General features: G+C 34.6%; 1 long non-coding RNA gene and 1 pseudogene across 2 annotated transcripts; one reads left to right on the top strand and one right to left on the bottom strand.

The window, feature by feature from the left end:
- Nucleotides 1-21,854: 21,854 nt before the first annotated feature.
- Nucleotides 21,855-84,911, bottom strand: LOC118151438 (uncharacterized). Its single transcript, XR_004739750.3, has 5 exons — nucleotides 84,372-84,911; nucleotides 79,832-79,920; nucleotides 79,649-79,694; nucleotides 49,688-49,745; nucleotides 21,855-23,683 (listed from the first exon to the last, which is right to left on the bottom strand). It is a non-coding gene; the product is annotated as an uncharacterized LOC118151438 (long non-coding RNA).
- On the top strand, nucleotides 84,283-225,602 carry LOC100409086 (methyl-CpG-binding domain protein 1-like; annotated as a pseudogene). The gene is made up of 5 exons (XR_013532562.1): nucleotides 84,283-85,851; nucleotides 134,748-136,455; nucleotides 137,551-142,349; nucleotides 145,228-150,777; nucleotides 225,513-225,602. The product of XR_013532562.1 is annotated as a methyl-CpG-binding domain protein 1-like (transcript).
- Nucleotides 225,603-288,358: the final 62,756 nt, after the last annotated feature.

Here is a 288,358-nt window from a genome sequence, read left to right on the forward strand (position 1 = left end):
ATATAATCAGAGGTTATTTCCACAAGTAAATTAATATCAGCAGTGCTTATAAACCTTTGGGAAAAAATCTAATTATAAACAATTGGAACAGGTGTAAATTTGGTTTGGACTAATCATGAGATGAAATATTATGCAACCAGGGAAATCACACCGAGACTTAATATTTAATGACTTGGGTGCATGTTCATAATCTGACATTAAGAATTAATGAATACGAATACTATGAGCAATATAATATGAACGCTCTATTCAGTATATATCAATCTTCACTCATCACAGACCCACATTTCAGCCTACATAGGTTTTATATATTCATGAAACCATATCACAGGAAAATAGTATAAGAGTGCTCCAGGTGGTTTTGTATTTTTGTTTGTCCTGCTTCATATTTTTAAAATTTTACAGTGACATTTTATTGTTATATTCAAATAAAAAGATAAATTAGGGAGAAATTTGGCCTGGGTGTCAATCTCCTTTTTAGGTTTTACAGTAACGGGTTTAAGAAAAATGGTAGGGCATTTTCTCGTTCAGCCTAACATGTAATTATATGAGAAAGACAGAAGAAAATGGAAAATAAAAAATGTAGTTAGCTCCCTGTGGGTGTGTGAATTTCTTAACTACCAGAAAACACACACTAAACAGTCTTCTGTGGTTGGAAGATAGATTCATAATTTAGGAATGGGGATGTTGGAAGCTACTCAGAAGTCATTTGACTCCCAGCAGGGCTGAATGAGCACTAATATTGAATTGTCTTGTGGCTGAAAGACCAGCCTGAAGGAAGTTACCCTGAGTCATTTCCATGTGCTAGGTTTATGTCGGGGCCTACTGGAGAGCTTTTCTGTGAGTATTGTCATGAGTCTTGATTGCCAGCAGGCTCCCTGGGCTCATGCAAGTTCCTAGATGCCAGATTCACAGATTAGACACAAAGGCTACATATTGACTTTTGATGAGCATCTCACTAACTATGCTATCTCAACATTATGTGACTACCAAGGGGTTCCAGAGAAAAAGAAAAATAAGTGCTTCTGTTTCCCTAAACTCCTGAAAGAACTTAGGCTGCTATATTCTTAAATAATATCCAAGGTTTTATAGCGTAATTTTGAAATTCAAGAAAAGTAAATGGACAGAAAAAGACAGAAAACAAGGATGACTGTATTTTTCCACTTATTTCAAGTAACAGATTCAATCTGGCTATAACAGCATTGTATGTATGAGTAAGAAATGACCATGTATTTGAAATTGTTTTTGACTTAAATCCTTAAAAAAATTAGATAAAATCCAATTTTTAAAATTTCTTAGCTTTGTGACCTTTTCAAGTTATTTAACCCTTCAATTTCAGTTTCCTTTTCTGTAAAATAAGTCTAATAATATCTAATTTATAGGTTGGGGTGGGCTTTATGTAAGATTATCATTTTAGAAGTGCAATGCAAAGCATCAAACAAATATAATATGATTAGTTCACTGCTTTTTTTTTTTTTCTTTTTACTTAAGACCTGTGGTCAGTGCAGAGTATGGAACTTAGTGTCAACAGTACGTGTGTTCTGTCCCTAGATCAGCCACTTACTAGCTGGATATTTATAAACCTGGGCTTAAATTTTGTTTTCAATGAAATGGAATAATATTATATATATAAACAATAGAATGCTTAAAGATAATGAAAATAATATGAGGGATTTTGTTTTCTATGAAACAGAATAATATTATAGACATAAACAATAGAATGCTTAAAGATAATCAAAATAATATGAAGAATACATTGCATTTTATCATTTAATTTGTGTAAGATCATCACAGCTGTCTCTAAAATGTATGTGTTATCAAAGATGATACATAAATTTCACAAGGTCCCACAAGTGGTAAGAGGTAAAAGGCAATCTTCAACTCTATGTTTTCTGAATTAAAAATCTGAGGAAATCTGGATGCCTCCAAGGGCAAGGAGCACAGAGGAAAGACCATATGAGGACACAGCAGTAAGAAGGCAGCAAGCCAAGGAGGAAGGCCCTACGAGACACCAGCCCTGCTGGCACCTTGATCTTGGACTTCTAGCCTCCAAAACTATGAGAAAATTAATTTATGTTTCTTAAGGCACCCAGTCTATGGTATTTTATTATGGCAGTTCAAGCAACATGGGTTTGGACTTTGCAGGTCCACTCATGTGGGTTTTTAATAGATATATTGGAAAACATTTTGGAGATTTATGACAATTTGAAAAAACTTGTAGATGACCTTCACAGCCTAAAAATATCAAAAAAAAAAAGAAATGTAATGAATGCATAAAATATATGTAGACACTGCTCTATTTTGTCATTTATAACCATAAAATACACACACACACACACACACACACACACACACACACACACACATGTCTTCACATTCTTTCATACTAACTAGGTGGAAGTACCTAGAAGCTCCCCACAACCACTTAGATTGCGTTTTCTAGATAGCTTCATTGCTTTGGGTCAGTGTCTTTACTAGAAAAAGAATAAGCTGTTTTAAATCAATTCTTTGTAATCTGGATTTGTTTGGAGCTTATAAGTTCCTCGACTCTTCTCAGGAGAAACTTTGAAGGAAATGGAGGCAAACCAGAAGGCTCTACCTTTTTTGTTACTTCAAAAAGAGAAGCTTTTCTCTTATTTCCTTCATTTTCTTATTTATATGCATAAGATTTCATTTGTACAGAAGAACCCAGCATTAAAAAACAAGCTTGAGAACTACTAGACGAGATGTTCTCAAAAGACCTCTTCATTCTCCAGTAAACATATTAAAGAGTCATGAATTAGTCAGAAGGTCAGAAAAAACAACAGATCAGTAAGCAAATTAATTTTGAAACCAAGGAAATGTTTACCTGACATATGTGCTCAACAGGAGTGGATGGATGACTCAAATTTTGTGACAATTGTTTGTACTGCTATGTAAGTGCTTGGATTGAAAAAGCCAAAATGCAAAAGATTAATTAGATATGTGAGTAGGCCTAGGAGAGTGGTAGGCAGCTTATTAAGTAAGTGTATTAGTAAATATATTAACAGCAAGAAGGAGGGTTGGAATCAATAAATTAAAAAGGAGATGTCCCAGGAGCACCTACAAACCAAGAGAAGTAGGATAAAGCATTAAGAAGGGTAATCAAATACTCAACAAAATCATTGATAAAACCAGTCATTTTGCCTCATGTGCAGATGACTGATACAGCCAGAAGCAGCAGGAATGCATCTCTAGGGACGCTAGGGGTTAGACCTAGAATTTTGAAGGCTGCAAGCAAATATTTTTATCACATCTTTTGGTTTATTAACCCATTCACTTAGTAATTCACTCTCCATATATTTATTAAAGATGGCATAGGAAATAAATAACAGATGAAAGAGATAGTATTATGTAGTCTAATTGACTGGGACTATTTTTTATAATGTCAAAATTATAAGTTCTCAGTAAATGACAGAATTCATATAAAATAAATAAAAGATAATGTTTGGGAAAAGATCCATTGTGGTAAAAAAATTTTCAAAGGATATGAGTGTGTGTGTATGTCTGTGTGTGTGTAAGAGAGAGAGAGAGAGAGAAAGAATCAGAGTGAGAGACCTTGAAGGAGAGTGCCTAGTAAATCAATAAAACCAGATACCTTGAAGAAGAACCTGTGCTATTCACAAATCCTGTCCATCTTCATTACAGCCACTGTAGGCACATTCTCTACCCTGGATTGCTAGAATTGCCCTTCTAATGGGTCTCTATACTTCCACACAACCCCTGAATGTTCATTTTTTGCATAGCAAGCAGTATGTTCTTTAAAACACACACACACACACACACACACTTCACTGATTGTAATTAATGGCACTAAATTGTGCCCTTACAAGTACTTAAAATGCGCAGGGTATGGTGACTCACACCTGGAATCCCACTTCTTTGGGAGGCCGAGGCAGGCAGATCACTTGAGGTCAGGACTTCAAGACCAGCCTGGCCAACATGGCAAAACCCCATCTGTATTGAAAATACACAGATTAGCCAGACCTGGTGGCTCATGCCTGTAATCCCAGCTTCTCAGGAGACTGAGGCAGGATAACTGCTTGAACTCAGGAGTCAGAGGTTGCAGTGAGTGGAGATCACGCCACTGCACTCCAGTCTGGGCGACAGAGCGCGACCCCAATTCAAAATACAAATAAATAAATAAATAAATAAATAAATGTTTAAAATGGCCCAAATGCCCATCAACAAATGATAGATTTAAAAAAATGTATATAGAAACATTTAAATATTATTCAGGCTTAAAGGAAGAAATTCTGACACATGCTAACACACACAGATGTACCTTGAGGACATTATGTAAAATAAGTCAGTCACAAAAAGACAAAACTCTGTGATTCCACTTATATAAGGTTTCTGGAGTACTCAAATTCATATAGACAGAAAGTAAAATGGTGGTTATCAGGAGCTGGTGAAAGGAGAGGAGAATAGTTTATTGGGTAGAAATGAGTACAGAGTTTCAGTTTTGCAAGATGGAAAATGTTCTGGAGATGGATGGTGGTGATGATTGCACTACAATATGAATGTACTTAACACTATTCAACTATACATAAAAAATGGCTAAAATGGTACATTTCATATTATGTTATTTTGCAATAATTTAAATAAGTATTTTAGTGATTAAAAAAAGCAAAATGGAATATATTGTAAGTCTTTAATCATATAGTAGCCACTACTGTTCTACAAATCTCCTCCTTGTACAAGTCCTGCTCTCTTCAGCATCAGTTGGTGCCACTCTCCTCCCAATACATTAGGACTGGCCCACAGGATTTTGCCTATTACTCAGACAGCTCAAGTCAATCCAGCCTTAAGGAGCTATTCCAGATGAGACAATTATTCCTTCCCACCATCTTTCTATAGGTAGCCCATTCTTATCCTTTACTAAGTTTACATGCAATTCTTTACTGATCACACAACATGAACTAGCTCCTTAGACATTTCCTATTTAATTACTCTAAACTTTATGCTATAAATGTGAGTTTATAAAGTCTGTATCTCTTATTCATTCATGGCATTTTTCATGACTAGATGTTACCTGGTACATAGTAGGTGTTCTCTCTATATTTATTGCATGAAATGTTTAAGTATGAGTGTATATATATTAAAAAAGCCAATTGTCAAGATTATTTATAGTACAAATCAATATAGAAACAATACCTATGGATTACGATTGCTATTACAGGTGCTTGGAATATGTGAACCAAGTAATGCTTATATAAAATTATCATCTGAATGAATGTAATTTGTTCTCAAAATTGGCACCAAGCCTTGGTGAGATGGGGCTTTTGTCTTAGAACCACTAATGAGAGGATATTTCACACGAGGAAGGGAACTAATACAGAGGGAAGAGAGAGAAATTAAATGGAACACATACATTACATACTTTTTTATTTAATCACCAAGAAACTCTAGGATATTTTTAAATATTTTATACCTTTTTGTCAACGACTGGAATTGAGACCCCAAGAAAATAAGGGGCAAGACTAATGGCATAAGAGCTTATGATAGAGATGAGCATCTAATTCAAAATGCCTTTCAAACAAATCAGATAGGAAACATCTTTGAAAATTCATTTAAAAAGTAACAAGCCTCTTTTTAAAAACCAAGATCTTATATAAAAGCCCATATATGAAAATAGAAGAAAGTGAAGCTCTTTTTTTCCTGTGGCTTTCATGGTCAGCTGAATTTCACCTTCTGAACAACTATGTTTCCTTTGTATTTTTCTATATATTTATGCAGCTTTAGGCTAGTCTTAAAGGCTTAGAGATCAGTCTATCTCCTAAAAATCACTCTGCGTACATTGGCTCTGTATGTTTCTTTGTTGATTTTATTGTTTCTCCCAAATTTATCTGAAGGAAGAACATAGAAACAAGAATATTGTTAAGAAGAGGAGATTTGTTTTAAAGCTGTATTTGCTGTTTTACTTGGATTACATGTTCATTTAAAATACATTTAAATGGGCTGATGGAGGTGGTACTACATAATTATTGATTGATTTTTTTACAGTTAATGCAGTAGACATTATAATTTCAAAGTTATTATAAGCTTCAAATACTGATCAACTTCACATACATACATACATACATGTATGACTACATAAGTACACTGATTGTCCATACTCTTTTCCCCAATTTATGTTCCCTAGTCATTCCCATAGTAGTCATTGTTTTGGAAATTTCTGGTTACTGACTCAAATAGAATACTGAAAAATGACAAACATTCACCTCCTGTAATAAAAAAGAGAAATACTGGCAGCAAAATATCACCAATGTGATGCTCAAATGTGATGCATAGAATTAGAGTATAAGTGTCCCCTTTTTGCACTGACTAGGGAAAATAAGACATGGCATCCCAGAAGCTAGTTGCAAGGTTGCACTGGTGGTAGAATGACAGCTTATATTGGGGCCAGGGGCCAGGCTGAGTTGACTGCTTCCGTTACTATTACAGCCCTAAGTTGTGGCCTTTTCACCGCCATCATCCTCCCTGTTCACAGGCCTCCCAGGCCTCATGACTCCTGGCATTTGCTAGCCATGGAACATCATTTTAGCGCTGGCATGGGTATCCACCATGTCACAGGCAGAAATCTCAATGATGTTCATTTTCTTAGCCTTTACTCAGGCTTTATGATATTCCCACTTAAACCTTTCAAATCTCCCCAAATGATCTGATTACAACCTTTTCTCAAAGGACTGTCTATCCAAATTTCTAATCACAGCAGAAACATCCAGGCAACTCATATGTTTCTTTTTGAGTCTTGAAGCGAACTTACTTGAACTGTGATAAGGGAAATTTCTGAATTCTCTATTACTTGAATATTGGAAAAAACATATTTCCTAGAAAGAGGCCACACTACCCTCTTTCTCTTATAAATTTCATGTAGTATCTATAAATTAGTTCTGCTCTAAATTTCACCCCACCCCTAAATTCCTTCTGTAGGAGCTGGACAGGGACACTATCTTTCATGCAGAGCTTCACAGTTCTGTTCCAAGGATGGGTCACCTGTGTGTTCATCCTGCACCCAGAATAGCATTTCATTATGTCGGAACCATTTTCTCCCTGGTACCCCAGAAAGCATGAAAGTCAGATTCATACCTGGCAATTTCTTTCTGCTCCTCTGTTGATAGGACTATAAATTTGTGCAGTTAATTCTTGCACTTGGGCATTTTTACAGTCCTTATGATTATAAATTATAAGCAATGATCACCCTTTCACTCTTTTTTCTTTCATTATACTATATTATTTTACTTCCAATATGTTTAATATCTTATACCAGTAATATATATTATTATACTATACCATTTTACCTCTGCTTTTTTGCCTATTTTCTATCTTATGCATCATATTAGGTCATAGAGAATAAGAACTGTTTTTACATTGAACATTCTGCGTTGATGTATCTCCAACATGTTGAAGTGCTCTTAGCTCTTAGTATTTCCTCAGAGATTCAAAAAATTCAATGAATTTTCATGAATTAAAGCAATGTATATTGATGTTTGTGAACAGTAGCTGAGTAGATAGAAACTTGTTCTTAAGTTTGGCTGCATAGAAAGCCTATTCTAAGTATGTCACTCTCCTCACTCAGCACAGAGCAGTGATCACTTAGCCACTGAAATTCCAAACAAATATCAGTAACTCAAGACTGTTGCAATAGCTGGTAGTGATATAGGCATCCCAAAAGTAATATTTGCTTATAGCACTGAGTCTCTTTCCCAGAAAAGGTGATATACTTTTCAGTTTTCCAGTTGTTCTGTTTAGTAGGTTCTTTTGTATGTGTCTTTAATATTTGGCTAATGCACAGTCATCCAGAAGAAAACCATGCCTGGCTGAAGCTTGGAAGGACATATTAAGGTATTTTATAGAGAGGGGAGATATCAGCTGCTATTTATTAAAGGCTTTTCCCATGCAGTGTTAGTGAAATTCAGTTATGTGCTAAACACATTTACTACGACTGATACCGGGTGAGAGGAGTTAAGTGCCAGATCCAAACTAGTACAACTAAGACAAGGTGAGCTCTTAATAGATAAAACAATTAAAAACTATACTTCAAATTCATTTTTAAATGAATTTAAATATTATATCTATATATTAATTGTAGACACTTCATTTAATATATAATATGTAAATAAATTTTGTGAACTGCATAATACCAAATGTTGAATACTATGTATTACTCCACATGTAATTTGTTTTCCAACCAATAGTTCCTTGACTAATTCTTCACTAGTTTATTGTTTAAGTATTCTTTAACAGAGTGGATGAAATCCCATATAATCTACTCAAATTATGTGGTAACTTAGAACAGTGTCTAGAAAGGTATCAGCTAGCGTAAGTAGAGAGTGATAGTTGAAAAATTACACAAGCCTATCATACTTTTATCTAAAGAAGTAGTTAACCCCCCATTTGGAGAATATCATGCTGTTACTAGGTAATGATTATTATTATTTAACTATTATTAAATCATAGAGTATGCAAAGATGATAACAAACAATATAAAAAGCATTCAAAAAGGCAATTGGCCAGAAGGATTTCAATTTAATGTAAGGTATTGCCTCACAGTTTTTAGTAGAATCCCCTTTCAAAACTATTGCAGGATGCAAACTAAGTATCTATTTAAAAACTCACGTTTTATTTTTCTAGTTGAAATATAAGACTTTTGTAATTGGGCATAATAACTATTCCACAATTTTAACCAGAGAATACTAGAAGGAAGTACAACTACAAAGAGTAAAACTGCATAAAAGTAGGCTTATTTTCAGAATATACTAAATTGTTCTCAAGGAACCTTTCAGCCTGTGATGCACTATTTATTTCCAGTCAGGATTATTGAACCATTTAGTCAATGAATCTAGCATGTAGGCAAACAAATATAGATCAGTGTTTCCCAAACGTCTTTGACCATGAAACAGTTTTAATATTCTAGTAGTTTGAGAGTGTACAAGAAGTTTGTTAGATGCAACACATGCTAGAATTTTACAAATGGGACTTTATGGCTCTGTACCCCAAAAAAACTGTTGAAATTATAAAAATATGGCTTGTATGATGTAAGAAAAAGAGAATTATATCTCTTTTTTATTAAATACCATAGATTACAATTTTATTATAAAATATAACAAATTAATATTGAAATCACATAAGATACATGACATTGGTCAGTGATCATTAAGTAGATCAAAGGTCAAAATATTTTTCTGTAAAGAGCCAGATAGTAAATATAATAGGCTTTGTGAGCCATATTAAGTATTGTAACTACTGAACTCTGTCATTAGTGCAAAAATGGCCATAAACAATATGTAAACAAATTGGTGTAGCTATGTTCCAATTAAATTTTATTTATAAAAATAGGCAGCAGGCCATATTGTGCCAGGGACCAAAGTTTGCCAATGCATGAAACTTGATTATTAACAAGGTTGTAGGCAGTGCAATAGTTAGGTAGTATAAGATAACCACACATCAATGCACAGGAAATAACCAGAGCATTTGTTCTACAAGGAATTAATGATGCATTCTTTGCTATAGTGTGTATGTGTGTGTGTATATATGATTTCTAACAGTTACTAGAATTTTGTAGGTAAATTTTATAGGTATGGTATTTTACTCATGGTTTAAAAAATTATATTTTAGCTAAGAAATATAGTAATAATATAGTAATTACATAGAAGCTTTCTTCTTGCCTTCCCCCTTTCTTTGCATTTTTTTCTTTACTTTTTTGATATTTTTAAAATAGACCTTTTATTAAACTTTGCAGAATGTGATTTTTTTTTTCATTGTTTAGGAAATTCTTTCTAACATGATTCAGGGCAAAACTACTTTGTTTTTTTTATTTTTATTCTTTGAGACAAAGTCTTGCTCTGTCACTCAGGCTATTGTGCAGTGTGGTGCAAACTCAGCTCACTGCAACTTCCACCTCCCAGGTTTAAGCAATGCGTCTGTCTCAGCTTTCCAAGCAGCTGGGATTACAGACATGTGCCACCACACCTGGATAATTCTGTATTTTTAGTAGAGACGGGGTTTCATAATGTTGGCCAGACTGGTCTCAAACTCCTGACTTCAGGTGATCTGGCCACGTTTGTCTCCCAAAGTGCTGGGATTAAAGGCCTGAGCCACCACCCCAGCCACCTTGTTTTATCTAATCATATATATTTTTCTTTGTTAGAGATATTCTTTAGATAATTGTCTAAATTTTCTACTTTCCATTTATGTTATTGTAAGTTACTTCTTAACTCATTTTTTTTGTTGTTGTTGTTGAGATAGAGTCTCACTCTGTCGCCAGGCCAGAGTACAGTGGCATAATCTTAGCTCACTGAAATCTCCGCCTCCCAGGTTCAAGTGATTCTCTTGCCTCAGCCTCCCGAGTAGCTGGGACTACAGGTGTGCACTACCAAACCCAGCTAATTTTTGTATTTTTAGTAGAGATGAGGTTTCACCATGTTGGCCAGGATGGTCTCAATCTCTTGACCACATGATCCGCCACCCTTGGCCTCCCAAAGTGCTGGGATTATAGGCATGAGCCACTGCACCTGGCCCTTAAGTCATTTCTTAAGTCTTATTGGTCAATTTAGCATTCTATTTGACATAACTCAGTCAGTACAGAGAAGTCAAATTCTTCATTAAAAGTATGATATTTAAGAATTCAAAACATTCAGTTAATTAAAACAGCAATCTCTGACAATCATTATATAATTGCTTTCCTTCATCACTGTCCATCCTACACGTTCAAAGCAATCTGGAAAATTTGTTTTCACTCTGTTCTGCCACGTATTGGAATGTCGTCTTGAACTATCCCAAACTAAGATTTAATATGTTTGAGATTTGTTGTTATCTGAAGTCCTTTCATCACACAGGATTTGTCATTAATAGAACAGGGAGGAAACAACCTCTTTAGGTGAGTCCCTGCATTTGCTATTCAGCATTTAGTTTAAGGTGCTGGGAAATTGTCAGAATGCAGGAAATCTTCAAAGACTGGAAGACAGGGAAAAAGGAAATAAAACAAAACAAAACAAAACAATGCTGTAATAGTACTTTAGTCACCCAGGAAACCAGGTTTTGTTCATAATGAAATATCATAGCATTATATTAGCCTTTTTTCCCCCTAAATGTCATGTCTTACTAAGGTTATAAAATAGTTAATAAATTAAGAGTCACCCATTCAGATGTGATGCTTTGACAAAGCTGGGAGACAAATAGAGAACATAGAGGATAGTTACAGCAAACTGAGAAATATAACCCTTTCCAAGGTTTTAGTTCACAATAAGGCTTCAAAGTATCTAGAGTGAAATGATTCCTCGTTGGAAAGAGAACAAAACTCTAAGGGCTTCTGAATCAAGAGGGTTTATTAATTATTTCAGTAAACAAGTGAACACAATGAATGATTGAACTAGATGCCAGTTTAGGCCTAGATTTTATTTTAACATCTTATTTTCTTTTACATTTACCAATATTACTATATTGTATATTTACATACACATATATTTTAAAAATATATATGTACATCCATTTTTTAGAAAATAAAACTGATGGGCTTTTGGACTTACTTTCCAGGAACTAGGAGCTCATTATCATTATTATTATTATTTTCCAGAATGTGTTCTTCCCTTCTGAATCATGGATACTTTTAATTCAAATGGCCATTCAGGCTAGAAAGCTTCAAATCAGCTCCTCTTCAGTTTCTCTCCCTCCTTACCCAACCAGTGATTTAGGATGCTTTCTCAGTGCTAGCATTTATATGTATCATTCAAAACCTTTCTTTCTTATTCATCCTAACTGCAGCTGAGCCAATCAGGCTCTCATTATTTCTGTTTTGAACGACGGCAATAAGCTCTTAATTCTGTCTTACACATAACTCTGGTTTACCCTCACTCTGCTCCCAACCATACACATAGCCCAAAGTCATGTTGCTACAATATAGATCTAAAAAAGATAAGCCTTGTTTAATACTTTAATATCTACTTCACTCCTTTGGAAAAAGTTCAGGCTGTAGTAACTGTTACATACAAAATATATTTTTTTATATTACCATGGCTTTTGAAGGTTATTTTCTGGGACTATACTGCCAGCTCCAAATTGTCTCTCTTTTCTTCAATTTCTCAGTACCTCTTCCAGGGAAATAGCTCCTCATCATTAGTGAAGCTGGATTGAAATGACCTTTTGTGCTGACATAAAAAAAGGAATCATGGATGGAGTACCTACATGTATTTATGTGTACGTACATACATACATACAAATAAAACAGTATAGTACAATGTCTTTTCAAGGAGATTACTGAATTAGCTCATCAAGGAAAAGGATAATACTTTATTTAAATACGCCTCAGTACCCAGGACAGTTCACTGACTGTATTTAATGGGTGTGCTTAGAGAAAATGCACCATCTAGCAGAAACTACTGCAAATTTATCTTCTGTCCCGGGCCCACAGAAAAATCTCAGATCCTGAAGAGTGACAGTGGATGCCAACTTTGAGTCAGGCAGTCCCAAGTTTCTATGTTTGGCCCTATTAGTTTTGCTATCTTGATCAATCTATTAAAGTATCTATGTCTCATTTCCTCATCTGGAAAATGAGGATAATAGTATCTACATAGTATAGTTTCACATATTTGTGAGTGCTCAGTTAATAACAGCAAATATTATTATTAACTAAATTTTAAAAATGATTCATTTATAGTTGTTTAGGTATTCAATATGAACCCATTTACTGTAATATCTTCTGAAGTTTACCCTAGGAGAATTCACCAGTAACTTAAAAATAATTTTTGTCCATTCATTGTGTTAAGAGCTTCATTCTATATTCAGAAATTTGTAATGCCAACTTGATTTAGAACTTGGATCTAAATTTCTTTCCTCTTTGAATTGTTTGGAACTGAAAATAGAGATTTCTTACAGAGTGTATAAACTTTTAAAATTCTTTCTCATCTAGAAAAATTCTGTAAAACATTCCAACTTTATATTTAGGTCATATAAATTTTTTAACATTAATTTGAGCTATTTCTTAACTTTTTGTAGGCTGTGAATTTTTTTTAGTATCCCTAATTATTTTTGTTTAAACATTTCTGCTTGATGGCATGTCATTTCAAACATAGTTTCATGATTATTCTTAATTGTAATTGTGACCATGAATAATTATTTTTCAAATTTGCAAGCTATTTTGTTACATTCAATTATTATGGAGATTACTTAGTATAATAATTATGAAGTAGGGTAGTATGTCTTTTGATACAGTTGTTTGAAAAAAAGGTCATATAATGTTGCACAGAAAACAATTACAAATATTAAAAGGATATTTCACAAGAATTGTACACTTGATTCATGTTTCATACATTCAGTTTCTCAATCAGAAGGCATATTTAACTATAAATTTGAAGAACTCTTTTAAATAGAATCTGAATAGAATAAGTAAAATCCATAATTTAAAAACATTATTTGTAGATGATTTGTGCTGAATAGAAACAAAAACCATTCATTGATTTTATACAATAAAAAGTTCCTTCACAGAATATAAAATCTCAGTTAATTATTAAGTATCTTTTTCACAAAACAAAACAAGACAAAAAGATGCGCTTTCCTTTGTCTTTTGCTTCTTTCCTAACATTTTATTTTAGTTTATGTGTAAACAGCCCATGACTAGCAAAAGTATAATACTTTTGCATAAATAAAATTAAGTTTTCCCTTCAGTTTTTAAAAAAAATTACATGAAATAGAGAAGTGAAAATATTTCTAGTTAGCTAGGAAAATATTATCTTAATAAGAAGCTAAATTGCTATGCCAATTCTCTACCTGAAGCCAATTCTTCTAAAAGTAACATAAATACTTATTTAATAAAAAGTATACCTTTAGGGTGCATTGGTATTTAATTTATATTATTTGAAAGCTCTACATGGTTCTCAAGGTATACTCAACTAGTTAGTGGGTAAATCTAAATGTTTACTTAAACAGAATATGTTGAATGACTCAAGTATCATACTAGTTTAGTTTGTCAAAATTTTCTTTTAGGCTGTGATGGCATCTGAGGGTTTATCACTAGAAATCTAATTTTCCTTCAACATCTAAATCTGTATAAGTGTTAGAAAAAATTCACCTTCTACTCTGCTTTATTACAGACTAGTAATATTATTGGTGGGCTGGTTCAGGTTCTTGACTTTGCCACACAGAAGTACTTGAGATCAAGTCCAAAGTTAGAGCAGGCAATAAGTTTATTGTGAAGCAAAGTACTCTCAGTGGCAGAGTGGGCCGCTCAAAGGAAGAGACAGCCCCTACTCTCTTAAGTAGAATTCCCTTTATGGGAGCTATACATACATCTTTATAAAATATTAGTGAGGTCAAATATGCAAAGGTCGACTTGGGGTTGGCAGATGCTTTCATCATGTACATGCTCTAACAGACATCAAATGTATCATTAGCAAATAAATGTCCCCCTAGGTGTGTGCATTTTACTATTAAAATGAGGAAAAGGTTACTGTAAGCTAAACCTTGAGCCTAGCTGCACATACAGAACCCCAGAGAAATCCCTCAGTCCTCCAATGCAGGAATTTGTACTTAAGAGTTTCTTGGACCTTTGGTGCTAATTGTCTGGAGATTAGAAAATGTACAACAGGAATAAGTGGCTTTTATTGGGTAGAAGAAACTTGTAACCATTTGGCGATCAGTTGGTATCCTGTATGATAGCTTATCTCAGAAACGAGTTAGGTGCTGAAGCAGGAGGGTCCAATGGATAAGAAAGGAGCCAGCAGGGTTTTACACAAGGGGGCAGATCAGTATGGCCTTCTAACTTTACTTATCCTGCCTCAATAAAAGTAAGCGAGATGCTGAAAAGGAAGTTAATAGCTTTATGCACTGATTGAAGATAAAATTGTTGATGTGTTGCTTCAATCTTTTGCAGTATAATTGTCTAATAAAATTATATAATCTCATTTTAACCAAAGTCTCTGCATTAGTCTTATGAAATCTATAGTTATTTACATTGAATTGCATCCTTATACATTAATGTTCTATGGGTGAAATGCTTACCTAACTTAAAAAAATTATAACAGTAGGTCAGTGAATTGAAATTATTCTGTAGCATTCCCGATGGGTCATATTATTGACATATTTAAATTGATGATAACTTTAGCCTTAAATTTCACTTTTAAGAAATTATTTTTTTTTCATATTCACAACTTCTTTTAAGGAAAAACTGTTGAATATGCTAACAAACATTATATGTGTGTGTATATATATATATATATATATACACACACATATAATTGCACTTTAGGTTCTGGGGTACATGTGCACAACATGCAGGATTGTTGCATAGGTATATATACATGGCAATGTGGTTTGCTGCCTCCATTCCACATCACCTATATCTGGCATTTCTCCCCATGTTATCCCTCCCCAACCTCCCTATCCCCCACTGTCCTTCTCCTATTCCCTCACAAGAGACCCCAGTGTGTGATGCTCCCCTCCCTTTGTCCATGAGTTCTCACTGTTCAACACCTGCCTATGAGTGAGAACATGTGGTGTTTGATTTTCTGTTCTTGTGTCAGTTTGCTGAGATTGATGGTTTCCAGATTCATCCATGTCCTTACAAAGGACACGAATTCATTGTTTTTTATGGCTGCATAATATTCCATGGTGTATATGTGCCACATTTTCCTTGTCCAGTCTATCACTGACGGGCATTTAGATTGGTTCCAGCTCTTTGTTATTGTAAACAGTGCTGCAATGAACATACATGTGCATGTGTCTTTATAATAAAATGATTTATAATCCTTTGGATATATACCTGGTAATGGGATTTCAGTCAAATGGAATTTCTATTTCTAGGTCCTTGAGGAATCGCCACACTGTCTTCCACAATGGTTGAACTAATTTACACTCCCACCAACAGTGTAAAAGTGTTCCTATTTTTTCACATCCTCTCCAGCATCTGTTGTCTCCAGACTTTTTAATGATCACCATTCTAACTGGGGTGAGATGGTATCTCAATGCAATTTTAATTTGCATTTCTCTAATCAGCAGTGATGATGACCATTTTTTCATGTTTGTTGGCCTCATATATATCTTCTTTTGAAAAGTGTCTGTTCATATCCTTTGCCCACTTTTGAATGGGTTTGTTTGTTTGTTTTTTGTAAATCTGTTTTAATTCTTTGTAGATTCTGAATATTAGCCCTTTGTCAGATGGGTGGATTGTAAAATTTTTTCCCATTCTGTTGGTTGCAAGTTCACTTTAATGATTGTTTCTTTTTCTGTACAGAAGCTCTGGAGTTTAATTAGGGCACATTAGTCTAATTTGGCTTTTGTTGCCAATGCTTTTGGTGTTTTAGTCATCAAATCCTTGCCTATGCAAGGTTTTCTTCTAGGGTTTTTATGGTGTTAGGTCTTAGGTTTAACTCTTTAATCCATCTGGAGTTAATTTTAGTGTAAGGTGTCAGGAAGGGGTCCAATTTCTGCTTTCTGAGAATGGCTAGCCAGTTTTCCCAACACCATTATTTAAACAGGGAATCCTTTCTCTATTGCTTGTTTTTGTGAGGTTTGTCAAAGATCAGATGGTTGTGGACGTGTGGCATTGTCTCTGTGGCCTCTGTTCTGTTCCACTGGTCTAAATATCTGTTTTGGTACCAGCACCATGCTGTTTTGATTACTGTAGTCTTGTAGTATAGTTTGAAGTAAGGTAGCCTGATGCCTCCAGCTTTGTTCTTTTTGCTTAGGATTGTCTTGGCTATGCAGACTCTCTTTTGGTTCCATATGAAGTTTAAGGTGTTTTTTTCCAGTTCTGTGAAGAGGGTCATAGGTAGCTTGATCAGGATAGCATTGAATCTATAAATTTCTTTGGGCAATATGGCCATTTTCAAGATATTGATTCTTTCTAACCATGAACAGGTAATGTTTTTCCATCTGTTTGTGTCCTTTCTTATTTGCTTGAGCAGTGGTTTGTAGGTCTGCTTGAAGAGGTCCTTTACATCCTCTGTTAGTTGTATTGCTAGGTATTTTATTCTCTTTGTAGCAATTGTGAATGGCAGTTCATTCTTGATTTGGCTCTCTTTTAGTCTGTTATTGTATAGGAATGCTTGTGATTTCTGCATGTTGATTTTGTATCCTGAGACTTTGCTGAAGTTGCTTATCAGTTTTGGGAGATTTTGGGCTGAGATGATGGGGTCTTCTAAATATACAATCATGTTGTCTGGAAATAGACACAGTTTGACTTCCTTCTTTCCTAATTGAATACCCTTTATTTCTTTTTCTTGCCTGATTGCTCTGTTTAGAACTTCCAATACTATATTGAATGGGAGTGGTTAGAGAGGGCATCCTTGTCTAGTGCCAGATTTCAGAGGGAATGCTTCCAGTTTATGCCCATTCAGTATGATACTGTCTGTGGGTTTGTCATAAATAGCTTTTATTATTTTGAGATACATTCCATCAATCCCTAGTTTATTGACAGTTTTTAGTATAAAGCACTGTTGAATTTTGTTAAAGGCCTTCTCTGCATGTATTGAGATAATCATGTGGTTTTGTCTTTGGTTCTGTTTGTGTGGTGGATTATGTTTATAGACATGTGAATATTGAAGCAGCCTTGCATCCATGGGATGAAGCCTACTTGGTCATGATTGACAAGTTTTTTGATGTGCTGTTGCAAATGATTTGCCAGTATTTTATTGAAGATTTTTGCATCAATGTTCATCATGGATATTGGCTTGAAGTTTTCTCTCTTTTTTTTTTTTTTTTTTGAGTCTTTGCAGGGTTTTGGTATCAAGATGATGTTGGTCTCATAAAATGATTTGGGAAGGATTTCCACTTTTTGAATTGTTTGAAATAGTTTCAGAAGGAGTGATACCTGCTCCTCTTTGTATGTCTGGTAGAATTTGGATGTGAACCCATCTGGACATGTGCTTTTATGGTTGGTAGGCTATTAATTGCTGCCTCTACTTCAGCCCTTCTTATTGGTGTATTCAGGGTTTCAACTTCTTCCTGGTTTAGGCTTAGGAGGGTGCAAGTGTCCTCAAATTTATCCATTTCTTCCAGATTTACTGGTTTATGTGCATAGAGCTGTTTGTAGTAATCGCTGATGGTAGTTTGTATTTCTGTGGAATCAGTGGTGATATACCCTTTATTGTTTTTATTACATCTATTTGATTCTTCTCTCTTTTATTTTTTGTTAATCTGGCTAGTGGTCTGTCTATTTTATTTCTCTTTTCAAAAAACTGGCTCCTGGATTTATTGATTTTTTGAAGGGTTTTTTTTTTGTGTCTCTCTACCTCCTTCAGTTCTGCTCTGATCTTAGTTATTTCTTGTCTTTGCTAGCTTTTGAGTTTTTTTTTTTGTGTATCTCTACCTCCTTATATGTGAATTTGGTCCTGTCATTTTGATGCTAGCTAGTTGTTTTACCCATTAGTTGATGCAGTTTCTTCATTGTGTCAATGGTGTTTACCATTTGGTAAGTTTTTGGAGTGCTCCTTTCTATGTTTAGTGCTTATTTCAGGAGCTCTTGTATCACAGGCCTGGTGATGATGAAATCTCTCAGCAATTGCTTTTTCATAAAGGATTTTATTTCTCCTTTGTTTATGAAGCTTAGTTTGGCTGAATATGAAATTCAGGTTGAAAGTTTTTTTCTTTAAGAATGTTAAATATTGGCCCCCATTCTCTTCTGGCTTGTAGGGTTTCTGCCAAGAAAGCCGTTGTGAGTCCGATGGGCTTCCCTTTGTGGGTAACCTGACCTTTCTCTCTGGCTGCCCTTAGCATTTTTTCCTTCATTTCAACTCTGGTGAATCTGATGATTATGTGCCTTCAGGTTGCTCTTCTTGAGGAATATCTTTGTGGTGTTCTCTGTATTTCCTGAATTTGAATGTTGGCCTGTCTTACTAGGTTGGGGAAGTTCTCCTGGATAACATTCTAAAGTGTGTTTTACAGCTTGGATTCATTGCCTCCGTCACATTCATGTACACCTATCAAATATTGATTAGGTCTTTTCACATAGTCCCATATATCTTGGAGGCTTTAATCATTTCTTTTCACTATTTTTTCTCTAATCTTGCCTTCTCATTTTATTTCATTGAGTTGATATTTGACTTCTGATATCCTTTCTTCTGCTTGGTCCATTTGGCTATTGAATCTTGTGTGTGCTTCGTGAAATTCTTGTGTTTTGTTTTTCAACTCCATCAGGTCATTTATATTCTTCTCTAAGCTGTTTATTCTCATTAGCATTTTGTCAAACCTTTTTTCAAGTTCTTAGTTTCTTTGCATTGGGTTAGAACATGTTCTTTTAGATCAAAGAAGTTTGTTATTACCCACCTTCCGAAGCCTGTTTCTGTCAATTCATCAGACTTATTCTCCATCCAGCTTTGTTCCCTTGCTGGTGAGGAGTTGTGATCCCTTGGAGGAGGAGAGGTGTTCTGGTTTTGGGTGTTTTCATCCTTTTTGCACTGGTTTCTTCCCATCTTCACAGATTTATCTACCTGTGGGCTTTGTAGTTGGTGACTTTCAGATGGGGTCTCTGAGTGGATGTCCTTTTTGTTGATGTTGAAGTTACTTATTTCTGTTTCTTAGTTTCCCTTCTAATAGTCAGGCCCCTCTGCTGTAGGACTGCTGGAGGTCCATTCCAGACCCTGCTTGCCTGAAGATCACCTGTGGCAGCTGCAGAACAGTAAGGGTTGCTGCCAGTTTCTTCTTTTGTTATCTTCGTCCCAGAAGGATACACACCAGATGTCAGCCTGACCTCTCCTTTATGAGGTATCTCTTTGTATATATGGGTTCAGGGAGCTGCTTGAGGAGAGAGTCTGTCCCTTATAGGAGCTAATGTGCTGTGCTGGGAGCTCCATTGTTGCATTCAGAGCTGCTGGGCTGGTACTTTTAAGTCTGCTGCAGTAGAACTTATAAACTCCTTTTTTTCCAGGTGCTCTGTCCTGAGAAGGTGGGGCTTTATTTATAAGTTCTTGATGTGCTGCTGCCATTTTTCAGAGATACCCTGCACAGCAAGGAGGTAGCCTACCTACAGTCTGCCAGCAAAGGCATTGCTGAGCTACCCTGTGCTCTGCCCAGCTGCTGTGTGAACTTCCTTGTGGTTTTTTTTACAGAAGTATAGTTGGAACTGCCTCGATAATGGTGGTCTCTGTCAGTAATGGCAGACTGCATCAGTAATGGCAGATTGGCCCGGTAATGGCGAACTGCCTCGGTAGTGATGGACTGCCTCAGTAATGGGGGACGCTCTTTCCCTCACAGAGTTGGGTCCAGTTGCACTTGCTGTGAAACTCTCAATTCAGGGTGTTTCAGATTGCTGGTCTTTGTGGGGGTGGGACCTACCAAGCCAAATCACCTGGCTTCCTATTTCAGCCCCCTTTTCTTCAGTTGAATAGGCAGCTTTGTCTCCCAAGCATTCCAGGTGCCAGTGAAATGGTCACCCAGTTCTGTGTGCTTTTTTGTGTGGAGACCCACTGTGCTGGTTGATCAGTCACCCTCTGTGTTGTTCTTGCTGGGACCTGCACTCCAGAGTAGATCCAAGATTCAGCCATCTTGGATCCCTTCTCCTAAAATATATTTTTGAAAAAGGGGTTCTATGTTTGCAGGCTTAAAAAATTAAATGATCTTTACTTCAATATAGTTTAATTGTGTTACCCCTAAACCAAATAATATTTTCTTTCAAGGACAAGAGATTAGTTAGGGAGTCCAAGGTTCATTTTGTTAGCTAACTGAAAATAAATTGGTGGCAACATAAGAGTTGGAATCTAAAAACTCATAGTAAATTGCCCTATCTTAAAAAATGGATTTAAAATTCTGTGAAGAGGAATACCTCTCTAACAAATGAAAACCTGGCACCATTTCTGACAATCGTATCTGTAAATTTATTAGGCACATGTGTACATACACACATACACACACACACACACACACACACACACACCCCTGATGTTTAGCTAGCATGCTCCAGTGCAGTGTCTCTCTTCTGATCAGTCTTGCATTTATTCTGTTTGCTTTGTGCTTACACCTTTCTAGTCATTAAATTATTTTGACTATTATTCCTACTTATATATATATGTGTGCCTGAGAAATAGCAATCACATACCGTGAAGCACCTCTGTGGGAACTTAATTAATAATAAATGAGAATTGAGACTCAGACACCACCTTAAGAGATGCCTATTAGAATGTAATTCTATTTAAAAGAAAGTAATATAAATGCAATAAACTTGCTCATAATCATGCTGAGTTGACTAGAAATGCTTCATTTCTCCTGTTTTTACTATCCCAGTAAAATAGTGTAAACAAATAGAGGCTGAGTGGAACAAGGGCAAGATGACAGTAACAGTTGGAGATAGGAAGAGTTCGTAAAAAATAAAAATTAGCTGGAGAAGTGGTAACTAATATGGTAGAGTGAAGGAGTTGCTGTCTAATATGAGGAAACTGAAAGAGAGAACTGAGCTTGGTGCACAGACCGAAGTCAGGAAGAGGACTGGAATAGCAAATAAGATCGTCAGATGGAGGTCATCATACTGCATGAGTGAGGGTCCCAGTCTTCTCTGCATGGTTTGAAAAGTACCAGTAGCCAGAGGTACTAGAAAATGAGTCATATGGAAACTTTTCCTACTTAGCATAACCATCTGCAGTGATGCTGACTATTTGGCAAAACATATGCATATACACAAAGCCTCCAATCAATATTTTAGTGACTCATTCTTAAATATGAAAACCAATCATCATCCAATATTTAAGGGAAGCCTCCAAAACAAAAGACAGAAAACATAACAAACCAAAGAAAAGATGGAACTCTATTGGAACACAGAAAATGCGAGCAGATAGAATATTTAAAAATATATGTTTAATGCCCTAAAAGAGATAAGGAGACACATCACATCTAAGAAAGAACATTAAAATACTCAGAGAACATAAAGAATCAGAGAAGCACATTTAGAAATTTAAAACAAAATTTAAAAAATTAAAATTCAATGGAAGGTTTAGATACCTTATAATGTCTCCTTGCAGGTGGAATAAAGGAGATGGAACAGTAGAAAACTTTCCATGCTACAGTATTATATTTAAAAATTACAAAGAACACAAAAATATAAGAATGAATACCAGAAACAAAGGATATTCTTCTTCAGTTTGAAGATTCAATATAATCATTATCATCACGTAATAATAATAGCCCATCTTACCTTCAATATTTTTCTTTTTCCAGAGATCTTGAAAGAGCAACAAAGTCATAAAATAGAATCTAAGTTCATGAATCATCTCTTAAAGTAAAGCAGCCTCTTTCTCAGAAATACCTATAGATTGTTTCTCTATTGACATTCTTTTTTTATTACTCTTGCTCATATTTCACGTCGTTTTCTTTAATATATATTAATAATTATTATGAAGTCTGTGTCTGGCAGTTTCAATATTGTGTGACTATTGAAGGTTCACTTCTTATTCATTGTGGTTTTCTTTCTGCTTCTTTGCATATTTTATAATTTTTTATATTTAAAATGACTCTGGATAATAAAGTTGACAGTTTTTTTTTCTCCTCCAGAAAGAAAAGTTGTTTGTTTTGTTTTTCTGTGTGGCAGAGAGGGTGAAGATCTGATTGTTTTGATTCAATAATAAATTAAACTAATTTGATACTGGGTTGTAAATCAGGTTATGTTTAATTCCTCTCTCTTTTCAAATGTATTGACTGATTACAGGTTACTACACCCAGCAGGACCTTGGAATTTAAGCACCACAAGATTATGGAAACCTCACTCTACCTTCTAGTGCAGCCACTGGCCTCATGCACCAACCCATTACTAAAAAACACCACCTTAGAGGAGAAAAGTCATCCAAAAAATGTTCACCGTATATATGAGGCTCCTTCAGATTTTAATCCTTGACACTAGCCTGTATGAGAAATAAAGGCTTTGGTTGTGTCTCTTCCCTCTAGCAGAGTCTCTTTCCATATTACAAGCTTGATCCTTCACTAAAGCTTAGACTTGGCTTTATCCAGGAAGAAACGTGACTGCATAACTCCTCTTGGCAGGGCACGGTGGCTCATGCCTGTGATCCCAACACTTTGAGAGGCTGGGGTGGGTGGATCACTTAAGGTCAGGAGCCTGGCCAACATGGCGAAACTTCATCTCTACTAAAAAACAAAAATTAGCTTGGCTTGGTGGTGTATGCCTGTAATCCCAGTTACATGAGAGGCTGAGGAAAAAAATATCTTGAACCCAGGAGTCAGAAGTCACAGTGAGCCAAAATTACGCCACTGTACTCTAGAGCTTGGGTGATAGAGTGAGACTCTGTCTCCAAAAGTAAAATAAAATAAGATAAAATAACTCCTCTTACTTAAGAAGGACGTTTTCCTATTATTTATTCTTCAAATCATACAGAGTTCTCCATTGTCTTTTACAAAACATCATTTGGATACTTTATGCATTCTCCCTCCTAATTGTTATGGTGAGAGTAATGGGTCACTGTCATGACTAGAAATATTACCCATGTAATATTGTATTAATCCATTTTTCATAGCTATAAAAGAATGCTGAGGCTGGGTAATTTATAAGAAAAAGAGGTTTATTTGGCTCACAGTTTTGCTAGGTGTACAAGCATGACACTCACATCTGTTTACCTTCTGGCGAGGCCTCAGCAATCTGAAAATCATTGTGGAAGAAGAGTAGTCAGCACCATATGGTGAGAGAAGGAGCAGGAGAAGAAGGAGGAGGTGCCAGGATCCTTTAAATCACCAGCTCTCACATGAAATAAGAGAGAGAACTCAGTCATTACCATGGAGAAGGTGCCCACCCATTTGTGAGGATCCTCCCTCATGATCAAAACACCTCCCACTAGGTCCCATGTCAACATTGGAGATCACTTTTCAATATGGGATTTGGAGGGGACAACTAACCAAACTATATGCCCATATTATGTGATTTTAATATAATGTGGTGGTTTATTAAACAGACTACCATTAATCTAACTAACAGAATAAATTTTTGGTAAGAGCTACTAAAATAATAAAAACAGTAATGGTAGTGCCCGAAACATAACCCTCAAAATTTATAACATAGAAAAATGACAATGTCTAAAATGTTCAACATAAGAAAATATAGTATTATTAAATGATTTAAATATACAAATAGCTAAAAAAACTTAAACATTACTTCATCTGGGCAACAATATTAGTGGTTAGATGAGGACCATGTTAAGAACTGCTGTTTTATTACAAGATTTTCTTTCATCTTATTTGACTTTTTAAAACTCTGAGTGAGCATTATCTTCATAAAAATAAAAATATAGAGAGGCTAGATGAATAAAATTAATCAGATAGCTAGAAAGATAATGCTATTAAGACCATGGTAAATCAAAATAATGAATTCCAAAACTGGGGGAGTTCAGAGGAAGGAAAATTACCTTCATTTGATAGCATCAGGAAACAGTTCATGAAAATATTGACATTTAAGCTGGGAGGGGATGGTCTAAAGTCTCAACTTTAGTTAAACCTCAGGCTGAAAGAATATCTTGGGTAAAGACAGGATGTATGTGGAGGTGAGGAGAAGTCTGGAGAATATAGTATATATGGAAGACTAATGGAGTCAACACATGTGGTGAATGTAATGAGAAATATTTGAAAATAATATTAGAGATCACTGAATGCCAACTAAAGAGTTCATGGCCTGCCTGAGAGGCAATGAGAATCACTGAAGATGACTGAGCACGGAATAGGTCTGATCAGACTTGTGATTCAGAATCATTTATATTATGCACACTCATAAAGGGTTTAAGTGAAACTTAGAGGTAGGAGACAACATTGTTCTTGTTCAGCCTTAGTCCTCAGAAATAAAAAGTACCAATATATTAAACTCAAATTTGCTCTATAGTTCACAGATATGAATTGGAAAAATATGTTTAATTACTGAACTCAAATATTATTCTTTTTTCTGACAACATGAGCTCCCAAATTTCCTTTTAGACATATACACGAAGAAGTTGAAGGAATAGGGACACTATAAAGATCTGTTTACTTAAGAGAATTTAACTTACTCATCTATTAATTTTTATGTTACCCTCTGTTAGAAGAATTGGATAAAAAGAAAGTTATTTTATTCAAAACTAGACCATTGGAATCTAGTCTAGACTATTGGTGCTGTATTTACTGCTGTATCTCAAAGTTAAATAATTATAGGTATAGGTATAAAAAGAAAGTCTAAAGGATAGACCAGAGTTGGCAAACCAATGTTCTACAGTGGGTGAAAAGTTTTTGGAGTTAGGCTTAATAAATCATAAGTGGAAGAAAGAAAGAGAGGAAGGAGGGAGGGAAGAAAGGGAGGGAGGGAAAATGGGAGGAGAGAGGGAGGGAGGGATGGAAGGAAGGAAGGAAGGAAGGAAAAGAAGGAGGGAAGGAAGGAAGGAAAAGTTGTCATGTGCTTAAACAAAGTGAGTGGAAGAAAGGAGCCAGAATCAAGTAAAGAACAACTAAAATTTTTTCATTATCAGCATCCATATCAATGAAACCCAATGTATTTGATGTAACCTGAACAAAATAACTAGTGCTTTGAGCTCTCATTTTATGTAATTCCAGAGGTAAAAATAAAGTGCTATGCTCTTTGATATGAATGAAATATATCAAGAAAAAAATAAATGCTACCAAGTACGCTAAGAAATTGCAAATTGTTCTTAACAAATTAAACAAGTGATGTGAAAATAAGTTCTCTTGTGAAGAAAAAGCAAAGTCAAACAAAGGGAAATGTTGCTCATTATCTTTATCTGGGAATTTCATTGAAGTCTTGAGCATTGTGGGGTTTGTGGCTAACATGATTCATTGCTTCTGTCCATGTGTTGCTTAGATTTTTTTTTTCAGTTTCCTCTAATTAGCATGTGAGTAATGATGGTCAGATATTTTAATGGTTTTGAATTCCAGGAAGAGAAAAAACTTCTTTCTTAAAAGCTGTTATTTAATCATATATTTTGATCACATAAAAAACAACATGGCAAGAAGTTTTGAGCACAAAAGGTATCTAAGTCCAATATGGCCCCACTGATTTTTTTTCTCTGTGTGGTTCTACTTGTCTGTACCTAACTGGTATTGATGGTCATCTAGAAAAGCTAGATCCTCATGGCATATTATTCTTTGAATATTTGTTTATCTCCCATCATTCTAACAGTTCCTAAAATTTCATTTTCAGTCTGTCTTAACTTCTTTCAATCAGCCAAATAGAATGTATTATTGAGTATTCCACAGAACTCCTTATTTATATTGAATAATTACAATGCATTCTTAAAGTAATGCTCTTATGAGCTATGCTTCAGCTTTTTTTAAAAAAACACATTTGATGCATTTTTTCCATTTTTAGAAGATCTTACAATTAAAAAAGGTCATTATTAAGGTGATTTATAATTTTTTAAAGTTAACTCTGAGAATTGTTTGAAAGAGTAAGTAACTGTGGTAGATTTGAAGAAACTATGGAAATATCCAGTGACAAAGCTGACTCAGGACAAAGGATCAAACACAAGCTCAACTGAGATAAACAAACAGAACCTAATTATTTCATGCTTGAAACAGTATTTGAATGTGAAGAAGAAAATTTGTTACTTCTATACATTGCCTTCCATATAGAGTAAGCAATACAAGGAGTAATGTCATAATTTCATAATCCTGTGATTTCTAATTTAAGGAACCAATAAGCAAGCTCTATGTATGAATTGGGAGAGTATCTGAGGCATAGGAGAAAATAAATAGAAAAAATTTTCATTTGAAGAAAGCTCTATAAAAATTTAAAAAAAGATAATATGCCTCATATGCATGGCATTTTAAAATGGTATTGTAGAGGGAGGCAAAGCAGCTAAAGGCTCATGGAATTCCCTTCCTTTCTAGTTATAAATCAACTATATACCTATACGCATCATTCCATTAACGTAAGTGGTATTTATATCTGATTGCACATTAAAAACTTCTATATTTTTAAATCCTCAAGCCCACATCTCACCCCGGGAGAGTCTGATATAATTGTTTGGGGCTCAGAGATTGGTATATTTCTAATTGCACCCCAGGTGATTCTGATGTGCGGAAAGGGTTAGGAGTTTCTGCATTAGATCATGGTAACAGTGATACTATTAGTCTACTCCAAGCTGGGCATTGTGGTAAGGTCTTCACTTGCGTTGTCTCATTTAATCCTCTCAGCAACCCTAAACTTCAGAAATTACTTGCCTCATTTTGCTAATGGGACAAGCAGAAAAATTAAATCAATAATTTGCCCAAAGCGATGCACCTTAGAATTGTTGAAGCAAGGCCTCAAACTAAAGCTATGTGAATTTAAGGCCTGAACTCCTAAGCATCTTTGTTACCTAATTTCTGCATCTTGGTTGCAATAATAGAAGCATCCTTATTTCTCACTCTCCCTCCTGGCCCAAAGGAGCCATAAGCCATGACTCAGGGGAAGTGTCACCATCTCTTCAGAATTAGGCAAAATGTGAAATACATAAAGGAGAATATAAAAACTTTTTGCCTCTAGAATACAATGAATTGATCTGTTTTGAATAACAGAGACTGTTTCAATTTTTGTTAATTATCATGATTAATTATCACAAATATTGGAAATTTTGTATTAAAAGATACATTACAGGTTTCTCTTTAAAAGCTATAAAATACGTAAAATCCTGGACCAAAACAATCAAAGTCGTTAGCCATAAATGGGTTGTGCTTTCTCCTATTTACCATAGCCCCCATGTGTACAGATTGTTTTATATGCCAGTAATCCACAAAGATTAACATTTACATGATTAACCTGAAGGTATTTTGAAAATGAAGACTGTCAATTTAGTAGGATTGGAATGGGGCAGACATTCAGTATTTCCAGAAATTTACCAGTTATGATGATATTCCTGGTACAGATATTGATTATCAAGGTTATATTCCATCTACCATACTTAACGTACTTGACTTACATTTAATTACATTAATTAGTTTTGTGTCCCCTACCACAGATCCTTATGAAGTCTCACATAAACTACTTCACTCCCTTTTTCTGGGAGAAAAATAAAAGCATGTGTTTTATCATATTTTTGCTTCCTTTTTTCTTTAAAAAAAGTGATTTTCTTTCTGTTGAATGGCACAAAAGAACGAATAAAAGTCCATTACTGCAGCATCCAGTGTAGTGCCAAATGACGAATGCGATTGAAAACACCAGCAAATAAGACATTAGCAATAAATGACAAGAGTAAAGAAGAAGATAATTATATCTACGTGAAACATATTTGGATATGTATGCATTGAAGTAATCTACCATAAAAAGGCAATATGACACAATTTGGAGTTAAGATCACTACAGCAAATACACTTATCCTATATCTTACTAATCTCCCTTTCAACTTGATTTACTATACCTATTAAAATATTACAACAGTATTTTGTTTGTCACAGCTCTTCCAAAATGTTTAACACTTTTCTTAATCACACCAAGTCTATGTCAGACTGGTTGATCCCACTATCATAGTGTTTATATTGCTCAGTATTTCAGAGCTGAAATGAAAAATCTCTCTGCAGATGAAGGATGGAAAGAAATATATTGACTTTAAGCTGAGAGAGCTGAATGATCCATGATTTCATTCACAATACATTGCTACCATCACTCAGTGTTAACATTCCTGTTTGTTTATTGTATTTTCTTATATTGTGTCAATTCACTATTTCCATTTCCATGACACACTTGTCAATTACTCCAATGTGGTAGATATATGTCCTTAATAACACATTTATGCCTAGTGTTCCATTATTGGAACACTAAGCATATGGGAGTTATTTATATCCTACTGCTCAAGGCCATAGCCAATGTCTGATTACAAAAAGTAAAAAATATTGCAACCTCAGGCATAAAAGGTTAATATGTTATGTATAAAGTGTTTCCTATTTTTTAAATTTTTAAATAAATGGCAGTTTATTATTTTTTTTTTCAATTAGCACTCTTCCTGTCATTTATTCACATTGCTCCTGAGGCATTTAAATTGTTACTTCTTATTTGTGCTTTACATTCTTCCTTGTGCAACTGAATATTTCTCTTATATTCTCTGATTTACAAAACAAAACTAAACTATACTAAACAAAACCAAAAATCCCCAGGCTGCTTCCAACAATTGTTATTCCAAAAACATCATGGTTAATATTTTGGATTTTTTTTTACACACCAGTGCAAGAATACTCAAAAGTGGAATAAGTAAATCATAGGGACAGACATATTTAGTCCAATATGCCACAAAGCATTCTGGCATGGCTGCACACTGTTGAGTCTTTGGGATTTACTTTTGGTCCTAGTGTATTATCAATATTCTAAATTTTCCATTTGTTCTTGAAGTAAAGTATATTCTCTGCAAGTTGTAGAAAATATTGTAAACATTTTCTGTCACTAAAAGGTACTTAATTCTATTACCAAAATCATTTGTAACTTTGTTGTATTTTAGTTTGATACATTATTTTCAGTAAAAGTTGTGTTTAAACACTCATGTGTATGTTGATTAATCTATTTGTCCTGGTAATTTTTACACATCTTACTTTAAATAATTGGAGACCCGATTATTTGTTTATAATATTGAATATTATATTTTTTTCTAAATAATTATAACTCATTAATTGACTGTTATTTCCATTACTAACTACACTTTTAATATCTTAACCATTTTTGTGTATAACTTAGTGGTATTATTCATAATGTCATGCAACAAGCATCATAAACATACCTCTTTATAACTTTTCATCTTGTAAAAGTGAAACTCTATACCCATTAAACAATATATCCTTACTCACCCCTTCCCCTAGTCCTTTTTACTGTCATTCCACTTCATGTCTCTACGATTTTGACTACTCCAATTATCTCACATAAGTGAAATTCTATGGTATTTGTCTTTTTATGACTAGTTCATTTCACTTAGAATAATGTCCTCAAGTTTTAGTCATGTTGTGAAGATTTTGTTTTATGGGAATTTTATAGATCTATACTTTACATTTAAATCTCAGTTTATTTTGAATTAATGTTTGGTAACATCCAACTTCATTCTCTTGCATGTGGATATCCAGTTTTCCCAGCACTACTTCTTGAAAACAGTGTTCTTTTGCCATTGAATGATATTGGCAACTTGTCAAAAATAACATGATCATGTATGTGAGGCTTTAATTTTGGGCCCTCTATTGTATTGTATTGGTTTATGTGTCTGTCTTTTTACTAGCACCATGTTTTTTGGATTCTTGTAGCTTTGCAGTAAGTTTTAAAATTAGAAAGTGTGAGTCATCAAATTTTTTTTTTGAGATTGTCTAAATCATGGTCCCATGAAATTTCACATGAATTTTCAAATAAGTATTTGTATTTCTACAAAAAAAAGTAGTTGACATTTTGATAGAAATTGCATTGACTGTAGATTGTGTTGTGTAATATTAACATCTTAACATTGTGACGTCTCCAATCTATAAACATTAGAGATGTTCTCATTTATTTATATGCTCCTTAATTTATTTCAGCAATATTTGTATTTTTGTTGTATAAGACTTAGTTAATTTCTAAAAATTTTATTCTTTTAAATGGCTATGTAAATGTAATTGTTTTTGTAATTTCATTTTCAGATTGTTTATTGCTCATATATATAACTGCAATTTTTTTAAGTTTGATGACTACATGTGTCTATTTCTTATTTTACATTTTTATTTTTTATATAGAAAATTAGGTGAAATTTTGAGGCAGACTAACGTAAAACCACTTTTAGCTCACTTTTTGGTTTCATTAGTATTATTTTACAATTTATACTTTTTTTTAAAATTTTTTTTCTTATTGAGAAGGAGTTTTGCTCTTGTTGCCCAGGTGGAGTGCAATGGTGCGATCTCAGTTCACCATAACCTCTACCTCTAGGTTTCAAGTGATTCTCCTGCCTCAGCCTTCCAGCTACTTGGGAGGCTGAGGCAGGAGAATCATTTGAAATACAAAATTAGCGACAAAGGCAGGCTAATTTTGTATTTTTAGTAGAGATGGGGTTTCTCCATGTGGGTCAGGTTGGTCTCAAACTCCTGACCTCAGGTGATCTGCCTGCCTCAGCCTCTCAAAGTGCTGGGATTACAGGAGTGAGCCACTGCACCTGGCCTGTAGCTTTATTTTCCCCATTTGTATGCAATAATAGCTCTATCACAAGCTAAATTTCCATATGTCTATTCTTCACATTGGTTAAGTTTTTTTTATTTTTAATTTTTGTGAGTACACACTAGAGTATATATTTATGGGATATGTGATATATTTTGATATAAGTATGCAATATGTAATAATCACACCATGAAGTAGGGTATCAGTTCCCTCAAGCAATTATCCCTTGTGTTATAAAGAAAAGAGTATAATGCAATTATATTTAGTTGGTTGATCTCACTTCCAGAGTGTTTATATTCCCCAGCATTCCATATTAAAATAACTTTTAGTTAGTTTAAAATGTACAATTGGATTATTTTGACTATAGTCACTCTGTTGTCCTATCAAATACTGGATCTTATTCATTCTTTCTAATTTGTTTTGTATTCATTAATTATCCCCACCTCCCTACTACCCCCACCCCCCGCTACACTTCCCAGCCTCTGCTAGCCATGTTTTTCTGCTCTCTATTTCTATGAGTTCAATTATTTTGGTTTTTAGATCCCACAAATAAGTGGGAACATGAAATATTTGTCATTCTTATTTCTCTTTGTATAATAACCTCTAGTTCCATTCACGTAGTTGCAAATGGCAGAATCTCATTCTTTTTTATGGCCGAGTGGTACTCCGTGTGGGTACCACATCCTTAACATTTATTCATATGTTAATGAACACTTAGGCTGCTTCCAAATCTTGGCTATTGTGAACAGTGCTGCAACAAACATTGGAGTGCAGATATCTCTTCAACATACAATTTCCTTTCTTTTGGATATATATCTGGAAGTGGGATTATTGGATCATATGATAGATCTATTTTTAGATTCTTGAGAAATATCCAAACTGTTTTCCATAGTGGTTGTGCTAATTTACATTCTGACCAACACTGTGTGAGGTTGCCTTTTCTTCAGATCCTTGGCAGCATTTGTTATTGCCTGTCTTTTGAATAAAAGTCATTTTAACTGGGGTGAGATAATATCTCGTTGTAGTTTTGATTTGCAATTCTCTGATCATCAGTAATTTTGAGCCCCTCGTCATATACTTGTTTGTCATTTTTATGTCTTATTCTGTATGTTAAAATCTTTTGCCCATTTAAAAAATCAAATTATTCTTTCTACAGACTTGTTTGAGCACCTTATATATTCTGGTTATTAATCTCTTCTCAGATTGGTATTTTGTAAATATTTTCTCTCATCCTGTGTTTGTCTCTTCACTGTTGATTGTTTCCTTTACTGTGCAGAAGCTTTCTAACTTGGTATTATCCCATTTATTTATTTTCATTTTGTTTGCCAGTGATTAGGGGTATCACTCAAGAAATTTTTGCCCAGACCAATGTCCTGGAGAGTTCCCCCAGTATCCTCCTGTAGTGGTTTAAATATTAAAGTCTTACATTTAAGTCTTTAATTCATTTTGATTTTATTTTTGTATATGGTGAGATATACAGGTCTCATTTCATTCTTTCCCATATAGATATCCAGTTTTACCAGCATCATTTATTGAAGAGACTGTCTTTTGCTCAGTCTATATTTTTGGCATCTTTGTTGAAAATAAGTTGACTGTATGTGTGTAAATTTGCCCCTGGGTTTTATCTTCTGTTCCATTGGTGTGTGTGTCTGTTTTTATGCCATAGACTCATGCTGTTTTAGTTACTATAGCTCTGTAGTATAATTTGAAGTCAGGTTATGTGATTAATCCAGTTCTGTTCCTTTTGCTTAGGAAAATAAAGAATTGTAAAAATCAGAGTAGACATAAATGAGTTTGAAATGAAGAAAACAATACAAAATGGTAATGAATTTGGCTATTCTAGGTCTTTTGTGGTTCCATGTACATTTTTGAATTGCTTTTTCTATTTCTGTGAATATTGTCATTGGTATTTTGATAGGATTGTAATGAATCTGTAGATGGCTTTGGGTACTATGGACATTTTAACAATATTGACTTCTAATCCACACACATGGAATATCTTTCCATTTTTTTGGTGTCCTTCAAATTCTTTCATCACTGTTTTATAGTTTTCATTACAGAGATCTTTCACTTACTCTAAGTGAACTCTTGGGTATTTAATTTTATTTGTCACTATTGTAAATGGGATTACTTTTTGACTTATTTTTCAGATTGTTCATTGTTGGTATATAGAAATGCTATTGCTTTTTGTATGTTGCTTTTGCATTCTGAAATTTTTCTGAATTTCTCAGTTCTAATTTTTTGTGTGTGGAGTCTTTAGGTTTTTCAAAATGTAAGATCATATTATCAACAAACAAGAATAATTTATTTTCTTCCTTGCCAATTTTGATGTATTTGTATCTTCTGCTGTTTAACTGCTCTAGCTAGGACTTCCATTACTATGTTGAATAGCAGTGATGAAAGTGGGCAGCTTTGCCATATTTTAGAGCCAAGCAGACAAGTCTTTCCATTTTTCCCCATTCAGTAGATTACTAGCTGTTTGTCTGTTATATATGGCTTTTATTATGTTGAGTTATGTTCCTTCTCTTCACATGTTTCTTTTATCATGAAGGAATGTTGAACTTTATCAAATGCTTTTTTAACATCAATTGAAATGGTCATATGGTTTTTGTCCTTCATTCTGTTGACATGATGTATCATATTGGTTGATTTCTGTTGTTAAAATACCCTTGCATCCCTGTGATAACTCCCACTTGGTTAGGATGAATGGTCTTTAATTTATTGTTGAATTTGGTTTGCTGGTATTTTGTTGAGAATTTTTGTAACAATATCCATCAGTGATATTGGCCTGCAGTTTTCTTTTTTAAATGTCTCTTTTTGGTTTGGGTATCAGGGTGATACTGGCCTTGTAGAGTGGGTTTGGAAACACTATCTTCTCTATTTTTTGAACACAGTAAGTAGAATTTGTATTAGTTCCTTAAATATTTGGTAGAATTCACCAGTTAGGCCATCAATCAGGTCCTGGTATTTTCTTTATTGGGAAACTTTTCTTTTCTTCTCTTTTTAGAAGGAAAGAAAAAAAAGGAGTGAAGGAGAGGAAGAAAGAAGGAAAAAAAAGAGGGAGAGAGAATGGAAATGTTGCTTTATTCTAATAAATGGGTATTAATAATGGCCAATCAATATTTTATTTAAACCTATGAGTAGGTGAGATGTGGTATTGACAAGAATGTATATTTTGTGTATTTACAGTGGAGAGCTCTATAAATATTTATTAAATTTACTTGTTCCAGATCTGAGTTCAAGTCCAGGATATCCTTATTAATTTTCTGTCTCTTTGAGTCTAAGTCTCTTTATAGGTCTTACGTATCTGGTTGTTAGGATCTTTAGCTCTTATTGTTGCATTGATCCTTTTACCACTATATCTTTGTTGCTTTAAAATCTATTTTATCAGATGTGAGAATTGCAACTCCTGCTTTTTATTTATTTATTTATTTTTGCTCTCCATTTGGTTGGTAAATCTTTCACCATCCCTTTGTTTTGAGTCTTTGTGTATCCTTGCATGTGAAATGGGTCTGGATGTAGCATACTGTTGGGTTTTGGCTGTATCTTTTGATTGGGGGATTTAGTCAATTTAAATTTAGGATTACTGCCATTTGATGTTAACTGGCTGTTTTATCCATTCATTGATGTAAATTCTTCTTTATGTTGGTGCTCTTTACTTTTTGGTATATTTTTAGAAAGGCTAATACTGGTTGTTTCTTTCTGTGTGTAATGCTTCTTTCAGAAGCTCTTGTAAAGCAGGCCTGGTGGTAATAAAATCTCTGAGTACTTGCTTGTTCATGAAAGATTTTATTCTTCCTTCAGTTGTGAAGCTTAGTTTGGCTGGATATAAAATTCTGGGCTGAAGGTTCTGCTCTTTGAGGATGTTGAATATTGGCCCCCACTCTCTCCTGGCTTGTAGAGTTTCTGCTGAGAGATCTACTGTAAGTCTGATAGGCTTCCCTTTGTGGGTAACCTGACCTTTCTCTCTGGCTGCCCTTAGTATTTTCTCCTTTGTTTCAACCCTTGTGAATCTAATGATTATGTGCCTTGGGGTTGCTCTTCTTGAGGAATATCTTTGTGGTGTTCTCTGTATTACCTGGGGTTGAATATTGTCCTGCTTTGCTAGTTTAGGAAAATTTTCCTGAATAATATCCTGAAGATTATTTTCCAGCTTGGATTCATTCTCTCTGTCGCATTCAGGTACACCTATCAAACGTAAATTAGGTCTTTTCACATAGTCCCACATTTCTTGGAGACTTTGCTCATTCCTCTTTATCCTTTTTTCTCTGATCTTATCTTCTCATTTTATTTCATTAAGTTGGTCTTCGACATCTGATATCCTTTCTTCTGCTTGATCAATTCGAGTGTTTAAAACTGTGCATACTTCTTGGAGTTCCCATATTGTATTCTTCAGTTCCATTAATTCACTTATATTCCTCTCTAAATTGTCTATTCTCATTAGGATTTCGTCAAACCTTTTTTCAAAGTTCTTAGTTTCTTTACGTTGGGCTACAACATGTTCTTTTAACTCACAGAAGTTTCTTATTATCCACCTTCTGAAGCCTGATTCTGTTAATGGGATGCACTTGTTCTCCATCAAGCCTTGTTCCCTTGTTGATGAGGAACTGTGATCCTCTTTAGAGGGAGAGGCATTCTGATTTTGAGTATTCTCAGCCTTTTCACACTGCTTTCTTCCCATCATTGTAAATTTATCCACCTGTCATCTTTGTAATTACCAACTTTCAAATTAGGTCTCTGAGTGGACGTCCAAGTTGTTAACTCCCAGGGCCAAATTATGAACAACTCACTATGCCGGCCAAAACAGTGGCGTTAAGACTGATGGTACTTTTCTGCCCAAGAATCTCCAGTCTGGCTTTCTTCTTGAGTCCGTGATAGGCGACTGTGCCTTTCTGGAGCTCCAAACGTTGGTCAGAAGGGGAACCAGTCCTGTTTACTCTGCACCAAGAGCTGCCGCACTGAGGTGCTGGCAAAACCACTGCGCTGGCCACAAGAGTCGCGCTGGCGACCCATGGGGCTCCTCCACTGGGAATCTTCTGCTCTGTGAGCGACAAAAATTTGTCTGAAAGTGTGGTGTCCTCTCATTCTCTGCACTTTCACTGGGAGCTGCAATCCCGAGATGTTAGCGATCAAAGATGGCTGGGAGACTTTTTATTATGGCTTTTATCTCATTACTTATTGTTTTTTTCAGTTTTCTTCATGGTTCAATCTTGGTAGTGTATATGTGTCTAGGAATTTATCCATTTCTTCTAGGGTTTCCAGTTTATTGGCATATGGTTGCTCATAGCAGCCACTAATAATCCTCTATATTTCTGTGCTATCAATTGTAATATTAATTTTTTTAATCTATGATTTTATTTATTTGGATCTTTTTTTATTTTTTCTTTGGCTAAAGGTTTGTTAATTTTGTTTATTTTTCAAAAAATCAACTTATTGTTTCACTACTATTTTGTATTGTTTTCTTCATTTCAAACTCATTTATTTCTACTGTGATGTTTACAATTTATTTTCTTCTACTAATTTTGGAGTTGATTTACTCTAGTTTTTCTAGTTCTTTAAGTTGCATCATTAGGTTATTTATTTAAAGTTTTACTTCTTTTTAGATGTAGGCACTTATAGCTTAAATTTTGCCTTTTAATACTGCTTTTGCTATGTCTCAGAGGTTTTGGTATGTTGTGTTTCCATTTTCATTTATTTCCAAAACATTTTGAGTTTCCCTCTTAGCTTTGTCATTGACCCATTGATCATTCAAGAGCATATTGTTTAATTTCCATGTATTTGTATAGTTTTGTTTATTCTTCTTGTTATTGATTTGTAGTTTTATTCCATTGTGGTCAGTAAAGATGCTTGATATTATTTTAATTTTCTCATTGTTTGAAGACTTTTTTTGTAATCAAACATATGGTCTATCCTTAAGAATAATTAATGTGCTAAAGAGAAAAATGTGTATTCTGAAGGTATTAGATAAAATGCTCTATAAATATATATTAGATCCATCTGTTCTACAGTGCAGATTAAGTCCCATGTTTCTTTGTCAATTTTCTGCCTGGGAAATCTCTCCAATACTGAAACTGTGGTGTTGAAGTCTCCAGTTATTTTTGTATGGAGGGTCTATTTCTCTCTTTAGCTCTAATAATATTTGCTTTATACATCTGGGTTCTCCAGGGCTGGGTTTATATATATTTTAAATTGTTATATCCTCTTGATGAATTGATCCCATTATCATTGTATAATGACCTTCTTTGTCTTTTCTTACAGTTTTTGTCTTGAAATCTATTGTGTGTGATATAAGCATAGGGACTCCAGCTCTTTTGTCATTTCTATTGCTATGCAGTGTATCTTTTTCCATTCCTTTATTTTCAATCTATATGCATCTTTATAGGTAAGGTGCATTTCTTTTGTGCAACAGCTCATTGGGTCTTGTTTTTCTCATGCATTCAGCCATTCTATGGCTTTTTATTGGAGACCTGAATCCATTTACATTCAATGTTATTATTGGTAAGTGGGAATTCACTCCTCCCATTTTGTTATTTATTTTCTGACTGTTTTGTGGTCTTCTCTTCCATCTTTCCTTCCTTACTTTCTTTTAGTGAAGGTGATTTTCTTTGGTGGCATGCATTACTTTTTTGAATTTTTTTGGTGTACCTGTTGTGTTTTTCAATGAGGTTGCCAAGAGGCTTGCAAACACTATCTTACAACCATTGTTTTAACCTGATGACAATTTAACACTGATTGCATAAACAAACATGCAAAAAGAAAAATAATAAAATTTTTACACTTTGTCACCCCACTTTTAACTTTTTGTTCTTTATTGCAATGTCTATGTCTTGAAAAGTTGTCATAGTTGTTGTTGATAGGTTTATCATTCAGTCTTTCTACTTAAGTCAGAGAAGTTTACACACCACAATTACAGTGTTAATCTATTCCAAGTTTTCCTGTGAGTTTTGTACCTTCAGGTGATTTATTCTTGCACATAATTATCCTTTTCTTTTAACATTAAAGAACTTCCTTAGCATTTTTTTTGTGGAACAGGTCTGGTCTTGATGAAATCTTTCAGCTTTTATTTGTCTATGAGGCCTTCATTTCTCCTTCATGCTTAAAAGACATTTCTGCTGGACATACAATTCTAGGGTAAAGGATTTTTTCTTTCATCACTAAATATGTCATGCATCTCTCCTGACCTGTAAGATTTCCACTGAAAATTCTGCTTCCAGACACATTGGAGCTCCACTATATGTAATTTATTTCTTTTCTCTTGCTGCTTTTAGAATCCTTTCTTCATCCTTGACATTTGAAAATTTGATTACTAAATGCTCTGACATAGTCTTCTTTGAATTAAATCTGTGGGAATGCAAAACTGCAATTGCTATGGAAAACAATATGCACGTTTTATTTTTAATTTTATAAAATTAAAATTAAATACAAAACTATCATGATCCAGCAATCCCACTTATTGGTATTTATTCAAAATAATGGAAATCAGGATTAAAAATCTGGAGACAACAGATGCTGGAGAGGATGTGGAGAAATAGGAACACTTTAACACTGTTGGTGGGAGTATAAATTAGTTCAACCATTGTGGAAGACAGTGTGGCAATTCCTAAAGGACCTAAAAATAGAAATTCCATTTGATTCAGCAATCCCATTACTAGGTATATATCCATAGGATTATAAATCGTTCTATTATAAAGACACATGCACATGTATGTTCATCGCGGCACTGTTCACAATAGCAAGACCTGCAACCAACCCAAATGCCCATCTATGATAGACTGAACAAGGAAATGTGGCACATATACACCGTGGCATACTATACAGCCATAAAAAACGATAAGTTCATGTCCTTTGTAAGGATATGGATGAATCTGGAAACCATCATTCTCAGCAAACTAACACAAGAACAGAAAATAAAACACCACATGTTCTCACTCATAGGCAGATGTTGACCAATGAGAACACATGGACACAGGGAGAGGAGCATCACACACTGGGGTCTGTTTTGGGAAAATAGGGGAGGAACAATGGGGGATAGGAGGTTGGGAAGGGATAACATGGGGAGAAATGCCAGATATAGGTAACGGGGACAGAGGCAGCAAACCACATTGCCATGTATGTACCTATGCAACAATCCTGCATGTTCTGCACATGTATCCCAGAACCTAAAGTGCAATAAAATATATATATGCATATATGTGTGTATATATATACATATATATTTATATATAAGAGATATTAATATTCCTGTTTTCATTGCAGCACCATTCATAATAGCCAAGGTAAGGAAATAAACTAAATATTCATTGATAGATAATTGATAAAGAAAATGTGTAATATACACATAATGAAATACTATTTATTCTTTTAAAAAGGAAATTCAGCAATATGCAACAATAAGGGTGATCATTGAGGACATGTTGGAAAAAATATATATACTGAATAATATGCTTCAAAAATAAACCATAAATTAAAAAAATCTTAAAACAACAAAATGAAATATATCATTCCCTCTCCTGTATCTCTTTTTTTCTTTTATGTTTCATCTCTTTCTTACCAGTGCTTTATGCAAGAATATCTCAAATTTCTTTCCTAGTTTCCTAAGCTATACTTCCTTAACTATTACATTTTTCTTAAACAATATTTTATCTACTTTATATAATAGTTTTACTGTTTTATGTTATTGATATCTCCTTTCTTTGGAAATACATATTATGCTTTAAACATCCTTAATTTTTCTGTCCATTATCTATTATAAGTAGTTATCTTATAATAGATAATGTGTTATAGTAGATGATGTATAGTCAGTGTGTTACCTCGTTTATTAGAAGTGAGCTCTCATTCCATGTGTGGGGAATATATAATACATACATTTCATTACACAGATTTTATGTGTATATATGTACTGTTTGAGTATACCCATGTATGTGTGTGTATATATCTATATCTATATTTCTATTTCTTTGTTTTTGGTTAGCTGTCAGTTTATTTTTCCTTGGATCATCATGTATCCTTGTGGGTAATATATACTGGTAAGCAAAATAAAATCATTCTGACTCAACTGATGTGGATTTAAGGATTTGTAATTCAGATTGGAGAGTCTAAGTCCCCATAGCCTGTTCCTGATTCCCTTTCCTGCTCCCTCTTTTCTCTTTAATACATAAACCTGATCTGAAAGGAAATACTATATTTCTTTGCCCTTGGTATCCCTCTCTTCTGAGAAATTTTCTTGCTTTCCTCAAGTTACCCACTGCTTTTAATGTGTAAAGGACAGAAAGTCAAGATGCTCAAGGGCAATTTAACATCATGTTGAAACTGGCCCAATTTTCGAATATGACTGATGTTTATGGGTTTTGAATAAACATATAAATTGGCCCTCCCTTTCTTAAAGGTTGAAACTTAAATTTGTATTATCTGAGTTCTTTTTTGCAGGAAAGTAAGTCTGAGTTCTCCAAGATAGTATCAAGAGACTGAAACTCACCAGATCACTGCAGACAATGAGATGTCAGATCCCTCACCCATCATGATTGCTTTCTTGCCCCTCCCTAATTTCTGTTTTCCCCCATTTAAGACTTATTTCTCAGCTTCCAGCTGACACCACCTGAATACAGCCTTTCTTCCCTGGCAATACTCATTGTCTCAGAGATTGGCTTTATGTGCTACAAGCAATAGGACCTTTTGCTTGCAAAAGGTGGTCCTGATATTATCCACTTTCCCCTATAACTCTGGGTTTAGTTGAATTTTAATGTACAGCTTTAGAGGGTACAATTGAAGTTTTGTTATGTGGATATATTGTGTTAAAGTCTGGTATTTTAGTGTAATTATAATCTGAATAGTGTATGTTGTACTTATTTAATAATTTCTCTTCCCTTTCTGCCTACCCTTCTGAGTTTCCAGTGTTTATTAGTCTACTCCCAATGTCCATATGTTCCACTACTTAGCTTCTACTTATAAGAATAAGAACATGCAGTATTTGACTTTAGTTAGTAAGTTATTACACTTAAGATAATGGTTTATAGTTGCTTTCATGCTGTTGCAAAAAAAAAACCATGATTTTATTCTTTTTTATGACTCAGTAGTATTCCATGATACATATATGTACAAACACATACACACACACCATATTTTTATTATCCAAACATTTATTGATAGACAGTTGGATTGATTCTACATTTGCTATTATAAGTAATGTTATGATTAATATATGAGTTCAGATATCTTTTTGGTCATGATTTATTTTCTTTTGGGTAGATACCCAATAGTGGTAGTGCTAGGTCAAATGGTATCTCTACTTTTATTTGAGAAATTGGTCTGCTGTATCACACAGATGAGGGCAGGCAATGCATCAACAGCAGTGTGTCAAACAGAAAAGGTATTTGGCAGTGGCTTCTTATCCTCCTACACCTCAGGCTGTCCTCTCCCTCTTCAGGGAATAATCATGGTTTTTATGTTCATTCTTTGAATCCATCCAAAAGTGTTTTTCTTCTGTGGCATCTCTAACGTTGGAGCAGGGCAAGGAGCCAGCAGCCTAACCTAGTACAGTATAGATCTTGACAGCAACTGCATCTGTTTTGCTTTTATCTTTTTAGAGCTGTTTATTTTCCTGTTCATTTTGGCTCAGAACTGATAAAGTCATCTTCACTGAATGATATTAAATGTCACTCTTTTTACTTACTATGGAATTGGATTTAATGCTGATTATGTTAGGCATTAAATAATTAACTTTTTTCTCTTCTTGCTTTTTATTGATTTTGTGTATTGCCAATTTTTTCCTCACCCAAAACCTAATTATTATATTCTTTCTATCCATTTTACTCTGTAATAAAATACAAATCCTCCATTAAAGAAAACAGTAAAATAAAATCTGGATTGAATTTCATGATAAAATTTATTTTTAAAGCAAAGAGTTTTTTAATAGTCAAGAATTTTTCATCAATAATATAAGCTGCTTATATTAAATTGCAACACTGTTGCAGATGTGCATGATGAATTGCTTCTGAATGCATACTTTCCCACAGATTTGAAGCATATGACTAAGTTGAATATCATATTTGCTATGGAGTAGCGCAGCCCTTGCAGACAACTTTGGCAAAATATCGAATGTGTTCTATTTGCTAGGAAGTGCTATCTCACCATATAACAAAGCAATCATTTACAGAAAGAAGAGGAATAGCTAGTCTTCACATGACTAAATTGTGAATTCACCATCCTCTGACTGGCTCTACTAGGCTCTAACTTGCACCTCCAAATGTACTCCCCATAACTCATAACTGTTTCATCCTGACTTTGCCTGGCAGTTTTCCTTACTTGAACTATTTCTGATCTTATCTTTTTAATAAAAGTTCATTCATTCCAGGACCAAATTTTAGCTATTGTTCCACAATATTAATACCACCTTAATTATTTATCTTTATTTAGCTAATGTTCCACAGTATTAATACCACTTTAATTATTTCTCTTTATAGGAAATTATTTGAGAGAATGTTGTTTAAATCAATGTTTCTGAAATAGAATTTTCAGGTTAAGGTCCAGGGATAGATTTTTAAAGTCAAATTTCCTAGGTGATTGTGAAGTATACAAATATTTGAGAAGCATTGCCCTAAACTAAAGGATGAAATAACACTAAAGTTATAGGCATCAGTAAAAAAGGTACAGAGGAAATACATTTAAACAAGTAGGAAGAGTCTAGTTTCCTTTAAAACATACCACGATGTTGTTATTTAAATATTTACTATTCCCACTCTGCACTTACCATATAAGTGCTATATATAATTTTTATATCTTGAAAGCATATGCCACATGACACTTGTTCTTGGTATAAAACCACAAGTGTATCCTTCCCAGTGTTCTGTACAGTGCAAAAGTGAGGGACATAGGTTTTAGACCAACACTGGGTTCAAACATCAACTCTATCATTTGCTGCCTTTCAAGAACATGCCCTGTTCTATTATTTCCTAATAGTTCTTCCTTTCCTGTTTCCTATACCTTTTCTTCATCTCAATTGGATATCCTTCCTTCTAGTATACCCCTTCCATTATTAATCATCTTCATTGCAGGCTTACTCTTGAATAGTTTTCATGCCTGCTGACTTTAAGTGAAAACAGGCCTTTCTCAGAGAAAAAAAAGTTACTATTAACCTCTGAAGCCAATCATCATCCTGTCATGCCCCATAATACATGTTTGAGGGGACAACCCACTCCACTATTCTACTTCAGTCACTCTTTACTCTGATCATTATGAGGATCTTATCACCGTTACTGCTCTTTCTCTGAAATCATGCAATATGGGCTACAGAACTGGTCATTCAGTTTAGGCCCTTGTCAGCTACTTATTGTCATGCTGTATAGAACATTTACTTATTTTTTTACTAAAATATATAAAAAAGCAAGGTATTGGTTTTATTCAATTCTTTTGGTCAGAGAGAGGAGTGTATGAGCTGAATGAATGGGGCTCTCTTCTCTTTCCACCTGTCAATTATTTGCTTGTTAGATCTGGACAAGAAAGAATGCTGTAATGAGCTACATGCTTTGGAGGGTATACATATCATAAGCAAAGCAACAGTATTTAGTACATTACAAAAATGTATTTAAGAACACGAGTGCCTTTTCACTCATGTCCAGAGATCAAGGGTGGCATAGCACACCTCAGTGGCTTTAGTGACTGAAATCTGTAAGATCTCCAGGGAAACAACTCCACATGTCTTGATTCATGTCTCCAAAAAAAAAGGTATCTGTTATGCCACTATCTATGTTATTGAGATTAGGAATTGTTTTGGAGTGAGAGTAAATTTCATTGACAGATGCTTATGGAAGAGAAAATACATCAACTCATTAATTTCTTTTATGCAGCATAAGTGCCAAAATATTATTGCCTAAAAACTTTTATTTTCAGCCAGGCGCGGTGGCTCATGCCTATAATCCCAGCACTTTGGGAGGCCGAGGCGGGTGGATCACGAGGTCAAGAGATCGAGACCATCCTGGTCAACAAGGTGAAACCCCGTCTCTACTAAAAATACAAAAATTAGCTGGGCATGGTGGTGCGCGCCTGTAGTCCCAGCTACTCGGGAGGCTGAGGCAGGAGAATTGCTTGAACCCAGGAGGCGGAGGTTGCAGTGAGTCGAGATCGTGCCATTGTACTCCAGTCTGGGTAACAACAGCGAAACTCCGTCTCAAAAAAAAAAAAAAAAAACTTTTATTTTCAACATTCTCAGTAATGTCAGAGCATCTATTTTCTTTGTTTAAATTTGTTTTTCTTATGTAGTAATTTATTTTCCAGAGTTGGTCATCAATCGGCACATTTTTTAAAACAATTTTGCTTGGCTGAGGAAAATTTTGCCATATTTTATAATTCATACTGCTCTATATTTGTAGGTCCAGTTGTAAAGGCATGAAACATGGCAAAAATTGAGTACATTAGCAACTGCATGGATAGTGAATGCTGAAATGAAAATATTAAATATTTTTAAAGAAGCAAACAAAATATAATAAAATATTAAATAAAAAATATTCAAACTAAGAAAAAGGTCAGTTGTTTAAGAAATTTTGAGCTAAATATCAGCATGAATTAAATATAATTTGTATTTGCATTTTATTTGAATAGACAAATTTAAATTTTTAGAAGAATACAATTGTTTTGAAAACATATATCTTTTATATTTATATCAAAACTAACTTTTGTTTAAATAAGATTACTTTAAGTAAAATCAATTTAAATATTGATTGCATATATGATTGAATATAATTATAACTGTTGAATCCTTTTGGTTATCCCTGCCAATAGAATGCCAATTATAAAAATCTTGATTAAAACAGCATAGTAAACTTTTAATGGAATAACTATATATTAATTTATGGATTACATTTATTTATTTATTTTCCATTCAAACCTCACCAGCCTATAAACCTAATACTTAAATTTGTGAAACAACCAACTCAGTTGTCTTTGGTATTTTGATTTTTTTCTGATATAAAAGACTCAACTTTACACATATTTTTCTATTTTCTCATTAATAAATTGTATTTCTCAAAAAACATATTCTATTTAACATTAACCTTGACTTATAACTTATAAATATATGGATTTATAGTATAGGCTGAGAATCCATAATCTGATAATGTGAAATCCAAAAAGCTCTAAGATTCTGAAGTGTTTGAGCACCAACCTGATGCCACAAATGGAAATTTCTCACCTGAACTTAAGTGACAAATTTTATTCAAAATGGTGGTGCTCAATACAGAATTTACTCAGCATCGCCAAGGACAGAAAGACTCTCACAACTCCCTTCAGCTGTGATATATCTTCTCTGCACATACCAGACTCCCATATGCAAGCACACACACAAAAAAATGCACATGCACCTTTGGCTGGTGCACAAGCGCACGAGGCACACCATGACAGGTTCCACAGTACCTTACAGGGGGCCAACACATATATACACTGTGTGTTTTTGCTTAGTTTCTTCCCTGTGTTATAAGGATATTGTTGAAAATAACAAAAAGGCCTGTAGATATTCCTAGGAGTAACAGTGATTAAAAAAAGAGGAAGCATTTCTGTTTATCTATAGCATAAAAAGTCAAGGTATTGGAGAAACTGGATGGTGTTGTGAGAAACATCTTACAGAAGAGAACAGTCTTGGAATCACCACTATATATGATCTGAAGAAAGAGAAAGACATATTTTTGAAGGTCTATGCTGAAAGGAACGGAAGTTAATGAAAAATAGAAAACTATGATATAAAGGAACAAATGAAGATATCTATCATGTACTAAAAGAGTAGATCCATCAGCATCACACATAAGACACTTAATGGTATGCTGATCATGTAATAGGCAAAGATCTATCATGCTGAGCTGAAAATAGAAGGGAGCTGTAAATATTCAACAGGCTGGTTGCAGAGAAATTTAACAAAGGACATGTCATTACATTTTTAAAGATGAATGGTGATAAAGTATCTGCTGATCATGAAACAATAGATACATTCATTGAAGAGTGTACCAGGGTTATTGCTGATGAAAATCTGATGTCATAACAAGTTTATAATGCTGCTGGAACATCACTAATTTGTCATTATTGCCTCAAAAAGACACTGACTACAGCCAATGACACACCTTTTACAGGAATTAATGCCAAGGACAGATTAATTGTTCTGGGATGTGCTAACACAGCAGGTATGCATAGGGGTAAACTTGCTGTGGTGCACAATGGCATGCATCCTCACTGTTTGTGAGAAGTGACTTTCTTACCAGTTCATTATTATTTTAACAAAAAGGCAAGCATCACCAGAAATATATTTTCTAACTAGTCTCATAAACATTTTGTATCTGTGGCTCATGCTTACTGTAGGAAAGCAAAACTGAATGACAGCTATAAAATTTTATTATTACTTGACAACTATTCTGCCAATCTCTCAGCTAAAACTCTGTGAATAATTAAAAAAAAATTTATGTTATGTATATTCCCCCAAATGTGGCTTTATTAATTTATCCATGTGACCAAAGTATCTGAGATTAGTGAAGAGTAAATATATAAATAATTTATTGAACAGCATGCTAGGAGCAGTGAACAGAGGTGTGCGTATGGAAGGTTTTCAATGGAGTTTAGCATAAAGGATGGCCATATGTGTTGTTGCAGATGATACAGACACAATTGTGCATATCTGGCACAATCTCTGGCCTGTAACTATGTTCAGTTTTTACCATAATTAAAGTGGTGATTTTGAAAGATTCTGTATGTCACTGTATGTCAAGTGAGGGGGAAAATGATGCTTGACTTCCCTATATATGCCAAAAATATACCTTCAGAGTCCATCTGTAAGGTGGAAGAAATGGATATTCAAGATGTTTTTAACATTAATAATTAGGCTACAGTTGTTTATTCATTGACTTACAGTGAAATAGCAGAAATGGTTCTAAAACAAGGTGATCATGTTAATAGTGACAAGAAAGATGACTGTGTTAACAGTGTAGAAAGAGTGTCTATACATTGAGAAAATGTGTGATGGGCTTTTTGGAGGACTAGAGCAGCATGCATTTATAACAGAACAAGAAATCATGTCAGTCTATTAAAGCAAAGGGAAACTTCTAAGATAAAAATCATTCTTAATGAGGATGATAAGTATCAAGAAAACATTTAAAAATTTGCAGGTGGGACCTAATTAAACTAAAGAGCTTCTGAATGTCAAGTTACCAAGAGAGTAAACAGCCTACAGAATGGGAGAAAATATTCTCAAACTTTGCATCTGAAAAAAGTCTAATATCCAGAATTTCAAGGAACTTAAATCAACTAAAAACAAAAACTTCAATTAAAAAAATGGGCAAAGGACTTGAACAGACACTTCTCAAAACAAGATGTACAAGTGGCCCACAAACATATGAAAAAATGTTCCGCATCACTAATCATCAGAAAAATGCAAATCAAAACTATAATATAATACCATCTTATATGAGTCAGAATGTGATTATTAAAAAGTCAGAAAACAACACATGTTGGCAAGGCTGCAGAGAAAAAAAAATGCTTACACACTTCTGGTTGGAATGCAAACTAGCTTAACTGTGGAAAGCAGTCTGGAGATTTTTCAAAGGACTTAAAACTACTACTTAATCCAGAAATCCCACTAATAAGTATATATGCAAATGAAAATAATTAAGTCTACCAAAAAACGCTGCACCTGTATGTTCATTGCAACACTATTCCCAATAGCAAAGACATGGAATAAACCTAGGTGCCATCAACAGTGAACTGGAAAAGAAATGTGATAGATATATGTCATGGAATACCATGCAGCCATTAAAAAGAACAAGATAATATCCTTTGCAGCAACATGAATGGAGCTGGAGACCAATATTCTGAGACACTTAATGCAAGAACAGAAAACCAAATATCACACGTTCTCACTTGTAATTGAGAACTAAACACTAAATGTACATGAATCTAAAGATGGGAACAATAGATACTCGGGACCAGTAGATGGAAGAGAAAGGGAGCAGGGACATAGGCTGAAGAGCCACCAGTTGGGTACTATGCTCACTGCCTTGAAGATGATATTGTAGGAACCCCAAGCCAAAGCATCATGCAATTTACCCATGTACCAAATCTGCATGTGTATGCTTAAATCTGTTATAAAAGTTGAAGTTGGCTGGGCACAGTGGCTCATGCCTGTAATCCCAGAACTTTGGGAGGCTGAGGCAGGTGGATCACCAGAGGTCAGGAGTTCAAGACCAGCCTAGCCAACATGGTGAAACCCCATCTTTACAAAAATACCAAAAAAAAAAAATTAGCTAGGCATGTTGTCACATGCCTGTAATCCCAGCTACTTGGGAGGATGAGGCAGGAAAACTCCTTGAACTCAGAAAGTGGAGGTTGCAGTGAGCTGAGACCATGCCATTGCACTCCAGCCTGGGTAACAAGAGCAAAACTCTGTCCTCCCCACCCCCCAAAAATAAAAAAATAACATCGAAAATTCAAAACACTTCTTTTCCAAGCATTTTAGATAAGGTATAATCAACTTGTATATAGTACCTCTCTTATACCTTTGCCTTGGGTCTGTTTGGGGCAGGCCTATCATTCTTCCAAGCATATTAAGGTGAAAGCACAGAAGTGGGAGTGAAGTTTTTCATTAATCTTAACTCTACTGCATTGTGTGTGTGTGTGTGTATCAGTCATAGTGGGATCTGTCAGAGATGACAGTAATGGGAAGACATGACAGATTCTAAATGAATTAAATAGCATAGTTAGAAAAACAAAAACCATAAGAAACACATTTTAACAAATCATATTAACCAGGCTGTTTGATAAATTGGTTATATAACGCCAGAATTAACATTGTATTGATTGCTACTCATTTTTCGGATAGTTATATTTTCAGATATAACTTTGCGTCATTTCAAAAATGCCAAGAAATATAATTATAATCCCAGAGCAATTTGATCTTGAGAGAAAGAGGACTATTTAGACATAATGTTTAATGTTTTGTAAAGCTATATTTCATTTCTTCTCCCAAATATTAGACTTTTTAAATCACATAGAATAGAATCAATTACATCTATATGCCACCTCAGCAATTTCTGTGCATTTGAAACATTAGAAATATAGGAGACATGTTGAGTATAATTTATTCAGTCAGACAGAATATTTTATGCCACCCAGGAATGACAGTATCCATAAAACAAAACAACAACAACCAGAAATAAATAAATAAAAGGTAAATGCATAGTTACTTATCATTCTCTCTACCAATGGAGTCCCATCTGCTTCCAGTGATAGTGAAATGCTATAATCAATGTTTCTTTTCATTCACTTTCAACGTCACCAGTCTTTCCCAGAATGTTTATAAATCTGTCTTTCATTTCTCAATTCGACTTTGGTGTGATTTTCGATATGTGTGAGGCACATTTTGCCAACATTTACTAAGTAGTTTAGCAACTCACTAAAATTTAATTAGGAAGGTTAATATTCAACATGGGTTTAAACCAGTAGTCCCCAACCCCTTTGGCACCAGGGACAAGTTTTGTGAAAGACAAATTTTCCATGGGCCAGGGTAAAGGGGGTAGATGATTTGGGGATGATTCAAGCACATTACATTTATTGTACACTTTATTGCTATCATTATTACATTATAATATACAATGAAATGATTATACAACTCACCATAATGTGGAATCAGTGGGAGCCCTGAGCTTGTTTTTCTTCAACTAGATGGTCACATCTGGGGTTGATGAGAAACAGTGACAGATCATCAGGCATTAGACTATCCTAAAAAGTGCACAACCTAGATCCCTTGCATGCACAGCTCACAATAGGGTTCATGCTCCTAGGAGAATCTAATGCTGCTGCTGATCCACAGGAGGTGGAACTCAGTAACGCAAGCGATGGGGAGTGGCTGTAAATATGCATGGCCTGGTTTCTAATAAGCTGTTCAGTGGTCTGGGGATTGGGGACTCTTGGTTTAAACCACTTCAGAAATTACAAATAGGCCCTACTGCTTTTAACCAATTTAAGTTTTGACTGCTTTTAGACCATCTAACCCAAAATAATACAAGAGCCTTTCCCCAGATAAACACTGTTTCTCCACCAAATAATTTCAATATTCTTACTATAAGAAGCAGCAACATTTGATTATAATCACACATACACTATGGGAATGATATGCTCAATGCAAGGAGTGTTTAATATTACTTGGTTCTAATTCAAAAATTAAATACTACAACCAAGAAAGGGATACTGTTGCGTTGTGTGATACATTATCATGCTGAATGCATTTATGGAATATACTCTCATGATAACTTAGTTTTTGTGTTCTCATAATTGGCCATATTTTGAGAAGTTTTTACAAATAGAGGAGGTTAGAGAGCACTCATTTAGGTTTCCAAAGGAGAAGCAATGCTCTAATCTAATCAGCAATACTTTTACAGTTGTTCCCAATTGTCTGAAAAAATGTTACTAATAAAATTAACTTTGCTAATTGTACATTTTAATACATGGAGATCTATTTAGTCATGAATAAAAATCATTCTATGACCATCTCAACTCTGATTTCTCTGTTGTCACCAAACTAGAGAACCATGTGGAAAATGACAGTATTTCTTAATTTAATTTAATTATTTTGTGGTATCATCACTTTTAAAATTCACAATATCAACAGAATCTATTTTTTACTGTAAATTTAGGAGAAGAAATATTTATTCTCAAGAAATGCTCCAGGTTAAACATTTAAATATTAATGTGGGGAGGGGTATGAGGTAGTGGGAAGGGGTTGACTACATTTCATGAATACTTAACTTTAATTTTATCTGGCATCCTTGAGAAGTTCAAATGACTTATTCATTTAAAAATGACAATAAAGAAATATTTTTAAAGTTGTTCTAACCTGCATTGAGTTGCAAGTAGTACACTGTTTTATTTTAAATACACATATCTAGAAGAAATTTGCTTTTCCAAATCTAGTTTTTCATTGAATATTACATCATTTCCTTACCTTTTATCATCACACACAACTAATTTGATTAATTAATCAAAGGAAAATATTTTAGGATGGGAAACTTAAGAGTTAATTATTTTACAGAAGTTGAATAAGTAAAGTGATCTTTGTAAAGGGCAAATATAAGAGAATAAAAAAAGTTACTGTGTCTCAACCATCAATTAGAAAATTGTGTGAAATTGGTTCAATTATTATCATCTACTTAGTGTAGACAGAATGTTATAGCCATTCTTTTATCTATGCATTCAATAAACATTGAAGAAACATCAACTTTGTCCTTGGCACTCTCCTAAAAATACTAGGATTAAACAAAGCTCTTGTTTTCATGGAGCTTAGAGCTGTCTCAGAGAAACATCCAAACTATGTTAAATCATGTTTGGGACAAATACAACAAGGAGAAAATAGATGGCAAAGTGAATGCACGTAACATAGGTCCTTATCTAACTTAGGTGAATAGAAATTATGTTCTTAAGGGAGAAATCTGAAACACATATTTGAAGGTTAATTAGTAATTTTCAAAAGACTGTTAAAGCAAGAATGAATAATACATGTTGAAATCCTTAGGTGGAAGAAACAAGGCATTCAGATACTGAAAGATGAACACAGAAACTAGAGACCCGTGAGTAAAAAAGAAAGACATCTAACATCATGCTGAAAGGATAGATAAGTGACATTTCATTCAGAGCCAAGAAGACCACAGTAATGGGTTTTGATTTAAAAGCATTGGGAAGCTATTAAAGGGGATTAAATGTTCAGGTTGTAAAATGGTTGGGTTTATGTGATTAAAAACTTAGTGCTGAGAAACAGTTTCCTGTTCCACGTGTAGGAGGCTTGAAAGTTGCCGCTCTGTCCTAATAGCAAGTAAAAAGTGAAACAGACTAGAAAATTAACAACTTTTCTTGGATCTGTAAGAGAGGGGAGGACACAGGGCAAACTGCAACCCTAAAGATGGGAGAGACAGACAAGGAAGTACAGGTATTCAGGGCTTCACAGAGCAAAGACTCAGGAATAGAAACTTTCATGGGAAGGAGTACTTGAGTAAAATACCCTGAGCTCTAATTGATGAGTGCTGAAGGCCCTGTGTGGACATATTTGAGAGTTAAACATTTCAGGAGGACTCAGTCACACACCACCACCAACTACCCTTATAAGTTTTATCTCTAGAAGTTCTACCAGGTTCTCACAGTGAAGATCAGAAAAGAAAAAGAAAGAAAAGGAAAAGAAAATATGCCAGTGTTCTCTGTTTTTCCTAACAAGGCCTGCTCTCAGGGAAAACTAGAGCAGGTTAATCCTATTGAATATGGTTTGGCTCTTTGTCGCCACCCAAATCTCATCTTGAATTGCAAATCCCACGTGTCCAGAAAGGGAAGTGATTGGATCATGGGGTTTGTTTTCCCCATGCTGTTCTAATGATAGTGAGGGAGTTCTCAGGAGGGCTGATGGTTTTAAAGTGTGGTAATTCCTTGTTCTCACACACTCTCCCTCCTACTGCCTTCCGAAAAGGTGCCTGCTTCCCTTTTGTCTTCTGTCATGATTGTAAATTTCCTGAGGCCTCCTAGACATGCTTTCCATTAAGCTTGAGGAACTGTGAGTCAATTAAACCTCTTTCCTTTGTAATTACCCAGTCTTGGGTAGTATTCTTTATAGCAGCGTGAGAACACACTAATACACCAGCCTAACCTTCTGGCATATTATCAGGGCCTAATTGTCCCATGGGAAAGTAAATAAACAACTCTAGCTCACTCTAGCCTTCCACAGGAAAGAAGAAAAATACTCAGTTTCAGCCCACTCTAGCCATCCAGTCCCACCTAAGAGGGTAGGAAAACTGAGAAGTACTTGTGAAGTTTACAGTTCAGAGGTGTTAGCTCAGTAAAAGACTGACACCTAATTATAGGACTATAGAACACCTACCTTGACCTCAACACCTTACCACCATATTGCTAAAGACCTATGTCCAGCTACCAAGAAAAATTTACAAAGCATGTTGAAAGGCAATAAACATAATTTAAAGAGAAAGAACAAGCCTCAGAACAAAATATGGCAGGTATGTTGGAATTATCAGACCAGGAATTTAAAACAACCATAATTACCGTGCTAAGGTTCTAGTAGATAGCAGGCAATAACATATGGACAATGTAAGCAGAAAAATGGAAATCCTAAGGAAAAAGCACAAAGAAATGCTAGAGATCAAAAACACTGTAACATAAGTAATGAATGCCTTTGAGGAGCTTTTTAGTGTACTGTATATGGCTTAAAAAAAAAATCTATGAAGTTTAAGATAGGACAATAAGAGTCTCCAAAACTAAAGAAAAAAGAACAAAGACATAAAAACATTATAAAAGAATATCCAAGAATTACAGGATAACTATAAAAAGTAAAACTTACACATAATTGGAACATCAGAAGAAAGAAACAGAAAAAAAATTGAAATAACAAATGAGAAATTCCCTAAATTTTTGTCAGACACAAAACCATAGACATAGAAAGCTCAGATGATGCCAAATAGCATTTAAAAAAAAAACCACTACACTGAAGCGTATCATTTTCAAATGAAAGAAAATAAAAAATAAAATAAAACAATTTATTGTAAGCCAGAGAAAAAAATACCTTACCTGCAGAGGAACAAAGATAAAAATTACATTCGACATCTCCTGAGAAAGCATGCAAGCAAGAAGACAATGTTCTGAAATATTTAAAGTTTTAAAATCAAAACAAACAAAAACCCAGATTTATGTACCATGCAAAATTATCCTGCAAAGTGACAGAGAAATAAAGACTTTCCCAAGCAAACAAAAATTGGAAGAGTTCATTGCTGGTACACCTGCATTTCATGAAATGTTCAAAGTTTTTTGTGAGAAGAAAAATAATACCGGTCAGAAGCTTTGACCTACATTACAAAAGGAAGAGCACTGAAGAATAAATAAATAAAGTTAAAATAAAGACTTGTTTCTTATTTTAATTGATCTAACAGCTGTGATGTATTTAAAATAATAGCAAAACTGTATTTAATTATATATGCTTATGCATATATCTTACGTGTGTGTATGTAAGTTAAATGAATGACACCAATAATACAAGGTATGAAAGAGAGGATTTAGGATCATTTTGTTATTCTAAGGCACCACTAGAATAATAGAAAATGCTCAATTAAATAATACAAAATGCTCAATTAAATAATAATACATAATACAAATAATAATACAAAATGCTTAATTAAATAATACATAATACAAATAATAATACAAAATGCTCAATTAAAAACAAAAGCAATTAAAGAATAAAAGAAAAAATAGGAACAAAGATGAGGGCAACAAACAGAAAATCGTGATAAATATGATAGATATTAATATAAACACATCAGTAACCACTTTCAACATCAATGGTCTAAATGAATTAAAAACTCAAAAGCAATTAAAGAATAAAAGAAAAAAATAGGAACTAGGAACAAAGATGAGGGCAACAAACAGAAAATAGTGATAAATATTATAGATATTAATATAAACACATCAGTAACCACTTTCAACATCAATGGTCTAAATGCACCAATTAAATGGCAAAGATTGTCAGAGTGGATCAAAAAACAAGACAGCTATATGTTGTCTATAAGAAACCCACTTTAAAGGCACATATAGATTAAAAGTAAATGTATAAAGAAAAATATACTATGTAAATGCTAACCAAAAGAAAGTAGAAATAGCTATATTAATTTTACATATAGTAGACTTGAAAGCAAGGAACGTTATCAGGGATTAAGAAGGGCATTACATAATGATAAAGAACACCTAACTTCTTAATATGTGAGCATATTAACAATAAAATGTCAAACTAAACAAGCCATAACTGATACCTGCAAGAAGTAGATAACTCCACAGTCATATTTGGACACCGTAACATTCTCTCATCAGAAATAGACAGATCAACAGGCAACTAGTGGAACTCAATTACACCATTAATCAATTGGATGCAACTGACATTTATAGACCACTATATCTAACAAGAGAATACATATTCTTCTGAAGTTCACATGTAACATTCATCAGCATAGTCCACATTCTGGGCCAAAAATAAATAAATAAACACAACTTCACAAATTTAAAAAACAGAAATCAGACAATGTCTGCTCTCAGATAATAATGGATTAACTAAAAATTTACAGTAGAAAGATAACTAGAAAATTCCTGTGTACAGATTAAACAAAGGCCTGTAAATATGAGATTGCTCAAAGATGAAATATTCTGAAAAGTTTAAAATATTTAGATTTAGGTGGACATGAAAATATACTGTAGAAAATGTGTGAGATTCAGCAAAAGCAGTGCTTACAGGAAAATTTGTCGTACTAAATACATTTTTAGAAAATAAGAAAAATCACTAATCTAAAATCACTAATCTAAGTTTCTACCTTAGGAAACTAGATAAATAAGAAAAATTAATCCCAAGTAAGAAGAAGAAAAGTAATAATCAGTGCAGAAATCAATAAAATTAAAAACAGGTAATTAATAGAGAATATTGGTAAAACCAAAAGTTGATTATTGGAAAAGATCAATTAGACAATCTTTTTTTACCAAAAAGAAAAACTATAGACCAGCATCTCTCATAAACATAGATGTAAAAATTCTCAACAAAATATTTAAAGGAACAATCCAACTATGTACAAAAATAATTATACACTATACCAAGTGGAAATTATCCAAGGTATACAAGACTGATTCAACATTTAAAAATTAATTAATGTAATTTATTATATAAATAGTTCAAAAATCATATAATTATATAAATAGATGCAGAAAAGCATTTAACAACATTTAATACTCAATTATAATAAAATTACTAGTAAACTAGGAATAGAGATAAATTTTCTCAAATTAACAAAAAAAGGCTTTAAGAAATAACCTATGGTTAATATCATACTCAATGATAACAATTAGAATCTTTCCCAAGAAGATCAGGAACAAGGCAAGAATGTCCCCTCTCATCAATCCTTTCATTATTGTACTAGAAGTCCTAATGCAATAAAACAATACAAGGAAATAAAATATATACAGGCAGGGAAGAAAGAAATAAAACTGTCTTTGTTTGTAAATGATATGATTATCCATGTAGAATATTTGAAAGAATTTACAAAAATGCCTCTGAAACTAATAAGCAAGTATGCAGACTACAGGGTTAACACACAAAAATCAAACGTTCTTCTACATACCAGCAATGAACAAGTGGAATTTGGATTTAAAAACATAAAACCATTTATATTAAAACCCCCAAATTAAACACTTAGGTATCAATCTAACAAAATCTGTACATGATCTATGTAAGAAACACTACAAAATCTCATGAATGAGCTCAACTAAATACATGAAGAGATGTTTCACGTTCATAGATGGGAAGACTCAATATTGCTCTGTCAGTTCCTTACAAATTAATCGGCAGCTTCTATGCAATCTCAGTCAAAATCTGAGTGGGTTATTTAGTGAATATCAACAAACTGGTTCCAAAGTTTTTACAAACAAAAGACCTAGAATAGCCAACACAATATTTAAAGAGAAGAACAAAGTTAGAGGACTGAGACTACCCAAATTTAAGAATTACTATAAAGTTACAGTAATCAAGACAGTGTGATATTGGCAAAAGAGTAGACAAATTGACCAGTGGAACAGCATAGAGACCCCAGAAATAAGCCCACACATATGTGTATGTACTCAACTGATCTTTGACAAAGGAGTGAATGCAGTACAATGGAGCAAAGGTGGTGTTTTCAACAAATAATTCTGAAACACCTGGACAACCACATGCAAAAAAAAAAGTATCTAGACAGACCTTACACCTTTCAGAAAAATTAAAATGGTTCATAAACTTAAATATAAAATATGGAACTATAAAATTCTTGGAAAATAACATAGATAAAAACCTAGATGATTGTGGGTATGCCAATGACTTTTACAGTATAATACCAAATGTGTGTTTCCAAGAAAGAAATAATTGACAAGAATGACTTCATTAAAATTAATAACTTTTGTTCTATAAAAGACAATTAAGTGGGAAGCATGAAGACAAGCCACAGTCTGGCTTGTGCAAAATATATATCTGATAAAGTACTGTTATCTAAAATATCTATTTAAAAATTAATTACTCAACAATACAAAAACAACCCATTAAAAAAATGGCCAAAGGGGCCGGTGGCTCATGCCTGTAATTCCAGCACTTTGTGAGGCCAACACAGGTGGATGACCTGAGGTCAGGAGTTTGAGACCAGTTTGGCTAACATGGTGAAACCCTGTCTCTATGGAAAATACAAAAATTAACCAGGTGACTGAGACAGGAGAATCACTTGAACCCAGGAGTGGAGGTTGCAGTAAGCCGAGATCATGCCACTGCACCCCAGCCTGGGCAATAGAGTGAGACTCCACCTCAAAAAAAGAAAGAGAGAAAAAATGACCTAAGACTTACAAATACCACCCATTGAAGAACATATATAATTGACAAATAATCATATAAAAATATGGTACACATCAATTTATGTATACACAAGAACCAGAACACAGAGGCTTATAGCAGATTTATTCATAGTTGCTCAAACTTAAAAACAGCCAAGACATCTTTCAGTCCATGAATAGAAAAACGTTGGTACATTCAGTCAATAGAATATTATTCCACAGTAAAAAGGTGAGCTATCAGACTATTAAAAAATATGAAGAAACCTTAAGTTAATATTGTGAAGTGGAAGAAACCAAAGAAGCCAATATTTAGTCTTTTTCTGGAAAGACTAAATATTGTATGATTTCAACTATATGATGTTCTAGAAAAAGTAAAACTATGGCGATAGTAAAAGATCAGTGGTTGGCAGAGATTGGAGGCAAGTTAGGAGGGCTGAATAGATGGAGCACAGAAGATTTTCAGGGCAGTTAAAATATTTTGTATGATATTGTAATGATGGATATATGCCATTGTGCATTTGTCCAATCTGTGACACCAAGAGTGAGCCCTAATATATGTTATGGACTCTGAGTGATAATAATGTGTCAAGGTTGTTTCATCAGTTGTAACAAATACACCACACTGGTGGGGTATGTTGATAATGGGGGAGGTTATACATATGTAAGGTCAGTAAGTACTTGGGAAATCTTTGTACAATACTCTCACTTTTGTTGTGAACATTAAAATACTCTAAAAGACTCATAAAATCACACATGCTTTTGGGTTGTAGAGAATGAACTACAGGTGAACACATGCAGAGGTATGGAGACCAGTTACTATGGTACTGCTTGATCTGTGTAGAGAAGATGGTGGTTTGTAAAAGGATAGACACAATGTAAATAGGTGCAACTAGTGAGATTAAATGCATTTAGAAAATATGCATGTAAAAAGGTGACTATATATTAAGTTGATGTATATTAAGTTACAGAATATCTTTTATGTTGATGTCATGAGTAATTGCTTCACTGATGCTAGCTCTTTCTACTCTTATTTCTGAATTGTGTCTTTTTCATGAGTTTTTTTTTTTCTTCATTTTCAAAACTTAAATTTTCTGAATCTTGGACCAGGACTTAATTCTGTAAGTCTTCCCTCCGCTCCCCTCCCCTTTCCTTCCCTCCTCTTCGTTTCCCTCCACTCCGTTTCCCTTTTCATCTTTGTCTCACTTCTTCTTTGTCTTGTTTGATCTTCTTTTCATTTCTTATACTCTTCTTTGTTTCATTTTTTCTCTTTTTTCATTTCCTCAATCTAGCTTATTCCATAAAATTCCTCATCAAAGGCAATGTTGTCACAAATAAATCTATTGAAGAGTTATTTCCAGAGTTGCTCTCCAGAAACAAGCACAGAGATGGAATTTGGTATGCAAAATATTCATTAGGGATCAACACTTGTGGAAGGCAAGAAGTAGGATTGGGCAGAAAAAAAAAAAGTCAAACTGCAGTAAAAGTTGAACAAATCAACCCCATAGGAAACACCAGACAACAGTGGCCTAGAGTTGTCATACTGAGGTCAAGCTTTTATGTCTTCATGCGATCAGTTACTGACACTTGATGCTCTGGGAATGTGTGCTTTTGGGAGAAGGAATGTTCTTTAGCAGAGCAGACCCTGAAGGTGCTGATTATAGGAGGTTATCTGCTGCCAGCACTCCCATCCCTGATGTCAATAAATATTTCTATGAGGGAGAATCAGGCAGTATATCTCATTATATATGACTTTCTGTTAATTACACATTTATATCTCCAGCCATGGATGCTCTCGTAGGTGTACATACAAACTATCTGATATATCTACTTTGATGTTTCATATATCTCAACCTTACCATGTCATTTTCCTAAAAAATGCTCCTAATATTTTAGCCAGTTCCATAAAGAGCAACGTTATCAATTGCTCAAGCCAAAATTCTGGAGTACTTCATGATTTCTTCCTCTCTTTGACTAGTTAAAATCAAATCATCATCAGTACATGTCATGTTTTCCTCCAAAATATATACCAGTATCCATATCCACAGTGAACATTGTTCTAATTCACCATCTTTATTTCTTCCGTTATCTACTGCAGAAGCCTACTAATTTGTCTTCTAGCATTCACAATTACACAACTAGAGCATATATTCATAGAACAGACAATTATTGTCTCATATAATGAATCAGACTTTTACATAGTGTCTCACAAACTTACATTGTTTCCCACTATTCTTGTTTTAGATTTTTAAATAAATTTTTTGAGATATAATTTACATACCACGCAATTCACCCACTTAAAATGTACAAATAATTTTCTTACATGTTCACAAAGTTGTGCAATCACAGCCATAATCAATTTTAGAATATTTTTATCCTCTCAAAATAAAAATGCAAAAACCTATACCCCTTAGCTGTCATTCTCAAGGCCCTATCCCAACTCAGTCCACTACTCTTAAGAAAAGCATTCTAACTCCTTATTATGGCCTCTGTGCCTAGTACAGCCTGGCCTCTACTCATCTCTAACATGCCATTTCAAACTATATCCTTCTCTCACTATCTTTTAGACGCTTTGTCCATTTATCTCCAGTCAAAGTGCCAAACTCATATTTATCCTTATAGATGTGCTTTTAAAGGTCCTTCTGCACGTAATTCCCTTTCTCTGGCTCTCTGCATATATCATTCACATTTCAGTTCCCAATGCAACCTTTTTAAAGGTGGATTAACTGTACTACATATACCATCCTTCTAATTTCCTTCATTGCATTTATCACAATCTGTATTGATCTTGCCTACTTGTTTATTTATTTTATTTTTTCCTTGCTACCCACATTCCTTGACAGTAAGATTTTTAAAGGCAAGAAATAGTCTCCTTTTGAAATTGCTGTATCACTAGTACCTAAAACAAATTTGCCTATCTTGTAGTAGATATCCAAAACATATTTTTGCCTCCATGAATGAATTGATTGTAGTAATATTTGCTGGGACAGAAAGGCTGCAAAAGAGCAGCTCTATGAAGGAGGATGTTGAATCCAGTTTTAGACATGCTGAGTAAGAGAATATTTCTAGATAACCAAGTATAGATATACAGTGGACAGTAGATATGTTGGTATACAACTCAAAAGAAAGAAAGGGCCGGGCGCAGTGGCTCAAGCCTGTAATCCCAGCACTTTGGGAGGCCGAGGCGGGTGGATCACGAGGTCAACAGATCAAGACCATCCTGATCAACATGGTGAAACCCTGTCTCTGCTAAAAAAAAAAAAAAATACAAAAAATTAGCTGGGCATGGTGGCGCGTGCCTGTAATCCCAGCTACTCAGGAGGCTGAGGCAGGAGAATTGCCTGAACCCAGGAGGCGGAGGTTGCGGTGAGCTGAGATCGCACCATTGCACTCCAGCCTGGGTAACAAGAGCAAAACTTCGTCTCAAAAAAAAAAAAAAAAAAAAAAAAAGATGTGGGCTGAAATAATAAATAAAATCATTATAGAGTACCAGGAACTTTTATGAATAGTTGGTAGGTTTTACTTAATCTAAGAAGCTGATGTTGATTAATTACAACCACTGAACAAATATCTAAATCAAAAGATGGAAAATAAATTTCAGTGTGGTTAGTTATAAAATACAGTTTTTTCTTTCATATGTTTTATTGTATATTTTATAAAATATATTAGTTATATAATACAGTTTTTTTCTTTCATATATGTTTTATTGTATATTTTATTTAAAAATCTGAAGAGAAATATATTAATCAATGAGAAATCATATTGGACTGAATGATATTACTAACCATTATAATTCTTAAATGAGGAATAGTGATGCTTCCTTGTTTCTCTTTCTTAAAATCTAAATCCTGTCTCTTCTATTTTCTGCTGTCTTTTACTCCCCTCTCTCCGTTACTTAGTTCAGGCAGACCCATATTGTTGTTTGCCAACTGCTCTGGTATGTGCCCCCCGCCCACAAATTCCTATGTTGAAATCCTAAGCCCCAATACCTCAAAATATTGCCTAATTTGGAAGTAATTATAGATAATTAAAGTAATTTAAAGTATTTAGGGCATGCCTGAATCCAATATGACTGATGTTCTTATAAAAAGGAAGAAATGTAGATACAAAGAGAGGCATGCACCCAGGGATAATGGTATGTGATGATAAAGGCAGAGATGCAATTTCGGGCCAAGTAGCACCAAAGATTGTTAGCAAACCACCAGAAGCTAGAAGAGACCCATAAAGAGATTGTCCCCCACAGTTCTCAGAAGGAACTATACTGATAACACCTTGATCTAGGACTTCCAGCTGCCAGCACTATGAGATAATACATTTCCCTTTTTTAAGCCACCCAATTTGTGGTACCTTGATGCAGCAGCCGTAGAAAACTAAAACATTAGTCTACTAATTGCTCCCTTGCCTAACTCAGATTTTCATCTCTTTCATGTAGAACAGTCACTGGAATAATTATTTCAACACGAATAATTTTGATAATTATTCTAACATGATAATTATTCCAATTATTTATATCCCTCTCCTACTTAAAATATTTAGTGACTTTCCATTGCCTAAAGGATAAAATGTAAATTCAAGCTCTGTCATAATATAGGCCTTTGTTTTGTATTCAGCATACATATTACTTCTCAGAAAAATGAGTGTGGTTCAGTGAATATGTCACTCTCTCATGCCTACATACAAGTGCTAGTTCTCGTTCCACTGCAGACAACATTCTCACTTCCTTTTCTCATTGAATATTCTCCCATTTATTTTTTATATCTTAACTTCTTCATTATATTAGGTGAGAATTTTGCTAGCAACAGTTTTAGGTACTTTTATTTTCTATTGTACTTATAAATAACATAATTAAGAAGAATAGACAGTATGCTACAATTTTGTGTTTGTGTGTGTCCGTATTAATCCATTCTCACAATGGTACGAAGAAATAACCAAGACTGGGTAATTTATACAGATAAAGAGCTTTAATGGACTCACAGTTCTACATGGCTAGGGAGGCCTCACAATGATGGCAGAAAGCAAAGTAGGAGCAAAGGCACATTTTACATGGTGGCAGACAAGAGAGCATGTGCAGGGAAACTGCTTTTATGAAACGATCAGATCTCATTAGTCTTATTCACTATCAAGAGACCAGTATGGGAAAAATCTGCCCCCATGATTCAGTTACCTCCCACTGGGTTCCTTCCATGACACATGGTAATTATGGGAGCTACAATTCAAGATGAGATTTGAGACACAGCAAACCATATCAGTGAATGTATATTTATAAATACACTGAAATAACTATATATATATGTGTGTATATATATGTCTATGTGACTGATAGTTATATGTGTATTTGATATGTATACATTGATATGTAAATGTATGTATAACAGAACTAGAACATGTATGTGGGGATGAGAATGTGACGTATTCACTGAACCACACTCATTTTTTTCTGAGAACTAATACATATGTTGAATAGCAAAAATGCCCTAGATTATTCTAAGGCACTCAGCACTGGAAGTAGACAGAATGAAAAGAAATACGTTTTTAAAATTTAAATACAGACAATATTTGGAAATTATAAGTGGCTAGTCAAAATCAAATATCCTTCTTATGGAAATATTCTCAATAATTCATATTTCATGATAACAAATATTTTGAGGACTTTTTGATATTTCATACAATAAAATTTATCGAAAATCCATTGTTCATAGAGTATAAATCTGTATCAGTATTAGGAACAATGACTATATACACAACCACTTATATGTGAAAAAATCTGACAGTAGGTTTTAAAAATTCTATAACATTCCTAAATATCTACATATTATTACCAATTATTTTGTGTAAAGCTGAATATCATTTAGAGATTATTGATCCACAATAATAGGACAAAGACTAAGTTGTCTTCCAACTCTCAATATAGAAAATGATATTAGAAAATTGTGGTCACATGAAGAAGTAATCCAAATGTACATAGCTGAAAACAGGATAGTTTATTTTAGGTGTTTGTGAAGTAAATAATAAAAAATATGCTACATTTGGATTTTGAAATATTTGTGGTATTTCTCAACTTTTAAAATTTATAATTCATTATATCTTTCCTTTTTCATTTATAAATTTCCAATCTCTTTTTCAAAATAGATTTAAAATTGTATAGGTTTCAGACTCCTCAAAACCTGGATCTTCCTCTGTTTACAGCTGTAGTCTGTCATTGCTGCTGTTGACTTTGTTTCTTAGAGTACAGAAAGGGCCCTCATCTCCCCAACACCTTTGTTGCTCAACTATACCTTCTATGGTATGCATCAGTCTTGTTCTGCCCTTGCTCAAGCTTCCCTATCTGTCTCAACTAAACAAACTGTTCAGCCTTTAACAAAGATCAGTTCTCCAACATCTTGAGGAGGTAAAACTTTGATTAACAATACAAATAAAAAAGCAAAACCATATGAAAACGCTATGACAGAGGAGATTTGTAAAACTACTGAAATGAAATTTTAGATATGACAATTTAGAAAATATGTTAAACACGAAATTAGACATAACTAGAGAGAGAATTGGACAAATGGAACCTAAATTTGAGGAAATTATCCAGAATTGAACAAAGAGAGTTAAACCTATAAAAACTATTTTTCACTAGTAGTTGAGATATGCAAGACAACATAATTAGGCAAAATGTAAGTAAAATCTGAATACTAAAAATGAGAGAATAGAAAGAATTTGCAAAGAAAATCGCTAAATTTTTTAAGTCAGTAGAGTTGTTAATATTTCAAGGAAAACTTCACTCCAAGTTCTAGGCATTATACATCAAAATAAATCTATAATAAATAGCCTGTCTGCCAAAATTGTAGAACTCCAATAACAAACAGAAACAAATACTAAAAGCAACACAGCAAAAGGACAGATTATCTGTAAAAAATAATTAGAATGGAATCAGACATCAATACAGTGACAAGGAGTCCAGAAGACAATGTAATTACATTTTCAAAATCCTTAGAATTGAAAAAAGAAACTGTCAAAGTTTTCCACTGTAGCTTCTAAAGTATCACACTAAAATTAAAGTTAAATAATTTTATTCTGACAAGATTAAAAAGTCTGCCATTCATTTTCTTGCTGAGAGAACACTTGCAAACTATATTTTAAAAAGAAAGATGGTAAACATAGAAATGTGCATAAAGAATGTCATAGTGAAGAAATAAAAAATGGTTATCTGCAGGTAAACATAAATAATGATTATAAATAATATTGATTATGAAAAATCAGAAGGAGCATTACTCAAAGTGAAACTAAAATAAATATAATTTATATGGAAGATACAAGGAACATCAGGGTTAGCGCATCCTCAGTGGCTTGTGTTAATCAGCTACTGATCATTTTTATAGCTTTGTAACTCAAGCATACAGGTACAAATTTGAATATAACAACCAAAATAAATTAAAGGTTAGAAAAAAGAAACAAAATGTTATGAATCCTGTAGAAAACAAGAGATAAGACATTAAAAACAGGATAAATTTAAAACACAAAGAAAATGTTATGTATAAGTATATTTTTGTTGGTGTATGTGTATATGTGACAATGTAAATATAACAATATGCTCAAAGGAGACCATTTTACCAAAGTTTCAACTAAACTGACACTGTAATAAATATCAGATACCAGAGTGAACAAAGGCAGACCCCACAATTTTTCTTCTTTTCTTTTTGAGATGAAGTCTCACTCTGTTGCCCAGGCTGGAGTGAAGTGGCATGATCTCACCTCAATACAACCTCTGCCTCCTGGTTCAAGTGATTCTCCCACCTCAGCCTCTCTGGTATCTAGGATTACAGGCACCCACCACCACAGCCAGCTAAATTTTGTATTTTTAGTAGAGACTGGGTTTCCCATGTTGGCCAGGCTGGTCTTGAACTCCCGACCTCAAGTGATCCGCCCACCTTGACCTCTCAAAATGCTGGGATTATAGGCGTAAGCCACCATGCCCGGCCCAGAATATTTTTAAAAAGTTAAAAACCTGTTTTGGACTGTTTTGGACCTTTCAGCCAAATGAAGAGTTTGTTGGGCTTTAAGTCTCATCCACAGAATGAATGCACGGAAATGATGCTTCTTTGCCTGAAGCCCAGAGAGACCTACTGGGACAGTTTGACATTTGTTTCCTGTAGATTGGTTACACAGATATCTTAGAGTGGAAACATGTACGAGAAAATTGATGTGCCTTGTAGCTAGGAATAGTATAGGAATGGCTGACTTAGGAATAAGAGCAACCTGATCCCCCAGAATTTATTACATCAAAGGAAATAGGAAAGCCTCAAATAGATGGAGGTATGGGTCATAGAGGAGACAGAGCCTGCTTGGAGCCAAGGTGAGTTCCAACTGAAAGTCAGTCCAGACAGACATCAGTAGCCCAACAGTGAGAATCTATGTGACACAGAAAACTGGAAAAATTCCAGAGACTGAGGGAAAAAGTGAACCAAAGGACATACAGCTGAGAATTTTAAATAAAGGAATTTCAGAATCTACAAGATTTTCTACAGAGAAAATAATGTACTACTAAGGGATTACTATACCCAGAGAATGTTAAGGAACTTAACTGCACTTCTAGTCAGCAGCCAAAGAAGAAACTTTCTGATCTCTTCCCTATCTTATTAGAAATAAGGAAAAAAACCTCTCATAATTTGAAAAGTTAAAATGTTAATATGTAAGTTTGGATTTAAAAACACAACGGTAACATAGGAGAGAAATAACTTTTTCTCTCGCCTGTTAGTTCTTTGGTTGTGTCTGAGAACTGGGCTGACATAAGACAGATTAATGGGAGAAAAACAAATAAATTTTATTTAATATTTTTTATGTGGACATAGGAGCATATAGGAAAAATGAAGACCTAGTAAAGTTAAAACTGACTATGACCTACCTAGTTCAGTTAAAACTGACAGCTTATATATATTTTTAAACAAAGAATAAAAAATCTGTGGAGAAATGACAAGACAAATGGAAATGACAATCTGTGGAGAAATGACAAGACAAGAAATGGAGCTTATGCTTTGGGAGGTGCTAAATCATGGGAAAGTGCCTAGGAAATACATGGAGGACACTAATGCAAAATGAGGGTTATTTTAGTAAGTTTGTTTATATAGATCCATTTTGAGGTTGACTCCCAGTCTCCATTGAAAAGAATATTCTTCTCTTTCTGGTACAGGAAGAACATCTTTCTCATAGAAAACTTTATGACCTGCTTTTAGGTAGAAAGGAAGAAGTCAGAGAGCCCTTCCTGCCTCTGCTATTTCTCAAGTGCCTTCAACTGAAAATAATCAATATGCCAAATACAATACTCTGTGATGTCATATTTTGAACCCCTTTAATAGTTAGAAAATATAGAGACTAAAAATAATAAATATAAAATGTTTATCATTTATGTTTATGCTTCTAGTTATCAAGTAGCAGGAAAATATTTTATAGATGAATACATTTTAAAGAGGTAAGGGGAAAAAGTGGCAATAGAGAAATCATGGTAGAACATCAATATTAACAGTATCAATTAACCCTTTCTGTATTCAGACCTTTATAATGTATTTTGTAGTGCCTTTCCCACTCTAATGGTGTTGACCATATGGCCTGCTATGGCCAATGGCAAGATATCGGAAGTAAAACTAGTAGAGACTTCTTTAAAGCATTTTTCTATTTATTCTTGCACTCATGTCTTCTGCCATTACCATGAGGAGAACATGCACTATATTTTAGTCATTTCAGGGTTCTGTAAGAAAAATACTGTAGACTGGGCAGCTTAAATACCAGAAATTTATATCTCACAGGTCCTGAGTCTGGAAAGTCCAAGACTGAGGTGCTGATCCAGCATTGTAAAAGTTTGCTTTATGGCTCACAGATGACTCTTTTCATCGAACCCTCACTTAGTGGAGAGCAGGGAGAGAAAGCAAGCCCCTCTGTCTCTTATTATAAGGGCATTAATCCATTCACAAGGGCTTCATCCTCTTAATCTAATTACCTTCTAAAGGCCCCACTGCCTAATACTCTAATACTGTAACATTACTGGGTTAGGATTTCAACATAAATTTTAAGGGGACACAAACATTCCAGTCCTTGACACACAAGCTAACCCATCATTCCCCATAAGAAGAAGAGATGCTAGAGATGTGGATCACTTCTAGGAAGATGTGAGTCTTCCTACTGGTCCAGGTCAAGGTTATCTAAGATCAGCCAACAGCTGTTCAACCTCCAGTCATGTGAGCAAGCCTAGGCATGAACAGCAGAGCCATGTAAGTAACCCAGAAGCATAAGCAAGTACATCTTCAATTAGTAAAGCCTAGCTGAAGTTAGCTGAAGTTCACTGAATGTTGCAGATTAATGAAATAATTAGGTATATATGTCTATGTATCAGGTATGTTTGGAGGTTAGTAGTTATTATAACAATAGATAACCAGAGGTTTTTCACTTTAAGTAACTTTAATTGGAAAAGAAGAAAGATGAGAAAATGTGCTAAACATCCTACTGAGGATGTTAGAAAATTAACAAGATAGTAAAATCTTGTATAATAAAAGTAAAGGTACATGGAAAATGAAAATATGAATTAATTAAAGAAAAAAATATATAATGGAGACAACCATGAAAACAATGCTGGTTCTTCACTAAAGCTCATGCAACAGACCCATTTTTGCCAATATTATAAAGGTAGCAAATGTGGACACAAAAAATACAAATTAAAATAGAGATATAGGAACATATTAAATCATCAAGAACATTTTCAATTTTAAAATTGAATAGTATGAATAGCCTTTTTTATTTTGTGTATAAATTATTACACACAAATTACAGAATAGGAAAGAGTTATATAAATTCAATTTTCCATGAAACTAAGAAAGACATGTTTCTCCCAAAACACCATTATGTAGCAATCGGTTACACTTATTGTTTAAACATAAGGAAACCTGAAATGGGCCAGCACTGAACTGGGTAAATGAGTGTCAGCAACTTAGGAAAATATCCCAGAGGCACTAGTCTACCATTAAATGGAAGCCAATATTTGAGGAGATTGTAGAAAAACTCTTTAATCAGAGACAGTTAACAACATTTCCAAAGTGGAAGTCAAAAGCAGGCTAGGTGCACATAATTGTAGCTTCCCTTAATAAAGAACACTGTTAACTTGTGGGGGAAAAAAACAGAGAACTAGAATAGAGTTCACCCCAATAAGGTAGCCATTAGCCTCATGTAGCTCTTGAACATTTAAAATATTGCTAACCTAAATTGAGATGTGCTATAACTATAAAATATACACCAGATTTCAAAAACTTAGAACAGAGAGAAAGATACCAAATATATCATTAATAATTACATATGATTAGATGTTGAAATTATAATATTTGGGATACTAAATAAAGCATATTAAAATTTATTTCACTTGTTTTGTTTTCCCTTTTTTATTAGGCTACTAGAATATTTAAAAGTGACATACGTAGCTTTGACTTGTGGCTCATATTATATGTCTCTGTGGAAGGAAGAAATTGTAGCCTTAAGATAAATGCAACCATAAACCGACAAATTGATATATTTTTTCAACTTAAAGGGACAACAACAAAACTATAAGACAGAAACACCAAATGTAAATATACAAAAATGTTCTTTAAAGTACTAAATTTGTATATATAATAAATCTATATAAGGATATAAGATTAGAAACCACCAATTAGAAGATATTGGCAAGCATGCAACTCATAAAGGATTGGTATTCAAAATAAATAGAAACAGAACTCCAGACAAAATATTAAAAAAAAAACAATAAAATAGAACAATGAGCAAAGAAACATGAAATGGTTGATAAGCATATTAAAAAGTCACTTAAAATGAATAGTAATTAAAGAAATATCTAATTGACTACTCTTTGCTATTCAACAGCTTGCTCAGAGTTCCAAGTGAAATGAAACATCATAAAATTTTGATTATCCACAAAAACTAATGCATCAGACACCCTTTTGTCAATATTATAAAAGAAAATGTGAGCACAAAAAATAAAATTAAAATAGGGATATAGCAGCATATTCAGTCAGCATGGAAATTTTCTATTTTAAAATGGAATAAAACGAATAACATTTTAATTTAATGTATAAATTATTACAAAATAATTGGAAAATCGTAAGATTTTTTATTTCATTTTGAACTCTGGGCAAGCTGTTGGATAGCAAATAGTAGCCAATTGAAATTTTAGAATGTTATTTACCATTGTTTAAAAGATTTTGATATCTGTAAATAACATTATTACAATAGAGCTGTTATCAATAAATTATGAAAATAGAAGATAAATTATCACTGAAGAAATAAAAGTAAAAAAATTCAACTCTTTTTTATAGTTTTCTGGAATTCAACCTTACAGGGTAACATTTTATTTTGTTTTGATAAAAACCACAATGAGCTATCACTTCACACCTGTTAGCATTTTATGTAGGTCAACATTAGTAATAAAACTAATAACATATGTCTGGAGATTTCTAGACAAATGATGCCGAATGTATAGAGGAGGTACAGCATCCTACCAAATAATTGAGATTTTTTTTTTAATTTAGAGAATTCATTAGCCAAGAGCATGTGCTGATGTTGAAGAACTGAAGACAAGAGTAAAAGACGTAAGATGAATGGGAATTCTCTTTCTGAGCATTCTTTGATTCAATTATATTTCCAACACTTTCTCCATTCAAGCTTTTTGTTTTTTTTTTTTCTGTTTGCTTTGCTCCCAACAGGAGTGCAAATTAATGGATGTGTAAGAAATTACCTTTATGAGAAATAGGAGAAAAATATAGAGCTCTGACATTTTTATCAAGGGGCTTATCATACATAGATTTCCACATATGAAGCTATCAAAAATACTAGGTAGAACAAAATAGATTATAAACAAATTCATGCTTAGGCTAATACATTCCTCAAATCACAGGGCAAGATATACTATGGTAGTTCAAGGAAATAATAGGCTAGGTGCAATGGCACATACCTGTAATTTCAGCTACTGGCTAGAGCAGGGGAGGTGGATCACCTTGAGCCTGGGAGTTTGTGTCCAGCCTGGACAGTACAGTGAGACCCCCATCTCAAAAATAAATAAAAACACAAAGAAACAGTTTCTTCCAGACCTGGCTCTAAGAATTTCCTGTTTGTCCTTCTAGGCAGTGAACTATGTCTTGAGAATTGTCCAGTTAAATTGTCATAGATTAGAACATGTATGGAAATGGACACTGTTACCATGTAAAATGAAATAAACTTAGATTTGCTTTTACATTTAGTCCGAGGCATTTCATAGATGCTGAGATCCTTACTGGAAAGGGGTGTTCTCAACCCCATCAACTTAATAACTTGAATCATGTCTGAAAATTGCCTTCACAAATTTCAGTATATTTTTTCGCCACTCATGTTTCTTCTTCCACTTTCAGAAACACCTCTATTCTTAGATAGGTCCTTTCCTTTTCCTTCCCCCTGTTGATTTCTGTGTGTGTTTATGTTTATATGTACTTGACTACATATCAATTATACTAAAAAGTAAATGCATTATTTTAGTTAGTTAGAAATCAATAGAAAAGCCTCACATTTACTAATACCTGCTGAAAAAAAAGAAGAAATAATATGTGTATATTAATGTTAAAGCTGGTGAAATTATTATCTGGCCTAAATATGCATGCCATAATCTTTAACATGTTCAGAATCCTTTATTTTATTGTATTTATTTATTTTGAGATGAAGTTTCACCCTTGTTGCCCAGGCTGGAGTGCAATGGTGTGATCTTAGCTCACTGCAAAATCTGCCTCCAGAGTTCAACAGATTCTCCTGCCTTAGCATCCCAAGTAACTGGGATTACAGGTGCTTGCCCCATGCTGGGCTTTTTTTTTTCTTTTTTATTAATTTTTAGTAGAGACAGGGGTTCACCATTTTGGCCATGCTAGTCTTGAATTCCTAATCTCAGCTGATCTTTCTGCCTGGGCCTCAAAGTGCTGAGATTACAGACATGAGCCACTGTACCCAGCCCCAAATCCTTTACATAAAAACCCTAAAATTATACAGATTTTGAAATTTTGAATGATTCAAATTTTAAAAGATAGCAGATGCATAGACCATATTTGATAATATTTCCAGCTGGTTTTGTACCATATAGGTACAAAAATTACAGTTACTAAAATTAGTCACTCTACTTGGAAAAATAATCACAAATTATTTGTGTTCAGCTAGAGTCATATCATAGTATTACATTAATAAGTGATATAGCAGAAAAATTCTAATCCTTCTAATTAGAAATATTCTAATACTTCTTAATTCAAAGAAAATGTTGTCAATATCTATATACATCTATCATCTATTGATATTTATTAATCCATCCATCAATCCATTTACATGTAATAAATATTCATCATATCAAGGAGTTTGGAAGTCTTAGAGAACAAGACATGATTAAGTGTAAAAATGTTCAGTGGAATGCAAATCAAAACCACAATGAGCTATCACTTCACACCTGTCTGGATGGCTATTACTAAGAAGACAAGAAACAACAAGGATTGGAGAGAATGTGGAGAAAAGGGAATTCTTGCACACTGTTGGTGAGAATGTAAATCAATGCAGCCATTATGGAAAATGTATGATATCCCTCAAATATATTAAAAATTGTGGTTGCTGAGCACAAGGGCTCACTCCTGTAATCCCAGCATTTTGGGAGACTGAGGCGGGCGGATTACCTAAGGTTAGAAGTTTGAGACCAGCCTGACCAACATGGAGAAACCGCATCTCTACTAAAAAACAAAAATTAGCCAGGTGTGATGGTGCATGCCTATAATTCCAGCTACTTGGAGGCTGATGCAGGAGAATCCCTTGAACCCCAGAGTCAGAGGTTGTGGTGAGCCAAGATCACGCCATTGCACTCCAGCTGGGCAATAAGAGCAAAACCCTGTCTCAAAAAAAAAAAAAAAAAAAAATTAAAAACTGTGTTACCATGTAATCTAGCAAACCCTCTTCTGGGTATATCTTGACAGGAAATGAATTTAGCCACTCATAGAGATATCTGTGTTCTCATGTTGTTTATTGCAACATTATTCACATTAGCCAAGATATGGAAACAACCTCAGTGTTCAAATAAATGGATTAAAAAATTACAGTATGTATTATACAATGCAATTTTATATAAGCCATAAAAAGAAAAAATCTTGACATTTCTGATCATATGAATGAACCCGGAAGTCATGCTAAGTTAAATAAAGCAGACATAGAAAAACAAGTAATGTATAATGTTCCTTACACGTTAAATCTAAAATGTCAAACTCATAGGAAAAGATCCAGGTTGAGGAATATGAGGAGACACTGATCAGAGGATACCAACATTCAGTTTTAAGAAGAACATGATTTGGGGATATACAGCATATATATGGTGGTGGGTGTGTTAATTTGATTATGATTATTACTATACAATGTACACCTTAAATATATTCAACCTTTACTGGTGAAAGAGATAACTTAAAGTTTCTCTGAAAAGATACAGAAGTACAGAAGCAACCTAAGTGTCCGTTAACCAGTGACTGGATAAAGAAATTTTGGTATAGATACATACGCACAGTATTCAGCCTTATAAAAGAACATGGTGACTTTCGCAACAAACTAGCTGAATCTAAAGGACATGATGCTAAGTGAAATAATTCAGACACAGAAAGAAAAATATGGCATGATCTAGCTTATATTGGAATCTGAAAAATTTTAAAAAAGTAGAATACATAGAAACAGTACAATAGTGGTCACCAGGAATGTGGGAGGCAGGGACTGGGGGGAAGTAAGATGAAGGGAACAAACTAGCAGATATGTTGGACGAATAAGTTGGAAGTTCTAATGAACAGCATGAAGACTATAGCTAATAAGGTTTGCTATGGTTTGGATGTGTGTCCCCTCCAAATTTCATGTTGAAATGTGATCCCCAATGTTGAAGGTGGGGCTCTTTCTTGCTTAATTTTATCACGTGACACTCCACCATGATTGTATACTTCCTAAGGTCCTCACCAAGAACAGATGCCAGCACTATGCTCCCTGTAGAGTCTGCAGAACTTTGAGCTATAAAGTTCTTTATAAGTTTTTTATAAGTTACCCAGTCTTAGGCATTCCTTTACAGCCATGCAAATGGACTGACATGATGTATTATATACTGATAAGTTGCTAAAGAGTAGATTCTAAGCCCTCTTCCCACACATAGATACAAAAAAATATTATGTGAGATGGTGGATATGTTAACTTAATTGACCGAAACTTAAGTAACCAGTTTACTATGTGTATAAATATCAAAACATCATGTGGTACACATTAAATGTATACACTAAAAAGATAATTAAATATTAACCTACATGATAAATTCCTTAAATTACTTTGCCAGAAAAGAAAATACTTCCACAAAAATCTGTTTGCTTTCTTTTATCAGTCACTGATTTTATCAGGGCACACAATGTTTCCTCTTTTTAACCTGGCTACCTGGAAATGGAGAGATAAATTTTGTTCTTCATCAGAATAAATAATTAACTTCACCCATATACAATATATTCCTGCCCTTCTTCTAACTAGATTTTGAATAAATTTTTTATTTTAATTGGCCTACTTCATATAAGTTTTAATATCACATGTTACTTCAAACTAAATTGGAGACTAGTATCTTTACGAATCATAAATGAATAAATAAATAAATGAGAATAAATTTACAAATATCCATATTAAACAAAGTTCATTAACAAATTTGAATAGCAACATCACATACAAACTGCACTAATTAAAAAGGTTAATAATATCTAGCACTTGATTAAATTAAGCAATGAGCCAAATCTGACCTTTGAATTATAGATTTCTTACCTTTGCTTTCTCAGAGAATTAGCATTTTTATAGTCGAGCATGTTTTTCTTACTGAATTAACTAAGAAATGTTAGTAATATATAGAAATATACACAGTTTCCCTCAGAGCCATCACATTTAATGTAAGCAAGGTGGCACCAGATTATGTTAATTCATATAGAGACCAAGAAAAGTCCTGTAGACATGGTTTAAGAAGTTCCTCTTGAGAATGTTAATTTACATATTCATGTTCAATGGCTGAGTTAATGGAAAAACAACGCATATATTTATTTTAGCCTTAAAAGAGATATACAAAATATATTATACTCTGGTATGTTTCTGGAGAAACTTATAATTCTGTCCTCTCAGTTCATTACAAAGATTGAGCTCACTTGTTCCCTGTCAGCTCTGGAATGATAGCACAATCCCATGCCTATCCCATCTCCTCCTTTGCAACAAAGCAGGTCTTCAAATTGTTTATTACCATTCACTACTCCACTACACACTAGCTGTGTGAGCTTAGACAAGCTGGTTATCCTAAAGCTTCATTTTACATCTGCAATTAAGACATGATATAGTACTTTTCTCATAAAATCGATGGTAATAAATGTATCACTTTATATAGTTCTTGAAAAATAGTAAGTGCCAAATTAAAATTAGCACTATCACAATACAATTTTTCTTCTTCTGGGCCCAATAATAGTAATGCTCACAGAAAAAGCAATACATTTAGTGATTTTAGTAATGTCTTTTAGAGGGCTATAATTTCAGTCAAGTAAATAGCAAAGAATACCTGATTCATACAATCAAGTCAGAATTCAAGAATATTTAGGGTCCATCTAGCATGTACCAGACACAATAGTAAATGAGCAGAAGTTGTCTTTTCTTCATTTAACTTTTCATTAGGGAAGATAAAACAGACATTAAATATTTGCACGAACAGGAAGATAACATGGAGAGTGTTGGGACACACGTACCAATTACCAAAGGCTTGATAAAAAATATATTAGCTTTGGTACCAGAAGATAAACATAAATAAATTAAGAAAGAAAGAAAAAAAACAAACTCAAACAGGCAGAACACCAATGATGACATACAAATGGCCAAGAAACCTGTGAATAAATGTTCAATATCACTAATTATCAGAAAAATGTGTGGAAAAAGCACAATGAGACATCACTGCAGACCCATTACAAGAGCTACTATCAAAATAAAACCAAATGAAAAACAGAAGATAGCAAGTGCTGCTGAGGATGTGGTAAAACTGAGCCATTATGCACTGATATTGGGATCGTAAAGTGGTGCAACTGCTATGAAAAACAGTAGGGAGACTCCTTATTAGTTGAAAAATAGACTACCATGTGATCCAGAACTCCAACTTCTGGGTATATACACAACAGAATTGAAAGCAAGGTCTTGAGGAAAAATTTGCATACACCAGGTTTATCACAGCATTATTCACAAGTGCCAATAGGTAAAAGCAACCCAAATGTCCATCAATAGATGAATGAATAAATAAAATATGACATACGCATACAGTGGCATATTGTTAAGACTTAAATATGAAGTCATATGCTACAACATAGATGAACCTTGAGGATATTATGATAAGTGAAATAAAACAGTCAGAAAAAGACAAATACTGCACAATTCCACTTATATGAGGTATCTAATGGAATCAAATTCATAGAAATAGAAAATCAAATCATGGTTACCAGGAACTGGGAAAAGGAGCAAAATGGGAATTGTTTAATGGGTACAGAGTTTCATATTTAGAAAAGGAAAATTTCAGAATAACTGTTTCACAATAGTGTGACATTATTATACACTTTTAAAAGGTTAAGATGGTAAATTCTGTGTTGTATTTCTTTTTTTTTTTTTTTGCCCCACTCCCCTGTGTTGTATTTCTTTCCAATAATAGTAATAATGATAACAAAACCAGAAATAGGAATATTATAAGTCCATAGAAGCAGGATAGACCTTTACCACCCAAAATGTGTTCACGTTGCGATTAATGACACCACCCATGCACAACGAAGATATGAAAGGCTTATTACTCACATAATAATGAGGCTTTCTGAGGAAAGCCAGATACCCAAGAATGGCATGAGAGAACAGGAAAAGAAGACTGGCTTGGTGTTTTACGGTGGCTAAAGAGTAGAGCAGGCTGAGGATTCTCTCATGCGGGCTAGGGCTTGCTTGGTTTGTACTTTGTGACACTGACAAAGAAAGAGACTTTTCTTTGTTTGGTCAAACTTTCTCTGTGGAGCAGAGGGGAAGGAGGAATGGTGGTAGAGCTCAGACGTCATTAGCAGCCAAAAATCAAAAAGAGTCAGATTATTACAGTTCATGATTGTTACAGACTTACAATTCATGGTGTGTGACAGATGATTGAAATATTCCATGCTTCATTTAATTAAATTTGAGCTTGCTTAATTAAGCCATTGTGGCCTTCTATGATGCTGGTAGCCTTCAAGCCATTAAGTGAGGTGAAATGTTCATTGAATGCTTTGTTTATAATTTCATCATTTTAGGTTTCATATTTTGTCTTGTATCGTGGCTTTATATATGGAAATACATGTGAAACTTTATGCTTAGCAAGTGACCATGCTGAGCTTGCAGGACAATGCTTTTATGACCTATAGCATTTGGGCAGCTAAGTGCAGAGGGTCATGAGTTCAGGGCTGAGTAGATCCTCTGTTTCCAGGACAGTGTAGTAGCAGCCAGCAATTGCCACGTAATGAGAAATAGCATAGGATCCAGGAAGGAAAATTGTGGCTGAAAACCTGCTGAAAATAGGCACTAAATAAAAAATACTAGCTACATTTACAACTGTAATGTATTTACCTGTTACTGATTTAATAGTGTCAGGAATTTCAACAATAATGGAAATGGGGTTTTCATGGGTGTCAGTCCATTTGTATTGCTATAAGGAATATTTGAGACTGGGTAATTTATAAAGAAGAGAGGTTTATTTGGCTCATCATTCTGTAGGCTGTACAAAAAGCATAGTTCTGGCATCTGCTTCTGGTGAGGACCCCAGTAAACTTACAATCATGGTGGAAGCTGAAGGAGACTCAGCATGTTACACGGCAAGAAAGGAAGCAAGAAACAGAGTGAGGAGATACCAGGCTCTTTTAAACAAGCAGATATGGCATGAACTCATAGGGTGATAACTCACTCATTACTGGTATACAAGAAATAGCAGGCCAGGCACGGTGGCTCACGCCTGTAATCCCAGCACTTTGGGAGGCAGAAGCAGGTGGATCACAAGGTCAAGAGATCGAGACCATCCTGGTCAACATGGTGAAACCCCGTCTCTACTAAAAATACAAAAAATTTAGCTGGGCATGGTGGCACGTGCCTGTAATCCCTGCTACTCAGGAGGCTGAGGCAGGAGAATTGCCTGAATCCAGGAGGCTGAGGTTGTGGTGAGCCGAGATCGCGCCATTGCACTCCAGCCTGCGTAACAATATTAGTGCATTTGACCACAGAATTAATGTTTTGATAATCTGCTATGAAACACTATTCATTTTCCCTGGTGTAAGATCAGACCAAATTGGGCTGTTAAATGGAGAAACAGTAAGGATAATCACGTCTTCTCTAAATAAGTCTTGTGTAATGAGTTTCATTTTTGAAGATTCTGTTTAAAGTTCTATTGTGCTGTATTAACTATTTTATCTAGGAAAAAGGCCTATGGGGTGCCTTTTATTTAAGTCAATTGTAAGTGCCAGGTCTTAATTAATTTTAATTTTATATTCATTGGTTTAGAGCATCAGTCACCACCACAATACATTTTAAGGCAATGGGTGCTGTGACCATCAGAAATTGAGGAAAGACAATTGTTCTAATAGTTACTTAAAGCATACCTATGCATTGTCTATTTTATAGGCAGTACATCTCTAAAATTATAGTGGCATTATTTTTAAATGTAGTAGGATTCATAGAAAAAACTTGATTTGAGCTTATTCATAAAGGTCATGAAAATTTGCTAGTAAGTGCATTTCAACAGATGTAAAAGTTAATTCAAAACCTATGCTGTAATGGCAAAAGCTAATTAGTGTCTTTTAATCTTTTTGTTATATAAATTATTTTAATAAAATTTAAATTTCCAATTGGGTCAAATCAGAGACATTATTTCAGTTTTTGTTTCTTCTTTCTGCATCTAATGGTAAACCGGGTTCTCCCTATTCTCCCTATGCTGCTCATATTTATAAATTTCATCCTCTAGTGAAGCTTAAGCTTTGGTATTATAAATGATTATTTTATACGGTTTTAGGACCCAGGCTTAAATTGGGCTTGAATTTAATCCCTTGACTTTGCCATGAAGGTGCCATTGGTGTTTTTTTCCTAAAACCCTGAGAAGTAGTATTTTTATTTCAACAAAGGAATAATAATCAGCAACAGAAAATTTATTGTGCAGAGTCCTACTGAGCCCTCTGCTTTTAGGAAAGTGATTTCAGTATGTCACACAGTAACTGTTTTTCCTCTCCAGGAGCAGAAATCTAATGTGACTACATATTGCACAGCCTGTCACTCTCTACCCTGAGAAGACCAAAGAGTTGGGGACCGATACTTGGTTGAGACACACAATCGACAGTTACAGATAATGCTCCTTTGAGCCTAGCATTAGTCAGAGTTTATGCTGAAACAGAGACACACTTTTCCATCTGAGACATACAGATAGAGGCACATGCCCCAGAGTCACTTCAAGAAGGGCCTCAATCCCACACTCTTGTCCCTAAACCCCAATTATAACTTCAGATTTAGGTGAGAATGAACCACAGAAGAACTCAGCGAATATGGGAAAAAGCAGCATAGAACAAAGCTTGCCAGCCAGGCAGCCACAAAACTCAACAGTATGCTAAGAAGCAAGCAGCAGAGCTAGTTAGCAAGACAAAGTGAGACCAAAAGGCCCCCAGTGGTAGTGGTCATTGCCTGAACACTTTTTTTTTAAATTTATTTTTATTTTTTGAGACCAAGTTTTACTTTGTCACCCAGGATGGACTGCAATGGTGTGATCTCAGCTCACTGCAACCTCTGCCTCCCAGGTTCAAGTGATTCTCATGCATCAGCCTCCTGAGTAACTGAACTTACAGGTACATGCCATGATGCCCATCTAATTTTTGTATTTTTAGTAGAGATGGGGTTTCACCATGTTGGCTAGGCTGGTCTTGAACTCCTGATCTCAAGTGATCTGCCCATCTTGGCCTCCCAAAGTGTTGGGATTACAGGTGTGAGCCACCGAGCCCAGCCTGCCTGAACACTCTTAACTATGCCAATAGTTGTGTCACCTTGCAGAAGCAGAATGGACCTTCCCACCCAAAATTTGGTTCAGATGTCAATACTAACTTACAACACACACACTAAGAGGGTATGAAAATGTTTATTACTCACATAGCGAAGCTTTCTGGGGAGAGCAGGGTGGGGTCCTCATCAGGTCCTAGAATGTCAGGAGAGAGCAAGGAAAAGAGACTGAATTAGAATCTGTAGTCCCTAAACAGTACTGCTGTCCTGAAACCCCAATTGTAGGGTGGTGGGGTGGGATGAAATGGGGCTAGGGTTAAGATTTCCACTCACAGGTTGATTGATATTGTGTGATCTGAACTTCCCATTGCCACTGAAAAGGAGAGCATTCATGCTTTCTTATCGACTTGTCCAGATGCAGGCTGAAGGGGAAGAAAATCGGTAGGATTTGAAAGCTATTAGCAGTTGAACACAAAAAATGGGGTCAGACTATTGCAAAGATTATGACCAAAGGTGCTGAGGCCAGTGAAAACATACAATTTTGAAGGAATTAAAACTGTTGCTGAGTGGCAGGGATATGGTTTGGCTATGTCCACACTCAAATCTCATCTTGAATTGTAACTCCTACAATTCCCATGTGACATGGGAGAAACCCAGTGGGAGGTGATTGAAATATGGGGGTGGGTCTTTCCTACACTGTTCCGATGATAATGAATGAGTCTCACAAGATCCAGTGGTTTTAAAAATGGGAGTTTCTGGCCGCGTGTGGTGGCTCAAGCCTGTAATCCCAGCACTTTGGGAGGAGGAGGCATGCGGATCACAAGGTCAAGAAATCAAGACCATCCTGGCCAACATGGTGTAACCCAGTCTCTACTAAAAATACAAAAATTAGCTGGGCGTGGTGGCGTGTGCCTGTAGTCCCAGCTAATTGGGAGGCTGAGGCAGGAGAATTGCTTGAACCCGGAAGACGGAGGTTGCAGTGAGCTGAGATTGTGCCACTGCACGCCAGCCTGGCACCTGGCAACAGAGTAAAACTCTGTCTCAAAAAAAAAAAAAAAAAAAAAAAAAAAAATAGGGAGCTTCCCAGCACAAGCGCTCTTTGCCTGAGGCCATTCACGTAAGTTGTGACTTGCTCCTCCTGGCCTTCCATCATGAGTATGAGGCCTCCCAAACCACATAGAACTCTAAGTCCAATAAACCCCTTTCATAAATGGTCCATTCTCAGGTATGTCCTTTTTCAGCAGTGTGAAAATGGACAAATACAGGAAGACACTAAGTTAAAAACAAAAAGGGAAGAACATAGCAAAACAGGCTGTATGTTAGCGAGACTGGACAGGAACTCCTGGGATCAAGTGACCTTCCTGCCTCAACCTCCTGAATAGTTGAGATTATAGGTGTATGCCACCATACCCAGCTTATTTTATGCCTTTCTTTGCAGAAGTAAAAACATCTATACTCTGACATGAAAAGCTAATGGAAAAATTAGTATCAGAAATGCATAAGAAATTAGTATCAGAAATGCATAAGAATTGTCTATTCTTGGGATGTATTTTATGCCAACTATATAAAAAATGTTATTTACTCTCCCTACTTTCTGAATAGAAAGCTGTCAGAGTATTAAGGGACAAAAGAAAGACAAAATAACTGTCCTAGTTTAATCCTGCTAACTTGTAGCTCTTTAATTAATTCTAGTTCCATTTATTTATATTTGGTTGTATAATTTCTATAAGTTTCCATTTGAATAATGCATATCAATAAATTGTGTCTATGTCCTTGTAGTACCCATACACAGAGAAAATTCTGAAATTTGCACAGCAAGATAAATACAGCATTTTAGGTCAATTTAACATATTTATTTTATAATGGCAACTAGAATTTGCCAACACATTCCAATTAGAAAATTCAAGGTGTCTATTAGTTGAAACTGGTGTTGTATGTATATCAGAGTCTAACTGAAAAAAAAAAAAAAGCCAAATCCAAACTAGTTATATAAGCAGAGACCATTTAAAGCAGGGATTTGGTTATATGAGTGCTAGAGAACGGTAGCTGGCAAAAGGATAAGACGGAGATGAAAGCAGAAAGAAGCTAAGACTAATTCTTAGGAGGCAATAAAAGGAATCCAGCACTGGAAGAGGAGGGTCCTGAGGAGCTGGAGCAGACAACTGAGGAGGTGCTGCTGCCCAGCTGCTTCTGGTTCCTTTGAGGAGTTGTAGGAAGACTGGTTCTGGGAGTGAAGAAAAATTACTGGCAGCCAGAACCAACTGCTTCTGCAGAAACTAAGAGCCATTGGCTGAGTGATACTCCAGGAACAGCAGGCAAATGGGAAAGGAGGAGCCCTTTGTCTGCCTGCAAACTTCTGATCTCCTCAAAGATCTTTACAGTAGAACTTAACTGAGAGTCAAATGGCCAGCAGTCATGTAATTTTCACAGGCTCAGCTCTGGCATCATAAGAACATACAGTTTAGAGCTGCCAAACACTAGCCTAATAACTGGAACAACGTGGAAAACTTAAAATCCATCTGGTGAATTTGTAATGTGGATGACCTTAAATGATAAAGAACACAGTTGGAAAAGAGGAAGCTGTTTTACATTTAAGTAGGGAAACATATAGTAGATGTATATAAGGAAGAGTACTTCCTCCCCGCTTTTCTGTTGGGTACTAGAGTAACTTTTGATAAACCACACTGCTGGGCCATAATACAAGAATTCTCTTAATTTAGTGCTAGATTCCCAATACTCTAGAGGTAATTTCTGAAACTTCCTTTAGATACTACTTACTTGGCAGTAGTGCAATATTGATTAATTCAACGAGTATATATTAAGCATCTTCAATTTTCTAGGTATTACAAATGGCTAAAATTCAGAACTTAGAAGTCTTAGGAAAAGAGTAGATTTTGCAAAGCCGGTTTCTCCTGGTAAATAATATAAATACTTAACGATAATATCTAAAACTTATAACTGTGATAAAATCAAAATAGATATTATCAAATTCTGAGCAAATTTAAAATATGAACTAATCATCTTTCTCTTTTTGTGTTTGCAGAAAAAAAAAAAGCAGAATCCAAACTAGTTACATAAGCAGAGATCATTTAAAGCAGGGATTTAGTTACATGGGTGCCTGAGAACTGTAGCTGGCAAAAGAATAAGATGGAGATGAAAGTAGGAAGGAGCTAAGATTCATTCATAGGGGGCAATAAAAGGAATCTAGCACTGGAAGAGGAGCTGGAGCAGATCCCTGAGGAGGTGCTGCTTCGCCTGGGGCATGACTTGATACTATTCCCGCATGGATCATGCGGGCTTTCATTCCAGGTAAGCCAGCATGGTGCTGGTAGCCCAGAGGTCAGCAAGCCTTAAGTTTACTGCACTAGTGGATCTTATGTATACTGGCCGCCCTTTTCCAGATGGTGGTTCTTGTTTTTACTTGGTTTAAAGCATGTGGAGAGATCTTGCTTTTCTTTCATGGCCTGAAGACTGAAAGGGTGATTTGTACAGACTGCAAATACACTATAAATTAAAGCATAACCTATCAATTCTAAACATGGTGTAATTCAATCTCCTCCTTTTCTAATATAATATACTATAATTTTGGATAAAAATAATTATTAATTTATAAAAAACACTTCTATATGGTAATATTAATTTTCTCAGGAAAAGTTTATTGTGTTAACAGTTCAATCTTTTAAGAAGAATTTAAATGACTGTCTACTAGTGGAAGCCAGGCATTCTAGAATCGGCATTTCCACTGCAGATTCTATGATAGATGTTAATCCCAAGCAAATATGTCCTGATAGAGGTGGTTCTTTCTTTTTCCAACTAAATAGGTGTGACAGCAGTTGACGATAAAATCAATATTAATTTTTAGTGAATTATGTTCATATGAAAATAACCCAGTGTTCTAAGTGGAGGAAGACAAAAAAAAAAAAAAAAAAAAAAAAAAAAAAAAAAAAAACACAAAAAACCTCAGAAAACAAAGAAAGAATTAAGGTCCTTTTCTTGGCTTTTGTTTGTTTTGTTTCCATTGCAAACAAATTTAACCTCTAATAATCTGGGGGCTTTTTTGAGACGGAGTTTCTCATTACCCAGGCTGGAGTGCAATGGCATGATCTCTGCTCACTGCAACCTCTGCTTCCCGGGTTCAAGGGATTCTCCTGCCTCAGCCTTTCAAGTAGCTGGGATTACAGGTGGCTGCCACCACCCCCCAGCTAATTTTTGTATTTTTAGTAGAGACAGGGTTTCACCATATTGGCCAGGCTGGTCTCAACCTCCTGACCTCAGGCGATCTGCCTGCCCCGGCCTCCCAAAGTTCTGGGATTACAGGAATGAGCCACCATGCCTGGCCATGATCTGTTTTTTAATATTTCTTTGTCTTACTTCACTATGTACTGGTGAATTAAATAGTAAAAAACCACCATTCAATTGATACTTTAAAAATCTTATTTATATATGATATAATATATTGACATATATTATATCAATAGATAATAAAAATATATATAATTACATATGATATATATTTTATCACATAAAATACATTTGCCAGAGCCGCACCTCAGAGCCCTGGTGCCTTGCCAACTGCTGAGTTCATCTATTACTGTGTAGACGAGGACGAGCTACAGCCCTGCGTGAATATATTATAAAGATATTTGTGTGCTTCAGAAGAGGTGGCAGTGGACACGGAAGAAGAGGGCGAGGCGGAAGGCGCAGGAGGGATCTCCCCTCGGGTGCACCTGCCTATAGCGGCGGAAGATACCGGCCTGGCGCCACACTGGCTACTGCTGCTTCCCGTAGTCCCCATGGCTGAGGACTGGGTGGACTGCCCAGCCCTCGGCCCTGGCTGGAAGCGCCGTGAAGTCTTTCGCAAGTCAGAGATTACCTGCGGACGCTCAGACACCTATCACCAGAGGAGACAGGATCCGAAGCAAGGTAGAGCTGACTCGATACCTGGGCTCTGCGTATCACAGGTAGCTCACCCTCTTCGACGGCAAACAAGGCATCTTGTGCTATCCAGCTGCCAAGGCCCATTCGTGGCTGTCGCCAGCAAGAAGGGAAAGAAGCCTTCACCGCCAAGACTCGGAAATGTGAGGTTGGACCACAGAGTGGTGAGATCAGAAAGGAGGCCCCGAGGGATGAGACCAAGGCTGACACTGACACAGCCCCAGCTTCATTCCCTGCTCCTGGTAACTGTGAGAACTGTGGAATCAGCTTCTCAGGAGATGGCACCCAAAGGCAGCAGCTCAAAATGTCGTGCAAAGACTGCCGAGCATGGAGAATTGCCTTTAACCGGGAACAGAGAATGTTTAATAGCCGAGGGTGTAGAGTATGCTGGGGCTGTCAGACCCAAGAGGACTGTGGCGGTTTCTGCATCTGCCTTCGCTCTCCGTGCTTTGGTCTCAGGCGCCAGTGGAAATAGTCCAGCGACGTCGCCTACGGGGTAAACATGGCGGCCGCAGGGGAAACTGTGACGCCAACAAAGGTGGCTACTAGGCGGTGCCCCGGAGCCCGGCTACTGCCTCCACCTTCCTCTTCGCAGCCCACAGAGCTGTACCGCAGAGCCCTGGGCCCTTGCCTCCTGGCGAGTTCATCTATTACTGTGTGGACGAGGACGAGCTACAGCCCTGCATGAACCGCCGGCAGAACCGCAACTGCCAGGTCGCTCAGCCCGCTTACGGTGAATGGACTGTGTCCGCTGCGACTTCTGCTGCAACAAGCCCACATTCGGGGGCAACAACCAGAAGCTCCAGAAGTGTCACTGGCGCCAGTGCCTGCAGTTTGCCATGAAGCGGCTGCTGCCCAGTGTCTGGTCAGAAGCTGAGGATGGGGCAGGATCACCCCCACCTTATGGCTGTCGAAAAAGGCCCAGCTCTGCGTGACGGCACCATGTTGGCACTACCTTGAAGCCCAGCTTGGCTACTCCCACAGCCTAACCAGACCATACCCAGGCTCCAAAGAAGCAGGCAGGAAGTAGATGGTGGCTTTGTGCTGCCCCCAGGCCCTGTTGCAGCTCACAGAAGCCCTGCTGCAGGAGGCCCAGTGCTCTGACCTGAGTTGGGTTGTGGCCTTACCCGAGGGGAAGCGAGAGAAGGCAAATACGTAGGACGAGTGGACACCAGACACAGCTGTCCTGATTTCTCTTGTATTGGTGCCTGACTGCCCCAGCAAGGCAGTAGACCCAGGCCTGCCATCTGTGAAGCAAGAGCCACCCAACCCCTGAGGAGAACACGGAGGAGAAAAAAGATGAATGTGTCTCCAAATTGGCCCCAGAGGACGAGGCAGGAGAGGCTGGCATACGCGTGATCAGAGATTTTCAGCCTGGGTGGAACGCACTTCCAAGACACAATGGTCTGGTTGCCAAGGTATGGCCTACACAGTGAGGGTTGGGGAAGGAGTGGGTGTCGGCCAGATGTGGGCCCTGAATTTTGAAAGTATATCAGGCACTTTGGCATGGTGTGTTGGGAGGTAAAGGCCCACACGTACTAGGCTGATCACAATCAATGAGGGGTATGTGTTTGTAGGACCCTAGAGATTTCTCCTGATATCCACCCCAATAGCATTCTAAATTAGGACTCTCCTTTGTGGGTAGGAGGAAGACTTGACACTCTCTGATGAGATTTGAAAGAAAAAGATAAGGAGTCTAGTCCCTATTTTCCTAAGAAATTTCTATAGGGGTCAGCTTTAAAACATAAATTCTTATTCAGAGAATAATCATTTGGTGTCTTGAAGCCCTTTTGAGGCTCCAGGAGACCTCTGGGTGGGCTGTTGTCTGACACTGAGAAATGTGTATCAGAGTAGTGCTTGGGCTTGCCTGTGCAGTGGGATGGGCAGGAGATATGGGTTCTGAGCTGGCTTTGTGAGCTGGGTTCACACATTGTTGTATGATCTCTGGTTGCCCTCTACTCCTGGAGCAGCTTCTGTGTGAGGACTTGGTCTGGATTTCTTGAGCCTTTCCTGAGCCTATTGATGTTAGGGAATTCAGCTGTCATGCAGAACTGTCTCTGTAGGCCTGGCATAGGTCAAAGGGTAGATGACTGTAAGGAGTAGGATGATGGGAGGACAAGGGAATGCTGCTTCCTGCAGAATGTTGAAAGAACCTGCCTAGAGCCCCAGACACTGGGAGCAAAACTATTGGCCTAAGCATGTGGATTCCTTTACTCCTACAAACCAGCCCACCAGGCTAGAAACCCTTCCATCTATACTTGGTCAATTACAGAAGTACTGACTGTGTTCCTGCTGCGTGCACAGCATTGAGGGCTATGAGCCCTGCAAAGCTTACCCATCAGGAGACACAGGATACCTACATTCAGGGAGTATATAACCTGTGGACAAGCTGTCTATAATGGTAGTTTTTAGAAGATATAAAAAAGATAAAGGATAATGAAGGGGAAATGGATGGAGGACACAAAATAGTAAATGGTTTTGTAATGCTCCATTTCACACATAGCAAACCTCATTTAACATACAGACCTGCTGCCTCTTCTCTGGTCCAAAGACCTTAAAAAAACAAGCTAGAAAGCATTAGAATGGAGGCTTCTACAGACAGTAGGATTCAGGGTGATATTTGCAGACTGGCTTTATGAGAGACAACACTGATCTACTAGGGCCTGGACCCTAGACTGGTTTCCAGGGCTTGTGTGTGAATCAACCCTAGGAGGAAAAATCTACCACCAAACCAGAGGAGCAGGCCTAACCATTCTTTGAGCTTCTAGAAGTAAGTGGGAAAGGAAGAGAAAGAGTAGAAAGTTGGTGCATCTTCTCTTTTCCAAGAGCCTGAGTGTGATAAGAAATTGGATTTTAAGGGTTGGGGAGCCGAGATGGGGAAAGGTAATATAATTAAACTCACCACAAAACAACCTAAATAAGCCATCTTCATAAATAATTCTAAATGGCTTCTGGATGAGACCTGGCAGTGTCTCTATACACTTCCTCAGGGAAACAGCAATTGAAAATGTAATTGAATAAATGAGAAAAGGAAAAATAATAAGATAAAATAAACAACAACAAAAAAGATATTTTTGATATATCTTTTTAAATGCATTTCTAATATATGTTCTTATCTCTCAGAAATATGGTTATATTTATATGTTTTATATTTATATATGAAATATATAACATAATTATGTTATCAGTATATAAAAAATATATTTCATATATAAGATTTTTAAAATATCAATTGAATGCTAGTCTTTTACTATTTAATTTTCCACTACATAGCAAGATAAGACAAAGAAAGATCAAAAAACAATTCATTAGTGTTTAAATTTATTTACTATAGAAACAAATAAATGTATGTATTTCACTATACATTTATAATGGGGTGGGGGGTGTGTGTGTGCATATATATATATTTCTCTTGGCCTACTGACTGAACTGGTTTTTGTCATTTTATTTCTTTCCTTTCATCCTGGCATTTGTAAATGCAGTTTGTAGCAAAAGTGCACAGGTATCAAAGACTGATTTCACCACCACTCCTTTTGAAATCCTAGTTTTTTATAGCAATCAGGGCTAATTTTATACAATCATCAATTCCATTTATAAGCAGAAACTAAGAAAAGTTTTTCTTCCATGGAAACAATTTTAGAATTGATTGATGGCTCCCAGAAGCTCTAACAATAACTTATTTAACCCCTAATATTCCTGAGCCATTAAGGATATAATAGGAGAAAATGTAGATGGAAGTAACAGTTCCATGAAGAAAGTCATTAATTAAGAGTTCAAATTGTGAGCCATGTGATCCCTTCACAAGAGGAGAGGCAGTAGGTAGAATCAGTATTTTGACCACAGATAACCTGTTTGAGAAGTTTACCTAGCTATAAAATACAGGAACTGATATTATTAGGTTGGTGCAAAAGTAATTGCAGTTTTTACCTTTGAAAGTAATGTCAAAAAACACAATTTCTTTTGCACCAATCTAATATCTATATTATAGTTCTCATGTAAAGTTACCACCATGTTTGATGTTTAATGAGCATGAGCTAATATCTTCATCATGATTTAATGAGCATGACCTATTACCATCAGTTTGCCCATTCTGCATTGGCTGGGAAGCTGGAGATAAGATTCATGCAGCAGTGGATGAATGTGTGATTCGCAGTCATTCTGAATGTGAAGCCAGTTTGGTAAGTTCCTTCAGGACTAGGCGTATGTGGGTGTGGGTGTTGCTGTGACAATAAAATCTGGCCAAAGATAAGGGATTTGGGACTTTATGTTAGAAAGAAAAGAACATTGCACTTGGAGCCAAGGAAATAAGACCTGAGTTCTGATGCATGAATGATTCTCTGTAACCTTTGATTCAACTTCTTCATTTAAAAATAAGTCAAATGATATCCAAACAAAAACCATGGTAGATGTGATTTTCAAATTATGCTTGTAAAAATTGTGTAGTGCTTTAAAGCACTGTAGATGTGCAGTGGTCTACCATTACTATTATTATTGTTATAAGTAATAATCAAGACTATGTTTTGGTCCAGGAACAGTTCCTCAGTCACCCTTTTATTTTCTTTATAGAGGCTCAAGGAACAAACATGTCTGTTTTCCTTTGAACCATCATGACCCAGATGATCAAATTAACTTTCTTCTTAATGTATACATAAGAATCTTACAATATTTAACCAACTCTTTAGTTTCTATTGCAAATATAGCCCTTTCCCCAACTTCTTTGCTGAATTTCTCCTTTCCCTCCCTCTCTTCTTTCCTTCCTTTCTTCTTTCCTCCTTCCTTACTTCTGTCTCCCTTTCTTTCCTTCCTTTTTTTTTTGGTAAAAAAATTGTAGGTTATTTACTGCTTTAAATAAAGAGTACCCAGTTAAAATATGGGCAAAAGTTGTAGTAAATAGGTAAATTTACAGAAAAACAGACATGATGTTTTGCTTAGATCATTTAATGAAGAACTCATTTTTCATAAATTGTTTTCAGAGAAAAGAGAATAGAAGAGAGCTTTATTTACATTTATAAGGACTGAGGCTTGTTTTAAAATAATAAGATGTATCATAGGAATCTTGGTTCTTAAATAAAAGTCTCTTTGGGAGGAAACTTAAGTCTATTAAGTTGAAGGCAGGATGCTGCCAGAGGAAACAGTGTTCTCAGATGGAGAGTGAGTGGTAAGGTAGGGGGAAAAGTGAGAACTACACAACACAACCTTGTTTTATTTTCCTTTCTCTGATACTCCAGCAATTGAGAAATTCCAGAAATACATGCTCTTCTCACCATTTCAGAGAATTTTATCTGTTGTTTGCCAATAATTAGAATTTTAAAATTTAGCTACCGAGGTCAATCCATCTTGTTATTTCTGAACTTGACCAAGCATAAGAGACATGTGGGAAACTTTTTCCTGGAAATTCTGATTCAAAATATCTAGGATGTGCCTCAGAAGTTAATATTTTCAACAAATAGCTAGATGAATCTATTGATATAATCATTGAAATAATACTTTCATGTTATTGCATTGCAGCTAAAAACGCTGACACTCATTGTAGTAAATGAATCAATTGCAAGATTCCAACTCTATAAATGAGTTAGTGCCAGACACGTGTTAAGAACCCAGATCTCCTTTTAAAACAGAGCTCTGTTTTCTTTTAATTCAGGGTCTGACTGATGTGAAAAAAATAGCATGTCTTTGTACCAATTGGTATTCACCAGTCTATACCTCATAAGGAAAATACATATCAAAATATAAATTGTTTTCACCTTATGTACTGATGAAAAGTAGGGCAAGCTATCCAAATACTTTTAACCAATTTTCATTTGTGAGGTGAACTAGGATTTAAAACTAGAACTTACCAAGTTTACAAGAAGTGATTATAAACTGAAATAAGTTACTGAGGCTGCAGAATCTCTTTCCCAAGGGATAGGTTTCTTTCTTTCTCTTTTTAATGCAGTAGAACCAATAGGTAGGAGAAAAGACAAGTTGGCTCTCTCCTAGAAATCTACTTTAGCACTGTAATCTACTAATTACAGTGCCAAATCTATTAATTATTCAACAGATTTAAATAATTAATAGTAATCTATTAATTACTTTTTTCTTTTTAAGTTTAACTTTTATTTTAAGTTGATGAGTACGTGTGCAGGTTTGTTGTACAGATTATTTTATCACCCCACTACTAAGCCTAGTACACATGAGTTATTTTTCCTGATCCTCTTCCTGCTCCCACCCTCCACCCTCATGTAGGCTCCAGTGTCTGTTGTTCCCTTCTATGTGTACATGTGTTCTCATCATTTAGCTCCCACTTATAAGTAAAACATGTGATATTTGGTTTTCTCTTCCTGTGTTAGTTTGCTAAGGATAATGTCCTCCAATTTCATTCATGTACCACATTTTCTTTATCCAGTCTGTCATTGATGGGTTGATTCCATGTCTTTGTTATTGTGAATAGTGCTGCAATGAACATACATGTGCATATATCTTTATAATAGAATGATTTATATTTTGGGCATATATACCCAGTAATGGGATTGCCAGGTGGAATGGTAATTCTATTTCTAGGTCTTTGAGAAATTGCCACACTGTCTTACACAATGGTTGAACTAATTTATGCTTCTACCAATAGTGTTTAAGTGTTCCTTTTTCTCCACAACCTCACCAGCATCTGTTATTATTTCTCTTTTTAATAATAGCCATTCTGACTGGTGTGAGATGGTATCTTATTGTGATTTTGATTTGCATTTCTCTAGTGATCAGTGATGTTGAGCTTTTATTCATATTCTCATTGTCTGCATATATATCTTCTTTTGAAAAGTATCTGTTTCTGCACCTTGCCCACTTTTAAATGTTTTTTTATTCTTGTAAATTTGTTTAAGCACATCAAAAAGCTTATCTATCACAGTAAAGTAGGATTTATCCCTGGGATGCAAGGTTTGTTCAACATATGCAAATCAGTAAACGTAATTCATTACATAAACAGAATGTAAGACAAAACACCACATGAATATCTCTATAGATGCAGAAAAGGCTTTTGATGAAATACAACATGCATTCATGTTAAAAACTCTGAATAAACTAGGTTTTGAAGGAACATACATCAAGATTGTAAGAGCCATAGATGACAAACCCACATCAACATCATACCAAATATGCAAAAGCTAGAAGTATTGTTCTTGAAAACCAGCAAAAGACAAGCATGCCCTCTCTCACCACTCTTATTCAACATAGTATTGGAAGTCCTGGCCAGAGCAGTCAGTCAAGAAAAAGAAATAAAGGACATCCAAATTGGAAGAAAAAAGTCAGTGTATACCTGTTTGCAGATGACAATTCTGTATCTAGAAAACCCCATAGTCTCAGCCCAAGGGCTCCTTAAACCAATAAAGAACTGTAGCAAAGTCTTAGGATGCAAAATTAATGTCCAAAATTCACTAACATTCCTGTAGACCAACAGTGAAGCTGAGAGCCAAATCAAGAACAAAGTCCCATTCATAATTGCCACCAAAATAAATAAACAAATAAATAACTAGGAATATAGTAATTAGGAAGGTGAAATATATCTACTGTGGGTCAAGATGGCCAGGGGCAGACCTATGTTATTTCTAATCAAATAATTATAAGTTGTTCTGCTTATTGTACACTGAAATTTATACCCTGAACTAAGCTGTATCAAATATTGGTGCAGTAAAATAGAAATCAAGCGGCAACCGGAGGCCTAAGGTAAAGACCACCTAAGAGTACTGTAAAACCGTGGAACATGGCGGGGTGGTTGCTGAGCAGGAAATATTGCTTTGATCCCACGAATGCGTTCTCAACATAGAGTTGCATGTATCTCTGAGAAGGGAGGCAGTATCTCTGAGAAGGAAGGCAACCTATGCTCACAAGATCCAAGAGAGTGTTTGCAGATGGAATTTTGTAAGGTGGAAAAGCCTTGCGGGGCAGAGATTAGTAGAACGACACAGGCTCTGCCTCTGTTCTCAGAATATAGGGTAATCTTGATTGCTGTGTGTCCACAATGCTCTGGAGATAAAAGCCCCATGATGCATTGAGTGTAGTCAAACCTGCTGGCACCTTATCCCCTAAGCTTCTGATGCAAATGTACCTTGGTAGCAACCAGTGACAGAACTCAGTAACTTTGCATAATAACATTATCTGCTACTGAATACTGCAGACCACACCTCTCCCCCTTGCTCTCTTGCCTAAATTAGTCTTAAGGCTTTGCCCAATAGTTTCAAGTCTTCCCCTGATCATCCCTCCCTGCTCCCCCACCCCTCAATTAACAAGTGTATACACCTAAAAAAAGCATGTGGAGCCCAGAGCTCAGTGCCAATGCAGTTCATCCCATGCAAGAGTGCATTGGACCCCTAGACCCATGCTGTGAACTTCTCTTGTGTCTTTATTTCCTTTTCTCACTCCCTTGTCACTGCTTGAACATGGAGTACCATGCACAGGGATAGGCTGGTTCCCAATAGTCTACAAGGAGAACTACAAACTATTTTAAAATTTATATGGAATCAAAAAGAAACTCAAATAGCCAAGGCAATCCTAAGCAAAAAGAACAAAGCGAGAGGCATCTTGCTGACTTCAAATGATACTACAGAGATATAGTAAGCAAAACAGCATGGTACTGCTGCAAAAACAGACACGTAGATCAATGAAACTGAATAAGAAAATACAGAAATAAGACCACATACCTATAACTATCTGATCTTTGACGAACCTGACAAAAATAAAATAAAACCAATGGGGAAAGGATTTCCTGTTCAATTAATGGTCCGGGGATAACTGGCCAGCCATATGCTGAGGATTGAAACTGGACTCCCTTTCTTGCACCATACACAAAAATTAACTCAAGATGGATTAAAGCTTTAAATGTAAAAGCCAAAACTATAAAAACCTGGAAGACAATCTATGCAATATCATTCTGGACTTAGGAACAAGCAACGACTTCATAATGAAGAAACCAAAAGCAATTGCAACAAAAGAAAAAATTGACAAATGGGATCCAATTAAACAAAAGAGCTTCTGCATGGCCAATAAAATACAGAATAAACAGCCTACAGAATGGGATAAAATATTTGCAAACTATGCATCTGACAAGGATCTAATAACTAGCATGTATAAAGAATCTATGCAAAACAGGTTATTTTTAACCAAGAATTATTAAGAAAATCATAAAAACCCTTTTTTATTTACCCATTGCATAGCTCATGCTTCTTTCTTGGCCATCAATAGTCACAAATTATTTTTTAAGAAAAAGTCAAATATACCAATAGTAAAATGAGAAACATGTATAAACAGATAATTTTCAAGAGAAAATGATAGTTGTGAAAATTCTATATTCATGATTGTAAGTAGTCAAAGATATACAAACAAATCTTTTTTACCTAGTAGATTTTTACTTTTTAAACAATAAATGATAATTCCAGAATTCTAATTGGGATACAGAAAAGAAGCTGTGATTCTTTACTGGGAGATAGTCATTTAAAAAAAAAAAAAATCCCTAAAAATGTCAATAGTCTATAAAATGGTTATTCTACTTTTAGAGTTTATTCTACAGAAAAAGAAATATAATTATTTGTTAATTCTTGTACTGAACAAATATTGAGCATCTGCTGCGTGTTAAGCAACTTGGTGGTCACTGAATATATGTGTTTGAGCAAAGTCAAGCACAGTCCATGCTTTCAGGACGCTTACTGTCTAGTAGGGGAATTAAGAATTAACCAAATGATCACAAATGGATACATAACTACAAAAAAAAAAAAAAGCAAATTACTATGAAGTTAAGAAGGCGGTATTATGAGATACATCCTCACTTTATTTTTGGGATGAAGTCTCACTCTGTTGCCCAGGCTAAAGAGCAGAGGCCCAATCTCATCTCACTGCAAACTTCAAGTGAATCTCCCACCTCAGCTTCCTGAGTAGCTGGAATTACAGTCACCCCCACCACACCCAGCTAATTTTTGTATTTTTAGTAGAGACAGATTTTCACTGTGTTGGCCAGGCTCGTCTTGAAATCCTGACCTCACGGGAGCCGCCCACCTTGGCCTCCCAAAGTACTGGGATTACAGGCATGAGCCACTGCGCCTGGCCTCCTCACTTCCTTTTGGTATTATTGCCCCTAAGAAAGTAACATTTCCACTGATATTTAAAAAACAAAATTGAAGTGAACTAGGCAAAGAGTGTTCGGAAAGGGGAACAGCACGTAAGACTTAGGATTGGCAAAGACACAGTCTGTTCAAAAAATTGAAATGTGATTTACGTTATATGGTAGAGAAGTAGAGGACCAGGGGAAGAAGATGAGGATGGAATGGTAAGCACAGTGGAACCCTGGCAAACCATTGTATGGATATTGATACTATTCAAAAATAATAGAGATCTAGTGAACAGACTTAGCAGTGAGTAACAGAATTTGACTTGTCTTTTGAAAATGTCCCTCCAGCTGTAGCATAAAAAATAGAATAGACAGAGTCAAGAAAAGATTATAGAAAACTAGTTAGGAAGTAGATCCTGTCCTGTCTGTAAGAGGTAACTGTGGCTTATATCAAGCAGTGTAGTACAGATGGGGAGAAATTAATGAACTCAAGTGATATATGTAAAATCTTTAGAACATACAATATGTTGGATATGGTAAAGGAGGGAGATAGTTTTTTTTTTTTTTTTTTTTTTTTTTTTCCTTTCGAGATGGAGTTTTGCTTTTGTTGTCCAGGCTGGAGTGCCATGGCACCATCTCAGCTCACTGCAACCTCCGCCTCCCGGGTTCAAGCCATTCTCCTGCCCTAGCTTCCCAAGTAGCTGGGATTATAGGCATGTGCCACCATGTCTGGCTAGGCTAATTTTGTATTTTTGGTAGAGATAGGATTTCTCCATGTTGGTCAGACTGGTCTCAAACTCCCGACCTCAGGTGATCCACCTGCCTTGGCCTCCCAAAGTGCTGGGATTACAGGCATGAGCCACTGCACCTGGCCAAGAGGTTCTTTAAGAGGGACCCCAAGGCTTGCTGAAATAATGAAAAGAAAAATGATACCAATTGGAAAAATAAGAGAATTATGGCTGAGAGTAGGATTTTAGTACACTGTTTGGGATGGAAGATAAAGAGGTAATTTTTGCAGCGGATGTAGACGAGTTTCATGTGAGACTTCTAAGCGATTGTATTGCTAGGTCACTTAGTATGTAGGGATACAAGTCAGAGGACAGATCCAGACTGGAGATATAAATATATGTTTCCTGGATATTTAATAATTATTGAAGTTACAAACATGAGTGGGATTTTCTTGAAAATAAAAAGGGTCTTCAAAAGATCTATGGAAAATGTATATGATTTAAAAACTGAATGAATTAAAAAATATTTGCACAAAATAACCTTGTACTAACTTGCTATATCTAGACAGGATCAATTTAGAGGCACTAAGAAAGATAAGACATTACTTTTCAAAGAGCTCCTGTCTGAGCTACATGAATTCTGCTAAGTTTGAAGCAACAAACATCAAATTTATGGTAAAACTTGGGTGGAAGAATGGTGAAATCATTGATGCTTTTCTTTCTTTTTTTTTATTATACTTTAAGTTTTGGAGTACATATGCAGATCATGCAGGATTGTTACATAAGTATACACATGCCATGGTGGTTTACTGCATTCATCCCCCTGTCACATATATTAGGTATTTCTCCTAATGTTACCCCTCCCCAATCCCACCACTCGCTGCTGTCCCTCCCCCAGCTCTCCCTCCCACCACCAGGCCCCAGTTTGTGATGTTCCCTCCTTGTGTGCATGTGTTCTCATTGTTCAATACCCACTTATGAGTGACAACATGCAGTGTTTGGTTTTCTGTTCTTGTGTCAGTTTGCTGAGAATGATGGTTTACAGCTTCATCCATGACCCTGCAGTTTACAGGGACAGTGCTTCAAAGAAATAAGCAGTTTACAAATGGATAACTTATTTTAAGAGGGGAAGAGATGGTGTTAAAGCCCACAGCAGCAGAACATCCACATCAATTTGTGAAGAAAAATTAAACTTGTTCATGTCTAATTGAAGGGGACCTACAACTAATAGTAGAAACAATAGCCAACATCATAGACATCGCCATTGGTTCAGGTTACACAATTCTGACTGAAAACTTGAAATTGAGCATAGTTTCTGCTCAATGGGTGCCAAAACCATGACTTCTAGGTCAGGTGCAGATAAAAGCAGAACTTTAAATGGAAGTTAGAAACAACAGGGATCAGGATCCTGAAGCATTTCTTCAAAGAATTTTACCAGGAGAGGAAACATAGCTTCACCAGTACAGTCCTGAAGACAAAGCAAAATCATTGCAAGGGCTACAAAGAAATGGAAGTAATCCAGTCTAAGAAAAAGTGAACCACTCAAGAGCAAAGGCCATGGTGGCAGTAGTTTGGGATGCTCAAGGCATTTTGCTTGTTGATATTCTGAAGAACAAAAGAGTAATACCATCTGCTTATTTTGAGAGAATTTTGAGAAAGTTAGTCAAGGCTTCAGTAGAAAAATGCCAGGGAAAATGTTACCATAATCTTCCTCTACCATGACAATGCCTCTGCTCGTTCCTCTCATCAAATAAGGGTAATTGTGTGACAGTTTCCATGGGAAATTATTAGGCATCCACATTACGGTCTGGATTTAGCTCCTTCTGATTTATTTTTGTTTCGTAATCTAAACAAAAACAAAACAAAACAAAAAACACTGTAAGTGGTATTCATTTTCTTCAGCCAATAATATAAGAATCCTTAAGGAGTCCATCATAAACAGTAGTGAATGATTCTACAGCAGAAACTAAGAAAAACCCTCACAGGGCTCAATGGAGAACCAGAATATCTGATAAATAAGAAGCCAAAGGCCCAAGGATAGTGTCTCAAAGAGCAAAATGTGACCAATGTTCATAACAAAGTCTAAGTAAGCTGAAGACAAAGATTGATGGATTTGGTGAGCTAGAATGATGCTGCTGCTTTAATAGTGTGAGGTAGAGGACAGTCATATTGGAGTGAGTTTAGAAATGAGTAGAGGTGTGAAAATTGAAGCATTGATTGTAGAAGCAATATAAATGGAAAGGAAGATAGTTGTATAGTTGAAAGGGGAGATGTATTGAGAAAGGAGATTGTGTGTTTATTTTCATTTGTTTTAAGATGGAAGAGCTGTGAACATTAAAATATATACTTAATGAAAATGATCCAGTGGAAATGAAGGGATAGGGAATTTTTGATAGATTTCCTAGGAAAATAAAAATTAGAGGATTCACCATGTCTCGTAAATGAACATCCTTTATTCTAACTGGGCATTTGTAAAATATACATTAATTTTGCATATTTTACATGAGGAAAAGTTAAAAATTGTCTAAATGGTAAGCCAATATTAACTTGACTAAATAAATAACTGAATAAATATAAATTACTATTTCTCTATCAAAAAAATCTCTAGATCTTTATTTATTAAACTTGAAATATTTTCAGAATAATGGAATTGTCCAAATTTTTTCTTTTTGCCTCATGCTTAGTAAAATGTTTTGCATATAATGGGTGTTTAATATAAACTGACTGAAAAATATGTGGAGAAATATGCTATTTAGAATAAAATTCCCACAATGCAAACAGTTATGCAAGGAATATTGACTTAGAGAAAGCAGTTCTTCATTCTCTATAAATCAGCTTAATTTTGACTCCAAAACTTCATTTCATGGGGACTTGTGGGAAATCCAGTCTTAATGTACAGTTATGCTCTTTTGCTGTCAGAGACTACACCAGAGTTTCAGAGAGGCACCTCTGCTCACAGCCAGTGTGTGGCTATCGATGGACTGGCTATGTTCTGGCCTCCACAATCTGTTACTTTTGTCTCATTTGGGCAGTGAGAATCTGGGTTATAGTCCTGAGTGTAGAGGCTGGCCGTCTGGTGCATCAAGCAGCCTTGTTTCCAGAAAATATCTTGACTCCCTGTCAGGACACTGCCAGAGAGTGAGTCCAGGCTTTATTGGCTTATGATTTATGCTTATCTCTCCCATCTCTAGACATTTTTAGCCAGTGAAGCATCCTCTCTTCTTTATCTTTTCTTCCCAATGTGCTTAAACTTAAAGAAATAAAAGATAGTTCTATAAGAAAATCTCCATGAAGTATGAACATGTACCTTTTGGGAATGGGGCAATTTTAGGATTAAAAATGTAGTATTTCAAAAATATAATAAATTTTTGGAATGGATGAGGGATGGATGGATGGATGGTTGGATGGATGGTGGATGGATGAATGGATAGATAGATAGATAACAGACCAGCAGAGCCTCTCTCTGTATAGAGGGACAGTGTGAGGACTTTTAAAATTTACTTTGTATTACATGACTTACTTTCTTTTTATGGAATTTTTAATACTTTCTGATATAATATTTTATTTAATAAATTAAACTCAGTGAAGCACTAGAAAAAGTAGCTTTAATATTTTTGGAACATAAGTAGTTTTTCTTTCAAAAGTAGAGAAAGCCTATACCTCATACATGGCATTGCCCACTAATAGCCCCAGCTTCTGAATGCCAAGGAATAGAGGTGTAAGAAATCCCTGTTCCGTGTTCACTCTTACAACCTTTTTGTAACTGTTGCATTGGGGATACAATATATTAATTACATTCTGTACTTTTTTGTATTTTTCTTTCCTAAATTGTCATATTGTATATGTTACATACAGAATAACACATTTTTTTCCAATGGACTCTATTCTGCTTTGCATTTGTGTAGTTGTGGATACATTATGAAAAGGTCTCCAATTACATTTAAACAGGGTATAATAAATCACGGTGTTGGGAAATTTTATATGGGAAAAGGCAATGTTCCATAAGTTTGCCATTACTAAAATATATCATTCATCCATAAAAGCATTTGGGTTATGAAAGCAGCTTGTGCATGTTGATACCCTTGTGAGCAGCATATTCTTGAATTGACTGAGCTTTAAAAATGTTGGCTCTATTTAAATTGCAATACTGTCCATGTTACTTGATCTAGTATTTTCTTCTTTTCACTTCACTCTCTTAGCAGTTTGAGATTGGGAATGAGAATTCTATTTTCTTCTTTTCCCCTTAAGTAATAATTTGTGATGACTGAATTCCTCTCAGTAATGCTGACAGGCATGTTGCCAACAACAGAGCATTCACTGCTTATTGCTGTTGACCCTGCTCTGCTGGACTCAGGGCTACACACCAAAGGAGCATATTCTGATCTTCCCCATAGAGAAAGTTAAAGTGAAGCATGAAATGATAGCTACCTACTGTTATTCTTGTCCGATCCTTAGAATTATACATGACCCTTCTTTTATCTTCACTTTATACAAAATTCTACTTGCCCTAGAGGCCAATGGGCTAGGAAGATGGAAGCAAAAGTAAAGCTTGCAAATGTTCAAGGCTAATGACTCTGTCAAAACAAAATCTCACTCTCATGCGTGTTATGCATATATTTGAAAATCTATCTTTGTTCCCTGGTGCCTTTTGGGAATTCAGTTCCAAGAAAGTAGCTGTCAGATATCAGGCCAAACCTTCAGCTTAAGGACTTTGGGCAGCAGCTACTGGGCACAGAAGCAGAAAAGAGAAGCTAGGATTAGAAGAGGCAGGGATTCACTGAAGCTTAGGAAAACGGCTAAGCAGTGGTTCTGCAGTAGGCAGAAACCCAGGTATTCAGAGACATAAAAACTTGAAGATTACAATGAAATAACAGGTTGGAAGCCATGATGGTAAAGAAGAGTTCAAGTGCATATGGACCCTGGAAGTCATGTTACGGCAGAGCTCCCACAAAGTGTGGGACCCACAACCATGAAGGGAATAAAGATTTTAGGCATTTTTCAGAGCTATTACTCAATAAAGGTGAATTAAATTGTGATCACTTTATTTTTGTTTCAAGCCTTTTCAAGGGAAATGTCTAAATTTAAACCTGTTTCATAACTTTACGCTAACTTATTTTGTATCAGGAGACTCAGTCCTTCATTTAGAGGCTTTAATAATGTGTTTTTTTAATCACACTTTTTTATAGCACTTCCTATTTTAAGTAACATTTTCCATTATAATAACATAAAATTTCTTTTTAAACATGTTTAAAGTGAATTTACTTAAACAGAAATATTAGGTAACTAATACCTTTAATGTAGTAGAGTGGGCTCTTAGATATGGCAAAAGTCCTGAAGATGGCACTCAGATAACAGACATTTGGGGAATTGTTCTGAGTTGTATGAAGACATTCACATCTTTGTGCTTGCATAAACACCAGACCTCCCCATCAATTAGAAGCCACTTCTATTTCCATATAAGATATGGGAGCTTGAGAGCATGCATACACAGAAACACACACACAAATAGATGCTTCTGTAAGGGATGGGGAAAGAGAAATCTACTTGCAACTTTTATTCTTTTTTTTTCCAGCGAGATAATTAGAAATAAAACAATAACTTGGATTTGGATTTATCAAATAAGAGGAGCAAGAAAAATATATGTTTACTTTATGTTGGTAATTTCTCTGAGTTAACATGCCTTCATAAATCATTGCATTTCAGATTGTCCTTGGTGTTTTCCATGGTTGATGATATTAGCATTTGGCAATGTGGATTTTTTTTTTTTTTAATTGAGACAGTATCTTGCTCTGTCTTCCAGGCTGGAGAGTGTAATACGAGATCTTGGCTCATTGCAACCTCTGCCTCCTGGGTTCAAGCAGTTCTCTCACTTCAGCCTCTGAAGTGAGATAGCTGGGATTACTGGCTCAAGCCACCATGCCCGGCTAATTTTTGTATTTTTAGTAAAGACGGGATTTCACCATGTTGGCCAGGCTGGTCTCGAACTCCTAACCTCAAGTGATCCACCTGCCTCGGCCTCCCAAAGACGTGGGAGTATAAGCATGAGCCACCACACTTAGCTGGCAATCCTAATCTTCTGATCTCAGGAAGCAATGCAAGATGTAAATGCCTCAATCTCACAAAAAGAACCTTAGTCTTAGTAGTCCATGACTATAACCCATAAGACAATACTCCTCTCTGATTTTGTAAAGAAGAAACAAATTAAACTAATAATCAATCAACTGTAAAAAAATTCAATCTACATTCTAATAAGAAAAGATCTGTCATTTTCTTTTTACATTACATTTCATAACACATTCAACTTTATGTCAAGTAACTATTTAAATCTTAAACACATTGTTTTTTTAATAATTGAAATTAATATACAGAAAAGTGCACATATCATAATTGTACAGCTCAAGAAATTTTCTTAATTTAAACATGTTTATATAACAGGCACCCAGATCAAGAAACAGGATGCTTACAGTATCTCAAATATACCTATCATTATCCATTGTGGTCACTGTAGTCTGACAAGGATAACTGTTATCCTGACTTGTAATAGCATACATTAGTTTTGACACATTTTGGAGTGTATGCAAATGGAATAATATAGAATGTGTTATTGTATGTCTGATTTCTTACATTCAAAATATGTTTTTGAGATTTGATATTTTGTTTATGAGTACTATTGTAGATTATATATTTTTGTGCTGTACATTATAAAAAGACGTTCAACCTCAGAACAGAGAATTACAAATTAAAACTGTACTCAGATACTATTTTTATCTATCAGATTGGCAAAATTAAAAATTATAACACAGTCTGTTGGTGAGGCCCCTTATAAAATAGAGTTTGGTAATACATAACACAATTATGCATGCATTTACCTATTACTTCTAGGAATTTACCCTGCAGACACATCTATGACAGTATGAAAATATTATGTAATTTTTTTTTTTTTTTTGAGACAGAGTCTCGCTCTGTTGCCAAGCTGGAGCTCAATGGCTCAATCTCAGCTCACTGCAGTCTCTGCCTACCATGTTCAAGCAATTCTCCTGCATCAGCCTCCTGAGTAGCTGGGACTACAGGCACACACCATCACACCCAGCTAAATTTTGTATTTTTAGTAAGTCAGGGTTTCATCATGTTGGCCAAGATGGTCTCCATCTCCTGACCTCGTGATCCACCCAACTCGGCCTCCCAAAGTGCTGGAATTACAGGCATGAGCCACCACACCCAGCCAAAAATAGTATGTAATTTAATGCTGTATTGTTTGTAACTGAAAAAAATATTGAAAATAATCAATATGGCCATACATAGGAAAGTGTATGAATAAATTATAACACATTCTCACAATGAGGAGCTGTAATAGTTATCAAAAAGAATGATAAAGAGTTCTATGAACAGGCTTAAAGTGAGTTACAAAATATATATGTGTATATTTTTAAAGGCATTGTTTCGCCATGTTGGCCAGGCCGGCTTTAAACTCCTGACTTCAGGTAATCCACCCGCCTTGGTCTCCCAAAGTGATGGGATTACAGGCGTGAACCACCTTGCCTTGCCACAAAATATATTTTAAGTGAGAAAAGTAAATTTCAAAAAAGTACCTGTATCATTTAGTAATCTACTTCTAATTTGTCAGTCATCAATAAATAAACTAACAAGCAAATAAGTGAATAAACAAACAGGAAAATATGAAAGTTATTGTTTGTAGTAGAAGTCCAAGCATTAACTGTAGAAAGAATAATGACATTATGCTTGCAAGAATCATCATAATTTATTCAAGCAGGAATTTTAAATAGTTGGTAAAATCAGCAGGTGAAGTTTGAGAGTTGAGGGTTATTTAAGTTTTTCAGTTACTATTTTATTAATTAGAAAGAGAAAAAATAAGTGTACCATTTAGACACATTGCAGAAAACCACCCTACTAAGGGGTCTGAATTAATATTTACCAATAATGGGAAAAATCAGCCTCATATTCTACTGATACTATGCACTAAGAAAACCACAACATCACATCCAGGGTACTCTGGTCAAAATTGCATAATCTTATTATAAGAAAAACAAAAGTGAAGCCCAACTTGAGAAACATTACACAAAATAACTGTCCTGTACTCTTTGAAAATATTAATATACCGAGATGCAAGGACTATAAATCTGTTTCAGATTCGGAGCTTCTAAAGAAATATGAAAAATGGATGCAATGCACCACCTGGGATTTTATTTTGCTGTTAAGGACATAATCAGAAAGTGGATAAATCTAAATTATGGCTTCTAGATGTAGAATTGTATAAGTTTGATTTCCTGATTTTTATAGTTGTGCTATAGTCGTGTAAGAGAATGTCTTTGATCCTTAGAAAATTTAAATGGAAGCATTCAGGATTAATAAAGCATCATGTCTGTAGATTATTGTACAATGGTTGTGGGTAAAATATATACATATATCATATGTATAGAATATAAATAAAAATATCAAAATAAAGTGAATATCAACTATCAATATACACACACATACATATATGAGTGTGTGTAAAATGTATGCAACAGGTACTTGAACAATGTTTCGTTGAGTATCCTATAGTTATAACGCTGAGAAAAAATCACTTGCAATTGGGGAAGGTAACTGTTTGTGTGGAGTTTACACTTTCCCTGCATGTCTGTGTGGGCTTTCTCTGGGTACTCTGGTTTCTTCCCACATCCCAAAGCTGTTAGACACATTAGGTTATGTCTAAGCTATGCACATGTCTCAATGTTCTCAGTCTGAGTGTGAGAGTGGGTGTGAGTGTGCCCTGGTGTGGGATGACATCCTAACTAAGGCTGTTCTCCTTGCACCCTGAGCTGTGCCGCCATTAACTGGAATAAGCAAGTTGGAAAATGAATGAATGAATGAATACAAGTTATTGTGAAATAAAAATTTGTAACGTAGATGAACATTGTATCGATGCATGACAATAGGTGATGCAATAGTGCTCAGGTAGCCTGAGATTTCTGTGACTGTTTCTGTACCGCCTGATGGGAGGAAGGGCTTCTAACAATTTTCATTTTGCAAACATTTATTCCTTGATCTAACCTACCACTACCATGATATTCACTGATTCCCCAAAAATGCAGTGAATAATTCTCATTTGTTTTTATTAATTTGTATAACTATGTATAGCTGACATTTATTTTAATGTTTCATATTAGAAGTGTTTTAGGTGTTTACTGAGAAGTGATGTTTCTCTGACCAAAAGTATGTCACAGGCACTTAATCTTTGTTAACTGATCAACTAACCTATGGTAAAATTGATTTCCTTATAAGTTGTTTCAAATAAAGTCGCAGTTTCCAAGAACCTATAGATAATCTTAAGTGAAGATTTCCTGTATGTTAAAATATGTTAAAATTGGAAATATGTGGGTGGTAAAGATTATACAGGATTCTTTTGTGTTTTTCCTGCAGCTTTTTAAAAATAAGTTTGAAAAAGAGATTTAAAATAAATGCCAGGACTAGTATACTACTTTAAAAAACTATCAATAAATAAGGTGCCACTCCTAGTGGAAAACAGAATTAAAGAATCAGAGGCCGGGACTGTGGTAACAGTAAAGAAGGAGGAGTGCTCTAAGATCAGTTGTTGTGATAGTCAGGATCATTTGTCAGGTGACATCTCTTACACCCAAACATTTTAAAATAGTCACTTGCACAGTGTAGCAAAACTCATATTCATGTGCTTTGATTTGCAGTCTGGAATTGAACACAAAAGACATTTCTTTAAAACTGCTAGCGAATGTGACAGCTTATCTCTAACTTTCAGCTCAATTGATGACTAGAAAACAGACATTAGGTGATGGGGGCAATCTCGTACACTTCTGTTTTCAGTAACAGATTTCCCTTCAATAAAATAATTACAGTGCCTTCTACATAATTTTTGTGCCCATTATAAAATATATTTGAAAAGGCCAATTTTGCCTGAGTTTCACAAGTGTTTTGAAATGGATCCATAAATATTTTCAATATATTTGAGTAAGTTTTTATTCAATTCTGATATAATATGCAAGATTATTTAAAAGACAAAATTTAATGAACAAATATGCTAATTGTGCTCATTTAGAAATAAGGCTCAATTCAGTCTTTGGAAATTCTGAAAGTGAGTGGATCATAGTCAGACATAAAAGATGTAAACACCGTGGAGTTTCTTTAAATATTTTTCTTCATTTCAGTATTTCATTGTTAGCATTTGGAACTTGTGTATTTTATGTAAAATACCTGTGTACTTTGCAAAGTTTAAAAATGTCATTTGATATTATCTTCAGTTTATTTTTTTCAGGGGGGAATATACAATAAGACATGGCTTGAACAGCTAAGCTGACCTTTAAATTAAAAAAAAATTAAAAAGCAAACTGTGTTAGTGATTTTAATTTGACAGACCTCAAAGACAAGCCAAATTTTCTGGCAACAGCTAGAGGGAAAAACAAAGTGAGGTATTGTATAATTATAACATTTTCTGAAGACAATGTTGTCCCTCTGAATATCAGTACAACAAACAAAACTTCCGCTTAGATATTCTTAACTACGGTTTCTTAAATCAGCAAATCAATGTAGACCACAAATGAGAAAAATTACGAAGTTCTAATGAAAGAAATCCTTATTTGGGGGCTGCAAAAAGCTCAGAAAAGTATTTTTGACAGAAAATTTCAGGCAGAAAAGAAATTTTTTTTTTACATATAAATGTAATTTACCATAGGCTTAAATGTAAGAACTCTGGTAAATTTAATCTGAGTGAAGGTATTTATATTCAAAAGATTCTTATTTAGTAAATACTATCCAAAAGTATCTGCCTGAGACAACTTATTAATTTATTTATTTAATCATTTATTTTAGAGATGAAATCTCCCTCTGTCTCCCACGCTGGAATGCAGTGGCATGATCTTGGATGTTGGCTAACTGCAATCTCCACCTCCCTGGTTGGAGGGATTCTCCTGCCACAGCCTCCCAAGTAGTTAGGACTACAGGCACCTGCCAACATGCCCTGCTAATTTTTTTGTATTTTTAGTAGAGGTGGGGTTTCACCATGTCAGCTAGGCTGATCTTGAACTCCTGGCCTTCAGCAGTCTGCCTACCTTGACCTCCCAAAGTGCTGGGATTACAGAGATGAGCCACCACACAAGTTCTAAGACAAATTTTTGAATATAATATCAGTGTCTAACTGATAAGCTGTGCTGATCTTTACAGAGGAGAAAAGAATGTACAGAAATACAACAAAATAATATATAGTTTTAAAATTACAGGAAGAGCGTGTCAGTTGTTAGAAAATACAGATCATTGTACTTTATTCTCTTATTACTCTTGGATTCTCATAGAAGCTAATCTGACCTGGGGTATTTTCTTTAATAATTTGTTTATTTTAAAAAAAATCTGCTAGTCCATAGTAGATCAATTTCTGAAAGCCTCTATTTTCTTTACAAAAGCATGTTTCACATAGTATGTATAAGACACATTAGGCCGGGCGCGGTGGCTCAAGCCTGTAATCCCAGCACTTTGGGAGGCCAAGGCGGGTGGATCGCAAGGTCAGGAGATCGAGACCATCCTGGTCAACATGGTGAAACCCCGTCTCTACTAAAAAATATACAAAAAATTAGCTGGGCATGGTGGCACGTGCCTGTAATCCCAGCTACTCAGGAGGCTGAGGCAGGAGAATTGCCTGAACCCAGGAGGCGGAGGTTGCAGTGAGCCGAGATCGCGCCATTGCACTCCAGCCTGGGTAACAAGCGCGAAACTCCATCTCAAAAAAAAAAAAAAAGACAAAAAAAAAAAGACACATTAACAGGTGATCTCTGTAATCCAATGAGATTAGAATGAGAATAAAATTTTTCTCTCATCATAATTTTACTGCACTGAAGACGAATCTTGTCTTATTTATACTATATGTATATTTTCATAGTCTTTTCTTATCTTCCTTCATTTTAATTGAAATGAAGATCATAAAAATCCACTGAGAATATGAAGATGAAAGAGTCCATGACAGTGTATTTTACAAAATAAACCAGTGTGACAAAACTACATAAATATTGTTTGGCTCTTTATTTGCATTGAATAAATACTCTGTCTGCATTTCATTTTATAATATTTTTCTAGTCTACTTTAAAATAAGGGTTTAATGTTTTAGAAAAAATAGACAATAAGATTTCATAAACTATTAGTTATTTAGAGCTTTTATGGTAAAAGAAAAAGAAAGAAAAAGGGTTTGAGCATTAAAAACTAATAACACTTAAGGAAATGTTGATAAGTAAAGATGAGAGTGAGATAAATTTAAACTTTTGTTTTAAAGTCTGGGTTTTCAAAGTGAATAAATGAAACCTTGTTTCCTTCCATTCCTGTGGAGAGCAGGTAAAGCAGAAGAAAATCAGACTTTTCTGTAGATGGGATGAAGGTAACTCCGACTACACTGAATCAGCTAAAGCAAACTTTATATTGGTTCTCATTCACAAATGTCATGTCTACTACATTTTACCTTTGGTTTTCTTTCATTTGGAACCCTGGGAAACCTGAAACTCGAAATAAATTCCCTTCCTTTGCTTAGCTCTGTGGGTTTGGAAACTTCTCTAGGGTTTAGTTCTTTTTTTTTTCATTCTTAACAACTGTTGTTAGAATTAGACTCTGAACCCAAATGAAACCACAAAAATTGGTCTCAGAAACAGCACTGGCTATCAAGGGAGAAGAAAAGTTAAGTTTATAGGTTCACTGAATGAATGGTTCAGGGTTTTGGACACTGTTCACCATACACTTGGGCTTTTTAAAATCTCTGTTTTCAACCCCAAACTAAAGAATCCCTCAGGATTTAAGTCTTCAGTTTTCAGACAGAAGCTTGAAACTTAACTACAAAATATTTTTTTACACAGATACTCAAGGAAAAAGAATTGTATGTTTTTGAATCATAAAAAACATAAATTTAAAATGCATCTAAACTTACCTCAGAATGTTATTATAAAAACTTGTAATATATAAACTTATCTCCTTATTAAGGACTCAGAGTGATAGAATATCACTGACTCACTGGCTAGATTATCCAAACTGTGATGATTGGGGTCAATGTAGGTATCTAGGTGTTAAATAACTTCAGAAAAGTAAAATACATTTAATGTTTTTGGAGTAGATAGTTAAAATCATAACTAAAGTACAAATAAAGATCATTATTGATTTTAAATTGGAGAATAGGGAAAAACTACAATTACATTGTCAGCAATTCTGGACATGGCAAAGTAGACATAAGGAATTTATGGTCATCTTTTCTACTTTAAAAATAACCTATGCATTCTAATTTCTGCTATCTCTGACCTAAGGAATAATGGATATTCATTTTTTATTGTTTCCATAATTGTATTCCACTAATGGCTTCTAATTCAAACCTGTATCAGTTACCTTGTTTAAAACCGACACCAAAAGGAACATACCTTCAATTAATCAGATGTTTTTCAGGATAAAATTTAGATTGAATTTAACTACCTGATAAGCCTACACACACACACACACACACACACACACCCACACAATTTCAAAACAAGAAATCTGGATGTGAAAAATAAGGACAAGTAGGTAGTTAAGGTAACTAATCAAGGACCTAAATTTCTTTGTGTTTCATATTTCTTCTCTTTTACTATTTTGCTTTTCCTTCACCTCCTATTACTACAACTGTTTTTCTAGGAAAGAAGAAGTAAATAAGGGTCAACAGAAAAGAAGACAGGCTTTTCAGTTTTTAGTACTTTTGTATTATGGTAAAATACATAAAATAAGATCTGCCTTTGACAATTTTTTGGGTGTATAGTACTGTACAGCTAACTATAAGTCTTACTCCTTTGAATGAGCTTTAGTGGACTCTCCAGCCAACATTATCCACTTATTTAACTTGCATCACATGACAATCCCCATAGGAAGAACATACCTTGAATCCAAATATTTTAACTAGACACAATATCTCCATGAAATAATTAGGGGTGTTTTATTAAGGCAAAATCAGAGAATGGATATTATGTATTGAAGCAACAACCAACATGGTTTACTCAAGACAGTTGGTTTTTGAAAAGAAAGCAGTAATTCTTGCTCTCTACTTTTATAAATCTAAGAATTAGGGGAATATGTGAAATGATAATTGTGGAGAGTTTTGTCAGAGGTGAAGAAAGATATTAGTCTTTAGATTGCGGAATATTACATAATAAGATAAACAAAAGTAGATAAGTCCAAACCTGAACACCTTAGTGTAACTTCAGGAATTTTTTTTAAAAAAGATATCCTAAAATCAACCAGAGAAAGAGGATAAAAAGAAAAAAAAAATCACACAATATCTACAGATGATCTATAATTTGGTGGCAAACAGACACAACAGACCTCTAGTCTGAAACATTAGAGTACAGATGGAAATAAAATAGTCTTTTATTTGTATTCAGAGAAAACTTCTGTCAGTCTGAAATTCTGTCATTCATGAGCAAAGGTGAAATAATGATATCCTTAAAATAGGCATTTGTTTCTGTAATGTACACGGTACCCATTTTATACAGACTCATCCAATAAAGCTTGATTATTTAATTCCCTTTTTAATGATATGAGTCTCAGCATCGCTAGAGTATTGTAATTACCTGAATGTAGTTCTTGACTCTATTAACATGGATAAAATCAGAATCTCTGAGGTTGCGATTTAGGCATTAGTATCTAATAAAGCCTCCAAAATGATAGCAATATGGAGTCAAGGTGAGAATTACTACAGTGGTTTGGCAAGCACAGCTCTATGTTTCTCTAAGGACTGTTTTTGTTCTAGGTACTGATTCAGGCTTTTTTATTTTGTTTTAAATTGGCCCAATTAGACCCCAAAGAAAAGAACTTTAATATATATGATGGAGAAGGAAGTCCTTTTCTTCTGCTGAATGTAAACCAACAAGATATGCACAATGATGATGGCAATTCTACTAGCAGGATGTCATGATGGAAAATACACTTAAGTCCTTGATAACATAAATGAACTATTAATAAAAGAATAAAACCTGTGTTATTTTCAGTCTTTGTTCCAAAATGTCAAACTTTCCTTAATGGTATATTCTCTCAGCTTTATTAGGTCTCTATAGTTGTTATTTGTACTTGTAAATATTTGGTCAGAAATACTAATCAGGTAAAAATAATTCAAATACTTTAGGAAGATTTTCAAAAGTCTATGTATTCATCAGATATAGTGATATATATATGTATATATATAAATATGTGTATATATATATATGCACACACACACACACATATATAAATATACATATATGTAAAGCAAGAGGAATAATTGACCTTTATAAAAATAATGAGAAAGATTGAAGGAATTGGTTGATAAGAAGACAAAAATAAAATAATGCAACTGGATAATTGAAAAGCACAGATAACAACCTTTACTTAAAGAATACACAGAACCCTATGCAACAATTAAAGGAAGGACTATATGAGGACATAGAAAGAAGGTAACTCTGTAAGCCAGGAAAAGATCCCTCACCAGGACACAAATCATCCAGACTCTTGATCTTAGACTTCATAGCAAAATCACAGTTATGAAAAAATTTTAAAAATATAATATTTGAGAATTTATAATATTATTTAAAGCCTGTAGGGCACTTATACATAATAAATATTTGCTAGATCTTTACAGAGAAAAATAAAATTTATTTTAGGACCTACATAAATGTCCAAAATAAATAGAGGTACATTCTACACTTCCATTGGAATACTGAATGTATTAATGATGTCAATTCTCCCCTAAATTAAACTGTAAGTTATTTGCAATTTGAACCAAATTCCTAGTGGGATTCTTTCCAGAATTAGAGAATCTGATACAGGAATTCATATGGATGAATACAAAGCTAAATACAGGAAAACAATTTTGAGGAAGAAAATTGAGTTTGCATGGGGAGGAGAAAGGGGCTCACTTGGCCTGCCAGATATTTAGATTTGGCATAAAAATTTAGTAACTGCAATCAAAGGATATTTATAGAAGGATTTACGAACTAAATATAAAAGAGCTCAGAAAGAGATCTAAATCCTATAGCAACTTGATATATGATAGAAGTGGCACTAACATCCTGAGGAACGAACAATCTAGTCAATTATGTCACTATTATCTTTGGCGACACATATGAATCAATAGTTCTTATTTCACACAGGATCCCAAAACAAAGTTCAGGTGAATGAATGAAGTATATGTGAAAAACTTACTTACTTACTTACTGCAGTCATTCATTGGAATACTGTTTAGCTACTAAAATGAATGAACCAAATTTAAAATAACATGATACATATGATAAATTAAAACACACCCTACGTTCCAATATATATGTGTAGTTTTGCATACATACTATTTACACAATATATAAAATGAGAATGAATAAAATATACCAACCTAAATATGATAGTTCCATCTGGAATAAGAGTAGAGAAATAATATGCGTGAGGAAGGTTTCACCTATAATATTTCATGTATTTAATGATGAAAAGTCAAAATTAATTATAACAAATTATGACATTTAGAAAATCTAGACCAAAAGTATGCAGGTATTTAGCATATTATCTTCTGTATGTATGAAACACTTCATAACTTAAATAATTTAAAAATACAATGAAGTTATCAGTACTAGTTTTCAACAGAAATTAGATACATCTTACCAAAGTGATTATAATGGCCTCTATTTATATATTACCTAACTATCATGTTGTCATCAGTTGAAAATCAAATTAACACTATTCTTAAAACATACAAGTTATGTTCAGTTTTAAGTGTCAACTTAGTTATGGTATATTACCTTGTCATTCAAACACTAACCTAGGTATTGCTTAGAGGTATTTTGTAGGTAAGGTTAACATCTCTAATCATTGCATGTTAAGTAAAGAAGATTATCCTGGATAACATCAGTAGGCCTCATCTAATCCACAGGCCTCAAAAGCAAAACAGGTTTCCCTGAGGGAGAAGAAATTCTGCCTGAAGATTGCAGTATCAGTTGATGCCTGAGAGTTTCTAGCCTGCTGGCCTGCCATGCATATTTAAGACTTGCCAACCCCATAATCATGGAAGTCAGCTCTTTGAAACGAAGGTCTTCATGTATATATCTACGTGCTTGTGCTCTATTGGTTCTGTTTTCTGGAGAGGAATGACTGATACCATTGTAAATCATGGTTCTAAATCAGTCAATTTCTAAATAAATTAAAAATACTGTATGTCTATTTTAATTCAGGTTAAAGAGGATTTGTGTGAGTCTGTGTTTGTGTGTGGGTGTACATGTGTGCACATGTATGTGGTGACTAGGTGCATTTTTGTGTATGTTGGGGGCTATTACTGCTTTGTTGCTGTTGTTGGTTTATATCCTTTTACAGCTTATTCTTTGTAGAAAACTGTGGGTTGTTAACCCAACATTAATCAATCAATCCCCCATTTTTCTGCAAACAGAGCCACAGTTTTTTCAGATATATATGTATCTCAAGCAAAGTGACTCTAGGCCTAGCTAAGGTACAAAATTTGTAAGCCTGAGACAATTGTGGTAATTTATTTTCTCTTTCCATGATCTAGTAACATTGAATACATAACTAATTTCTGGGCAAAGACACTCAGGTGGAGTCTACAGAGAAATGTTAGTACTCTAAGAAACATTGCAGAAATGGTCCCTTTTCTCCTACTGGTTACAACAATGTCTAGAAGAAATGCCTGTAATTATTGCAACTAATGTTCAACCATTATGGAAGCCATCCTGAATTAAACATGCCTTTAGGGATTTACGTTTCTATACTTTTAAGCTACCTTAGGCTACATTTTTCTGTTACTTGTAGCCAAAGCCCTTCTAATATATACCTACTTTTATCCATTGGAAAATTGTGGCAAAATATGTATTTTGCAAACTATTAAGTCCACTGCATTTTAACTGACAATGGACACCAGAATATTACAGTATTTTCAGTGAAACCTAATGTCTCAATAGAAACTCTTCAAAGACTCAGTTTGAGTAAATTCAACTAATGACACTTAATTGCAGACTTTTTTTTTTTTCTGCTTTCACTCAGTTGAAGGCATGATTAATGTGGAATGTAAATGTATACAGATTCACAGAGAAACATTCATTTCAATTCTATTCTCATAATACTGGTAAACTACAGACCAATTATTGTTTACTACTGAAAAAACTTCTTTGTCATATCTGATTAATTTTGTAGGCCAATGGAAATCTTTATTTGTAGAACAGAATATTGCTTTATTTAATTGCTTACCTTTAACTCTTTTCCAAAGTAGGAAAATTTGTAGAAGAATTACTTGAAAAATTATGACACTTAATAACCATTAATTTTATTTTACATACTACCTAAAATTAAAATGTTAACTGTTTAATTTTTTGAAAATAGAATATAATACAGTCTGTGTTATCTTGCTAAGGATATAAGCTAAATATTAAAGTTGAAAATAGCAACAACAATGATCAAGGCAACTTTTTAAAAAATCTTAATACTTTCTTAAAGACTTTAGACCTAATAGATGTCTCTGTAAATTGTAACTGCCTTAATTCACCTAATTTTTGCACATATTTACATAATTTTATTTTTTAATATTCAGTGTGAAATGGGAATTATCAACTGTTGTATTTCATTCTTAGTTGGGATGACATATATATATATATCACCTATGAAGTTTGCTTTTTTAATGTGCTACTTAGATAATAAAAAGTTGACTTAATACTGTAATTAGTTTATAAACAAAAGTATAATTTCTTCCACTAAAACATAGCAGAAAGGTGGGACAAAAATATTCAAAAATTTGATGCCACTTGGGGTTTCACGGTTTGATTGTTGTTTTTTAAAAGAATGCTTTATTATAGAACAATGCAAACATTCAGAAATATAAAAAATAGTATAAAATATGCTTAAATACATACCACGTGGATTTAACAGATATTAACATTGTGTAATACCAGTTTCCAATTATGTTTCAGTTAATAAAATAGCACAGATGAGGCTGAAGCACCCTGTGCATTCCCCATAACCTATACGTCTCATGTCTTTAATACTGAGGTTACCATTATTTTGAAATTTCTCTTTAGCATTCTCATGAATTATCCTTTAGACAGCGTTCTCATGAGTTATAATTAGACAGCATAGGTTAAGTTATGCAGTGATAACTAATGATCAATGTAAGTAGTTTGTAACTTATTTCTCACATTGCAGATTAATCATAGGTGAGCTATAGAAGTACTACTCTACATTATATTTACTTTACATCTCTGGCTGACATAGCTGCTTCCATATGGGACATTACCTGTCCCATTAAAGAAGGAACAAGAAATACAGAATGACAAACTAGTTTTTAAATTTTCAGCGTGAAAACATTATAATATATGCCCTAGTTTTTCATTGACTGAAACAAGTCACATGCCATTTCTAAGACAAACTGTGGTAGAGAGATACTCTTCTCATAATGAGACACTCATGATAAAGCTTGATTCACTAGAACAGGAACAGGGCAGAGAATGTTTTACAAAAAAATGATGTATATAAAATGTCTGTAATCCCAGCACTTTGGGAGGCAGGGGATCATCTAAGGTCAGGAGTTGGAGACCAACCTGGCCAACATGGCAAAACCCCTCTCTACTAAAAATACAAAAAGATTAGCTGGGCATGATGGCAGGCACCTATAATCCCAGCTACATGGGAGGTTGAGGCCGGAGAATCACTTGAATCCAGAAGGCAGAGGTTGCAGTGAACCAAAATCACGCTACTGCTCTTCAACCTGGGCAACCAAGGGAGACTCCATCTCAAAAAAAAAAAAAAAAAGTAAATTAAATAAAATACTAAACACAGCCAGACTCATACATAAGAATGCATAATATAGTTTTATATGTTTTTAAACTTTTAGCATTGTTCATATAATTTCATAACATGCTCTTTTTAAATGTATTTTTGAAATATACCCACTTTAATTGAGATATAATAATTCATGTTAATATTTTGTATTTGAGATTCAAAGACAATAATTTTATTGGTGTATATTTAGTGACATGATTTCAGTTTTTTCTTCTTCTAAACAATATTGCTATAAAATTCTATCATTTGTTTTTCTGATTATTTTGTATAAGAGTTGCTCTAAAGGCTGGGCTTGGTGGCTCACGCCTATAATGCCAGCACTTTGGGAGGCCGAGATGAGTGGATCACGAGGTCAAGAGATCGAGACCATCCTGGTCAACATGGTGAAACCCCGTCTCTACTAAAAATACAAAAATTAGCTGGGCATGGTGGCGCATGCCTGTAGTCCCAGTTACTCGGTAGGTTGAGGCAGGAGAATTGCTTGAACCCAGGAGGCAGAGGTTGCGGTGAGCCGAGATCGCACCATTGCACTCCAGCCTGGGTAACAAGAGCGAAACTCCGTCTCCGGGAAAAAAAAAAAAAAAAGTTTCTCTAAGTGCAGTAAGTAGAAGTACAATTGCTAAGTCTAATTTTACATGTTTGGCATTGCCATGTTTTTCTCCAAATATAGTAAAATAATTTCTATTTCTTATCACTAATATGTAATTTCATAAGTTCTTTTCAAATATTTATCAAATGTATTATTCATGACACTGACTTTTGATGGAGTCTCATTGTCGTCTATTTTAGCAGACTGAATATTTTTTCATAGTTGTATGAAATGTACCAATGCCAAGCAGCTTTTCTCTCTTCAGAGTTTTGTTCCATAGCAATATGGTAGTCATTTTTATATTTTAAACTCATAAAAGCATATTATTAATTTTGTATATTAAACTGAATGGCATATAACTTAAATCTCAGTCTTGTTTGTGTTGCCACTACTGTGTAAAAGTTATTTTTTATTGTACTAACCTGCTACCTTAATAAAAATCTAAAATGTATGGCATTAGCTTTAAAGTGGGAAAAATCATATTTACACTACTAAAAAGGGTGGGAAAATGACAGTTTGTGTCATGTAGTGGTGAAACATTGGTAAAACTGTTGCCCAGAATAACTTAGAAAATAGAAAAGTACCTAATGAACTTTTGAATTTGACCTACCAGATTGCCATGCATGATGATAAAAAGTCAGGGGTTTTTGCTAGCTGAAAATGAGGTACTGCAAGGAAGAGATAAATGCAGGAAAGAATCTGGAAGTTAGCAAGCAGAATTTAGAGGGAATATAAAAGAGTCAGAATTTTCTAGTTTGGAAAATAAAACTGTTTCTCATTTCCAGCTTCTCAAGGCAGATAGAGAGAGAATAAGATTATGAATCATTTCTCATTGGGGATGAAAATGTAAAATAACAAACAAATGTTTGTTGAGTAAACTACCTTGCTTCAAGCTATTAGGCCAGAAAATATTCAGTAAGTGAAAAATACCAAAACATTCACTTTCTTAATGAATCAAGGAAAAAATTAGCTAAATAAAGTCGATGCTTGCTACTGAGTCAAACTCAAAGTATAGAAAACGGAAAACGCCCTAGTAGTGAAAGAAAGTGCAAAGTCATATATGTCAAGAGTGTGAATACAGAGTGGGAAATAGAGTAAGGGTCACCAATGCAATTAATCTATTCGAGTTCCTCTACCCCCTCATTCCCCAGTACTAATATCCACAACACTTTCACAGGCAAAATATTCTCAGCCTCCACCAAGAACTTAGTAAGTATTATCCAGTATTCTCAAGTATCAGGCTTGAAATCTAGACTCTCATGATATGTCCCATTTGGATATGGCTCCTTTTGTTCCAGACATATGAACTGAAAAGATAAATTCTCTCCGCTTCACCCACCTCCACACAGAAATGCATAAATGCAGGTGACTAAGACTGAGTAATTATCATAAACCTAGCTATTTAATAGGGAAGAAGAAGAGGAACACACAAGTCAGTGGTCCTTTGCAATTCTGAAATCCTGCTGTGCGAATGTCAAATTTTCCCATTCTGTGGAGGAGTAATGTTCTCTATTAAGTCTTTGTTATTTTCTCTGGGAGTGGCTTCCTAGTTAATTGTTCCCTTTGGATTTTGACTCCCTTTGAAAGCTTCTGAAGATGTCTTTGGAAAACATTCATAGATTGCTTTCTGCCTGTAAAATATCTGTCCTGATCCTTTTTAAGTTTGCAATGTTTAAGTTCATAATCACCCAGGATAGCAGTGCTTTTAGCAGTTTGTCTTCTTAAAAAGTTTATGGTGCTTCTGTTTCTGATTATATTCCATCTCAGCCTCCAAAGCCAAATCCAGAATTTTTTTTGAAACAATCTATTGCTACATTAGTAGTAGGTCTTGGGGCTCCATCCAGCTAATAAGTTGTAAAAGCACTATCTTAATTGTTGTAGAGGTATTAATGAAAGGATCCTTAACACATCATTGTCTTACCTAATGTTTTAGGGTCAAAGGTGAGAGGAGGCAACTTGTGAGAACCCCTTTAATTTTACTAATATGTATTTTTTTTAATGTGGTGTTCCATCCTTCCTCATCAATTTTGATAATTCACATTTTACTTCCAATTTTTTCATTTCATTTGGTTTTCTAGTCTATTGGCATCAGAATCTTGATAGTATTTTCGTAAAATACTTAGATCTGCCTCTTTATTTTACAACAACTAATGCTGATTCATTTGTTTTTACTTTAGAATATGCTACTATTGCATTATACTTCTTTTTTCTCTTCATTCCTCTCGAATTGTTATTTGACATATATTAGAGCCTCTTGATTTATCCTTTATATGTAACTGCTGCATTTCAGGTGCTGTATTCCTTTGTATGATCTGCTTTTTTTGTTTTTTGATTTTTGTTTTTTTAGGAATTCTTAAAATTTTTTCCTTTTCTCAAGTTCTCTCTGTCTGTCCAGAGAGAATATAAAACCTTTTCAATTTTTAAATATCGGTCATTGTTTTTATTTCCAAGAGATTTTATTCATTTTTCTTTTTTTAGCTCTAATGAATTTTTCACAATTTTCTTCAATTTATATATACAATATATTTTACATAAATTTTAATAATTTTAAAGCCAATATTCGTGTCACTATTTGCCTTTTTTATGAATTATTTTGTCCTTGCTTCATTTTTCCCTATCTATATTTTAATTTTTTTCTTTAATTATAAAAGAGAATTCCTCATTTCTCATTTTCTTTCTCTTTTTTTTTTTGAGATGGAGTTTTGCTCTGTTGCCTAAGCTGGAGTGCAGTGGCACGATCTTGGCTTACTGCATCCTCCACCTTTGGGGTTCAAGCAATTCTCTGCCTCAGCCTCCTGAGTAGCTGGGATTACAGGCACCCGCCACTATACCTGACTAATTTTTTGTATTTCTAGTAGAGACAGGGTTTCACCATCTTGGCCAGGCTGGTCTTGAACTCCTGACCTTATGATCCATCGGCTTCAACCTCCCGAATGGCTGGGATTACAGGCCTGAGCAACCACACCTTGCCCATTTTCTGCATCTTTGAATGACATTTAGGCATCTCATAAGAGAACTCCCACCAAATTAATTCAACCCTTAATGTTAATTTTTGGTTTTATTTCTTAGCATTAGATTTAATTGTGTGGTTTAAAGTGAGGGTTTATGTTTCTGTTGGGTCATTAGTTTGCTTTCGATGCTGTGCACCCATTTAAACAGGGAGCCTAGCTCTTGTTCACTGGTGGACTAACAGGCCCATTTTCCCCCACACTGACTCTTAGGATGCCACTCACATAACTCAATATTATTATAGATGTTTGCATCTATAATATTACTAAACCCTGACGATTTGAGTTCTGGTCAGTTGAAATATTTATCATTTTTTATGACTCTGCTTGTATCTTTTATTTTTTAATAATTCACTACTCTTTTCCAGTGTTTGAAACAGAGAACCTGCTCCAAAGACTGAAATCACTGTACCCTCTTGTCAACCTCCTGTGTGTTTAGTGTTCTGGATCTAATATGACATAGATATCATTGTATAAACATAATTTCATCCCAACCATTGGTATCTTTATAAAATACTTAGTGTTTTTCAGTTTAACACCTGGATGATTTGTTTTAATTAAAAACTCTGGCTATCCTGGTGAGATAAAAATAACCTGTTACTGTTAGAAAGCTCTATTCAGAAATAAAAAATGTATATATGCTAACCAATCCCTGCCACATTTGTTGGTCAAGATGTAATATTCATACTATCATTTTCAAGTTGTAGCAATTTCTTCAACTACATACCTTATTAGTTCTTTTTTAAAAAATATATATTTTATTGTGTTTTAGGTTTTGGGGTACATGTGAAGAACATGCAAGATTGTTGCATAGATACACACATGGCAATGTGGTTTGCTACCTTCCTCCTCATCACCTATGTCTGGCAATTCTCCCCATGTTATACCTCCCCAACTCCCCACCTCCCACTGTCTCTCCCCTCGTTCCCCCCAACAGACCCCAGTGTGTGATGCTCCCCTGCCTGTGTCCATGTGTTCTCACTGTTCAACACCCCCCTGAATGAGAACACGTGGTGTTTGATTTTCTGTTCTTGTGTCAGTTTGCTGAGAATGATGGTTTCCAGGTTCATCCATGTCCCTACAAAGGACACGAACTCATTGTTTTTTATGGCTGCATAATACTCCATAGTGTATATGTGCCACATTTTCCCTGTCCAGTCTATCATTGATGAGCATTTGGGTTGATTCCAAGCCCTTGCTATTGAAAACAGTGCTGCAGTGAACATACATGTGCATGTGTCCTTATAATGGATTGATTCATAATCCTTTGGATGTATACCCGGTAATGGGATTGCTGGGTCAAATGGGATTTCTATTTCTAGGTCCTTGAGAAATTGCCACACTGTCTTCCACCATGGTTGAACTAATTTACACTTCCACCAACAGTGTAAAAGTGTTCCTATTTCTTCATATCCTCTCCAGCATCTGTTGTCTCCAGATTTTTTAATGATCACCATTCTAACTGACTTGAGATGTTATCTCAATGTAGTTTTGATTTGCATTTCTCTAATGACCAGTGATGATGAGCATTTTTTCATGTCTTTGTTGGCCTCATATATGTCTTCTTTTGTAAAGTGTCTGTTCATAGCCTTCACCCACTTTTGAATGGGCTTGTTTTTTTTCTTGTAAATCTGTAACTCTGTTTTAGTTCTTTGTAGATTCTGGATATTAGCCCTTTGTCAGATGGGTAGATTGCAAAAAGGTTTTTTCCCATTCTGTTGGTTGCTGATTCACTCTAATGATTGTTTCTTTTGCTGTGGAGTTTGATTAGGTCCCATTTGTCTATTTTGGTTTTTGTTGCCATTGCTTTTGGTGTTTTAGTCATGAAGTCCTTGCCTATGTCTATGTCCTGATTGGTTTTGCCTAGGTTTCTTCTAGGGTTTTTATGGTGTTAGGTCTTATGTTTAAGTCTTTATTCCACCTGGAATTAATTTTAGTCAAAGGTGTCAGGAAGGGGTCCAGTTTCTGCTTTCTGCACTTGGCTAGCCAGTTTTCCCAGCATTTTAATAGTACTGTTGCTTATGGTCAGATTTAGAAATGACTTACTGATTACCTACTATGGAAAGAAAGAATTTTTTCCTCTCATGCCAATTATATTCTAACTTACACCCCTCCTCTGAACACACACACTTTTCCTCCTCACATTGTCTATTTTTACTTACATTTTCTCATTATATTAATAATGTTTAAACATTATTATATGTATACAATCATTTTCACAACTGAGCCTTCTGGTTTCTTCCCGTACAACCCTCTCCTACCTCTCCATCCTGGAGTAAATGATTGCCTTTGTGTTAACATATGCCCATCACATCTGAATTCAGCCGAATTCAGTCTTCAAATCTCCATCCAAACTATAAAATTCCTCCTGGTGCATTCAATGAGGTGTTTCTCTTTCTCCCCTTCTCTCTCTCTTCCTCTTTCCCTCTGTCTTTTAGTACTCGGAGCTACATCTTAATCTACTCCAGTATATTTTTTTGTCACTTGATTGATGGAAAATATCTTCATATCCCTTATGAAAAATAGCATAGCTGAGTACAGAGTTGTAGATTGAAAATAACATTCCTTCACAATTTTACAATTTTGCTTTACTGTCTCCCAGCTTCTAAGACTGCTCCTAAAAATACCAATAGGTTCTGTTTCATTCATAATTTATCTCCACTTCAAAACCTTCAGCTTTATTCTTTTGAATTTATGATGTTTACGTTTCTTTTATTTTGGTGAGAATCTTTTATTTCCCTATTCATTTAGTTACCTGTAGGCCCTTCAGTTATCTTATTCATATATTTTAGGTTCTGGCATAATATATTACTTTATCTTTTATACTTTCTTCTACTTTGTTTTATCTATTCATTTCCTGAAATAAAATGTTGCATTTTTTCTTTTATTTTCATAGTCTATGTAATTTTTTTATATTTTGAATTTCTCAACTGTATATTACAATCTTTTGAATAAATATTTTATTTCTAGAAAAGTTTCTTTTAATTTCCAAAGGTACATTCTTGTTCTCTGTTTTTTTTCTAATAAAAAAAAGTAATCCCTAGTTTCTACTAAAAGAAATAATAACTTCTTTATTTTTGGAATGGTATATTTTATGGAACATGTATGTCATCCACATACACACATAAATGAATTTTTTTTTTCACTCTTTTCGTGGTCTAAGGACTTATTTAAAAAATTTTCTCTTCCTCATTTCTCTTGGCCTCTTTCATTGCTTTTGGAGTAAAGAAAGACTCACTGTTAGTTCACACTTAATAATGAGGCACTAGAAACAACATTATGAAGGTTACCAGACATTCACATTCATGGTCAAGGCTTACGTACTGATGAGGTTGTGTCATACAAGCTCACACTATCAAATACAATTCATTTCTCATATTGTCTCTTAGGCTAGTTTACTCGGAGAAGAATCCTATAATCTCCTGCTTTTCTGAAAGGTAGTTTGGGAGGGATGGGGAAGTTTTTAGCTTGGCTCTCCCAAATATGGAAGTTAAATGAGGGCAGTAGGCTAAGGTTCATCACTATTTGTTAATTTTCACCAAATCATTACAAAATGTTTCCGGTCTACTCCCTCTGCTCTGCCTCCCATCTCTGAAGGAATGAGAGAGGTCAGTTTTCTGCCTGAATATTCTGAGAGTGGAGACTTTAATTTCACTCTGACTTCTTATCTTCCTATGCTCTCCAAACCCTACATCCTGTCCTTCACCAATACCAGGGACCTCCAATTCCTGAGGATTTCTGAGTTTTTCTGACGGTAATTGCCTTGTTTGTTATTAGAATTTATCTGTCTTTCCCCTGCCACAGGCAGTTACACTTAAATATTCTTTTTTGGAAATGTAAGTTAAAAATCTACCCTTCATTTGTACAACATTCTAGTTAATAGTTGTCTAATATTGTTCTCACTGTTTTTGTGATTTCATAACTTTTTAATTGTGTCACTATTTTTTCAGTAGGGTTTCAGGGAAGAGTAAAAATAAATGCAGTGTGCTATGTTTCATACCGTATGTAGAGATAGCCTATAAAGTAACACTGTCACATTTACCAAGCAATATTACATTTTAGCTATTTGTTCATATGTTCTATACTGTAGAATAATTATAGAGAAAATAGGTCAGTAAGCTAGAGGTGCTTAAAGTCCATAGCATTTGACATTCCTTAAATCTGATTTTAACAATGTATTTACCAAATTTATTTGTAAAGTATGTTTGCTCTTTTTAAAATCTGAAACATATTAAGTGGTATATATTCGCATTAAAAACAAAATAATATACCTATTTCTACTGGTGTTGAATAAACATAATCAGGCACTTTGGAGGCTGAGGTGGGTGGATCATTTGAGGTCAGGAGTTCAAGACCAGCCTGGCCAACATGGTGAAATCCCATTTCTAATAAAAATACACACACACACACACACACAAAATTAGCTGGGCATGGTGGTATATGCCTCTGATCACTGCTACTCAGGAGGTTTAGGCAGGAGCATCACTTGAACCCAGGAGGCAGACATTGAAGTGAACTGAGATGGTGCCATTATACCACTCCAGCCTGGGTGAAAGAGCAAGATTCCGTCTTCCCCCGACACTCAAAAAACAAACAAACAAAAAACAATCAGAAGCATGATAAGTGCATTTGTCACTGTCTAATAAATTAAAATTTAACAACTTCCCTTTATCACATGCAAGTAATGTTTTTACACCTGACCTGTTTTGAAAATTGATAAATCACACTTGTAAAATTCAAATCTTGTCTTTCCTGATTTTCTGAAGTTTGTGCTACTATGAGACATCATAAACATATGAAAACTGAAATACCGTGAACTTAATGAATATTCACAGGATATAATAATATAATAGGGCCAGGCGCGGTGGCTCAAGCCTGTAATCCCAGCACTTTGGGAGGCCGAGGCGGGTGGATCACGAGGTCAAGAGATCGAGACCATCCCGGTCAACATGGTGAAACCCCGTCTCTACTAAAAATACAAAAAATTAGCTGGGCGTGGTGGCGCGTGCCTGTAATCCCAGCTACTCGGGAGGCTGAGGCAGGAGAATTGCTTGAACCCAGAAGGCGGAGGTTGCGGTGAGCCGAGATTGCGCCATTGCACTCCAGCCTGGGTAACAAGAGCGAAACTCCGTCTCAAAAAAAAAAAATAAATAAAAAATAATATAATAAACACATTTGACCAGTAGATAAAAATATCTGTGCCCTAAAGTACGCAATAAAAATGGAGACTTTCTTCTTCTTGCTTTCTACTCATTTAGAACCAAAGAAATCCACAAGAAAATTGAGGAGAATGATTATTTCAAAAACAAAATTTTAATACTCTTTTATTAAGTCTTATTTGAAAAACAAAATTTTGAATAATCTTTTATTAAATCTCAGGCTTCATAGCCTAAGTGTGTCATAATAATATTTGCTGGGTTTTTCAGAGCTTTTTAGTATTATTCTATCCAATGGCAGTTTTAATATAAACCTATGCAACGTGGGCAATTTTGGTGTTATCCTATGAAACATGGTAGGCTTTGGTAACCCTGTGTGTGATAATAGTGGAACTTCTTGCATTATAAAAAATAAAAGCTTGTTACTCAAGACTTTGTAGGATTTTCATTACATGTGCAATTGGGAATAATTTTTCAGTTATCATTCCATGACAGTCACAATTACTTATGGTATTAAATATTTTTCTTGGATAGTTCCTTTTTTTGATGATTAACTAAAAGTCTTATCTCAACCAGAATTCATAGCTAGGCTTAAGAAAGAATGGCCTCAAAACTATTTGCAGTGGTTAAATAATATTAAATATGTTGAATGCAGTCAGCCATATTTGTGCATTTTAAATTTTTGTTTCTGTCAATCAGATTGCTATGTTTTTGAAGGGGCTGTGGTTTATTAATTTTTATGCAGAATGGATTATATTAATTCAAATGTGCTGATAAACTGGCAGGAGAGGTGAACAAGAGTGATCTGAAACTTTTATTTTCCCCCATAACATGTTTATACATTCAAAACTACAGGAGAAGGACAGAGAAGTCACAGTGTCATTTGTGTCAAATAGTAATTTTCTGGATAGAGACAGCTACATGGGCTTGTATTTATGTGTCGTAGAAGCAGAACTATGAAGAGAAACTATAGTTAGCTTATATCTGAAGGATACCTTGAGAACTGTGGACAATTTTTTCATTCCTTCCTTTTGAAGTACCAGTTTTCTTGCCTTTGGCTAACTGTTGAAGGGCTAAATGTTTGCCTTCCTTGGCCCTAACTTAGAAAATATGAGATGTAGTTTCAGAGATGTTGAAAGACTATTCTCCATGGGTCTCTCACATTTCTGATTATATTGCAGAGGCACTGACTGTTCTGAAATATGTATGTATGCATAATAAACATCCTTGGAAAACAAGAGATATTGTCACTCTTGTGTGCAAAGGGCAGGGTTGCTTTTGGCCTTGGAAGATGGACATAGTTTCACTCTCTGGATAATTAGTTCTGGTATTTTCCAGAACAAAAGACAGACATGCTTCCTGTCCACAGAAACCCATTGCATATACAAATATCATCTGCTCTTCTGTTCATTTATCTGGGGAACTGGGGGCTTGGGATCAGGACAGGAAATGCTAATACTCTGACCACTCCTGTTACTATGAGTAATAAAGAATTCTTTGTTTCTGACCCAGTGTTCATTAAACTATCCTAGATTAACTCAGACTCTGCACATTCTTGACAGTTGGAAACCATTTTCCCCTTTCTTCAAATTTGGATTCACGATAATACATCTCTCTTCCCCACCTCACCCTCCTCTCTCCAAGTTTTTGTAAGACTTGACTACGTATCTTGCCTTCAGGTACTCTTTGACGGTTTTGAAAATATTGAAAGAGATCTTGTTTAATTTCTTTTAAGGAAATTTATGTATGAAGACAATCTCTTGACAGTGCTCACTTTAGGAAATAGAATTTTAGTCAATGAATTAAAAAATCATATTCGCAAAAACATTGCTTCAAAAATTAATACATTTTGTTTGGCTGTTCAAGTGTAAAACTCAGAATTCATTTTTATATCTTTTTTTCTTCACCTTAAAACTTTTGATATCAAAATTGCATTACCACCCAATGCTAGAATTCACATTTTCTCAGTAGGAGCATTTGAGTATGAGGAACTATAGGTCAACTCCATTCCAATATGGTTTGTGTTAGCCTTACAGATCTAGTCAAATTTTAGTCTGCTTCATCAGAGGAATTCCATTTAAGCTTTATACATCCTGAAGGGACATTCATGCCAGTGTAGAATGTTCTTTATTATGTTTCTAATATGATTCAAGGCATTTAAAAATCTGCTATAAATGCAAGTGGCACTAATTTGATTGCTAATTCTGATATGAGCTTTGGTGCATATTCCTGTTTATTACTTCCATTTAATGACTGCATAAGAGTGGAAAAGTCACACAAGTCATTGCCTTTCTCTCTTGGGAGCTAGTGAATATAACTGATATCTAGTCTTGGGTATTAATATCTGGCAAATAACTTTGGCTCGGATTCTAGTTTGAATTAATTATCTCTGTTATACATTTTGATGTTTCCTTGATATTGTAATAATATTTCAAGCCTTGGAATGTTATATAAAATACAACAGTCATAATATGCATCATAGAGACTAACACTACTCTTTCAGGAAACTATAACTTTGTCATCCATTATACAGCCGAGTTAAAGCAAGTATATGCCTGTATTTATATGGTACCATCAATATTGTCATACATGTTTTTTAAAATAACAAAAATAATTTAGCAAATTATTTGTTAGCTTACTTATTGTTAGTAAATGTGACTGTACAAGTGACCCTTGAACAATATGAGGGTTAGGGGCAATGACACTCACAGAGTTGAAAACTTTGTGTATAACTTCTGACTTTACCAAAACATAATAACTACTATTGATCAGAAGCCTTATCAATGACATAAAAAGTTGATTAACATTTTTTTAAATGTTTAAAATATATCTTTTATTGCACTTCAGGTTCTGGGGTACATGTGCAAAACATGCAGGACTGTTGCATAGGTACATACTTGGCAATGTGGTTTGCTGCCTCCATCCCCCTGTCACTTATAGCTGGCATTTCTCCCCCTGTTATCCCTCCCCAACCTCCCTACTCCCCACTGACCCTCCCCTATTCCTCCCCAATGGACCCCAGTGTGTGATGCTCCCCTCCCTGTGTCCATGTGTTCTCATTGATCAACACCCACCTATGATTGTGAACATGTGGTGTTTTTCTGTTCTTGTGTCCATTTGCTGAGAATGATGGTTTCCAGATTCATCCATGTCCCTACAAAGGACACAAACTCATCATTTTTTATGGCTGCATAATATTCCATGGTGTATATGTGCCACATTTTCCTTGTCCAGTCTGTCATCGATGGGCATTTAGGTTGGTTCCAGGTCTTTGCTATTGTAACATGTATTTTTATAGCATATGTATTATATACTATATTCTAAGAATAAGGTAAGCTAGGTAAAAGAAAATATTTTTAAGAAAATAATAAGAGAAAATATATTTACTATTCATTAATTGGAAGAGAATTATCATAAGTATCTTCATTCTTGCTATCTTAATGTCTTCAAGTTGGCTGAGAAAGAAAGGGAAGAGAAGGGGTGGTCTTGCTGTCTCAGAACCAGCAGAGGCAGAATAAAATCCATGGTTAAGAAGACTCAATTCAAACTTGTGTTCTTCAAGGGTCAGCTGTACTACAAGACATTTTTAGTTATCTTTAAAACATCTATTTTTCTTAAGTATTAGAAATATAAAGTTTTTTATTGGATTATAGTCAATGCTGTGGTATTTTCTATATTTTAGAGGTAAGGAAATTAAGGTATAAAAGATGGTGGTTTCCCAGTTGATGTGGACATTTAACAGGGGATCTAATACTATAATTCTGGTTTGGAGTACCATGTCAATGGCACCATAAAATACACCTATACTTTGTAGAACATATATATATGTCAACAGACACGCACACTTCTTGGCCCCATTTGAGGAAATTCAATATTACCAGACATAGAATCCATGTCAAAAAAAAATGGTTTTTAATGGCTTCAGTAATTCTGAGTCATGGTTAGATTTGGAAACACTGCTATAGGTAACAGTGCCTCCTTCAAGAAACGTGTTCTAATTTATACAACGAGCCTCTGTGACAGGAGTTTACCTATACAAACAAACCAGCACTTGTACCCCTGAACCGAAAATAAAAGTCTAAATAAATAAGTAAGTAATAATTAAATAATCTCCAGAATTATAGCTCTAGATCGCCTATTAAATGTCCACGTAAATTGGTGAACCATAATACTTCATACCTTAATTTCCTTAACTCTAAAATGAGAAATTATACAGCATTGACTATCATGCAATAAAAACTTTGTTTCTGAAACTGAAAAAAATTGTTTAAAACTTTGTTAAGCATTTTTAAAGCAATAAATAAATAAATAAACACCATAGTCAACTTCTGTTATATGCTGTTGATTACTATGCTAAAACAAAACACCTTCCCACAACCAGGAAAAAAAAAAAAAAAAGAAGCATGTTCATCAGCCAAATCACAAGGGAAAAAAGTGCTTGCAAAGGAAGTGGATGCATCAAACAAACAGTGCCATGGAAAGTTTAAAAGAGATTTGTTCTTTGTTGACTGTCATCTTTATGGGCAATCTAAAGGTGAACTGGAAAATTTTATAAAAATCTAAACATTCATTGTGCCAGGCTTATATTAATCTGTTTCATTCAACAACTACTTTTGGCCATATATTATCTGCCAGGCAGAGATATGATGATGAGTAAAAATATCTGGTGTGGGAATATTTTGAAAATAATTATGACAATAAAGATTAATTAAAAGAGCGAGGGATTCTGAAGTACAGGTAAGAACATAAAACAAAAGAAGTGACCCAGAAGTTGGAGTTTGGCAAAACTCCAGAGACTGTGTTCAGCATCTAGGATACAGAGGCTAAGTGGGAGTAAACCATATGAAGAAAGATAGATGACAACAATTTGACAAAGTTTCTATGACAGGACATTTCTTAGAACATCCAAGGAACAAGAGTAAGTCAAGATGGAAAGAGTGTGAATACGTTATGGCTAAAGATGAGGAAACGCCAATTGGATGAACACCCAGAGAAAAGGGGTAGAGAGCAACAACAGAAAAGAATAAGAATAATACTTATGTATTTAGTGCATATTTATTGGGCTATTATTATATGCCAGATCTTTTGTTCTGTATTCTGAAATACGAAATAAAAAGCTCATCATCTATTTCAGAAGATGAGATGTGTTTGGAATACATTTGTGGATGTAACTATGAGAAACAAAAACTATTTGATAATTTGATAAAATACTACATGGCTTTCAAAGAAAAGTAAACAATAAGGTAGCATACAAAAGGTATTAAGCCTTCAATACAGAAACTTTTGCTGGGCTACTAGAGAATAGCTTTTTGTCCTCAGAATTCAGCATCTTATCAAATCAGTTAGCACAGGGGTCCCTGACCCCAGAACCATGCACCAGTACCTGTCCATGGCCTGTTAGGAACTGGGCCACATAGCAGGAGGTGAGCAGTGGAAGAGAGAACATTACCACCTGAGCTACCTTCTGTCGGATCAGTGGCAGCATTTGATTCTCATAAAAGTACAAACCCTATTGTAAACTGTGCATCTGAGGGATCTAGGTTATATGCTCCTTATGAGAATCTAATGATAAACTTAGTGTGCTTGAATCATCCCAAAACCATCCCCTACCCAATCCATGGAAAAATTGTTGTCTTCCATGAAACCACTCCCAGGTGCCAAAAATGTTAGAGACCACTGAGTTAGCATAAACTAGAGAAGGAATGACAAGTACTGGTAAAGTAAAGTTAACAATTGCAGCTACAGTTTACTGGATTAAATGGTTATTGCAAATTAGCAAACAACACTTGCCAGCCTTCTAATCATTTAATATATTCTTTCGTGTTCAAGTATAGATGATCAGAGTTTAGATTAGCAGGTAAAATAAAAAAATTCAGTTGTCTCCAACCATAAGTACAAATAAGGTAGATGACAACTAGTAAAGATATATTCCTATCTCTGTTTCTATTTTTCAAATAGTTAAAATGAGTTGCATAAGTTGCTGGCCGAAATTTGAAGATGTAAATGAAAATAAAATGGTATGACTGGACCTGTGTCTTCCAAGCACTAAAGTATGTAGGTAATGGTGAGATTCTCACATGTTACTCAGATTTGTAGGATATATTCCCTGGACAATTTACCAAAGGACAAGATTATACTTTTGCCAATAAAAGCAATAAAAGTACATTTCTTATACTATGTGGACTCCTACTCCATACTTTATAGACAAGACCGACACAATTTTCTCTGCAGGAAGAGATTATGTAGTTTTTATTTTTTTTTCTTTACTAATCTTTTTCTTTTTTCTATTCTGCCTTTCTTTATGAGAAAACCACTTTTTTTTTTCAACAAATAAGTCATTGATATTGTTTGACCATTCACTGAATTGTCTGATCTTCTATTTTTCTTGTTTTTTTTTTGAGACAGAGTTTCGCTCTTGTTCCCCAGGCAGGAATGCAATGGCTCAATCTCGGCTCACAGCAACCTCAGCCTCCTGAGTTCAAGCAATTCTCCTGCCTCAGCCTTCCGAGTAGCTGGGACTACAGGCCCGCGCCACCATGCCCAGCTAATTTTTGTATTTTTGGTAGAGACGGGGTTTCACCGTGTTGATTGTGTCTCGATCTCTTGACCTTGTGATCCACCCGCCTCGGCCTCCCTGATCTTCTATTTTTCTAGCAGAATACAATTCAGATTGTAATTTTTGTCTTAACACTGAAGATTAAAGAAATTTTGCACCAGAGAAGAAACATGTTATGTTAATAAATAACGCATGTGATAGAAAATATAGAACCTCCCCAAAAATGGTTGTGGAGGAAAATAATTTTGACCTTTTATGTTGAGTGCAAGTTTCTTGTGTAACTCTTCCACTAAATAATTTATACTTTATTTTACCATGGAGGAAATAAAAGGAGGGGATTCAGGTGAGGATTTATAATTTGGACATCCTGCTTGGGGAATTGATCTCGAACATGTCTCTTGCTATTCATTTTTAACTGGACACTGAATGCCCTATGTGGAATGTGAGTTCTTAATGCATCTATACAATGCAATTCTAATCAGGAATGAATTTTCAGATATTTTTTGTTTAAGACACTAAAATATTAACAAATATGAATATAGAATTTATATAACCCTATCTAAAACATGAAGTAATTAAGTACTGATTTGTTTTTCTTCAGTTTACTATTTTTTCTGCTTTATTTGGGTGAATATGTGCTAACCAGTGCGTTAAATCCACTTTTAACATGCTGATTTATTTTCCAAGGTTAAAGGTGCATGCTCAGTGATTTCCATTACAGTTAATATAAACATTCACCTTAATTGAATGTAGAGATCCTGTGTGTTGTAGAATGACCACAGATTTATCATTCCTGCAGAGGTTTTGCTCTTGACATCTGATTAAAAACATAAGCCAATGTCTACTTTTATTTACTTATTCTGATTTCCTCTTTGGAACTCTTCACTGGTACTGTACTCATGACTCCCTGCTGTTTATCTGCTTTGTAGCATTTGTTGTCTTAGTTTTCCTCTCAGTGTGGCACCAGAGACGAACTGCATGGTATACGCTTTCATAGAAGGATAATCCATCTGCCCACCTCTTCATCACTAGATCATCCTGGACATCGTTTCTATAATGTGGTATAACGAGGAGGAAAGCAATAACCAACAACCCTAGGATTCTTCACATTGGTGCAGAATGCGAATAAAATGCACCATATGCTTCTGTGAGCCAGAATTTCTTTCTTAAATCTGTGAAAGATAGTAAAAATCTGGTTTGAAAATGATGTCATCTAGCAGAATATTATTCTGGAGGAATTTTCGGGTTATGCAAAATCCACATAGGTACTCCTCTTACTGGAGAATTTATTAAAACAAATGTCTTTTGCCTCCTAAGAATCAGCCTGAATTTATACCATCCTTAGGTAAAGGGAATAAGGTTGATAAACTAAGAAGGCAGAAACTTTTGATATAAATGATTAACATATTATGTCACTTTATTAATATTATACTTTTATTAACAAGAGAGAAAAATATAGTTGAGAGTTATTGCTAAATAACGAGGAGACAGATTGTTTCCATATCTACCGAGAATATGTACTAAATACTATCGGTATAATGCAGCTCTGTGTCACTGATGTAATGGCTCCAGTTTTGTGTTTTCTGTTGGAAATCACTATATTTTTTACTAGTGCCCATATTCTAATTTCAGAAGTCTGAACAATTAAAAGAAAATTAGAAGCCAAGTGCAGTGGCTCATACCTGTAATTCGAGCACTTTGGGAGGCCAAGGTGGGAGGATCACATGAGCCATAAATGTGTTAATGTATGAAATATGTTCATACAATAATATATCCCTTTATATAATATACTCTGAAGATGATCCTTTGGTTTTCTTTTAACTATATTTAGTTTTATCTTAGTATTTTCAAAGTACCCGAGGTCTAAACAGAAACGATATACTTTTAAAGGCAGTAGAAGAAAGTGGACAGTTTTGCAGGGTCATTTTGAAATATTTTTATTTTATTGAACAGAAATCAAGTGAGCACTTATTGTGCCTATTCTCATAGTGCAAGAAAAATAAAAGGTTTAGCTGGATTTAATGGCACATGCCTGTAATCCCAGTTACTTGGGAGATTGTAGTGAGAAGATCACTTGAGCCAGAAGATTGAGACTTGCCTGGGCAACATAGTGAGACCTCATCTCTAAAATAAGTAAATAAACAAAATTAAAGGTTCAAATAATACAGCATATTGAAAACACATGGAATTAGACCTTTCTGATTTTACTATATGTGTACACATTCCATTTAAAGTTTCACGGCCTATGGGTCTCACAGCACTCAGATTACTATCAAAATATCAAGCAGTTTTCCTATAGGATTTCCTTTAGGATCTATCCCACAAAATCTTTCACATTAGACACCTTTGATTGCTAATAATTTGTAATTCTCTATCAAAGCAAAAAGTTTATTAAGCCTCTGAAAAACACCAGAGGCATAGAATATGCACATAAAAACAGAAGTATAATTTTATCAGTTGTTGTAATACAGCCTTTTTTTTTAAATTGAAGCATTTCTTTTTTCAGGCAAACTCTGAGATGCTTTAGGGTATAAGGTCAAAGACTGACCTACCTTATCTTGAGTTTAAGTTAGAATGTTAATATTTTAAAGCAGCATTCTAGTAGATAGGATTTCCCAGATCACATTTCAATAATTCTAGTTCCTCGTGTGATATACAATGATCACATCGCATGCAAATTTTATACTTGAGGCAGTCCATTGCAATGTCAGCTATGAATATGACTATTCATATGACATGACTATTATGTCTCAGAGCTCCTGGAGTAAAAAAGGAGTTGTCTTTTATTGTCACCACAACATAACCATTGACAATTATTTAAATCTTATATTCTACTCTATTTTTGTTAGACCATTTGATTTGTTAATTTACTACTTGCTTTCCATTTATTTTACCTGTAAATGAAGGCTAGGGTTAAACCACATAAGATGAAAAATAGATAAATTAATAAGCAGATAGATAATTAGAAAGATAGATAAAGGTAGATTGAAATAGAACATTGTTTCTCTGTCTTTGGGAAAATCAGATGCTTGCACCTTGCATATTTACAAATGTAAATAAATGCCTAGCCACTACTCATTGGGACTAGTCTTTGGAAAAGTTCTGAAAAATCTGTTGTCAAAAATGTACATTTTAGATTAAGAAGCTAAGTATTCTCTTATTTTAAAAATCTGTGTATAACTACTTCTGAGATGAATCTCTACAAATGTTGCTTCTTTTTTACTGTTTGGCATGTGGTATGGCCAGACAATGAAAGGAGGTTTTCTTTATCTATATTTACAATCTGTAAATCATATTTTTCTTGTGGAGTTTTTTTTCTTTTGTGATAAACCAGTGATAAGACAGGCATGAGCTTCAATCTCATTTCATAAGAACCACTGTAATAAGAGTGAAGTTCAATTTGGAATGTGGTATATAATCCTGAATAACCCTTATGTTGGGAAATGTACTGATATTGGATTGCTGTGCCCTTAACTGTGGTTCAAATAGATTTAAAGGCAAGGCCACACCTCTGTTGGCAGGAGGTAAAGTTCCAACTATAAGGTATGGAAATTTGCACTGTTATTCATTCTGGGAAATAGGAGATTTTGAACAATATTGACTGCAAAAAAACCAGATAGAAAATATAAGTCTTAAATCTAGTACCACCAATATCATATGGCTAAAAAAAGTTAGTTGTTAGTATTTTCATCTTTAACATCAAAATGTATTAATTTAGAAGCACCACAGTTGACATCATTCTATCATCATCACCTTAACCAATTTGTGGCAGGAAATCTTTGGAGCAGGACTTGGAACTATGTTTTTAATGGCTAGCTACTCATATTTCTTAAGATAGTTAACCCGCTGCTTAACTTACTGCCCATCTTCCAAATTCCTATTTCTGTAGCCTTCTGATGTGGGACTGAGAACTCAATGTTTGGGAGAATTCTCATGTATGTGATGAATAACTGTTTTTAAGAAAAATTGACAAAAGTTGATAGGAAAGTGTTTCTTTATTCTTATGTGTTCATGATTTCTGGGAAATAAATACTGGAACTACCTCAATGGAAAGATGGGGATAATTGGCCAGGAACTAGTGAGAGATGCTTCAAGCCAAGCTGTGTGCCCATGGCATCTCACAAAAGACACATCTAGCTCCGGTTTCATGTTGACTTTCTTTTTGTAATTATTTTAGGCAAATATTGGAGAAAGACTGGAATTAGCTAGGGTTTGGGATCAGTCTGTGATTTGGACAGAGCAATGCATGGAAAGTCAGAGTTCCTCCTTGAAACCTAAATCTCCAAAAATGTCTACAACTGCCCAAAGGAGTTAATGAAAGAATGAGCAGTAGTACCACTCCAAGGATTGGATAAATATGTATTTCACTGGAACCTTTTTTTTTTTTTTTTAGTTCAGGAGGAAGGCCAGGAAAGAAACTTGCAATGAAAACAAATTTTAAAAAAGGAGAAGAGAGGAAATAACAGGCCAGACATCATTTGTGTAACTGGTAACCCTAAATAATAACAATTGTCAACAATGTTAATGTTTATATGTATATATATACACGCACACATAAACATACACATATATACAGTTTATAGTACACTTTGTCATACTTCGTCTCATTTTATCTTAGCAGAACCTTTATGAGGTAGGTTTGGCAGGAGTTGCCAACTTATTTTATTAATAAAAAATAGAAACCTAAATTATTTTTCCTGCTTTTCTTCTCAGTCATAAAACATCTTGCTTTTCCTTACTAGCTAGAAGTTAATAAATAAAAGTATTAAGGGCTATATCTCTATATTAAGGATAATACATCTAAAGCACTGTGAAGTCATCATTTTTGCATGTATTTTGCCAAGACTCTGAGATATAACATCTGAAGGTAAACATTGCCTCTTCAGGAGGAGAGACTATTTAGTTTAGCCTCACCAGCTAAATTGAATAATAAAACTTGCCATCTTTCGGTCTATGAACAACTATGGTAACTAATAATATTAAACAGGATATGGGTTGCAGAAACTGCATCTAAGTTTAGTGATGAACTTTTTTTAGCATCAAAATTGTTCTTTACTTGCTTGTTACATCCATTCTTTTTCATTTTGCCTTCTTATTAGTGGATAATAAATGATCTGAATGTGAACATATAATTGGCTCAGGTTGTAGAGTTGCACTGAATATCATGTGAACCTAGGAGAAGTTTCAAACACTGTTAAGAGACTCCCATCCCTTTTCTTTCTTTAATGCCACAAATGATTTCCATGAAGATGAGTCATAGTACCCAAGAAGAACTAGATATTGAACTTTGTAAAAGTACAAGCACGGACTTTACTGACAGGCAGTTCATCATGTTTCTACATTAAGGTATTAATTTCAATTTCAATCTTCCTGTAAAACCAAAAGGAAGAATTTTTGATTATGGAGTAATGGCTTTACTGAAGTGACATAAATTATAGTTGAAGACATTAAAGGCACACACTAAAGGCTACTTCACACTCTTTTACAGAGTGTATTTCTTTCTAGTAGAGTCTCATTGCTTCTAAAAGTAACCTAGATTTTTACTAAAGCTCTTTACTTTCCATATAGAACTATTGTAATAATCTTAGAAAAAGATTGTCACAGGTCGTTGATAATGTTATTTTGCCTCATTATGGCATATCTGTTTAAGTATATCTTTGAAGACTCTCCTCTCACACTGATGTTGATGATGATAAATCCGAGACTGGCTTTAGTCCTATGTTAGCCACCAAGGACAAAAATCAAGGCCTAGCCAATATTATGATCTGACAAATTAAATTTTGGATTTCTTCTGTCTTTTCTTCCTTTTTTCCTCTTAATTATATCTTATACATCTTATGTACATTTTGTTTGGAATTCCTTTAATACTGCCGCATATTTTATTGAACATAAATGATATCCTAAATCTACTTTAAATGCTAGAGTTATGATTCTGAATATGGCAGTGTGGATTTCTTAAGTGAACTTTTGGTAATGTTGAGGGAGAGCAAAACGATAAAACTTACGAAAAAATATGATGATACCACAAAGTTAATAAATATTTGATGCTTTTCTATTCAGGCACCTAAGCCAGTCTCGGGAGTGCTGGAAGGCTTCTTAGAGTAAGTAACATAGAAGTGAAGGCCTGAAGGTGAATTAGGGACTAGGAATTGCCAGAAATTAAGAATGCCAGAATTGGAGGATGCAGGATTGTCAAAGACTCAAATTTAAGAGATAACCTAGATGTTTCAGGCATGGCAAGAAATTTCATTCTAATAAGCAAACCATTATTTAAAATTGCTTGCTTTAAAATTATGAAAATGATATACAAACATTTTAAAAATTAATAGTACAGAATAAGATAGGCTGCTAAGCAAAACTTTCTTATAAAACAAGTCATCAGTTCTCTTCCCCAGAGATAGAAATAATCAGTTGCCTGTATTATATAGTTTCAGCCAATTTTCAAACTTCTCTAGGCAAATTGGTATGTATATATATATGATACAGATGTTTCTTTTTATCATCATTTTTATTAACAGTATTTTTGCAGATCTTATATCTCTAAGATAATATTTCTATTAGAGATGTATATTAAACTGTTCCCCAAAATTGATTTTTATTTTGTTATAAAAAAGAGTGCTGTAATTAGTATCAATGGATACATAAGTGAGTAGATCTATCCCTAGAACTTTTATTGCTAAGTTATGGCTTGCATAAATTTTAATTTAATAGCTATTGCAAATATGTATGTTTATTTGTTTTCAAACTTCTTAATCTAATTTAAGGTATTTATTTTCAAGCCATTCCAAAAAATGACATTTGGGTCAAACCCTATAAAATTGCAGATTTATAGATTAAGAACAGCTGGATATCTGCTATTTTGTAAGGTTCAACTTTATATTATAACATTTTATCCTTGCCAAATTTCTAAGTGAATTGTCTTTTGGATTTCCATAGTAAAATAAACTATCTTTTCAAAATGTTTTCTGTATGTCTTCAGTGTGCTTTGAATATCTTTCTATGAAGTTTTTCTGTTTCTTATACTAGCTTCCTAATTTTTATCATAGATGAACAATTTACACAAATATTATTGTCCTAAATATAACAATTCTTTCTGGACTCTTGTTTGTTTTTTATTTTGTTCACAGTGAGTTTTTAATTATAAAAGTTTTTAAACGCTTTTATAAACAAAATAATTGTCTTGGGTTTTATTTCAGGTTTAGAAGAGATTTACTCTATCTGAGATTAAGTGTGTGTAAGAGAGAAAGAGATCGATTAAATTCCTGTAGTATTTTGTGTTTTCATTTCTTTAAATTTAGAATATTGATCCATTTGAACTCATTTATTATAATAGGTAAGAGAATGATCCAATCTCATTTATTTAATAAAAGCTAGAAAGTTATAACAACATCACTTAGTAAACAATATACTTATCTTGCAATGCTTTGAACCACCAGTTAAGCATGCACAGAACTATGAGGATTTTATTCCTCCTGGCATTCTGTCATGATCTGGTGATTGTTTTGTCTATCCCTGTGATGGTATCAATTCATTTCAATTAGGGTATGTTTAATTCTGATTTTGAAAAATTATCCATCAAGTTTTTTATTTTATGACTTCCCTTGGCAATGTTTACACACCTATTTTTAAAGAGAGAGCTTAATTTTTATGTTACACATACACTTTTATAAACAAAAATAAAATCTGTTATGTTTTAGGAACTGTATCTATTTACACACATGTATAAAGAATTGATATCTTTCTAGTGTTCCTGTTTGAAATCAAAAACAATCATACTTTTTCTTTTTTTTTTTTAAATTTTTATTGCGTTTTAGGTTTTGAGGTACATGAGCAGAACATGCAAGACAGTTGCATAGGTACACACATGGCAGTGTGTTTTGCTTCCTTTCTCCCCTTCATCCACATTTGGCATTTCTCCCCAGGCTATCCCTCCCCACCTCCCCCTCCCACTGGCCCTCCCCTTTTTCCCCCAATAGACCCCAGTGTTTAGTACTCCCCTCCCTGTGTCCATGTGTTCTCATTTATGCAAATCTCCATTTAGATGCCTTAGTAAAATGTTAAATATTTTAACATAATTTTTTCACATTATTTTCTTTATATCAAAATTCTACATACACTGGATTTAAAACATAGAAAGTCACCACCCACCACCACAACCGTTAACTGTAGAAAGGCAGAATTCTCCTGCCATACAGGATCACCAATAGTTTCAAGCTCCAAAGGCAAGCACTTCTAAGTATTTGTTAAGTATTTCTTCAGTCAATTTTCTGTTTGTTATCTCCATAATATGTCTGCTCTTCTTAATTAATGAATTAATGAATTAATCAAACTTTTAATATTTCTTCTTCCAGATATGAAAGATGATGGATTACATTAAGTAAAATACATTATTAAATTCTCTGTTTCCTATTTATATTATCTTTTTATCAGTTCTTAACACTATAACTTTGAAGAATAGAACTAAAACTTTATTTCTCGTGCCACTTAATGAAGAGATTAATGTCTCTGTGCATCCTTCCTTGTCTGACGCCTGCTTGTTTCTATCAGCCATACAATAATATAAATTCTAAGATTTCTAACATGTTCATTCTGTTTTGCAAATATTATTAAAACTTTTTTTAGATAATGATTCTATTGATTCTTCAAATTAAAAACGTACTAATAACAAGTATGTTTAAATATTTAAACCATTCCCATAAACTTTACAAAATTAATCAGGGAAGAATAGAGGGAGAAAAGCAAACATAAACCAAATTTACAGCACATTCTGCATTCATCATTAGTTCAGCTTATTCTCTGCCCTTCTTCCTCATAGCTGTTCAATGTCTACTGCCTCAGAATCACAGACTGTTACAAGATTATACTTTTCCTTAACTATTCTATAAATAGCAACTTGAACATTAGGAAACACTAAATTTTCCATTTGAAATATTCTTTCAGGTCCTGCATACCAGTGAAACTACTGATGTCAGCTTCCTGAAGGGCCCCATAGAGAAGCTGACTCACTAAAGAAAGCAGTTTCTGTGTTCTGATGATTTTTGTCTCCCTTACCCTGACCAATCAATGCCCCTAGTTTTTCAACCCCTCACCCTCCATGATACCCTTAAAAACCCTGCCCAGACTTCGTTGGGGGAGATGGATTTTAGGGTCTCCCTCCACCTCTTTGCTGGGAAGCCTATGATTATTTAACTCTTTCTCCGCTGCAAGCTCTACTGTGTCAGTAGAGCTTGGCCTGTGACTGGACAGTGGGCATATGAGCCTGTTGGTCCTGTGACAATATTATGATTTGAAAGAGCAAAACTCAATTCAGGCTTGAAAGAAAAATGGGCTAAAACTGAAAAAAGAAAATGCAGCTCTTCATTTAATCAGGATTGAGAGACAGAGATAAAATCAACTGCAAAATTAAGAAAAAGCATTGTTTCTCCCTAGTTAATGCACCAGTTGTAAAATGCCTTAGCAACCACTTATTGAGTGGTGACTACTGTTTGCTATTTAAATTATATTATTAATTAATTAATTATTTTTTGAGACAGGGTCTCACTCTGTTTCACAGTTTGGAGTACAGTGATGCCATCATAGTGCACTGTAGCTTTGTGGGCTTGAGCCTGGGCTCAAGTAGTCCTCCTTCCCCAGCCTCCTGAGTAGCTAGACTATAAGTGTGCACTACACCACCTGGCTAATTTTTTATATTTTTTGTAGAGACAGGGTTTTGCTATGTTGCCTAAGCTGGTTTTGAACTCCTATGATAAAGTCACCCTCCCACTTTGGCCTCCCAAAGTGTTAGGATTACAGGCATGAGGTACTATGCCCAGATGCTATGTTCTTACCAATTATATCCCATACTCTTTTGGCTATTTTGATTTATGCCTATGAATATGAAATGGTTAAACTGCCCTCAGCTCATTACAGTAACCACTTTTTAGTTAATCTCCACTTCTAATCCTGCTTTAGGTAGTGTCAATTCAGAATTGACTCTCCTTCTTTCAAACTTTCTTTTTTTATCCAAAATCTTTCAGCAGAGATTCAACTTTGCAAAAGTTGTTTCTTTTTTCTCACTAGTTGAGTTGCATGCCCTGGTTCCCTTTCTCTTTCTCTCTTTTAGGGACATTCCACAGTTCTTACTTGAGAGTTACCATGTTTGAGTGCTGGCTGGTTTTTGGTATTCTTTAGCTGATTAGACTTTTATAGTGGAGATTCCACCAATATTTGAGATTTAGAAGCTGTATGCCAGGATCAATGGCTAGGTAACAGTGTACATGTGTCTCCAAGATTAGGGTAGCCTGGACCTCTGATATGATCAAGTTTCACACTGAATTTGGGCTCTGATGGTCTCAGAGAGCAATTTTATGTCAGATTTACAATTCATTTCTTAGATTATGATGTACTGGCCATACTTGGATGTCCTGGTGAGTCTTGACTTCACAAACTCTGATGTTTGTGATTGTCTGCATTTGTCTTTCTGTTTTTGTGTTATGCTTTAGCTATTAAGAGATGTCTATAGGGAGGGGCTGATAAGCTTACATTTAACAGGCCCCAGGGGCTGAAGTTGAGTAAGTCTTTAGTCAGGCACCTTATGGAAAAGTTAGTTTTAGGTCACCTTTATGAAACCATGCTAGGACTCTCCACATGCTAGGACACTTAGTGTGTGAAACCTCTTTGTTTTTAGCTCAGTGTTTTACAGAGCTTTCTAGCGCTGCTTCCCTCTGCTCTTTTTTTTTTTAACTAGATTCTGTAATGGAAAGTTATACAAGAGTCATTTTTCATTGATCGTATGTTTCTCATGGAGTCATCCTAACTCTCACTCACGGGTCTGCCCCAACTCACTGGGTTAGAAACACACCTTTATTACTTACACATAAAACTATGCTAATTCATTTGCTTATCTTTCTAATTGGCTCAATCTAACCAAAGGCAAATTGGAATTATTGTGGCCCCTTTAGGGAATATTTCACATGGACAAGATTGTTCATTTAAGAGGTGCCTTGGTATAGAAAGAAAGAAAAAAAAATACAATTAAAAAATGGTTTTCTTTCTCTGTCATGTTAAAACTTCTGAAGACAATTCTAATGTAATTCTAAAGACCCTAACACTGGTTCTCTGAAAGACTTCCAGCAAAGGTGTAGTGGGTTGAATTGTGTCCTCCAAAAAGATATATTTAAGTCTTGTTCCTGGATGTCTGTAAATGTGATCTTTTTTGGAAATAGGGAAGTTAAGGTGAAGGTATATTGTGTCCTAAATCCAATGACTGATGCGATTTTAATGGAAGGAGAGTGAGATTTAAGTACAGAGAGGAGAAACAGAGAGAAAATGACTGTGTAGAGACAAAGGGAAAAATTGGAGTAATGTGATGACAAAGACAAGCAATGCCAAGGACTGTCAGCAACCACTGGGAGGCAAAAGATGAAAGAAAAAAATTTTTCCTACAGCTCTCAGAGTGGGAGTGTGGCTCTGCAGACACCTTCATTTCAGAAGTCTAGCCTCCAGAACTTTGAGAAATTTCTGTTGTTTTAAGCTGCACAATGTGTGGTAATTTCTTATGGATGCTATAGGAAACAAATACAAAAGATAAGTGAAAAATGCAAAAAGCTTGAGGCTGCTTCACTGGTGGATGCTTCTCAATCCTACTCCACTCTCCTTGCCTTCATCCAACTCTTACTCTGCCCTCTTTTCAGCTTCTCCCTCTCCTTCTTCCCCACTCCCAGGGCCAGGCCAAGTTCCCAGAGACGCTTGGCCTTTTCCTCTTTCAGCTACCCCAAAAAGCCCCAGGCAACCTTGATTTATTTCACATTTGTCTAAAGATAACACATTTTTCACCATTTTTTCCACTTTTCTCTCTCGTTTTGCCTCTCTTTCAGAAAATTGATCAGGAGAAAGCAATTGTTTCGTCATTATTTGCACACTCTAGGAATATCTATTTCAGATAAACAGCTAAAAATGTCTAAAGAAAATGAAGAAAAAATTAACTGTGATTCTTTTGCTTTAAGAAATGTGCACAGTAAGTTTAAATAATAGCCTTTGTAATGATAGTTAAAAGATAAGAAGAAAAGGCCTTTGTTCAAGATAAAAGAGGAGCTTTCAAATGTGATTGAAATTTTGTTTATGAATGTAAGATTTGTAAATTACATTTTTTTAAGTTTATATAATATTTTTGATAAAAATGTATAACTTTATATTAATTTAAATGAGTTTGTAATCTTGTCTTAAAGATAACTCTGTGGCTTCTCTATTGTTTTAGTAGATATGATATTCTCCTTTAAATAAGATTAAATTTAAAGTTTTCACTATTCAAGCTTTCTACATAAATTATGTTTTCGAAAAACTTTTTATAATTGCAAGCCAGAAATACCTTCTTTTATGTCAGTTTGTTTCATTGCCCTTCATAGATAGTATGGTTTTTACAAAGTGAAGATTTGTGGCAACTCTGCATCAAGCAAGTATATCAGTAACATTTTTCTAACAGCATGTGCTCACTGCTTGTCTCTATGTTGCATTTTGGTGACTCTCAAAATATCTCAAATGCTTTTTAGTGTTATATCTGTTATGGTGATCTGGGATCAGGGATCTTTGCTGTTACTATGTAATTGTTTGGGATGCCACCAATAGCACTCATGGTAGATAAATGTATGTGGGTTCTAAGTGCTCCACAAGCTAGCCATATCTCCATCTCTCTCTGTCTCTCTCCATAGTCATCCTTGTTTCTTGGGCCATAACAATATTGAAATTAGGACAATTAATAATCCTACCATGATCTGTAAGGAGTCAGGTGAAAGGAAGAGTTATATGTTTCTCAATTTAAATCAAAAGCTAGAAATGATTGAATTTAGTTGGGAAAGTATGTTGAAAGCTGAGATGGATCAAAAGCTAGCCCTCTTATAAGAAATAGCCAAGTTATAACTGCAAAGAACAAGTTCTTGAAGGAAATTAAGTGTTAGTCCAGTTGAACACAGAAATGATCAAAAGGCAAAATAGCTTTATTACTTACATGGAGAATGTTTTAATGGCCTGGATGAAAGATTAAACCAGCTATCACATTCCTGAAGCCACAGGCTAATCCAGTACAAGTGCCTAACTCTCTTCAATTCTGTGAAGGCTAAGAGAGTCAGGAAGCCACAGAAGAAAAGTTTGAAGCTAGCAGAAGTTGATTCATGAGGTTTAAGAAAAGACACCGTCTCTGGAACATAAAAGTGTACGGTGAAGCAGTAAGTGCTGATCTACAAGCTGTAGTAAGTTATCCAGAGGATCTATTAATAGCCAAGATAATTGATGATGATGACTATAATAAATAGATTTTCAATACAGACTTAACTGCCCTCTAGTGGAAGAACATGCTATCTAAGACTTTCCATAGCTAGAGCAAGGTGTGGCTTCAAAGCTTCAAAGGACAGGCTGACTCCTTGTTAGGAGCTAATGCAGTTGGTGACTTCAAGTTGTAGCGGATGCTCATCTATCACTGTGAAAACCCTAGGGCCCTTAAAAATGATGCTATATCTGTTCTGTGTGCTATATGGAACAACAAAGCCTGGATAACAGCATATTGGTATACAGCATGGCTTACTGAATATTTTAAACCCACTCTTGAGACCTATATCCAGAAAATTATAGATCATCACTTTTCATTGACAATGTATTTGGTCACTCAAGAGCTCTGATAGAAATATTTTTAAAAATGTTATTTTCATGACTGATAGCACATCTATTTTGCAGCCCATGAATCAAGAAGGAATTTTAATTTTTATGTCTTATTTAAAAAATACATTTCTTAAGGCTATTACTGCCATTTGGAGTGATGCCTCTGGTGGATGTAAGGAAGTAAGTGGAAAAGTTTCTGGAAAGGATTCACCATTCTAGATGCCATTAAGAATATTCCAAATTATGTAAGGAGGTCAACCTATGGACATTAACAGGAGTTTTGAAGAAGTTGACTCCAACCATCATAGATAACTTTGAGGGGTTTAACGATCCAGTGGAGGGAGGAACTGCAGATGTGGTGGAAACAGCCAGAGCACTGGAATTGGAAATTGAGCCTGAATATGTGACTAAACTGCTACCATCTCATGACAAGACTTAAATGGATAAGAAGTTGCTTCTTATAGATGAGCAAAGAAAGTCCTTTCTTGAGATGGCATCTACTCTTGGTGAAAATGCTATGAACATTGTTGAAATGACACCTAAGGATTTAGAGTATTACATTATGATGGTTAATGGTGAGTGTCAACTTGATTGGATTGAAGAATGAAAAATATTGATCATGGATGTATCTGTGAGAGTGTTGCCAAAGGAGATTAACATTTGAGTCAGTGGGCTTGGGAAGGCAGACCCACCCTTAATCTGGTAGGCACAAGCCAATCAGCTTCCAGTGTGTATAAAGCAGGCAGAAAAATGTAAAGAGCTGAGTCTGGCCTAGCCTCCCAACCTACGTCTTTCTCCTGTGCTGAATGCTTCCTGCCCTCAAACATTGAACTCCAGGTTCTTCAGTGTTGAGACTCAGAAAGGCTCTCCTTGCTCCTCAAGCTTGCAGACAGCCTATTGTAGGTTCTTGTTATTGTGTAAGTTATTACTAAATAAACTCATATATGTGTGTATTTATTTTATATATATATTAAATGTATATATAATATATATAGTATAATATAATACAGAACTAATAGGGGATATATATACAGATATTAGTTCTGTTCCTCTAGGGAGCCTTGACTAGTAAATATATAAACTTCATTGATAAAGCAGTGGCAGGGTTGCAGAGGGTTGACTTGATTTCAAAAGACATTTTACTGTGAGTAAAAGGCTATGAAACAGCACTGAACTACAGAGAAATTGCTCATGATAGAAATAGTACATTGATGGGGCAAACATAATTGTTGTCTTATTTTTAGAAAGTGCCAAAGCTACCCCTGTCTTCAGTGACCATCATCTTAATCAGTTAGCAGCCATCAACATTAAGGTAAGAATTTCTTTCTTTTTTTTTTTTTTTGAGACAGAGTTTCGCTCTTCTTACCCAGGCTGGAGTGCAATGGCGCGATCTCGGCTCACCGCAACCTCCGCCTCCTGGGTTCAAGCAATTCTCCTGCCTCACCCTCCCGAGTAGCTGGGACTACAGGCATGCACCACCATACCCAGCTAATTTTTGTATTTTTAGTAGAGACTGGGTTTCACCATGTTGACCAGGATTGTCTCGATCTCTTGACCTCGTGATCCACCCGCCTCGGCCTCCCAAAGTGCTGGGATTATAGGCCTGAGCCACGGCGCCCGGTCAGACTTTCTACCAGCAAAAGGATTACAGTATCTGAAAGCTCAGAAGATTGTTATGAGTTTTAGCAACAAAACATTTTTAAATTGAGGAATCCATATACCTATATATATATATTATTTTGTAGACATAATAGTATTTGCATACTTAATAAACTACAATAACTTCTGTACAGACTTGGAAACAAAAACAAAACAAAATAAAACAAATGTGGCTTGCTGTTTACGATCTTGGTTTACTGTGAAGTTCTGGAACCAAACTCTAAGGTATGCCTACATTTAACTAAATTATATGATAATGATGACGACGTCTTAACTTTGTATTGAAAACTTAATTATGTTATAATTAATGTACAATAAATAGCACATATTTAAAGAATGTAATTTGAAATGTCTGCACATATGTATATATTTATGAAATCATCAGAAACTCAAAATAAGTTTTCATCGTTTACAAAAGTTTCTTATTCCCCATGGTAACATCTTCTTCCCATCTCTTCATATTCTGCCTTTGTCTCCAGGAAACCACTGACCTGCTATCTATCACTACAGATTTGTTTGTGTTTTCCAGAATTTTATAAAAATGAGATTATTTATTATGTATCATGTTTTTGTCTGGATTTGTTCACTCAGCATAATTATGTTGAGATTCATCTATATTATAGTGTGGATCTACAGTTTATCTCTTTCTATTGCCAGAGTTTGTCATTATATGGCTATACCATGGTTTACACAATAGTTTTTAATGGCAGTGAGGTTAACTCTCTCAGGTGTCCTTGGTAGCTTTTCCTATAAACTGAATATCTGATGTGTTTTTGAATATCCCCCCTAGTTCTAGATTCTGCATTATTACAAACTGAAATTATTAAATATTTCAAAGGATTTACACAACATACCATTTAATCAATAATTATGTGTAGCCTTTTCTCAATATCCTCTTAAATAACCTTTGCTTGATCTAAAACCTAGAGACTTAATTTTCTGGACATAACACTAGAAAAAGGCTGTTTTTGAACCCTGATGGATAGGACCTTATGTGGTACCGTTAACAACCAGTACATCTGAAAATCCAAAGGTTTCATGTTTACGTTCATGCCTCTCAATTAAAGAAAAATATACCATACTCAAATCACCATCCCCCAAAACTGTCCTTATCAGATACCACAAGCTGAGAGTTCTTAAGCCCCCTACACACACACACACACACACACACACTCACCCACACTGACATTCACACACACTCACACCCTCCTCTACTTAAACAGTCTTTGAAAGGTGCTAACTCAGCCTAAGTACTTTGCATTAGGTAGATGAATGCCTGAGATGCTGGGAGCTCCCACCACAGAACAGAATGAAGATAAGAATAATAAAGATTAAACCTGTGGTTGTCATGCTTTAATCTTCATTATTCTATTCTAGGTATATTTTTTCTTTGTTACTAGCTTATGGCTACTTTTAACTATGTTACTTAGATTCCCTCAATTTTTAATATTGCTTTTTACATTATTAGTCACTCCTTGATATGAGTCAAACACCTACCTATAGTTTGCTCATGAGCTGGCTAAAATGCGTAAAAAACCCTGAATAATGGATTTTCTTTCAAAGACAAGTTCCTTTTGTACCAATCTTTTGTAATAGATCCATTTGCTTCCTAAATATTTGTACCAACTATTAAGAAACTTTTTAGATGACAAACATCACATTAGGCCAACTAGGAATCTAAAAACCCTGTCGTGCATTTTTTTCACTGAGGTGATGCTCAGGAACCATTTGTGGCATTTACCTTTTATAACTACTTTTATAGAAACATAATTTGAGGAAGTCTGGAAAACAAATGGTATATGTTCAAAGATTGTCTTACTTTTACAGACTTTACAATAAATGTGTGTTAGGCTCAGGCCTCAGTTTATTTGGTTTATATATACCTGATGGTTATGGTTTCCATACGGAAAACAGTCACTGCATGTCGAACAACACTGACAAATGACCCTGCAGCATTTTAATTCTATGTGGCAAGCTCATGTACTTGCATTTTGGCCAAAAATGGATCACTGAGTGACTCCTAATGATTGGTACCAACTTTTCAGCACAGAAGACTATTGGTTATTACTGACTCATGAGAGAATATCTGTTGTCTCCACAAAATCATACTGGTTTTAAGGCGAGCCCATGACATCACCTAGGATTTATTTTGGCTTTTTTTTCTTCATGCCCTCTTTTATTCGTGCCCTTCTCTCTCCCTCAGCCCCTAGTGACCACTGATCTGTTTCTCTCCTTATATATTTACTTGTTCCAGAGTAACACATAATGGAATCATGCAATATGTCGTCTTCTTTTGTCAGATATAATGCATTTGAAATCCATCTGTTGTCTGTATTGGTAGTCTCTGTCCCTTTTTGTTCCTACGTATTTCTTGTAATAAATGTACCTTGGCAAATTACTTAATTTGAAAACTCTAGCTTTTCTTTAGCTCTAAGGCAAATTCTTCTAATTTTAATTTTATTATTTTCTTCTTTTCTTTTTTCTGATCTCTTTAGAGTACTCTAGTCTGATATCGGACCTCCTGCTTTATGCTTTTATCTTTCATTTATGTCCACTGACTTAGTTTATTTATTCAAGTTGAGGAAACTTCCTTGAACCTCGTATGTTTATGTTATTGGTGTTTGTGTATGTGTGTAATTTGGGAAATTATGTTTTTAATTTTTAAAAACTACTTTTCTGATTTTAATGTAATATTTTTAATTTGTCTTTGTCAAGATACTACTTTCAAGGCTTTTAAGTTCTTTTTTCCATAAAATAGATTTCACCAAATTCAGTTGCTTTCTTTACCTTGATCTCTTTTTTGCTTGATTTTTTTTCTCAAATATTTGGCAAATCCTTTTTTTCCAGCCATAGTTAAGAGTGAAATCCTAGTTTAGTTATTATATTTAGTCAATGCAGGTTTCTTTGCCTGTGTCCACAATATATATGCAAACAGCACTTTCTCTGTGTGATAGGTATTTCTTGAATATGGGGTGCAAGAATACAAAAGGGTACCCATGTCAGATCAGCTCAAAAATATTAGTTAATTCCATTAGAGAAGAGCTCTCAGTTTAATCCCTGGGTATAAATTCTGTGTTGCCAAGTGCTCTGCATGTGTCACAAGGCAGAAAATGTGATAGCTGAGGTAGCTTTTCCATAGATAGTGCTTCCAGTTAACATTCTTCCTTCATTACCAACTGGTCCTACTATTTGTATATATGCCTGACAATTTATCTGAAGGCCTTTTTTTGGGAAGACTTATTTTATCTCTGCTCCCGTATTTTCCTTTTTATCTTATCCAGAAAATAACTACTTTGTTTTGATGTATCAATGTGTACTTCCTGTCCCCAAGAAATCTTTCAAAATGTCTTGTCAATGAGATCTCTGATCTCCCATTCTCAACAATGTAGGTTTATTCCCTTTTCATCTATTTCAGCTTCATTCTTCAAAGACGCAAACATTTATAAAATTGGAATTCTGACAGAAAGTAAAGGAAGTGTATGTGGTCATACTGAAATATTTATTCAGCTTCAATTTTGTCACAAAAATTTGTAGTTCAGTTATTCTAACTATATATAAACCATGTACTTTATACCTCTTTTCCCACATAATTACTAACAAATATATTCTCTATCTTTATATGTTTATATACTATATATGTATGTTATACATATATGAAAACTATTTCCAAATTTTATTTTGATTGGTGAAGTATTACAACTTGTTTAGATTTAGTTAAAGTCACCCATGCAACAGAAACAGTTTCCATGTTTAACTGTTAACTAAATTTGTATCAGTATTCATTATGATTTCTATGTTTAACCTTTAACTAGGTTTATATCAGCATTTATTATGGTGTTAAATGTTTCACCTAGGACAGAATGGACTTCCAAAACATTTCTTAGATTCCATGAATGGCAGAAACAAAATCAAATCATCTTTGAATGAACTGATTTTATTTTTGTAGCATCTGCTGACAGTAATGAGAATATGACATCATTTAATTGTTGGTGAAGTTCTTTTTCTGTGAAAGGAATTAATGCATTAACACCCATTGCTTCACTTTTTAATTCTGAAAAGGAAAATGTGAGATTAAGACTAAATAATACTGTTAGAATAGTGAAACTGAAAATTCATGCTTTAGAGAAAGCTATATATAAACTCTCTCTGCAGATTTATATATTAAATTGTTTACTTCAAGTACATTCTTCCCAAAATAATTCTCAACTTTTGAAGTAAATGCTAATATGTCTTCAGCAGATCTGTCTCTTCCAGTTCTCATATTCAGTGACGTTACTATGGCCTCCATGGGGGATGGTAAACATTGACAAATAATTTATGCAAGTAACACTTTCACTTTCAACTTTCTTGAGAAATAGAAATTTACTCACTTTTCATTAAACATACTTACTCCCGTCTTCCACCTTTTTAGCTCATTGCTGCTGAAAGCAATTATTCCATAACAAAATACAGTTGCTAGATGGTAAAATACATTAAAAGTTGTACAATTATTACACACAATAAATGATGAAACTAAGCTAATTAATTGAGGTATTATTTACATACCATGAAATTCTCTCATTTTAACTTTTTAAGTGAATTTCATTAAATTTATAGGTTGATGCAATCATCACCACAATCTAATTTTGGAACATTGCCATTATACCAAAAACAAACTACTTTCCCCTTTGCAGTCAATCCCAGTTCCCATCCCAAACCCAAAACACAGATAATCCACATTATGTCTCTATAAATTTGCCATTCTGAGTATTTCTATTAATGCAGTTATACAATATGTAGTCTGTTGTATCTGGCTTTTTTTGCTAACATAAATGTTATGTAGGTTCATCTGAGTTGTAGCCTGTATCAATATGTATGTTGTTTCTTTTGTGTTAAGTTCCTTAACAGAAATTTTGAGCCTCTGTTTTGCCATACATCTTTCAAACACTTTTCCTTTGAACTCTTGTATTTATTCAAGTACTCTAACCTAATGACTAACTAGCTGCTTCATGTATCTTTCACAGTGCCACAGTATAACTGGTATTTATTCCAGTGTCTGAAAGAGGCAGCAGTGGCACATTCTTCTCCCACCACCTGGAACTGGAAGCTGTTGGGTGTCAGAAAAGTGACATGGACTACCCAGGATCTTCTTTCAGGTTTTACTGCATATTAAAATGACAACTATGTTTACTGTGCATGTGCAGCACATATTTCTAGACCACGGCAAATCTTAGCAGTAAAAGATGAGGTCTTCAAAATCTGTTCCACTCTATTGTAATGCTTACTATTATCAATGAATTTTGGGTTTTTTTGAAAAATTTTAACTTTTATTTTAGGCTCAGGGGTACACATGAATGTTACACAGAAAAATCACGTCATGGGAGTTTGTCATACTAATTACTTTGTCACACGGAAATTATGGGTTGTACCAAATAGTTACATTTTTTGCTCCTCTCCCTCCTCCCACCTCCCCCTTCAAATATTCCCTAGTGTCTATTGTTTCCTTCTCTGTATTCAGAAATTCTCATAATTTAGCTCCCACTTATAAGTGAGAACATGCAGTATTCAGTTTTCTGTTTCTGCATTAGTTTGCTAAGAATAATAGCCTCTGGCTCCATCCATGTTCCTACAAAGGACATTATCTTTGTTTTTTATGGCTGCCTAGTATTCCACGGTATATATATGTACCATTTTCTTTAATCAGACTGTCATTCCTGGACACTTAGGCTGTTTCCATGACTTTGGTATAGTGAATAGTGTTGCAATGAACATTCGTGCATATGTATCTTTATGGTAGAATTATTTATACTCCTCTGGGTATATACTCAGTAATGGGATTGCTGGGACAAATGGTAGTTTTGCTTTTCACTCTTTAAAAAATCACCATACTGCTTTCCCCAATGGTTGAAATAATTTACACTTCCATGAACAGTGTATAAGTGTTCCCTTTTCTTCACAGCCTCACCAGCATCTGTTATTTACTTTTTAATCATAGCCTGGTTAAGATGGTATCTCATTGTGGTTTTGATTTGCATTTCTCTTATTATGGGTGATTTTGAGCTTTTTTTCACATGCTTATTGATGCATGTATATTTTCTTTTGAGAAGTGTCTGTTTATGTCCTTGGCCCACTATTTTATGGGATTGCAAATTTGAATAAACTTTGCTTTACATTTAAAAATCTGAATTATGTGTAAAGACGCATAAAGTGAGACTGTCTAACAGAAACCATCATGTATGATCCCTCTAAACCTAGTGTACTATCTCAAAATATAAGTTGGTTTCCTGCACTTGTTGGATTTCTATAATTGTTGTTGGTATTTTAGCACAATTTATATATGTAAAATACATGTGATTTATATATTTAAAGCTGCTGATTTTTCCATAGTAATATTACTACCAAACAACTACCACTATATTCCCTCATTTTATCTGATGATATTTTTTTGTCCTTTTTGTTTTTTCCATGTAAACAATTATATCAGATTCAAGCAATAACTGATTCATCAATTCAGGGTAGAGAAGAAAAGAAAATTAGAGGCACATAGGTCTATATTGCTTCACACAAGAATATAGCAGTGAAACAGAGCATAGTAAAGAAGAGAAGAGATATAAGTGATCTTAGAAATGTCCTATAATTATGAGCAGTAGCCTGACAATGACCAAGGTTGCTGTTTTGTGTCTCCATTGCAAGACAATCTCATCCTCCTATTTCAAGACAACTGAGATTAGTTTATAAAGACATTCTGATATACACATGTATTCAAGTATTAGCTGGACCAATCAGGTTATTATATTCTATTTTTAGCTAATTATGTAGTAAGGAGAGACAGAAGAAAGGAAGGAAATGAACATCACCTTTGCACCCTGTTTGTCAATCAAAACGGAAACAAATGAGTTTATTGTGGCTAGAAATTGATCCCTCAGCAAAGAAGCTTTGGGTTAACATTAAACTTAAAACAGCAAATTATTTCTTGCAAGTCACAAAGAGATGGTAATGTATATCTTGGTAAGAAATCTCTATTGCTCATCATGCAGCTTCAAAGCTAACTTTAATCCAGTGGCTGTTTGAATGCTGCTCTCTAAACACAAAATACTTTCTTTTCTTAATTTTTGTTGCTTGATATTTTATATTTGGGTCACAGAAACCCAGTATGAACCCATGGAAATATTCTGTATCAGGTAAGAGTAACAAAAGCAATATGCCTGAGAAAGACAAGTAGATTTTAAAAACCAGGGGTTCAAAGATCCTCTGAACCAAATCAGATATAGTCAGCAGTTAGAAAGTAAGGAATTACATTGTGTGATTTAGACATAATGCTAAAAATGAAATGAATAAAATGCAAATTAAGGGTTCTGAGGTAATAGTCTGCTACCACAAAATCATAGTCTTCTCATTCTCCTTTAAATTGTTAGCAGGACAAATAGATGATTATAAAAGAAAGGATTTCATCTCGTTTTGTGTATCAAAATAAAAAGAGAACTATCAGATGGATAGTTTTCAATTTTAAATGCTACTTGTTAGAACCTCAGTTCAAATGCTATCACCTTCATTTCACTTCATAATAGTTTACTAGAGCCTAACTTAGGGTAATTCTGAATGCAAAAAACAATTTAGCTAAGGAACTGGAGGTGGAAGAGCTTTATTACAGGAGAGTGGTACAGCCATTGTGACTCACCTATAGTCCCACCCACTTGGGAGGCTGAGGTGGGAGGATCGCTTGAGCTCAACAGGAAGTTGAGGCTGCAGTTAGTCATGGTCCTGACCCTATGTTCCAGACTGAGCAACAGAGACTCCTCTGTCTTCAAAAAATAATTAAAAAAAAATTTAAAAGAAAGTGGATTGTTCATAATCAAAACATATTTGAAGGGATAACCTTTGTAATATATCTCAATTCTAAATATATTTGCAGGGGCATTTGTTGAACTATTGTACCAATGTCCCTCTCTTATATGATTAAAAAACTTGAGGCCAGGACCTCAAATTTGAGAATCTGATATCATGGCATATTCTGTGGATTCATCCATCTCTGTTCAGAGATTCACCCTATTACAATCACTTGTTGCTGTTTATTTAGGATTGTAGGTGTGTGTGTGTGTGTGTGTGTGTGTGTGTGTGTGTGTGTTAAAAGAGAGAAATCAGAGAATTATTTACATAAATATTATTATTTATTTTTTTCTAGAAAATATACAAATAAAATTCCAGCAATTGGATGCTGTGATGTATTTCTGACTTTGCCTCTATTCTTTTCTTCAGCAATGTTATATACTTTTTAATTAGAATTTGTTGAGCCCTGAGCCAACAGTATAGTTCAATTCCCAGACAGTGAATAATGCTATTAAAATGAGGTTAGAGGTTTGATAAATGGCAGAAATTGCTGCTGTGCCTATACAGAAATTACAGTATCCCATCCCATTTTTTCCAGATAGTTACTTGGCCTCTAGAAATAAAAGTATAATCTTTTAGCTTTTAATATTTGACTAAAGGAGAGTTCAGGTTAAAACGTCATAAATTTTGGAGTCTGACATGTTCCCAACTTTTGTTAACTATTTCTCAGGAATTGAGCATATCAGTGCATAAACTCATAGCAATGCTGAAATTTTACTAAGACAGGAATGTATTGAATTGAACAAAAAATACTTATTATGTATCTTCTTTTAGTTTTATCATTTACTTTGAAAAAATTACAAACCACAGATTAACACTTTAGATGGAGAATACAAAACCCCTTCAAGATTGACTAATGAAATTGAAAGGTGGCTTAATAGCTTGGAAAGATAAGAAAATATATTAATCTTTTATTTTCTGAAATCACAATTTTCTAAGGTAAGATAATAAATGTGTTATTTCATATTTTTGAACTCACATTCTGATAACCTCCAGTTAACTTTTGTCTGTCTAACAAAGGCTGTCTCTTCCACTTCACATTGGAATCACTAAATTATAGTGATTTCTCTAGAATAGTAATTTCTATATGAATAGAGACTGAAAATATCCAATGCTAACATCAAAATCAGTTTTAGTCTGACTTCCTTGTTAAGGACAGAGGTTCAGCAGAAAATGTCATAGTGGATTCTTCAGAAGATGTATAAAGCGAAATATGGTAGAGTGATCAAGGTATAATCTGAATCTGACTATCAATTCTTACAAACCATGTGATTTTGGAAAATTTACTTGCCCTTCTTATGCTCATGAAAATTTAGGAATTTTCAATTCCTAAAACAGGGAGTGATAATACTATTAATCTTGAAAGAGGATTTAATAAACTTTTTCATCAAATAAACTAGCTTATCACAGTGCCTAGAACATTAAGCACTAGAGAAATTCATCTTCCTAAATTAGGAATTATCTAAAATTTCTATTTTTATTTAACCAAAATAATTATGTTTCCAAATCAAGTCTTATTCAAGATTTTTATTGTGATAACAGCCAATTTTTCTTGTGTATTGATATTTAATATGCTCATATTTAAAGAATAAAAAACATCCCACCATAGCACTTGGGCAGTGGTAGTTGCAAAAAAATAAGGCAGAAAAATTAGTGTTGAAATCCTTGTCCTTCCTGGCTTCTTTTGATATTCTCTATCAGTTTTTGTGATACCAAACATTTAAATTTATTCACCTAAAATGTATAGAAGTGGGCTTTTTGTTTTGTTTTGTTGTTTTGTTTTAACCTATGCAAAGGGACATCATAATCCTTAGACCATGCATCAGTTAAGGCACAACTGGAGAAGCTAACAGCACATTTAAAAATGTATTCCATGGCCTGAAAAATAATGTGGTGGACTTCCCAAATCTTTTTCCACATGAAAAGGATGTAGGAAGGCTGGTGCCCCCAAAATATATCTACCTTTCATTAAAAATTTGCTTTAAAATGTATGTTCTTTTGTAAATTTGAAAATATGCAGATATTGATAAACACAAAATTACTATTTTCTCATGACATTCCACAGAGTGAAATATTTATAAATATATGGCTATGTTTTTGCTGCATAAACTTACGTGGTATGTTGTTTATGAAATACTCATCGATGTATGTCTGTATTAGTCCATTTTTGCACTGCTATAAAGAAATAGCTGAGCAGGGTAATTTATAAAGAAAAGAAGTTTAATTCACTGGTGGTTCTGCAGGCTATACAGGAAGCTGGGGAAGTATCAGGAAACTTACAACTGTAGTAGAAGGTGAAGGGGATGCAGGCATGTCTTTACCTGGCTAGAGTAGGAGGAAGCAGGTGGGGAAGGTGCCATACACTTTTAAACAAACAAATCTTATGAGAACTCTATCAGGAGAACAACACCAAAGGGGGTATTCTGCCCGCATTATCCAGTCACCTCTCATCAGGCCCTACCTCCAACTTTGGAGACTATACTTCAAAATGAGTTAGGTGGGAATGTAAATTCAAACCCTATCATTCCACCCTGGCTCCTCCCAAATCTCATGTTTTCTCACATTGCAAAATATAATCACCCTTTCTCAATAGTCCCCCAAAGTCTTAACTCATTTCAGTATCAACTAAAAAGTCCACAGTCCAACATCTCTTCCGAGACAAGGCAAGTTCCTTCTGCTTATGAGCTTGTAAATAAAAACAAGTTAGTTATTTCCAAGATACAATGGGAGTAGAGACATTGGGTAAATATTCCTATTCCAAAAGATAGAAATCAGCTGAAAGAAAGGGACTACAGGCCCAGTGAAAGTTTGAAATTCAGTAGGGCAGTCATTCAATGTCCATCTCTTTCGATGCCATGTCTCACATCCAGAACACAGTGGTGCAAGGGGTGGCCTTCCAAAATCTCAGGCAGCTCTAGCCTTGAGGCTTTTCAGGGTACAGGCCCCATGGTTGTGTAACCAGATTTTCTGGAACTCTGGTTCTTGGCCTTTCCAACCCTGATGAATGGGGAAGGGCACCTCGGTGTCACGGTAAGTGTTATAGCTCAAATAGAACTCATGGACCTAAAGAGTGTGCAGTAGTGTGGTTTATTAGGCTGAGTGAAAGGACAGCTTCCACCCCATGGAAGGAAATCCAAAGGGGTGCTGCTGCACGCTTGGATGACTGGAATTTATGCTCCTGAGTTATTCCCTTCCCCTTCTTGTTCTCATCCAATGAGAGCGGTTTTTTCAAACTTTCTCTGGATAAGTTGATCTTTGAATCCTTTACTGGATTGGTTACTGTTTTAAAACTGTGAGTCACTGAGCCTCCGCCTTCAGGGCCCAGAGCCAGGAAAATCCCTGCCCTGGGAACAAAGTCCCTAGCTGGCCAGAGGCAGGAAAATTCTGTCATTGGTAACAAAGCCCCTAGCCACCCTGGAAGTTTCTCTAACACAGTCCTTCAGTTGCTTTCACATATTGCCTATTGGGTGCCTGTGGCTTTTTAGGCACATGGTGCAAGCTGTTAGTGGATCTACCATTCTGGGGTTTTGAGGATGGTGGCCCTCTTATCATAGCTCCACTAGGCAGTGCTCCAGTGGTGACTCTGTGTGGGGGCTTCAAATCCACATTTTCCCTATGCACTGCCCTAGTAGAGGATTTCCACGAGAGTTCTGACTCTGCAACAGGCTTCTGGCTGGACATTCAGGCTTTTCCATTCATATTCTGAAATCTAGGTGGAGGCTTTCAAGCCTCAACTCCTGCACTCTATGCATGCACAGGCTTAAACACCACATGGAAGCAACCAATGCTTATGGTTTGCACACTCTGAAGCAATGACTTGAGCTGTACCGTGGCCCCTTTTAGCTATGGCTGGAGCTGGAGCAACTGTGATGCAGGGCAACTTGTCCTAAGGCTGCATGGAGCAGTGGTACCCTGGGCCTGAGCAGTGAAATCATTCTTCTCTCCTATGCCCCTAGGCCTGTGATGGGGGGGTCTGCCTCAGAAATCTCTCACATGCCACAATGTCTTTTCTCCACTGTCTTGGCTATTAGCACTTGCCTTCCCTTTAATTATGCAGATTTCTACAGCCAGCTTAAATTGCTCCCCTGAAAATAGACTTTTCTTTTCTACCACATGGCCAGGCTGCATTTTTTTCCAAACATTTATGCTGTACTTCCTTTTAAATACAAGTTCCAATTTCTTTGCTCATGAATATGAAGTAGGGTACTAGAAATAGCCAGGCCATGCCTTGCTTCATAGAAATTTCTTCCATCAGATACCCTGAATTGTAACTTTTAATTTCAAAGTTCTACAGATACCTAGGGTGGGAACACAGTCCAACCAGGATCTTTGATAAAGCATATAAGCAATAACCTTTGCTGCATTTCACAGTAAAGTTCCTCGTCTTCATCTGAGACCTCACGAGCCTGGACTTCATCATTGATATCATTGTGAGCATTTTGGTCACAATAATTTAACAAGTCTCTAGAAAGTTCCAGACCTTCCTTCGTCTTCTGTCTTCTTCTGAGGCCTCCAAATTTTTCTAACATCTGCCTGCTACCCAGTTCCAAAGCTACCTCCACATTTTAAAGGATCTTTATAGTGATACCCTGCTTCTCAGTACCAATTTTCTGCGGTAGTCTGTTCTTGCACTGCTATGAAGAAATACCAGAGAGTGGGTAATTTATAAAGAAAAGAAGTTTAATTCACTCAGGGTTTTATAGGCTGTACAGGAAGAATGGCTCTAGAAGCCTCAGAAAACGTTCAAACATGATGGAAGGTGTAGTGGACACAGACACACTTTCACGTGGTCAGAGCAGGAGGAAGAGGGGGACGAAGTGCCACACAGTTTTAAACTACTGAATCTTGTGAAAAGTCTACATGAAAACAGCACCACAGGGGAAATCTGCCGTCCTGATTTAATCACCTCTCACCAGGTGCCACATCCAATATTGGAGAGTACAATTTGACCTGAGTTTTAGGTAGGAACATAAATCCTAACCGTATCAATATGTACTCAAAAACAATGTAAATGGTTTGTCATTGTCACTTTTTTTGTCGCCTCATGGATGGTTTTCATCTCTACTGAACTTCCCTTTTCTTTGATCACTAGCTGAGTCATATAGATACTCTGAATCAATCTGTGTTGCACTTTTACTAGCAGGTGGAAATGGCATCTCTTCTGCCTCACTAAACTGTTCTTTATGGTTAGAGGAAGACAAGTAATAAAATCATAATTTTTTGTCTGATAATAAACATCTTCTGTACTCTCAATCTAGTTTTTCTTCAGGTACTCAATAGGTGCATACACAGGATTTTGGTGATTTTTAGTTTACATGTTGGCATCAATTCTTTACCTACTGACTATAGTCTGTTTTTTATTCTGAGAGTAATATATTGCTTCTAGAATTACTACATTTTCATTTACATTGATCTCTCTTGAAGATTATATCTAATTCCTAAATCTTCTTTGATGATTATCCCAGTATGCAGTATTTATGGTTCTAATTTAGTCTATATGATATTCAATATGCATGTCAGTATTGGACACGATTATTTTTTATTGATATGTCAGAGGTTAATCAACATGCCTGGAGTCATAATAAAGCAGATGTGAATACTGGTATTTAAATGTAGATTGTTGCATAAATGAGCCATTTGAGATTCACAAAGACAGTTGTGCAGTTAAGATAATGTTGAAGTTATATTTTCTAGACCTGTAAAAGAACTAATTGAGTTATGTTCTGTTCCCTGTAGTCCAGATCTTATATGACAGATGCATTTTTAAAATTCTTTTCAACAAGATATTTTTTACTCACTTTTAAGTGAGATCATTAAGTGTTAGAGACATTAAGTACCTTGTCGAAAGTCACGTAGTTAAAATTTGTGCAAATGGCAAGGTTCTATATTTTTCTTTTTTAGTATTTCTCTTATTTTAGTATTCTTTAATTTGAGAATCATTTAGTACATTTCTTTAGTAAAGGATATTATTGTAATTCTCAGACTACTAAAAACAGAACTAGAGAAGTAGGAAGCACTAAATTAACTCTACTACTTAAGTCTGTGATATTACATACTTAATTTTTCAACCCTAGTTTTCCTTATCTGTGAAATGTAAAGATTATGTAAGATGTCTTCTATCATTCATCTCTAAAATTCTAGCTCAGTTCAATATACTATTTTTGAGACAGCATTTCATTCTTGTTGCCCAGGCTGGAGTGCAATGGCGTTATTTTGGCTCACTGCAACCTCCCCCTCCCGGGTTCAAGCAATTCTCCTGCCTCAGCCTCCCAATTAGCTGGGACTACAGGTGCGTGCCACCCATGCCTGACTAATTTTTTTGTATTTTTAGTAGAGACGAGGTTCCACTGTGTTAGCCAAAATGGTCTCCATCTCCTGACCTCCTGATCCGCCTGCTTCAGCCTCTCAAAGTGCTGGGATTTCAGGTGTAGGCCCTCGCGCCTGTCCTCAATATTTTATACTACACTATTTTCCCAAATTGCCATTGTCAAGCTCCAACTCAAACTTCACTTTTTGTGGGTGCCAGGCTTTAATGTTGACAAACATGCTAAGATCTCATTTTAATATTCACATTCATGTCCTTCTATCATTGTAGTAATCTTTTACTTCTTAAGAAGTCTGACAAATTATGAAGCATGTAACTAACTGGAATTGTTTGTAAAAAGTCCCTTAGACAGAGATTCTCAGTCTTGGTGCTATGAACATTTCAAATCATATAATTATTTGCCATGAAAGATTGTCCTTTGCATTTTATAAGCTTATCACCATCACTGGCTTCTCTACTAGATGCAAGTAGTACGCCTCACCAATTGTGACAATCAAAAATGTCTCCAGACATTCTCAGAAATTGCTCAGGTCATAATCTCTGCTTTAGATTCACTCATAACAATATGAATAAAAAAAATTATTGTAAACCAGCCTTCTTATTGCTTCTACGTTTTCATAGAAAATAAAGAATTTTCATATCTTATGGGTAAAATTTAAAACTTTACTCCAGAACACGTTATTCTCTGTAACTGACAGTTCCTGCAGGGAGCAAATTGAGGTGACTGTAGTCATCACCTCATCAGTTACCAAACTGACTCCATGACTCTTGGGAATATATGCACTGAAACTCTCAGAATTTTGTCCTAAGCCCTTTCCTGTTTGAGCATGTCTTAAATTGCTACTCTTATTCAGATGACTTGGCTCACTTCTAAAAAACAAAACAAAAATCTTGCTAATGTGTAATGTTTTGTACACTTTAAAACTAGAAAATCTGAACTACACATGACTATTAAGGCTTGTTTTTCTGCATATTTTTCCTTTCCATTTTTTTTTCTCTCTTTATGACTATAATGCATTAAGAACAGACAATCGACTGAAATCTTGAATGTTCCCAAGCTCTTGTGGATTTCTATTAAATACTTACTGTTATTCAAGGGAGACTTTTGTAGTTCACTATAGAAACCTGCTGCCTAATTTTGCAATTACAGTACTTAAGTAGAAACACTATTTTTTTTTTACCATTGTTCCCGTTTACATGGTATATTTCTTCTGCAAAACTCAAAGCACTTTGTTATTTAAAAAAAAAAAAAAAAACTGAGTTACAGTTTGGGAGTAGAAGAAGCTAGGAAGAGGAGGGAGTGGGAGAGAAAGACATAGATTGGGGAAGGGGGAAAATGATAGAAAACAGATTTTTAAAGAAAGTTCTTTTAGAATATAAGCAGAATAATAAGCGGCATTTAACTTTCTTGGAAAGCAAGCTGAGAAGGGAAATTTCTCCTGCAATTGCTTTATTTGGCGTCTTGAGGATCAGTGCAACAATTGTTCTTTTCCACACTATAAATTACAGCATCTAAAGATAGTTCTACTCCTCTTTTCTTGATAAATAACTTAACATAGTCATTTTCCTTTCATCTCCTTTCTCCATGTCAAATTCTAGTGAGCAAGATTCTTACACATTAGTTATCTCGCTAGTTAGGGATTAGAGGTCAGTGCAAGTAATATGAAGAATTTCATCCCTCTCTGGTTCAGGAAATCAAGGGCTGGAGACTGTGGACGTTTTAGGGACGTCTTCATTCTATCATGTGTACTTCTGAGGAAGAGAAAGGCTGACCTAAAAATCACAGGTCAGAGGTTTGAGATCTCATTCCTCACATGGGAAAGAAGCTACAGTTTGGATAACCAGGGTTTCTATAGTAGTTGCCACTGAGTATACCTATTTATCCGGGCCTTTGAAACTATGAACAAATGTACTTTTTGTAATCATTGTACTAAAAGCAGTAATATCTCTAACAAGTAATTGTAAGAAAATTTGGGATTTCTATCTTTATAGTTTAAAATAACATACCTAGCATGATCTATTATACATCACTTTAGTCTGAACCAAAGGGGTTGGTTAAAGCAAGATTACTCCTTAGGTTTGTTTTTAGGGTGTTTTGATTTCTACTTTGGGGTTTCTTTTTCTTTTTAGCTATTTTACTGACTTAAATTACCAACACACAAGCAACATATGAATACTGGAGCACACAGTGTTTACTGTTTTCTTTTTTTACAGACCAGTGAAGTTAGGCTCCCATCCCATGTCACCTTGTTGGCATGTGGCAGAGATTGAATCAAGAAGCCAACTCTGCCTCCTAGGACAATCTACTACCATAATATTGTGAACTAGGAGGATATATTAGAAGAAAAAGAAAACAAAATACGTGTGCAAACTAAAATGTAGTCACAGAATTGTGTGAAAGAAACATGGAAAGGACTCATATTCAGATCTACAAGGTCCTGTGGCAATTCCAACTTTTCTTTGTACTTGTGTAAATATAAGCAGGTCATCATCTGGTGGAGCTTGAATTTCCCCATCTGTTTTTACTATTTATTTATTTATTTATTTATTTAATTTTTTTTCAGAGATACGATCTCTTTTTCACTCAGGCTGAAGTATAGTGGTGTAGTCATAACTCATTGCAGCTTCAAACTCTCAGGGTCAAGAAATCCACCCGCCTCAGCCTCCCTAGTAGCTAGAACTACAGGTGCACTCCATTACACCCAGGTCATTTATTACTATTATTATTATTATTTCTTGTAAACATGGAGTCTCACTATGTTGTTTAGGCTGGTCTAGAATTTCTGACCTCAAGCTATCCTACTGCCTCAGCCTCCAAAGTGCTAGGTATAAGTGTGAGCCACCACCTCCAACACCCCATCCAAAAATGACTATCAAATCCTTACGACATTTCAGAAATTATGTAAGATCCCAATGAGATAAGGCATTTATAATTATAAAATTTTAAACACCATACTAATCAGGACATAAGAATTTATGTGCAATATAAAAATAGTTTCTTAAAGTTCTTTTAAGATGTTTGTTTTCTTTAGTTACCCATTTTTATTTAAAAAATTTAAGTCCAGTATTTTGAATAAACTCCTATGCTAACTTATTTTAACAGCATTGAATTGTTCTAATTGTTTTATCTAAAGCTAGGTTAGTGATCAAACCGATTTAGATTTTAAAATCAAACATTTCACATATGTTTAGTATTGGACAATGTCATTGAGATTGGTAGAAGTCATCTCAAGAAACCAATGTAAATTTGTCTATATTTAAGTAAAAGTTGAGTACTTCTTTACTTTTATTTTATCACATTTGTTTGTGTATTTCTAGTATTCATGTCTTAAACCTTTTAAAATATCTTATTAGCTAGTTCATCTCATTTACAATTTGGGAAAGGGGATTTACTACTAAATCCTCAAGTGATTCTCTCTTTACATTTTGTTTGTTGGGTTGTATAGCACCTTGGGAATTACATCAGCCTCTTGATTTTTTTTAGTTTTGTGCATTTCTTAAAAACATTTTTCCAATTTTCCTTTATTTGTCTATGAACCTGAAGATAGTGTCCCTTTTGTAATTTAGAGGGTAGTTTATATTTTATGATTTACCTATTCATGAAATTAATAACATGTTTTAAATCACACTTGTTTAAAACTCTTTGAGAATGGCAAAATAAATGAATTTTTCTTTTCTACATTAAAATAATTGGATATTTCTATGTTTTTCTCTAGTACTTTGAGTGAGTACAAATTTCCTGTAATGGAGAGAAAAAAGCTTATCATGCTTACAAATTTATTACACTAACTTATTTAATTATCATAAGAACACAACTATAATCCCCATATTACACATGAGGAAACTCAGGCACAGTGAGAAACAGTATCTTCTCCAAGATCACAAAGATGGTAGAAGGCAGAGCCCGGATTTGAATGCAGGTAGTCTGACTCCAAAGTAGCTCTTGACGACTTCATTTTCATTCCAAATAGACAGGTAACCATTCTGCTGCTAACATTTTTCTGCCCCTGATTTCCTATGGCAATACCTTTCTACAATATTCATTATATGTGTTTGCCACCTTTAAATAGGATGAAACATTGTATGATAGAAAAATATCTGAAGTATTAATCGGAATAATGACTGATAATAATGACTGTGGTCATCTCTGAAATTAATCAGTAGTGTAATATTAGGGAAAAGCAATTAGTCAGCTTATTTATCTGTAAATAAAGGTGGATTGTTACCTGTCCAGCTTTTTATAGGTTTATGAGGGCAAAGGCATTAAATTATATCTCGGAAAAGTTTATTATAAATGTTAAATGCTCTACTAATATGATATATTATTGTTTCAAGTTTGTTCCTTACTAACCTAGTCTCAATTCTCCTGGTATTCTCCTCAAACTTTTCCCTCATTATGACAATCATGTGAAACTATAGGAGCCCACATCGTGTGTGTTCTCTCTCTCCCAATCTCTCTCTCTCTCTGTGTGTGTGTGTGTGTGTGTGTGTTATGTGTGTGTACAAATATATACTGATTTTTCCTGGAAGTTTATGTATCTACTTCTTCACCTTTCCATCATTCTTTAATCCTTCCCAATCTAACTTATCTCCCTTAAATTCATCCAAATAAGCTTTTGTTAAAATCACCAGGGAATTCCAAGTTTTAGTTCCAATAGGAAAATTTCATTCTTCACCTTATTTTATTTCGTCAGCAGTTTTCAGCCTATTTACCACTTTTCCTACTAGAATATTTATTCAGGAGGTACCCAAGACACAATAGTTGCCTGGATTTTCTCTTTTCTTCTGATTGTTCCTTGGTCTTTTTTATAAATTCATTTACCTATTTTTAATTAAGTTTCCTCAAAATAGAAACTTATGGACTCATATCAATCTATTTTATCAACTTGGGTGACGGCAAACAGATACACAGATTCTTTTATAACATACATACTGGTGGATTAAAAAAGTTTTGTCAAAAGACTGAGCTCCAGACCCTTCTGGAGGGTCAAAACTTTTAAAAGTAACTAATTAATAAGATTAAGTTAATCTTATTAATTAGTTACTTTGTCATCCTGGAAGTCTCAAAGCCCACTTGTTTCAACATGTATCTACAATGACAGACATGATCTTTTAATTTCTCCATCTCCTTGAATGGTCTCTCACTGTGGAAAACATAAGCATAGACTTTTTTCTCAATACTCATTAGTCATTTCCCTCATTCCCTTAATTCAATCCATTATCAAGTTATACCTACTTTTTCTCCTAAATGTCTCTCAAATCCACAAGGAAAACAAGTGGGTATTTCTCAATATGTCACATAACTAGACTTTAGCCATTACCTCATAACCTGTATCCACTATATCACATCGCAGTTGAAACATGGCCACAAATAATTTACTTTTTCACACCCTCGCCATGTAATTTTGTGTGCTGTCCTATTCTAATTCTGGGTTCTGGGATACGATTTCATTTTGTTACTGGAATGTTACCAAATGTCTCACAAAGAGGGGCTGAAAAATATTTGTATGCTAAATACTTGTCTCTTCTTTACATTCTTGAGCAACCTGCCATGTGAAGAAGCCTGAACTAGACTACAGGAAGATAAAGGACACATAGCCCAATCTCACTCCTATTGCTCCAGCCAGCAGATAACTAACTTGAAGGTGTAGAGCCAGCTAGCTGACTGGAAGCAGACTGCACATACGTGGGCAATCCCAGTGGAGTCCAGAGTAAATTGCTGACACACAAAATACTCAGCAAAATGAATAACGGTTCTTTTAAGCCATTTAGTTTTGAGATGATTTGTTGTTCAGCAAAAGCAAACTGAAAAATCCCCTCTCAACATCTTCATTCTGCATATACAATTTTGTTGTTGTTGTAAAGGAGGCTGGTCTTGCCATGCCAGCTTAATACTCTAATAGCTACCAATAACATTTAGAATAACTCTACTCCACAAAATGGAATAAAAAGGGTCAGCATATTCTTGCTTTTAATAAAATTTTTGAATTTAATATTTTATTATGCTCTCCCTTGTCTTCTGTACAAACTATATTAGGCTTCCTCATTTATGAAAGTTCCATGCTTACTATTTTCCCTTAGCTTTTGCACAGTCTGACTTTTTGCCTAAACTAATATTCCCTCGTGCATTTTTTGCCTATTTAGTCATTATGTATCCTGCATATTTTAATTCAGTCATCACTTGCACAGGAAATATTACACTGCCCCCTCTGACAAGGTCACATCACAGTATTTGTTCCACATCTTTCTAGCACGATGTACCTGTCTTTGTAGAAACTATTCAAGTAGTGATATTAGATTTATTGTATTAACATTTCTGTGCTAATAGTATGTGAACTTCAGGAATATAGTCATTGTCTTTCTTAGTCTTATTGCCAGTGTTTGACACAGTGCCTAGAATATAGTAGATGTTTAATAAATAATTGTGTGAACAATAAATGAACTAAGAAATGAAGTTAGTTGAAACATGTCTGTAACATAATTTTAAGATTTATTACTAATACATTAACAATGGCACAGTATAGTTTTTACTATGAAATAATGTTGATTCACCATCAGGAAAATATGTAGGTTCCCAAAATTTAGCACATTTTAAAATCAGTTGGGTAGTATGTTAATATGAAAATTCCTCATCCTTGATTCCAGAAAATGTGGAAAGAAAGTTCTGGGATTTTGTGCATGCATGTTTAGCAAGCACCCAAGATAATTTAACTGTACAGATTTTATGAATTTACTTTGAAAAATATTGACTATAGAATTTTGCCCATTCTCTTTAAATTAAAGAATGTTTATCTATTCTACTTAGAATATTTCTGGTTATCTGTTGAAATGTGCTCAGGTACTATAAATTGATTTTAATATTGGCCTAAGGAAACCATAAATGGGAAAATAAATATGTGCCCAGGACTATAATAACAGAAAAAACTACTACTCTTCAGCAGCAGAAGCTTTTTGATTATTTTTATTTTGATTGATTTGCCCTGTCTGTTCTGTCCCCCATGGTCATTGGTAATTAGCAGGTAATTGCATACAAAGTATCGGAAACACATCTTGTTCTAAGTCACAAGAAGTCTGCTATTTCTTAAAGGCTATATAAAAATTCATTCCATTTTAAAACTTGAAAGGGACTTTAGGTTATTTCTAGTACAACTAACAGATTGTGAATAAATGTCTTGATATAATTAATTTTTTCAACATGAAGTTCTCAGTTGAGAATGATTTAGTCTTTCACTTCCCAAAGTTGCAAACTACCTACTCAAAAGAAAGTGATTCTTATTATTTTGTTCATAATAAATGTATAGGTTTGGCTACATTCACTAGTTCAAAGACCTCTGGCATTTCTTGGGCAAGATGGCCATTGGTGCCACTTCTAAATTATAAAGTGGGAAAAGAGAAATTCAGTCTAACTTGTGTCTATTCTCTGAAGGGAACCCCCAGAAAATAAAGATGGTAAGAATAATTACTTGGTAACTTTCTCACATTTGTTTATTAACTGTCTCATGTTTTTTCCTTGGTGATAATTTTATGTGGCATAGCTGAGGGTAGGAGATTAAGAAATGGCCAGGAATATAGATAATGAATTAGGGAGCAGATATTTATCACCTCCATATGTTCTTAAGGCGATATATAGAATTCAAAGAAAGGCAAACATGCGATTTTAGGATTATAGGTTTTAAAAAAAAATACAATCCTCAACATAGTCACTTACTGAGATAGACTTGGTTTATATGGAAAATCTCTTTTGTCCTATAATTGCTGTCTTATTCAGTCTGTCTGCTAATTGAGTAGGACTGACCTTTAATATTTTACAGTCTTCCTTCCCTCCAGCCATCTAAGCTCCCTTCCCTTTTATAGCTTGGATAAATGGAACAGTAAAGATTCCAAACAATGTCTACTTAAAAAGAAGGATTTTGATTGATTAAACAAAAGAAAATCTTTCAACCTGAAATATGACACCTTTTATAGAAGACGGGACCCAGCACATGGTGACACTAGTAGGCACTCAGTGTATCGCTTTACACTTATCCCTTCCTGTTAAGGGGTTTATCTTTGGTGAGTTGGCATATCTATGCCAGAATGAAGCTAAGACATGAAGTGAGTGGCTGAGGATTAGTTGGCTTTAAAAAGCCAGCCTATTTAAAGCTTCTAGCCCAAGATAATTCTCTGAGATGGTATAATAATTTCTGTTAAACTAGAAGGCTGTCATAAAAAAAATGGGCCCAAATGCTTTTTGTTAGAGCATAAAAAATGTTGTTACCACAGTGGCAAAAGAACAAGGATTAGGTAGTTTTATTGGCTCTACTGTGAGGTGTAGACTACTAAAAGTTTAGCTGAATACAGTTCATCATCGCAAATGGGAGTGAGATGTAAGAAAGTGGAATTAAGAAATTAAAACTAGACTGGGCATCGTGGCTCACACCTGTAATTCCAACAGTTTGGGTGGCCAAGGAAGGCAGATCATGAGGTCAAGAGATTGACACCATCCTAGCCAACATGGTGAAATTCTGTCCCTACTGACAACCCAAAAATTAGCTGGGTGTGGTGGCATAAGCGGGTTGTCCCAACTAGTTGGGAGGCTGAAGCAGGAGAATCGCTTGAACCTGGGAGGCACGTGTTGCAATGAGCCAAGATGGAGCCACTGCACTCCAGCCTGAGTAACAGAGCGAGACTCGGTCGCCCGAAAAAAAGCATTTAAAACTAAAGGTGTCTGCCTCTGTAGCTGGCAGTCTGAGACTTGCACAGTGGTACGCCAGCACACTAGGCTCAGCATAAAAGTGTGTCTTAAAAAGTTAACATTAAAAAATGTCCTCATGGGTTCATGGAAAATTTTGCTTATTACCTTCTGTTTGAAAATTAACACTATTTCCTTACTTATTAAGGAAGGACAAATAGGTTACCTAGAAGTTACAATGACTACTTCCACTTTCTGTGTGTGCATTTGCTTATACATGGGTACCTACGTCCTTGTGTGTATACGTGAATGTTTATGTGCATTGGCATGTATTGAGTTTTTGGCATAGACCCTGTAAACTCTTGTAAATTAAAAGTATCTTCTTTCTTTCCTCCCTTTCTCTTGAGCTGAGAACAATACATAACGATGAAATACTAGAGGTTTCTCTGATTATATGGAAGATATACATAATAGGGGAAAATGACCAGTTTTTCTTATCTAAACTCTTTACTTAATCAAGGCAGGCTTCCTAATAGCATTTTTTAATTTTATATTTTTAAAACATTTGCCCTTTAGTTGTCTTAGCAAATGTCATGACCAGTTTATGATGGTTCTAACATGCTAAGAAAACCCCATGCTAGAATGCAGACCTCTAAGATAGCAGCATGTTCTTACTCAGGATTACCCTCCATTTGGCCCCTAATCTTTATATCCAATGCTAATCATATTCCATAAGACACAGTTTGTTGAGGCTTATGTATATTTGTCCTCCATCCTCTTATTTGGAATTTGATATTGATTTGCTAACAAGCACTATAAAACATCGCCACCAGTTAGCCTGCCACAGTTTCAAGGATGTTGGTGGAGGATAGGAGAATGCTGGGTCAGAGACTTGATCCCCAGAGGGCACTGCTCTGGGCTAGATGACACCTCCACACCCACTGGACAGTATTACAGTAGAGGAGTCCTGCTCTAAAGGACACTGAATCTTTTATAATTGATGGTAAGAATGACTGCCCTTTGCTTTGGAGGGAGACATTCTCTATCTTTCAAAGCTGTTTGCTATGCAAAGATCCTTGAAAAGATAAGTCTGGACAGAAGTGCAATTGATGACTCATTCAAACTCTTTTGAGGAGTTGTTTGAGAGATTCATGAGAATCTTTTTTCAACACTTATTTTCTTAATTTTCTTCCTTGAAAATATAGTTTGAGTTAATGAGTTTGTTATTTGGAAACTCTTAAAACAGAACCTAAGTTAAAGTTCCTGAATATGAGATGAGAAAATGTCTTGCTTGGATGCTGAATATATGATTTACATTTTTATAAATAAGATAACTACATTGAGTGATTTTCAGGTTGTTAACATATGGGAGGTGTAAGAATGTGAGAATAAGACATTCTTAAAAAGATATAGAATAAGCTCTATGAGACAAAAGACCCTGTTTATAAACATAATTCCATCATATTTTTATTCTTCAAAAAGAGCACCGACTTCTTGGAATTGTTGAATACCCTTGTGGGAGAAAGAATTTTTTCTTTTAGAGTTAGTACTTAGCAAACATTCTGTTCTTATTTTTCTACGGTAGTGGCTTGTAAATCTGTGTTTTTTCTTATCAAATTTTATTATCCATTGTTTTTAAAGCTAACTTGTTCACAGATAAAATTGAACTCAGCCTTCATCATCAGTTTTAATATATTTGATGAGTGTTTTATTCAGTAAGAAAAACGAAGTAAAGAGAGATTTGGACTTAGAAATGAGCACTTGCTTGTGAATCTTACTTTACCCTTTAACTGGATGAATATCCTCTGACTTCATTGCTCAAGATTCAGAATTTAGCATGGTACAAGGAGGATTTTAGTTATTGCATTCTAAAAGACAGCAAAATCAGAGTAATTTATCTCTAGGAAAGTCTATAGCATAATTATTTAAAGTATATAAAATACTTTTGGTTTGTACATGTTAATAATGATCTGGAATTACAGTGCATACAATTGAGTAGTAAACTGTAATACTTAAAAATTCCTATATAGAACAGTGACTCAAGAATTACAAACTATTTTCAACATGCTTTTGTGTTTGAATGAATCATTAAAACACTACACTACTTACTTAAAAATATGAATTTCCTACTGGGAAATAGCATAGTACACAAAATAGTAATTATTCTAAATTCACCTTTGGTGTTTAACCACTACGTTTATTATTTAGCAGGTGTATTAAGAAAGGAATGAGGCAGGAAGACATTGCTATCATTTGACTATTATTTAGCAAATGCGTATTAAGAACCTACTATGGAGTGGACACTATAAGATAAAGGTAATGAGAGGCATATTTATTGGGAAGATATAAAAGTTTATTTTTGTAGCCCTCACAACTTCCTGGGCAGCTTGCCTGCCCATGACCCCACCCAAGGCCCTGGAAGTAACCCAGCAATGAGTTCACTTGGTCATGTCATTTTTGTAAAATTTGCAGAGGTAAGGCTGATTTTTACTCAGCAGAGACTGCTATCTCTTTTTCCTCTCTGATTTCCTATCCATCCTATTTCTCCATCCTACATCTGGCCAGGGATATTTTTGGATCCAACTAAGGCTAAGGTTGAAGTGATTCACTGTCATTTTCATACAGCATTTCATCCACATCCATGTAGAAATAGCTTTCTAGAAAACTGCTCCAAACTTGTGTCAACTACCTATAACACAGGCCACAAAAATATAGTGCCAGAGATGATATCTTGATAGAAGCAAATTTCATGGTATTGCGTGCATGTGGATGGATAGCGGCATATAAACATGATTTTAAATAGATGGTGTCAAAATCTGATCTGTATTAGTTTTTGTGTTTTGTGATGCTCTTGGATTCATCACCCTTTAAAAAAATTAAGTATTTGTATTTATCTTCATAAACATCATAATTTTATATTTGTTATATGTAAACTTGGGTTGGATCTGGCTAGAAATACAATGATGAGCCAAAAAGAGTCACACTCTTGCCACCCTGCAGCTTAAAGTCTAAAAGGCAAAATGGAGTTTGGTAAAAATATTTACACAAAATTATCTAAATTTTAGAAGAAACAAATACAGCAGATGAGTGGGACACAGTGCAGTGAGCACTTGCATTAAGAGATCTGTTGTCTGAAGAGAAAAGTATGTTTTCCATGCAGAATTACTGCTTGAGGAAAGATGTGAATTAGATACCCCTCTGAATTGACAGATGAGCCTGGCTTGGAAGAAAGGGTAATTGCTTGAGATAAGTAGGAAAACAAGTATGAAGACTCTTGGAAAGAGGAACCATTTCTGTTGCTGCCACTTAAACTCTTTTAGAAGAATATCAAATTTTTACAATTTTCTTCTTGGCCATTAATTAAATTTTAGCAATAGAAGACTACTAAGATAGAAAGAGTCTGTTTACTGTGTAAGAAAAGAAACTAATTAGGATAAAGTAATCTTCCCCTCTCCTTTTTCCTCTCTTCCCATTCCCCTCCCCTCCTCTCCCCTTCCCTCTGTCGTTCTTTCTTTTTTCTTGCTTACATTCCTTTTTCCATCTCTTTTTTCTTCCACTAGGGTAGGAAATAAGCATAGTATAGGACTCAACTTATTTCCTTCAAGTTCATGATACAAAGTCACAATTTTTTTGAGGCTTTTATGTGGATAGGTATGTATACAATTTTGTTCTGGCTGGAGATTGCCTTTAAATTGATATTTATTTGTAAAATTAATTTTTAACTATGTATTTTTCTCAATTTTAAAATGTTTTACCATAATCAGCAAATATTATAAGTATTTCCTCTAACGGCTCATTGAACAGGTAAATGTTTTTAACTTCTTTAGAAAGACAAGTGTGATAGACATAATGGCTGGTATAGTTGTTGAAGTCTTAAACTTCTTATTCTTTAAAGCTCTATTTTCGTTTCCTCATCTATGTAAGTTTTTACCCTGTAAGTTAAAAAACAGGTGATAATAGTAAAAAAATTAATGGATGGGGAAGCTCTTTGTGCCCCACTCAGATCTCCTTCACCAGACCATTAAATCCAACCCATAGCTACCATAGGTTTAGCTGCTTCTGGGTCAAGTTATCTTTTCTTTTCCTGAAAAACTGTTCAGGGGAGTGCCCTATGCCAGGGCTTCATAACCTGAGATTGGGCATTAGACTATTCTAGAAAGAAAGTGAAAACACAGACTCTCGGCTATGGAGTGAAGCATGAGAATTCGCATATCTAACAGGTTCCCAGTTGTTGTTGATGGTGCTGTCAGTGGAAGGGGCCTTGAGGGAACTGCCTTGCCTGGGTCTTCATGCTCTCCCCCAAGAGAAATGCCAAGGAGTTAGAAACCATAGGAGAATTGTTGGGTGTAATTTTTTACTCAAAAGGCATCACTCTATTTATATACCACCAAGAATAGGCTCAGTGTCCACAATTTTGCTCAACTTTTCTCCCTCCACAACATTGCTTCCCTTACTCTTTCAAAGGGCTTTCCTAAAGCACATTCTCCCAATAGATTTTATACACTAAATCCTCGCTCAGCCTTTGCTTCTAGAAAATTAACCTAAGAATATATATATATTATATATATACATATATAGAGTCTTCAAATTAATTTAATAGGTTTTATAATCATAAATTGTCCTGAGGTCTTGTCAGTATTTTTTACCTTGATTTGTCAGATTTGTTAAACTGAGGTCAGAACAGAAAAATCCACACCTGTTTTGAGACGGGCACTGAGATCTTGGATTACGAGATGCTCAAACTTGGTTAACAAATGAGCTGAAAGAGCCCTCCTGGACTTTATTGTCTCCTTACCTTTCCCTGTGGCTCTCCACCTGGGGTTGAAGAGAAAGGGAAGTTCTATTGACTGATTTTGCAGGTAAAACAAGCTACAGCTCATAATTTCAAAGTTAATTAGCTTGACGTTATAGAGATATGATCTATATAACTCTGTACATTAATGTAGAATATACCTTCTAACAATAGCTCTAGGAATACAAATATATAGAATAATAAAACCAGCAAAGAAAATATAACCAAATAATAAAATTGGAAAAGTAAATAAAACCAAATTAGATTGGTCTATCTATTATTACAATTACTACCCAAATGATGTACTTTTGTCAACTCTTATTTTTTCCTTCTTTGATGCTCAAAAATTTACATAATTTCCTGTAATCTGCTTTTATTCTATAAATTTTTTCATCAGACACAGGTTCACCAAGATTCATTTTACAAAAATATCTTTATGCTTAATTTACAGAAATTGTCAGGGAGAGGGGTCCTCTTGTTTATATTTTCAGGTAGATACTTAGGAAAATTGGAAGAAATCGCTTTGAAAGATCAATGAGACTTCAGTAAAGTAAATTTAAGAAACACAAAGCTTAATTCATTATAGGTGAGAAGGAATGTGTGTGATGTGGTTACATTCCTATCTACTACTGGGCATATTTTTGGCTTTCACTTCTCTAAGGGACCAGGAAATATACACACATACAATTATGCTTTATGTAGTTATGAGTTACATAATACAAATTATATATTAATAATTACATATTACAATCCAAAATATTTTATGATTACATAAACAGTAAATTGTATTGCTAAATTTAATATATAGTCCCATCTCAGGGAGTACTCAGAAGAAATATGCATTTGAGTATAATACTGTTATAGAACTGATATATTATTCAGAGTAATTATGTAGAGGTGGCAAAACTGCTACACATTAATGATTTATTAACAATGCATATTGATCTATTATTTGTTTATTAAAAATTTATTATTTAACAGGTTTATTCAAATAAACATCTCAATGTCACAAGTGAGAAAGACTCAAAATATTTATATGAAAGACAAGTTATCTGTTCACCAAAAAATGCTATTAATAGAAGAGATATTGTATATGGTTATATGGAGTTTAAATTCTGCTTTTCAAAAGGAACCTAAGTTTATTAACGAATTGTAAAAACATACATTTTGAATATACAAAAATGTCCTCTGCAAATAGAGACAATTTGACTTCCTCTTTACCTAATCGAATACCCTTTTTTTCTTTTTCTTGCCTGATTGGCTAGAACTTCCGATACTATTTTAAATAGGAATAGTGAGAGAGGGCACCCTTGTCTAGTGCAAGTTTTCAAAGGGAATGCTTCCAGTCTTTGCCCATTCAGTATGATATTGGCCATGGCTTTCTCATAAATAGCTTTTATCATTTTGAGATACATTCCATCCGTACCTAGTTTATTGAGAGTTTTTAGCATAAAGGGCTGTTGAATTTTGTCCAAGGCCTTCCCTGCATCTATTGAGATAATCATGTGGTTTTTGTCTTTGGTTCTGTTTATGTGATGGATTATGTTTATAGATTTGCATATGTTGAACCAGCCTTGAAACCCAGGGATGAAGCTGACTTGATTGTGATGGATAAGCTTTTTGATGTGCTATTGCATTCAGTTTGCTAGTATTTTATTGAAGATTTTCACATCCATGTTCATCATGGATACTGGCCTGAAATTTTCTTTTTCAGTTATGTCTCTGCCAAGTTTTAGTATCAGGATGATGTTGGTCTCCTAAAATGAGTTAGTGAACATTCCCACTTTTTGTATTGTTTGGAATCATTTCAGAAGGAATGATACCAGCTCCTCTTTGTACATCTGGTAGAATTTGGCTGTGAACCCATCTGGTCCTGGATTTTTTTTGGTTGGTAGGCTATTAATTGCTACCTTAACTTCAGACCTTGCTACTGGTCTATTCACGGATTTGACTTCTTCTTGATTTAGTCTTGGGAGGGTGTAATTGTCCAGGAAATTATCCATTTCTTCTAGATTTACTGGTTTATATGAATAGAGCTGTTTGTAGTAATCTCTGATGGTAGTTTGTATGTCTGTGGAATGGGTGGTGATATCCCCTTTATCATTTTTTATTGCATCTATTTGATTCTTCTCATTGTCTAAGCCAAAAATCTCCTTAAGATGATAAGAAACTTCAGTGAAGTCTCAGGATACAAAAATCAATGTACAAATTTCACAAGCATTCCTATACATCAGTAACAGAGAAACGGAGAGCCAAATCATGAACAAACTCCCATTCACAATTGCTGCGAAGGGAATAAAATTTCTGGGAATACAACTAATAAGAGACTTGAAGGACCTCTTCAAGGAGAACTACAAACCACTGCTCAAGAAAATAAGAGAGGACACAAACAGATGGAAAAACATTCCATGCTCATGGTTAGGAAGAATCAATATTATGAAAATGGCCATACTGCCCAAAGTAATTTATAGATTCAGTGCTATCCCCATCAAGCTACCATTGACTTTCTTTACAGAACAGAAAACAACCATCTTAAACTTCTTATGGAACCAAAATGAGCCCAAATGGCCAAGATAATCCAAAGAAAACAAAAAGGTGGAGGCATCACGTACCTGACTTCAAACTATATTACAAGGCTACAGTAATCAAAATAGCATGGTAGTGGTACCACAACAGAGATATAGACCAATGGAACACAGTAGAGACCTTGGAAATAATGCCACATATCTACAACCATCTGATCTTTGACAAATCTGACAAAAACAAGCAATGGGGAAAGGATTCCCTGTTTAATAAATGGTGTTGGGAAAACTCGCTAGTCATGTGCAGAAAGCTGAAACCAGACCCCTTCCTTACACCTTATACAAAAATTAATTCCAGGTGGATTAAAGGTTTTAACATAAGACCTAACACTATAAAAACCCTAGAAGAAAACCTAGGCAATATCATTCAGGATATAGGCATAGGCATGGACATCATGGCTAAAACACAGAAACAATGGCAACAAAAGCCAAAATAGACAAATGAGATCTAATTAAACTTAAGAGCTTCTTCACAGCAAAAGAGACAATCAGTTAGAGTGAACAGGCAACCAACAGAAGGGGAAAAATTTTTGCAATCTACCCATCTGACAGAGGGCTAATATCCAGCACCTACAAAGAACTTAAATTTACAAGAAAACAACAAACAACCCCATCAAAAAGTGGGCAAAGTATATGAACAGACACTTTTCAAAAGAAGACATTTATGTAGCCAAAAAACATATGAAAAAATGCTCATCATCACTGGTCATTAGAGAAAAGCAAATCAAAACCACATTGAGATACATCTTAAGCCAGTTAGAATGGCCATCATTAAAAAATCTGGAGACAACAGATGCTTGAGAGGGTGTGGATAAATAGGAAGGCTTTCACACTGTTGATGGGAGTATAAATTAGTCCAATCATTGTGGAATACAGAGTGGTGATTCCTGAAGAATGTAGAAATAGAAATACCATTTGACCCAGCAATCTCATTACAAGATATATACCTAAAGGATTATAAATCGTTCTCTTATAAAGACACATGCGCAAGTATATTGATTGCGGCACTGTTTACAATAGCAAGGACTTGGAACCAACCCAAATGCCCATCAATGTTAAAAAGAATAACAGGAAGATGTCTCATGCCTGTAATCTCAGAACTATGGGAGGCCAACACAGGTGTATCACTTGAGCTCAGGAGTGTGAGACCAGCCTCAGCAGTACGGTGTAATCTTGTCTCTACCAAAATGAAAAAACTTAGCCCGCTGCAGGGGCATGCATCAGTAGTCTCAGCTATTCGGAAGGCTGAGGCAGAAGAATCTCTTGAGCCTAAGAGGCAGAAGTTGCAGTGAGCTGTGGTCACATCATTGCATTCCAGCCTAAATGAAGGGCTTGAAGCACTGTCTCAAAAACAAACAAATAAAAACAGAATAACAAGGGAAGAGAGGTATGTGGAAAAGTTGCTTCAGCCATGTTAGTTTAGGAAGGCCTCCCTATAGACATGAAAGATGTGTCAGCTTAAAATATCTAGTGGAAGGACAAGCCAAGATTTTTTTTTTATTTAAATCACAGGGTGAAAGGCCTGGCCATGTTTAGGAGACAAAATGAAGGCCAGTGTGGATAAAATGTAATGTGGAAGTGGAAGCAGAAAAGAGGAGGGAAAAGAGATCAAAGAGGGGCATCAGTAAGGACATGGAGGACCTTGCAGAGCATGGTTAAATTGATCTATTTACACTGATTACAACGGAAGCCACTGGAGAGTTCTATAAAGAGGAACGTGCTGTGCGATTATGATATCCATAGCTAGAAACAGCAGAACATTACAAATCCTATGAGATCCCAGCTTATTAAAGTCCCATCTGTTAAATTCTAATATATTTATAATTTTAATGGGCACTAATCATATTTTGAAGGTATTATACATTCAGAAGTTATCTTGTAAATCATTGGGTTTTTATACCACTGACAACATTTGGACTCAGGGGTACAGGTGTAGGGAATAAAACTTTGGTAGAAGAATCACCCCGCACATCTCTAATCAGCCACTGTTCATAATTAGCTAAGCAACTATGCACATAGATACCTTCATGTTGTTTCTCTCTCTAGGCCTGCAAGGCTCAGTGGAAGCTTGTTGCATTTATTGAGTAGTGAATTAACATCATAGTGCTTCAAGCAACAACATGTTTTTTAATTCTGTTACAATTTCAGCCCTTCTGCCTTCCCTGCTGCAAGCCTCTGACAATGGAGCCAACTTACAAACTGAATGCTGAGATAGCTTTGTCAGCTTGGCAAATCATGTTATATTTCTCCTCTTGTTTGGTAGAAATAACAAGAGTCTCTTTTACTATAAAAACAGAAAATGAATAGTAGAAATTTTCCAAAAACTTAATCCTACTACATTTTATATAGGCAATACTGGATCATCTTCTTTCATAACAAGAAAAGCCATTCCCACTTCAAATGTTTTAATTCCCTTAAAGTTCCATTCAACATGCTTTCTGAGAAACATCAATTGAAGTAGAAAGCAATCTTTCAAAGTGACCTATTTGATAAGCTTTAAATGGATAACAACACCCACACCCTTACAGGGGACGTAACTGCCACTATGAAAGATGTGAATGTTCTCAATCTAAGTAACATCCACTGACTCACTTATGGCATAAGAAGGACTGGGAAATGAATGGCTTTGAGCTAATCGAACGCAGGGGAAAAAAAGGCAAAGGCAGCCTGCTTATAGATCATTAAATATGACTAATAAGAGTTAAAATAAAAACTAACAAAGAAGCATTTAAACTTTGAAACTGAATGAGATATATAATTTTAAAACACATATCTAGTAATGCTAAATCGAGTAAAGTAGAAAGTAAAGAGTGTAAGAATAATGCCGTGAGCTCTGATCACACCATTGCGTTCCAGCCTGAGTGACAGGACTGAAACCCTGTCTCAAAAACAAGTATCAAGTAATGTTAAATCATATGGAAGCCTTCTTCCCTGTTCTTTTTTCCTTTAAAATTATTGACATGATTTTGTTTTGCTACAAATCTGCCTTTTGATCAAGGAAAGGGCAGTATTATTAGATGTAGTCCAAGATATTCTATCACACAAGAAGTTAAAAAGACAGTCCTGATGTTTGTACTCAATTGCTTCAACAAGTATGTCTCAAGTATTCCTTAACTACTATAGGTTGAGTATCCCTAATCCAAAAATCCAAAATCTGAAATGCTCCAAAATCTGAAATGTTCTGAGAGCCTACATGATGCCACAAGTGGACAACTTCATACTTGTCCTCATGTGATAAGTTGCAGTTAAAACAGTCAAATCTTTGTTTCATGCAAAAATTATTCAAAACATTGCATAAAATTTCCTTTGGGCTATGTGTAGAAGGTACATATAAAATATAAATAAATTTTGTGTTTAGACTTGAGTCTCATTTCAAAGCTATCTCATTAAATATATATGTATATATAATCCCAAATAAAAAGAAATCAAAAATCCTAAAAACTTCTGGGCCCAACCATTTTGGATGAGAGATACTCAACCTGAACTTATTTCTTATTATTTAATTGATTTATTGTTTTCTGAGAATGGAACCAACATCCGTATTTTATTTTACATATTTATAGAATGGAGATAAGAATATCTGCTTTTATGTGATGTTTAGAGGCAATAAAAAGTTGTATCTACAAACCATGCTAAACATATAAATCATATACTAGATAATTAAAAGTAATAATAGTTTATTAAATTAATTTAATTAATTTAATCCTATTAATTTATGTAAATAGTCACATGCACAAACCTTAGTTTGCTTGTGAATGTGACTATTAACATAATAGGATTTGGATTTTTTTTGTGTCTTTGGGAATATATTTACATTATTAACTTTAAAAAAGAATTCCAAGAGAATAAATGACTTTAATCCTACATTTTAACTTTATAGTTGGTTTCAAAGTTCTAAAACATTGCATCCTTTATTACCTTAATGATATTTTATTTATAAAGTATAGTTATGGGAACAACTTTGCTTTACTTTTTATAGCCCAAATTTCTGAATGGAAATGAAACTCAGTATGATATAGAAGTAGCTTTCCTTAGGAATAAACCACTGTGGACTGGTTCTTTATTTGTTCAAGTAGGAGGAAAGCCACCATGGAAACTACTGTACCATAAAAATCCACGAGAAAAGGGAATGTCCTAACACTGTGACTTGCTTATGTTATTCTCTCCAGAAAATCTACTCAACTGAATTTTACGAAAGCTAAAAGTTTATACCTGAGTGGACTGTCACAAAATGCTTACTATTACTCAAGCATTCTTGCCCACAGTGCCACGTGAGAGAGTAAACTTAAAGAACAAAAGTAAAATATCAGCTTTGTGCAGAATGCATGTGAGATCCCTCTTATTGAAGGGTAAACTTGGAGGAAAAAAAATGAATGTGAGTTTTTAAAGAAACTATACTTTTAATGAACTGTTCTGAGTAAAGAAAGCAAATGAAAGGAGGATATACCTACAGATAAAGTTATTTGATTTAAAAAATATTCCATGTTTACCATGTTTTTTCTTATCAACATATTCTCCCACATAGTGAGACTGGTGATTTCATATTCAATGTATGCCATATATATGTATAACATAATTTGAGGTCAATAATCTTAAATCAAAACAAAGATGACTGTAGCCTGAGAATTGGCCATTTTTTCTATGGTAAAATTAACAAGCTAAAATGATAGTTTCCTTTCTAGCAATGTTTAGCAATTGGCTTTTTATTTCCATGTTTAAAATGTTGAAAGTTCTTAAATAAAATATAATGTTCATTATCATGTCAAGTTACACGTACATTTTACAAGATTGAAAATTAAGCAATATTACATTATAGAAATATGACTTTAGATATATGTTTCGTTCTTTATCTTATTTAACAAGTTTGTATATTTTTGGGTATACCTTTCCAGTCTACCCAGGTCATTGCATATTATAAATAATTTTCTACAATGTAAACTATGTTAAATTGTGTATTATGTATATCTTAATTATTTTAGCATATTAAGGTACAATTTTTTTTTTTTTGAGGCGGAGTTTCACTCTTGTTACCCAGGCTCAGGCTGGAGTGCAATGGCGCGATCTCGGCTCACCGCAACCTCCGCTCCCTGGGTTCAGGCAATTCTCCCGCCTCAGCCTCCTGAGTAGCTGGGATTACAGGCACGCGCCACCGTGCCCAGCTAATTTTTTGTATCTTTAGTATAGATGGGGTTTCACCATGTTGACCAGGATGGTCTCGATCTCTTGACCTCGTGATCCACCCACCTCGGCCTCCCAAAGTGCTGGGATTACAGGCGTGAGCCACCGCTCCCGGCCTAATGTACAAATTTTAGCTGGTGCTCAACTAAAAAGCGCTTTAAGTTCCACTCCTGACAATATGGAGGAATAGATTCCCTGAGGTCTTGCAGTTAATACAACTAAGCTGTAAATGTGAGTAATATGCTACCAACTTACCAATATAACTTGGAAAATATTAAACAGAATTGCTGAAAATAAGTGTCATAATATTAGAAACAAATTATAATGAATGAGTCATTCAGGAGGGTGATCAAATTCTGGAGATTTTGAAACAAAAAATATTAATATGTGGGTAATTCTCAGCAATTATTTGCTGCTAATATAATAATCATGTGTTATCTGTGGATCACTGATGGATCACTGTTTTTTAATCAGTTAAAAAATAGTTTTGTCCACATTTGTCACACAATTTTAAAAATTAGTAAAAGATTAATTTTCATGGAAAGTTAATATTTATGTTTAGAAATTTTATGTAGTTATATAAAGTACATACGAGTCATTTCTGTCCTGGTTAGCATTTAATTACAAGTCTATTTTAGTTGATATTATTTGGCAATTATTCACATTTCCTAATTTGAGGGGTTTGAAAAATATTATGTTATTGTTCCAATACACCAAATTAATGGGTCACTTTAAATTTGTTCAGTAAAGCATAAAATGTGGTAAAAGAACATTAACAAAATATCACACGAATGAATATATTAAATGAGGAAAAGTATACATGCAAATAGTAAAATGAACTTAGGAAATACATAATGTGAATGTATGGGTACCGAGATGATGCAATATGTAGAATAAATATTTCTGCACAAGCAACCCAAAAATTGTAGAAAGAAAGCAATGAAGACCTTAAAAATTGTATGCATTAGATCAATTAGCTTGTCACAGTTTCTCTCCTACTTTTTTGTACGTTATACAATGTTGTCCATGCTCATTAAGATTTCACATCATTTTAGAACAAACCACCAGGATAACTGTTAAAAGTATTGATTGGTTTCTGTCTGTGTTTTATAAAACAATCATGAAATGTTTTCCACTGTAAAACTGATAAATTTTTGTCATTAATTGCAGACAAGAGGCCTAAACTAAAAAAGCATCATTCAGCTTAGTAATCATGGCATAATTTTGTAAGAGAGAAAAAATGAAGTAGTAGAAAAATTATTTCTTTAATAATGGAGTTATATCAACAGCCTCAAAGTACCCTGACTGTCAAAGGAAACATGGTCACATGCATTTTGATACTAATAGATGACATGAAAGTATTATTCATTGCATTGAAAATGCAAAAAAAAAAATATTCCTTTCGGTTATTTTGTGTGACATATTGTGTCGTCAGGAGTACGTTTAGTATCTTTTATAGTTAGAAGTTATAAAGTATCAGAAAAAACATTATTTTTAATGTTGTACATAAAATATTCAGATAGTTTCAAACAAACTATAATATGAATAATTTGAAAACTTAAAGTTTGTCTCATTTCTTTCTTTTTAGACAATACCTTGGTGATACATTATTAGATGTAGTTTTAATAAAAGATGTAAATATGCCAAAGAAATTAGAAAGCTCTTTATACTGTTTAAATAAACATAAAGCCGGGGTCCAAAGTGGCTCCCGCCGGAGGTCATGGTGCTCGCGAAGGCGAGGTCATCAGTTCAAGGCTAACCTCATAAGCTCAAACTGATTGGCAAAAAAAAACAAAAAACAAAAAACATAAAGCTCAATTAAAGCTTATTAAGCTCTGGCTTGCAAGCTGAAATATTCAATGTTCAAAATTTTGATTCTGATACATACATCATATTAACACACGATATAAGGTTGTTAACAATTTTTAGAAATAAATATCTCGTTATTTTGTGGGTCCATGCTAAATATTCCACTTATTTGATTGAAGCCACGAGACCCTGCCATTCACCAACCTGTAGCTGTGAGTTGAATTTTCAATAATTATAAATTGAGTAATACAAAAAACTAACTGGACATGGATTTTAAACTATAGTTCAGTCTTTGAATCAACAAGACTGAAACAGATTCCTTGGTTTTCACTGGGTATATCAAATAATCTTTCCCAAAGTTATAAAATTATTAAGATTAATGTTATAATGTAACACAAAATATTTTATCCTTTTTACTTAAAAACTAATTTTCTGTCACTAAAATTTACCTAGAATAGTGTTGAGCTCCAATATCATGTTGAAGAACATTACATTGGTTTTAGTTGCAAAAGGTTGAGAAACATTGATCTAAAGGTGCTCATGAAAAAAATAAAAAGATAAACGTGGTATATATCATCATAAATTATTATTAAAAGTGGAGCATTTCTAATTAATATGGTTTTCTCTTACAGCCACCTTGTTGCACTTTATTATTAAGGTTCTTATTTTGCTTCAAGTATACTTGTTACTTTGTATATAATGTGCCTACACACATACAGAGAACAGGGTAAGAAATAATTTATTTTCCTAGTTAGAAGTTTAACTTACAGAATGACTATGAGAGTTTCCCAAAGATACTTGCCCCTTGGCTTGTATCTTTTAAAATTACAATTTTATTTAAAGTATAAAAGGAATTAACCAATTTTGTTAATTCTCTATGGGGCCAATGTTCTGGTAAGAGAAATATACTCTAGGGATTCAATATAATTCTTTTATATAGGAAATAAACCTTTGAAAAAGTGGGACAGAGTAGATATAAATATATAATTATTTAATATAATAAGTTTACTAAATTATGTCATATAGCAATGAGATACCTAATTAACTAAATGTAATGTATTATTTTTGAGGAAAATAATTACTACAAGCAATTTTGTTCATGTCTAAGTTATAGTCAAACAAGTCATTTTATTATATTCCATAAAGTATATCTATCTGAAATTATCTTTATAGTGCCTTAAATAATTATTTTTTAAAGTTGGAGACAATATTGCATTATACTAAAAAAGATCTCAGCAGTAAAATCAGATGTATTTAAATCTGGCCTTTCCACTTGCCACAGTTTTCTCACTTATAAAATAAAAACCTATAATATTTTTTCACCTATAAAATTATATGAGATTACACATATCTCACATATTCTGTAAGGTTAAATGTGATAATAAATACAGAAATATAACTATGCCTGGGGAATTGTGGCTATTTCATATTTAGCAAATATCATCTTGGTATTATTAACATTATGTTTTTAATTTTGCATAGATAAATATTTTCAAAGGATATGTTAACAAAAGATTTGATATAGTCAAGAGCATATTATAATAAATGTCAAAATCAAAGGTATATCTTTCATCATATTCCCATTATTTCCACATATACCTCTTTTTATGCATATTAGTCTATTTAAAGACAGAACCACATACATTTTCTCTCTTTATGTTAGTTCATTTATTTTATTAATAGGGATATATGTATTTTGAATTTTTTATCAGTAAACTTTGAGAAACGTGATGTCACCTGACATGTTTATACCCACCCTAAGAACCAAATACAAACAAACAAAAAAGTTAAAATTCATGATTATTGTTTTGAGAATGTCATTATAAAATTGATCACACACACACACACACACACACACGCGCACATACACAAAGAACTAAATTCTAGAAAGTCTCAGTTTCTATACAGGTGAGATTGAGCTCTCAACGTTCCTTTGCAGGGTAGACCTACACAGGAAGATGCATCCACAAGAAAGTGGATGAAGAAATGCTAGTTGGGTTTACCAGTGCCATGTGGACTGTTATGAGCATCTTACTAAAGTGCACATTGCACCTACATGCAATCATTATTAGGAAAAAAAAAATAACTTCTACCACTTTCTAACTCCATATACAAAATTAATTTGAGACAGCATGTAGATAAAAATATAACACTCAGAACTACATACTTTAGAAAAATAGATTATGTAAATAAACTATCTTTAACATAAAATATCAATAATATAACATAACACAGAAATAAGATGTTCAGTTTGAGGAGTTTTAGCAATTAGACATAACTATATAACCATAACCTGAATCAAACTACAGAAATTTCTATACCCTAGAAATGTCTAATTAACCAATTGTGCCCAAATTAAATTATTTTCTATTGCCACAGATGAGTTTTGGCTGTTCTTGTCCTTGAAACCTGGATATTTTCACTCAGCATAATGTGTTTGACATTCAATCATGTTGCTGTTGCATATATCAATTGCTAAATAAGTTTTCATTGTATAAAAATACCACAATATTTTCATCTATTTTTTTGCTAATGGACATGTGAGTTGTTTCCGGTATTGGCTATTACAAATAAGATTGCAATTAAGAGTCCTATTTGAATTGTTTTGTGAATGTACATTTTTAAAAAATGTAATTCATACAATCTTCATTTTGTGATTTTTTTCCTGTATAAACAATTCAATGTCAACTAGGAAATTTTCTTTTAAGTCCTGTGGATATACTAATATTTTCAATTAACTTATTATTTTCCACTCTCAATTGTGGCAAGAAACAGAAGAGACACGAGTAACTGTACCCTTATGAATTTTTATTAATTAACTAAAAAGAGAATAGTCTAGAATAAAATGAAAAAAATTGTCCATCATTAAGGAATTTTTCTTCCTATTCAATTCTATTTGTGTTAATATTTCTAATAATTCATTTATCAATGTTTCATGTAATGTATTTTGTATAAGCCTAGGTAATACAAGGTAATACAATGTGTTTGTGGGGGTGGTCCTTATCAGCATTTAGCCATATAAATGTTTAGCTTATTCTAAACTCTCACATAGAAAATGATTAAGGTAAACAGATTATCTTAAGGGAAAGCACTTATTTGTTCATTAAACACAGAGCTATTGATCACTTGTACTCTCTAGGCCTTGGGAAACTCATGTTTCCCAACATGGAAGAAAATAAAAAATATTGAGATAAAGTGTTTTTGATGTTTGCTTTCCTTTCTTTTGTTTTCATTTGCAATTATCTAGGTTAAACTGAGGAAGGAGAATGATGAAATTCTATAGGCAGAAAGGAAATGGAATCCAAAGTATACTGGATATTTGCACAAAAAATTCAAAAGCAAAGAGATGAAGAATGTAAACATATTGATATGTTAGTATCATGAGATTCCCCTCCCTCAAAAGAAGTTTACACTTAAAAAAATTTTTTTCACCCCCAGGGAATAAGGAGTAAAGTTACCTGGTAAAGGTGAGGCTCTGTGATGAGAACATCTCATATAGATAAATTGTGTGTGTGTTTGTATAAACACACCTATGTGTATATACATGTATATATATGCATATACACATATATACACACATGTATATATGCGCATATACACACACACATACAGTCTCATCACAGAGAGCATCTATATGTTCACAAGCGCACGACATCTATGTTGCCTGCAATAGGATATGTATATATATTTCCTAAATACACCGTCAAATCCACAAATCAGGGCTTTCTAGGTTAGTAATTGGTGGAAAGCTTTTACTCCTCCATACCTATCTAACTAAACAAGAGTAAGACTTGCTGGGGGAGGATCCAAGATGGTCGAATAGGAAAACCTCTGGAATGCAGTTCCCAGCAAGAACAATGCAGAGGGTGAGTGCTCACCACATTTCCAAACAAGTTTTTACTACCCACAGACCAGGAGATTCCCGGGCTGAAAAGTGCCAAGAATTTTCAGCATGGCTGGTGCTGCAGGTTGGTGTACAGAAACTCACCCAAATCTGGGCAGCCATTTCAACTGGTGCCTGGAACGCCTGGGAGGAAGAACCACCCATTCAACTGAAAGGGAGGGGGCTGAGACAGGGAGCCAGGTGATCTGGTTCCTCAGGTACCACTGCCACAAAACAAGCAATCAGAAACTCTCTGGATTGAGTTTTGCAGGAAGTGCAGCTGGACCTGCAATGGTCCAGTTCACTGGGGGGAAGGGTGTCTGCCACTACTGAGGTAGTCTGCCAATACTGAGGTAGTTCACGTAGCAGCTGGGCAGAGCCTGCAGCAGTTCAGCAACACCTCTGCTGGGAGAATGTGACTAGACTACTCTGTGTGAGGCAGGGCATCTCTGAGAAAAGGCAGCAGCATGTCAGCAACTTATACATAAAGCCAACCTTCCTAGGTCAGAGCACCTGGGAAAAGAGGCAGTGTGAGTTCTCCTGCAGCAGACTTAAAGAGCACAGAGCAACAGAGCTCCCAGCACAGCACTTGACTTCCTCTAAGGGACAGACTGTCTCCTCAAGAAACTCCCCAACCCCTTTATACCCAAAGGGACACCTCATAAAGGAGAACTCAGGCTGACATCTGGTGGGTACCCTTCTGCAAAGAAGATAACAGAAGAAGAAACCGGCATCAACCCTTACTGTTCTGTAACTGCCATGGGTGATCTCCAGGCAAGTAGGATCTGCAGTGGAGCTGAAGCAGTCCTGCAGCAGAGGGCCCTGACTGCTAGAAGAAAAACTAAGAAACAGAAATAGCTTCAACATCAACAAAAAGAACATCCTTTATGGATAAACAATTGCTGAGAGATTTTGTCACAACCAGGCCTGCCTTACAAGAGCTCCTGAAAGAAGCACTAAACAAAGAAAGGAAAAACCAATACCAGCCACTCCAAAACGTACCATGTGGTAAAGACCATTGACACAATGAAGAAAATGTGTCAGCTAACAGGCAGAACATCCAGCCAGCATCAAAATGACAGGATCAAATTAACACATAAGAATATTAACCTTAAAAATAAATGGGCTAAATGCCCCAATCAAAAGACACAGGCTGGCAAACTGGATAAAAAGTCAAAACCCATCAGTGTGCTGTATTCAGTAAACCCATCTCACATGCAAGGACATACATAGCCTCAAAATAAAAGGATGGAGGCAGATTTATCAAGCAAATGGAGAGCAAAAAAAAAAAAAAAAAAAAAAAAAAAAAAGCAGGAGTTGCAGTCCTAATCTCTGATAAAATGGGCTTTAAACCAACAAAGATCAAAAGAAACAAAGAAGGGCATTATACAATGGTAAAAGGATCAATGCATCAAGAAGAGCTAATGATCCTAAATATATATGCACCCAATACAGGAGCACCCACGTACATAAAGCAAGTTCTTAATGTCCTATGAAGAGACTTAGACTCCCACACAATAATAGAGGGAGACTTTAACACTCCACTGTCAATATTAGACAGATCAAAGAGACAGAAAATTAACAAGGATATCCAGGACTTGAACTCAGATCTGGACAAAGGGGACCTAATAGACATCTACAGAACTCTCCAACACAAATCCACAGAATATACGTTCTTCTCAGAACGACATTGTACTTCTAAAATTGACCACATAATTGGAAGTAAATCACTCCTCAGCAAATGCAAAAGAATGGAAATCATAACAGTCTCTCAGATCACAGTGCAATTAAATTAGAACTCAGAATTAAGAAACTAAATCAGAACCTTACAACTTCATGGAAACTGAATAACCTGCTCCTGAATGTTGACTGGATAAACAACAAAATGAAGACAGAAAGAAAGATGTTCTTTAAAATAAACGAGAATGAAGACACAATGTACTAGAGGGAAATTTATTGCAATAAATGCCCACCAGGTAAGTGAGGAAGGATCTAAAGTTGACACCCTATCATCAAAATTGAAAGAGCTAGAGGAGCAAGGTTAAAAAAAAAAAAAACTCAAAAGCTAGCAGAAGACAAGAAATAGCTAAGATCAGAGCAGAACTGAAGGAGATAGAGACACAATAAAACCTTGAAAAAATCAATAATCCAGGAGCTGGTTTTTTGAAAAGATAAAAAAAATAGACTGCTAACCAGATTAATAAAAAATTAAAGGGAGAAGAATCAAATAGATGCAATAAAAAATGAAAAAGTGGATATCACCACTGATTCCACAGAAATACAAACTACCATAAGAGATTACTACAAGCAATTATATTCACATAAACCAGTAAATCTGGAAGAAATGGATAAATTCCTGGACATTTGCACACTCCCAAGCCTAAACCAGGAAGAAGTTGAAACCTTGAACAGACCAATAACAAGGGCTGAAGTTGAGGCAGCAATTAATAGGCTTCCAACCAAAAAAAGTCCTGGTCCAGTTGGGTTCACGGCTAAATTCTACCAGATATACAAAGAGGAGCTGGTACCATTCCTTCTGAAACTCTTCCAAACAATACAAAACGAGAGAATCCACTCCAAATCATTTTATGAGACCAACATCATCCTGATACTAAACCTGGCAGAGACTCAACAAGAAAGGAAAACTTCAGGCCAATATCCACGATGAACATCGATGCAAAAATTTCAATAAAATACTGGCAAACTGATTGCAACAGCACATCAAAAAGCCTATCAACCACGATCAAGTAGGCTTCATCCCAGGGATGCAAGTTTGGTTCAACATACGCAAGTCTATAACCTGAATCCACCACATAAACAGGACCAAAGACAAAAACCACTTGATTATCTCAATAGCTGCACAGAAGGCCTTCAACAAAATTCATCAGCTTTTTATGCTAAGAACTCTCAATATACTAGGTATTGAAGGAACCTATCTCAAAATAATAAAAGCTATTTACAACAAACCAACAGCCAATATCATACTGAATAAGCAAAAATTGGAAGCATTCTCTTTGAAATCCAACACCAGACAAGAATGTCCTCTCTCACCACTCCTATTCAATATAGTATTTGAATATTATATTGGATTGGAAGAGCAATATATAGTATGGGAAGAGCAATTAGGCAGAAAAAAAAGGGTATTCAATTAGGAAAGGAGGAAGTCAAATTGTCTCTATTTGCAGATGACATGATTGTATATTTAGAAGCCCTATCATCTTAGCCCAAAATCTCTTTAACTGATAAGCAACTTAAGCAAAATCTCAGAATACAAAATCAATGTGCAGAAATCAGAAGCATTTCTATACACCAATAAGCGACTAACAGAGAGCCAAATCATTAGTGAACTCCCATTTGCAATTGCTACAAAGAGAATAAAATACCTAAGAATACAACCAACAAAAGATGTAAAGGATGTCTTCAAAGAGAACTACAAACCACTGCTCAAGCCCATAAGACAGGACACAAACAGATGGAGAAACATTCCATGCACATGGTTAGGAATAATCAATACTGCCCAAAGTAATTTTTAGATTCAAGGCTATCCCCATCAAACTACCAATGACTTTCTTCACAGAACTGGGAAAAACTACCTTAAACTTCTTATGGAACCAAAAGAGAGCCCACATAGCCAAGACAACTCTAAGCAAAAAGAACAAAGCTAGAGGCATCACACACCTGATTTCAAACTATACTACAAGGCTACAGTAATCAAAACAGCATGGTACTGTTACCAACAAAGATATAGACCAATGGAAAAGAACAGAGGCCTTGGAGTCAATGCCACACATCTACAACCATCTGATCTTTGACAAACCTGAAAAAAACAAGCAATGGGGAAAGGATTCCCTGTTTAATAAATGGTGTTGGGAAAACTGGCTAGCAGTGTGCAAAAAGCAGAAATTGTACTCCTTTGTGACACCTTACACTAAAATTAACTCCAGATGGATTAAAGACTTAAGCATAAGACCTAACACCATAAAAAGCCTAGAAGAAAACCTAGGCAAAACCATTCAGGACATAGGCATAGGCAAGGACTTCATGATTAAAACACTGAGAGCATAGGCAACAAAAGCAAAAATAGTTAAATGGGTCCTAATTGAACTCCAGAGCTTCTGTACAGCAAAAAGAAAACAGTCATTAGAGTGCACCGGCAACCAACAGAATGGGAAAAACTTTTTGCAGTCTACCCATCTGACAAAGGGCTAATATCCAGAATCTACAAAGAACTAAAAGAGATTTACATGAAAAAAAACAAACAAATCCAACCAAAAGCGGGTGAAAGATATGAACAGACAGTTTTCAAAAGAAGACATATATGAGGCCAACAAACATATGAAAAAATGCTCATCATCACTGATTATTAGAGAAATGCAAATCAAAACCACATTGAGATACTGCCATGCCTGTTAGAATGGCGATCATTAAATAATCTGGAGACAACAGATGCTGGAGAGGATGTGGAGCAATAGGAACACTTTTACACTGTCGTGAGAGTGTAAACTAGTTCAAACATTGTGGAAGACAGTGTGGCCCTTCCTCATAGACCTAGAAATAGAAATTCCATTTCACCCAGCAATTGCAATACTGGGTATATACCCAAAGGAATATAAATCTTTCTATTATAAAGACACATGCACTCGTTTGTTCATAGCAGCACTGTTTACAATAGCAAAGACCTGGAACCAACCCAAATGCCCATTGATGATAGACTGGACAAGGAAAATGTTGCACATATACACCATGGAATACTATGCACCCATTAAAAAGGATGAGTTTGTGTCCTTTGTAGGGACATGGATGAATCTGGAAACCATCATTCTCGGCAAACTGACACAAGAACAGAAAATCAAATGCTGCCTGTTATCATTCATAGGCAGGTGTTCAACAATGAGAACACAGGGACAAAGGGAGGGGAGCATCACACATTAGGGTCTGTTGGAGGGGGCAAGGGAGGGACAGCGGGGGGATGGGGAAAGTCCAGAAGGGATAACATGGGGAGAAATGTCAGATGTAGGTGACAGGGAAACCACATTGCCATGTGTGTACCTATGCAACAATCCTGCTTGGTCTGCACATGTACCCTAGAACCTAAAGTACAATTTAAAAAAAAAAGACTTCCCTTCTGTTTATTCGACATATAATACCAGATTATAAAAATTCTTACCTAATGTTAGTCTAATAACTACTAAATGACATCTTTGACATTTGTGAAATCTAATATTTCCCTGAAAGTCACCTTAACCATTAAAAGTCAATGAGAATCTTAACTCTGATAATTTCAGAGATTTCCTAAAATAAATTAATATATAAATTAATATTTAAAAGTAATTTTGAGCATAGTTCTACTTGACTCAAAAGCTGTTTATAACCACGAAGTTTGATCAAAACATTGTCCTTAACATGTGTAATCTTATTAATTCAAGTTTCTGTGTTTGCTAATTGGTTGAATGAATAATGCTTGACCCAGGAAACTGTAATTGGAAAGAGTTATAATATTTCATAGATGGAAAGAAATATATATTGATATAATTTGTGTACTTATGGAGAATTATATATACTGTACACATACATATATTGATGCATTGAGGTTAATTATGTCTTAAAGGCTATAAGAACTATAGCAAAATTAGAAATGTTTAAAAGTCTTAGTCAGCAAATGCATACTATAAAATATTTACAGATACCCGTGAATGTTCCCAGTCATGATAATTTAAACAAATAGAAGCTTTTGAATTTACTCATCTCTAGGTGATTTTTGTTTATACATTTTTTTCTAGCAATTCTGCTGATTTTCTAATAACAGACTCAAATCCTCAATTTTAATAATTAGGGTAAGGTAAGAGCACTTTTACAAATGAAATTGTTTCCTCACTGAATGTCTGAAAATACTAAGAGTATGTAAATATGAAACTGTAGAATCAGTAGAAGTAGAAAATTAAACTGGAGAGTTTCATGAAATTACAGAGACTTGTAACATAGAACAACCTAGAAAGTTGCAGGTGGGCAAATTCTTTTTGGATTTCCATTTTAAGAAAGAGCTAAAGAAGGAGAATTGGTAAACTCAACCACACATACTGAAAATACTCTAGGTGATTAAGCAAATTATAAATCAGCATAAATTTATTAAAATTAACATCTTACTAAGTAATAATAAAGATTTTCTAAAACAGAAGTCATTTAAATCCCTGGGAATTCATGGTCACTATATGTCCAGTATACTCTCAGTATAATTTCCAATTAAATATTGATGACATACAATCTGTATCTGTATGTTCATATGGCACTATTAGAAGACAGATTTTGGTTTAGTTTAAGGAACAGGTTTTTAAAACCCAGTGTTGTCCTATGGAAAAAACTCCCATGCTAAGCATGGAAATTCTACATTCTAAATGCTTGATGCAATCTCCTTAAGCTTTTTCAGATACTATTTTTTTTAATTATTTTTTTTTAGAGATAGAGATGTGCTCTTGTTGCCCAGGCTAGCATGCAGTGGAACAATCTCGGCTCACTGCAAACTCTGCCTCCCAGGTTCAAGAGATTCTCCTGCCTTAGGCTCCCACGTAGCTGGGATTACAGGCATACGCTACCACGCCTGGCTAATTTTTGTATTTTTAGTAGAGATGGAGTTTCACGATGTTAGCCAGGCTGGTCTTGAACTCTTGACCTCAGGCTATCTACCTATCTTGGCCTCCAAAAGTGCTGGGATTACAGGCATGAGCCACTGCTCCCAGCTTCAGATAGTATTTCTATAAAAGCAGTGTCTCCCAATGTATGCCATGTATACAACAATATGTATGCATCATAAGTTTAGGTGGTATATAAAAACAGCCAAGTTAATATGTATTAAAGATCACAATTAATACGTTGATTCTCATTTCACAGATGATGTTTTCTAGGATTAAGCTAGGTAGGAATTAATTAAAAGCCTTACCAGTTTTAAATGGAAATAGTAATTTCCATTTAATTTAATAGTAATGGAATTATTAGGTGATCTGAAAAAATAAAATACTAAATTTGAGGAACATGCTAAATTCTAAGATATTTTTGAGGCCTTGCTATCGGCTAATTATTTCTTCTTCTATGCTATGTCTTGGCTTTTAAGTGAAGGGCCTCAATTTTATTCTCTTTGCCCTTTGCTAACCAATGTTCCCTCCCTTCTCCAGAACAGATATTTAGTAAATAGTAGTTTATTTCATTTGATCATGTATTCAAAGGGTCTTAAATTTTTCTAGATGTTTGCTTATTTTGAAAAATATCTAATTTTATCAGCTTTATAAAGGAGCAATTTTAAATTTATGATCTCTATGCAATGTTACAATATTTGAAATGTTCTCCTATCAATCAACTGAAAATGTGTCCCTAGAGCAATCAATTAAACTTTCAAAGTCACAAAGCAGAAACAATACTGTTCAGTTTAAAAACCCCATTGGTAAATATTAGCAGAGCTTTTTATGGTTTGAAATAATTAAATCGTCTTGGAAAGTCTTTATGAATCCAGATATGTAAGGGATGAACAAAATGATGACAACATATTTCAAAGTTCACATTGTTTTAAAAATGACTGATGATACAGGTAACAGTATTAGCAAGCCTCAAAATTACAAGTATGTTGTGTTCCCAAAGTTCAGTTTTAAGTTGATTATTTACAACTTTGAACGAATACTTCAATGGGAATAATATAAAACTTGTTCAATTCTCAATTTAGCCTTTAAATACCTACACACTCTAATGGAGTGAGAACAAAATGCTAATACTGCTGGCCTGAATTCTGATTTCTAAGATAGAAAGCAGTATAACATACAAAAGAAGAAGCAGAGATTCCTTATTTTTCTGAAGATAGGTTAAACATTAAACAAAGCTGTGAAATTACTTAGCCCCATTGTTGTTATTATTGGTATCCATTGTTCTCCCTTTCAGAACCCTTTGTTACTCAGTTTCCTTCAAGATAGAGCCTTAGTCTGCCCACTCTGGGGGGAGGCACCCACCTTGATCCCCTAGCTAAGCCATTCCACTTACCTGCCTTCAAGTGCTTTATGGTTCCAAGTCACTGCCCTTCTGCATGAACAAAGCTCCTGTTATTTACGTGCTGTTTGTTTATCTATATTTTTGGAAGAATGTAGTATGCCAACAATTTCACACTAGTAAATAATTATTGCCTTTTGAAAACCCTAAAGTTTGTTTTTTTTTTAAAAAGAATTTTTAAAAATGTATAGTAATTTTATCTAGAGGCAGTTCTTTATTTTTAAGTTCTGGGGTACATGTGCAGAACGTGCATGTTTGTTGCATTGGTAAATGTGTGCCATGATGATTTGCTACACCTATCAATCCATCACCTAGGATTAAGCCCAGTGTGCATTAGCTATTTTTCTTAATGCTCTCTTTCTCCCCACCCTCCCCTCCTACAGGTCCCACTGTGTGTTGTTCCCCTCTCTGTGCCCATGTGTTTTCATTGTTCAGCTCCCACTTATAAGTGAGAACATGTGGTGTTTGGTCCTAAAATTGACTTCTCAATTTATCTTCACTAAGGCTGATTATTTTCTGGATGAGTTTGTGTATCATTTGTTTTATTTTCATTTTAGTTTCTTCCATTCTTCCTCCTCTGAATTTATAAAATCACCAAAAGTCCCAAGCCTTGTCTCCCACAAGAGCTTCTATACCCAAAATGGTGAGCTTTGGTGGCCTGAGAAGGGTTAAAGGGAAGAAAGGCCAAAGAAAGGCTACAGCAGAGATGGTATCAGCCAGTGAGCCAAGGATGTTTACAATGAAGACTGTGGTACAATGATGTGTTAGTCAGGATTCTCCAGAGGAACAGAAATAATACAATGTGTGCATGTATGTGTATGTGTTTGCAAATACGTATATATTTATATGGTCCTGTACCACATAACAATGTTTCAGTCAACAGACCACATATACTGTGGTGGTCCCTCAAGATTACAAGATGGAATTTTTACTATTCTTGTTCTTTGTATAGATATATTTAGATACACAAATACTTACCATTGTGTGATAATTGCCTAGAGTATTCAGTAAAATAACATGCTGTACAGGTTTATGGCCTAAGAACAACAGGCTTTACTACTTAGCCTAAGTGCACAGTAGGCTATACCATCTAGGTTTGTTTAAGTACACTCCATGATGTTCACAGTGACAAAGTCTCCTAATAACGCATTCTGAGAATATATTCCCATTATTAAGCTATGTGTGTGTATGCGTGTGTGTGTGTGTGTGTGTGTTTGTGTGTGTGTGTATACACATAGAAAGAGAGAGAGAGGAGAGAGATAAATGTGTTTTAAAGAATAGGCTTATGCAATTATGATGGCTGGCAACCCCTAAAATCTTTAGGCAGACGAAAGCTGAAGAGCTCGAGAAACATTGATGCTGTGGTTGGATCCTAAAGGCTGTGTAAAGGTAGACTTATCTCTTCCTCAGAGGAGCTCAGTCTTTTCTAAGGCCTTCAACTGATTGGATGAGGCCCACTCTCGTTCTAGAAGTTAATCTGTTTTGCTTAGAGTCTATGGATTTAAATGTTAATCTCATCTAAAAAATATGGTAACAGCTCCATCTAGATGGGTGTTTGGCAAAATATCTAGTTATCATGGCTAGCCAAGTTGACAGATTAACCATCACAGATAGGAACTCTTAGGACTGTAAAAATTGTTTTAGGTTTAAATCTATTTAAAGTAAACAAAAATATCATTTCATAGGAGCAGTTACATCATTAAATTTTACAAAGCATAGAAACAAGAAGAAAGAAAATTATCAATCACCGTTTTGAAATTTATTACTATTTTTAATAGTAAATGATAAATACTGTTTATATTTTTAAGGATTTATCTTATTTAATGATTACAAACTCTCAAAATAATAGAAATTCTTTGTCTCCTCAAAATATATGTAGTCACATAATATTTTGGTTAATGGAGACATAGACCACGATGTTCTTATGAGAATACAATAACATATATTTACTGTACCTCTTCTACGTTTAGACTGTGTTTAGATATACAAATGCTTACCATTATTTTACAATTGCTGACAGTACAGTAACTGCCGTACACAATTGTAGCCTAGGAACAATGGGCTATAACATATAGCCTACATGTGTCTAGGTTTATGTAAATACACTCTATAAGATTCACACAACTATCAAATTGTGTACCAACTCATTTCTCACAAAGTTTCCCCATTGTTAAGTGACACATGACTGTATTTGAATGATATACTTACCTAGTAATTAGTTAGAGGTTGAATAATCCTGAAAGCATACTGCGGTTACTTCATATGAAGAGATGAATACAAGGGTGGACTGTGTTTACATTTTGTAAATCGGTAGAATTCAAAGTAGTTTTGTACACTAGCTTTGTTTCTTCCCAAGAAACAAATAAAGGAAATGAATTTTTTTTCTTATGAAGGGAACTTTCTTTACATATAATTTAGTATACGTAGTTACTGCTGCCATCATTACATTATTTCTCTTTCAACAATAAAAGGCAACAGTTTGAGGTTTAAACGACACACGGATTTAAAAAAAAACTAAACAAAAAACAAGATACTGAAAGCTATAGTTCACCAGTATTGTAATGCACACACACTCATATAATACTAAAATAAATAGTGACATTTTACCTTAATGAAATTTCTTCCTTTAAAAGATTATAATAAGAAAAGATGCTGATTTTTAAATGAAATACTTTTATCTCCCTATCTAAGGCAATATAAATCACTCCTTTATGATTATTATAATGTTGAACAATGATAAAGTCACATATACACATAATGAATACAAATGAAAGGTAATAGTTAGCTAAATAATGTGTGCCACATAGTTGTATGAAACACTAATTTAGAAATTTCTAGCAACCAAAGGGAATATCAATGAGAAATAACCTAGAGCAAAAAAGAATCAGTTTGATGAATTGAGCTATATTAAAGAAGTTCCAAGACTTTTTCTTTTTTCGACTCTAGCAATAAAATAGACAAAACTTTGGTGTGAGAAAGTAATATTTTACACTTGGAAAAATGAAAACTTCGAACCTTTTCCTTAAGGGAAGAACTTTGCATTTAAACCATTGGCTCTTTAGAGACATTTTCAGGATGAAAAAAAAATCAAAAGATTCATTTTACTTGGAGCATTAAGGAAGATGAAACACATGGGGCTCCTGGTATTTCTCTCATGTAAGTTTTGTGTCATGATGGTCTGATAGGGTCTGAACACTCATTTAAAAAGATATGCCAAGTAATTAAAAATATTGCAGGTAAGTTGAACATTTGACCTATTTGCTTATTTTAAGCTCTGCCTCGGGATCACTCCTATTCCACATTGTAAGCTATTCCACAGAAGTTATAGGCCATGCATATATTTTAGCATGATGAATGTTGGTATTAAAAGGCTACACTGTGTCCCATCTGAGGCAGCACTTTATATCAATGTGGAAACTTAATGTGAGATTGAGGGTTACTGTGGCACCCTAAGGAATCAAGAAAAGTCATACTCTAATGTATGAATATTCAGAAGGAACAGCATATAAATGTTCCATGGTTTTTCTCAACATTAAAAACATTATAATATATATTATAAAATAGAATAATTTTATTTTTATAGCAGCAGTCACACAACTCTGTGCTGTAATTCACTCATTAATTTTTACATCCATGTACTAATTTCTTCAACACACATTTATGGAGCATCAATTATGTTTCCAGGAACTCTTCTAGATCCTAGGATATAACCATGAAAAAAAAACCCGAAAATTTCCAATCTCCTATTTAGCAAGGGGAGACAGGAGATAAGAAAAAAATAAAGCTGACCAGGCACAGTGGCTCACACCTGTAATCTTGGCATTTTGGGAAGCTGAGACAGGTAGATCACCTGAGATCAGGAGTTCAAGATCAGCCTGGCCAATGTGGCAAAACTCCATCTCTACTAAAAATACAAAAATTAGCTGGGCATGGTGGCAGGTGCCTATAATCCCAGCTACTCAGGAGGCTGTGGCAGGAGAGTTGCTTGAACCCAGGAGGCAGAGGAGATTGTGTCTTTGCACTACAGCATGGGCAACAAGAGCAGAACTTGTCTTTTTTTTTTCTTCTTTTTTTAAGGAAAGAAAGCAGAGCAAAACATAAAATAAGTTGTGTTTTAGATCAACACTAAAGCATGATGAGGAGACAGTGAGATGGGATGTGATGGTTAAGTGCAATTTTAGCATGTTCTAGGACTAAACACAGTTCTAGAAGGACTAAGTTAGCTGGTGCCATTTGAGAAAAGATCCAAAGAATGGGAAGAGAGAGCCATGTGTGTGGCTAGCTGAGAGAAGAGGGATAAATAACCCTCTTCTCAGAAAAGGGATAAATAACCACGAAGAATCAGAAACAGCTATAGGATTAGCAAATTCAATAAACAGCAAGAGAGCCTGTTCTTGGCAGGAAAATGAATTCAGAGAAGGGCTTATAGGCCACACACACGTTGGCTTTTTCTCTGAGTGATACTGGAAGCCATTGGAAGACTTGAGTTGAAGATAACTCGATATAACGTGACATGACTTAGATTTTAATAGTAGCATTCTGGCTTCTGTGTTGATCATTGACTGTATTCGGGCAAGGAGGAAAACAGTTACACCACTTAAAGGACTTTCTCAATAATTCAGATAAGAAATGATAGTGGCAGATTAGCTACAGAAAACAAGTCAGATGCTGGCTTTACATGGACTATAGGGTAAATAGCATGTGGTCACAAGAGGATCTACTCCGCCTCCCTTATAGGCAGAAACTGCTTCTACCTTGGGTTGCTAGATAAAACGCAGGATTCCCAGTTCAATGAATTTATGATAAATGGTTAATCATATATATATATATATATTTATGTACATATATCCCATATATATAATCATTATATAGCCTATATATATGTGTGTGTGTGTATGTGTGTGTGTGTGTGTGTGTGTGTATATATCCATATATATATATATATATCCAATGGAATTTACTATCCATGTAAATATGCCCCATGCAATATAAAAACATAGTTATACTAAGAAAGTTATTTGTACTGTGTTTGATATCCAATTTAACTATATTGTATTTTTATTTGCAAAATCTGGCAACCCTACTTCTATTCCTCCCGCTACAATGTGTCTTTACTTACATGTTGTTATTGAAAGTGTTCTTATCTTCCCCAACATAGAGTTGCCTATTCCTTCTCCTCACTCCTATACCACAGAAACAATGGAGTCTTCACTGGCCCTGGGAGCTTGAGAGTTAGCTGACTCTCACTGGTAGCCTAATGATTTTGCTCCAGTGAGAGAAATTTCTGAGGGAAGTGGGCGTGGGTTTGTGTCTTTCTCTCACAGCAGCCAATCACCTCCTGTACCCTGTATCATGGAGAAGGGTTTTCTGTGTTTTTTTTTTTTTTTTTTTTTTGCCTTGCTTCAATCCTTCCTGTGAACTTCTTGTGGAAGGCTGTAAATTCATGTTGGGTTTCGCTCCCCATTTTTCCAAGTTGTCATACTGTTCCACTCCTGGTCTTTAAAAATTCGTTAACATTTTGGCGACTTTCTTTTTTCTTACCTTCTTGTATAACAACCAACTTTGTGTGTGTGTGTGTGATCCTCGAAAGGTGAAAAATTACAGTCTCGTATCTCTTAGCAGTGACTTTTCACACTTTCCAGTTCAGTTTATTTGCTTGCTTTGGTACTTGCTATCTCTGATGGGCTCAAGCAAAGTTACAATTTTGAAGATTATTTGGCTCTTTCTCACTCTTAGGATGGAAACGGTCTTCTCTTTTTTTACATGCAAAGTATAATAAGACTTTAAAGACTTAAACAAAACTTAGAAACATTATCACACTACATTTTCTGTTTGTTTGTTTTTCATCCATCATCCAAGAAAACTAGAAAGATAGGAGGGTTACCATTGAAAGCAAACATCTAGAAGGAAATGCCAATATAGAGAGTATGAATTTAGAGAATTTAAATTTAGACAATAAGCAAATAAAATATAGTGCTAAGCCAATTCTCTGCCTGTGTCTTCATGCTTTTCCTGCTCTCATTCAGCCTGATTTTACTGGAAATGTTTATGGAAACATGTTACAGGTACTAGGTATAATAACATGATACTGAATCTCCTAACTCTTAACCTCTACCCAGCAATTCTTTTATTTATTTCATATTGATTCTGTCTCTGTAGAAGTATTTTAAATTTGTCTATTTTTCCCAACCCTTTATTTCAATGTCATTTTCAGTCTCATTTTTCTCTTTCAATAGAGAAGTGTCCTACATAATCTACTGAGGATTGAGGTCATCTGACATAAACTTTCTCAGTCTTGGCACTCTTAAAATATAATTTACCTTTGTATTCACTCACTTATCATTGTTTCCTATTCTCCTGCTTCAAAAAGAGATTGTGCCTTTCCAAAAACAAATTTCTCCTTGAGACTCTGACACATTCCCGCCTTTCCACACTGCTTGATTTCTGAAATGTTTGCTCCCTTGTTGCTGCATAGCACTTTTATGCTTGATGTTGGCTTCTTCTCGGGGCCCATTTTGTTTTATTTTTTTACGTGCATTTCTCTACCCAAATTTTTTAAAGTTTTTTGTTTTTTAAGTTCTGCTAGATAATTGAGTAATATTTGCACTTCGTGTACACCGTTTTACTTCCAGATTTTCTTATAATCAGGCTATTTCTCACTTCTGGCAGTATTAAACTTTTCACACTTTCTTATTTCTGATTTTGATACAGTTTTGCTTCTCTGTGTAACTGACCAATCCCTTTTATTTTCCTTTGCTTTATCTCCTTTATCTCTCATACTTGAAGCCCCTCTCTGAGTTATCTTATTCCTGCAAATTATTCAGCATTAAATTAATGTAATGACTGCTTACTCTATTTTTGCAGTATCAAACACTCCACTAAATACTAATTTTACATTTTCATCTCCTCACTAGATATCACTACCTCAATGTTTTCAAACTGAGTTGATGTCCAAAGCTGAGTTCATCATTTTTCACTAATGAAATTTCTTCTTTTATGTCTGTAGATTCAATGTGTATTTTACCAGTTATGTGGGTTCTACACTCCAGATTATTTTTTATTATTACCTTTTTTCATTCTTCACATACTTTGTCAATAAACAAATATTGATTTGACATTATGTGCTTTGTAACATGATTGAGATTCAGCCATTAACAAAATTTCTTCTCTTGCAGGGTGCTCTGGGAGACAAACAATTAAATAAACTGATTTAGTGAATTTTAGATAAGATTAAAGCTACTGGGATGAAATACTGTAAGAAAGTATTATAAAGAGAAATATCCATCTGTGTATATGGTATTTGAGTTGACACTGGAATAATGAGCACAAACCAATGACAAAATGACTTGACAGGTGTACATTCCTCCATGAATAAATAATACATAGAAATCATGCAAAGCCCTTTTTAGTTTACTCAGTCACTTACTATTTGAACTTATTCCTGATTACATATCTTCTTTCATTTGCACAATTTTTTTCAAGGCCTGGTTGTTACATAATAGCACTATTTTATTAAATTCCTAACTGAAGCTCCAATCTTTCCAGTAGATAGAGCTAGAATTATTTCTCTAATAAACTACTGTGCTTTCTTGCTGGGCAATACATTTTTCTTTTTGCATGCATTGGCTGAAGCATATTGGAATATTCCATAGTGTCATTTCTTCCACCCAAACAGCCTCCTCTCATTGTCCCTAGCTGTTAAGATGTCTTACCTTTCATATTTTGATTTATATTTTTGGCTCTTTCATTCATGAAGCATTCATCAATAGGCTTAGTATTATAAAATTTTTCTTGTTTTGATTTCCCAGAGTTTTTCATTTTAAATCTATAAAAAGCTTTATGTTATATTTTAAAAATTATTATACAGTAAAATTTACCTTTTGAGTATAGAGTTCTAAGAATTTTAACATTACCATCCATTTAAAAAATTAACATTCTTATATATTTACAATTGATCTTTCTCCTTATAACTGAATATTCTCAATTTCTCCCTCTGCAACTTGTAGCCTTGCTAGTATTCTTTTTAATTTGAATCACCCAATGCATCATTACAACTGTTTGTTTTTGAAGCAGAGTTTTGCTCTTGTTGCCCAGGCTGAAGTGTAATGGGGTGATCTTGGCTCACTTCAACCTCCACCTCCATGGTTCAAGCTATTCTCCTGCCTCAGCCTCCCAAGTAGCTGGGATTACAGGCATGTGCTGCCTCAGTCATCTAATTTTGTATTTTCAGTAGAGATGGGGTTTCACCATGTTGGTCAGGCTGGACTGCAACACCTGACCTTAGGTGATCCACCTGCCTTGGCCTCCCAAAGTGCTGGGATTACAGGTGTGAGCCACTGTGCCCATCCTAAAATTATTTTTTTTAAACAAACAGCTCTATTAAATTAATTAAGAGGAAAAAATGATTTTATTTTACCATTTTCTGCAATGCATTTCTACCAGCAACAGATTTTTTCCATTTTTGTTTATTTAAAGAACATTTTTATTTCTCCTTTCTTTCTGAAGATAATATCACAGAATACAAAATTCTGGGTCATTTTTATATAAGTTTTTAATACTTTATTTTATTCTACTCTCTTCTTGTTTGCATGGTTTTTATAGAGAAATCTGATATAATTCTTACTCTTGCTCCTTTATAAGTAAAGTGAGTGTTGCCCCTTTAGCTTCTTTGAAGCATTTCTCTGTCTTCAATTTTATGAAATTTTACTATGGTAACTCCTGATGTTGATTTTTCAGCATTTACCCTACTTTGTGTTCTCTCAGCTTCCTGTATCTGTGGCATAGTGTCTGTCATTAATTTTGTAAAATTATCAGCCACTATTATTAGCTCAAATATTTCTCTTGCCCCTTTGTCTCTTTCGTCTTCTTCCAGAATATCCACTATGTGTATTTACATCTTTTGCAATAGTATAACAGTTCTTGAGCATAGTGTTCTGGTTTACTTGGCTTTTTTGCTTGTTTTTATTGTTGTCTTCATTTTTCAGTTTGAGAAGTTTCTGTTTTCATATCTTCAAGCTCACTGATATTTTTTTCCATCAGCTGTGCCCAGTTGAATGCTAAAATTATCAAAGGCATTTTAAAATTATCTTTGTCTGTTTTTGATTTCTAGCATTTCCTTTCTTTTTCCTTAAGGTTTCCATCTCTCTGTTTACACTATTCATCTGTTTTTGCATGTTGTTGATTTTTTATTAAAGTCTTCTGCATATTAATTACATTATAATCACTTTAAATTCCTTGTCTTATAATTCCCAAATCTCATCCATATCTGAATATGGATGTTTGTTGTGTCTCTTCAGGCTGTTTTATTCTTGCCATTTTTAACATGTCTTGTAATATTTTTTTTGTTGAAAGCAAAAACATGATGTATTAGGTAATAAGAACTGAGAGAAACAGGCTTTTTGTGAGAGGTTTTATGTTTATTTGGCCAGGAGCCTATGCTATGGTTAATATTTGCTATAATGTTCTTGCTTTAATTTCTGTGTTGTCTTGGGACTCCTTAGGAACTCCTTAAACAGAGTCTGTTTTGTGGCTCTTTCAGTTATTATCCACTGTTTCTATCCTGGAGCCCTGTCAAGGTATTACTGGGGGAAGACATTCTGTAATGTTTACGATTAAATGCTCATTTTGTGTGTGTGCCAAAATCTCTGGCTGTGACCTTTAGAAGCATTTCTTAGCCTTTTTAAATTCTCCCTTACATGAGATATGTAGGCTAGAGAATATTGGAGATACCTGATTCCTCTTTTCCTAGGTCATTTAGGTTCTAGTGAAATATTTTCCCTTGAGGGAAATTTGTTATTGAGAACATTATGCTCTGAGTGTATTTGAAAATGGCACTCCACCTCATCCTACTCTACCTCTTTCTACTGGAATTAGAAAATGTCTTCTAATCTTTTCCAGAAGAATATGGTGGGGCTTCTGGAGGTAAAACTCAGGAAAGTGAGATCTTTCCTAAGACTGGGTCCTCAGAAGTTTTAATTTTCAAAATAGTCCGACCTCAACATATAGTCATTTGTTAATTACTGTTTAAGTGTTTCTACCTGTTACTGACTCCAGCATCTTCAGCCCTCTATAAGCTACGATTCATTGTATTTGTCTGTGTCTTCTGTTTCCAGGATGGTAGTTTGCTATGTGACCTCAGTTCTCTAATACATCTAACAAGAGCTCTCATTATCAATTATTTTGCTTTGTTCTTGTGTGTATGGGATTGAAAACTTACAAGGACTTTATATATCGGAATGGAAACTAGAGGTGTCTCCTAGAGTTTTCAAAAGCTAATTTTTATACTAGTCTTAAAATCATTATTATATATGTTACAGAGCATGATACATATTTGCCAAATCACAGTTTATGCCACTTAACATACACCTCAATGAATTACAATATATGTAATAGAAGATTGTGGCATAGGTTCCATCTTCTTATTCCTCAATGAACATTCCTAAAATTGAGACTATGTCTTATTCAAAGAAGCATTTCACTCTGTATAGTTTTCACAGCAAATATTTATAGGAGATAAGCTCCAATTATGCATGAATATAAATGTTTAAGCAGCAATTTTTCAATGTTGATACTTTATTTTTTGTTCAGAGATAGTTTTAATTATTTAGTTTTAGATATTTTCTGAAGCTAACAAAGAATTCAGACTTTTAGCACTAAACAGAACTCTTAACAATATATGTCTCTTGTGTAAAAATTTTCTTTAGTTTCTTACCTTTAATATTTAAGGTCAAGACAGCAATGTTTTAAAACTAGGCTATTTTTTTTTTTACTTGAGCTTTGCCTCTTCTTGAACCAAATCTACCTTAGCAGATAGGATTTTAGAAAATTTCCCCTAGAGTGTTACTTCAAGCTATTTAGGCTGCCATCACCTCCTGATTTAGCATTTTTAATAAACTTCCTAGGGCAAAAGATTAATTTCCCTGGACCCTCTTTATCCTTGATGCAGAAGTATAACGTTCAATCTAGGTTGGATCATTGTTCACCTGCTGTCTTCCCTGCATGTTTATGAATAAGTAGATACAAGCTCAAGGAAGGGAGGAAAGCCAAGACAAAACAAAGAATTCCCAATTCGTAAAGTTTGTTGTTAAATAAAAACACAAACTAATACATATGAATGTAAATACAATTGCTTTCAACCCATTAAAGTGAACACATTAACGAAACATGTCTACTGAGGCAATTTATAGCCAATAGTTTGAATTTAATTGCCTACATGCTTATTGATCCTTATCTAAAACCAGAATTTCCACTGTCTTAGCAAAACTGTAGTTTATATGGTGACCTAGAAATTTGAGACTATAGTCATTATCAGAGACACTTGGATTAGTAAACTATCTCTCAACAGTCCCTCAAGATTATAATGGGAAGTAAGCCTACAAAATGCATATAATTATTACCACTTTCATTATGAACATATGTAGTAATGTCCAGAATACAGTGAATTCACAGCATATCAAATTACAATTTTCTGAAATCATTTGGCCTCAAGTTTGGGCTCATTTAAAACACTTTCAAGGGAAAGAGAAACGAGGGGTTTGAGGCACATCATAAATTAGGCGGGAAGAGGTATAGAAAATGTTGACAAAGGACATAGTGATTAACACTCCTCTACTAAAATTTAACTTCTGCTCATGTTTTCTGATAAGATCTAATATAACTTGTTTATGACAAAAACAGAATATATTCTGTATTAAGGCATAGAATGTCCTGCACAACAGTACTGTGAGTCAAACATAAGTCAGAGCCATGAGCAAGACTCTTCTCGGTGATAATTAATGATTTTATATCACAGGTGTCACTCTAGTTTTTCTTCTTATTGAGGGAAATCATATAATTTATTGTTCAAATGCAACACATTTGACTGTAAAAGATGGCATTTACTGGACATGATACTAGAACAATAGGTTTAAATTGAGACTATCCCAGGAAAACTAAGAGTTGTTTGGTAAAGTGTCTATAACAAGTTTCAGTAACACTTAACTCTGAACACTTTTTCTTCTACCAAAAGACAAGTGTTCCAAAAGTATCAATATTTTCTTTTTTTTTAATTTTTTTAATTGCATTTTAGGTTTTGGGGTACATGTGCAGAACATGCAAGATAGTTGCATAGGTATCAATATTTTCTATAATGGAATGTACATGCTAGTAAAATGATAACTATGAGGCATTTAAAGAATAAACAGTAAATCCATTTTAAAATGAAAGAAAATTTTTAAAATAAGAAGGTATCATTCCCAAAACAAAAGGGTGCCAAGCCAAGGTAAAACAAAATTAAACACAGATGTATTGAAATATATCTAACATTTTTTTGTTGTTGCTGAAAACAACATAATACACATATAAAAACTCCCTTATCTGAAGTCTCTTAAAAATTGGAAACTCATATCTAGACAGCTTTGCAAAGGAAGACTTTCAATAGGCTGTGAATCTATGTTAAAATCCTAAACCCCAAAGTATTGACTTTTGAGCGGTGATTAGGTAATGAGGCTGGAACCCTCATGACTGGAAATAGTGCTCTTATAAAAGAAACCCCAGGAAGCTGGGCTGGTCCCTTCCAACATGTAAAGGCACAGCAAGAAGGCATTGTTTATGAGCCACAAATTGCAGGCCTTCAGTAGACACCAAATTTGCCACCACTTGACCTTGGATGTCTCAACCTCCAGAATTGTGAGAAATAAATTTGTGTTGTTTATAAGCTACCTATTTTATAGTATTTTGTTACAGCAGTCCAAATGGATTAAACAGAAAGTTGGTACCAAGAGTGGGATGCTGATATAACAAATAACGATAAATGTAGAACTGGCTATAGTACTGGGTAAAGGGTAGAACATGGAGAAGTTTTTATGTGCATGCTAGAAAAAGTCTATATTATGCTATTAAGGGAAATTCCACTGAAGGATCAAAAGAAGAGAGGAGAGATGCAGAGGGAGCCTCAACTTCTTAGAGAATATGTAGGTGGTCATAAACAGAAGGTTAGTAGAAGTAAGGAGAGTAAAATCCATTCTGTATGAGGCTTAAAAGGAAAATGAGGAACAAAGTATTAGAAACTGAAGGAATGTGATTCTTGTTATATGGTGACAAAGAGCTTGGCTGAATTGTGTTTCTATGCTTGTTGTGTTTTCTAGAAGGTAGAACTTGTGAGCAACAAAATTGGAGATTTAGCTGCAGCTATTTCCAAGCAATAGAAGGTTCAGCTTGGATTCTCTTGACTGCCTATAGTAAAATGTGGAAGAGACAAATGATTTTAAAAAGAAATTGTTAATAAAAAGGAAAGCAACACTTAAAAATTTGGAAAATTCTTATGTTGTCTTTGAAAACATGTGAAAGTTTGTTAAGGAAGAAAAATGAAGGATGTGAGGCTGTGACCAAATAATGAGATTAGTTTGAATCAGCCATCTCAGCTGAATCTAAGAATTATTCATTAGTACAATTCAGAGGAAAAAAATAGCCATTTACTGTAATCCCAGCACTTTGGAAGGCCAAGGTGGGTGGATCATGTGAGGTCAGGAGTTTGAGACTATCCTGGCAAAATTGTAAAACCCTGACTCTACTAAAAGTACAAAAATTAGCCAGGTGTGGTGGCACATGCCGGTAATCCTGGCTTCTTGGGAGGCTGATGTAGGAGAATTGCTTGAATCCAGGAGGTGGAGGTTGCAGTGAGCCTGAGACCATGCTGCTGCACTCAACCCTGGGAGACAGAGTAAGACTGAGTCTCAAAAAAAAAAAAAAAAATAGCAATCTAAATAGAACCAGTACCCATTATCTAAAATAATGGAAGAATTATCTCAGAGATTTTGGATATCATCAAGGATGCCCCTTCCATCACAGGCCAACTGCAAGGGCCCAGGGGAAAGAAATATTTCAAGGCTTTGCTCCCTGCATTCCATTGTCCTGCTCCTTGGCTGACTCATTTGAGGCTTTAGTGGGCTCACATGCAAGCAGGGCCATGGTGGCAACTTCTCCAAAAGACATAGGTAGTAAATTTTGATAGTGTTTATGTCAGAGTATATAAGCTGTGGAAGCTTGCCTCCACCTATATTTCAAAGAATGCTCCCGAGAAGTTTGGGGCCCAGTGAGAAAATTGCTATGGGGCCAGAGCTATCACAGAAAGATTCTAAAAGGGCAATGCCCAGCAGAACAGTGGGCAGCAGAGCCGCCCCCAAGACTTCAGACTGATATAACGAGTGTGCAATTTCAGCTAGAGGAAGCTTTGGGCACACAACCCAGCCACAGAGCTGCCATCTTGATTGCTTTTAAGTTTTGGCAATTAAGAGTAAGTTGTTGGCTGGGTGTGGTGGCTCACGTCTATAATCCTAACACTTGGAGACCAAGGCGAATGGATCACAAGGTCAGGAATTCAAGACTAGCCTGGCCAATATGGTGAAACCCATCTTTACTAAAAATACAAAAATTAGTTGGGTGCAGTGATGCACTGCTGTAGTCCCAGAAGGCTGAGGCAGGAGAATCACTTGAACCTGGGAGGCAGAGGTTGCAGTGAGCTGAGACCATGCCACTGCACTCCAGCTTGGGTGACAGCGCAAGACTCTGTCTCAAAACAAAAACAACAAAAACAAAAAGAATAGAGTTGCTATAAGCATTTATGTGCAAATTTTTATGTGAACATTAGTTTTCAACTAATTTGAGTGAATACAAAGGACAAGAGTATGTTTAGATTTATAAGAAACTAGCAAACTGCCTTCCTAAGTGGCTGAACCATTTTTCATTCTTATCACCACGAATGAAAGTTTCTGTTGCTCCACAAAATTTTAACTAACAATGTAAGTATATTACACATAAAAGATCCTCTCTCTGTGGACTTTCAAGTAGTAGAACCCATATGTACATAAATAATATTCCAAATAAAAAGGTAAAATTGTTTATGAATCTATAAAATTTTTAGGATGACAACTGTTTAAAGTTTAAGGAAGCAATTTATAGTTCTCAGTACATTTTGCTTACAAGTCAATTAAAAGATAAAAACGTAGAAACAAACAAATATAAATCCTATGTCTTCTCGGTGAATGGATTTGAAAATGTTTATAATTTTTTGAATGAGCAAAGCCCATGATTATAATTCTCTGTTTTGGTTTGTTTTATATACTTTTGTAATTTTTTTATGACTGTTATTTCAAAAGAGATGGAAAATTAATATTAGAATCATGAAATATTGAATCAAAAATGCAAGAGCTCAGGATTCTCCAAATAAGTAGACTTTTTAATTCTAGTATTAACAGTAAAAATGTATTACTATTATTAACAATTTTACATGAGATTAAATAAGTATTTTTACTAATCATAAATAATTTATAATAATGTTTTCTTTCATATTTGTATTACTCAGATTTTTCTTGTGTTTTGTTGTATAAAATATTTGGGAAGAGAGATTAAAATATAATTTTTTTCTTTATTAAGTAAAATTTTAGTAATATTAATTATTTTGGGAAGCTACATTTGAGTCTTCTCAGGCTTATATTATGATGTGGTATTTGTTTACTCTTCTATATTATATATAGTTTTGAAAGAGGTACAATGAAAATTATATGTTACGTGATTTAACATCTGAGAAATAAGCCTGTTAAGTAAGAATAAGGACCAGTGAAGAGAGAAGCAATTAAAATCATAGCCTTCAAACTCAACAGAGACATTGAGTGAAACTCACCAGACGTCTGGCATTTCCATTTCAGTACCAAGGTGAATATGGTTTAATAGCCAAATCAATCAAGCAGAAGAAACGATATCAGAGATTGAAGGTCAACTCAATGAAATAAAATGAGAAGACAAGATTAGAGAAAAAAGAGTGAAAAGAAATGAACAAAGCCTCCAAGAAAAATGGGATTATGTGAAAAGACCTAATCTACCTTTGATTAGTGTACCTGAGTGTGATGGGGAGAATGAATCCAAGCTGGAAACTACTCTTCAGGATATTATTAGGAGAAATTCCCCAACTTAGCAAGGCAGGCCAACATTCAAATCTGGGAAATATAGAAAACACCACAAAGTTATTCCTCAAGAATAGCAACCCCAAGGCACATAACTGTCATATTTACTAGGGTTGAAAAGGGAAAAACTCTAAGGGCAGCCAGAGAGAAAGGTCAGGTTACCCACAAAGAGAAGCCCATCAGACTAACAGCTGATCTCTCTGCAGAAACCTTACAAGCAAGAAGAGAATGTGGGCCAATATTCAAAATCCTTAAAGAAAAGAACTTTCCACCTGTAATTTCAAATCCAGCGAAGCTAAGCTTCATAAGTGAAGGAGAAATAAAATCCTTTATGGACAAGCAATTGCTGAGAGATTTCGTCACCCCTTAGCCTGCCTTACAAGAGCTCCTAAAGGAAGCACTAGACATGGAAAGGAATTGTCATTACCAGCCACTCCAAAAATGTATCAAATGGTAAAGACTATTAACACAATGAAGAAACTACATCAACTAACAGACAAAATAACCAGCTAGCATCATAATGGCAGGATCAAATTCACGCATAACAATATTAACCTTAAATGTCAATGGGCTAAATGCCCCAATCAAAAGACACAGACTGGCAAATTGGATAAAAAGTCAAGACCCATTGGTGTGCTATATTCAGGAGACCCATCTCATATGCAAAGACACACATAGACTCAAAATAAAGGGATGGAGGAAGATTTACCAAGCAAATGGAGAGAAAAAAAAAGAGCAGGGTTTGAAATCCTAGTCTCTGATAAAACAGACTTTAACCTTACAAAGATCAAAAGAGACAAGAGCATTACATAATGGTACAGGGATTAATACAGCAAGAAGAGCTAACTATCCTAAATATATATGCACCCAAAACAGGAGCACCCAGATACATAAAGCAAGTTCTTAATGACTTACAAAGAGACTTAGACTCCCACACAATAACTGTGGGAGACTTAAACACTCCACTGTCAATATTAGATCAAGAAGACAGAAAATTAACAAGGATGTCCAGGATTTGAACTCAGATCTGGACCAAGTGGACCTAGTAGCCATCTACAGAATTCTCCACCACAAATCCACAGAATATACATTCTTCTCAGCACCACATCACATTTATTCTAAAATTGACCACAGAATCAGAAGAAAATCACTCCTCAGTGGATGCAAAAGAACAGAAATTATAACAACCAGTCTTTCAGACCACAGTGCAATTAGAACTCAGGATTAAGAAACTCACTCAAAACCACACAACCACATGGATACTGAACAACTTGCTCCTGAATGGCGACTGGATGAACAATGAGATGCAGGCATAATTGAAGATGTTCTATGAAACCAGTGAGAATGAAGACACAACATATCAGAATCTCTGGGACACATTTAAAGGACTATCTAGAGGGAACTTTATAGCACTAAATGCCATGAGAAGCAAGGAAAGATCTAAAATTGACACCATATCATCACAATTAAAAGAGCTAGAGGAGCAATATAAAACAAATTCAAAAGCTAACAAAAGACAAGATGTAAAATCAGAGCAGAACTCAAGAAGATTAAAAACACAAAAAAAATCCTTGAAAAAATCAGTAAATCCAGGAGCTGTTTTTTTTTAAAGATCAACGAAATAGATAGACTGCTAGCCAGACTAATAAAAAATGAAAGAGAGAAGAGTTAAATAGATGCAATAAAAAATGATAAAGGAGAGATCACCACCAATTCCATAGAAATACAAACTACCATCAGAGATTACTACAAACAACTCTATTTACATAAAGCAGTAAATCTAGAAGAAATGGATAATTTCTGGACATTCACATTCTCCCAAGACTACACCAGGAAGAAGTCAAATCCCTGAATAGACCAATAACAATTTCTGAAATTGAGGCAGCAATTGTAGCCTACGAAGCAAAAAAAGTCCATGTCCAGATTGGTTCACAGCTGAATTCTACCAGACATACAAAGAGGAGCTGTTACCATTCCTTCTGAAACTCTTCAAAGCAATACAAAAAGTGGGAATTCTCCCTAACACATTTTATGAGACCAACATCATCCTGATACCAAAACCAGACAGAGATACAACTAAAAAATAAAATTTTAGGCCAGTATCCATGACGAACATGAATGCAAAAATCTTCAGTAAAATACTGGCAAACCGAATGCAACCGCACATCAAAACGCTTATCTACCACAATCAAGTATGCTTCCTCCCGGGGATGCAAGACTGGTTCAACATATGTAAATCTATAAATGTAATCCATCACATAAACAGAACCAAAGACAAAAAACCACAGGATTATCTCAACAGATGCAGAGAAGACCTTCAGCAAAATACAACAGTGCTTTATGCTGAAGCCTCTTAATAGACTAGGTATGGATGGTATGTATCTCAAAATACTAAAAGCTATTTATGACAAAGCCACAGCCAATATCATACTGAATGATCAAAAACTGGAAGAATTCACTTTGAAAACTGGCACTAAAAATGCCCTCTCTCACCACTCCTGTTTAACATAGTACTGAAAGTTCTGGCAGGGCAATCAGATAATAAAAAGAAATAAAGGATATTCAATTAGGAAAAGATGAAGTGAAAGTTTCTCTATTTGTAGACGACATGATTGCATATTTAGAAGACACCTTCATCTCAGCCCAAAATCTTCTTAAGCTGATAAGCAACTTCAGCAAAGACTCAAGTTACAAAAAACAATGTGCAAAAATCACAAGCATTCCTATACACCAAGACAGACAAACAGAGAGCCAAATCATGAGCAAACTCCCATTCACAATTGCTACAAAGAGAATAAAATTCCTGGGAATATAAATAACAAGGAAATGAAGGACCTCTTCAAGGAGAACTACAAACAACTCAAGAAAATAAGAGGACACAAAGAGATGGAAAAACATTCCATGCTCATGGCTAGGAGGAATCAATATCATGATCCCAAAGTAATTTATATATTCAATGTTATCCCCATCAACCTATCATTGACCTTCTTCACAGAACTGGAAAAAAAAAGTCTTAAACTTCATTTGGAACCAAAAGAGAGCCCATATAGCCAAGACAATCCTAAGCAAAAAGAGTAAAGCTGGAGGCCTCACTTATCTGACTTCACACTATGCTATAAGTCTACAGTAATCAAAAACAGCATAGTAATGGTACCAAAACAGCGATATAGACCAATGGAACAGAGCAGAGGCCTTGGAAGTAATGTCACACATCTGCAATCATCTGATTTTTGACAAACCTGACAAAAACAAGCAATAGGGAAAGGATTCCCTGTTTAATAAATGGTGTTGGGAAAACTGGTTAGCCATGTGCAGAAACCTGAAACCGGACCCCTTCCTTACACCTTATACAAAAATTAACTCCAGATGGATTAAAGATATAAACATAATACCTAAAACCATAAAAATCCCAGAAGAAAACCTGGTCAATACCATTCAGGACATAAGCCTAGGCAAGGACTTCACGACTAAAACAACAAAAGCAATGGCAACAAAGCCAAAATGGACAAACGGGATCTAATTAAACTTAAGAGCTTCTGTACAGCAAAAGACACAATCATTAGAGGGTTCTGACAACCAACAGAATGGGAAAAAATTTTTGCAAGCTAGCCATCTGACAAAGGGCTAATATCCAGAATCTACAAAGAACTAAAACAAATTTACAAGAAAACAACAAACAACCCATCAAAAAGTGGACAAAGTGTATGAACAGACATTTTTCAAAAGAAGACATTTATGCGGCCATCAAATGTATGAAAAAATCCTCATCATCATTGATCGTTAGAGAAATGCAAAGCAAAACCACATTGGGATACCATCTCATGCCAGATAGAATGGCGATCATTAAAAAAATCTGTAGCAACAGATGCTGGAGAGGGTGTGGAGAAATAGGGACACTTTTACACTGTTGGTGGGAGTGTAAATTAGTTCAACCATAGTGGAAGACAGTGTGGCCATTCCTCTAGGATCTAGACATAGAAATACCATTTTACCCAGCAATCCCATTACTGGGTATATACCCAAAAGATTATAAATTGTTCTATTTTAAAGACACATGCACAAGTATATTCATTGTGGTACTGTTTACAATAGCAAAGACTTGGAACCAACCCAAATGCCCATCAGTGCTGGACTGGATAAAGAAAATGTGGCACAAAAACACCATGGAATACTATGCAGCCATAAAAATGATGATTTCATGTTCTTTGCAGGGACATGCATGAATCTAGAAACCATCATTCTCAGGAAACTGACAGAAGAACAGTAAACGAAACACCACATGTTCTCACTCATAAGTCAGTGTTGAACAATGAGAACACATGGACACAGGGAGGGGAACACCACACACTGGGGTCTGTTGGGGTTGGGAGCTTATGGGAAGGATAGCAGAGTGTGGGAGATTGCAGAGGGATAACATTAGGACAAATACCTAATGTAGGTGATGGGGGAATGGAGGGAGCAAACCACCATGGCATGTGTATACCTATGTAACATTCCTGCAAGATCTGCACGTGTACCCCAGAACTTAAAGTAAAATAAAAAATAATAAAATTGATTATTATGTTGAGACATGTTTTTAGTTATGTTCAATACCAAGTTGAATATGGTTTAAAATGAATATGGTTTAAAACGTACAGAGGTGTTAAGAGTCATGTTGTCAGTATATATTATGGAGTCACCATATCAAAAGATTTTACAAAAATTGAATTTTTAAATAAATTGAAAAACAATTCAGTCCACAAGCAAGAAACTAAACCAGAAGCTTTGTATTTTTCTAGAATTGTTGCTTCCAAAGTGAAACACCATCCCAATATCTACCCCACTCCTATTTGACACCTCATGACGAATCTCAAACCTTCCTCCAAAATGTCTTTACAGCCAGGTTGTAGGCTAGATCTGAATGTCTCTCAGCAGAATACCAAGCTTCCCAGCAGTAAAGAATTTACATTAATATAATCCATCACTACTACTTATGTATTATCCTCATCCACTGAAACACTAGAATTTCAACAATAATCTATTTTTTTCTTTCAAATACATTCTCTAAAAATAGGAGATGAAATTTTTTAAATATTGAAATTGAAAATAAGAAAACATGGTTATTTTTCCCCTAACCTTAAGCATATTCTCACACCTGAAAAAGAGGTTAAAAACATTAAAATCACCTTTTGTATTACTTTGTTAAAATTGCTCTCACACTGTGATGCCAACTTCCTGCAGTAATATTTTTAAAGCGTTCTGGTGCTGTGAAGAATATTTAATTATGTGATTATTTTTTATTATGTCTGTACTTAATTGTCTCTATGTCAAATGTAAATTATTTTGAACAATAAAAGTGAATGAGTAATGTTCTCACTGTGAGCAACAGATATCATGTGGATTTTGATTTCTTAAGTCATTTACAAATATTTCAAGTATAGAAAAGCAGTTACTTAAGACTATAGACTAATAGCCACCAAAATTCAGGTTTAAGAATGAAAAGCAATGTGAAATATGGAATTGCAGAACACCAGCTAGGAAAATATGTTGTATTACATTTATCTTTTTAAAAACATGAAAATATGATCACTGAAAAGATGTGTAGCCTAGTTATAACTCTCTGAATTTAAGTCCTCCTGCCAAGATTAAGTACTTATGCCACTCTCACATGTAAACCAATGTCTTCTCTCTGTGGCCACTGCCTTGTATGTATGGTCTTTTGCACATTATAATCCATCTTTGTTTATGGAATGGCATATGTAATAATCAGAAAAATAAGGTGTACTCTTTTAGTTTACTGGGCATATTATGCTTCTTGGTAAGCATCCCATTCCCTTTTATTGACAATAGAATAACTTTCTTTATGATAACTATTTATCCCCACTTAGGTCACATAATTTAGGTAGGGTGAGACTGCAATTCTGGATCCAGGGCTAGTCATGAGAGATAGATTCTGCCAACAAGAACATCACATTCATCACTGAGAGTATTTTAGTTTATAAATGGTTGATATTTTTCGGGGAGTTAATCAGTGCTATTTCTTGGAAAATTTGCTTGAATAATGAAGGAGTTAAGGTCATACCACCCCAAAATATGCCACCTGGCATGGACTATGTTGATTTAAAAGCAGGTACAAGAAGTGAGACAGGTACAAGGTGATTATTCTGACTTTCTCCTGTTTATTAAAAGCAGGATATTCTCATGTGAAAAATGGCCTCCCTATAGCAAAAGGAAGGTATCATTCTTATCAAAGTTGGGACATCAAGGCCAAGGGAATCCAGGATCAAGAAACCTTACTGAAGTAAGCCTTATATTCTCAGTCATCTCACTATCCAATTTACTACTCTAGCATAAGCTCCTTTGCCTTTTTCCATTTTCATTATTTACTACTCTTTGACCAATTGGGTATACATGTTCAATTCTAACTGTGTCTTTGGGTCTTCATTTTCTTATGCAGGCTCCTTTGCCATGTAAAGCTTGTATGAAAAAAAACTGTAGGCTTTTCTCCTGGCAGTCTTTCTGGTGTCAATTTAATTCTCAGGCCCAGAGGGGGGGAAAAAAAACATGAGGGTAAAGATAAAATGTTGCCTCCCATACAGTGACTAGAGAGAGGCAGACACTCTTGCATGGGAGTTACTGAGGCTAGTGATGAGAAAATCTTGGTGCTCAAGGAGTCACCAAGAGGAATTACCTTGCTTAGGAGGGAACCTAAACAAAGAAACATTGCTGTGGGATAGAGAAAAATAAACTGCTGTTGTCATTTGTGCTGCTTGGTCTAGCCATGGGTGATAGTTCTTTCTCTGACTTGTGACAAAGATTGTCTGTTTCCAATCTCTTGCCAGGCTCCTCAGAGCCCTCTCTCAAATAGGCCTCAACCTTGGTCTATAATGACTTGAACAAAACACTAACATCATTTTTAACAGATCAAGGCTGCATCTCAAGGATGACTTGAGTTCAATGTAAAGTGCCTGTCTGAGAGAACTCAAAGTGCTAAAAGAATTAACTGTCTATTCCAGCCAGCACCTGATAGGGCTCCTGTCTCCCAGCCTTTCTAGAAGGGTAGAAGTTTAATTTTAATAAGCACCAGTTAGTAAATGAATCCAGATGAATTCACATGGGCCACCCCCATCTTCTTACTTTTTTAATTTGTCACTTCCCTTACTCTACTCAGCCCCTGTTCATCCACCTCCCTATTTTCTTGTTCTCCCTTTAAAATCATCTGAAGTCACCTCTGTACAAATCAAGGTTGAGTTCAGTTTAAACTTGATTCTTTTACTTATTGCAATAGTATATTACAGATTACAGTCAGGCCTTACCACTTTAGTGTTCATCTTGGTTTGTCTTTGACACTTGATGCTTATGAGAGCCAATAAACTGAAATGTAATAAATTGAGTTTAGTTTCTCTATCATTTGCAACTAGAAGAATCATAATTGACTCATTCTGTGCATTACCTGGAGTTTGAGTTCCCTTATCCATGTGTCTATGTTTGGATTTGGTAAAGATGATTAAAGATGATTGTAACGATATCACCGTGAGGCAGCTGTTCCATAACTCTTTATCTCCAGGGGAATACAAACATGAAGTTTGTTTGATAATTATATTGGTATTAGCTTAGATTGGGAAACTCCAAATTGTAGGAAAGAATTTATAGATAGAATAAAATATTTTTCAGAATGTTTAATAATGATTGACCTCTAGGACTTGCCTTTTTCCCATCACATTTTTTAAGTGACGACTTCCTCTTGATATTAGATATGTCCAAATTCAGTAGAGACCTCCAAGTTTTTCTTTCCTTCTCTCTTTCTCTTTTTCTCTCTCTGTCTGCTCTTCTTTCTCTTCTCTCCCTTTCTCTCTCTCATATCCCTCCTTTCTTCCTTCCAATCTCATTCTTCCTCTGTTCTTTTTCTTTCTTCAGAGAAGAATCAGAAATCAGTAAAATAGGCAAGTAGAGGAATGAAATGTAGGGTATAAAATATAAATTTAATATATTTACCAGAGACAAATTTGGAAAGGCAACATGATAAAGAAGATATCACGGAAGATAACTTAGCATTTTACATGTCAGTAGAGGACTAATGACATATATCTGTTTATAAATTGGAGTAAAAGTGAAAATTATTCCTTAAATTTAGAGATATGGTCCATTTTGAGCTAACTTGTGAAAGGTTAAAGAGATCTGTGCATAGATTCATGCTTTTGCATGTAGATGCCCAATTATCCTATAATATAACCAGCAGACTATAAGTGTGTGGATTCATCTATTTCTCCTTGCAGTTCTATTGGTTTTTTACTCCAATATCTGATGTTTTGTTATTAGGCCAGTACATATTAAGGATTGTTATATCTTCTTGGAGGATTGACCACTTTATCATTTTTAAATGCACCTCTTTAGCCTTCATAATTTTTCCTGTTTTGAGGTTTATTTTGTATGAAATTAATATAGCTACTACATCTTTTATTTAACTAATGTTAGCATGGTATATGATTGTCCTCTTGTAATCTGCCTGCATTTTTATATTTAAAGAAATATTTTTGTAGATATATTTAGGTGTTGTTTTTAGTTTACTCTCTGTCTCTCTTTAGTGGGTTATTTAAAGCATTTCCATTTCAATTGATAATTGATATATTTGGATGAATGTCTATCATATTATTAACTTTTCTATATGTTGCACTTATTTTTGTGGTCGTTTTAAATACTTTTCTCTGCCTTCTCTGCTTTTGTTGAGCACATTACATGATTTCCTTTTCTCTCCTCTCATAGCATATCAAGTATGTCTTTAATTTTTTTTTTATTTTTAGCAAGTCCCCTACAGCTTGTAATATACCTTTACAACTAATCTATGTCCATTTTACAAAAACATTATGTCATTTTATAAATAGTGCAGGTACATTATAACAGATTATTCCCTATTCTTATCTCCCTTCCTTTGTAACATTGCTGTTATTCATTTAACTTGTCCAAAAGGAATAATATCCCAATATACTGTTGCTCTTATTGTTTTGAAAAAAAAATTCTATCAATTCAGTTAGGAATTAAAAAAATAAACATTTTATTTTACATTGATATTCCTTCTCTCATGCTCTTCTTTAATTTATGTAAATATGAGTTTCTTATCTATACCATTTTCCTTTCTTCTGAAAAAAACTCATTTGAACACTTTTTGCAAGGCAGGCCTATGGTGGGTGACACATTTTCTCAGTGTTTGTTCATTTGGGAAAATATTTTTCTTTCACTTGAAGAATAATTTAACCGGACACAGAACCCTTAAGTTGGTGGGATTTTTTTTTTCTCTATCATTTTTCTATAGATAAAGTGATTTCTAAATTTTAAATATGATATGCTTTGGTATAGGTAACTTATTAGGATTTATCTTGCTTTGTCTTCTTTGATGTGAGCTACCTGGATATATAGTTTGGTGTTGGTTATTATGATTATTTTAATCAGTCAATATTACTTAAAATAATTTTTATGTTCATTTATATTTTTGTTCTTCTTCTTGTATTGCCATTACACATATTTAGAACTTTTGTAATAATCCCATGGTTCATGAATATTCTGTTGCATTTTTGAGTTCATTTTTCACTTTGACTTTCATTTTGGAAAGTTTCTACTAACATATCTTCAAGTCACTAATTCTATTCTCAGCTTAGTCCAGTCTACTGATGAGCCTATCAAACACATTCTTTATTTCTGCTACAGTTTTTTTTTTTATTTCTAGCAATTTGTTTTGATTATTTATTAGTTTGCATCTTTCCTTCATGTTACTCATCTATTCTTGCGTGTTGTTGACTTTCTCCATTAGAACACTTAGCAGATTAATCCTAGTTACTTTAAATTCTCTGTTTAATAATTCCAAAATTTCTGCCATATCTGATTCTGAATTATTGCCTTTTCTCTTGTTTTCTTGCCTTTTACCATGTCTTATAATTTTTCATTGAAAACAAGATGTGATGTATTGGGTAAGAAGAAAAAAAAGGTAAATATAGTGTGAGGATTTTTGTTTATCTTGCTAAGAATCATGCAGTGTTTAATGTTCAGTATAACTTCTGGTATCAGAGGCTTCGATTTCCTTTACTGTCCTTGTTTTTTTTCTCCCCTGTTGTCTTTGTTTTTGTGTGTGTTATTATATTTGTATTGTTGTTTTTGAAACTCCTTTTCACACAGTTTGTGTTTCATAGTTTCCTCACGTTTAATCCATTGTCATGATACTGGAGTACTGCAGATGTGGTTTTAAGGTATTGGAGAGGGAAAGACTTCTATAATATTGTGATAACCACTTTTTTTTTCTTCATAATGGGCAAGAATACCTGATCTGTGCCCTTCAAGAGAGCTTTTAGTCTTTTTCTCCTCATCTTTTGTAAGATAAAAAGGCTAAAAATGGCTGGAGTTGACTAACTGCCCTTTATACAAGTCAATTATTATGTCTGTGATAAATCATTTTTTATTGAGAGCAAATCTTCATTTTGAAGATAAAATGTTCTGGACATATTTCAAAGTGGTTGCTTTCCTTTGCTTTTCCTGTTATAACCAATCAGTCATTTTTCTCTGATCTTTGTTTAGAGAACCTGGTGAATCTCCTAGAGGTAAAACTCACAAAGGCATGGGGGAGGCCCCAAAATCTTCATCTTTTTCCCTGATGTTTTAACTCTGAAGCTAGCCAACATTCAACCTTCAGCAATTATACACTGCTGTTTAAGCATTCCTACTAGCTATTGGCTGTAGAAGCTTCTCTTCCTGTTAAGCTGACATGTCGGCATTCTTCTGTGTCTCCAGTTTTGGGGTCAGCCATTTGCCCTGTCACCTCTCTCCTTTGATGTATTTCAGAAGAGTTGGTGACACCTATATTTTTAGCTCTGTTCCAGGTGAGGAATTGAGAGTAATTATTTCCAAACATCCAAATGAAAATGGAAACCAAGTTTTTAAAACATTAATATTTTTAAATGTTTAACATAATTTCTCTATGTTCATAGAAAACAGAATTTTATGACCCAGCATAATATCAATTTTTGGTAACTATTTCCTATGTTTTTAGAAAGAATATGTGTACTGTAGCTTTGGGTGTAATATTTTATATATGTCAATTTGCTTGCATTGTTTAAATCATTTATATGCTTACTGAAATTAATATTCTTTTCACCAACTGAGAGATACATATTAATGTCTCCTGATAGATTTTGAATATTTTGAAGTATTTGTTTTTCACAAATAAATCTTCAAATTTTAGTTTTATATATTTTAAGGCTATAGAATAAACACATCCTTAGAATTGTTTCATCTTTCTGTTATATTGTTATTATTTTGAAATGTCTCAATCATTGATAATGTTCATTACTTTAAAGTCCACTTGTGCAATATGAATATGGCATTTCAGCTTCCTCTCCCTTGTTGGTGTAACAACATTTTTTCTTTCACATTTAACCTTTGTGCATATATATATATATGTCAAAAGAATACATACGTGGATTTCATTTTTTGTTTCCAATACCACAATCTTTTTCTTTTAATAAAAGCATATAATTAATTCATGTGACCTCTGCTGATTATATTTAATTTTAAATGTATTAATTTACTGTTTGCTTTTTGTTTTTCATGCCTATTTTTTACTTTCTGTTTTTGCTAATTATTTTGGGTTGAATTTGCTTTAAAAAGTTTTTCCTCTGATTTGTTTAATACAATCCAGAGGTTATAAGATGCATCCTTGGTTTATTGAAGTCTAATATATTTATATAAGAACACATTAATAAATTTGTTTGCCCTCATTCTGACTTATCAGCAAGATTAATGTGTATTTATTTATAATGTGAATTTATAAATTTCACAATACATAATTTTTAAAGCTTTGCCCATTAATTTTTGAGGAAATTTTCATGAAAGTAATTAAAAAAATACATTTATATGAAAAAGTTTTGTGGTAATCTTGATAAGTAGTTTTCTATGAATATCATTCAGATGAAACGTTATTTTTTTCCTAAGTATTTTCAAAGCTTTGTTTCTTTTTAACATTGTCTTTTCACTGTTCTTTATGCAGAATTTTTTGGTGCCATTCTTTATAGTACAATTGATTAGTCCACCCTCAGCCATGCTTGATGTCACCAAAGCCATATTATTTTTTTTCATGCTTTCCAGAAAGCAAACTCCAATCTTCTGCTGAATTGAAAGAATTTTTACCTGGTTTTCATAGCAAAAAAACAGACTGTTGGGGCCTAAGAGGTTCAAAAAATATTTTTACCCAATTTTTCTCTCTCAGTTCCACTCTGCTCTGTGCTTTGACCTCAGCAGCACCTTTTCTTTCCAGTGCCTGGCGCTGCGGCACTGATCAGCTTGCTTCTTGCTGGCGTTTTCCCCTAGGTATTTATGTTGTATGCACTACTCACATGCCTTTTAAATAACTTTCATATTAGAAAAGATCCAGGAAAAAGAGCTCTTGATAAACATGTAAGTTCAACCTGTTTTAAAAGTAGATCTATATTTGAACGTTATTATATGTGTTATATCTCGCCAGTCAAATCATAATTTGTTTTTTTTTGTTAGTTTGAGTATTTTTCTCCACTTTATAAATAGTTTGCCTTCATTTTTCAAGTCTCCTTTGAAATGTCATCTTTTCAGATAAGTCTTCTCTGACCACACTTCTAAACTCATCACTTTCTATCAGTCAGTGCTTTTACACTGATTTCCTAGAACTTATTTAAACTAATTTATGATATTTCACATATCTCATTTCTTTTATCTGTCTTGTTCAACACTATATCCCAAGAACATTGAAATGTGTCTCATTAAAGGCACACAGTAAGTGCTTCACAGTTATTTCATGAGTGAAAGTGGTAATGAGTGTATGTAACATCTTACCTATTGAGGATTTTAATCACAGAAAATATGTAATTAAAGTATATCTTACTGCCACAGGTCATATTACATGTTTGTACCTTGGCATGGATGATTTCTTTAAAATGTTGCTTAATTAATAGAAATGGAAATAATTATCACATCCTATGGAATTTCTGTATCAGACACCCACTTTTCTAATAAAGCCTATGTGTACTGGAGATTGTGATGTGTTTAGAGCATTAATTATGTGATATTAATCATTTAAATCATTTTTTAAAACAGCTTAACTGAGTTTTGGTTAGTAAATACTTCCTGGCTTTTAACTATGATCTTGTTAAAACTTTAGTTTTCCAAGCTTTGCTAGTTTATTTTTTTGGTCATTTTAAGTATTCTAGGCTACATGAGTTCTCTGCTATATAAGCCCAGAAGCATGATTAGTTATTAGATGACCTTTCTCTTCTCTTTGAAAAGAATCAATGTCCTGCTGTTTTACTATTTGTGAACTTTTACACATTATTGTATATTTATTGTTATAAAAAATACACTAAAAGGAGAGGTCCCTCAAAGGACTAGAAAGGAAAAATTGAAAGCTTTAAAGCATCAGAGTAAAATGCATATTTCATGTCATAGTGGTAAGTGCTGCATTATATTAGCAATTTAGCTATAGGATCAGTGACTTTTCTATCCTTTATTGAATTTCTAATATCATAAGAAAGTTACTAATGTGATAAAAGTCTTAAAGTATTACTGACTTTCTATCATGCTCCTGAAGTGAATTTTTATAGCATTAGCAAAAACAGAATTTCAGAATACCATATAAACTGGCCAAAATGAAAATAAAAAAAGCTTTAAAAATCAATAATACAGTTAATTCAGCTGATCTATTTGAAGCTTCTCATATTTCATTTTCAGAGTTTTCTCTTTTAGTGACTCCTGCTCATTGACAAGAGCTGCAAAATTCCCACTTTCTCTGAAACAACGTTTAGTCTTGGGTAGATTGTCATGCTAAGAGACTCGGAAAATTGCTGGTAATATTATTTATAGAAAAGAATGTTAGCAAAGTACTTGCAGCACAATAACTATTCCTGCCAGTTTTACAAAACAATACAAGATAGATAGATAGATGGATAGATAGATCAATCAATAAACAAATTCTAGTGAGTGAATCAACCTTCAAAGATTATCAGTTGTTGTAGATTTTATACGTAAGGAATGATTTAGTTGTGACAGAACTGCCATGTATCAGGGGTGTTGCTATTATTTTCTGTAAACATCATGTTAAATATGAAAAATAAGGGAAAATGACAAAAAGTTAACTTTGCTTTAGTCCTAGAGACAAAATAATTCTTATCATTTGCCACCCACTCAATTTTACTAATGCTAATTCATTACACTTGTTTATAAGTGAAATGCAAAGTAAACCAGCCACAAAAACAGGTTTTTCAAATACACATACATTCAAAGTAGATTTCAGTAAGTAGACTTTTTCCCAGTAGCAATTCTGTTTTATTTGAAGAAAAGTAAATTCTTAAAATTTGTTTAATTCATTGAGAATTTTTATACTGTTTTATAAAAGAGCTACTTTGGGCTACTTATTACTTGTCCAAACATTTTTTTTTTGATATTTCATGAACTACTAAATGCCAAAATTGTAGTTTGGGAAATAAAATTTTAAAGGGGTTAAGTAGTAAAACGTTTGGTTCCATAAATTTGAAAAAAAAATCACAAAAATTACTCATGTTTTCATATTTTATTTCTGTACAAGACTGCAAAATGGAAATTTATTATTTAATTAAGTGAAATAACTAAAACTGTCTATTTTTCTTCCACCCCTTGGTTATCTCATGTTACTGCCTCATTAGTTATAAATCAGATTGATTTTTTAATCTTTTATGAAATCAGTTCTTAATTATATTTGTTTGTTCTCTGTGAAGTTTGTAATGTGTACACCTTTGAATTTAAAAATGGTGTTTGAACTTTTTCTTTTCTTACAGTTTTCAGGTTTTTCATAGTTTGTCTTTGATTAAGAGAATAACAGCAGGAAAGAGAACCAAAATTTGTATTACGGCCAATCTTGAATCAGGTACTTATACAGTTATTTGGCTCTTATTGTCTCTGTTCTTTTAAATCTTCTTCATATAGTAACCACAATGTGTCTAAAGCTATCATGCTGTGTAGATTTGTTTTCCTTACTAGAGTAAAAGCTACATGTAGAAAAGTTCTCTTTAGAACATGACAGTGAGAAAGTTAGCTTTAGATCATAAACCAGCTTGGCCCAGGAAACATAGATCTAATTTAAAACACACTCAAAAAGCAGATTGAGTTAATCATATGATTCATTGTCAAAGACCACTGTCTTCCCAGAAAACTGATGTCTTACTGAAGTGAACTTTTCATAGCTTTATGTCACAAAGGTATCCTGTTAAAAATACAAAGTTCCAACAACATCAGGTTAATGACTACCAGTCAAAAACCAACTAGACCACACCAATAAGTTTAAAATATTTGTTCTATTATTTGTTGAAGAGAGGGAGAAATCGGGCTTTGCTCCTCCAAACTGTACATTATCGAGAATTGAAGTAAATCTATGATTGGGTATTTTTAAACTCTTGTCTATTGTAAGGAAATACTAGACTGAGTGTAATGGTATAATTTATTTTTATAAAAAAGTATTCTGTTACATTTCACGGAGAGAGATATATTTGTTAATTTCTAACTTGAGAATGTTCATTTTTTGTCTGCGTTGAGATATGATTATGTAGTGTTCTGTTTTTGTTTTCATCCATCAGGATCAGAGTGACCTTGTCTGATATTAATGTTCTTTGACATTTTATGTTTAAGAGGTAAACATTTAGGGCTAGCTGTATGTGGTTGCAGGCCAGTTCATAACAACACCAAAGCCTAGCTGATATTACTAGGATTGTTCCTGGTTGTGAGAGATTACTTTTCTCTTGCTCAATAATTAACATATCACTTTACTGTATTTACCAGCAATCAAAAGTTGATTAAATTTAGTTTGGATTTTTGTATGATAATACAACACAGGAGAGATGGCCACAAGTATTTTTTGGAATGATTTTATTCAAAAGGATATATAACACTATTTCTTTCAAAGTAACATATATTATTAGTATTATCCTAACATATCGATAGAAATAGAGGATAAAATATAAATAATTAACTCTCAGGGGTTTTTAGTCATCATAGTCATAAAACAAATTAATTTAGCTCTTCATTTCACTAAAATTGTGTCATCATTTCTAAAGAAACCTCTAGCATACATAAAAATATAACTTTTCATATTCCAGAATGATCCTAATTTATACTTTTAATATTATCTTACGAGTTGATGCTAGAAACTTAGGGCAACTTGGATTTTCATTCTGGGCATTCTAGTTGAAGCTTCCAGAGGAGAACCAGCTTTGAACTTCATTCACATATGGATCAATTGTTGCCCATCTCTGATGAAGTACATTGTAGATATAGAAAATTCATGGTCAGGTTGTAATTGTCAATTTAAAAATTATTAGTTGTATTAATTGTTAGTGAATGTTGGAAAAATAAAATTCAGAACAGGTACTCCTGTGTGAAGACAGGACAGATTTTACGAGTATTCCATGACAATAGCCCTGCTTTGGAAAAATAGATTAAAATTTCATGAATATGCAATTCAAAACCATATTCCTAGAGCTCTCAGTGAAGAACCTTTTAACTAATTTAATAAAACTTCTTTTTATGGGCCTGAGAAATAAAGTCTCAGAAATTGATAAAAGACTGCCTAAAGGCAGAAAAAAAAACTAAACCTTAGCAATATTATCATTTCCACAAGTTTAGCCTCACAACTGCATCAGGAAACCAATAGTAATTTTATTTGCTTTGTGACTCCAGAAAGAAACCTGAGCCATTGTGCAGGGTGCAAAGCCAGTATTACCATGCAGCATGGGTGCCTTGAAGTGACTCAGTCTCACCAGGAATGGAGGCTTATTTCTTCATTCTTCCTGCACCAACCGCCCTCCACAATATTGCAAAGACACACTGAAACAAAAATGTTTAGACAGAAAAGAAAATTTACGAATGATACTGAATGGAAAACTTTAATTGGACATTTTCTATGTAAGAACACTACTGCAATTGCTAACTGTATTCTGGTCACAGAAGAAGCCGTGTGTCTAGGAACATGATGATATAGCCCCTATTACTGGTCAATTAAGAGATAACAACACTGTGGCAGGAATTTGCCTCTCCATCTGCAACAATCTGTCACTAACTCTAAAAGCCACTTATCCTAGAAGACAACCCTAAAATAACATGAAGAAATAAGAATAAAACATAACCAGGCAAGAGTTGCTCAGCAGCAAAATCAGTTTGACATTATTATACATTGTTTTGATTGTCCTAAATATTATTTCTACTTAATGGTTGAAGATAAATCTTGCCTTGAATTTATTTTTCTTTAATGAGAAAATTATATTTTTGCAAGCAATAGGATGTTTGAAATAATTTGTATTTTATTATTCCTAAGAAAAGTTTCAGATTTTGAGAATAAAATAAACATCCTGATTTTCTAAGCATAGTTTATGTTAAAACATTAAATACATAGAAACCAATAAACAGAGATGCAAATTTGCAATTGCAGTGATATTTTACCACGTCTCTTTGTTTTATCACCTCAGATAATTTCTAGAGAAATCATTAGGTATAATTTTTCTCATTAACTAATGAATGAAATGATTTTTTTCTCATTCAATGACAAAAGAAACAAATAATTTACATATATTGATATATTTAAATCTCATGAACAGGTACTATGCTTATTTCTATTTTATAGATGAGCAAACTGATAATAAAAAGTATTAAATTACATTCCAGGGGTCATACAACTGGTATATGTTTGTAAGCCACTGTATAATCAAGTAAGAATAGTATCAAAAATATTATCACCCAGTTAATAGTTAATACAAGATTTTTAAAAATTATTATTAGAAAAAAGGTCTCACTCTGTTGCTCAGGCTGGAGCAGAGTGGCATGATCAAAGCTCATTGTAACCTTGAACTCCTGGGCTCAAGGGAACCTCCCATATTAGGCTTCTGAATGTATAAGACTATAGGTGTGCACTACCACATTGTCTAACTTTTAGAAAAAAATTGTATGGGCTTGTTTGCTTTTTTCTTGTAAATCCGCTATAGTTCTTTGTAGATTCTGGATATTAGCTCTTTGACAGATGGGTAGATTGCAAATTTTTTCCCATTCTGTTAGTTGCCGGTTCACTCTAATGATTGTTTCTCTTGCTGCACGGAAGCTTTTACATTCAATTAGATCCCATTTGTCTATTTTGGCTTTTGTTGCCATTGCTTTCAGTGTTTTAGTCATGAAGTCCTTGCCTGTGCCTATGTCCTGAATGCCTGAATGGTGTTGTCTAGGTTTTCTTCTAGGATTTTTATGGTGTTAGTTCTTATGTTTAAATCTTTAATCTATCTGGAATTAACTTTTGTATAATTGAGTTAATTTTGTATATTGATTCTTCCTAACCATGAGTATGGAATGTTTTTCCATCTGTATGTGTCCTCTCTTATTTCCTTGAGCAGTGGTTTGTAGTTCTCCTTGAAGAGATCTTTTATATCCTTTGTTAATTGTATTCCTAGGTATCTTATTCTCTTTGTAGCAATTGTAAATGAGAGTTTGCTTACGATTTGGCTCTCTGTTTGTCTGTTGTTGGTGTATAGGAATGCTTGTGATTTCTGCACATTGATTTTTCTATCCTGAGTAGGCAAAGGATATGAACAGACACTTTTCAAAAGAAGATATATATGTGGCCAACAAACATATGAAAAAATGCTCATCATCATTGATCATTAGAGAAATGCAAATCAAAACCACATTGAGATACCATATCATGCCAGTTAGAATGGCAATCATCAAAAAATCTGGAGACAACAGATGCTGGAGAGGATGTAGAGAAAAAGGAACACTTTTATACTGTTGATGGGAGTGTAAATTAGTTCAACCATAGTGGAAGATGGTGTGGCCATTCCTCAAGGATCTAGACATAGAAATACCATTTTACCCTGCAATTCCATTACTGTGTATATACCCAAAGGATTATAAATAGTTCTATTATAAAGACACATGCACACATATATTCATTGTGGCACTGTTTACAATAGCAAAGACTTGGAACCAACCCAAATGCCCATCAATGATAGATTGGATAAAGAAAATGTGGCACATATGCACCATGGAATACTATGTAGCCATAAAAAATAATGAGTTTGTGTCCTTTGTAGGTACATGGATGAATCTAGAAACCATAATTGTCAGCAAACTGACACAAGAACAGAAAACCAAACACCGCATGGTTTCACTCATAGATTGGTGATGAACAATGAGAACACTTGGGCACAGAGAGGGGAACAACACTCACTGGGCTAGGTGGAGGGGTGGAGGGGATGGGAAGGCAGGGACAGTGGGGGGTTGGGGAAGATGGGGAGGGATAACGCTGGGAGAAATGCCTGATGTTTGTGATGGTGGGGGGGATGGAGACAGCAAACCTCTATGGCATGTATGTACCTGTGCAACAATCCTGTAGGATACAGGATGCTCACATGTACCCCAGAGCCCAAAGTACAACTAAAAATAATTTTTTTTTGTAAAGGTAGGATCTTGCGATGTCGTCCAGGCTGGTCTCAAACTCCTCCTCTCAAAGTGGTTATTATATAGCCAATCCTCCTAAGAAATGTATATACAAATCATAAATTCCCAGTTGACATAGAATAATTACATAGTTAATCTCCTTAACAAATGTTTATATAAATCATAAATATTGGTATGGTATTCAATCACAGTGAATTATAGAAGCCATCACAAATCTGTCTATGGTCAGCTTGCATTAATTTGCTTGAGGTGGTAATGTTAGTAAATGTTAGTAAATAATAGGTTAACCTGAGGTTAACCTAACAATAATAGTGTTTATTAACAATAAGATCAAAGTAATTTCCTGCTTCTGTAGGCTGCGATATAAGAGGCAAGCCAAGAAAAATTACATTGAAACCTTACTTTAATTTAATGTTGTTGTATTTGATGCAGGAAGTATAGAAGGCTCTTTGTTCTATAGGCTCCCCTAGAAAAGAAAAAAGTTAGCTTATCTAATAGAAACTAAACTCTGTTTTTCACAAGACATGCTGGGTGATTATGTATTCTTGATCCTCTCAATATAAATATCTGAGTATTCTACAAATATAAAAACTATTTTCAGAGTGGAAGTAATTTAGTTTTATCATCTTTCTTGAAAAATCTTATAGATTATAAAAGAGAAGACTTTTCTTTTTAGAATTTAGCAGAGTTGCCATATCCATTTTCAACAAGATTATTAACTGCCATTGAAGCTTGAAACCCAAACATTTCATTGTTTAAAAATTTACTTAGAAAACTGACAGCTATAAAATGGTAAGAGAAAAAGAACATTTAGTAACAAGATTATATAATCATCACAAAATCTTCAGCAATATTGCATAGTCTTTTCTTTTGCTATTTACCATCAGATTTACATATTTTACACTGCTTCAACGAACGACAAACAGTAAATTTCTCTGTAAGAAATTTTTCAGTAATTTACATTTGACATTTAAAACTATCATTATAGTGCTCACCATTGATGCATATCACAAATTCTGTTATTTTATTTACTGTAGCTTCATGCATAAGAGAATACACTGTTACATTTAAAATATCAAGTTTACAGTTCTTCCACCTCATCAGGTGACCTATTTGAAGGAAAACTCCCTGTTAACAATATGTGATACATAAATTTGATGAGAATACTTTTCAGTTAAGTTATACAGGCATGAGAGGTTTCATTTTAACATTTCGAAATATTGGCAATCTTTCCTTAAGCTCTGGTTTTATTTGAGACATAGTTCTGGTTTTTGTTTCAGATGAGAAATTTAGTAATTATCTTAGTTTTCTCAGGTAAATTTTTTGGATGCAATTTGTGTCTGCTAATGCTAAAAATTTCCTCTGGAAATGGACCCATAAACACAACAACTTGAATAACAACAGAAAGAATAGAGTGTTTGAAATTTTTTGTTTGTTTGTTTGTTTAACACAAGGTCTCATTTTGACTCCCAGGACGTAGTGCAGTGGTGAGATCTTGACTTACTGCAAACTCCGCCTCCTGGGCTCAACATATCCTCCACCTCAGTCTCTGTAGCTCACACCACAGGTACAGGCTACCATGCCTGACTAAATTTTGTGTGCTTTTTTTTTTTTTTCACTGTATACCTATTTTTATTACTATAAACTTTTTTTCTTTTTTTATTATTATACTTTAAGTTCTGGGGTACATGTATAGAACATATAGGTTTGTCAGGTATACACATGCCACGGTAGTTTGCTGCCTCCATCACTTCGTTATCTACATTAGGTATTTCTTCTAATGACGTCCCACCCCTCATCCCACAACCTACAACAGGCCCCTGCTGTGTGTGATATTACCCTCCCTGTGCCCATGTGTTCTCATTGCTCAACACCCACAACATGAGAACATGTAGTGTTTGGTTTTCTGTTCTTGTGTCAGTTTGCTGAGAATGATGGTTTCCAGATTCATCCATGTCCTTGCAAAGAACATGAACTGAACTTTTTTTATAGCTGCATAGTATTCCATGGTGTATATATGCCACATTTTCTTTATCCAGTCTATCATTAAAGGGCATTTGGGTTGGTTCCAAGTCTTTGCTATTATAACATATGTGTGCATGTTTCTTTACAGTAGAACAATTTATAATCCTTTGGAAATATACCCAGTAATGGGATTGCTGGGTCAAATTGTCTTTCTATTTCTGGATCCTTGAGGAATCACCGCACTCTCTTACACAATTGTTGAACTAATTTACACTCCCACCGGCAGTGAAAAAGCATTCCTCTTTCTCTGCATCCTCTCCAGCATCTGTTGTCTCCTGATTTTTTAATGATTGCCACCCTAACTGGTGTGAGGTGATATCTCAATGTGGTTTTGAGTTGCATTTCTCTAATGACAAATGATAATGAGCTTTTAAAAAGATGTTTGTTGGCTGCATAAATTTTTACTTCTGAGAGGTGTCTGTTAATATCCTTTGCCCACTTTTTGATGGGGTTGTTTCTTTTTTCTTGTAAATTTGTTTAAATTCTTTGTAGATTCTGGATAATAGCCTTTGTCAGATGGCTACCTTGCAAAAATTTTTTCCCATTCTGTTGTTTGCCAATTCATTATAATGATAGTTTCTTTTGCTGTGCAGAAGCTTTTTAGTTTATTTAGATCCAATTTGTCTATTTTGGCTTTTGTTGCCATTGCTTTTGATGTTTTAGTCATGAAGTCTTTGCCCATGCCTGTGTCCTGAATGGTATTGCCTAGGTTTTCTTCTAGGCTTTTTGTGGTGTTAGGCCTCATGTTTAAATCATTAATCCATCTAGAGTTAATTTTTGTATAATGTGTAAGGAAGGGATCCAGTTTCAGCTTTCTGCATATGGCTAGCCAGCTTTACCAACATCATTTATTAAATAGGGAATCCTCTCCCCATTGCTTTTGTCAGGTTTATCAGGATCAGATGGTTGTAGATGTGTGGCATTACTTCTGAGAGGCCTGTGTTCTGTTCCATACGTCTATATCTCTGCTTTGGTACTGGAGCCGTGCTGTTTTGATTACTGTAGCCTTGTAGTATAGTTTGAATTCAGGGCATGATGCCTCCAGCTTTACTTTTGTTTTTGTCTTGTTTTTACTTAGGATTGTCTTGGCTATGTAGGCTAGTTTTTGGTTCCATATGAAATTTAAGGTAGTTTTTTCAAATTCTGTGAAGAAAGTCAATAGTAGCTTAATGGAGATAGCATTGAATCTATAAATTACATTGGGTAGTATGGCCATTTTCATGATATTAATTCTTCCTAACCATGAACATGGAATGTTTTTCCGTCTGTTTGTGTCCTCTCTTATTTTCTTGAACAGTGGTTTGTAGTTCTCCTTGATGAGGTCCTTCACATCCCTTGTTAGTTGTATTTCTAGGTATTTCATTCTCTTTGTAGCAATTGTGAATGGGAGTTCATTCATGATTTGTCTCTCTATTTGTCTGTTATTAGATATAGGAATCCTTGTGATTTTTGCACATTGATTTTGTATCCTGAGACTTTGCTGAAGTTGCTTATCAGCTTAAGGAGATTTGGGCTGAGATGATGGGGTCTTCTAAATATACAATCATGTCATCTGCAAATAGAGACAATTTGACTTCCTCTTTTCCTAATTGTATATACTTTATTTCTTTTTCTTTCCTGATTGCCCTGGCTAGAACTTCCAATACTATGTTGAATAGGAGTCGTGAGAGAGGGCATCCTTGTCTTGTGCTTGTTTTCAAAGAAAATACTTTCGATTTTTGCCCATTTAGTATGATATTGGCTCTGGGTTTGTCATAAATAGCTCATTATTTTGAGATCATCCCATTAATACTTCGTTTATTGAGAGTTTTTTGTTTGAAGCACTGTTTAATTTTGTCAAAGGCCTTCTCTGCAACTATTGAGATAATCATGTAGTTTTTGTCTTTGATTCTGTTTATGTGATGGATTGTGTTTATTGATTTGTGTATGTTGAACCAGTCTTGCATCCCAGGGGCGAAGCTGACTTGGTTGTAATGGATAAGTTTTTGATGTGCTTTTGCATTTGGTTTGCCAGTATTTTATTGAAAAGTTTTGCTTCTAGGTTCATCATGTATATCGATCTGAAAGTTTCTTTTTTAGTTGTGTCTGCCAGGTTTTGGTATGAGAATGATGTTGGTCTCATAAAATGAGTTAAGGAGGATTCCCTCTTTTTCTGTTGTTTCAAATAATTTCAGAAGTAATGGTTCCAGCTTCTCTTTGTATCTCTGGTAGAATTCGGCTGTGAACCTGTCTGGTCCTGGACATTTTTTGGTTGGTAGGCTTTTCATTATGATCCAATTTTAGACCATTGTTATTGGTCTACTCAGGGATTCAACTTCTTCCTGGTCTAGTCTTAGGAGGGTGTAAGTGTCCAGGATTTTATCCATTTCTTCTAGATTTTCTAGTATATTTGCCTACATGTGTCTATAGTATTCTCTTATGGTAGGTTGTATTTCTATGGGATCAGTGGTGATATCCCCCTTTTCCTGTTTTTATTGCATCTATTTGATTCTTCTCTCTTTTCTTCTTTATTAGTCTGGCTAGCAGTCTATCTATTTTGTTGTTGTTTTTAAAAAAACAGTTACTGGATTCACTGATATTTTTTGTGTGTATCTCTATCTCCTTCAGTTCTTCTCTGATCTTAGTTATTTCTTGTCTGTGCTAGCCATACAAGAATTTTGAATTTGTTTGTTTTTGTTCCTCTAGTTCTTTTAGTGGTGATTTAGTGTGTTAATTTTATATTTTTCCTCCTTTCTTTTGTGGGCATTTAGTGCTATAAATTTCCCTTTACACACCACTTTAAATGTGTTCCAGAGATGCTGGTATGTTGTATCTTCATTCTCATTGGTTTCAAAGAACATCTTTATTTCCACCTTTATTTAATTATTTATCCAGTAGTTATTCAGGGGAAGGTTGTTCAGTTTCTATGTAGTTTTGTGGCTTTGAGTGAGTTTCTTAATCCTGAATTCTAATTTGATTGCACTGTGGTCTGAGATACTATTTTATGTTTTTATAGAGATGAGGTTTTGCCATGTCTACCAGCCTAGTCTCAAGCTCTTTGGCTCAAGCAATCCACCGTTCTCAGCCTACTCAGTTGCTGGGATTACAGGCATGAACCACTGCATTCCACCAAGTGTTTGATATTAATGGCTAGTGACAGTCATTCTTAAAGATCATATGTATAGAAAAGGAGAAAAAAGCTATACTATAAACTATCTCTCATATTTTGTTAGATTCTTTTTTTGGTAAAATCATAGTAAATTTTACATAAATATTCTATTAGTATTCGCAAAATTAAAGTAATTTTATCTAATCTGTAGTTCTCCTAGCCAAAAAACAAAAACAAACAAACAAAAATGCAGTGACTGCAGTTTCTAGATTACACAAAGGATTTATTTCCTTTGCTAAGACATGAGATATGCGTAGCATTTGAGGATACTTTGCTAGTCATTCAGACTGTTTTCTTTCTCTTAGGTGACCTTGAGCAATACTAAAATTCACTCCTGCAGATTGATCCTGTGACTTGCTTGAGGAGCAATCTAGTAGATCCCTCATGCAAGCAATTTACTAAATCTTAAGAAAGAGATTGATGGGTCCAATAAAAATTGAAAACAATATTAGTCTGTATTAATAAAATAATATGGTGGAAATAGCTGATTTTTGTCTAACCAAATTGGTGGTTTCACGATATATGTGTAATCACTATAGATAAAAGGAAAGAATATATTCCTTTCAAAAATGGTTTGTAAAATAACATGAAACATTGATTACAATAACAAAAAAGCAATGTAATATTTAGAATAATAGTAGCAAATATCAAAATATGAGAAGTACATTTCATTATTTAAAGTACATTTCATTATTTGTATAAGAGCTTTAAATCCAAAGAGAAGCCATATTAGCAACAAACACGATTTAAAACTTTAAAAGAAAAAAAGCAAACATCTCAAAAGCACATTGAATTTTTATTAGGTTTTCTAAAATTCTTATGCTTGAGTGTTACATTTTTACCTTAAACTTTAAACACTGTTAATTCATTCAGTAAAGAGAGTCTAGACTTTATGATATTTGAAAAAATCTTGAAGTTTACATGTGCATATAAACATGTATGTGGCTATCATTTTTTTGTATATTCCTGGTATTTTTGAACTTTTTCCATGTTTAAGTGCTTTCTCTTCATGTGTGAAATTTACAGCTTTCTAAATATTCCTTTTAGTATGCCATGGTTTTGATGAAGAGCTATGTTAAATGATTACAGAATATTGAGCGTAACGAGACTTAAGTTGTGATCATAAAGTTTTGATGCTTTTGAAAATATTAAATTCAAGAACAGAAATTAATCTGTATTTGAAGATTAAACTAGGGTAACTAAAGCTAAATTAATATGCTGGTAATTTAAGGAAAATAATTAAAAGTAATTAAAGTCTGTTCATAAATTTTTAATCATTCACAATTTTTCTCTTTTTGTGAGAAAAGTTAACTTTTCGAAGGTTGCCTTGTAAAACATATGACTATGATAACATATTATGAATCTATTAACAGACCTATAATCCACATCTCCTTTATGATACAAAGAGTTTTGGTAAATGAGACAAATTGTACTCATAGGTTATGAAGTCAAATAACTGAATAAGATTTGAAATGGGAAAATAATTCATAGTCATATCATCATAACTAAATTAATTTGTCAGAGATAGTATCTTGCACTTGTTTTGATTATCAAGCAAACTCTACCAAAAAATGAAGCAGAGAAAGAAGATTTTGAAGTACTTATGATGAAGTTGAACATTTACTACAAAGTAAACTTTCCTTTTTATTAGCATCCACATATTTCAGAAAATTTCCATATTTGGGATATGAAGTCCAAACTGATCTCAGCTTTATTTTTTTTTTTCTAACATAGACTGTATTAACAGACCTAAGCTTTCCATGAATTATTGGTATTCTCAGCATATTACTCTTGTACAACACACACTCACACACAAAAAAACCATGTGAATTAGAAGCCAGTTTTTTAAATGTCTAGAGAAAGGCATTATTACTATTTAAATATTTTTTTTTTGCATTTTAGATTTTGGGGTACATGTGAAGAACATGCAAGATTGTTTGTTTTTTTCTTGCAAATCTGTTTTAGTTATTTATAAATTCTGGATATCAGCCCTTTGTCAGATGGGCAAACTGCAAAAATTTTTTCCCATTCTGTTGGTTGCCGATTCACTCTAATGACTGTTTTTTTTTTGCTGTGCAGAAGCTGTGGAGTTTGATTAGGTCCCATTTGTCTATTTTGGCTTTTGTTGCCAATGCTTTTGGTGCTTTGGTCATGAAGTCCTTGCCGACGCCTATCTTTGAAAAGTGGGAGAAGGATATGAACAGACACTTTAGAAAAGAAGACATACATGAGGCTATTTAAATACTTAATATTAATGCAAAATAATAGCTACAAACTATTCAAGAAAAAAATATTTATTTTGAAGAAAATTTGAATAAAACTTTTAATCTCTTCTTTCATTTTTGTTCTGTTATAATTAAATCTAAAAGTAACTGGATGTTTAAGCCTCAATACTTGTTCTCAATGGATGTTCATTAACTATACTAATCAAGCAAGATTTCTTGCTTCTATCTGAAAGTGTATAACATTAAAGCAATATCAATGTCTGAAAAGAAATGGTGAAAAATGCATCAAATAGATTAAATGTGTATTTAACACAAATTACACATATTTAAAATATCATGCTTTCAAATATATAACTATCAACCTTTAATTTCACTGTCATAAAAATCAGTCAACTTTTTCATGTAATGAAGTATATATTAAATAAACAATGTTAAACATGGTACAAATCCATATGTTAATATATTACTCAGTGTACTCTATCAGGAAATGAAGTGAACTGAGACATTTTTTATACATTAATTGTAAATTATACTTAGCTCTGCTAATAAAATATTATTATCTTGGAACTGTTTTTCACTTCACAGGCTTTTTAAAAACTGAAAATGCAAATAATGGTAAGCTATCTTTGTATTGTTAAAACTAAATAAATGGGACTTGAATTATTAAAAAAAATTAAAAAGAGCTAGGGATAGACAAACATCCTGCTATCACTTTTGTTCACTGCACAGCAAACTCAAAAAGAGGAAAAAAAGAAAGATAAAAGTGAAGTTCTGGTTCTTTTGAAAAAACTTCTTAATTCATATGCTATTATTCATCTGCCCAAAAAATTGTTTTCCAATGGATTCATCCATGTTGATTTTCTCTGATAATGCTTTTTAAATTGTGTAACTTTTTCATGCAAGTTTATAAAACTAGAAGGTAAATCTTTCTAAAGGTTTTAGACATTTTATTCTAATTCATATGTTAGATTTTGTATTAAATAGTTTGCTTTTATTTGGCCTAGCATTCCCATCATGTATTGAACCTTTTGTTTTTTGTGTGATTCTAAAGCTTCCCATTAGTTTCTTGCCTATCATACCCTTTACCTACTTGAGATTCAGCTTAAGATTCACTGTCACTAGTAAAACATTCTAATCTGTCAAAATGCTTCTTATTCCTTAGTGCATTCTGTTATGCTTATTCTAAGTGTCTGAAGATGTAGTAATTTTTTTCATATTCTCTAGTAAATTGTAGTCACACTACATGGGTTTGAATCCAGGCATACACAACCACTTACTTTATGTGCGACCCAGGGTAAGCTAGTTGATCTCTCTCTACATTACTCCTTGAGGATTGTCTGAAGAAACACCTATCAGGGACTTAAATTACTACAGTGTGCTATATAAACAAAGTAATCACAGGGATGATAACAGCTCATCAATCCAAAAAGGCCACAAATCTACTGGCAAAACTGTTGGTATTGCCTTTATCAGAACTCTGAAAATTCGTTAAAATTTCATAGCAAATCGGATGAAAATTGATGAAAAATAAAACAGATTAATTAATTTAGGTAGCAGAGCCTTGTGGCATTTTACCCATATCCATTAATCTCTCAGCTTGCTGTAGGCCTTTAAAACAATAACCTAGAGTCCTGGTATAGTTTCTTAGTACTGTTATAAGCAGAATGGATCTTGTTCTCAAATAATTTTTATTTTAACCTGTCTGGAAGCTTTCCGAAGGACACGTTCAAGTGGCTTGCCTCTATTTTGCCTGACATGCAACAACACTTCAAGGGCCAAGGAGGCTACTTAGGGGTCATTTGTTGAAAATATCTGAAGGCAAATTTATAACCTGCTTCTTCCTGGAACAGGGATTAAAATTGGGACAAATCATAGACAAACTGGGATCATGGAGAAGGTCTGGGAAATGAGATGCTTTGGTGAATAAGGAATTTTGAATGCTTGGCAATCTAGAAGCCACATGCATCTTGCGGATTTATGCAAACTCAAAAAGAATCTGAAAAAAAAGCCTCTTCCTGACCTCCAGGCTCTGGGAAAACAGGAAATGGAGACCAAAAACCAAAACACAGTTATTAAACTCTTCAATATTAAAGGTGTACCCCAATACATATGCCATCCATCTTCAAAGACTGGAAACACTTTGGACTCATAAAAAAAAACCACTTTAAATCAATGATTTAAAATATGCTCAAAGAACTAAAGTAAATCTTGTGCAAAGAACTAAAAGAACCCATGAGGACAATGTGTTTAGAATTAAATAGAAACTCTTTTGAAAAGGATAAAAAATGAAAAAAAGAAATTCACTATAGAAGTTTAGACACTGATTTGAACAAGCATTAGAAATAATCAGTTTTCTTAAGGAGAGTTTTATTGAGATTACTCAGTCTAAGTAGAAGAAATAAAAAAAGATGAATGAAACTTGAGGGACCTCAAGTATCATCATCAAGCATATCAACATATGCATAAACGTGTTTTACAATAACCGGAGGGAAGAAAGAGAAACAGAAAGAGTGGTCGAAAAAATAATGACTGAAAACACCCCATATGTATGAAAGGCATCAGTCTACAAATTTAAGGGATCTATGCCGGGATGCATTATAAACTAACTGTTGAAAGACAAAAAGAAAGAACATTTATAGTAGCAAGAGAAAAGTGATTATTAATGTACAAGAAGTTTTTAGTAAGATTAACAAGTACTTTCTCATCAGAACCATAGATGTCAGAAGACAGTGAGATGACATATTCAGTGTTGATAAAAAAGAGCTGTCAATTCTCAGCTGAGAATTCTGCATCTGGCAAAAATATCTCGGCAACAAAGAAAAATGAACACATTCATGGTTAAACAAAAACTAGGAGTTTGTTGCTAGAAGACCTGCACAACAAGAGAGTCTCTCTGGCTTAAATTAAATAACTCTAGGAAATAATTCAAATTCTCATGAAAAATACAGAGCACTAGTAATAGTTACTGCAAAGATGAATGTAAACATCAGGTTCTATAGTATTTTTGGTTTGTAACTCCTCTTTTTCCTATATTATTTAAAAAACAACTAATCAAAAAATTATAAAGCTATATTGATGAACATATCATTGTAAAAGATACAATTTTGACAATAATGACATGAAGGGGGGACATAGCTACTAGGAGCTATATAATATCAAAACTAAGCTGGTAATTCAAATTTGACTTTGACAAATTAAGATTTTACTTGTAATTTACAAGGTAAATACTAATAAAATAACTAAAAATATGTATAAAAAGACAAATAAGAAGGGAATTAAAATGGTATGTAGAGAATATATCTAGCACAAAAAGGAGCCTGCAAAGAAACAATTGCAGAACAAAAAAGGTATGGCATATTGAACCCAAATGGCAAAATGGCATAAGTAATTCCTTTCTTACAAGTAATTAAATTAAGTATAATTAGATTAAATTCTGGATTAAAAAACAGAGATTGTCAAAATCAGCAAAGCAAAAACATGATCAAGCTGTATGCTGTTTAGAACCAAAGACACATATAGGTTGAAAGTTAAAGAGACAGGGAACAAAGATATTCTATGCAAACAGTTACCAAAGGAAAACCAAAGTAGCTATATCAATATTATATAAAGGCCACACACTGTGGCTCATGCCTGTAATCTCAGCACTTTGGGAGGCCAAGGTGGGCTGATTATGAGGTCAGGGGATCGAGACCATCCTAGCTAACAAGGTAACACCCCATCTCTACTAAAAATACAAAAAAGTTAGCAGGCATTGTGGCACCTGTCTGCAGTTCTGGATACTCAGGAGGTAACTTGGGTAACTTCACTTTCTTTTTCTTGCCTGAATGTTCTGTCTAAAAATCCCACACTGATGTGGAATATAACTAGCAAGGCATATATTTTTCTTTTGTTCTTGATCTTAGGGGAATACTTTCAGTAGTTCACTGTTAAGTGCAAGGTTATCTCTGGTGTTTTCATAGATGCCTTTTATCAGCTTCATAACTGCCTTGTATTAATGATGTTTGAGTGTTTTATTATAAAAATATTATGAATATTTTTAAACACTTTTTTTAGCAATTGTGGTGGGTTTTTTGTTATGTTAATATGGTTTGATGAACTGATTGATTTTTGTTTGTTGCAAAACGTCATATCCCTGGCATAAAGAAAGTCCCCTTTGTCATTGGGCATAATTCTTTTAATATGTTACTGATATTTGTTTTCTGGGGATTTTTGTATCCATATTCACAAAGTGTTTGTCTTTAGCTTTCTTTTCTTCTAATGTTTTCCAAATTTTATTATTTTAAAGCTATTATTATTATTATGTTTTTATAAATGGAATCTCACTCTGCCACCCAGGCTGGAGTGCAGTGGTGCAATCTCGGCTCATTGCAACCTCCACCTTCCAGGTTCAAATGATTTTCCTGCCTCAGTCTGCTGAGTAGCTGGATTACAGGTACTGGCACTACACCTGGCTAAGTTTTGTATATTTAGTAGAAATGGGATTTAATCATATTGGCAAACCTGGTCTCAAACTCCTGACCTCAGGTCATCCACCCACCTCAGCCTCCCAAAGTGTTGGGATTACAGGCATGAGCTACCATGCCTGACCTAAAAATTACTATATTTTTAAAAGACAGAGCCTCATTATGTTGCTCAGGCTGAGGTGCAGTGGCTAGTAACAGGCACAATCAGAGCAGACTGCAGCTTTGGACTCCTGGGTTTAAGTGACCCTTCGACCTCAGCCTCCCAAGTAGGTGTAACTACAAACATACACCACTACACCCATATTGTATGGTTTTAACATCAGGGTAACACTGACCTCATATAATGAGTTCGAATGTGTTTCCTCCGGTATTTCTTCATAGCAGTGGAATGCTATGAAGAAATACCCAAGACTGTGTAATTATGAAGAAAAAATAAAGGTTTAATTGACTCACAGTTCCACATGGTTGGGGAGGCCTCAGGAAATTTACAATCATGGCAAAGGGCACCTCGTCACAGAGCAGCAGGAGAGAGAATGAGTGCCCAGGAAAATGCCAGATGCTTATAAAACCATCAGATCTCATGAGAACTCATTCACTGTCACAAGGAGAGCATGAGAGGAAATTGCACCCGTGATTCAATTACCTCCCACTGGTTCCTTTCCACAACACGTGGAGATTATGAGAACTACAATTAAAGATGAGATTTGAGTGGGGACACAGCAAACCCATATCATTTCCTTTTGTTTTTTGAAAGAATTTGAGAAGAATAGAAATTAATTATTTCTTAAGTGTTTAATAATTAACCAGTAAACTCATCCAGTCTTGGGCTTTTTTAATTGGAAGACTTGATTACAGATTCAATCTCTTTACTCTATGGGTCTATTCAGATTATCTGTTTACCCTTGAGTCAGCTTTTATAGTTTGTTTAGAGTAATTTCTTCATTTCACCTAGGCTATTCTATTCATTGTCATAAAATTATTCATCGTATTCTCTAATAATCTTTTTTTTTTCTTTTGTAAGGTCTGTAGTAATGTCCCAGGTTTCTTTCCTAACTTTAGTAATTTGGATTTTCTCTTCCCTACTTCCTGCCTTAATGAGTCTATTTAAAGGTCTATCAATTATTTTGAAATATTCAAAGAATTAACATTTGGTTTTCTTGATTATCTCAATTACCTTTCTAGTCAGTATTTCATTTATTACTAATGTAATATTTCTTATTTACTTCCATCTGCTTGCCATAAGTTTAAGTATTTTTCTTTCTCCACTTTCTTAAGGGGAAATATTATGTTATTGATTTGAAATATTTATTTATTTTTAATACAGATGTTTGTAGCTGAAAGTTTCTCTCTGAGCACTTCATTAGCATGCTATAAAATGTATGCTGTATATTCATTTTCATTCATTTCAAAGTATTTTATAATTTCCAATGTGAATTTGTGTTCATGTGGACTGAAGATAACCAATATTTTAAACTTAATGAGAAAAGTTAATGGAAAACTTAACAAGGTATCAAATAAAAACAAATACAGGCAAAGAGAAGAGACTGTTTAAAAAATTATTGCAGCAAATGCTCTGACTAGCCTACAAAAACTATTAGAAACATAAAAGGCCAAGAAAATGGAATTTATCTTATAGAAAGCAATAAATAAGGCTGAAAAGAACAGGTTGTGGGTAAAGTTGGGTATCAATGTGAGGTTATTGAGTTACTAGACCTTGTTCCAATGCTTGCATTAGCACAGAGTGGGAGAAAGTCAAAGACCAGTGTAGTCAGAGGCAAAAGCCTGGCTATATTTTGGTTAAGTCAAGTTCATGGGTATTTTGGCCAGACTGGACAAAGTCTTGTAGTGATGTGAAATATTGCAGGGAAAATGTCTAATCAACATGAAAGGATGATCTGTTATTTTGTCTACTTGTAGATACCTAAAACTTATACAATATAAGAATATATTTATTTTAAATGTTCTCCATCTCTTTGATAAAATATGCCCCAGTAGGTGCTCTGTGTAATAGTGTTTGCTTATGCTGTTTTCTGTTACTGCAGCTGCTTCAAGTCCTAAATGTATGCTTCCTTAGGAAAACTCTATAGCTCATATAACTCACTAATTCAAGGAGACCTTTGTTTCCAGTTATTTCAAATTAATGAACCAGATAAAAGAACTTGAAAAGATCATAAAATAATTAAGTTGAGATGAGTGAGGTTCACACATGTGCTACATTCACAGAGTTTGGTGCAAAATGATGAGGCCATTAAAATCAAATCATATTTAAGTGTATTTTTTAGGGTACTGAGGTTATATGTATTATCAACCTGATTTGTTAGTCGTATGTAGAAAGAGGTTCCTATAAAATAAGAAAGTCAAAATTCTTGACCTTCCAGGTTCCCCATTTCATGGTTACTTTCAAGGTCTTGGGAGAAACTCTGGCAAAACATTCACATGGCGACAAGTTTTTGTACATTTCATTAAAGTAAGATATTTTAACCATAACAACTTAAAAACAGTTTTTTTCCACTGAGGCTTCCTCCTCATTTTCCTTCCCTGTGTCATGGTGGTGATAATTGTAAGAGTTGAAGAAAGAAGAAAGAAACATGAAAAATGGCTCAACAGTCAAATACAGGTTTATTTTGGAGAATAAATCTGAAAGGGCTTCTAGACAATTTCAGTTAGGAGCATTCTCTCTTACAGACTAAGGGTATTTAAGGCTTCAGGAGGGAGAGCTTTTAGCAGGCCCTGAATGCTTTTATGTGAAAGAGAGTTTTATTGGAAAGTTTGAATGTCTCTGGTAGGAGGGGTGGTTATCTCGGGGTTGGCATGTTTCTGGTTGGAGGTGTCACTTGTGGTTTATGGTTATGCTGACATTGGCCATTAGGCTGATGTGTTGGGGTTGGATTTAGGCAGTTTTTAATTAAGAGGAATGTAAAATGGCAGTGTTTGTCCAAAATGGTGATGCTCCTGCTCTGTCAATAATGGCACCAATAAAATTTCTTGGATTCAACTAAGGGAAAGTTGATTTGAGAGTATATCTGTCTTGAGTTTCGAAAGACATAGTTATGTAGCTCACATTTGTTTTATATATGACTAAGTCATTATTAGTTACCTAGTGTAAGAATGAGGTCTGGTAATACTTCTACTGCTGATAGTGTTAGCCGTGTAGGATTGTATCATATTACAAAGGGTTAGGTTGTATTGTAGTATGAATGTGTCCTGTGGTGCTTGGCACAGGAAGTATGCAGAAGTAGAAGAAAACTGAATGAAGCCAGAAGCTGGTCTGTGCAAAATTCTTCCCAACATCAAATATGTAAAATTTGGTCCTTATCAACACCTGATCAAAACAGAAGTTCTTTCCTTCAGAATTTACAATTATAATTGCTGCATAAGGTTTTTGAAAGAAATTCTGCAAAATATCTACTAGAATTGCTGTGTTTTTAAGGCATAACCCTGAATCTATAAAATAGTGCATACTTCTGCATGTGATATCGCATGCTTTAGGCATCACAACAAATGATGATAATAAAAAAAATGTTTTGGGCAGGCCGCGGTGGCTCAAGCCTGTAATCCCAGCACTTTGGGAGGCCAAGGTGGGTGGATCACGAGGTCAAGAGATCGAGACCATCCTGGTCAACATGGTGAAACCCGTCTCTACTAAAAATACAAAAAATTAGCTGGGCATGGTGGCGTGTGCCTGTAATCCCAGCTACTCAGGAGGCTGAGGCAGGAGAATTGCCTGAACCTGGGAGGCAGAGGTTACAGTGAGCCGAGATCTCACCATTGCACTCCAGCCTGGGTAACAAGAGCGAAACTCCATCTCAAAAAAAAAAAAAAAAAAAAAAAAAAAAGTTTTGATTAACTATACTGTAGAAAAAATTGAGTCAGCTGCATGTTCTCTAAATGGACAAAATTATAGAATTTCTGTCATGTGAAGTCTCAATCAAACAGCTTACAGACAAAAAATGCAGGAAATGTTATAGTGGTGTGAATGGGAGTTCATGCAAATATACAGTTTTTTTTTTTAATTTTCATGATAATTTCAATTTGTCTCTGTGATAGGCTGAATATGATTCCAAAAGAAATCTGGGTCTGGATCCCTGGAGCCTGTGAATCTTACCTTATATGACAATATAAACTTTGCGTATGTGATTAAATTAAGGATATATGAACTTGGAAAATATCCTGGATTAACCAGGCAAGCCCTAAATGCAATTACAAAGCTTTAGGAGAGAGGCAGAGTGAAATTTGACACAGAAAAAGGGGGAATGCAATGACTCAAATACATTGTTATGCTGCTGGCTTTGTGGATGAAGGAAGGGAGTACAGGTCAAAAAATTCCAGGAATGACCTTCTAGAATCTGGAAAAGGTAAGGAAACAGATTTTCTCTTACATCACAGCTTTGCTCATACATTGACTTAAGTGAGAAGGGAATTTTGGACTTTTGGCCTCTAGAACTGTAAGATAACAAACTTTAATTGTTTTATGCTACTAAGTTTGAAGTAGTTTGTTACACTAGCAATGAGATACTTACATACTTCTTTAAAATTTTTTGTATAAAGACTTACTTAATTTTCCCTTTCAAAATAAATATTGATGAGGGAAGATCCAAGATGGCCCTTTTAGGAGGAGCTCAGGATTGCAGCTTCCAGTGAAAGCACAGAGGGTGAGTGGATGCTGCATTTCCAGTGGATCTTTATTACCCACAGACCAGGAGATTCCTAGGCAGAGGAGGCCTATGAGTCACCAGCGTGGCTGTTTTGGCCAGTGTGGCTGTTTTAGCCTGCATGGCTGTTTTGCTGGTGCCGTGGTGTGGCAGCTCTCCATACAAAATACACTGGTCTGGTTGCCCTTTTAAGCTGGCCAGGAGATTCCTGGGAAGCGTTGTTATTTCAGCTGGCTCAGTGGGTCACCACACAGGAAATCACACAGTCTCTGGCACCTGTTTAGCAGGTGACTGTAACAACTAGGAGAGAGTCAACCATTCAACTTAAAAAAAAAAGGCTCTGAGGCAGGGAGCCAGGTGATCAGGCTCAGTGGGTTCCACCCCCAGAAAAACAAAAACAAAAAAACAGCAATTGGAAACGCTCAGGGTTAAGAGTTTCACGGTAAGCACAGCTGAACACAGGACGGTGTAGCCAGGTGGGGGAGGGGCATCCACCATTACCGAGGCACTTCACTTCTACAGAGGTAGTCCACCATTGCTGAGGCAGCTTGCCATTGCCGAGGCAACCCACCACAACAGAGAGAGCCCGCCATTACAGAGGCGTGCCACCATTGCTGAGGCAGTTCTAACCACACCCATATAAACAGGACTACATGGAAGCTCAATGGCAGCAGGGAGGAGCTCAGCAAAGCCTCTGCAGGCAGACAGTAACTAAGCTGCCTCCTGGCTGGGCAGGGCAGCCCTGGAAATAAAAAAAGGCAGCAGCACAATGGACACTCATAAATAAAGCCCTAACTCCCCAGGACAGAGCATCTGGGGAAAAAAAGGTGGTTTATGAGTTCTGCTGCAGCAGACTTAAACATACCCGCCTAGCAGCTCTGAAAGAACAACGGAGCTCATGGCTCAACACTTGAGCTCCTGTAAAGAACAGACTGTCTCCTCAAGCAGCTCCATTACCCCGTATATCCAAAGAGTCACCTCATAAAAGACTGATCAGACTGACATTTGGCAGGCATCATTCTGGGACAAAGATAGCAGAAGAAGAAACTGGTAGCAACCCTTACTGTTCTGCAGCTGCTGCAGGTGATCCCCAGGCAAGTAGGGCCTGGAGTGGACCTCAGCAGTCCTACAGCAGAGGGGTCAGACTGTTAGAAGGAAAACTAAGAAACAGAAATAACTTCATCATCAATAACCTGGATGTCCACTCAGAGACCCAATCTGAAAATCAGCAACTACACAGATGACAGGAGGATAAATCCACAAAGATGGGAAGAAACCAGCACAAAAAGGAGGAAAACACTCCAAACCAGAACACCTCTCCTCCTACAAGGGATCACAACTCCTCACCAGCAAGGGAACAAAGCTGGATGGAAAATGAGTGTGATGAAATGACAGAATCAGAATTCAGAAGGTGGGTAATGAGAAACTTCTGTGAGCTAAAAGAACATGTTCTAATTCAATGCAAAGAAACTAAGAACCTTGATAAAAGATTTGAGGAAATGGTAACAAGAATGGACAACTTAGAGAGGAATATGAGTGAATTGGTGGAGCTGAAAAACACAACACGAGAACTTCGTGAAGCATGCACAAGTTTCAACAGCTGAATTGACCAAGCAGGAGAAAAAATATCAGAAGTTGAAGATCAACTCAATGAAATAAAATGAGAAGGCAAGATTAGAGAAAAAATGCACAAAAAGGAATGAACAAAGTCTCCAAGAAATGTGGGACTATGTGAAGAGACCTAATCTATGTTTGATAGGTGTACCTGAATGTGACAAAGAGAATGAATCCAAGCTGGAAAATACTCTTCAGGATGTTATCCAGGAAAACTTTCCCAACCTAGCAAGGCAGGACAATATTCAAGTCCAGAAAATACAGAGAACACCACAAAGATATTCCTCAAGAATAGCAACCCCAAGACACATAATTGTCAGATTCACCAGGGTTGAAATGATGAAGAAAATGCTAAGGGCAGCCAGAGAGAAAGGTCTGGTCACCCACAGAGGGAAGCCCATCAGACTCACAGCAGGTCTCTTGGCAGAAACTTTACGAGCCAGAAGAGAGTGGGGGCCAATAATCAACATCCTTAAAGAAAAGAACTTTCAACCCAGAATTTCATATCCAGCCAAACTGAGCTTCATAAGTGAAGGAAAAATAAAATCATTTGCGAACAAGCAAGTACTGAGAGATTTTTGTCACTACCAGGCCTGCTTTACAAGAGCTCCCGAAAGAGGCACTACACATATAAAGGAACAACCAGTACCAGCCACTCCAAAAACATACCAAATGGTAAAGAGCATCACAAAAATGAAGAATCTGCATCAACTAATGGGCAAAACAGCCAGCTAGCATCAAAATGGCAGGATCAAATTCACACATAACAATATTAACCCTAAATTTAAATGGGCTAAATGCACCAATCAAAAGACACAGACTGGCAAATTGGATAAAAAACCAAAACCCACTGGTGTGCTGTATCCAGGAAACCCATCTCACATGCAAGGATACACTAAGGTTCAAAATAAAGGGATGGAGGAAGATTTACTAAGCAAATGGAGAGCAAAAAAAAGCAGGAGTTACAATTCTCGTCTCTGATAAAACAGACTTTAAAGCAACAAAGATCAAAAGAGACAAAGAAGGACATTACATAATGGTAAAAGGATTGATACAACAAGAAGAGCTAATGATCCTAAATATATATGGACCCAATACAGGAGCACCCATTTATATAAGGCAAGTTCTTAATGAGTTACAAAGAGACTTAGACTCCCACACAATAAGTGGGGGACTTTAACACTCCACTGTCAATATTAGACAGATCAACCAGACAGAAAATTAACAAGGATATCCAGGACCTGAACTCAGACCTGGAACAAGCAAACCTGATAGACATTTACAGAACTCTCCACCCCAAATCCACAGAACATACATTCTTCTCAGCACATCACACCTACTCTAAAACTGACCACATAGGTGGAAATAAATCACTCCTCAGCAAATGCAAAAGAAAGGAAATTAATAACAGTCTCTCAGACCACAGTGCAATTAAGTTAGAAAGCAGAATTCAGAAACTAACTCAGAACCGCACAGCTTCATGGAAACTGAACAACTGGCTCTTGAATGTTGACTGTATAAACAATGAAATGAAGGCAGAAATAAAGTTCTTCAAAACCAATGAAAACGAAGACACAACATACCGAAATCTCTGGGACATATGTAAAGCAGTCTCTAGAGGAAAATATATAGCAAAAAGTGCCCACATGAGAAGAGTGGAGAGATCCAAAATTGACACCCTATTGTCAAAATTGAAAGAGCTAGAGGAGCAAATAAAAAAAACTCAAAACCTAACAGAAGACAAGAAATAACTAAGATAATATCATAACTGAAGGAGATAGAGACACGAAAAACCCTTTAAAAAATCAATAAATCCAGGAGCTGGTTTGTCAAAAAGATCAACAAAATAGACAGACCACTAACCAGACTAATTAAAAAAGAGAGAGAGAATAAACAAACAGATGCAATAAAAAACGATAAAGAGGAAATCATCACAGATCCCACAGAAATTCAAACCATCATCAGAGAATATTACAAACAACTCTTTGCAAATAAACTAGTAAACCTGGAAGAAGTGGATAAATTCCTGGACACTTGCATCCCCCCATGCCTAAACCAGGAAGAAGTTGAAACCATGAAAAGACCAATAACAAGATCTGAAGTTGAGGCAGCAATTAAGAGCCTACTACACAAAAAAAAGCCCAGGTCCAGATGGGTTTACAGCCGAATTCTACCAGACACACAAAGAGGAAGTGTTACCATACCTCCTGAAACTATTCCAAATAATCCAAAAATAGGGAATCCTTCCCAAATCATTTTATAAGACCAACATCATTCTGATACCAAAACCCATCAGAGACTCAACAAGAAAACTTCAGGCCAATATCCATGATGAACATAGACACAGAAATCTTCAATAAAATACTGGCAAGTATTTTATTGCAACAGCACATCAAAAAGCTTATCCACCATGATTAAGTAGGATTCATCCCAGGGATGCAAGGCTGGTTCAACATATGCAAGTCTAAATGTAATTCACCACATAAACTGAACCAAAACCAAAAATCACATGATTATCTCAATTGATGTAGATAAGAACTTTGACAAACTTCAACAGCCCTTTATGCTAAAAACCCTCAATAAACTTGGAACATATCTCAAAATACTAAACCTATTTATGACAAACCAATAGCCAATATCATACTGAATGGGCAAAAACTGGAAGCATTCCCTTTGAAATCTGGCACTAGACAAGGATGCCCTCTCTCACCACTCCTATTCAATATAGTACTGGAAGTTCTAGCCAGAACAATTAGGCAAGAAAAAGAAATAAAAAGTATTCGAATGGGAAAGGAGGAAGCCAAATTGTCTCTATTTGCAGACTACATGATAGTATATCTACAAGACCCCATCATCTCAGCCCAAAATCTTCTGAAACTGATAAACAACTACAGCAAAGTCTCAGGATACAAAATCAATGTGAAAAATCACAAGCATTCCTATACACCAATAACAGACTGAAAGAGAGCCAAATCAAGGTCGAACTGCCATTCACAATTGCTACAAAGAAATAAAATACCTAGAAATACAACTAATAAGGAATGTAAAGGACCTCTTCAAGGAGAACTACAAACCACTACTCAACGAAATAAGAGGACACAAACAGATGGAGAAACATTCCATGTTCATGGTTAGGAAGAATCAATATCATGAAAATGGCCATACCACCCAAAGTAATTTACAGATTCACTGCTATCCCCATCAAGCATCCCCAATGACCTTCTTCACAGAACTAGAAAAAAACCACCTTAAACTTCATATGGAACCAAAAGAGCCCGCATAGCCAACTCAATTCTAAGTAAAAAGAACACAGAGGGAGGCATCACACTACTGGACTTCAAACTATACTACAAGGCTACAGTAATCAAAACAGAGATATACACCAATGGAACAGAACAGAGGCATTGGAGGCAACACAACATATCTACAACCATACAATCTTTGATAAACCTGAGAAAAACAAGCAATGGGGAAAGGATTTCCTGTTTAATAAATGGTGTTGGGAAAACTGGCTAGCTATGTGCAGAAAGCAGAAACTGAACCCCTTCCTAACACCTTACACTAAAATTAACTCCAGATGGATTAAAGACTTAAACATGAGACCTAACACCCTAAAAACCCTAGAAGAAAATCTATGCAAAACCATTCAGGACATAGGAGTAGGCAAGAACTTCATGACCAAAACACCAAAAGCGTTGGCAACAGAAGCCAAAATAGACAAATGGGACCTAATCAAACTCCACAGCTTCCGCACAGCAAAAGAAACAGTCACTAGAGTGAATCAGCAACCAACAGAATGGGAAAAAATTTTTGCAGTTTACCCATCTGACAAAGGGCTGATATCCAGAATTTACAAAGAACTCAAACAGATTTACAGGAAAAAAATAAACAAGCCCATTCGAAAATGGGCAAAGGATATGAACAGATGCTTTATGAAAGAAGACATACATGAGGCCAACAAACATATGAAAAAATGCTCATCATCACTGGTCATTAGAGAAATGAAAATCAAAACTACATTGAGATACCATCTCACCCCAGTTAGAATGGCAATCATTAAAAAATTTGGAGACAACAGATGTTGGAGAGGATGTGGTGAAATAGGAACACTTTTACACTGTTGGTGGGAGTGTAAATTATTTCAACCATTGTGGAAGACAGTGTGGTGATTCCTCAAGGACCTAGAAATAGAAATTCCATTTGACCCAGCAATCCCATTACTGGGTATATATCTGAAGGATTATAAATCGTTCTATTATAAGGACACATGCACACAAATGTTCATTGCAGCACTGTTTACAATAGGAAAGACCTGGAATCAACCCAAATGCCCATCAATGATAGACTGGACAGGGAAAATGTGGCACGTATGCACTATGGAATATTATGCAGCAATCAAAAACGATGAGTTCTTGTCCTTTATAGGGACATGGATGAACCTGGAGAACATCATTCTCAACAAACTGACACAAGAACAGAAAATGAAATACTGCATGTTCTTACTCATAGACACAGGGAGGGGAGCACTACACACTGGGGTCTGTGGCGGGGAATAGGGGAGGGACAGCAGGGGATGGGGAGATGGGGAGAGATAGCATGGGGAGAAATGCCAGATATAGGTGAAGGGGAGAAAGGTAGCAAATCACAGTGTTATGTGTGTACCTATGCAACTATCTTGCATGTTCTCCACATGTACCCCAAAACCTAAAATGCAATAAAAAATAAAATAAATATTGACATTTGTTTCAAATTTATTAATTTTGTATACATTAAGGATGGCTTCACAAACGGTTTCTTAACTCACAAAAATATCTCCAATCCTGGGTAAAGTTGTACAGGTACTTTGTTACCATCCATTGATATTCATCAACATTACTAAGGAAGTCTTTAATATAAATAAATGCTAAGTATCATTTGATAGCCAGACACTGTGCTAGTCATGATTGAGAGCAATGCAGTCATACTCATGATTGAATGTCTATTTTGTTAGGTCCTGTAGAGTATATTGAGTCATAAGTTTATTTGATAAGTGATTGTGACATTTGAAAGCACTATATTATATTGAGCAAACTACTTAATTGCTTTGAGATTGACTTTCTTCATCATGAAAATGAAAAAAATCAAATTAAAAGGAATTACTATTCTACATTTTGTTATATTACTAAATATTTCTTAGGTAGTTTTAGACTCCTTAACATGCAAGTGTATATAGCACTTTGGCAGGCCTAGGTGGATGGGTCTTTTGAGGTCAGGAGTTTGAGAACAGCCTGGCCAACATGGCGAAACCCCATCTGTACTAAAAATACAAAAATTAGCTGGGCGTGGTGGTGTGCATCTGCAATCCCAGCTACTTGGGAGGCTAAGGCAGGAGAATCATTTGAACCCTAGAGGGAGAGGTTGTAGTGAGCTGAGATTGCACCACTGCACTCCAGCCTGGGCAACAGAGTGAGACTTAGTCTCAAAAAAAAGAAAAAATACAAGCGTAAAAGAAAGATAATGTAATATTAATAATTGTTTAGAGAAAGTTTTCTAAAACATATCATTTTATGCCTTATAGCATTTCAGAGAAATTATAGCATATATTATTTATAAAACATAGTATATAATTTCTATTAAACAATCTGAATTTTATTTTATAAATTTAATAAATTTTTTAATATATTATTTGTAAATATTATAACTTTAATATAAAATTAAAAATTAATGGTATTTTATAGATGGAGAAAACCATCTTTCTTACTCTTGTGCTCTCAATCTCTTTTGTCTCTTTCATATTTTACTGCTATTTTTCAGGGAAATGGAGACCAAAGACCACTTATAAGAGTTATGCACAATAGCACGATTTTGAGTGGTCAATGTTTAGAACTTCTGTTTTATCATGTTATTAGGACTACTTGACATTTGCCTGACCTAAAAAAGAAAGGAAATAAATTAAAGCTGTTTCCCAAATTAGTCTCTTAATTTCTTTGATCAGATGTGCACTAGTAAGAAACCTAAAGTAACTTTGAATATGATTGCTATATCTCATGTTTTCCTTCCCAGGAGTAGCAATAGCACAATTGTGATTTGATGATTTTAAAAAAATTAATGGGAAAGTGTATTACTATATCTATGTGTGTGTTGTGTGTGTGTGTGTGTATGTGTGTGTATGGCATGTATATATATATGGCATATATATATATACACACACACATATGCCATATGTACACACACACATAAAAATTTGTGTGTGTATATGTATGTGATGTATATGTGATGTACTTACATATACACACACACATTTTGTATATGTATGTGATATACATACATATACACACACAGGTATATAAGTAATGTAGAAAATACCTCTTTCTCTTAGGGAAGATCTGTTGCTATATTAAACCAAATTTACCTCCTTCCTTATTTTCAGTCTTTAAAAATATCTCAGTGTCTGAATTGATATAAAATAGTAATTGATTTCTAAATTTTAAAAATTTTGTTAAGATATTAAGAATAAGATTAACAGCTTTTGCATTGTAAAAGAAAAACATCTTCTGATTTAAGAAAAGAAGGCCGGGTATGGTGGCTCATGCCTGTAATTCCAGTACTTTGGGAGGCTGAGGTACGTGGATCACTTGAGGTCAGGAGTTCAAGATCATCCAGGCCAACATGGCAAAACCCTGTCTCTACTAAAAAATATAAAAATTACCTGGGTGTGGCAGCATGTGCCTGGTGCCCAGGTACTCTGGAGGCTGAGGCACCGGAATCACTTGAACCCAGGAGGCAGACGTTGCAGTGAGCCAAGATCATGCCACGGCACTCCAGCCTTGGTGATAGAATTAGACTGTGTATAAAAAAAAAAAAAAAAAGGAAAAGAAAAAAAGTATTACCTTTTGTTAAGCATTTTATGGGCATTTTAACATGTCAAAATATGGTAGCTTAATAACAACATATAGGTTTAACTAAGTTAAAATTAAATTAAAACTTTTAAGAGATCATGGCAATGCTGTGTTGTTTTTCATATTAGGTGACATTTAATAGTTAATCTTTGTGAGTTGTATTTTCATTGATGCTTCTTTTTTTTTTTTTTTTGAGACGGAGTTTCACTCTTGTTACCCAGGCTGGAGTGCAATGGCGAGATCTTGGCTCACCACAACCTCCGCCTCCCAGGTTCAGGCAATTCTCCTGCCTCAGCGTCCTGAGTAGCTGGGATTGCAGGCACGTGCCCCCATGCCCAGCTGATTTTTTATATTTTTAGTAGAGACGGGGTTTCACCATGTTGACCAGGATGGTCTCAATCCCTTGATCTTGTGATCCACCCACCTCGGCCTCCCAAAGTGCTGGTATTACAGGCGTGATCATTGATGCTTCTTAAAATAGACCTGATGTGGGGTATGCTTATTTTCCCTTGCTATAGTATATTCATACAAATTACACAATCACTAAAAGCACTCTAATGCCAAAGAAAGAGATACATATTATTAAACAACAAATTAAATGTAGATTTGCTATAAAAATTTTTGTTATGAGAATGAATGTGTGTGTGCATAAACTTGAGTTACTAAATACCAGAAGGGGAATTTTTCATTGTTAGAAAAGAGAATTTCAATGGCAACTTGGATCTAAGTCTGAAAATTAAAATCATGCAACATTTAGAAGAAATCAACCTCATGGCCTTCAAGTGAGCAGATACTTTGTAAACAGGTCACATAAGTCTAGCCAGAGAAAGAAAAAGCATATAAATTTGACTATATTAAGCATAAGAACTTCTGTTCTTCTGAGTACTTCAGCATATGAGTGAAAAGGCAATGCAAGGGTGATATCACTTCATGATATGTATAACTGACAAAAGATATAGATCCAGATAACAAAAGGCATCATACAAATCATTAAGAAAAAGATAATTGAATAGTAAATGAGCAAAAATCTTGACCAAACTCTTTACACACACACACACACACACACAATCAGAATTACTAATAAACCTCAGAAAGGGTTCTCAGCTTCATTAGCTGTAATGGAAGTGGAAATTAAAAATGTGTTTTTAACTTCAGTCCCACAGCACACTTGCCAGAACAGCTAAAATTAAAAAGATAGAATGTGTCAAGTATTTGGTGAAGATGTGGAACAAGTTACACCACAGAAGCATGACTCAGTAAAATAGAAAAACTTCTCGGAAGTTTTTATAAATGTAAAAATACGTCTACCATATTCCACAGCAATTGAGCTTCTAAGTATATTCCTAACATAAGAGTGCCCAAATATTTACCAAAGACATTGGCGAGAATCTTAATAGCTGTAATTACAATAGCAAGAAATTGGAAACCATCAAAATAACTATCTAGAGTAGAATGGAATAGGAATGAGAATAAATGATCTAAAGCAAAAAGAATATGAATGAATTTCACAAATCTAATTTTTCACAAAAATGACAGAAAAAAAGTATTATTCCATTACCTCAAAATATAAAATCAAGCAAAATTAATTTATGACATCAGAGATCAGTGGTCATGGGGCAGAGGGAAAATCTGAGGTGGATTTTTTATCTATGTCTGATTACAATGGTAAATTTGACTTGCAAAAATTCTTCAGGATGCATAATTATGTGCACTTTACTACACATATATTTTATTTCAATAAACAAAATTTTTGAAGATTTTCTCTTGTGTGTTTTTTTCCTTTCATAATAAGAAGTGTCTATTGTTGTGAAACAAATGCTGAGCTCAGGAAACCCCTTCAAGAGTATTGCCTAACTTCTAGCAAATGATTTTTGACAATGTTTTCTGATCTAGTTTTTCTAAGTACTATTTGAATTGCTTATTATTTAAATTTTCAGAAAAGATTGTAATTATTCAGGTAGGGTACACAGAACGTCATAAGCATCCTATTGCGTCTCCATTTATAAATCATTTTTAATGATTTACAAAGTTCTAAGTTTTTAACTGAAGTAAATTTCTCACCTATATTAATGTACAGGAGAAAAATATATTAGTTACTTAAGAGGAACAGTTTGCAACCCTAATCAGTAACTCCAATTTCAGATGTTTGGCTGGCGTCTGCTCACCTCCCTGACCAGAATAAGGTGGAACTGGACCCATCCTCCCAGTTGGTCCAGTTGAATTTTGGGGAATTACTCTTTTTCTAAATGTAACAGGAGCAACTTGGCTCTGTTTTTGGACCTAAACACTCATAACGCTCTTTGGTCTGTTTTCTGATGACAACCACGTGGCCTAAGAGGTGAATGTACTTACACAAGTGCCTAAATGCCTTAGAATGTTAGAATGGCAACATGCACAGCACTTGACTATCACTAACCCCACCCTCACCTGAGTGTTGGTCATATCTTATAGAGATTTACAAGCTGAATAATGCCATTTATTTTAAAAAGACTTCCTGCTAGTGAAATAAACTCTGCTTTGAAAGTGTTTGGGTATTGTGAACAGTTAGCTACATTTTATTATTTTAATAGTTTGTAGACTGTCATTAAGAAACTATGCACATCATTTTTCTTCTTGTTACATTTCATTTTACTCTGCTTTAAAATTTCATTCTTTTCTATGTCAGTGGGAAAAAGTTAACCTTTATTAGCCACTCTTTTAGATGTGTTTTAGTCTCTTGTGGTGCCTCCCTAATAGCTCAGCCTGAATCCACAGCAGACTTAAAAGAAGGAAGACAAACTTGACTTCTGTATTAGTCCATTTTCACATTGCTATAAAGAACTACCTGAGACTGGGTAATTTATACAGAAAAGAGGTTTAATAGACTCAGTTTCAGAGGCTATATAAGCATGGCTGGGAGGTCTTAGGGAACTTACAATCATGGCGACAGGTGAAGCAGGCACAGTCTTCACATGGCAGAGTTTGAGACAGAAAGAGCAAAGAGGGAAGTGTTCCACACTTTCAAACAACCAGATATCATGAGAACTCACTATCATGAGAACAGCAAGAGGGGAAATCCGCCCCCATGAGCCAATCACCTCCCACTAGATCCTTTTCCCAACACTGGAGATTACAATTCAATAGGAGATTTGGGCAGAGACACAGAGCCAAACCTTATTAACTTTCATTTACTCCCTCAATCTGAGGCACTTTCTGCCATTCAGGCACACAAAACAAGTGCCATTCTGGAGCCTGGCACATTCAGTTCTGCAACTCAGTCCATAGTCACTGAGGAAAACACAACTTCTAGTCTTACCTAAGGGCAACAGAAGAAGTGACATTTTCTAAATTTACTTAAGGAAACAGATCTAGAAAAAAGAAATTCATCAGTTATTTCTCTCATTTTTTCATGCATCTCTTCCCTTTGAAACATTAGTCTCTTGATATAATATATTTTTTCTATGTTCTTCTTCATGCCTGTCTTTGCTTATTAATACCAATTTTTTTGGTCGGAGCATTAAAACATGCTACTTTGACACCCCCTCCTTTGAGCCTTTTAAGATCTGAAAGCACATGTAAAGACTTATGCCAGATGAATCAAATTCATCCTTTTATCTTAAGACATAATAGTCCACATTCTAAAAGGGTCACTATTAAATCTTGTTGCATAAACAGTGTTCTTTAGTTAACAGTGAACTTCTACATGTAGTCTCATTTTTACCTTTATGCTCATAATTACTTGGGGGATTTTTTTTTACAGGGAAGCTGTGATTATTTGTATTTTCAATGAAAGAAATTGAACATAATTTGAAGTGCTCTCTGATTCACCTTTGAATCCAATAGGTGCTATTATCTACACCATACTACTATAGAATAGTCCATATACCTAACTGCCTTATGTCGTGAGATCCTGAAGGGCGTGAACTGATTATGTTGGAAGTTAGCCTAAGATATGGTACTTAATATGGGTTTATGAATGAGTTCTAAATATAATAAACAAGTTGGCCAAAGGCATCAAATAGTAAGTAGCAGAAGTATTATGTAAATTTGGTCATTTGAGCTTAGCATTGAAAGGTATTGTTGCCAATCCTATAAATAAGCAACAAACCACCTGGATAAGGTCTCTGCCTTAAATTACAAATGTTTTAGACAATCTATGTAGCCAAATGACAATAGCCAGGTGGTAAAAAGCAGGAGGTTCTTTGGAAAAAAATTACATTTTGTCTTGATTTTCACTTCCTAAGTGAGCAGGTCACATACCCACCTCATCACTATCATTTCTCTTAGCAGAAAACACTCACGTTTCTTGTTATTGCCTTTTTAAATTTAAGCCATGTTGTATTTTAACTTTTCAGAAAAATATGTCTAGACAAAGTACCAGATGACTTGTAAGAATTTGGGGTGAAATTTTGCATGAGTTTCAAGAGAGGCTTAAAGAGAATTTAGAAATAAGTGCCTTAATAATGCCTATTTGTGAAGGTAATTCTATGGGCAAACTAATTTTCTTTCCCAATAAAGTAAAAAAGAAATAAAATGAGGTAAAACAATTGTTGACTTGCTTGAAAGAATAAAGTGTTGGTTCAATGAACTTTGAGATTAATGTAGAATTCATAAGAATTATAATTTTTTTCTTTATTAGAAGCAAGAGTGGAATCAAAACGACATAGTTTTGCTCTGTAATTTATAAACTTTTAGAACATCGTGTTTTGAAACTGAATGCAGTTTGGAACAGTGTCATAGCATCCCATATATGCATTTTATTCAGGAAATCTTTCAATAATTGTTTGAATTAAGACACCCAGATCCTTATGCTTAAAACAAACAAACAAACAAAAAACTAAACTCCACAATTTATACCACAGATAGTGTAAATATGTAGAACCAAAGGACATTATATTTCAAACATGAATCTAGTATATTTCATTGGTTGTGGGGGAAACTGTCTGATCAGGGCTATTTTACGTATTTTTATAACCAGAGAGCTGAAGTAAACCTTGCAAAGCCATCTGGTCCAGTCCTCTGCCTTGAAACAGAAGTACCTCACTGGAGCAGATGAAAATCAATAATGATTATTGAGACTCCCAGAGAAGAGCAACCCAAGCCTTCTTCATAACCTTTGAATATTTTTTTTCAACCATTTAAAATGGTTGAAATCCAGATGGTTTTCTGAAGCCTTGAGTTTCCTTTAGGAGACTTGAACAATAAGCTTTGAAACAAATCAGCTTCCTTTAAGGATATTTCTGATAACAGGTCTAAAAATTACTTTAAAATATTCAACTTAAGGGGCAGCACATGATTTTTTTAAGCCAAACACCACATCATTACCATACTTACATATGAAGTGCTCAATTAATGTTACTACTAAAATAGTTTATTCATTTTGTAAGAAACCCCAATCTAATTACTGCTTGGTAGAAAGAAATGTAATGGGTACAATTATATTGGTCTTTAGGTCAGGGAGGTCTTTGAAATAAAATAAGGCCACTCATCTTGAAACAGAAAAAGTTCCCTTGTCCCCCTTGCATTGCCATGCAAGGTGTGGCTCGCTTCTTCAGTGCCCTGCTGCTCAAACCTATAAGGAAGCATACAAAGAGACGGGCAGGCTGTGGGGCTCCGACCCCATGGCAGTGTCTAGGGCTGAATATACACAGCTCTTTTTTTTTTTTTTTTTTTTTTTTGAAATGGAGTTTTGCTCTAGTTTCCCAGGCTGGAGTGCAATGGCGCGATCTCGGCTCACTGCAACCTCTGCCTCCTGGGTTCAGGCAATTCTCCTGCCTCAGCCACCCGAGTAGCTGGGACTACAGGTGCATACCACCATGCCCAGCTAATTTTTGTATTTTTAGTAGAGACGGTGTTTCACCTCGTTGACCAGGATGGTCTCAACCTCTTGACCTCGTGATCCACCCGCCCCGGCCTCCAAAATTGCTGAGATTATAGGCGTGAGCCAACACGCCCGGCCATACACAGCTCTTAAAGCCCCAGTGGGCACGCGTTACAGAGTGCTCTTTTGACTTGCCATCTATAGGCAGCTTGTGTTAGCTCAGTTATACCCTTCACCTTGTTGCAAGGACAGACATTTCTGTATCCTAGAGTTTCCTGCTTTGTTCTACCAGAAGAATTGGATAACACACAGACTTGGAGAATGAGTGCAAGGTTTTACTGAGTGGAAGCAGCTCTCAGCAGATGGGGGAGCCAGAAGAGAAATGGTTTTCTCTTGGAGTCAGGCCATTTGGTGGCCCAGGCTCTCCTCCGATTGCCCCAGACAAATTCTGCGACATTCTGCTGGTCAGCGGCCTGCCAGCATACCAATACCAGTGTGTTCCTCTGGACATCCAGATGCCTGTGTGTTCCTCCACTGATGTCCACCTCTCAATGTCCAGCCACTTCTGTCTCTGCCTTACTAGGGTCTTGGGTTTTTATAGGCACAGGATGGAAGCAAGGCAGGGCAGGATGATCTTGGGAAATGTAACATTTGGGCAGGAAATGCCTATCCTCTCCTAGGTCCATGAGAGTGGAACTCCATACCTTCCTCTACTCCGCACTTCACTTCCTTATTATTTAAAGGGACCACGCTCTTCTTTTCCCAGCTTTTCTCTTCCCAGCACTTCTGTAATAATTCCTTACTTCAACAAAGCCCTTTTCCATTTGGGGTATGTCATCAAAGAAAACTATTTATGCAAACCACATAAAATGTTTTTTTTTTTAATCACAAATAATTTATAATTGCTTTTTATAAAAGCTTATAGGTTGTGAGCATATTAAGGAGCTCTGATTTCTAATAAGTTGTAATAATTATTCTGAGATCCTAAACTGAGATTATGCCCAGCGTATCACACATATTTCCTATCTTCAAGATGAGTGAATCACAAATTTTAATTTTGCTTTTTTTTTTCTAAACTGTGCCACCATTGTGCTTATTTTGATTCCATATTTTCTCCCTTCTTCATAGAGCCCTTCCCACAACACACACAAATGTATAGACTTACTGTATTTATGGCATACATATTTGCCAAATGAATGATGTAATACATGGATTGTGTGATTTAAATGTGTTAAATTTTACAGCAATTTTTTCTAACAGTAGCCATGATGTTTGGAACCATCTGCGACGGCCTACTTCAGATGCAGCACAACCGTAGATTTAGCATGCAGGATTCTATAATGCACTCAACATTTACAAATATTTTCATTTCTCCTGGTATTTTTCATATTCATTTTATTTAACTTGTGGTAAGCATTTTGTTATAAACCTATTTTAGCTGAATTTTTTTCCTTCGCTCTTTTTTTGATGATGAAAGTGTTCAAACATATATAAAAGTAGTGAAAAGAGTATCACCGTAGCTATTGTTTATCATTAACCTCAATAATTACCAGCATATCTGTATTGCCCTCACTTGCTTCCCCAATGCAGCATAATATTAAAGCATATGCAAGGTATTATATCATCTCCTCTGTAAACCTTAATCAGAAATTTTTAATGACAATTAGGTTAATTTCTCACATTTCAAACTGATCTTTCTGTGAAAACTGATAATACCCTTAATAACACAGCTTCATCTATAATCCTAGAATTGAGTATGGATAATGAGTAAGAAATAAAAATTATCAAAACTCTTGGACATTACCTAAAAAGTATACATTTGATGATCATATCTTGTACAATAGGATTGCAGAAGAAATGTATATGGAATTTGTAGACCATAGGTATCCAATAAATAAGTAGGAAAATAATTCAGGTTTAATTTGAGAATTTATTGTTTTTGTAACACATAAATTTATTTGATATAAAGGTAGTAAAGAATGAATTTATTGTGTTTGTACCACATAAATTTCTTTGATATAAAAGTAGTAAGAAATTGATATTTGATAAGACCCTCATATTCATTTCCACAAATTTGAAAAATTTCTCAGCAAATTATCTTCAAGAAATACAGGAAGAAAATAAAACTTTTATGGCATAGGGAGCATAAAGCAAAACAGCTTTCAAACACTATACTGAAAAGGCAACCAAGAATGAAAAAATTTTAAACAGAAGTTGTTACTTACATATTAGAGAAAGACAATTGGTTGAATCGAAAAAAAGCAAACCTAGAAAATGTCCTTTGAATATTGTAGCAAGCATCACAACTTAAGAAAGTGACTTTGGAAAATCTCTAGGAAAGTATTGAAAAGTAATTATTCACAATCTTCTCTGAACATATACATAGTGTTCATTTAGTCCTCTTGCTTTTTCCTTGACACAGCTCAACCTGGGCAACTGTGGCATATTACATCACACCCAGTGACGTGCAGATAAATGAGGAGGTGAAGCCCATTAAGCCTGGGCTCAGTATACTGGAATATCCTCCAGTGGCATATGAGCAGTTAGACAGTCAGACTTCAGTATCACAGTAAAAAGGGGATGTTCTAATACAGACTCAGATAAAAATAAAAATAAGTCCTAACAAAGAGAAATATTTCAATATGTAGGGGACATAGGTAATCATATATGTAATAATTTTAGTACAATTTTATATACACATACATTACCAGTTTATTAGAAATCTGGAATTTTCTTTGCAAAGAGGTGTTTTCATATACTGCCAATGGTATCATAACTAACATATTTGGTGTTTTTAATTTAAGAGCTTAATATATCTAAAAGATATTCTCAATAGAGAGATCCATGAATATATACTGTATTTTAGCAAAGTGTATCATGCTGTGACTAAACTTTCTTTCCAAAATGAACAGTGGAAATTGCTCCGGAAATTTAAAACAACTGGTATCCCAAAGTTCATTGATTTCTGTAAAGCTTTTATAGCCTCTTTCCATTAAGTTTATTCAGGGAAGCTATTATCCTTTCCACTGAAGTTGTATTCTGAGGAATGTAAGGCGGATCCATGAAAGAAATTAAATGGTGAGTCAGCATAAGATAGCAGCATATTTTTACCTTTTCTTTTTTATCATTTCATCTCAGACATTGTGAGTAGAACTTTATGGAAATTAAGAGGCTTCTCCTGGTTGCAATAATAAAATTCCAATGAAAAAGTAGGATCCTACCTTTATCATGTCATCTTTTGGCCTAACTGAAATTTAAGGACCTTTTCTAAACTCTATTTCTGATTAATGAAAGGTAAGATTTTAATGAAAATAATAACTACCTTTTATAATTTAGTGTCAGTTTAAATCTATCTATATATAATATATAGTATTTATACATTGTATTTACGTATATAATTCAAAGAATATAATATTTATACACATACATAAAATATATGCGAAGCATACCCTCATGGATAGAAAAGATTTAAATTGGCACTAAATAAATTGTACCTACATACCCACACATTTATAATACTTCAGAGCTATTATTATCTAAATTTTCCAGATGCAAAAACCAAAGCTTAGGAAATTAAGTAACTTGCTCAACACCATGTACCATTTAAGTGGTAGATGTAAATTAATAAAAGCCTAATGTGTTACATTCATAGACCCAACCGACCTCAGTACTGTAGAAGGGATTGGGCTCCTAGGACAAATACAACTTCTTCACAGTTTTCATATATCTATCATTTTCTTATTTTTTATTTCTTAAAATGAATGAGACATCTACAGGGCCTACAACTCTAGGAAACTTTGTCCATCATGTTGCTATAATGGAATTTTTTTAGCAGTGTTTCTATTTAAAGAAAAAAATATATATATATTATGCCTGGCCATAGGAAGAACAAACAAACAAAAACATAAAACAAATATTTACATACGAAAACAAACAAAATAACCTTAGGAACTAGTAGTAGGATAAACTTAGTCTTTTTCCTTCAGCGATTAATGTCAAAGGAAAAATTTGATTTATAATATGAGAACTTTTCACTGGCAGCAATCACCTCAGCCAATGCTAATAATCTGTGACTACACACTGGCAGAGCCATACAGCTAAAATATTTAAATACCGTAATGCATGTTGTAAAGTGGGCTCTGTCTTGAGCCCCCAGGCAGGATTCTCCTCTGCCAGGCTTTTTCCTAACTAGTAACTGAAGAATGAATGAACCCTGGCAAGCACAGTGTACTTGGGACCCTGTTCTAGCCTCTGGTCATATCTACTCTGACTGATCCATGCCCAGGCATACTGGTGGTTTTGTGATTTGAAAGTAACAGCTGCTGTCAGCACAGATTAAATCACTTTGGGAGGAATAAACAGTTAACACATATGAAGGGAAATTTTAACTGACCATTGGATAAAATGGGGCTAAGCACAAAAGCAATTGAAGAAATTTCTAAGAGAAACATCAATAGCTTTGACAGTCTTTGTATATAAAACAAGTTTTATATACAAAATTAAATGATGCAGTGGAAAATATCTATGGAAAGCAAATATAATAGAAGAAGTATGAATATTAGTAATTTATATCTTAAATGTGAAAGTAATTGACAACTTAAAGGTAAAAGAGAACTGGAAACATAAACAGTTTACTTAAAAATATAAATAAGAAATACTTTTTAAACAGTTATAACAGTGTATCTTTTTTAAATTAAAAAATGTAGCATAATTTTATATAGTGAAATCCTCCAATTTGAAATGATTCAAACATATCCTTTATAAATGCCAATGAGATACTAAACCCACAAATATGTAATATTTCTTGGCAGTGTCACTAAAATACATTTATAGCTCTCTAAGAGGTTTTATATTTTTCTAATTGTCCAGGAGTAGTTATACTAATTAATGCTATAGCCATAAAAATTACTATTGGTGATGTTACTGTATATAAGATCAAACAAATTGGCAAGTGAACTCATTAAAAGACCTTTTTTTCTGGATCATACATGGTTTTTAATATTCAGTTCAAGATTAAGGTACATTCTCCAGCCAAATTTGGTGTTAATTGCAATAATTATTTTAAGTGTAATATATATAATTTTTCTAGATTCTAATTTTATATTTAAAATATGCTATATCAATCTTATACATGTATTTACTTTTATCTTACATGTCTTTTGGAGAGAATTGTGATGTACATTTAGATGCATAAATTAAATTAGGATAAACCTTGGAATACTCTGTTATTATTATGTGTAGAACAACTAGGTGGTCAAAATTGTTTTGGCTCTAGGGTTATTCTGAAGTAGTTTGTAATAAAGATTTTTAAAAGGATCTTGTGCTGTATCCTTCTTTCCAAATGGAGTATCACCATATAACTATACTGTTTTGGAATAACAATTGCATTTCTTTTAGCAATAGAGGTGCAAATTATTCATATTTGAACCACAATGCACACACTTCTTAAAAGCCCATTTTAAAAATTATGCTCCTAAAAAGGTTGTTAATGGAAATATGCATCACTTTATAATTAAGCAAACCTACAACAAATTAAAGTGCTGATTGTGAAGTCAAAATAACACTAATCTATAATTATAATCAAGAATAGCAGCAACTGAAAACCATAGCCAACTCAAGACAAAATTTTTATGAAATGCAGGATCCAGAGAGACTTTTTAGTTGAATCCAAAGTAAACCATAGAAATGTGCCCATATTATATCCTTTCTGGATTTTGGTAGGTCTTCATTTATTTGAGAGTTTACTAGTTGTTTGTTTATAAATGAAATTATGTTTGATTTTTTGTTAAGTTTTCAACAATAAATGAAAAAAGATCTTGAATGTTAAGTTTGAAAACTCCCACTGGTAGATCACTGGTTACTCCATGCTAAGAATAATATTATAATATTTACTACTAAAAACAAAACAAACAAACAAAGTGGCAAAACAACAGAAAATAATATACTCTAAAACCCATGATGTCAATTTGTCTTGGCACTTTCATTTTCACCCCTATACATTGACATTATTGATTGATCATTTATCTTTCTAGAAAGAGAATATTATTACATAGATGCCTGTGTTTATAAGACAGCATTGACTTGTAATTTTTATTGGCAAAGTGTAGACATTAAAGACTTCTACCTGATCATTTGCAATAAATATACATTCTGTATGTTGGAGTTAGCATAATTGTTACATAAGCTACATTGTTTAGGTTCAAATATAATTTTCTCAAATTATTGACTGTAATCTTATCTATGCCTCAATTTCCTCATTTATAGAGGATAATAATGGTATGTATTTCCTAAAATGACTGTGAGAATTAAATGGGATAACACATGTACTATTTTACATGGTGTATGACACATAGCAAGGATTCAAACATTCTTCTATTATTGTTGTATACGGCACTGTAATTATTTTCTAGCACGGCATGAAAAAAATGTCATAGAAACATGGCATAAAGGTTGCACATTAAAATATTGAATGCTTCTTCCTGCACACTCCAAGAGCATATGTTTAAACATCATGCCACATTAGAAAATCAATATATATAATAAATTGTTTTGATTCTTTGTTTTGAATAAGAATTTATAAAGATGTTATCATGCTTCTTAATGTGAAAGAGATGTTAATCATTCATATAATTGTTGAATATTCTAAAATCATTTCTAGTGGTTTTACATAAACTAAGAACAAGGGTTAGAGCATACACATGCCAGCCAGAGAGAAATTCACAATATCACTTATTTTCATTCATTCACACATATCCTTAATAGTCTATATCAAGCTCAAGAAATGAAATTTGGGTAATTTAATCCTATGATAATAATTTTTCTCAGATGAGATATTTTATCATAGAATGAATATGTGGATATTTCTGTACAAATTAAATGCTTAGAGTGTTATGCTTGGAAAGTGCCCCATCCAGGCAGTGCAATATTTACTGGCAGGTGCTTCATTGTGGGTCCCTATGTAGTAACTTTTCAAATTCATTGTTAGGTTCAGTTTGAGGAAAGCTTCGTATTCACAGTGGTTCTTTTCTTAAGGTGGGAATCATCTGTGCTATTAATCTAAGGTGGGAATAATAAATTCATTAGCATCATGCTTTATATAATTGATTTTCAATAAATCAATGAAGGATTGAATGATTTGGTTGGCTGGAAGGGAGGTGTTAAAAAAAGAGTATTCATAAGAGCAGATTACTTTTCTGTGAGAAAATGTAAGCAAATTTTTTATTAATACAGTGACTATATATTATTAAAGTTTGTAATTAAGGGTTATTGATCTAAAATATCTCATTACAAAGGAAAGTAATTTAGTTATATATTTTATATTTTATTTTTATCAAACACTTAATAGCCATTTGATTTATTCGTTACAAAAAAAATTTGCAAGAAAATCACATTTTTTTGGGGGGATGAAGTTTTGTTCTTGTCACTCAGGCTGGAGTGCAGTGGCACAATCTTGGCTCACTGCAATCTCTGCCTCCAGGGTTCAAGGGATTATCCTTGCTCAGCCTCCCGAGTAGCTGGGATCCACCCGCCCTGACCTCCCAAAGTGCCAAGATTACAGGCATGAGCCACTGTGCCTAGACTCACATAATTTTTGAAAGCAATATAGAAAATTAAAAAATACAATTTTATAATAGGGTAGATTTTATATTATATAACCTCTTTCACAATTCAGGAAGTTACATTTGCTCCCTATCTTGTGGATAAAGGAAATAACTAGTAAATAGACATGACATTAGTGGTCACTTACCCCAGATGCTCCCAAAAGATGGTTAGATAAACTCCTAGAAGATTGGCTGCATGCGTATTAAACCTCCCTTTAAAAAATTATAGGGTAAAAATACATATATTTTGCTGCTACCAAGTCCTTCTAATAAAATGATAAATAGTCCAACAATTTTTTTTAATAAGTAAGAAACTTGGAACCCCCAAGATGTTAAGTGATTTGTTTAAATTCATGAAATTAGGAGCAGAACCACTCAAAACAGTTAATAATCTCATTCTATCATCAAATAACAACTTTTTATCATTACATTTCTCACAAGGTTAATATTTGTGTTATGTTCAATGTGTGCATCTTTCTACAGTATGATAAAACAAATAATTTGCAAAGAAAACTAGAAGTTCCTTGAAGACAAGGAGTGTTTGTCACTCTGCTTTATACCCCTGGTGCCAAGGATAAATAATGTTGAATAAATAAATAAATGAACTTTCACATTGAATTAAATTGCTCTTTCAGATATATTAACTCCAGAAAGAAAATGAGTAAAATACTACCATACTATGACATATATATTTAGAATTAGAATGTTAATGGTTTGTGTAAGTGATTATGGAGCATGGAGTTGGATTTAGTTGCAGCAGGTGTGTGATATTTGAAAGTCCCCAAATAATTCTGACAAATCACCATTGAACTGAGTTTCTCTTCTCTCCTTGAAAATTATTTATTTATAAACAAATGCTTTATTCTGGGAACATGTCAGAAAAATCAATAGAAATAAATTTTCCTAAATTCATTTCCCTAATTTAAGCAAGACTAAAGATATATTTATTTGCTATTTATTTCAGAAACTCAGAGATTTTCCTTTTAATGAACTTCATCTCAAGACACGCAAATGCATCTTTTATGAAGTGTTTAGTGTGTCTTATCTGTATACTGGAAATCTTGTGTCTAGTTTTTGAGTATGTTTCTCTCAACTAGAATGTACTAATATTTTGAATGTTTTTATTCAGTGTTTTGCCTTTTCAGACCCTTTCCTCTTTTCTTTCTTAGTAATGTAACTTACTCCCTTAGTTGATAAAATTTATAGCTATAACTATAAGTCACATATTTCCTAAGCTGTTGACATGCATTATAAACCTAATTTTATAAAGTTCAGCTTGTATATTCTAGAGATGCTTCTGACTCAAACTGTCCAAAACTAAATTCAACATCTTTCTTCTATGAACTGTTTGCTTTTGACTTTTCTATTCCAATCACTGGTGCTATCATCCATTTGGTGGATCAAGACAGAAATATAGATCTTTCTTAGAAATAATGCATACTATTCCAAATATTTCCAGTTAATTACTGGAATACTATGTCACCCCATTCTTAAACATCTTCTTTGGCTTAATGACAAGTCCAAACTCCAAAGCAAGGCTACTGATAGCCGTTATGAAGTTGATCCTGCTTAATTTCTTCAGTCTTCCCTCTGAAAATACAAGTTGTTTCCTCATCTTGGGAAAATCCAACTCCCTCTGACTCCCAGATAAGTCATTTCCATTTAACATTTAGCATTCAGATTTAACATTTCCTCCTGGCAGACTTGTTGCAAGATTGGTGTCTATTCAGTGGCTTGATAATGGTGTATTTTATTTCAGTTTATTGGTCAGGATTCTCTCCTCTACTCAAATAAAGCATGTTTTATAAAACAGTCTTACTGTAAATGAAATCATAGCACCATTACTGGTTCACAAATTGCTAATAATCTAACATAAAAAAGTAAAAAAAAAGGATCATATAAAGAACTGGCTATGTATTTATTTCTATTTCACTTCTTTGGCAGTCTGTTTTTACTGTGTCATACAAAAATGTCAGTCAGTAAGGGAATCACTGCCATCAAAGACAAGTAATGTACTATAATATCACCATAACCCAACACGGGGCTTTACTCACACTATTTATATGTATGGATTTATTAAAGGAATAGAAATGTTAATGAAAGATCTATATATCTCAAACCTTACTTAAATTGTGTAACTAAGGCTTAGATGAAAAAGACATGTCAAATCTTGAAAACCAAGAAATATGAAACACAACACTTATGGAAGAACATCTTCTACATTTAGGAGTAGTTAACAACTTTTTCAGCTGCTTACATTACTTTCACAGTATCCAAATTGAATAAAATCAAATTTTGAAGCAATTCTTGTTCCCAAACAGTATCATTTGCAGCATTTAACATTCAACAATATTGTATATGAAGTTATTACAAATTCTTAGGAACATTAAGCACTTTTACTGACCAAAAATACATACTCTACCTTGAAGATGGACAAAGAAAGAGTCTACATAAAAGGTTTTACAACATCGGTGAGTCTTTCTCCTCTGTAGTGTTATTTTTTTTTTTTTACCTAAAGCCTTCTCCTCTAAACTTTTGCCTCTCACCATTTTTTCCCCCGCTTCTCCTCTAAACTCTTGCCTCTCACCATTTTTTTTTCCCCGTCTTAACCAGAAAACCAGGAAGGAATTTTTTTTGAGCAATGCCTTCATAAGAAGTGAGTCAGTGTTACTATGTTCATTAGCAGTAACAAATTAACCTTTTTATTATTGATAGCCATAGTAGATTATGTAGGTCTTCATTCTGACTACACCTTTAGGAACGCCGCACTTATTTTTAGCTACTGCCAGGGATTTTAGGTATTGATGTTTCACAGTTTATTTCCTCCCTAGGAATTGGCCATTGCTGATCATGGCTGCCTCACTCGAGGTTTCACCTTATTTCTGGGGAGTTTTCAAATTAAAAAATTGGTGATAAGTGGTACAAATGATCAGTTTTACTGCTTCATTTTGCAACAACTGTGCAAGTCCCTCCTAGCTCCTTTGCATATCATTAGAGGGACTGAAGTCTTCCTTGCAAATTTATTCCTTTACAGCTTCTCCTTCTACCCAAACCTGTTTTCTCCTTTCCCCACTGGTGCGTTTCTTGAAGGCACGCCCTAATAAACCACCTAAGTATATAAATACATCTTAGAAGCTATTTTCTTGGGAAAGTTGATTTAAGAGAAAAAATAAAACATTTTACATTGAGAATATATATATTTATGCACATATATATCCAGGAAGCCTGAATATACCATATATAGCAATATATAGAAACCTGAAGACACATAAACTGAAATAAGTTTAATAATATGGTAGAAGTCACAAAGGAGAAATATATAAACTAGTGGTTCAAATCTATACCTGGGCTACTCAAAAAGTATTAAAATGCAAATAGGATCTCTGGAGAAAAACACAACAGTTACTATTTAATGCAGTGTTTCTGAAACTTTATTAAAATAAAATCACAATGTTGAGAACATGTAACAAATTCAGTTTCTTTGAGTCAGGGCTGAGCAATCTGTGTTTTACCAAAGAACTCAGTAAATTTTGAGCAAAGGATATATAACATGCTTATGAGAGGAGCTTTTCTTAGCAACTGTAGGCTAAGTCTATTTATGTGTCTTTAGTGTTGGAGCGAAAAAAGGAAACAGGTTAAAAAAGCAAGAGAGTTAAATGAGGAAATATAGTTTGCGGTTTTTTCCCAAGAGAATCCCTCTTTAAATTTTTTATTTCTTTAATGCTAATTAAATGAGATTGACTTGTAAAAATTTATCTCATGTAGCAAACCTTCTGAGTACATGCCCTTTGGATTATATGAAAATCACCTATGAATTTTGAAGTGAGCAGAATTATTGTTTATCTTTGGGAAAAACAAATATGTTAGTAATGTATGGTTTTCTCAGCGCTTTTCTTAATCTACAGGTTCACCATTGGTAATATTAATCACTTTCATGCTTGCGAGTGTTACTTTGTCTTAATGGCAAAACTGCTTGCTTCCAATCCAGATCTTTCCTTGGAACATCAGGTATAAATGTATGTTTGCCTTCTCTACTTTTCTGAATACCACAAAGCCTCTTCAAGCTCATCATATTCAAAAGCTTTCCTTTAGTCAGCCAAACGTGACCTTGTCACATAGCTGACCTTTCAGATAATTGCATCTTCATTTACCCAGTAAACTAAGCTGTTTACCAACACATCTTTTCTTAATTAACTCTACACAGTTTGATGTTAAATTGTTCCTGATGATTTTACTCACACATGTGTCTCAGATGGATCACTTCTTCCTTTCTTACTGATACTGACTTGGTGTAGACCTCACTTACTTAGATTTTTGCAGTTATTTACTAGTTTCCCTATATTCGGTATCTTCCTTTTAATGTCCCATGTGGCCAAGAGGATTACATTTCTGAAACTTCTGAATCTCTCTCTTCTTTGTTCAAGAAATAAAATTTCTAGTATATTGGTAGTCTATTTACAAACCTTATCTTACCAACTTTTCAATCTACATTTTACATCAATGCAATTCCAATGCTTTGGTTATATAATTATCTTTTGCCAGCTTACATTTGTAGATATAATATTATTTAAATTTAAACACATAACTTTAAACATTATTTTAATTGATTCTTTTAGGTATAACATTAAACCACTATACATTAATATAACTGTTACATTGTTTATTAAAAGTAACTATATTTTTTAAAAAAATAATTTAATGAGAAACATGGTATGGTTTTTATAAATCTCTTCCATGTCTAGCCTGGGAGAGGACAACTGGATTCTTCTATTTACTTCTATAGTCAATTATTGAGATATTTTTCTTTGGTTAAGGCAGATAATGAAAATATGACCTCACATAGATATTTAAGTGGAAAAGCAAAGAGTGTTTAATAATCTTTTCAGATGATCATGAAAATTATTTTTTGATATTATATCGAAACTGTACAAGTGGTGGTTTCTTAAAACATAATAATATTTGCAATCATACCAATGAACTTTTCATACACTGTTACATTAAAATCTATTGGCCTATCTTATACTTTGAATGGATATTTTAACCACAATTATGAATTTGTCCTTCAGAAAATATTGGCTCATTTTGTTACATTACTTTTTCAAATATTGATAAAATTCATTACAAGATGGTAGCAAATAAAAATTTTCCAACAACAACAACAACAAAAAAGCCACTTACTTGGAAGCTCAAATGTTATCACTGGGGATAAATCAGGTCTTTTTATCATTTTTTCTATTACATGTCTTTTTTCCTTCATTCATGTTCAAGAAATCTGCCAGTATCCAACTCTGAAAAGTGCTAGTTTTTCTGTCAGTCATTCTTTCAAGTAAAAAGAGTATTCCCTCAAAAAATAGAATACTACAACTGAAACACTCAAATGTGTATTTTTTTAAAGAAACAATAACCATACTTTATTATTCATCACCTTACAAATTGTTACCATTTTGTCACATAATATAAAGAGCATGTATACACAAGGATGAGGTTTTAAACTGACTCACTGAAAATAGTCATTTTTAAATGAAAACTTTTTTTTTCTTTTTTATTCTATAAGTACCTGGTGGTGAAGGATACAATGATTAGTAATAGAATTTTGTGTCACTTCATCCAGTGGTTTTAATTACCAGTAACTTGACAATTTGACAAGCCATACTGGAGCCTTGGTCAAAAGGAAAATTGTGTGTGTGTGTGTGTTTGTGTGTGTGTGTGTATGCACCATACATTTTAAGCTATGTTTCATATATGTTTTAATGGTTAAAATTTTTTCAAGAATATTATTATGGTTTAAAAATATTGAAACATTAAAACATTCTTTTTCTTAGACCTCAGTGTACCTCAACGTAGCTCCAGTCTTTATTTAAAAATTTGTTACTCTGTTCATCCTGGCTTTTTTAGTTAATTTTGATTTTTAAAATATTGCACTAAAATAACAATATGGTTTCACCCTGTGTCCCCACCCAAATCTCATCTTGAATTGTAATCCTCAGGTGTCAGGGGAGGGACCTGGTGGGCAGTGATTGGATCATGGGAGTGAATTTCTGCCATGCTGTTCTCATGATAATGACTGAGTTCTCCTGAGGTTTGATGGTTTAAAATTGAGGCACATCCCCCCTGATCTCTGTCTGCTGCTCCTCCATAGTAAGACATACTTGCTTCCCTTTCTCCTTCTGCTGTGATTCTGTGTTTTCTCTGGCCTCTGAGCCATGTTTCCTGTTAAGCCTGCAGAACTGTGAGTGAATTAAATCTTTTTTTCTTCATAAATTACCCAGTCTCAGGTAGTTCTTTATAGCAGTGTTAAAATGTACAGATAAAAATAGTATTTGTCTTGACTACTGAGTTTTTTGGTGTGCCCTTCAATTATTCACTTAACAAATGCCTCCATTTTCTCACCGTAATCCCTACCCTAATCCCAAAATGCCTTTACTTTTGTGGTATCAATGCACATGTCAAAACAGTAAAACAGGTAAATATCATCTTAGAACTATTATGAAGATTCTTTTCACCTCATAGACCCCCTGAAAGGATCTCAGGAACCATCTTGGGTGTTACTTTGAAAGCATGCATCAGGCTAAAATGATTAAAAAGTTATTTAAAAAGAATTTTTATTCTAATAATTCATCCCTCCCAGCATATCCCACAAAAGAAAGTAAATCATATTGATTTTCAAAATTGCCACTATTCAATATAAAGAAGTATATCAATTCTTCAAAAGATATACATGTTGGCTGGGCACGGTGGCTCATGCCTGGAATCCCAGCACTTTTGGAGACTGAGGAGGGTGGATCACCTGAGGTCAGTAGTTTGAGACCAGACTAGCCAACATGGTGAAACTAATAATACAGAAAATTAGCCAGGTGTAATGGTGTGTGCCTGTAGTCCCAGCTAATTGGGAGGCTGAGGCAGGCAGGAGAATCACTTGAACCCGGGAGGCAGAGGTTGCAGTGAGCCTAGATCACATCATTGCACTATAGTCTGGGTGACAGAAGGACACTCTGTAAAAAAGAAAAAAAAATGGTATATATGTTTAAAAAGAATTGTTGTAAGGGATTTTAAATAGATATATAGAACAAGCTAGGTGGAAACACCCTCAAAAAAGTTAGGTGGAAACAGCCTCAAAATAGGAGGAAATCTTACCATTGTAAAGTATATAAAGTCAGTAAGCCTATACTATTCACATGTAACTCCCGAAAGGTCTTTTCAGTATGATTTTCTGAATATTGGCCATGACATATGTAATTATGTATCAGGTGATTGTAAAGTTGTTCTAACTAACAATCTTTAACTGTTGCTCATTATCACTATTATTAGAGTGAGGCATTTCTAATTATCTCCAAGGTTTTCAACTTTGGGAAATTAGAGATCATACTTTTTTACATCTTGAGGTTCCCTTCACAATTTAGTATCATGATTTAAACTTGAATGTTTATTAAACTGAATTGAGTGCATAAGCTGAAGGTTGGATGACATGGATAATATGATTTTATTCTCAAATTCTAAGAAAATTATATTTAACTAAAATATAAGATATTTATCATGCTATAATGTACAGACTCCAGAAGCTTGATTATTTTCCAAAACATATTACAACTTTAAAAAGGTGAATTATTAAACAAATTTATATGAACACTGAACAATTATACCTTGTACTTTAGTTCATCAACTTTGTATGTGAATAAATTGTATACAAGGTCACATTTTCAAAAATATATTGTACAAACTAAATGTTAGAAAAGGGTAATTAGAGATAGCATTTAACATTCCAAGTTTTTTTTTTAATCACAGATATTAGGTTAATTATTAACCCTTTATTTCTAGCAGTAAAGAAAAGGGTCAATAAGTTAGATAATTGTCATACTCTATACAACATACTGGTGCATTATATGAAATTAAGAAATTTCATGAGGCTACCTTGCCAGAGTACCCAGAAAGACAATTTTTCAAAATTGCCGGGCACGGTGGCTCAAGCCTGTAATTACAGCACTTTGGGAGGCTGAGGCGGGTGGATCACGAGGTCAAGAGATCGAGACCATTCTAGTCAACATGGTGAAACCCTGTCTCTACTAAAAATACAAAAAATTAGCTGGCATTGGTGGTGCGTGCCTGTAATCCCAGCTACTCAGGAGGCTGAGGCAGGAGAATTGCCTGAACCCGGGAGGAGCAGGTTGCAGTGAGCCGAGATAGCGCCATTGCCCTCCAGCCTGGGTAACAAGAGCGAAACTCCGTCTCAAAAAAAAAAAAAAAAAAAAAAAAATTAAAGTTGAAATACAAATTGCCATAAGAGTGATTTGTAGGCTGTTTGCTAAGTAAAAATGTCAGTGAGCAGTAATACCTGTGCTAAAGTCTAGATTCACATAATTATAGCATATAATATAAATAATATGCGTTATTAGGTTTCTTAGGTGTTCAATGTTAATAGTAAAAGCAAGAGAGTATTTCAAGTAACACTAATAAAGAGTAAGAAAGAACAGCTTTAATGTGTCGTTTAACACACTGTGATTAACGACAATAACAACAAATATTCTAGGAAATATTTCCTAATAATTAATTCCATTCTACCTATCTCAGGAAGTAACAATTTTATTGCTGTATGAAATCAGAAAGACTAAGAGGTTCACATGAACTAGAAAGGCAAAGGATTTATAAACTAACATTTTATTCCACGGAGGTTTTATATAGATGCATCGCATTGCTTAGTAAGGGAAATTCTTTTAGTTCATAAAAAGGACTTAGACTGAAAAGTTCAAAAACTGAGCATTTTTAAAAGTATTTTTACTGCCTAAAGTGCTAAATTTTATGAAACGGAATCAGGGTTAGGGTGGAATGAAAGTTGCTCTTTGGAATGAAAGTTCTTCTCTAACAAGACAAATGTAATCAGTTTAATGAACTCTTCTAGGAGACAAGTGAGAGATGGAAAAAATGACTTGTTCATTATGCTAATTTTAAAACGAAAATCTAAAGCCTATGAAAACAAAACTGATTAAAGCACATCCAGTTTGGCTACTTAGCGCTGTGAAACACCAAGTCCTTACGCAGCGTGCAAGCCCTGGATATTGATTAGAGATCTCACATAATTACTATTTTTTGCATGTGATGAATATGGGTTTTGGATTTTACCTATGAATTTGACATATTAAACACATATGGGAAATAGAAATTCAAGAAGAGAGATCTCACTGAGCAAACAAGAAGGAAACTCTTAATTTTCCATTACAATTAAGCAGCATGTAAACTAAAGCATATAAGATAATTCCTAATGGTCTTTTATGACACTGCTAAGAAGTCCAATTGAAACATGTTCACAATATATAATGCTGGCCTGACAACAGAGAAAAATGTTTTTCCATTAGCTTTTTTTCCATTAGCCAGTCAGAGGGAACTTACAGAGATATAAGAGTTTAATAATCATTTACTAGCTCTTTTTGATCCACCCCATATCCTTGGCGAGAAGTGTTCCTGTTGCACTCATAGTTCTATTTGCAAGCAAAAGTCCTCATATATCATAAGATGTATGAAATTTAGCTCTGAGCTGCTGAAAAGAAAATAGAAAGTTTATTTCTGGATGAGGTTAAATTTAGATCAACTTTTTTCCTAAGAATCAAGAGATCAAGTGGACTAAAATTTGAAATTAATTCCACCTGAAATGTAATATGTCATATTAGAATAAAATGTCCATATTTTCCAAACAGTTTTATAAGATGAAATATATCTCAAGCTATAAATATAGAGCTGATGAAAACTCTAGAAATTTTACAAGCTTTAAAAAAATAGTTTGATGCAAGTGATATGGATTTATTAACTAACTTCAGTACTCTCCACTGGCATTGTACCAGATCCATTTCATATAACTAAAAAAAAAAAAAAAAAAAAACTGTCTAAGCAGAGCAGACAGAAAACAGTTCTCATTTCATGCTATTTTAGTAGGTTCTTCCTTTATTCTTAAGACTTTGTTTAACCAAGTCTTTCCCTGTCAGGGGTGTATGTGAGGGATTCAGCATGTAGGACAAATAGTTACATTCTACATGAACTTAAAATGCTCTTTCCTTCTTTTATTATACACTAATTTGGAAGACCATTTGTGTCTCAGATTTCATAATATTTAATGATAAGGGCATAAGTGCCAACAAATAAATAACACTGTATCTCTATTGATTGGATTTATATATTTGAAGATTATCTATGCTCCCTTTATTCATGGTTTTAAGATAATGTGATATGTTGAATGAAAGCATGGAACTGAAACACAAACTTTTTTCAGTTTGAATTCTGAAACTAACCCATACCAAAGTTAGGACATCTGACAAAGCATTATCTTTCTAAATACATTTCCTCATTAATAAAATGGAAGGATAATCTGACTCTTTCTACCTAACTCACAGTGTTATTAAAGGGCAATATACCCCAGAATATAATCTGCTAGCTTCCTTCACAAGGGTCAGTTGACTGCATATTGGACTAAGGGCCACTGTTGTAGGAGAGCTTGGCTAACAACTTAGGATACTCTGACATTAAGTTTGATCTTTAGTGAGAAAATGAAGCACATGCTGCTTAACACAATTTACACTTTGCATTTATCTTAATTCAGGATGATTGTGGTAAGACCAGTGTTGTGTTTTACAACTTATCCTATAGTCAAGCCACTCCATTTACATCTCTTCAAAAGCTGCCTAGAGAATCCTTAACTCTTATATTTTGACATAGGCTTTTAGACAACTCCCGATAACAATTAAAGATAAATTTTCTGGCAGGAGGTATCTGCTTCTGTTAGCAAAAGGCTTGATTTTTTTCTATACTTAATTGTACAGAAAGATTAGCTATCTTTTCTCTTCTTTTGGAAACAGAGATAAGGGAACTGACTGGAGTTTGTTTTCAGCTGGAAGCCTACAGGGGAATGAAAGTTATGCTAATGGTATGCTGAGAATTCTATTATGCCACAATTTGAGATCTGCATCTAAAACATGTAAAACAAATTTTATGCATCAAATTTTTATCCAGTCTCTTAGAGTCATAATTTGGTGATAAATTAAGGAAAATAAAAAAATTAATTTTCTTCCATCATTTTTACCAGGCTTATTATGGGAAAACATCCATGCTAATATGAAAATATGTGAAAAAATCATTTTGTTGTTGTTGATAATGAGAATGACATATACACTGGTACATACCAAATGTAGTACTTGTAACACTGGCTTTGTGTAGTACAGTGAAAATGCTTCAGCTGAAATATACAAATGAAAGGCTGCCATTTTATAATCTTCCTTCTTTTGGTTTTCTTTTTCTTTCTTACTTTATTTTCCTTCTGCCAATGATTCTGTTCTCCTGCATTCTCCTTTTCTTGACTGAGCCATGCTACAGAATACTTGCTATTCTCATCATTGCTGCCCACTTGCGCTGTTTCTAGTTTCCTTGGCTAGGTATTCGGAGAGACATCCAATTCTGTCCCACGGCTACAGCAGTTCTGCAATCTCCAAGCCCATGGTTAAGGTAGAATAATCTAGATCCAGAGAACAGGATACTGCTCTCATGAATACGACTAACTTGTTCAGGATAGATTGATCATCTAGAGCCAATCCAATTCCCTGCCCCAGGAATTAGAAGAACAAATACATATGAAGTGGAGATGTAAACTTGGGAGCTGGGGTCTGTCATGTCTGATTTCAGAGTAAAAATCATGAGACTTTAGTAACAGAAGAAAACAAATGTACTCAGAGAGTTACAGAAGACAGAGATGGAAAGAGAGGATCCTGATTCTATTTTAGTTCTGGTTCTAATTTATTATTGATGTTAGGATTTACCGCTATATTAGGATTTGACATGTAGCACAAATAAATTTCTTTTTTGTAATAAGCTAACTCAGTGGGATTCTATTTCTTTCAACACAAATCTCTAAATTAATATAATATTATCTTGTAGTTTCTCATTGAAAATAGATGGTTAAATTGGTTTATATGAACCTTAGGAAGAAATCTAAAGAGCATGCCACACACTTCTGCTGTCAAATGTGGCTTGAGTTCAAAACATTAATAAAAATGAGTGTTTTACAGACAACCTATAGAATGAGAAAAAATATTTGCAAATCATGCACCTGACAAAGGTCTAATATCTAACAATCTATCAAGAACTTAAACAAATTTTCAAGAAAACAACAACTACATTGAAAAGTGGGCAAAGGAAGTGAACAGACATTTCTCAAAAGAAGACACACATGCAGCCAATAAACATAGGAAAAAAATCTCATTATTACTCATCATTAGAGAAATGCAAATCAAAACTGCAATGGCAAACCATCTTACATCATTCAGAATAGCTACTATTATAAAGCCCAAAAACAGATACTGTTGATGCTGCAGAGGAAAGGAAATGCTTATACGCTATTGGTGGGAGTATAAATTAGTTGAACCATTGTGGAAAGCAGTATGACAGTTCCTCAAAGAACTACCATTCAACCCAGCAATCTCTTTATTGGATATATACTCAAAGGTATATATCCAAAGAACTTTCTGTTCTTTATTGATGTTTTAAAAATTATGGTGCTTGCAATACTTTTAATTAATTGTGACTTAACATAATGTTATTTTGAAAAATAGTTTAGGTAGTTTATATGGCTAATTATGGTTTTTACATATTTTCCGTATACTATACTTAGGAATAAGCATACAAGAGATGAATGATACAATGTTCTGCTGTCATACATATATACATGGCTAGGTGCCTTTATCTAGTCTGATCTACAATAACAAAAAAAACAAACATTCAAAATTAAAATATTAATAATGTTAAGAATGAAAACCAGGCAAAGAGATATTGTGAATTTTATTCCAATATCCAGGTTAAACTGAATTTGTTATGAGTTCTATATTGTAGATATGTGAGTGGCATGTTGAAGAAAGTCACATACTGTTTTTTTTTTCTTCTTCTTAGAATAGTTTTGGATCTGAAATCACATATATGAATATGTATATAACAAAATAAATTACAATGAAAAAAAGACTGAAATTTTTAGGTGCTGATTCTAAGATATTTTCCTGATTTCCCACTTCCCTTTTGAAGAAGCACTACTTTTCTGGTTCTTCTTCCAAATTACAGCCATTTGGTGTATTAACCCAAGTGTGCAAATTTATCTGTGCCTCATTTCTCTAATTCTTTCATCATCAAATTAATTCCAGAATTTTTATTCTTTCCATATATTTCTGGATAATGGTATTGTTTTTGACAGAATTCTTATAATGTCTACCTAAAAGAGGAATAAATGGACTGACATTTATTGGTTACTTATAGAGTCCCAGTCAACTTGTTTGGATTATTAAATTATGCTTCCCATACAACACATACTTATAAATTTACATCTTGAGATTGAGATTTTCCCCTAAGTTACTGAGGCTTAAAGTAATTGAAAAACTTGCTGAACACCTTAGACCTTTGAGAATTGAAGGTGGAATTTCAATCACAAGCCTTGTACTCTTTCTAATACATCTGTCACCTTTTTCAAGTAAACAGTAATGTGCTGAATACATGGAACTAAACTTCACATCACTGAATAGTTTGATACAAATATTTGCTTGATAGTGTAGGGCTGACTGTTACAGTTTGTAATGATTGTATTTTGGCCAAGTCAAAGTTTTTGCATTTGTTGCAGTCAAATAGAGACATGTGAAGGAATAGATGATTCTGTCTTATTAATTCTATGAAAATCAATTATAGAACTTTTGATTCCATGGCAAATTGTTCTGGTAGTTTTTTGATGTTTAAGAATTTATACTTATTTTTGTCTTAAAAAGATGAGGTATAGGTATAGAGCATAAAATGACCATCTAAACTAATTACTGTTACCTTTCAGTGGGCATTATACTCTCCTATCTGAGAGATTAAGTGTTCAATACAGATAAACTTCACCTAGAAAAGAAAGACTTTGGTATTATATATATTGTACATTTCACTTTTAATTCAGTTGGGAGAAAAATAATCAGAATGTTTATAAGGTGAACACTAAAACCTGGTTTTATATGCAACTATAAGATATGAAGTGGCTGCGTGTTGTGGCTCATGTCTGTACTCCCAGTGCTTTGGGAGGTCAAGGTGGGCAGATCATAAGGTCAGGAGTTTGAGACCAGCCTAGCCAATATGGTGAAACCCCATCTCTACTAAAAATACAAAAATTAGTCATGCATGGTGGCACATACCTATAGTTTCAGTTATTTGGGAGGCTGAGGCATAAGAATTGCTTAAATCTGGGAGGCAGAAGTTGCAGTGAGCTGAGTTCCCACTACTGCACTCCAACCTGGGTGACAGAGGGAGACTCCATCAAAAAAAAATAGAAGACATGAAGTACATGCATTTTGTATATTAGCACATAGAAAGTAATGAACTCTACAGACTCTTTTTAATAAATGTACTATATCCAAAAAAATGTAACTATAATAGCTAGAATATGAGGACATTTAGTTTTTTTAAAAGTCACAAACAACTTTGGGAGGCTGAGGCAGGCAGATCACGAGCTCAAGAGATCAAGAACATCCTGGCCAACATAATGAAACCCCGTCTCTACTAAAATATAAAAAATGAGCTGGGCGTGGTGGCACGCATCTGTAGTCCCAGCTACTCAGGAGGCTGAGGCAGGAGAATTGCTTGAACCCGGGAGGCGGAGGTTGCAGTGAGTGGAGATCAGGCCACTGCACTCCAGCCTGGCACCTGGCAACAGAGCGAGATTCTCTCTCAAAAAAAAAAAAAAAAAAAAAAAAGTCACAACAAAAAAGATATGCCAACAACAACAAAAAAAAGCTATTTTAAGTAGGGAATTTCCTAAGACAAAATAATAGCTTTCTTCTAAGACTATCTTTGGATACCCTCAAAAGACCCAATTTTTATATGTGTTGAATGCTTGCCAGATATATATGCCTTCCTGTACATTGATTTATTAAAAGGGCATGAGTCCAGGAACTAATTATAGAGAAAAACTGTTGTAGTCTACTGAAGATTGGCGGTCAATTAGAGACACTACATCTTGGCAAACATTTTGGAAATTTTTTTTAATCTCTCTGATCCAAACAACATTTGGGGGAATGAAGCCACATGATGTGGATGAATATAGTTCCCTTCTATTTAAACACCAGATAACAGACACATGAGCCATCTTATTAATGTTTTCTGGAAAGCAAAGAAAGAAAAAAAGAAATAGGGTGGAAAGAAGGAAGGAAGGGAGGGGGGTTGGAGGGAAGGAAAAGGGAAGGGTGGCAGGCAGGAAGGAACAAACTGAGGAAGGAAGAAAGGAAGGGAAAGAGGGAGGGAGGAAGGAAAGAAACATGTATCATTTAGGTCATTTAAGCAGTCTAGAATAACTGGGAAATTTTGTGCCTTGACATATGTTACTAACTTTGGTTTCTAGCAGACGTCCAACAAATCTTTTTATAAATTAACTTCCTAATTGTTATCTATTATGGTACCTTTGGTTTTCCTCACTTTTATTCTGTATTACTGATGGCTTCTTATGTTGCAGCCACATATAAGTCTGGTAACTCTTTGTCTCAGACAAAAATACCAACATTTATACTCCACATTGTGCCAAGTCATTGAATTGACATGTACACACCCTTTGACAGAGACATTCTTCAACTATCTTGGTGTCAGTGAACTTTAGCAAAAGCTATGCATTATATTGAAGTTATTTTTTTTGAATGTAGAGTAATGCTATATGCATTTTTCATTCACAGTATCTAAAAGTGTAGTGTGCTTAACTCATGTTGTCTTCTAAGGAATCTCTTGCTGCTTCAAGACAAACAAATGGCACATAGGTCTGCGCAGATTAAAAAGTATTATCACTAATAATTGCTTTGGGTTATTGTTAATAGCAAAAGTAATTTTTTTGTATCTGTGTTGTGACCGCTTTTCTCTGATGAGATACACATTTTTCCTCAATAGGCTTTTTAATGACATTCTACATTCATGTATAATAGAAGACTATCTAAAAGGATAGATTTTCTTCAACTGCTTTTACCAAATGTAACATAAGCCTTGCCTGTTTCACACATATCCTTTCTCCTTGCAATGATATCCAACAGTTAACAAGAGGTAGACAGGTTGTCTTTTGGCTTAATGATCAATGCTCTATATTGGCAAAAGTCAAGACCCTATATGAATTATTTAAGCAACAGTTTCTTTTTGAAAAACTGTGCATGAAACTACTTACTTCTATTTAGTCTGAAGCAACAGCAATAGCAACAATCAGAGTCTACCTCAAGAGGGAGCAGAGGGCCATTTGTTCTAGACTGACAGAGGCATTCTGGAAATAGTGCTAAGATTGAAACTTAGATATATCTGAGTCCAAAAGTTGTGCTATAAAGAACTCCACTCTGCTCTCACCGTTGCACATACCTGTAAGCACTACAGACCATATTTCCTAGCTTTGGGTTCTGCATGACTAGTTTTCTTTATGCATTGTTGTTCTCTAGTTTTTGAAAACTGATGTTAATTCAGTAAGTGATGTGCCATGTAGTTGATGGAGAAGAAGTAATGTTGTAGGAGTATATCATCATAATAATACTGCATAAGAAAATGACTCCAAAACTCGGTGGTTTAAACGATACACATTCATTATTGCTCATAGGCTTGCTGGCTTCCTGAACTGTACTTCAAGTTGGTTCTCACAGCTGCATCTGAAGGTTAGCAATGAAGCTTAGCTGATCTCTGCTAGGCCCCTTCCTGTTCCTGGGGTTTTAGAGAATAACTAAACTGACTTGAATCTGCTCCATATGTCCTCTCCAGCAGTTCAGCCTAGGCAGGAGTCCAACAGAAGAAAAATAAGTAAGAAGGCAATGAAGATTTTTAGACCCACCTTTGATATTTGTATATTACTTAAATCATCTTCTTAGTTTTTAATTTTATTTTTTATTGTTTGAAGACAAGAATTCTTCTCTGTCACCCGGGCTTGAGTGCAGTGGCACAATTGTGGTTCACTGCAGACCTAACCTCCCAGGCTCAAGCGATCCTCCCCTCTCAGCCTCCTGAGTAGCTGGGACAACAGGTGCATGCCACTTCACCTGGCTATTTTTAAAACTTTTAAATCATACTCTTAGACAAAGCCAAGTCAAAAGTCTATCTCAGATTTATTGTGCAGAGGAATAGACTCCTCTCATGGATAGCAGCTGCAAAGTCGCAATGCAATTGTGGATAATGAGAGACATGGAGAAGCAAAATTGTTCTAGCAATAAATCTACCAACAAGAACCACGCATATGGGTAAAAGGTATAAAAACATGTCCTATAAGTGTTCAGTTCTCAATTCTAACTTTTATAATTTAGTATTCAACTTTCACTAGACTTAAAAATTACTTGGAATTAATTCCAGCTATCACAATAAAAAATTTCAACTAAGATTAAAAAAATTATTATTATTCTTAAAAATAGAATGCGTGTGCAACATGAAAGTTACATCTCTGTGTTTCAAGTCTAACACTGAATTCTATTACTGCCAACCTCCTAAAACAGTAAACTCAGCAACTTGGTGTTATGCTCTAGGAATCTCTCTTTGGAACACACATCAACGTAACAAAACATTGTTTTTAATTAACAAAATGCCAGGCCCATATGTTGCTCACATCCTCATTGGAACTCCCGTTGACATCAACAAGAATATCTTGTGCAACATATGGTCTTAATAAGTAACAATTTTAATTTTGAAGAATTATTTTACATTAACTCACAAGCAATAGAAAAGCCTTTTAATTATGCCATTTTCCTATAGTTATTATTTTTAAGCCATCTGAAAGTTTATTATCAAAAACATTGTAAAAGATTTTAAATGCCCATTGATTTAGACAGAAGACAGCTTTCTAATGCTGACATAACATTAAAATAAACTAATATTATGTGAAATAATATTAGACAAACCATTTCCATTAATTATAGTAATAGAAACCATTTCTTGTATTAATTTAAGTTATTCACATTTAACTTTCTCATATTTTATTTTTATGTATGCTTGTCATTGAGGAAGAAAAACATAGTTGGGTTTATAAATGTTGTTCTCAAATTTTATCTGAAGGTGAAATGAACAACAATTTATAGTCTCAAACAATTTACATTTTATTTTACTAAAATAAGCTATAGTGGACCGACATCATCTAAGAATGTACAAAAAAGTAGAGTTTAATAGCACAAATTTTAGAGTCTGACAGAGATAAGTATTAATTCAAGCTCTGCAATAAAATGACACAAATAACTACAAGGTTTCTTACCAAAACCATAGTTTCTTACCTGCAATGCAGGTATAATAACGTCTGCATGTATAGATAACATGAGAATTAAGTGACGTAACACACAAAGAGTTTGTATAGTGCCTAAAGAAAAATCACCTAGCTACATGCGGCAGCTCACACTGTAATCCCAACACTTAGCAAGGCCGGGTTGAGCAGATGCTTGAGTCCAGGAGTTTGAGAACAGTCTGGGCAATGTAGCAAAACCAGTCTCTACAAAAAATACAAAAGTTAGCCAAGCATGGTGAAGTGCACCTGTAGTCCCAGCTACCCAGAAGGCTGAGGTGGGAGAAACATTTGAGCCCGGTAGGTTCAGGCAGCAGTGATCTGTGATTATGCCACTGCACTCCAGTCTGGGCAACAGAGCAAGATCCTAACTCAAAAATTTAAATAAATGAATGAAAGAAGGAAGGAAGGAAGGAAGGAAGGAAGGAAGGAAGGAAGGAAGGAAGGAAGGAAAAAGTATCACCTCCCCAAAAGAAAATATTGTGTACTAAGAAAACAGAAATTTTGTGTTTTGTATTTGTTTGTGTCATTATTGGAGATAACCCCCTCATTCACTTTTACCTTCTCCTTCATCTTTCTTATTCTTTTCTTTTTCTCCCTCTCTTTCTTTATGTTTAGATTAATATTAACATTAGAAAATGCGATTACTACAGACAGAATAAAATTGTTGATTCATTGTTTAGTATTTTACAGTCTTTCATCTTCTACTAGATAAGCATGATAGTAATTGTATAAGATCACAGCTCTAATTAGCATTGCATTTGGTAACTTGAGGTGTTTTAATCTTGCCCTTCCTTATATAGGTTGTTGATCTTGCACATAAAATTTTTCATGATCCATAAGCATCAACTCACTCCAGAGAATCGCCTGCATGACCTGGCAAGAAATTCACTAACACTTTTCCCAATTACAGGGAACCTTTTGTGAGGTGGGAAATTAAGATGACATTTAAATTTTTCTTAGGTTTGCTTTAGTAAACTTTGGACTATAAAGAACTAAGTACTATGTGGTTCATGAAAATAAAAAAGGAGGCATGTGATTAAATTAAATGTGTTAACTTTTTTTTCTACAAAAATAAATCTGTATTAAAAACATAAGAAATAACTTTTAAAATACATTTTTACATTATTTTCAGAATAAATTTGCTTAAGGAGTATCTTTTAAATTATCACAGTTAAAATCTCAAAGAATCATTTAGCACAAAGTAATTTTAGTTATCAGTGGTTGTCTGTTTCCTTTCTCAGTGTATGTAATGGAAACCATACAAAGATAAACATTATATCCATGTTTTGTGGGAAAAATATTTATAATATTAAAATATCTTTACAGAATTAATTTAATTACATAAATACTTATCATCTAGGACATGGAAAAAAGTTTGACTCATATAAACTAAATTTCTAATTCTGCTATAATGTAATTATTAGAGTAGGGTTAGATCGAACTTTGGATTTAGTTAATCAACTGTTGATATCTATTATGGAAAGATTTAGTACCAAGTTTACCATTCTTGTTTTATACAATTGGAGAGTT

The sequence above is a fragment of the Callithrix jacchus genome, chromosome 2 (assembly GCF_049354715.1).
Source record: "Callithrix jacchus isolate 240 chromosome 2, calJac240_pri, whole genome shotgun sequence".
NCBI lineage: Eukaryota > Metazoa > Chordata > Mammalia > Primates > Cebidae > Callithrix > Callithrix jacchus.